This window comes from Ixodes scapularis, unplaced genomic scaffold, assembly GCF_016920785.2.
Source record: "Ixodes scapularis isolate PalLabHiFi unplaced genomic scaffold, ASM1692078v2 PGA_scaffold7__128_contigs__length_106722199, whole genome shotgun sequence".
Taxonomy (NCBI): domain Eukaryota; kingdom Metazoa; phylum Arthropoda; class Arachnida; order Ixodida; family Ixodidae; genus Ixodes; species Ixodes scapularis.
Genome location: NW_024609882.1, coordinates 27,152,494 through 27,440,851, shown reverse-complemented (window position 1 = coordinate 27,440,851; position 288,358 = coordinate 27,152,494). Strand labels below are relative to the sequence as shown.

The window sequence follows — 288,358 nt, the reverse complement described above, 5'->3', positions numbered from 1 at the left end:
GCGAACAAGTTGCCTAATGTTAAGGCACCGTTATTTCTAGCATAAAAATAATTCAAACTAAACGTTTGTTCCCGCCTCTTGTTCACAAGTTCTCTAGTGTAATCAAAAGAAACTGTTTTCGATTTGTTGTAACTACAAAACACCATGCTTTCGGGAAAAACACGTGGCTAATTACGCTGAGTGTTTTTCTTTCCTTCCTTGACACCAATGCGCACTCATATATATAATAGGGATTCCTACTGCAAATGTTCCGCCCTTATTAGTGGCCAAACCTCAGTTCGCATAAGATATTGGTATTTGAACCCTCGAGGCTCTCTTCAAGTCATATATGTATTCAATGTGCGCAAGTGCTAACGCTAATTCTTGTATCCCGCACGCCGACTGTAAAAAAAAATATATATATATATATATATATATATATATATATATATATATTCAAAACGTGTTACAAAATCAACTACAGAAGATACGCGCATAATGATGCAATGGAATTGTATGGTAAATATAAGTATCTGACGACGCTTTACGGAGTAAGGCAAGAGACGCGGCGAAACGCGACGAAAAACACGAATTCAACGCATTCGACAAGGCGCGGACGAGAGAGCGGAGCAACAAGTTGAAGCAACCTAATGGCGGCCGCATCACGTGATTCCAAGATGGCAGCGCCCATGCGGCGGAGGGTGAAAAGGGGCGCTTTGAAAAACGCGCGCAGCGCCGCTAGCGGAGGAGCTGGCGTTCGACCGTGAGGCGCGTTCAGCAGCCTGCGGCGCCTTTTCGCATGCCAAGCTGTGGCGGCGGAAGCGCGCACGGACGAAACTTTTGCTTTTTGAGCCGATACATTGAGGGTGACGTTGCATGAGTGCTGGGGCAGACCTAACAAGGGCATTTAGCTGTTCTCTTCTTCTTATATATTCAGTTTTAGTCGTTATTCGGGGTAATTTCTCTGGTTGCGGCCAAAAAAGGAGTTGGAGCAATTTTCCGAAAAGCAAGACGGCCGCCACCATAATTGCTTTGAGTGGGAAATTTATTTCGCTCATCGCTGTAAACGTAGGACTGCTGGAACGATGATATTGGAGGCGAGTGAGAGGTCCACTAAGTTTCTGCACGAAGTGTGCCAAGTTTCATTAAGACAGCAGGTGTGAAAGTTGTTTCTAACGAATGAAGAAATAAAGCTGTACGGGATATCCAATATTGGACCCAAAATGTTGTGTTATAGCGGGCTGTGCAAAGTGCAGATTTGGGCACACAGGTGCTTGGACTTGACAGTAACATGACACAGCACTTATTATACAAAAATAAAAGGTGGCATAGGAAAACCAGGTGAAAATTTGGTTTGGGCGGCGTAACTCAATGGGAACCGGTTTTGACCATGAAAAGGCTGTCAAGAGAATACAAATGGTCGGGGGAGGTGGAGACTTTAGAGGTAGAAAGGGACTAGTGGACTGTATTTCCAATTGAAACAACTTTACGAAAGGTGGTTCCAAAGCCGAGAAAACGAAGTTGTCGGCCAACACACGGTTTGGCCGCCAAGGGCTTTTGCGGTCAGCTGTTGTGTAATAACCTGTTGTGCGAGGTGCTGATTTTCGGCCCAGAGGTACTTTGACATGACCGTCACTTGGCAGAACACTTATTATAACAAAAATAGTTGGCATAGCGGAACGAGGTGGAAATTTAGTTTGGGCGGCGTAACTAAATGGGAACTGGCTTTGACCGTCAAAGACTGTCAGAAAATACCACTCATCGTGGGAGGTGCACACTTTACAGGTAGGAAGGGGCCAGTGGACGGTACTTCCAGTTCGAACCACTTTGCGATAGGTGGCTCTAAAGCTGAGAAAAACAAATTGTTGCCTACAGAACTCGGGGTGTCAGTGTTTCCACATCCAAAAGGAGGCTGATCAAGAAAGAAAGCACACCACATAAACTTCCATACTCAAACGCCGATTCTCCAGTGATTCCGAGTTTCATGGTTGTTTTCTTTAGATTTATATTTGTCACTCTTTTTACCGTTCAAATCTTTCTTCATGAAGTACAGATTGCGTGCCATATTTGTCCGGAAATATCATCGACACGTACGATGGGGACGAAACTTCTTTGGAGGGTATTCCTCCAACGAAATTGGCACTGCATACACGCGAGTGTGGGATGGCATTTCAGTTCGTCCCATCGGCGCTGACACATGTGAGCGCCGTTACTGGTACGAAAGCAAACGCAGAGCGCAAAGCGGCAGTGTAGAATATGTCAGCCGTGCCGACACAGTGGCAGACATGATCGGGACACCAAATTTCTCGCGTCGTACGGCACGGGTCCATCGTTGTCGCTGTCCCACAAAACATCGGCGAGGTGAAAAACTGTGAAACTTTGTCCCCACGAGATACGACGCATAACTATTGAAGCACTTAATGACGCAGCACAGGCAGCACTTCATGCTGTGAACCCAGCGCAACAGCACCACTCCGACTTCAACGCGTACCAACGTACGCGGAGTGGTTTCGGTTTCGTTTTCTCTGGGGTGCTCACTGCCTACCTTCGGTACCGGCCGCGAGGCGGCGCGCCAGTCGCGTCGCACGGAGTGTATAGAACAAGAGGACAAAAAGGGACTGACAGACACGAAGCACTGAACTCAGCTTGAAGCCTCATGTCAAAATTATAAAGATAATGATAAATCAAATGTCTCCCAACAAAAAGAAAAGGGGCGACATAAATTTCAAGAAGATTGTCGGCCACTTTGGCGTTCCCTCAGAGCATCAGTGAAGCTAACTAGCTTATGCCTCAAAATAAATAAAACAGGAGAGCATGCGCACAAAGAGGCATGCACACAAACATATGGAATGCGCCACATCGGTAGTATAAAATATCAACATGTGGGCGATCGTACGGGTGTAGCATTATAGCCCCAAGTGTAGAATCCGTGTGCACGCTTCAACCAGCATTGTTCCATGTTTTAACCTAATATCTTGAGGGTCTACAAATGACGGCATGATTACGTTGCACACGCTCGTGAGCACACTAACTGTCACTTAATTAAAAGCTGAATGCTCCGCCGTCACGGTGAGGACCAGGCCACATGATCTGAGAATTCGTGTCATGGGCTTTTGATAAAACTAGCCTTTTGAAGGCAGGGCAAAAGGGAAAAGTGCGGGTGTCAGTCGTGGGGCATTTGATATCGGCTGCTTTCGTGCACCACCCGATCGTACATAGGGCATGAACTTTCTGTAAAGCGGCCTCTTTTAGGGAACTTGGCAGTCCACTGTGATGAGTGTTCGTATGATCCTTTGCTGGATAAAACACAAATTCCGGGCAAGCAGGAACAGAAAACAGAGGGGAAAATTTTGGAGGTGTTCAAATTTAGCGTAAAGAAAGATGATAGTTGCACCAGTGCGTCGTCACTCGTTTCATCAAATAAGAAATTCAGATTCATTTGGCTTGAGGTATAATAAAGTGTGTATCAGTGGCGTAGGCAGAACATTTTTTCAGGGTGTGTTTTTTTTTTTTTGTTTTGTTTAAGCTGTTTGAAAGACACACACAAAAAAAAGAGAGGAAACGAAACTGCCCAAACACAATATTGTTTACTATTTTCCTCTTTCTTAGACGACAAAAGTCCAACCTTCTTTTCCACATCTCGTTCGTCCAATATTTAAAACATGGAAATTTAATGTTAAATGACGAAAGAACGCAGTCATTAAATATTATAATTGACTTTGAGTAAAAAAGTCCAGACAGGCTCACAAAAAAATTACGGTGCGTGCACTTCAATGCGGAACACTCGAGTATCCAATGACTGAAAACTGCGGAAAAGTGCCAGAGAATAGCGAAGTTTAGAATACGATTAAACATAAAAACTGCAATGCGCACTGGGGCAATGAGCTAGTGAAGCGTCACGCTCAATGTTCCTGCGCGGATCACATATTTAACAAATTATCGTTTTATAGTCATGTTTTAAATTATTTCTTTTCTTCGTTGTCGTTTTGCGAGAAAGTGGAAGAGAAAAATTCCAGTTTCTATCATTTTGTGGGGTCTAAACATTTAGTGGAAGCCGCCGTCGGTTGATAGAAAGAAGCGAGAGTACCCTTTCGGTTGCTGATTTGCATATTCCGGTTAAGCTCAGACTAGAAGCTCCGCTTTAAGCGCGAGCTTTCTGCCCTTCCAAAAACAAGTGTGATCGCGCAGGCACGCGCAACCACTGCACTGCCGAAGCCAGCGAGCTCGCGTTGAAGGCGAAGCGTCTGGTCTCAGCTTAGAACGGAGTAGCAAGCGCCTCTGGGACGTTGAAGCTCTCAGGTGCTTCAACGTCCCAGTCTTCGGAGTCTCGAAAGCAAATGTTCCGCTTCAGCACTGCTAACGAGCATGGAGGCCAGGATTTGCAGCAGGCGGCTTACATTAGGATACAAGGTCTCTGGGCAAATGCAAGTTGCCTGTACCGCTGAGACGCGCTAAGCGGTGCGGTCCCTCCACATTTGTGTCAAAACCAGTACTTCCCCAGGAAGTTCATCTAACAAAACGAATGCTCCACACGGGCTGGAGATTGGTGACCGGCGTCGTTGGCCACAACATCGCTGTCGCCTAGGGCGGACAATGCTGCCTGACGTGAATCTGCTGGTTCTGTTGGAGACGTTGATGACTCGCTTGAAGTTGTAGGTCAATCATCATTCTTAAAAAAAAAAAGTGAAGAACTGCTTGGCTCTTGAACTCATTTTCGAAAGTCTATATACGTAGAGGAAGTTCCACGACACACGTGCTGAACGCAAGCACGTAAGCATTACCCACTTCAGCGATTAAAGCAGTCAACTAGGTACGCTTTCAAACCAAATGATTATGAGCATTCCAAAGTTGCTTCAACAGTGCATATGCTGCCGCTTTTCTCTCTTGCTTCTTTTATTTTTTACAATGATGGGGATTTTTTCAGTGTGATTTTTGCATTTTTGTTTGTGTATTATTGAAGCTAAATAAGTAGAAACGAGTAAACCCTAAAAAAAAACAAGACAAAAAAAAAAACAAAAAAAAAAACGCTGAGCTGTTAGTTATTTTGTCGTCCGGTTTTCTCCTGATTGTAGTGTTCGTAAAGTCAGAGTATTGCTATTTTGGAGTTTTGTTGCGCTGCCCTGCTTGTTGCGCTGCTCGTCGAGTCCTCGACACTCAAAGGGTAGGGGAACTTCAGTTAAGCCGCCTGCATTCCCCGAGGCGAGGCCAGCGTCCTTCGAGGTCAGGATTTCGCGGCTTTTGTGACGTCGGGAACAAAGCCATTCGCACCTGCGAGCCTGAAGAAAGGCTTTGGTTACTAACATGGCCAAGTTTGGAGAGAGCTGTTCGAAGAGCCGGAGCCGGAGATGTATTTTTCCCACAGTCCACGGACAGCGTCGTCTTCGTTTTGCTTCGGTATGTTGTGGGCACAGCCCCTCGCCGTAGTGGATTGTCGAAACGAAACACACACAAAACAATTATACTGACATTGGAAAGGGGGAAGGGGTAAAGAGGACAACCATGAAATTTCGAGAATTTTCCGACACTTGAACCCGGTCCCCTGGCTACGCCACTGGTATGCAAATATGTTCGCGTTTTCCAAATAAAAATTGAGTTGGCAGTAGCGCTCCTAGTTTGCACTACTACTTCTTTCAGCTCGGTTGTTTGTTTTCCTTGCGCTTCTAAGTATAGGTTTGTTGCAGCTGACTTAACTTCCGGCTAAACTGTAGGTCAAAACCAACACTGTCGTCTACTATCAGTGCCTTGGCGACATGTTGGAGGCAAAAAATGTTCTTCACCTGACATGAAGTGCAGTCCATAAACCCGTAGTTAGTGTACGAAGCTTTTCTGTCAAGATCATAGAGTCAACTATAATCATCTAAAGCGAAAAGTCCCATGGGTTTGGCCGCGACGGGAGGGCGATGCATAGACGCGGACATCGGCGGCCCCATTTGGCCGTTCCTATGAGCTCATATCGCTGGCGACGCATATGCACCAAGGAGCAGCAAAAAATCACCTGTAAATTCTGCACCTTTTTTTTGTTTTTTTGTTTTGAAGAAAAACATTTGAATTGCGCGTTGACAAAATTAAATAAAGGTAGGCTGTACCAACTCACTTATTAAAACATCCTTGCCCATCTTCTCTCCCCCCCCCCCCAAAAAAAAAAAAAGAGAAAAAAAGAAGCGGGTAGAGAAAAAGAAACCTTCCCCGCAAAAAGGAAAAACAAAAAAAGAAATCTGCGCCGAGCAGCGTCGAACATGCGCCGACTAGAGTTCCTGTATAGGCTCCCGTAGGTAGCTATACGGGAATTCTAGCGCCGACTAGGGTAACTGTATATGCTCCGCTTGCGGAGCAGAGTACCGCAATGGTGCCATTCTGGAGCCAAGCAGTGCGGGAAGCCACGGTCGGTTTTTGCAGGGGACGCGAAGGCGCAGACGCGAGGCAGCGTGCTGTGGCGTGCTGCGGCGCGCTGCGTAAGGAAAATAGTGCGGCGTGCGGCGACGAGCCGCGCAGGCGCCGTCATCGTTTTCCCGTCGTTTCCTGTTTCCCTCTCGATTGCCAAAAACGCACCCGCAGATCCTGCGGGTCGCGTGTGAAGTGAAGTCGTCAAGTCATTGCGGTAAACGACGCAGCGGCTGACGAAAACGCCGTCCCCTCGCTTTCGGACGAGAGCTCGCCGACTCGCCAAGAAGGCCGGATGCGCCGGTAGCGTATCGCGTATCCCTCCGCGAGAGCCGCAGACGCCAGCAACGCGATCGTCGTCCGTGTCGTCTGCTTCGCATACCTTGGAAACGGATGTCCTAAAACATCGCTCGCGTTTTAAAGAAACAGGATTGTATTGTACCCAGCTGACGCACATAATGTTCAATGACTTAGGAAGCGTTCGGTTCGTTCGAGTTTATTCTGGGATCTATATTTGGCGAACTCAAAGCGGAAAATATGTTCCTTCGAAACTCGGCGCTCTGGAAGGCCGCTTTCCCGCACGAAGGTCGGATCCAGTTCTGCCCACGTGACCACACATCCGCCAATACGGAGATGGCGGCAAAAGGAAAGGGAACGCGATACTCTGGCTCTGCAAGCAGAGCTTATACAGTTACTCTAGCGCCGACCCCATAGCGGCGCCATCTGTTGACAGCCCGTGATATCGCGAGGAGAAACTAACTCTCGGTACAGTTACTCTCGAGTTCGAGTGAGGGTTACGGGAGAGTATCATCGAAAGAAGCGGTGGCGAAAGAGTAACTTTGATGAAGAGAGAGTTAAAGTAGAGTAACTTAGGGTACTTACTCTCCTTTGACACCTTTTTTTTTTTTTAGAGTGTACCCATTACAAGGCCCGTGTGCTGAATTTCTTACGTCCTCCTTCTCGATCGAATGCGAGGCAACTGTCGAATACACCCGGTGTGTCAATGTTAGCCTGGAGTTTGTATTCAACCGGTGCTTCACTCAGTTGGGTCTCTTCCCCGATACCAGCTAACGTTTTTTTTTTTTGTTGTTGTTGTTTTTTTTTTCGCCTTTTCAGATGAGTTGTGCTACCAGTTGAACGATTCTGACTGCTCGCTGATTTTGACTGATCCTCCGTACGCATCCAAAGTACTGAAAGTAAAAGAGCGGCTGAACCTCAAGGTGAGCATTTCACGATATCTCTAGCTACAGGACGGCTGAATCTCTGTTGTGCAAGTTTGGTACTTGGGAGAAGTGTTAATATATACAGCAAGTCATATTTCATCAGCCTGGTTGTGAGGGTGGAAGATGACTGACCGGGGCGGCGTACGCTCCACGGCGTTTATTGGTGCGGTGACCAATGTTGCCCGCCGAGCCTGGCGGGCACAGGCGGGCGGACTGGAGGGGGAGCTACATACTTGTCACATAACCGAACAATATAGCACAGCCCAAGCAGCAGAAAAAGAGGTCGATGCTGGTTTTTAGAGCTCATAATTTTATGTCCATGTTGATTTTGCGAGAATGTCTCTAGCACCACCTCTGGCCTTGGTTTTGGCGTACTGCTCAAACAAGAATATATGCCACGATCGTCGCGCGCGAATATTCGTGTAAATTTAAAAAAAAAGTAAAAAATGACCTGCCTCGTTGGCCGAGCAACAATGGTATGTTTATCAGTCCTTGTGTTTATTTAAAAATACTGCGACCTCACATATCTTTGCAGGAGCGAAGAAAAAGAAAAGCATTGCGTACAACAGACATAAATGAATGAAACATACCCTGTGGTGAAAATCCAAAATATTGTACTAAATAATTGCACTAACACTACACTCCAAAAAAAAAAAAAAAAAGTTTGTGAGTGCACTTTCTTGCAGGGCACGAAGACAGACGATCACTGCGAAAAATAAAAGGATCTCCGGTGATTAACCAAGCTCAGAATACGATTAGATTCGAAAATGCGACCTGTGCGCAGGGGAGAAAGAGAAAGTGAAACCTCATGCTAGTTCCCTCCACACATCTCGTGTTTAGGGACTAATCGTGTTTCGAGCTCCGCCATTTGCTAGGATGCCTTTATATGTCTCCCTGATTGGCCATCGCTATTCCCTGCAAAAAAAAAAAATAATAAACTCGTTTATTTATTTATTTTGTTAGGGTGTGGAGCGTAGAGCAAGTCGTCTGCTTCTTGCGAAGGAGTTGTGGTGACGTCAGAACGACGCCGAGTTTTGATTGGCTTTGACTGGAAGGATAGTGGGTAGACATCATATGCACTGCTAGATGCCTTGAGGTAGTCCCGCTATTTCTTTTAATCAGCCAATAAGAGCTCGCAACATCGCCAACCTTTGTGTAAAAAGCAGACAAACTTTCGTTCCGCATGGTCGCCGATAGCCCGAGAAACGCCGCGCTAGGCCTATCATGACCAGACTTTTCTATTGGTGATTGGGTCTTTCGCGTCCTTATCAGCTGACGCCGCAACGTGATTGATTACCCCGTGATATTAAAATGCCCGCGGGACTCGCCACGCCCGGAGCCTTTCTTTACCTGTGTGCAAGCAATTCGAAATAAAGCGCCCTTCACACATATGTGACCGAGTAGGACCGAAAGAGACCAGACCAATTTTGAGAGGCCCGTTCAGGCACTTACGACCTCTTAAAGGGGCACTCAAGCGGTTTTTGGAGAAGCTACTTTTTGGTGCGATGGCGTTAAGGAAGTGTCATTGAATGAGTATCTTCGGTTTTAGAAGGCAGAACCGCCTGTTAATCACGCAGGAATAAAATACGTGCGGACTCTTTTCTGTACTTGCGAGGACCAATGAAATTATCGTATGTTTGAAAGTTTTGGCGGTCTTTGTAAAGTTTCGCTAAAGAAACAATTTTCGGTTCATTTAAATATGTTGTGCATGATAATTTCACAAGACGTAATATATTTCTAGTTTAGAATACGCGATACTGCAATTACCGTTTCACAAACAAGGGACTACGTTTTCTCCTTGGCTTCCTCCGCGGGGGGTGAATTTCCTGTTCCCCAGGGATGCGCGGAAGCGCACGTATCTCCGCGCGTTGCAGGCCGGTCGTGCCGGTCGCGGGCCGGCCGGCTCCTTCTATCCGCAAACATGGCGTCGGTGGTGATCCTCGGCGTGGACGGCGTGGTGAAAGCTCATCGTTCCACGTAAAAGCGCTACCCTTGACTGTGAATTTTCGTCGTGTGTCGCTATGATAACCCAGCTCGTACTAGAAGGGAAGATCCACCTACGCGTGCGGCGATGTCGTGGCGGCACTCTCAAGACAGCAGAAACGCCTGTGCCATCGTGTTTGTTTACTTCGACTACAGCGGTGCTTTCTTAGCATTCGTGTCCTCGAACATCGCCCAGATTTCTTATTTGGCGTGCTCAAGTTCGAGGTATTACTGGCGCGTACCGTATAAAGGATGCGAATTTTCACGCGTTTTTATCACCGGAGAAAAGTGATTAGTGTTAGCAATCCTGAACGCTCGCTTGTCTTTTATAATCGTAGAAAAGGCGTGTGGCGATATTTGCACTATTGCAATGTCGTGTATTAGAGTCGTGATTGTCCAAGACGGCGGACAGCATCTTTTTATTTTCTTTTTTTCATCCACTGTACCCTGCAAGCCCATAAAGAAAAATAATAATAAAGCTTTAGGCTATAGAATACTGTCTGTCTATATTCTGTTACTGCATTGAGTAGCAGTGCGTCCCCTTTTTAGAGGGGTCGCTGAAACAGTTGACGGTGGCGTATAGAAGCGGTCGCCGTGCTGACGACCCGCTGCGCTTGTTGTAGTGGTTGCAGGTGTGTGTACGCGCGGCGCAGAGCGGTCGTTCCGGTCGCTCCGGTTGCAACGGACGCAGTCGTAGGTACGCGCTCGCTGCACATGTCTGAACCAGCCTTCCCCACATCCTCCCGAGGCGAAAGTCAACGTGGCGACATCGTTTGACATCACGTACCAGAGGTAACGCTGCGATGTCAAACGTTGGTTTGGTTACGACTTGCCCCACCCGCTAATCGAAGAACGCCCGAAAAGGGCTGCGTTTCGTCGTCCTCGAACCCGAACATGACTCCGAAGCGCTGCTATCGTCCACATCGCACGTCGGAGTGGCGTCATAGGAAATCATCCCCAGGTCGGCTGTCCGTCGAAGAATTTCAACCTCTAACGGCGTCAGGTCCTCGAGCGTAGAGAACTCTGCGACTCCGCCATGATTGAAGCTCGAATGACAAAGAGGTTTGGCCGATGCGGCTACCTCGGGATCACTGCGCGACGGAACGTCGTCCAACGCCATTGGCCCGAGATCCTTTTCATAAACGTACGAGGACCAATGAGAGTGGTTTCGTTTTCGGATGGATCGAGGTTTGGTGGCCTTCAATTATATTTTTATTAAAGAAATAATCACCGCATGACTATACTTTTTGGTTTTTAGGGATACTTAAGGCGTCTAAATTCATCTGTCATCATCAAAACACGAACTCACAAACCACTTGAGTGCCCCTTTAAGCGCCGCAGCAGGTCCTAAGACGTCGCAAGAGGCTAAAAAACCGGTCTGGTCTCTCTCGGTCTTACTCGGTTGCATATCTGTGAACGGCACTTTAGAAATGGCTGCCTTGGAACATCTTAATATCTCTTACAACGAGAGGACACACTGGCGCCATGTATTGGGTACCAGTGAAATCTTGGCGGCCTGGCATATTTCCTATTTTTCTCACTCATTATCCTTTCTTTCTTGACTCGAAAAACTTTTATCAACGTTATAAATGAACCTTTCTCACAGGTATTACGCACGTTTGACCTCAGAAATCCCGCAAAACCTCTGCACTTGTGAAATGCATTTCCAGGGTCACCGCATAGATGGCGCCAGCGTGGCAGTGTGTTCTCTCGTCCCAATAAATTTTAAAAGGTTTCAACAGGCCTTGTCTCTCTCGGTCGTACTCGGTTGCAAGAGTGTGAACGAGCCTGGCCCGTTCACACTCTTGCGACGGAGTAAGACCGAGAGAGACCAGACCGGTTTTTAAGCTTCTTGCGATCTCTTAGAACCAGCTCCGCTGCAGCACTTCCGGTCCTAAGACGTCGCAAGAGGCTTAAAAACCGGTCTGGTCTCTCTCGGTCTTACTCGGTTGCAAATGTGTAAACGGCGCTTAACGTTCTAAAAGAAAAAAAAAGTGTACATCGGAATTTATGGGGCTCGATCATTCACGCTATACGTTCAACCGCAATCCAGGGCATGTACGTGCTGGGAGAAGCGGCTGGCTTGGAGTCCGTGTCCCACTTCCGGAACCTGGACGAAAACGACTTCAGAGAGGTTCCGGTGGCCGACCCCAAGGAGGCACTGATTGCCCTCTTCTACTCTTCCGGAACCACGGGGGTTCCCAAGGGAGTCGAGATCTCTCATCACTGCCTCGTCGCTAATCTGCACATGTCCAAGTAAAGGCGCTAATACCATAATCACGCTGTCTTTCGGCTACCGGCTCGAAAAACGTGACTTGCTCTCTATCTGCCAGAATAGATCGAAAATTACAAACTAACTAGACTTTAACGTCACGAAACGTCACACTGTCGCGTGACGTCACAAAGAGCAACAACGTCCGTTATTTTTAGCAAGGCTCAAATTCGCTAAATTTTTACATGGCAGCGTAACTCTACAGCAGAGTGTGCAGCGTCCCATGGTCATTATTGAAAAGTTAAAAATCAAAAAACCGACAATAGGAATTCCAGCAACCTTTAAAAACCTCTAACTTTAGCGGGAAAACCACTAAGCTGGCAACAATGATCTCGGCTGTCACCGGAGTTCATTTTCAGAAAACTGCAAAAAGCTGCCAATTATTTTCTTTTTTCAGGGTGTCAATTGTGGATGAGAAAACTAAAAAAATAAATAGTCACCAATGCACAGAAGCTCGACTTCTGCGCTGACCGGTACTCTCATTCTCCGCAGGGAAACGCTGTGCTACGAAAAGAACGACGTTCTGTTGGCATGGAGCCCCATCATGTACGCCTCCGGCTTCATGTTCACCATCGTTGCCGCCTGCATGGGATCAACCTGCGTCATGGTCAACTCATCGATTCCCTTTGAGGAATTTGTTCGTTACTCGAACAAATTCCAGGTGACTACGTCGAAAGACACCAGAGAGTTTTTGTAGATCGTTTCCGTCGTTCCGCAATGGTCTCCGCAACCCGCCAGGATACCCGTAGCTCCTCCAGACAACGCTATACTCCATTCAACCCTAAGCTAACAGTGCAGTGAGAGCTACGCGCTCGCTGGACAAATCAACCAAATTCCTTTCATCACCTAACTCCGCTCTATGCGTGAGTATAGTCACACGTATGACCGGTCCAACGAGCACGTAGCATCCAACGCATTCTCGGCTTAGGCGTGAAAGGAGTGCAGTGACACCCGTTTAGAACGAACCCACGTACAGCGAATTATTGTCGATATCGAACTCACGAAAAATTGAGATAAAAATGCATGTAAAAAGTATGTTTTATACTGAACAACATATTGGCTATATCGAACTTTTTCTCCCTGGAAGGCTTCCAAAAACGCGCAAACATTGTCTTCAAGCCCGTTCTTCCTTCCAAAAAACAAGTAGGAAAGAAAGAAAATTCCAAAAGCTCAAGTTGCGAACAAAACTGAGCTAAAAGAAGTGATTCAGAAGGGGAGAAAGGTAAAAAATACTCTCTGCACAGATAAAAATAAAAGAAAGAAAAACCTTCTAGCGCGTTGTTACCAGGCGGAAGTGAAGATATGAGAAAGAAAGAGAAGTTCTCGCCTCACGACGAACTCATCGTGGAAGTTTGTTGTAAATGCTTTTTGCTATATCGAACTATTTGCTATATTGAACTGAGGGTAGCGTTTCCCGCTGTTCGTTATAAACGGGTTTGACTGTAGATCAGCGCGCACGCGGAGTAGGGAAGTCTTTTTTCCTAAAGGAGTAGCGAGGAAAAAAAAAGATAAAAAAGCGCTTTACGCAAACTTTTCTACCTTATCGTTTGGCACAGAAATCGGGGAAGGAGACATCGGGCAAAAGTAGTACAGTCTTCTTTTCTCCGGAGTCACCTCGACAACGACAAAGACGTTACCAGAAAAAAAAAAAAAAAAAAAAAAAAAAACTGCCCGTTCTTTGGGAATATTTTAAAGGCACACACTAAATCCGTATCATTTGTAGATCTTCTGTGTCATCATTATGTCATCTGACGTCACGTGAGACTATGACGTCAGGTGGCTTCATGAGCTGTTGTCGTGACGTCATGACGCCACAGCGTCGCTCCATTGTGTCACCTGAGTCATGACTTCACGTGACGGTACGTCATGTGATCAGGTGACTTGACAAAAGGCACGTGACGTGACACCGTGGCGTAATGGCATCAAGTGACATGAGGTGTCAGGTGACGTGAGGATGTAACATGAACCGGCATGCTGATGACGTCATGTGAACACCGTCACGTTTTCCGCGTGATGTCACCACCGAGACTACACGCCACGAACCCGAGCCGTATATTGAGAAGTTTGGTCATTGATTGGGAAGTATACCAGGCAAATGAGGAGCCGCCATTGGCCGAGAGCGGGCTGGGCGTGTTCCAGGGCGTCTTCACAAATTCGAATGTGGCCAGCCAAAAGCCGCGAATATTGCCCTGGCGGCGGTCGCGAGAAACAATATTAATAGGTGTGTCAGAGTAACAGTCGGTGACTGAAAACATGCTGCACGTGATTTTTTTTTTTTTTTTTAACACGGTCATGCAAAATTAATTTCTATAGGAGAACGGTCGACGTGATCCGTACGCCAGGCGCCGAGGGCCGGGAAAATGCCGTGCGAGCGGTCGGACTCCGACCGAAAAAATTAGAGTTTGAGCGGCGCATTCGATTATTGCGTCTTTTTGTATGATCATGATCGTAACATCACACGTCAGTGTTAGAGAAAATACTCCATAAAAGTATTTAAGTAAAGTTAATAAATAGTAAATACATGCGGCATGAAGTATTTAAAGTACTATTTAATTTAGTTTCACTGCAAAGTACCTTGAGTAGAGGACAAACATTTAGAAATGTAATTCAATTACTTTTAGATACTTCCAATGGCGGATCCAAGGGGGAGGCGACGGGGGCGGCCCCCCCCCCCCCCCCCAAACAAAGTCGACCCCCCCCCCCTCTCCCTTTCTCGGAGGGCAATTTGACATGGGTGAACCCACCCGGTGCACACGAAAGAATGGGAGAATAGCATCCTTACAAATTTTCCGCCCCCCCCCCCCCCCCCCAAAGACGGAGTTTTGTATCCGCCCCTGGATACTGCCGCATTGCGTAATTTGTATCGACGTCAGTGTTAAACACAATTATACAGCTGCGCAAATCTTGTTTATCAGAATGGTCTATGAAAGCGCAACAACACAAAGCCGAAAACAAAACAAAAAAAACAACATCGTAGGGCTATTCTGTGCAGTCCTGCTATAACGAGCAGGATATCACTGATACATGTTACAAAACATTCATATGACAAAAAAAAAAAAAGAAGAGAGAGATGTTTTAGTTATAGCGACATTGCTGAATATCATGTCCTGCGTGCACCTTAGACGCATCAACGCGGCGAACTCACCTACCATGTCAAGTTTACTATAAACGAACTTGGGATACGGAAATGAGTGAACGGATAACAACAAGAGCATACGTAATAGCCACGGCACTGGTTGCATCTTCTTCAAGTAGGTTGCGTTCAGAAAGGCACTCAACGTGGGAGGACGCCTTGTTGGCATTTTGAGAGGTCATCCTGCTCGTAGTTCGTTTCTTGTCCTGTCCTCTGCTTATCAATGTTCGCTTACAGACAGTGTTCGCGAAAGCAAGAAGTGCCGGACTGACGACAAAAAAACCCCGAAGAACATTGACGTTTTGCAGTAGCGCTGTCGAATATACAACAAGCAAAAAAAAAAGTCTTCTTCTTGTGTCTATTTGTCGTCAACTTCTACTTGTTATTTCCTTGACACTGAAGTCTGGATTGTTCTCGTGGGTTGTTTCCCGTTCTGCGCTGCGCCTCGGTGTGGCAATCCTTACTTCAGTAAAACCACCCCTTTTGTTTGAGGATCTTTTGGGGGAAACTCTGGGAAACAAAAGGCGCATTTGGGGAGGCGAGGGGAAAACCTTCATTGTACGAACTTTGGGGTGAAATATGAGTCACAATCGGCCCAAAAGCGATGTTTTGACGAGCTCAATCTAAGTCACCGTAGCTTATCGGAACTTGCAACAGGGTTTGGTTGCTCGAAGGAATGTTCCCGTTTGCGGGTGCCACGCCCACACCACTTCATACCGAAAAACTCGGAAAATGTCGGAATGTAAAAAATTTATTTGAGATAATGAGTACAAGAAACCCAGAAATGTAATTAAAATACAATATAAAATACTCTCGATTAAAAGTTTTTGCAAGATACCAAGATACTTCAAAAAGTATTTGAAATGCAGTATCTTGAGTGGAGTATTAGAGATAAGCACAAGCCTTCACAACGTGCACTATACTTTCAACAATTGAAATGTTATTCCATTTTACTCTTACGCACTTGTTAAAATTGTTTCTCGCAACCACCGCTGGAGTAATATTTTCGGATTCTAGTTGGCCAAGAGCGCACGTTACGCCTTCTATCTGCATCTCGTGCACGCCCTGGCTCTGCCTGCACCTTCCATTGACCAAACTCTCTATATACCGCTTTGCCACGGACATGAAAGCGCTAATGGCCCTGTCACATTGAGGAAACACGGCGGAAGCATCAACAAAACATGTTTCTCTACAGTCGGGAAACATGTCGGCTGTCGGCTCTGTTGCCCGACAACCCTGTCACATTGAGGAAATAGCAACAAAACATGGACGACAGCGACAATGTTGTCTCGGTGTGACAGCTTTTGGCAACGGAAACCTCGGCAACTTGTGTCGGACGACACGTGTTGCCCATTTCGGTGGCTGAGGGAATTTTTTTCCAGCAATACGGCAACATCTATATTTTTCACTAGAGATAGTCGCACGAGAATACTTCAATAATTGACAACTCCCCATTTCTAAGCAGCCCTATCACTATTGCGATTAGCACATCCCTTCTTGCACTGTGTGGTTTGTCGGAGCGGTTGAGTTTATTCGATCAGTTTCAGTGTTTCTCTCGAGATGCCGTCGAACCCTTCAACTGTGCCGTTCACTTCGACTGAGGAGTCGAAAATGATCACGATGGTCGAGGAACGTCGATTTTTGTGTCCCTTTTTTCGATGCGCGATTTCACCCTTGCTAGAAGATCCTCAAAGGAGCCGGTGTCCATCCGAATCCAACGCCGGAAGGCCTCGGAATCTTCCAGAGCCAGCTCCCGCATCAAATTCTCATAGGCACCTTGTTGATGCACTCTTGCGAGCCACTCGCTGGTCCATTTTGAACGCGGCTTCTTGCGCGGCGGCAGCTGATCGTCAGAATCATCTGAATCGATGGCACAAAGAAGCACCAAAGCAGAAGCTGCTGCTGTGGCCGGCGCGTATGCCATCCTGCAAGGGTCTAAACCTGTAGCAGAGCGCAACCGCCAAATCCAGAGAACACGAGATGGTTCGCGCGGCTGATGAATCGACTACGGTAGAGCGACGGCGATGAGACGGCGATCCAAAATGGCAACGATTCAAGGGGCAAGCGGAGCCAGCGGATCTGAGCCTAGCCGCCTATACTTCGTTTCAGTTCGGTCCAGACGCAGCCGATGCTACAAGCGCGAGCATGTGGCCCAGAGTAGTGCTTGCACTGCACGAGCGCGCGTGCTTGGCAGGGATGCTGAAAGCCCGGAGCTCGCGCTTGTAGCTTTGGCTGCGTCTGGACCGAAGCTGAAACGAAGCAGACGAGGGCGAGAGAGAGAGAGAGAGGCAGCGCGCAGGAGAGGAGGCAATTTGTGTTCTTCCGACACGCTTTCCCGGTGTAACAGGATGTTCCCCGAGTGTCAAAGAACAAGTTGGGAAACATGGTTATCGGACGACAGCAACATGTTTCCGGACTGTTGCTGTTTCCGCAATGTGACAGGGTCCCCGAAAACATGCTTTCCTCGTGTTGAAGGACAAAGCTCTCCGACTGTTTCCGCAGTGTGACAAGGCCATAAGCGCTGGTGCCATAAACAATGTGCATTTGAAGGGGGATCGGTGGCCGAGTGGGCAGGCGCACACCTGCTCGGAGCACGTGGAGCAAAAGCTCGCGCTGCAGAACCCAGGGATCCTGGGTAGAATCCAGGGATCCTGGTCTTCAGAACCTAGGGGTCCTGGGTTCAATCCCGACCCCTGCCCATTTTGATTTGGATGAGCATCGTACCGGCGGGCGGTCGTGTATCACTACTGAATGATGCGCGTTAAACACCCCAGGCTACCGGTTGTACTGCACCGGCTAAAGTTCTCATTTGTAACTGGGAGGCAATTCTATCGTTGAGACAGACTAAGCTCTAGGCTGTATAAACATATGGAAACCATTTTTTTCTGTACATTTAAAACGCTTTTTTGCATTGAGTGCCAATTGAACCCACACTTCCCGTTTCCAGGTAACGACACTGGGTAGTTCTCCCGCGGGTCTTCAGTACCTTTTGGGTCAGATGAAACGCACCGGGGTCCGACCCGAGTCCATTTGCAAGATCAACGTCGGCGGCACCTTGGTCACTGAAGCACTGACCAAGAACGTGGTGTCGGTCTTCAAGAACCTGCGCTGCCTGAGGAACATCTACGCTATGTCCGAGTCCTGCGGTGTTGTCTGCGCACCGCCTGCTGATCAGATCAACTTTGGGAACATCGGTTTTCCGGGTCCCATGGTGGAACTCAAGGTGATATGCGCGCAAGCTGGCGCGCATTGTAGTGTAGTTTTATTTAATTATGCGTTTATTTAGTCGCCCCGAGGACCAGAGGCATTACAAAGGGGAGTCAGCTGCACATAGACCTTTTCACCCTCCATTGCATGGGCGCTGCCATCTTAGAATTACGTGACGCGGCCGCCATAAGGTGGCTTCAAATCGTCTCCTGTCTTTCCTCCGAGTGAAGGCGTTGTATTCGTGTTTTTCGTCGCGGTTTACCTCGCTTTTTTGCCTTGCTTTATGAAGTGTCGCCTGATACCTATTTTTACTACCTAACTGCATGCCATCGTCATGTGCACAACTTCTGCACTTGATTTAATGGCACGTTTTGACTATTTGCGACGTCGGCGTCCCGATTACGTGTGAGCAAAGGAATCAAAGCGAGCACTGGCGCACATCGAGTATGTAGACCACTCTAAGACACACGAGGGTTGAGAAGCCAATGATATATGATAGCGCAAGTTTGCTTAAGTAGCCGTCGCGCTCTAAGAAGCGCAAGGTATGTTTGTGATCAAGCATTTAGGATGCTAAATAAGGCAAATATAGTCAACGCCAGGAGTCACTTCATGTTTGTTGAAAGCATCGTGCTCTGCTTTTATAACAAATCCAAAACAGTTGCTTTTGATTATATGGAGGAATCAGTTTCGCGGTATAAACAATCGCTAGATCGGTTTATTTATGAATTTAAAGAAAGTATACACTCTGCTCGGTCTCATATCTCCAGTCATTCAATTTTCTTAAGATATCAAATTCAATTAAATTATTCTGACACTAAGGCTTGGCTCCCCGGGTGACAAATGTGTCAAGGACAGCTTGTGATTGCCTGACAAGAGCGCCCGAGGCACGCATTATGTGACGTCAAAAAGAAGCCGTCTGCATGGAAATCCCTCGAGTGCAGTGTTGTCGATGCCTAATTTCTTGACACCGCTGAAAGTAAAAAAAAAAAAAAAAGAGAGTGTTTAAACAACTAAATATCTGTCTACACAAATTCATGAAGCGGTGCTTGCCATTGGACTTGAGCCAAGCTTGCTGGAGGGTAATTCTCTCGCTCCATTCAGTTTTATTCCGCAATTTATACGAAAGACACTGCAGACGTCAGACTTCGATTGACGGGTTTGTTCCTTATCTCCTATTCTCAATACGTTCTAAGAAAATGTCCGCATAACAAATAGTTTCCTAAAGTCAACATTGTGAAATGCTGCTAATGAATACTTTAGCACGGCTGATAGTTAAAAAAATATCATACTCGTCGTAGGAAGCATTATCGAAACACCTCTCGAGTACTTAATTTAAAGAAACCAATGGAGACAATATCGCTTCCTTTTGCATTCCATGTGTCATTACACGGGCCTTTTTCGGTCGTCAATTTTCGCCAAACGTTGGTGTCCTCAAAAATTTAACAGTGAGCACTAAACTTGCGAGTTCATCTGTTCTGTGCAATTCAGCACACTGGTAGTCAGGCCGTCGGCCTGCTTTTTCACTGCCTCAATGCATTAGCCTCTTCGTTAGTTTATTTTTAGGGAAACTAGTATCAGCTGGTACGTCCAGTACGGCCGTCGACATCGCTAACTCTCCCCCGGCATCATTTGAGTCGTTTCGGTAGCCAAACCTGACCGAACGAGGAGCATGATTAGATGAAGGTTTTCGTTAAAACGTCCACAATTCAGGATCGTAACTGCGTCGTAGTTCTCAGGTTGGCCCATTACCTCTGCATCATTGGTTCTGTGCCATAAGGGATACGTTTATACAACAAAACTGAGTGAAAATGACATAGCACACCAACACAGCCGCGAGCCCGCTGCAACCGAAACCAACTAAGTTGAAGCCACCTCATGCATGTATGTATGTATCTATGTATTTATGCGTCGCTTGCTCTTTGCAACGAGCGTCTGCAAAACAGACACGCCCCCCCCCCCCCCCCCCCCCCAAAGGAAAAAAAAAAAAAGGAAAATGAAATTGGAGTATTGTTGCTGCTGGGTCGCCGCACTGGCGCTCCTCGTAGTTAATGGGCTGAAACAGCTCGTCAGATCTCCCGAGACTCGTGCCGTTGAGAACTTTCTGAAGTCCCTCCAAGCTTGTCTGCCCGTCTTCTTTCCGTTTGGAACTGCCTCTTCAACTCCTTCACCGTAGACAATCCTCTCTTGTCCTGCATCTTGCACTCCTCGGTGTTGTCCTGTGCTCTTTTATGTCCTGCATCTTGCTTGTCCTGCATCTTGCTTCAGCTTCTTTGCTTTCTCCTCGAAATCGCCCTTCTGGTTGCTTGACATCTCCAGATGAATGGCGAGATTCTTTACGGCATCGTCCAGCTGCGACTTGAGCTTGCATGGTGCAGCCGTCCGAACGTTGCCTTGCTTTGCACTGCTCCAGGTCATTTTTGGACGCCTCGATGGCTTTCTGTAGCATGTCCACGCGTTCCTGCGCCTCAGCGTTGAGTTGAAGTACCTCCTCTTTCATAGAGGGCAGCAGACGCTTGTACAGTGTCAGCGCAGCTTCGTTCTCTATTACCTTCGCCGCACGCTCCTGCTCAACAAGAAGTGCTTCGTTCGACAAGTGTAGCTTCTCCTCAAACTCCTGCCACATTTTTTTACGGGGCCTGCCTGTGTTTCTCCTCTTCCGCCGCGTGTGTCAGCGCTTCTGTCCGCCGGTAAGGTAACTACTGAGATAAAAAGGTCTATAGAGTGGCCATAATGCTCCGAGTGAAAAACGGTGCACAATAGGGCTGCGTTCAATTTGCTTACACCTCCTGCACCAGTGCAGAAAAGTGTAGGGCAGTCTACTTTCGGTATATGTATTTAGATACGACCGGAAGCACACCGCCCTACACTTTTTTGCACCGGTGCAGGAGGTGTAAGTAAAGCGCGAAACACATGTACGACTAAACCGTCCGATCCGACGTCCGATCAGGCAATACGACGGTCGGAGGCGAGGGTTTTCAACGCTCGCCGGTGCTACGAAAACCCTCGCCCCCCCCCCCCCCCCCCCCCCTACCCCCCAAAGTCATTTCGGCGGATCGGACGGTTTCGTCGTACATGTGTTTGGCGCTTTAATTGAACGCGGCTATTGAGACTGGGTGGGGGAGCACGCCCCACCCCAGAAAGAGAAAAAAACTATTTTACTCTTCTATTCAGAGCAAAAACAATTTTTTTTTTTTTGAATTCACAACATTAGTATTTTTTTTTCTTCATATTGAAACAACGAGGAAGGAATTTCGCTAACCAGAGCACGCCATATGATGTAACAGAGAAAGAGTCTCATATACACACGTTTATGAAATCGCAATCTATTGGCAGATGCCACCGCAGAGGTACTACGCCAATGCACCTGAAAATTTAATCTCGAGATTATGCTTAATGGGGTGTGGGGTAATTGCGCTAAGACACATTTTCGCTTCGTCATCAATGAGGTATAGTGAAGTCTATGGCTGACATCCATGAGCCACATGATGGAAGTTTACAAGGCACGCACCACAGAGAGTGTCTGGAAAATGACTAGAAGGGTTCTTTTCAACATTAAATTAATTGGCTTTGTCCGACTCAAGTTTCAGAGAATAATTGTCATGAATGGATTATGTCCACCAAAATATAATCACAAATCATCATGACAGAAAAGAACAAGATCTCCATTTTTTTTTATTGGAGTGGCCCTTCAACAGGACAAATTACAACTCAAAGTATAAAATCTGAACTCACGATGTAAGAGACTGACGAAGGTCACGTGAGCCTGAAATCCATTGCGGTTTCATAAATTATAGCCACGCCTGGCAAGTCACATTGTTTAGAAATAAGCAAGAATAATAATTCACATCGTCTGTGTAGTGAATATAGCAACGCAATGACTTCGAAAATTTAGATCTCAGGAAGTAATAAAGTAAATAAGGTCCTTGTGGTACAAGCCATAGCTCGACGATAATCCTGTTCAAGCTGAAGACACACACACACACGCACGCAGGCACATACACACACACACACGCACGCACGCACATGCATACGCGCACGCACATACGCACGCATGCACGCACGCAGGCACAATCACAAATTCTAAACCTGGCATAGGGCACAGTAACTTGTTTTCCTCGTTTTTCTAGTTGCAGGTTTATTACCTTACAGTCACTAAATATGCAAACACTGTTTCTCTATTAAACGTAGTTCATCGACCTCGAGACAGGCGAGAAGCTAGGTCCTAACAAGGAGGGTGAACTCTACTTCCGCATTCCGAGCGTCATGAAAGGCTACCACAACATGCCAGAGAAGACGGCAGAATTTATCGACTCCGATGGTTGGTGCCGTTCAGGTGAGAAGGCACTCTGAAAAAAAAAAAAAAAAAAAGATGGTTGTGAGCTTACAGTGAGCAAGTGAAACGTCATGCCCCATGTCCCTGTGCGCATCGCGTTTTTTTCTTTATTTTAAATCGTATTTTCAGCTTTGTCATTCTGGGATTTTTACACTGTTCGCGGTGATTGGCCATCTCAGAGCTGTGCAGAAGGGTGAAATTAAGTTTAAAGTGTCTGTTCATTTGTAACTGGTTAAAGGTGTTACATTAAATTACAACGTGCGAAATATGACTGTCAAAGGCAGGTGATCAGAATCCCAAAGGTAACTTTCAAAAGTGACGTAAAAAATTGGGGCTCCAATCCACGCTGTGAAGGTGGTTAGCCAGCGAAGCTGTCGTATCGCCTGCAACGATTGCCCAGTGCACTATGCCAAATTATTGACGAAAAAGGAGGAAATGCACTGCACCAAAACTGTTTTATAAAAACCCTTTACATACGTCGACAGGCAGTGCTTCATTTTTTGACCTCCCAGAGAACTTCCGGTTCGTAAAAAGAATGAACAAAGCCCACCTTGACACCGCTGCCTGAAATGTCGATGAAACGTTTCACCACCAATTCTCCACGTGAACCCCAACCGAACGAAGAAGCGGGAGATCTGTTAAAACGTTTAGAATATTTTTAAAACCAAATTGCCTCCTCCAAGACCTTAAGTTGTACAGCCGAATGCCATCGTTAAACCTCCAACTTTGTTTTACGTGTAGCATTTATGCTTTTTCTCCCTGGTGACATAAGCAAGCTCTACGGGCTTGCAAAGACGGGGTGACCGGAAGTCGCTTGGGACGCAAGTGCCAGTTCATGTTTTCAGACAGCAAAAGGGTCTCCATGAAGGACTTTATACGCTGCCGTTGCCGCGGCAGCTTATCCAATCGCAGTCTTTACCGAGAAACGCATGCGGGAAGCGCTACGTGCTTCGCAATGTTAGCGGGGCTTGTGACGTCACTCCCCACTTCGTACTCTGACGTTGCCGCGGCAGTTTACGCAACCGCAATGTTTACCGCGAAACGGATGCGGAGAGCGCTACGTGCTTCGTATTGTTCACGCGCGCCTTATCATCTATCATGTGGTTTTGACACTTGTTTTGTTGTTTTCTTATGAAACAAGTGTCAAACTCCCATGATAGAAGATAAGGCGCGCACAAACGAAGATAAGGCGCGCGCGATGGTTTTCTGTCGACTACTTTTCTGCCGATGGACACACAAAAAAAAAAAAAAACCGACCAACGTGTCATATACAGCTTCGCTTTAAAATTGACGCTACTACCGTGCGGAAAGCGCATCCACCTCAACCTAGGCTGGCTGATCTTTTTGTGGATAAGAAAACTTTATGCTGTTTTTGTAACACAAGCTTCTTTTCGGGAAATGGGCAACAAGCGATCCTATGTACTAAAAAAGAAAAGGACAGCAGTGTAATGTCTTGAACACTAAATGAAGAGTTACTGATGGAATGTTTACCAAATACGGCCCCTTCATCATCATCATCACTTATTTTTCTTGAAGACTCAAAAGGGTATTACTCAAGGGGTGAGTATACCTATACAAAAAAAGAGAAACCAATCAATACAACTTGAAAAAACGTTAGGACACTGAAATCTATATAGGGGGTTAGAGAGAAAGAGGGTAGTGGGAGCTGCAAATTTGTTGAGTTATTTTTGGAAACAATGTGGTCACGTAGTGCGTTCCACTCTTTAATGGCCGATGGTATTGTAGACATTTGATAAGACACTGTGGATGAAGAAATTTCGTGTAATTTGCATGAATGGTGGGAAAATTCGGTGAGCAGGTGATAGCAAAGGTTCTTTAAGATATGCTTTGCTGATGAAGAAGATAGGAGCGGGACACAATCTGGCTGAGGGAAAGTGTGTCCAGGTTAGCTGACCGGCGTAATCTTGATGTGCTAGTATATGGAGAGTAGTCAGAATAAATGCAACGACGTTATCTATTTTGAACGGCTTCTAGGGCGTTACTTAAGTATGATTGCCATGGAAACCATGTTGGAAACGCGTATTCTAGTTTGGATCTTACCAATGTAGTGTAGGCTAGTTGTTTTACTGAGGGCGACGCTAGTCTGACGTTATGGCGTTAAAATGCGAGAGTACGGTTAGCATTAGCAACTACAGAGGTTATGTGGGTATTTTATGTTAGGTCAGAAGTAAAGTGGATTCCCGTGTATTTGTATGATGAATAAGTCATCACTGGGGGGATAGCAAGGTGATGCTAAAATGATGCAACAAGTGAAGGGCGTGAAAGTGAGGGCGATTTACATTTATCGAAATTTCACGCCATTGGCCTTTTGCGCCACCAGTGAGTTCATGAGGTAAAATCGTTTTGTAAAGTTAGTTGATCATTATGTTAATGAATAGGTTTGTAAATTACACAATCATCAGCGAATGAGCGCATTGAAGAAGAGGTGTTATTATGCAGGTCATTAATGTACACTAGAAATAAAAGAGGGTGAAGTACCGTCCCATGAGAGACGCCAGGCGATATCTTACAGGTCGGTAATTCCACGTTGTTAACAGAAGAGTATTGGGTACGACTAATCAGGGATTCAGAGATCCAGTTGATAACAGAGGGGTGAAGATTAAGATTTCTAAGTTTGAGTAAAAGACGTCAACGAGGAACCTTGTCGAATGCCTTAGTACTAAGTCAAGGCAAATAGCGTAGGTTTGAACATTGGAATCGAAGCCTCTTTAAATGAAGTCGAGGAATACTGTTAATTGGGTTTCGCACGAAACTTGCATGCAGCGGCTTGACTTTTTATTCCTTTTTATTGTAACATGATGCCCCGGGCTGACACACTATCATGGGCAAGTGAATAAGTTCCAGTGACGTAATAGAAGGAAACACGTGATCGCCAAATACACTAAAAAATCTTGGGCGTCTACTTTTCTAGAAAGCACTTGGAAGTGTTAATCGTTGCAATCTACAGAAGGAGCTTGGCGAATGGCGTGGCTAAAACTATGCTTAAACTTGGGAAAAGAGCGTACTCTGTAGTAATGATATGGTTAAACGTCATGCTTATTGCCATAGCGCATGTGGCGCCGACAGTTTCTTTTTAGGTCTATACATATGGTTTTTCGCCGAATTCGCTCCTTAGCTTGCAGCGATTGACCCTTCTAAGTTCATCGTGGGAAAGTACACCTCTGTATTTCTTAAAGTGGAGGGCTACGCCATTAAATGCGCATTAATTCTTTCTCCAGTTAACCAGATATCCATTGCAGATACCACGAATGAGCACCATATTGTAATATGAAAAAAGGATATATTCCCCGCTGAAGTGTAAATAACTGCGATGCAGCGGGCTTGCTGACATGATCCTCCCGGAGGGAGTATATTTTACCATTTGTTTCTCCCTGAATACCATATGCGCGAAAAAAATCTGAAAGAAAAATTGCCATTCCTCTCGACAGGAGACATCGCCTGGTACGATGAAGACGGCCGTGTTTACTACGTCGATCGTATCAAGGACATGATCCAGTGTCTAGGCCACCAGGTGTGCCCGTCAGACCTGGAGCGGCTGCTCCAAAGCCACGAGGACGTCGCCGACGCGGCCGTTACCGGTGTCCCCCATGTCCAGTACGGGGACATGCCCGTAGCTTTTGTTGTACTGCGGAACTCGTCTGGCTGCCCAGAGGACGTGGCCGAGAAACTCAAGGACTTCGTTGCGGGTGAGGCAAAGGTCGACCGCCTTAACGTTCCTTCGTGAGGCATAAAGAAGTGAATTTGTATTTAGGCAAACCATTACTAGTGCCTTTTTGACCTTGGAAAGCATCATCGTTGCCAGGATAAAAGTTACAATAACACACTCTAAGACCATGGCTCACAAAAGCACTCCATGACTCACAAAAGCGTCTGTGAGTCATGGAGCTAGCCAATCATGGTGAACTTATACAGGTTTCTAGCGCTTATCACTCAGACGAAAAATGCTGAGTCACTGGGTTATGAACGCATGCTCAGAACGCAATCCACAGCCGAGTAGACGAAAAATGGCAGCGCAGACTAGGTGATCGAAGAAACCCAGAATACGACTGGATCCGAGAAACGCGATTTCCGCACGGTTAAGGAGCAAATGAAACGTCATACATTATCTCTGCGTACATCATTTTTTTTAGGTTTAATTATATAATTTGATTTTTGTGATTCACTAGAAGCCATACGAGCTATCACTGTAAAATGAGATATATAGAAACGCGGACCATTTGGTCCAATGCTTTTTAATATCGAGCATTCTAAGACGTGCGGTTGGCTTCCCATTCATAACTGCTACTTCTCTCGCTGCTGGCAATTCCCTACAAAATGTTTATTTTAGTTTTGTTTTCGTTTTAGAAAGGACGCTGTACTACAAGCACATCTACGGGGGCGTCTTCATCGTGGACAGGCTCCCGAGAAATGTGAACGGAAAAGTTCTGAAGCAGCAGCTGAAACTTCTCTACAATAACAAGACTAATTAACGGCTAGCTGTTTCTCAATGACACGCGCCAGTCTCGGCTTTATTACAGCTGTTCTAAATAATGCTAATAATAAAGTACTTTACGTGTCTGATGTAAACAAAACAAGCTTCATAACTCTTTCGGGTTTCTGTCTGGAACGTGTACCAATGAAACACAACAGGGGATTTAAAATCTACTCGCCAATATGCTCGTTTCTTTTTTTGTGTGTTTTTGTTTTTTGCCGCATTTGACGGTACAGGTACTTTTCCAGCCCTTGGTAGAGCGCTGCTCAGCATAATATTATCCACGGTTTGACGCAGACAGCACGTTTTACGTTTCAAGATTGTTTTGAAAGACCTGTCTCGATAAAAGGAGCAAACGAAGCTGCTTGGTCGGCCCAAAGATTACGTAGATGCCGTGATCCTGTACTCTCTTCCAAGTTAAAGTTTAAACAGATTATTATCATTTTTTTTTTTTTTGCTGAAGAACAATATTAAGGAGCTTCTATTTAGCGCCAACAGCGCTCTGAAGTAGAAGGAACATTTGAGGTTTCCGCTTTCTTGAGATAGAACTCAAGTAGAGAGGGTCTGGAAGTTGGAGCCTCGGGGTTGTTTTTCTCTGAACGTTTCTGGTACAAATATTAAAAGCGTACTATTATTGCTGATATAATTTTTCTAGATCTGGACCTTTCCGGTCTGTAATACTATTAAATGACATCTTTCGCGAAAGGCACACACACAAAAAAGCGCGCATTTTTGTTTTATCTAATTATCATGAGCATTAGACGAGCCAATTGAACGCTAAGAGTTGCCACTTTACTTTCTCTTTTGGACCAACCTAGTGTGCTTCTAATTTCTTACGTAAGAAGATGAAATCCTTGGCGTAACATTACACATACACGCACACACAAACAAACGTGTTTTTCAAGAAAGCTTCACTTACGCTAAAAAAACGTACCTTTGATAAAGATATAAAAAAATATTTCGTAGTCATTGGCTAGTCCAACTAATATAAAACGGGTGAAAAATCTGATGGAAAACATGGACACCGAATACAGGAATCGATAAGCATCTTGGACAAAAGCGTATTTTTAAAGCGCCGCTCTTAAGCGCCCGTTTCCGGCTTTAGCGGCGTCGGCGTCGGCGTAACCGCGCGGTGCATTATGGGACACCGCGCCGAAACGTCACGTGACGAAGCGCGTTTCGCGCGTGAAAGAAGGACGAGGGGAGGAGGAGAAGGTACGGATGAGGAGGAGGGGCATACCCTCCCTTCCTCCTCCTCAAGAGCTGCGCTCTAAATCGGCGTTACAGGAAGTTGAAAACGTCTTTCATTTTTTTTTTCTCGTTCGTATAACCAATCGTGATGACATGTGACCTTTGCGAGTTGTTTACTGTTCGACCCTATTATAATTCCCTCGATAAGCTGTAGTTATTTTGTAAGTAACCAAAATAAGTAAATAAAACATATTTTCGCGACATACATGTTTTACAAAGTCACTTTTTAAAAAACGTTTTTAGAAAGTTCAGTGCTCCTTTAAGGGTTCTTTTCGGTAATGATATTTTTGCGTATGTGAACTCGGAGAGCACTCTAAAAATACTTGACTTTAAAAACCTTTCTTTTAAGAGTGATAGGGGGTGCTAGTGTCCGTCTCCCTCGAAAAGGTAATAAGCAAGGAACTTCCTTCCTTACCCGATTGAGAGTGTAAAAGCTGCTTGTTCCATCCTTTTGGGGACCTTTTTTTTAAGAGTGTAGGTACAAACATTTGCATCATTTGTTTATTCGAAAGAAAAGCACCGGAAACAACAAGCAATCAAAGAGTTTCTCAAGAAAGCTATAAAGGCTCATTGTTAGCGCAGCCGCAGCGATCCAGCGGAACACTGCCATCAGCCATTTCGATGCTGCGGAAGCAGCGCCTTCTTCTGCACTTTCCCCGTCTCGGTCTTGGGGAGCGAGTCGACGAAGTGGACTCCGCCATAGAGATGCTTGTGCACTGCGCAAGAACCTGGCAGAACCGAAGAAAAAAAGACATTTGAACGAACGCATAACAATCAGCGTCGTACCATGCGTGATCTCGTGGGATGGCGAATCCGCGGTACATGTTCTATATATCGAACGCAGCTGTTGGCACAGGGAGGCAAGTCTGGCCTATATATAAATACTAGACCAGATCCCCTTATGGAGTGGGCCGTGTAACGCTTACAACTAAGTGTCCTTTTTCGCGTTTCGATATCTTAATATTTTGGCAGTGAAAGTTGTTCCGTGTACAGCCCCTACATAAGCTGCGCATCAGATAAACGTCACTTCAGCAATCATGGCGTTTAGTATCATCGTTGGCCAGCTGTGGTCTGAAGCTTTATCTGATATCGCAGTAAACGCTTGTCCGTCGTCCAAAAATTTTAAAGCAGTTCGCAGCAGAGCGAAGCAGTAAAGAGTTTTAGGGAACCGTTTTTGCCCATCCGATACGGTATACGATGGGCCCTCCGGTACGAACTGCGCATGCGCCATACCACAGAAGACTCGCACATGCGCAGTTCGTACCGGAGGGCCGGAAGAACGGTCCCCTAAAGCTCTCTGTTATCGGCTGAGGGTCCTGGCACCTTAGCTAAAGCTGAGAACGTCGCATTTTTTTAATCGGAACGATCGCATATAGAGGCCCTTTTTAGAAGTCCGCGCCAACGCCTATTCGTTATTGCTTGATCACATACTCTGAGCTTGCATTGGACACAAGTGTGACATCAGCGTTCGGCGAGGAATGGGGTCCAATCACGCGCTTCGTGTCCAAGCAATGGCGACCGCCAGTGTTGCTTGATAGACTTTCGAAAATAGTCTATTGCGGCCGCTCTGCACCAAGCCCCAAAAATGGCGGCGCCCACGAGAAAACCGGCGAACAGAGTGACGATAATCTAAGCTTGACTTGTCTAGTTTTTTGCTGTGTTTTGTTGGCCTAAATCCCGATGTCCTAAACTGTCCCACAAGAAATAAATCCCACCGATGCCACAAAATCATAGTAGTTATCGATAACTGCGGTGAAATTGCTCTCCTGCAAACACACAAAAAAAAATGGCCTCATTGATGACGTATATAGCGCCGTTCCGCGTCGTTTGCAAGCGTAAACAATAACTTTATTTTTATTCCAAGCTTGCAACTATGCCCCCTAAGTTCCCTAACGTTCTACAGTTACAGTCACAAACAACTTAAGAAACCCAGGGCATGGTATACCATGATACGCTTTTTTCTCCTTTGTTCGTTCTTAGGCATTCTTATCGGCTAATGCTGCAATGGCATTGACTGTTGAGCGATAATAAGATGCTCCTTAAGCTGTCAGTGGCTCTTTCAAGTACACTGCTTACCCGCAACGATGCTCTTGAGTTCCTCTTCGATATCTTTCTTCCGCTCGTTGTGGGAGTTCTTGAGGACCACGAAGGCGGCAGCCGCTTCGCCGTACTCCTGGTGCGGTAGCCCCACGACGGCCACCTCCCGGATGCCGTCGTGGTGCTTCATGAGTAGGTCCTCGATCTCGCCTGGAACAACCTGGTTGTCCATGCATCGGATCATCTCCTTCAAACGTTCCACGAAGTACACCTTCCCCTCTTCGTCGTAGTAGGCCACGTCTCCTGCGAAGTTTAGGGGCAGACAATGATACACGCGTGGAGGAGAGGGACTCTTAAGCCTTTCGGTAAGGTTCCTGTCACGTCGTATGTTGCCACGTCGGAACCACTTTTGATGCATGGGCGATGCTAAACACGCCTGTCGAAAACGCGTTCCATGCACCGTACTTTCGGTCTCAAGGAACTGTAGACGCCAACGCGCTGTCTACAAACAAGCCGTTTGTTTTCCCGCACCTTGTGTGGGTACTGCCTGTGCGCGAGAACTACATTCTCCCGAGGTGGAGCGTTCGCCCATGCGCCATGCATGCAACAGCGCAACCGAAGCAAGGTTACGTCGCAGTCGAGCCTCCACACCTTTTGTTATTCTCGCAAAAGACAGTCACAGGACTCACACACTTTATTAACGGATTTGATCACACAAGAGACAGAGGTGAGCAAGCCATTCCATGCTTAAGCGTTGTCCAAATGAGATAAGGAAAGAAAGTTTACCCGGGGGCGGCGATCCAAAACGCGGTGCAGGATCTCCGGAATTCTTTGGGTAGCGCTTGGTTTGTATGATGCCAGTTTTATTGTTTCAGAACCGATGGTTTAAAATACCCGGTTTAACCCGGCAATTTCGACATTCACGGAAACTGGGGCAGCCCAGCACAATGCTGGGGATATACTAGCCAAAACCACACAACTGATATGTATTAAAAAAAAAAAAAAAAGAAAATTGAGGGCTACCAACCTTATTTCTGTTGGACCTGGCACCGTACGTCAATTAAAACCGTTAAATATGTAAAAGCTCATAGCTAGTGTCCTAAAATACGACCCAGTAAAAAAATATTCCCAATCTATAAGGTTACGTGCCCCATCAGTCACGATCTGTTTTTTCTCGTTCCCTTTATAACTCAGAGAATTGTGACTATCGCAGATAGACGACCGAACTGTCCTGACACTTACCCGAGCGGCACCAGCCGTCGGCGTCCATGAATTGAGCGGTTTCCTCAGGCCTGCCATAGTAGCCTCTCATGCAGCTCGGAATTCTGAAGTAAAGCTCCGCAGGCGTGTGCGGGCCCACCTTCACTCCGGTGTCAATATCTAAAAACTGAAATAATAAGTGGCACGTTTCGCTCAACGGACATACAGGTCAAAGACATATAGAAATGTATCCCCATAAGGGTTATATTGCTTCTAAGTAGGGTTCCACGTTTTCGGTAAACACAGATAAACCGCGAAAATTACCCCCGAGCTGCATTTATCAAGATCTGAAAAAAAAAAAAAAAAAAAAATCAAATTAATGTTGTTTTTGAATGAAAAAAAAAAAAAAAGAAAAGAAATGAAAGATGTTTACGATTCCCTCCAATGCCGAATTAGAGCGCAGCTCTTGAGGAGTAGGAGGGGAGGGTACGGAGAGAAGTTTATGGCCCCTCCTACGTACGCTCTCCTACTCCCTCCTCCCCTTTCATTCTCCTCCCTTCCTCCTTCCCCTCCTCCTCCCCTTCCCTCCCTCCTCTCTCGTGACGTCACTCGTGACCCTCGTGACGTCACACACGACGTCACCTGACGTCATTATGGCAAACATCCCATAATGCAACGCGCAATTACGGCGACGGCGACGACGACGACGCTCAAGCCGGAAACGGGCGCCTAAGAGCTGCTCTCCAAAAAATGAAAGCTTCAGAGAAAGAAAATCGTTGTATACAGTTTTACCTTGCACAGACCTAGAATGCAGCGCCCAATGAACTGTCATTGAGGATTTTTACTTCGGGGCTACACAAGTAGAGCCGTTTCCGACCTTTTTGCCCCGCTCAGTTTTCTTCATTTGACGTCACTTCGGAGTCAACGTCTATGATGGTGCCCGACAAGCTGGGTGCACCAGAGTAAGACCTTTGTTCGGTATTGTTAGGGGAGCCATTTTCAAGTCTTTTATTGTTTCCAGTTGCATTCATAAGAGCTGCTGCTTGATAGAGTATTTCGTCGCCGATGCTCGGTGCGTCCGTCGGGAAAGAGATGTTTGGGCGGTCTGGTCTGTGATGGGTGAGCGTCGCATGGTCTAGGCGGAAGCCGCCAGGGCCAATGCCTCGCTTCCTGTCAAATAAGCGATTGCGCATGTCTAGCTAGTCGAAGAAATTGCGAGTGTGTCGATATAATACTCACACTTTAGGAGCGATAGCACGAAAGAACATCACAGTCCTGTAGGAGTTTACAAAAGAGCGTTTGAAGACGCTAAATCTCACATTTTTACACGTAGTCTTCTAGACATCATTGGTAAATAACCCCGTTAAATTTTGGAATACTGTTAACAAAAAGGACCGTTTTTTTAATTTCTGTTAAAACTTCAAGTGGTGGTAGTGTGCCCAGTGACAAATGTGCTAATGACTTAAATAGTATATTTATTGAATCTTCTTCTAATATTAGCAACATAAGTTACCCTTCGATGAACTGTGTCTGTTATGTACCAATGGATGATATATCTTTGTTGATCGCACTGGTATTGCAAAAATTATAGATAAACTGAAATTATCATCCTCATCAGGAGTGGACGGTATTGATTCCAAGTTTTTGAAAAACACTAGATTATACTCATCTCTTATCCTTTCCAAGTTGTTTGAACAGTCGCTGCAAAATGGTATTTTACCTTGTGATTGGCGAGTGGGGAAGGTGGTTCCAATTCCGAAAGGCGGCGATAAACATTCCCCTAACAACTATCGTCCCATTTCATTGACAAGCATACCATGTAAACTTCTGGAACGTATCTTTTCCCAACTTGTACATTTCCTAGTGTGGAATAATTTCTTCGCTGAAGCACAGCACGGATTTTGTAAATCATTATCTTGCGAAAACCAACTCCTATCCTTCACTTATGACATTCATTCTATTCTTGACCGAGGCTCCCAGGTGGACTGCATTTCCTTAGATTTCGCCAAGGCATTCGATAAGGTGTGTCACGAGCTATTACTGCTGAAACTTGCAAACCTTAACATTGACCCTAACGTTCTCTCGTGGATTCGGTCTTTTCTGAATAAGCATTCACAATTTGTAACAATTAACAACGAAAACTCTCCACCTGTGTCTGTGAATTCTGGAGTTCCTCAAGGGTCTGTTTTACGCCCACTACTATTTTTAATTTATATTAACGATCATCCCATTAATGTGTCTTCATCCGTTTGTCTCTTCGCCGATGACTGTGTAATTTACTTTGAAATCTGTCATGATTCTGACCTGTCTGCACTTCAGTCTGATATTGACTCTGTTTCTCGTTGGTGTGAATTATGGCTAATGAAACTAAACACTAGTAAATGCAAACACATGAGAGTGTCCCGTAAACCTAACAACAGTCCCTCTTACCACCTAGATGGCAACGTGTTGGAGCAAGTGGCAACGTGTTGGAGCAAGTGGCAACGTACACGTACCTTGGTGTTCACTTAACAAATAACCTTTCATGGAAACCCCACATTCAGTATGTTACTACCCGTGCTAACTACATGCTGGGCTAGCTAAAACGGAACTTTTCATTGGCACCTTTTCCACTAAAATTGATCCTCTACAAAACATTAATCAGGCCTAAATTAGAATATGCAGCCTCCATCTGGGTTCCGGTCACGATACTCTAGTCCCTGCATTGGAATCCATTCAGAATAGGTCAGCCCGTTTCATTCTTTCCAACTACCACCATACTGCTAGTGTCACATCGATGAAAAATAGTTTGTTTACCACTTCTCTCCTTGCGACGTAAAGCTTCACGCCTATGTCTATTTCATAAATTGTATTTCCATAATCCTCTCCTACGGAATCAGATGATTACTCCCCCCTTTTACATTTCATCCCGTCTTGACCATCTTCACAAAGTTAGAGTTTCAAGTTCATTTACCACGACATTTCAATCTTCTTTTTTACCCCGCACAGCCAAGTAATGGAACCACCTCCCAGGGTTGATTGCTACTATAACTGATACTAACCTGTTTAGAAATTCCATCCCTATTTCAGCAGTGACCCATGATCTGTTGTTTTTTCCTTTGTTTGTTGTATATTTAATATGTTTGACTTGTTGCTATTTTACTATCTTTGTTTCATGCATGTGCTCTCTCCCCCTGTAATGCCTTCGGGCCCTGGGGGTACTTTCAATAAATAAATTAATTAATAAGAGGCTTCCTTAGCTTCTTCGTCGTCGTCGTCCGAATCCCTTCTATAGATCATCATTTGTATTGTGTACAGTGTTGTAACGCTCGCACGCAGCCATTATTACCAAACATCAAAAACTTCTGGCATTGCAAATGTCAATTAATGAAACTCTTGCTGCAGTCCATCAGTTGCTAATATCAACATAAAATACCTACGTATCCAAGCCACAGTGTTCACAATTTGCCGACGTTCGCTTAAGAACGAACTGCGACCTGCAAATACAAGACTTTTCTGTTCAAAATGTCTTAAACACCGTGCAGAGCCATGGCATAGGTGTTTTGAGTACCAGCTGAAAAGGTACTCCCTCAGTCTTTCTCTGGTTAAAACGAAATGTATAATTTACATAAGATCACCGTCGTAATCTATATAAGTTCACCGACACACACATAAAAAAGTGTTTATCATTTTTAATTATTTTTATTGCCTTTCGCCTGTATGCTCATACTTGTTTGTACCTCTCTGAATAATACGGTACTTTTGTACAGCATGCCTGTTTTTGTTGGGGATCGGAAATCTCAGACAACCATTCGTCCGTTTTTTTTTTCCTCCTTTCTTCATTGGAATAAAACGATAAATCTGGGGTTATAACAATAAAGAAATGTATTTCAGTCACCTTAAAATTATAATTTACAAACAACACAAATGACGAGCCATGTTGCTGCAAACCAGTTATGCTGAAGAAAAAGAGCCGTACTCAGATAGGCAAGTCTAAAAATTACGCTTTCAGTTGTGAAGTGAAACTAAACCTTGTAGCAATTTCAGCCCAAAGTCCTGAAGTAGGAACCTCACTGACAGTTCTTTGGGAGCTTCGTTTTGGGGTCAGCACAAAGTAAAGCTCTAGACAAAGATTTTGTTTCTGTGAAGCTTTGGGTTTTTCCTTATTCAAGGACAGCTCCAATTCGGTGTTTTCGTTTTCTCCCAATTTTGATAAATGCAGCTCGGGGGTTAAATTTTCGGTGTTTATCGCTATTTACTAAAAACGCGGAACACTAAAGGCCGGCCTATAGAATCGTCTGCTGCTGGTCGGAAGACCAGTTCCCAGTTTTCTCCCTCGCACTCTTGTCCCCTCCTTCCATCGAAAGAGCGGCCGGGTCTCTGAACTACGCACCACAGAAAGTATGACTCCGTTTCAGCTTAGCCTCGAGCGTGGCCAAAGCTACGAGTGGACGGGGCCAATCAAACGGCGGCGATAGGACGCCACTGCGCCTACACCTCGTGTATCACTCCGCGCGGAACCTGGGCAGAGGTGCAAAGGAGTCAAAGAGAGTCATTTCGTCTGCAACGGGAGTATCGACGGCATCGTCTGCTACATAAACAAAAAATGTCAATCCGCGTCTTGGAATAAAACTCCGAATCAGCGCGGTGACTGCTGGGCGTCTCGGAAGGCCGTCGCACTGCCGACAGAGGAAGGCCGTAGCTGGAACAAGGAAGTTGGCAACGTCGGGTCCTCTTCTCTGCCGCGGTGCCGTCCGGAGTTCACAGAAAAAGCGGGTTGAACGAGCTCTCTAGATAGAGTGCCGCCCTGTCTCTGATTTCGAACAAAGCAGAACGCTCTCTCCGCAAACGCATGGCAGCAACAAAAGCATACCGCCTCACTCCGGTCGCACTGGAGTACGCATCTTCCCGGCGCTCCACCGACACACCGCATGGCTTTGCCTCTGACCGCCGCCTCGACACCCGATTTTGACCCGTTTTTCATAAAGAGGGTTTTCCGCCGTCGGCAGATCACCTTTTCGTCGATTTCCCAACGTTTGTTCGCTCTTCGCGGTATACAACGCGGTTTGGGACTCCTGATGATAAAGTGTGCACATTCATCACGTTTTCGCGCCTGAAGACCGAACGTGTCTTTCTTCTTACCATGCGCTGTCGGTGGAAATCAGGAAAACAGAAAACCAAGGGATGCCCAGCAACTTGGCAAGGAAAGCGTAGAACTTGAAGCACACGATTCGGCCGTTGAGAAACCGGAAAAAAGTGTAGTAGTCGCATCAGCGTTGCCAGCAGGTAGGTGTTTTTTGTCGAAGCATACTCATGAACATATTATGAACAACGTGTAACGTAATATATTTTATTTATTTTTGATAATTAGTACTTAGCAGGACACAACTGAAGAATTGCCCAATATTTGCACCCGAACAAAGTATTTCTAAAATTTTACATTTGCGAAATACTTCGTGATGTATACGAACGCTATTTTCCAAGTGGTGAACCGTCCCACAGCCTTTTGCTGCGCTCGGAGTTAAGCTGAAACGAAGTATAGAATGAAAATCAGGAATTGAGGGAGAGTTTCCTCCTTTCTGGTTATCGTCGGCATTTAAACAAAATAACCCATGTTTGACATAACCTGGGAACCTAAGAAAGGATTGAAAAGAAGGACACGTAAAAACAAGAACACACATCGTCTTCGACGTGTTATTCCTCTTTTCGCGCTTCATCTTTTTCCTTCCCCGTCTCAGGTTCATGCAGTCATGTCAAGTATTCACAAGCTCTCACTCGCGCTAGCTCTTCTCCGAGCCAAGTTCACCGAGTTCACCTTGAGTTCCACCATGGGAGCGGGGTAGCCGAGGTGTCCGACGTTGATCTCGTTCGGCGCCGGGGAACATACGATCCCGCAGGACTCGGACATGGCGTACAGGTTCCGCAGACAGCGCAGGTTCCCGAAGACGGAGCGGATCCCACTGGCCAGTGCCTCGCTCACCACGCTGCCGCCGACGTTGATCTTGCGGATAGAGTCAAGTCGAACTCCGCTGCGCTTCATCTCGTTTACGACATACTGGAGTCGGCCAGGAAAGCTGGCTATCGTCGTCACCTGCGGGATCGAGAAGGGATATCTATGCTGCAATGGCGACGTTCGTGACGCTCAATCCTCTGCGCCGAGGAGACCTTATGGCAAAACTTTTGTGCTGATTTTAACTGGGCAGCTATGTTCGACAAATGTTTCGTTTCTCTTAAAAAGAAACGGATATGACGGAACTGACGATATCGCGTCTGATTGGCTAGAGGTTCAAATGACGAAAGAGGGAACTTTCGTCATTTGAGCCTCTAGCCAATCAGACGCGATATCGCCAGTTCCGTCACATCCGTTTCTTTTTAGGAGAAACGAAATATTTGACGAACATAGCCCCCCTGGTCTGTATGCGGAGCGCGATGCGTCATGAGATATCTGGCGAAAAACAAAACAAACAAAAAATTCCCCTCAATTGTAACGTAGCAAGGCATGAGCTTCGCCGTCGGTGGCGTTGTCATCGTTGCGGTGGCGTCAATAGCGTCAACGCGTTACAGCAGAGCCGTTCGAAGTACCCGTGAGGCGGACGAGCGTTTCACGTGTGAGATCAGTCGTACGCGTCGTGTTGCGTGGCGCGTCAGGACGATTTCCCTGGGAACATAAACTTGAACGACACAAGTGAGGATGACGACACCGACACCGCCCTCTTTGTATTCATCTCGGAAAGCGAGCAGCAGGCGTCGGAACCCACGTCGGAAACGACGGACGTGCGAGCCGGATCCACAGGGCACGAAGTTTCTCGTCGCCCGGAAACTTGTTGATCGGAATATCGCTGTTGAGCAAGTCGTTGCCACAGTTCTCAGCCACGCGGAAGCGCGGCGGCATCTCGACGTTAAAAAGCGCAGAACGGCTTTGAACTCTACAACAAGGTCACAGGAACAACTCGGCGACATTCCTCAACGAGTCCTTTATGGCATTTTGTTAGCTTCCTTCACAAAGGGGCAAATGGGAACAAAGCGCACGGACAAAGGCTTCGTAATCGCGTTGAGGCGGAGGTAACTTCCAACAGCTCAACGCACTTCCCAATGGCGGCGCTGCTTCGATGTTTAGTGCGGCAACGTAACGCTTCCTGCTACGTCACGAGAACGTAGCGAAATTCCCAATGTTGCTAGATTACCACCCAACTCAGCTTCACGGGCATCCACCAGGAACTTATTGAAAGATCGTTTAATTAGGTTTTCTCGTGCCTTTCAACGAAAGACTGGTGTTTTTGAGATTATGATTCAACACGCAACAGATTTAAGCTAGAAAATTAGCGCTGGAATTTCGTTTCCGTACCCTTTTAAAGGCATGACTGAAGCTGTTTTGTATTTGAGGAAAAACACCTAAGGTGTCTTCACCTGGACTTCAGTATCACAAAAAATCGATTTTTAAAAAAAAATTAGTGCACGGAGGCTGCAGAAATTAATTTTTAAAGTGCCGCTAAAGCCCCTCCTTCTCTGGGCGTCGTGACATCAGATTAGGGGTTTTCGGAATCTCCACTCTCGCGCATTTTAACCGAACTGTTAGAGTTATGCACGCGCAATCTCGCTATTTCTTTCTTTTTTTTTTAAGAAGAAAAAAAAGGTAAAAGAAAGACGTTACTCGTGTGCGGAAGAATATACCTGGCAAGCTTGCAATTGCTCACGCTGCCCACACGAGCGACACGCGCTTGGCTGCCCAAAGATCCTAGTATGACGTCATGACTGGCTTGATGTTTCTCGTGTTTTCTCTCGTTTAGTGACATCTTCGGGGAAAACGAACGAGATATTCAGATTCACGGGATATAAATACGCCAAAATTCATCTCGAACTAGTATTTTTTTTTTCAAGAAGTGTTTCTTTTTTTTTTTTTTAAGGCGGTGTATTGGCCACCATATACAGGTGGCCAATTGCGAGGGATTGGTATATGGTAGCCATTAAAATAACGTTTATGAAAACTAACAATGAAAACTTACGAAGATACAAGCCATGTTTTATGTGGTGTGATTTGTTTTGCGTAGCCGGAGCATTATGCGTGATCGGTTTAGCCGGTACGTTGGCCACCGTAAAAGTAGCTGACAATATTCTAAAATAAATAGAATAAGAAACTAAATAAATTAAAACAAACAAAGTTTGCGCGCGTTTTTTTTTTTTTTTTTTGGTTCATACACACTATAGTGTTGCAGATGTTTTCAAAGGCACTTCAAAGAAAAAGAAAACTTGATGCAAGTTTACTACATTAAAACTGCGACTGGTACGACACAGATAAAAAAAAAAAAAGCTTGGAAACTTTTTTTTTGTCCCGACTGGATAGGGTTATTTTGAGAGCTCTTGCAGAAGAACGAGACTTGTGATTTCTTGTAGAATGGCGTGGGTTTGTATTCTATCGTCGAGACACGTTTCGTGGAAACACGTTTCATACCCAGCAGCTTTCTATGACCACACAGTTCATGGATACGGTATCGTCGGCACTGTGACGTTTCCTGGAAATTTGTTTTGTGAACCTCATCTTTTTTGACGTTTCATCGAAAAAATGTTTTTTTGCTATGGTGGTTGGATTGAATTATTGCCCTCATTTCGTTCATGCTTCCGGGCCAGCCAGCTCCGATAAAACAAATAACAAAATAAATAAATAAACAGCGAAAATGTCAAATAAATAAATAAAAAATAAAGCTTAGGGGACGCTAAAGCTTCGCCTTTAAAGGAGCACTGAAGACATATTTTTAAAAAGTTCGTTTTTGATCTTATATCGCTTAAAATGTTTTAGATACCACATATACCAAGTCCTATATATTACTAAGCTGCCTATTCTTCTCAGGGCAATGGAAAAACATCTGCACTCTTTCTTCTCGCGGACTACATTGTGTGGTTAAAAACTAAAACAGCGCAAGGACACGGACAAGAACAAGAAGGTAGACAAACAGTGCCTTGTTCGTCTACCTTCTTGTTCTTGTCCGTGTCCTTGCGCTGTTTTAATTTTTAATCATGAAATACCAACTAGCCCAAACTTCTATGTTAGTCAATTACATTGTGTGGACCAATGAAAGCCCTACAATACGCGCAGATTCTGGATGATTTTACCATAACTTCTTTCGAAGAGAGTTTGATAGGTACACATTCGGATAAGACTCCTCTTTTTTTCCGCGGGCGAAGCCATCGCTTGCAACTCGCCGACAAGCGCCCTTCGTCGACCACTTCACTCGGAAGAAAATTTTTCCCAAAAAAGGCGTGTCGCGATTTTTGAACACGCTTTTAACGAGGAAATGGGCTACGCACGATTGTGATTTCGGATTTGGTAGGATGTTTAGAGCGTCTAGACTGAGTTATCAACACAAAAAGACGATTGCAAAATCAACTTCAGTGCCCATTCAAAAAAAAAAAAACTTAAAATATTTTTTTTTCTTTTTTTTTTTTTTGCAGTCTGGATGGTACATGATTATAATACAAAGCGTTCGATCGCGTTGCATTCAAGCTTTCTTTTTTTCGAAACGGGTCCATTCAAACACGCGTTTCGAAAAATAAATTTTACACGAAAAAAAAAAAATTTAGAGCAATATTGACGGCGAGAGATTTATTTGAAATTTTGTGCGCAGTCCATGACGTCACGGGTCATTCCGGAATGACCATCTTGGTCGTTCCACCTCTCCTCTACGCGCCCGAAATGCTGAGAGAGAAAAAAAGAGGAAAGGAGGTGACTACCGACTAAATCACGTTTTGCGTCGTCAATATTGCTCTAAATATTTTGTTTCGCTTGTAATTTTTTTTTTTTTTTTGACACGCGTGTCCCAATTAGGCTTAAAGAGAAAACTTTTTTTTTCTTTTTAGGCTTTTAAGAGTGGAACGCGATAGCGCAGTCGTGAGCAGTTCGCAAAGCCTTTTCATATAAACCCGCACTCGTTCGCAAGGCGCGTCAGCGTGTGTGCGTGGTCTAGTCGGTAGCGTCACGTGTCACGTGACGTCACCCGTGTGACGTCAGCCGTGACGGCGTACGTGGGTGTAACATCGTGACCCTATCGACCCTCTAAATTTAGAGAAAAATGTTCCCGCCAAATTTACCGAAAATTTTCTGTCAAATCTAGCGCAAAAATTTAACCCTCGTGACGCCACACGTGACGTCACGTGTGAAATAACCAGGTGCATGCCAGAATTTTTCCGTCCCGCCGACGCCGAAGTTTCTGCGACACGAGCTCCTAAACGCTATCGCGTTAATAAATTAATAAATAAATTAAGAAACAGTAAAAACAAATAAATTAGTTAAAAAAAATCAAAGCCGTTTACAACTCCCTGTAATGCCGGATTAGAGCGTAGCTCTTCAGGAGGAGGAGGGGAAGGGTTCTGAGGGTCAGGTATATCCTTCCTTCCTCCTCCTCCTCCTCATCACGTGACCTCACGAGGGTCACGTGACCTCACGGGGGTCACGTGACCCCTATGAGGTCACGTGACGATGACGTCATCAGTGACGTCTCTGATGACGTCCTCAAGGACGATGACGATGACGTCATCAGTGACGATGACGTCATCAGTGACGATGACGTCACGGGTGACATCATCAGTGACGTCACGCGTCTCATAATGCACCGCGCGGTTACGCCGACGGCAACGCTGACGCCGCTCAAGCCGGAAACGGGCGCCTAAGAGCTGCGCTCTAAAAGTATTGTTAAAACAATTCGGGAGCTTCAATCTTAGGCTTTCGAAGGGACTGCGCTATGCGCGGTCACTCCTCGCTTTGTGCCGCTCCAAAATGAATATTGTTCCTGCGTGACCCTGTCATTAAGTTGCCCATCTAGTTTCAAGAAAAACATAGGACGAGGTGGCCGAGTGGTTAAGGCGATGGACTGCTAATCCATTGGGCTCTGCCCGCGTGGGTTCGAATCCCATCCTCGTCGTTAACTTTTTTTTTTATGTACAACATTCAGTGGTATCTCGCTAATTTGAACCCCCCGCCCCAGGTCTTCCATAATAACAAGACAAAAATGCATTTATCTTCTCTTTTTTTTTTCTTCTTCTTAGTCTGTTTTTTAAAGTGGTGTCCATATAGCTGGGTATCAATATTAACGGGGTCTATATTACCTTGACCAGTGGTTCTCAACCATCGACGTTTCGCGAACCCCTTGTGGATCGGTGGATATGATGGAAGACCCCGTTCGGGGTGAGGGGACAGAAAAGGTGCAGGTTAAATATATAGGGTGTTCAAGTCACCAGGCTCGATCTAAAATGGAGCGTAAAAATCGACGCCTGCACGTAACAATCTAAACTTCTCGTCAAAGGTGGAATTCACAGGTCGGTTTTTTCTTGTAAAATTACAAAGCGTAGCCCTCTGTCTGTAAAAAATAAGGCCCAGAAACTTGCCAGGGTCAACGGCGGGCTGCAACGTAGACGACAGGGGTCCAGTAGCCGGGTGTGTTTGGCGTTTGTATTGATAGATGGCGCTACCTCCTTATCGCGACGGCTCGCGACCACCGTGGTTTATTAAAATAAATATAATCTTTTTGAAAGGTACCTTCGGTTACAAAAATAAATGCGAGCAATAAAAAAAAAACTTAAAGTAGAAAAAAAAAAAACGGGTCTGCATAACGGCGGCGTTTTTGCTGCCAACGGATTTCGTCTGCGCGTCGTCTGCTATCTTTTGCTAGTCGGCTGAACCTTCAGACGCTGGTCCCAACGCCATCTATCGATACGAACGCCAAACACACCCGGCTACTGGACTCCCGTCGTCTGGGTCACCGCCCGCCGTAGACCCTGGCAAGTTTCTTGGCCCTATCTTTTTACTAAGAGAGATCTACGCTTTGTAATTTTACAAAAAAAAAAAAAAAACCGACCAGTGAAATACGCCTTTGAGGAAAAGTTTAGATGGCTACGTGCAGGCATCGATTTTTACGGTCAATTTTAGATCAAGCCTGGTGACTTGAACCACCCTATAACAATGGTATAAAAATCAATATAACGAAGGTCTAGCGTAAACTAGACTTCTCTTATTGACATACAAAAAAAAAAAAAAAAAAACTCGCTCAAAAGTTGAAAATGTTTTCTCGATCTGAAAAAAAGACGACTTTTATTGGCGGGTTTGACTGATAAGGCAGGGCTTCCCGGACCCCTGGAATGCCTTCGCGGACCCCAAAGGCTCCGCGGACCCCCATTTGAGAACCACTGACCTAGCCATTTGGTACTGCTACGTGAATTTGGGGGGAAAATGCTCCAAAATCCGTTGCTGCACCCTAATCATTGCGTATGAAACCAAAAACCCTGGAAAAATAACCCGTCGAATTCATGAAGATCCATTTAGAGAAAGTCTCCTGTGTCCTTTCAGAAAGGCATTCAATCGATCATTCCTCCCTCAGGCCATCAGCGACTGGAACAACCTCCCATCGTCCATTGTAACCATTGTGGATCCGATTAATTTTCTATCGTGTATTAAACTTCATTTATCGTCCTACTAGTGCTATGAGTTGTGTAACTTTGAGCAGACCTGAGTGTGTTGAGTGTGTTAAGTGTGTTTTAGTTTCCTTTTCTGTTTTTTCTTGTACTTGCGTTTCTCTGTTGTATAAAACTTGAATACCCCCCCCCCCTTTATGTAATGCCCTTCACGGGCCCTTAAGGTGTAAATAAATGAATGAATGAAATGAATGAAAGGGTTCATTGACTCTATTCCAACGGTCCCCGCTGCGAAGAGAAAAAAAAATCGTGTAGAAAATTTGTGGGCGATTGTGTAACACGTGGAACGTTCCGGTGTCGCTCCCGAACCTTACCGAGTCCGGCGCCTACGCTCACGTCGCTCTTCATCAGATAACACGTGGCATAGAAACTTGATAGCAGTTTCTGGAAGGAAAACACTGGCGCTAGTCGTGTTTTAAGGAAATACTTCAACGAAATTTGAGATATACCCGTTGTGTTCAAAAATAGATTGAATATGATCCACAATATCCGTAAATGACAACCGCACGCTTGCATTTTGAGCCTGATGGCTGTATTTTTTGTTATAAACGGCCAATTAAGCAAGCGCTCGGAGAACAGCCTGCAGAGACCACGTGACATCCAACGCAATCGTGACGTAGTTCGTCTCGGGACGAGCAAAGCTACGGCGAGTCTGACGTCGAGAGGATGCCCTAGTCGTTCCAGCCACCGAAGCGGCTGCTTTTCTAAAGTTGACGCTTGGGTGAGTTGGTACGACATATTTAAACGGTTAAAACAGCGCAAAAAACGACGGACTGGATGAAGGAGGACACAGACAGCGCTCTGCATGTGTCCTCCTTCATTTAGTCCGTCGTTTTTTTTTTTTTTCGCTGTTTTAACCTTTTAAGAACGGCTACTTTTGTACGAATTTCGGTTAATCTTCTATAATCTTAGCGGGACAATAGCGACTTCTGGGTCACGCAAAAGATATTCTCGGGAAGAGGAGAGTTCCTCCTTCCACTCTTCTCTCGTCGTGGCCGGAGGCGAGACAGTTACCGTCACTACCTCTCAAGGTTCCTAGACTGGTATTGCAAACGAGACGTTAGCGACATCCACCAGCTGCTCTTTGCTAATCGTCTAATTCGTTTTAAAATTCCTTTTCGTGACTTTTTTTAACAAGATATTGGTGTGTTCGGTGTAATACTGTTAATTTGAATACATATAGACCAAAACTAAGCGCCGAAATTTTGTTGTAGTATCCCTTTAAAGCCTGCTCGGTTTTTGAATGGACCCACCAATCAGCGGCCAATCAGCGTTGATCACATAACCTTTCCAACAATCAACCAGCGCCGAGCTTCGCAGTCGATTTTTTTAAGGTTCACTAAACCCTGCGACCCCCTCCCCCTCCCTATGACGAGCCAAAGAACGTTCCACATTGAAAGGCGTGCTCTCACGTTGTGCTCGTTGACCAGATCGACGAATTTTTCGAAGGACAAGGCGGGACTGGTAACCACGCAGGTGGATCCCGTGCAGGCTGCCATCATGGTGAAGAGAAAACCCGACGCGTGAGTGATGGGGTTCCAGGCCAGGAGGACGTCTGTGTCTTCGCTGCTCAGGCAGTTCCTGGATCGAGAGTTTCTGGTCGGTGGGGAATGCTCTCACCGACTCACTAAGGGATGTTTAACACATTTAAGTGTGAGTGTGATCGACTGCCGAACATCTTATCACTCTTCAAACAATAAGATTGCTTCATTAGCCAAGAAAGCACATTCGAACTGATCACGAAGCTTAACGGCGTCTCAGAAGCTCTCAGCGACTGCAGTGACTCGGAACGCGCCGCTCTATCATTGGTCTAGTCCTCGGCCAATATGAGAGCGCCTGTCCACTAGACGTCTGAACATGCTGATAGATGACCTGTCAACAGGGACACTTACTTGGACGTGTGCAGATGGGCGACGAAGCCGTAATGCGAGACCTCGACGCCCTTGGGGAGCCCCGTAGTGCCGGATGTGTAGCTGAGGACTACGATGGTGTTCTTCGGATCAGGTACCTCCACTTCTTCGTAGCTGTTCTCGTCCAGCCCGGAGAAACCGTGCACGGACTCGAATTCGGGTGCTTCGCCCATCAGGAACATTCGCTGCGCTTGCAGAGACGGCGTACATTTCAGTGATCACGTCAGATATCGGTTACAGCATAAGTTGGCGCACTGGGTTCCTTGAACTCGGAAGGTTTCTCGCATTATTCTCATGGGTCCTCCGAGTTCCCAAATTTACTCCACAGTCCCTGCCAATAAGTAAATTGTTCTTCGATTTTTTTTTTATTTACAGACATACCTGCTGCGCCGTTAGACATTATCCGCCATTATGAATTACGCAAACACGTATTCCAAGAACTCTTCAAAAGTGCAAGCAACAATCGATAAGTACTACTTTTTCACTCTATAATACTTTTCTGCAGTCCATCGCAAAAAACAACAACATCATTAACAATAACAGAAATCAGTTTCTCCGGAAATTCATTCGAAATAAGCGCTATTCGAATTGATCTGAGCCACTCGGTAATACCCCCCCCCCCCCCCCCCAATCACGAATCCAATCACTCCCTAGTAGGCACATTATTGTTTAACCCAGTTCCGCCGAAGGTTTCCTCTTTCAGCGACTTCATAACAATTATACCATTCCACCAGTACGGCTTGTTCATCTGCACATTTTCGATTTTTATTCCTTTAGAGACCACGTAAAATATTGAGATATCGCCCGTGATATTGCTTACAAGCAGGGATGGGCAAAATACATGCAAATATGTATCGAAATACAAATACAAAATACTTCGTCGAAAATGTATTTAATTACAAATCTAATTACATTTCCAAAAAAGCATTTAAGTACAAGATACAAATACAACCAAATGTATTTGGTCTCCTCCAAATATTTTTCCAAATACATTCCTCGAAATTTGCGTCAGCGACTTCAGGGTACCCGCAACGGGTTTCTGGGTATCTCATTTTAATTTTGCATCGCACACTCGGGAGTTAGTGTGCAAGGCTCTAGTAACGTAATAGAAATATAATTAAAAAAATGTAATCAGCTTGGACGTGAATAGGCGAAAAAAGTACAGAGCTTGAAGCAGCTTTTTTTGTCGATTACATTTTGGTATAGACCAACAAAGAACCGAGACGACCAAGACACACAGCACTAGCTAGAGAATTTTTTATTGCTGGAACTCGCACCAGTTACCCAAATCTGGACGACCCGCGCATTTAGAATGTTCCAGGCAAAAATATGGATGGAAATCAGGCTAGAAAGCATCACAAGTTGTCACAGTCACTTGTTTAGCCAGTCTGCCCGTGAACGTCGATTTCGTCACTAGCACCTTAATCACAAAGTCACTAAACGCTTGTGCTTGATTGAGAGACACTGCATTCTGTGCAGAACGTAGTTTTCTTCCTGCTCTGGACAATGCCTTTAAAATAAAGCCGGAGAAGAAAAAGAAAAAAGCCCTATGGCCGAATAAAGGATGGAGACTATATCTTACAACCACATGCATAAAAACAAGATGTATTTTCGCCCAGAAAATTGTATTTAATTACAATTTTATTTGAAATACCCACGTTTTAGTGTTTAAATACACACGTCAAATACATTAGCCAATTTGTAATTAAATACAAATGCAAAATACACAAAGTATTTGAAATACTGCCCACCCCTGCTTACAAGGTTTGCAGACTTCTTCACCGTTTTATTGCATCAATGCCAAGACTAGAAAGGGTTCTTCGGGTCCCATGCAAGGAATATATAGATTACTAGAGATCCAAAAGTTTGATAAACTCTGAGTCATACATGAAACTGGCATACCGCACCTTGGCAGACATTTAATAATTTTTGTTACGCTATAAGTGCTATCTAAAGAACGTATATAAAGAACGCGCGTAGGTTTTCTTTTCGATTGAGATCGGTGGGTTACTCAGCATTTAGGACGGGAGCTCGCGAGGTAGAATGTTTTAGCCCCCCCATATCGGGTTTGCACTCCGATAACGTTACCGGTTACTGCAGAAGAATCATTAGAGAGTTTTAGTAGATCGTGTTTTCAGGCCACGCTAATCGTAGCGGGAGCTCGGGCTGCCACTTCGATGCATGCTCTGAAGCGCGCGCAGGTAGCGGTAGCGGGCCTTTGAAAACGATCTACTAAAACTCCCTATTCTTGCAGCGAGCCACTGTTCACACGTATATCGGACCCACCTGAATTCCGTAAACGCACTACTAAAACTTGAACGAGGTCAGACAAACGTCGAAAAATAAAGTCTGCGATGTGACACTCTGCATATCATGTTACATGCTAATGAACTCTCGGTGTCACCACGCAGATCCCTAGTAAAAAAGGCCATATGTATGAGAAATGTATTGTGTCCAACAAACACATGAATCATACAAGATATATAAGAACATATAAGGACCATACAACAAGCTTATTAGAAACTTCTTGCGAGTTTCTTATATGTTCTTATATACCTTGCATGATTATATGTGCTAATTAGACACAGAAATTTCTCAGACAAATCAGATTTTTCAATAGGGATTTCACTTTTAGATTTAAAAAAAGTTACTTCTGTTTGGCCTCTATATGCGCCCACCTACATACGCAGATATTAGTCATTGGTTTTCCATAAGCAAATCACTGTCACATATGGGGTGGAGCTTAGCGGATGAAAACGTTTTCATACACAAAAAAAAGTCTGCAAGCTGACACGTCGCATGGCGTTTTAGATATCCAAGTCAGTGCTCAACATTACAGCTTTGACTTAAATTCTAGTTGAAAATGTTTCTTCTTTATGGCTGCTCATGCACCGACTGAGTTCACTCCTAAAATTGTATTGATTGGTTCTGCGAGTGCTCCGCGGGCAAATAGACACATTTGCACGCTTGAGAGTGTACGAACTACTGAACATTTTAACAAGAAAAACTGCTAAGCTCGAGGCTAACTTACCTTTAGTTTCAAGGTTGAGGGAAGTTTAAGAGCTTTTGGAGCATTTTGAGGGTCAGTAAGTATGTGAGATGCGTCACTGTCGTTCATTTGATAGTAAAGCTCCCCTGAAATAAAGCAGAAACAAAAATAAAACAAATCATTAGTCCTTTATTTTAGTTTGTCTATCAACGACTCAACAGGTCACTGTGTTGGTTAAACTGTCAACGACACAACTGAACGTTTCAGTTAAACTAGACGCCCACTTTATTATAAATGGAAAATAAAAAAAAAGAAAGAATGAGCTTAATACTTTCACTGTTTGGGCAGTTCATACCAAATATCTGTCGCTTATTTGTCACCTTTTTCGTCACAAAAAAAAACAAAGAAACAAAAAAACTTTACCATTGAGAGCAAGGCTCTCAATGGTAAAACTTCTTTTTTTTTTTTTTCACGATAAATATAATTGGGAGTCAGAACTCGGGTAAACGTGTTATGATTGTGGCAGTTCAGTTTGGTTGAACGCGTTAACAAAAATTTTGCAGCGAAAACCATGTCTTTCATTCTCAACTTTAAGTTCACGAATGAGTATGTTAAGAACCGTAGTGGGGAAGCCGTTTGAAAAGAAAAAAAGTACTCATATATCTATATATATATATATATATATATATATATATATATATATATATATATATATATATATATATATATATATATATATATAGCTGGCATCGGGTCTCTGTCATTACCGTCCGCATCTATAACGGTTTTGCACGGTGATGTTTATCCCTTTGGCCAAACTCCTTGAGCATTCCTGCTCAAGACACCATACAGACGTACCATTTGGATTTTGTTTGCTAGAAACTAGGCCATCCCCCAGTGATATCCTTTATGTCAGAATCTAAAATTGTTGCCAAAAATGCACGTCAAATTTTCTCAATGAACTTTAGCCCAAAAGTTCTAAACATTGTAATCACTCTCGAAACGTTATTGAGTCTACGTTCTTTTTTGAGATATAGTTGCTTAGTACGTTTTAATATGGAGGGATGAATTTCCTACGAAAAGATGAAGGTAAATGAGTGAACAAAGGACACTACAGCGGTGTCTTTGTCTACATTACTTTTATGTCTGGTAAAATTCCTTTGTCCAGATTAACAACGTTATTCAGGCCCAAGCTGTATTAAACAGTTTTCGTAGCAAACTTCGTGCGGCCATCTAGTTTTAGACGGCTTGACATCCAAATGTAGTCCAGCACGCGAAGATGTTCGCCAACCACGCCACGTCATGGCCGCTTTATGCATTCGGATATTTATCGAACGCAATGAAATTTGTCTAAATTTATTCGTCGCTGGGCGAAGTTTGATGGGGACAATCGCCTAATGTCTTTCGAACGACTCTCCGGGATGTCGCACAAGTGCATTACGCGCAAAATGACAGTGATAAATAAATACGACCTGAGCGGCCTACATGCAAAAGCAAGCTATGTACGCACACTCCTATCTTAGTTTCGCCGAGATGTGCTCTGCGACGTCCGATTGCTTTGCATGTTACTATGCGGAGCGCCAGTTCGTCTGCTTGTTTTGTAAGGGTTGTAGGGACGTCAGAAAGACGCCGAGCTCTTATTGGTTCTAATGTAAGGACAGTAGGTAGACGTCAAATTAAGCGGCCTTGAGGTCTATCCACCATCCTTCCAATCAAAGCCAATCATAGCTCGGCCTTTTGACGTCACCACGACCCTTGCAAACGAAGCAGACGAACTTGCGCTCCGCAGACATCGACAGGATGAAAACGTCAGGGCGTTTCTTTTCAATGCCCGGCCTCCAGTACGCGCTCGATGCTCTCCGTCGTGCTTTGGCGGTCACGTGATTTGAAGTCGAATATACATGCCGCCTGTGTTTATCGTTGACGCACCTTGGGGTTGACAAAGCACAGGGAAAAGACACTGACGTCTCCACATTGTTAAGGTTTGGCTTTTTCCGCCACCGCAGCGATTGGCTTGGACACGAACCACGACCCGAATGCATGTCGAGGCAAGATGATTGTCACGAGCCCAAATGGAATGCACACTAAGTGCTTTCCTTCAGTGTGTTGAGTCGCATTTAAATATCGTTACCGTGTGGATGGCAATTCTTGATATCGAAATCTTGGAGGATCGCATTGTTGACAACATGAACAATCCGATCCCCACAACGTCGTCATCAAGCTTTACGAGAAAAGAACTGAAAGAAAACGTCCGCTTTTATACGTGAAATTACGGGGCGACAAAGAAGAGTCTTGGTCAGTATAGCGTTGCGTGCGAGTATAACTATGTAGCACTAGAGTCAGTAAGCTTGTGTAAAGTGAAAAACATTCCAACCCAAAATCGATGGACGTCGCCTTTATTAACCTTGAGTGCAAGTATTTGCGACACGCACAAACCGATGGCTTTCCGAAAGCCTCTCTTCATGTAAGGGACTCTAAACATGTATTTCTATTGTTTCTACGGATTTTGGCATCGCTTTGGAAACCACAATGTCAACCCTCCTCTTGGACTTCCAGGTGATGCTGACAGCTGCATACGCCACAATGTCCCCCGGTCATCTTCATGGAGGTCACCTGGACTGCGACGGCCTTTGGATCGTCACGCCAAGGGACTCGACTACTTTCCCGGTGGTACCAACGACCGAGCCACCAAACTTGGACGACAACGGGTATGATGTCTGGCGACCGGGGACGTCGACAAACGGCTGTACGAACGCATGGCTACTTAAGCTCGCCAGTCAGCGGGGCCAGTCTGGGCACGGCATCGGATTAGAAATAACGATGTCAACCCTTCTCTTCGTAGTTCAGGTTTCTTACGTTCCCAAATCTCACTGCTACCAGAATAGTGACATCTGTTTGATCGCAATTTCGCGCCCCTACAACGTTCTCGAGTGTCGCCGCCATCTATTTGTGTTCTTGGCGCAGAGTGCTCATGCTGTTTACCTAGCGTTACTAACTCTGAAAATGTCTGAGTACATTGAAACCAAGCCCGGTATAGAGACAGTGAGGAATCTCAGCTGGCCGACATTCTGACCATCGTAACTAGAATTGAGAGGGGCCAAAGTCGCATGCTTGCCTAAATTAAGAAGCTTCAGGACGCCCAATCAACAATGGTTGTGACAATAAAGAGCCTTAGAAAAAGAGTAGCGGCAATATGAGCCGACCTGAACTTTATGAGGATGTCTTCAGAAAGGAGGGCAAGCAACTCGGATGTTTCCAACAAAGTTGCACCGGACATATATCGAAAGTTAACGCGAGGTGCGATGACGCCGAAAACATTCCGAAGATCGCACTTGTCGTTCTTCAGTGTTACTGTCGAGCAAACTGAGACTTGAGGCCCCAAACTCCTCAAACATAAAGTTGGAGCCTAAAGTGTGCGCAGCGCGCCAATTGGACGCTGGCGACAAAAGCGCGAAGTCATCGTCGTGATAGTGCAATCGGCGCTCTCCGTGAACTTCGGCCCAACTTTGTGCTTGACGAGTTTAGAGCCCTTGGAGTCGATCGGAGGTAAGCATTTCGAGTTTTTGTGAACGACAGCTGGAAATTAAGGTTGACCCGAACGACGTCGTGCGGTCAGATAGGATAAAATCGACCTATCATTTTCAAATTCCTGTACTACAAAAATCGACCAAACATCCTGTCTTCGTGCTCTAAACTAAAGGATTCTGAGTATGCCGTAAGGGAAGACTTATCAAAGTCTGTCCGCTTCGCTCAAAATAAACTGTTTTTGTTCGTTGGATCGCAGGATGGAACGTTCAAAATCCGCTCTAATGAGCTGAACATCAATAATAAGTGCTATAAATGACATTTCTTCCGATTCTTTTATTGAAGTCTCGATAGCGGAAAATTCCTACGTCCCTCCCCATCGCCCAGCCGTGCACGCTAAGTAGTTAAAATGGTCGAACTACATTGTTACATTTACTAATATACGCAGCGTCATGCCTAAGCGGGATGTACTAAGTGAATTCATGTGTGATAACTCTAGATTGTCATTCTAACGAAATCCTGGCTGAAACCCAAAATGAACGACAGCGAAATTTTTCCTCGTGAATTGCAGTCGGACGTTAATCGATGTGATGGGCCTCAGCAACGAGGAGGGGGAGTGCTTATTGCGATAAAAAAATGTGTCTACTATTTTGTGTTCGAGCCTCCCTTGAGCTAGAGGCTGTGTTCGCTTGCGTTACGTCGGTATATAGGCAAACGATAATCGGCGCATCTTATCGGGCGCCAAATCGGGGTTCTGATCATTGTGGAAATCCGTACTCTGTTCTGCTCTAAATCCAGGGCCTTTACCCGAAAGCGCATTTTGTGATGTTTGGTTACTTTAATTTTTCGAACATTGACTAGGTTAATTGTATCACAAGTGGTTCGGATGACGTTAAATAATTTGTCGATGACTGCTTGAACTTTAACCTCAGTCACGTAGTTGATAGGCCCACTCGTGGTGTTAATATTCTTGATCTTGTCCTCATTAGCTCTCCAGAAGTTATAGCAAATGTTAACTGTGTTGCTGGTTTAAGTGACCGCAATACCCTGCTTACTGGGTCATCTGTTCCTGCCCTCACGCGGATCCCCACATTCAAAACAATCCGCGATTACAGCAAAGCTGATTACGTGGCAATACATCAGCACTTATCTGTGTCTTACCAAACCTATAGCTAAAAACTTCATGTTAAGGGCGGTAAAAGAAAACTGGCTACTTTTTTAAAAACAAATTAAACAGTCATACTGAGCAGTTTGTATCTGCTCCCGTTATACGGAGCGACGAAAATAACCCCTGGTACAGTAAAACCTTGCGTTTATGGAATAACAAAAGGAAGCGAATATATAAAAGAGCAAAACGGTTAAACGTTAATTCAGTTCGGAATAAATAGTTTGTGTGCCTCAAAACTTATACGAAAAGTATCAGATTGTCAAAGCAAAAACTCTTCTCTTTGGACCTACCAAGACTTCTACGTATTAATCCCGATAAGCTCTGAATAATATTTTCGCCAAGAGATATCACTCATTCGATACGACTTCAGGATAAAAATTGAATCGCTGTTTCTGAACTTCATAGCGCTTCCGCATTAGATAATTATTTTTATTCTGTGTTTGCCAGGGAATATATCCATGAAGTGTAATATTTGCCCTTGTCTTATTTCGTACATATGGCTCCCATTGACATTTCTGCCGATGGAATACTTCACTTCATTGAAGGATTAAAACTTGCGTCATTCTCTGGTCCTGATAATATTAACCCGAAATTTCTTGGAAACACAAAAGTTAAACCTAGTGAGCGTCTTAAGTTGATTTCTCCTCAGTCATTGCAGCAAGTTTGTTTACCATTGGATTGCAACCTGGGCAAGGTCGGTCCAGGCTTTAGAAATGGCGATCGGAAGCTATCCTTGAATTACCGTACCATGTCATTAACTTGCATTGCACCCAAACGTCTTAAGCACGTCATATTTTTCAAGTTATTTCACACTTGCAGAAACACTACCGTATTTTCCGGATTATAGTCCGCGGACTATACATGTTTAAAAGTTGAAATTTCTGGCTGTGCAGACTATCTACGCGTGCGGACTCTACGGGAATTTTGTTTCTCAAGATCGTTCATTGTGACGAGACGTGACCGAATTTGTGAATAAAAGGGTATGTTAATGATGATTTATGTATAATACAAGCTTGTTTGTGAGCTAAGAGAGCAGACATTTGTCAAGGTGGGCCGTGTATGAGAAGATTTCCTCGTCGACTAAGCACCAGGTGCGGACTATGCACGGCATGCGGGCTTTGCACCGGGTGCAGACCATCTAAGCAAACACTTTTCTTTTCGGCCTAAATTTGCCCCTGCATGCGGACTATACACCGGGTGCGGACTATAGCCCGGAAAATACGGTACTTTCTACAGTCACCAGCAGGGTTTTTGAATAGGATTTCCATGCGAAATGCAACTTTTAGAGTTTACTCGTGAACTTTTCACTAACGTATAGACTCACTAAGCCAGACCGATGCTTCGTTCCTTGATTCCTCGAAGTCTTTTGACAGGGTTCCTCATCACCACCTAACCAATAAACTTTCTTGTCTTGGCCCCTCTTGTTGTCTCCGGGATACGCGACTTTCTTTTTTCTCGTACGCAGTTCACTGTGGCTAACAGCCACAAATCAAACTGTAATGGCGTAACTTCCGGGGTTCCACAGGGATCCGTGCTTGGGCCATTGACTAACTCAATTGTTCCTAGCATCCGTCTCTTCGCGGATGACTGTGTTCTATATCGCAATATTAATTCTCGTAATGACCATCTTCAGCTCCAAAGTGATTTAAATATGATATACGCCTGGTGCTCCAAGTGGCTCATGTTGTTAAATATGTCAAAATACAAAATGATTCGTCTCCCCCGTGAAAAGATGAGTAGCTTTTCGTATTTTATTGCCTCTGAGCCAGTTGACTGTGCCCTTCTTATAAATATCTCGGCGCAGAACTACCAAGTGATCTAACCTGGAATGACCCCATTGTAACTAGTACGGCAGAAGCTTCTCGCACTCTTTGGTACATCAAACAAAACCTAAAAGCAGCACCCTCTCACCTAAGAAAACTGGCATACGAAGCATATGTTCCACCGAAATTGGAATATGCATCAGCCATTTGGAGCCCACATCCATTTCATCTCATCAGTCATCTTGAGTCCATTCAGAATCATGCTGTAAGATTTATCCTCAATGACTACTACCCAACAGCTAGTGATTCCTCTCTTGAACCAGCTGGATATTCAAACTCTCAAAGGTCGTCGTAAAATAACACGTTTAAATTTATTTAATACGGTTTACCATTCTCATCCAATACTCCATTCTTCACTACTTCTTGCTCCTAGCAGATCATCGTCACGTCTAAACCACTCATGCCATGTGTCGCGGATCACCGCGGTCGAACTAATTATGCTTTAACCGATTTTCTTTTTTTCCGCAGAAAATCATAGACTGGAACGACCTGCCATCTGATATAAATCAATTGATGACCTCACCTTGTTTCATAAGGCTATAATATCCCATCTTTGCTAATAGCTAAAATATTTGTATTTAATCCTTTCATATTCTTTCGCAATTGTTTATTGTTTAATGCAGCACTGTTAGCTGCAGCACCTAATGTTATTACGTTTCATTATTTTTTTAGTTTATCTCCCTGCCCGTTTATGTAATGCCCTTGAGAAGGGGCCCTTAAGGGTACAATATATGAATGAATGAATGTTGCAAAAGCCTGCGAAGTCATGACTCACGACTCACGACTCACGAGCAATCACCAGTGTGAGGACTCACTCTCAGTGAGCGACGGTTTGGCCAGGACGAGCGTTGCCCCCGCGAACACCAGGCCGAACATGGCGACCAGGTTTTCCACGCTGTTGCTCAGGTGCACGCAGACTCGATCTCCAAGTTTGACGCCACGGGCTTGGAATCCCGCCGCGTAGCGTTTCATCATCACGAAGAACTCGGCTCGAGTCAGACTCCTGCAGCTGTCGATCTGTTGTTGGAGAAAAATGTAGCGCAAATTTCAAACCTGGACTAGATTAGATTGTTACATATTAGCAATTCCCTTTGTACACTCTAAAAAAAGCCCGTGCGTCTACTTTGCCGCGCAACACTCGGAGAGCCAATCATCGCAACTTACGAAGACAGCTCAGCGAATGACGACGCCGAATCATATGTCTAGACCAAAAAACGCAGTTTGAGTTGTGACATTAAGCAATGCAAGCGTGACGTTTTGCATTGCTTAATGTCACAACTCAGACTGCGTTTTTTCTTTTTTTTGGTCTAAACACATTTTTCCGCATCGTCATTCGCTGAGCTGCCTCCGAAGTTGCGGTGATTGGCTCTCCGAGTGTTGTGCGGGAAAGTAGACGCACGGGCTTTTTTTAGAGTGTATCGGGAGAACAGTGTTATACGCTCTGCTCCGCCAAAAGTACCTATTCGCGGCGAAATGTTTGGGTACCGCTACCTGGTGGAATTTTTTCGCAACCCAGAGTGAGGATACTTCAACTTGCTCTGCTTGTGCCAGCACGTAAAATGTCAAACATCTATGCCCTATAAATATTAAAACACAACCGTGTGGTTTGCACGTGCACTACCGATAGTGAGAAAAGCAGGAGCGCCCCTAGCAAGCTCCTCACCGTGAAAACATTAGCACAATGTTTACAATCAAGCCCGCATTTGCCCACACCAGATTCGCGAGAGATCACCGCAGTGGCGTGACGCCACCCTTACAAAAATTAATCAACGAGTTTCAATTGAGTTTCTAACGTATTCTTAAAGAATACATTAGAACTGGATAACTGTTCAGAATAACAGCAGATCTTTAGAGTAACTGTTTATAGTACACTGTCTATGCTGCACAAGCGGAGCATATAATCAGTTACGCTATTCCTATTGTCCGAAGAAGCATTCTCGGGGTGCCACTGCTGCTGATTGTAGGGAGGGGGGGCGAGGACTCGTCAAGCTGCATTTATGCAGCTTTTTTCCTCGGTCTCTTTCCATCATGAATGTGATGGAGAAATAAACATTTATTTATTATTTATTTATTAAATCGGCAACACTGAGCAGAGAACTTGCTAAATCCGCCCATGACGACAGGCATTGACACTAACGAGGAATACAGTGCGATATGATCGAAGCACTCCTCACGAGGTTTTAACAAAGAGCGGCGTATATTTTCTTGAACGGTGTTTAGATACAATTATCAATAACGCTTGACAAAAAAAAAAAAGAAAAGATGCCGGCAGGATCAGATGTATGTACGCTGCTGCTGTTTCGACACATCGCGTTTTCGGCACAATTAAGTTCGCCAAATAAATCTCTATTTTCAGTTTACGTTTGTCGAAACTTTTCTATCCGCGACATTTCTGGTGGAGGTGCGGGATAAAGGGGAAAGCGTTCCTTCCCAGTCATAAGCGCGGCAATATATATATATTATATGTATATGGTTACGGACAGTTGGTTTACCACTGAAATGTGCGTTGAAGAACTGTCCTGTCAGAAACCCTTGAAGCGTGTGCAGGCCTGCACTTTGACCTTGATGCTCTTCACGTCGCCGTCGTACGTGATTCGACTTTACAGTGTTTTCACCCTCTAAGTTTAAAATATTGCGAAAGCGAGCTCCACGGGAAGGCGTTCGCGCGCTCGCGCACTTCGAGCGTCGATGAAAGCTGTGTACGGGCACTCTTCGCTTCCGAAATCCCACAGAAAGTAGACCCCGAGAATAGAAGTTTTGTCGATCGTCACGAACTTCATTCAACTCCTTCGGAAAGAACCACTGAACCCGCGAAGCTATCGTGTCGTCTGCTAGCAAGGCAAACAGGTTGCGAAACTTTATTATGGGCTTTTGTCATCGGTGTATGGTACCGAGACGATAGAAAAAGTACTCCTGATTAGATATTCAGAAAACACAAAAAAGCTTACAAAAATATTTACTTTTTTTATCAGACAATTTCTGACCTTACGTCGAGCCCCAATACATTTGTTTATAACAATGGCCCTAGCAACGGTTTGTCTAGAACGGAACGCCATGTTATGACGTCATCACTTACGGATTTAATCGTAACTTCGCGAAATAAATTTAATTGGGGCTAATATTGGGCTATTTCAGCGATGTGGCTTTTTGTTTACGAAATTTTTCAGACAAACGGGGAACATGAAGAAAACACCGGAGTACCCCTATAGACGTTTGCAAGTACGGCCACTGGGCACCGCCATCTTGTTTCTGGTGTGGGTAGATCGTCTGATAGTCAAGCACTGCAGAGGCATACCCACGGCCTCAGCAATGCTTGACTATCAGTCGATCTACGAACACCAGTATCAAGATGGCGGCGCCCAGAGGACAGTTGGGTCTCTTGGTGTCACGTGGTCGGCACGTGGATGGCAGTGACCGGCACGCTGATCGAGAGACGTACGTGGCGTACGTCGCTCGATCAGCTTGGAAAGAGGGGGGAAGGATGTCCACAGAACGAGCTCCGTCGTTTCCCGTCTCGTCAGTCCGAACGGTTTTTCGTCGCAGTTTTCCTCGTTTGATGCGGGGCTGCGGGATCCGCTTTGGATTCGCGGTGCTGCAGCACTGCGCCTAATCCGCTCTGAAGTCACAAGTCAGGGGAACCCGATAAAGAAATGTCGAAGTGCTTCTGTTTAGTTGGCTGCATTCATTCTCTGCGGTTTTAGAAAGTGGTTTTAGTTTGAGCGCGTTCTCAAGCTTGTGGAGCGCGCGCCATGCTGTATTCCTTATGGTATCGTGCCTGCTGATTGTGTTATGTAGCACAAATACGTAAGATTCGATCGGATGTGGTTACCCCACGAAAGCGAGCGAAACGCCAATTCTACAGGGTGTCACAAAAGAAAATTTACACGGTCTTTTTTACCGCAAAAATAAACTAGGCATCGCCGAACGCTCATTCTCCGCCCAAATGTAGCGCTAGAGGTCACAACCAGATGCCAAAGTTTCAGCTCGATCCGATAACTTAATCAAAAGTTATAAGTGATTTTCTGAAAATTTCAATGGAAAAATGGCGGCCGACGGAGTTCTCAAACACATGGGGCTCTATATCACCAGAAACCGAAAACGAGCAAAATTGGGCTCCATTTTCCCATTGAAATTTTCAGAAAATCACTTATAACTTTTGATTAAGTTATCGGATCGGGCTGAAACTTTGGCATCTGGTTGTGACCTCTAGCTCTACCTTTGGGCGGAGAATGAGCGTTCGGCGATGCCTAGTTTATTTTTGCGGTAGAAAAGACCGTGTAAATTTTCTTTTGTGACACCCTGTACTAATGTTTTTCTTTTTTTGTGTGTGTGTGTTGGTGTTGCAGATCCTGGCAGGGGCCGCTTGATAATAATATAGACTTTTATTCGACCGTACACTAGACTTACGCGTTGCTAGCGGGAGCTCGTATCGTAAATTGGAAGCACAGATCGAACACGTGCCCTCTGGGTCCGTAATCCGCAGCATACGATCTACTAAAACTTTCTAGTGTTGCGCTGGTCCGCTACGAATAGATCGCTTATTTTATGTGAACCGTTTCAGCCACAAAACGCAGCCTAGTTGTTATTTTATTATGAGCGGTGTTACGTTTCATTCGTCTGTCCAGCGATTCGGTATTTCACACTGCCAGTGTTACTAATAATTCAAATCTCTCGGAAACAGGCAGAAAGCTCTCTGTGCCCCAGTACACGGTACAATTGGGCCACGACCAGTGTACCTTCGGAATTCGGTATTAGCGTGAATTCTGTCGCTTAGAAAATTCTACTTCGGTCATCCTTGAATGTGATGCGTATCTACGACGCAATAAAGCTACGTTTGACTTGAACTGCAGCATTTTGTTTCAGAGATTGCAGTACACTTGGCAACCATGCAGTAGACGACGCGAGGCTGGTTTCTCCAGTTGTGCCCAATTTGTGGGCTAGAACTTTAAGTCGAAGAGGACTAACAGGAAGGGTTCAAAATTGAGTGTCTCGGGACCAAATCTAGAAGATTAGCCTTTAGTCCCAAAGATCCAAATAGAAAGGATTAACTCTTAGTCCCAGGGGTCTAAATGCAAGGGACCAACATTTACTCCCAGGGCCGGGTCTTAATGTAAGGGCGCAAAGGTTAGCCTTGTGGGTCCAACTTTGAGGGACTACCGGGAAGGGAGCAAAAGTTGCTCTCGTCCCCGTTAGTCCCACAGGGGACTAATTCTATTAGCAGAGCATTTGGTCCCAGGAGGAACTACATACCGCTCTCCTTTTTCTTAGAATGTGTGACAAAGCATCGTAGGAGTGGCATTAATTGTAAATAAAACGCATGAAGTTCTCTCAAAGTCGCGACCGGTGCCGCCAAATCCTTACGACCAAATGTTCCAAAAATTAAAAAGTAAATAAAAACGAAACAAAAGACGGTTTAACATTTCGACAAAAACCCCGAGACTGGGACAAAAAGGGACGGACAAACACAAAGTCTCAAACACAGCTGAATTTTATTTAAAATTTAAAATAAAATTCAGCGGTGTTTGAGACTTTGTGTTTGTCCGTCCCTTTTTGTCCCAGTCTCGGGGTTTTTGTCGAAATGTTTATCCACCACCAGCTCGTTTGCGCCCTTACCTTTTGTTCACTAAGACGGTTTAAGCTTTTACAAAATTGCTTAAAGCCATTAATATATATATTATTTTAATTTATACGCGCCGAAAAACTGAGGGAGAGGAGGTGACGAGAGCGCACAGGGGCGACAGAACGCCGAGCTCTGGTTGGAACGATTAGTGGCCTAAACCTATACACCAACTCAACTCTCATACGTCACGCCGCGGTGGTGGCGCGCCGGACGCACTTCCTGTCTGGGGCGGTGGGCAGAAGTCGCCGTGCGAGACATGCATTCCTGTGTTCCTTTGGAAGAAACGAGACAAAAAACCTGCCTTCTCGTCAAAATGCTGCGATGGGGGCTTTACCAAGAGAATCTGGAAAGGTTTGAAGATCAGTTTTCATGTGTTTCTGCCCCCTCCGTTCGTCCGAGAACGTGGATAGCAGCCGTGAAAAGGGCAAACCAGACGCTGTCGAACTACGATTGCGAGTGCGGGCCACAATTTGTGGTCACCATATGTATTTGCTTTGTTCCAACATGAACGAGAGAAAACCCCCAAGTTGTCCGGACCACCCACGGATTCAGTGCGTCTTCAAATTCACACGGCCGCCTGATCGTTCGAACTTTCGTCTGCTCTTTCAAAGTTGTCTGCTTTTTGTCGTCTACTCGTTCAAACAAAAGCGGCCCGTAGACCAAACTTTGACCCGGTGATTGCAATAAGAAGTAATAGCGGGCCTCAAAAGACTTAAGTAGGCTCGGTGTAAACAGTAGATACAAGATGTTAATTATTGGTACCGGTGGCCATCACCTACTTGTTACGCTTGGTCTGTTCCCGCTTCCGATTTTCAGTATCGACGTCGATCATCGCCGCTACCTTTTTGCACTTTTGCAGCACGAGCGACGTCGCGACCGAAAATAGCTACAAGAATCTCATCATGGTTTTGGCGTCCATTCTGCAGCGTTCATGCGAATGAATCGCCGCACGTCAAATTATTTACGGAAAGTTTAGTGGCGTAACGAGCCTTTATAATTTCGCTCGGGCGATTGAAGTGGGAAGACATTGCGATGAGGACGTAGAATCGACGACTCCAACGCGAAAAAGAGTATGCAGACTCACACAGACGCCGACAACGTGACACTCGAATCGTTTGTTTACACGGGACGCGGTGCTTCTTGCCCGTACTCCATTGCGCGTGCGTTCGAACTGTCGTCTGCTCTTTCAAATTTGGCTGCTTTTTGTCGTCAGTTCGTTCAAACGACAGCGGCCCGTAAACCAAACGTTAACCCGGTAATTGCGATAAGAACTAAGTGCAGGCCTCAAAGCACTTTTGAAGGTTGGTTGGGGTAAGTCGGCTAAGTGTAAACAGATACAATGAGTTGTTGATCATTGTTACCAGTGGCCATCACCGACTTGTAATTCCCGATTCTACTTGCGGTTTTTTTAGTATCGATGACCACCATCTCAGCTACGGTCCACGCTTTTGCAGTCCGAGCGACGTCGCGACTGTAAATATCGAGCAGAATCTCATCGTGGGAGTCAGGCTTTAGCGCCCATTCTGCGGCGTCCACGTGAAATGAATCGCCGCACGTCACATTATTCACGCAAAGTTTTGCCTCGTTAGTTTTGCTGAAGCCGCTCAAGTAGTCGGACATTGTTAGGAGGACGTAGAATCAACAATTCCAACGCGAAAAAGAGCACGGGGACTCCCACCGACGCCGACAACAACGCAATTCAATGGTTTGTTTATGGGCGACGGCGGGCTTCTTGCCCACCATCCACCGCGCATGCGCGGCGCCGGTGGCGTCCGCTAGGGGCGCTCCGGTTTGTTTGTAAACATGAGTTACGAAGAGCGAGTTGGGGCGGGTCAATATTAAAGGCCGCTGTACAAACGGGACGTTCTGCAGGGAAGAACCTTCTCTCCCGAAGCTGGAGACGGGGGGGGGGGGGGGGGGGGGGGAAGGGCCAGCGTTGGGTGGAAAGGGCGTCTAGAGAATGGGATTAGCCTCGGGGCGAGCCATCCTCTCGAGAGGGAGTGGTGACGGAATAAAGGTGCCGTGGGAATTCCGGCTACCAGGTGGAAGATAAGCTTGTCAAACGGCGACCTCGGATGCGAGGACGGGCACGTCAGAGAATTTGAAAATAGCTGCTTGATTAGCCGGAGGACCCAGTGCGGTCTACTGGCTCTAGAAGGTGACTCGGATGAAGAAAAGCCGTTTTTTCTCCAAAACTCTAAAAGCATTCTGGAACGTGAACTCTTGCCACAAATAAAAATAACACATACATGAAAAACTACGAAGGCATCTAAGCTTTCTCCTATGATGTGAGAATGCGTGAGCATTACAGGCAGAGTTATGTTGGCGAAACTTGCAATAAAGAAAGAAAAAAAAGTTATGTTGGCGCGACTAGGCGCAACGAATAGCGCGCTAGTTTCGCGATCAAGAGGGCCTAGCTTTGAAACCGGGCAGGGGATGGTTTTTTTCTCGTGTTCTTTTTTTATTTCGTTTATTTTTTTTTGTTCGGTCACGTGACAATAAAATTCTCATGAACATTATTTTTTTTGGCCACGTCACCAGAGATTTTTTTTTCTTATTTCTCCTTTTCTTCTGTCTTTTTTTTTTTTTCCTTTTTTTTTCGGTTTACGCTTTCTTTAGCAAAACTCTTTGCACCTATTTCGCGTTACTTTGGCGTTAGCCAAATCATTTTATTTATGGCAGGGAATTCTGCCGTGCGTATCTTATGTTACTATTACCAATCCTGGCTTGCAATACGCATAGAGAATTTCATCCGGCAACCAGTTTGGGAATGACGAGGCCAAATTTGTGTTACAATTTTTTTTAGGTACAAGCATAATTTCGGCCTCGTTATCCGTCGGTCTCTATGATCTCTTGGGAAGGCAGACGACTGGCGTTTTTAGAGTGCACGTGAGTCGACCAGAGTGAACATTGCTGAAGCGCCTCCAGTGTGATTTTGGCCGTAAATAACTGGAGGCCCCGGGCAAACCCACCCAATGTAGAAAAGTATCTACCTTTCTGGTTTCATAGAGAGCTATGAAAGGGACGAATCCCAGCCGAGTCAAACTACCGGCTTGCAAACGTAATCGTGTTGACAATAGCTCCAAGGAGTTTGTATGACTCTCTCTAACGGTGTGCAGAGGGTAAAGGCACGGAGGTAATACATGATTTCGCCTAGTCACCTCGCAAGCGGTTGGGTATTGGCTGCAGAGATCCATTTTGCTTTTGTTTTATCACAGGGATTATAGCTTGATTTCTGTGTTCCTAATTTCACAGACAGAACGAAATCGCTTTTCTCGTGTGGCGTCACGGCGGTGAGACAGAAATCAATCAGTGTACTGGAATTCGACGCTTGTGCTCGTTCTATAGCGCTTCTAAAAACCGTGCGATCACGGCTGTGCAACGTCAACAATGCATAAACTGCAGTTACTTGTACTCGTATTGCATCGTGAGGGAACGACTATGACTGGGTAAACAGGAATAGGGAGAATGGGTGCGTGTGATTTGTTGAAGTTCGAATCAACAAATCAAGCTTCAACGAATGTGATAGTATTGCATTCACTCAACCAGCTATATGAGTTTTCAGATGGTATATACCTTCCAAGTATGCGATTCGTGTTCTGCCAGTGGTACCTCAGCTAAATTAAAAAGCAAAATCCACGTTGAAAAAAAAAAAAAAAGTTTACGCTGATTCGAGCCGCGCCGAATCATGTTTCACGTAAGCGTAATCTTGGGGTCGATGCACGACGAGAGGTCTTCAATCATAAAAATAGTTTGATTACGATTATTGGCAACGCTAAAAATTTGAAAGCCAAGCAGTGAAGACAACGGTGTTCTTATAAATATTATATACATTTTATTTTACACTGTTTGAATACGCTGCCGTCGTTATGTTCTTCAGTTATTGGCTAGCTTGTGGCGGACAGGGAAGTCTTGCAGGACCATATAATAGGACCTACACTAAACCTGCCGCGCTTCGAAAAATGTTAGTCCAATGCATACAAGCCGTTCAAGGCGGACGGAGCGTTGCGCATCCGGCAAAGCGCATTCAACCCCTGCCCGCGGCGTTTTTTTTTTTCGAGCAGCGAAAAAATTTTTAGTCAAGCAGCAGGGCCCCTCTTCGGCGGGTTAGGCCGCATTAACGGAGGCGTCTCCTAATCCATTCTCCGTGTTGTCCCCTCGGGGGAGGGCGGTAAACAGGTGGGAGAGGGCGGTGAAGGAAGGAAAGGAGGGCAGGAGAGGAGGAAACGCAGAAAAAGTGGAAAGCGCGAACTGTACGGCGGCCTTTAAATAAAAAAAAAACAACATATAAGCTTTGAAAGACGTGGTTGTGCTGTCTCTGTCTTACATGTTTATTCTTTCTTTGATCTTGACCTAAACCTATAGCTGCTTTTGACTCCTCTGCACTCGTCGAACGCATTAGAACTCGAAACGCCGGCGTCCGACGTTTGGCTATCGCCTTCGAATTTGTTCGACGATAACGGTGGAGATAGAGGCAGTATTTGCTTCCATTGCACTCGTCGAAGACGTTAGAATGCGCGACACCGGCGTCAGGCGTTTGACTCTCGCAATCGAACGCGTCCGACAAGTGCATGCACTGGAGACAAAGACGGATGGAAAGTCGTCTGCTTCCTGCGCAAGAGTTGCGGTGACGTCAGAACGACGATTGGCTTTGATTGGAAGGATATATGGGTAGACCTCCATTGAGGTCTACCCACTATCCTTCCAGTCCAGGTCTACAGACTATCAAATAGTGTGTAGACCTGGAGGTATGCCTCCAGGTCTACACACTATTTTTTTTTTTCCAATCAGCCAATGCGAGTTTGGCGTTCTGACATCATCGCAACACCTGTGCAAGAAGCAGACGAACTTGCGCTTTAATAGCTTTAGGACTTCTCAATAATCATTCCAACCAGAGTTCGGCGTTCTGGTGTCTCCCGTATTCTCCACTCTCTCAGTTTCTCGGCGCATTTGAAGAGACATTTACCCGTTCTGCACGTCTGCTAACCACGGCAGGTTGAGTTGGGGTTCGACAACCAGTAAAACAATAAGGTTCCATCCCCTACGCGCTGTTTTCATTCAGAAAATTTCTGTCCGCGAGCCATGATCACAAGCAGTTCCACCATGCCTGCTGAGCAGAAGAATTGAGGGACACTCGCTAGAGCAGTTCCCGAATCCTCCGCGAGAGGAAGAGCAACGAGCTGAAGGCGCGACATGCACCGATTGAGGGACAATACTTACCAAGGCGATTTTATCCGGAGATTCCTGAAGGCACTCTTTGACAGCCGTGTAAACGGAGCAGTAGGGAATGTCGCATTTCGGGTAAGGCGAATACAGGATTCCGTTTTCGATCAGGGCCTTCATTCTGGTTTCTTCCAAGTTGAAGCAAGACGGCGAGTTTCTGTACCGTATGCCGGTCTCTCGTAACCGGACAAATGTCTGTCTTTAGCATTCCGTATCTGTCGGCATACCGCGACAGACCTGTTATCGGTGCGACGCTTCCTGGAAAAACCTCCAGGTCTTTGATCTCGATAAGCTCGGACCATCGATGCGAAAAACTTAGTGCTCAGGTCAGCTAACGATAGCCAAGAAACTGCTGCAGCTATCGTCACCAAAGAAAGACGCGATTTACTATAAGCTGCTTCACGGTCGACACAAGAAGTGGTGCTTCGTCCAGTGGCGTACCTATAGGGACGATGGCGCCCATGGCAAGCAGCGCGCCCCTGATGGTGATAAAGATGATTTTTTGTAAAATCAGGCGTGTTTATGAAAGTGGACTGTGTGTGTCTCAGTACATCCATTCATTTGTACTGAAGCCAGCTGGAAAGATACAGAACAAAATAAGCTTCTGTTTAACCAACTCCGAATCTTCGCCTGGCAACCATAATTTGTGGCAATGAAAAAAAAAAACTATGTAAAAAGTGCATTGCTACTAGACAACTTTAAACCACACAGAAAGTGAAAATAAAGTGGGCATGTTAACAGTTTGATAAATCGCGAAACCCTTGAGCTGTAGTTATTGACGCAATGTCAGCAGAAAAGTGCTGTTTATAGTTCCGTCAGTTGGTTTATTACAGTTTACTAATCATAAAATAAATATAAAACGTAAATTAATACATCATGGCACTGCATGAAAACCACAATATAACTTTTCTTGCTCTCGCTGGAGCGATTGGCTTAGAATGTCATCAAAGTCAATTTGCTTAGTTTCTTCCCTTTCTACGCTCAACCGACCGAGATCACAGTCTGCACTTGGCTCCTGGCCCATGGAAGCTTGCTGGAGTTTTCGGCACGGAAAGAGCGCTCTGCATTAGCAGCTCGGGCACAAAGCTAGAACTGCCCAAGTAACTGATTGTTTTTAGAGACACTTTGAGCTTGGTTAATCTCCGAGTAAATTGGGCAAGGGGAACGACAGTGTACTTGCTCTTTTTTGTTAAATTAAAAATGCGACCAGGTTGGCGGCGTGGTGTCATTTTAATTATTGTTATCACATCAGGTCAGGGCCCAAAGTAGTCATATGAACAAATCAACTCTAAAAGTATCACTGGCAAAACTGATTTTACAAAAAGCGTAGAGCACGAGGTCTCTCACTTTGAAATCGTTTGACCTCCTCCTCCTCCTCCTCCCCCCCCCCCCGTCAGTCTAAAGTTCGCCCTGGGCCTTCCCAGTGTGGGCTATCTGGCCCTCACGCTCAACTGAGTTTGAGACCACTGCCCTAAAGGGTTAACTCCCAAGCCCTCCTATCTTGAGTCCTACTCAAGTGAAGAGAATCCTCTAGGGTCCCCTCCACTTGAGAGAGCTGTCCCGCTAAATTGGGGCACATTTGCCTTTTTCTTCCAGCACAAAAATAAAAATAAAAACATATCTGTCCAAAATCGAGTTTTGAAGAGGCTAGCGGGACATCACATCCGCGCAGCGTATTCTATGGGCTAACCAAGCAGTTTTGTTTTCACTTTTTATCGTAATTGAAAACGAAACTGAAATCTAAAACGTGCTGTATACATCGAAATATGTGGATAACAGTATGCTGAACTGCGCTTTACCAAGGGTCACAAAAACGCTTGTTCCGACGAACGCGGATAAAAAGTAAATCGAGCGCCAACAACGAGACGACTTCAATCCCAGTGTTTTGATTTTATTACAACACTCCAGACAGAAACCTCCAAAGAGTCATAAAACATGCTTCTTGACATTAGACAAGCAAGGTGTTTTACCATTATTATTTGTCAAAAAGGTCCAAACCGGCACGTCCCGTCAGGATCCAGCTAGCCGCTTGTCATGTTCTTGTAGACAAGTTTCAGCTGCTGCTTCAGAACTTTCCCGTTTACATTTCTCGGGAGCCTGTCGACGATGAAGACCCTCCTAGATACGCTAGTAGTACGGTGTCTTTCCTAAAAAAAAAATTAAGAGAAACGTTTTAATATGGAGAGAAGATCGAGGAATCGCGCTTTCTAGCGGCCACCTCAGGAACTAACGCTGTGTGGCAAACAAACCCTCCAACCGCAGTCATTAGTGCATTCGCTGCCATGGAAGACTACGACGCAAGGCTCGTGAAACATATGTGACACTATTCTTCTCTTCTGCACACATCTATCTAGAAGTAATCTAGTCCTCTCCTGCGATTAATGTCATCGAAGTCCTTTTGGAAGGCAAAAAGAGCACGTGTGGCCACGCGCGGACGTGCCAGGCCAGCCGCATCGTGTCGGCCACTCGCGCTGAATTGTGCTAGGTCGGCCCGGCATTCGTGTTTTTCTGAATGATTCACAAAACACGTACTTCACTTTTCAGTTACCCTGTCTCTTGAGACAATCATGGATGACATCGGCGAAAGCTAGAGGTGTCTCGTAGAAGGAGAGGTGGTGCTCAACCGCGACCATGTAATCGAGTGAAGCGTTGCACCAGAGCCGACGGCGGAGTCGGACAGCGTCCGCATCGTGGCCCACGTGCTGCAGTCCTCCGCGCTGCATATACCCGCTCCAAAAGCATGCTTCGAGGCTCCAGCATTGCGACACACAGTAAGTGGGCACCATATCGCTACAAACACATATACAGCAAGCGCGGAAACGATGCGGCGTACGCTAGGCCAGTGCTGGCGTCGGAGTTGTTTTCCACACAGTGATTTTTGTGGTAATGATGATGATAATGTAACTGCGCCCCTTTAGTTCAATATTCTCGCCAGAGCTTAAAAGTACACTGAACCCAGGGGATTTTTGTTTTACCTAGTTACAACAGGCATATCGAAAATCAATGTTCGTCGAAAAAATTGTTTTGCCCAATATTTATGCTGCAATACGAATTTTTTCGATTTGCGGGCGAAACCAAAATTGTACCCCTGGGGGATGATGATGATAACGTTTGTACCCAACTTGCGTGCGCTCTGGGGTCCTGCGAACTCAGAGCGCACACAAGTTGGGAAGTTGGTTCATACTTACATAAGTGCAAACCGCGCGCAAAAAACAGGGGCAAAGCAGAAGTGCACGCATGACAAGCGCTAACTTTCAACTGAATTTTAATAAAAAAAAAAAAAATCAGTCAGCAACACCGAACACATCGCGGAGTGGTTAATCAACACGTGTCTAAAAGTGCAATATTTTTGCTGTGTAAATTCAGCGACGTCTGGCTGACGTTTCGCACCTTCTAGTTTAATCATGTAGGCTTCTCAAATGTCCCTGGTCATTCGGGCTCTGCCTTTGCCAATAATCTCTGCCTTCTTGAAGATGGATCGACACCTACAGCTAGCATAATGAATGGGTAAGTGCACGCCCACCACTCCCACTTCCAACTGTGACGACAGTTGACCAATATAGGCTTTTTACACGAAACGTGTAATCACGTGCATCTTATTTGCACGTGTAACGTGTATCTCGCCCAATCTGTGGGCAAGACAACTCAACAGTCGAGAACAGCGCGCTACGAGTTTAATGTTGTCAGACTGGTTCCTGGAAATCCTATAGGAGTCAGTGAGCAAAATAAACAGCTAGGTACACGACTATGCCGGCCGGCGAACAGAACTCGTGTCCAGTACACAGTCCAGGAACAAGTTTGTTACAAAATGGATATTTTCAAAAACCTGCATTAGGAATATTTTGGTACAGCAAAAGCACCATTCTCGTCACAAGTAGTGCATCCCTGCGTCCGTGCAACAGTTACTGAAATCGTAGCAACTAAAACAGCAAGGATATATTTTTTTACAAAGAAACCTGCATCGCCGTCTGGCATTATTGCCAGACGGAGTCTTTAAAAAAAAGTAACCACGCGTAGCTAAAACATAGCAACACTACTATCTATAAAAACAACTAGTATAAAAAGGTGTTACCACTAAAACAGCAGGAATACAGCGGCTACAACAACTATGAACAATAGGGCCCAGGCTGAACACACTGCATTTTTCGGCCCTTGCAGGCCTGGATCTTCTCAAGATATATGATGATAAAGTATATTATTATCATTATTATTACAAAACTTTTTTTTTTATCAAGCTCGCATGGAGGATTAAAACGACTATTCTTGAAAACATGTAAAAAAATTGTATCGAACACCATTTTTTTTTTTAATTCATCAAGAATACATACTTTGGCAACCCATTTCACTGTGTAATAGTTCTCGGGAAAGCAATGCAAAAATATAAGTGTAGAATGGGCGGGGTCAGAATTTGTTCCGATGCTTTCCAATCTAAAAAAAAGCAACAATATTCTGCCCCCCCCCCCCCCCCAAAAAAAAAAGCTTTTTTTTTTTTTTTATATAGTAATAGTAATATTTATTCACAGGAAATATATACAAAAACAGTGATCTGGCCCACAAAAGCAGGGGTGTGCTTGTGTGTGGGGCCAGGCAAACGACGGAACGCATCGACATGAGGAAATCGGAATCAAATTGCACAACAGAAAAAAGGCACTTAGAAGTTATGCAGTTAGACATATTACAATTAATTCATTAAAGAATGACACCAGGTTTTAAGTTTGAATTTTATTTTTTTTAACGATGTCATAGCTATTAAAAATTGAGGAAGTCTATTAAATAATGTTGGAATATAATGATTTCTTGTTCTTTTTCCGTAGTGGGTGTATACTTTCGGGACAACATATCTTTCTGTATGTCTTAAGACTCTGGTTTTGGCCACTTTATTCTTAAAAGTCTTATTAAAAAAGTTTTGCGTGATTGTAGCAAAGATATGAAATTTTTCAAAAAATAAAATACCCAGCTTTGCCACCTTTTCCTCCATTTCTAATGTTTCGTACCCAGTTCCATAGGTGATATGGTTCACAATCTGTTTTAATACCCGATCTATCGCAGTCATTTTAGAACGAGAACAATGACCATATACAGTGATACCGTAACGCAACGTCGATTCTACTAGTGATCTGAAAACTAACAATCTTATTCTTAAAGAGCTGACAAATTTTAATTTATACATGTTGGCAGATATTACACGCAAACGTTTTATTATGTAATCTATTTGTTCATTCCACAACATGTGCTCGTCGAAATAGATGCCTAGGTATGTCACTCTATATATATAGAGTGACATAAATGCTCAGAGTAGAAAATAGGACATTTCCGGGAGGGGGCAACAAAAGGGTAATTTTGTTAGTAGTCAGCTGAACGTACAAACGCACATTTTCCTAAAGTAACTCCTTTAACCAGACACGTGCCTTTGCCATTTTCAAGCAACGTCACCAGTTTATACTAAAATCAGTAATGCAGAAACTTTCTCCCCACACATGACTGTAATTTTCTTTCTGCCCTTCCTGCCTGCACCGTTAATTTGGCCAGCAGTATGCAAAAACAAAAACACTGTAAAACGAGATCGTCTTGACCTAAAGAGGACGCCTGGTCGCCCTCCTCATAAAGCAAAGTTAAACCTGTCATACCTTAACCTCACCTGTGACAAAGTCCTTGAGTTTCTCGGTCACGTCCTCTGGGCAGCCGGAAGAGTTCCGCAGCACAAGAAATGCCACAGGCATGCTTGACAAAAGGCGTCTGCTAGAAACGAACCCTGTTTTGCTGTGAGGGCGCATCTTCTGTGTCACCCATAGTGTGAAGAGATTGGACAACAGGCTCGTAATTTTTCTTCACTCATCTCCTTTACAGCGTCCTCTTCGCTAAATTGAAAAATTGAAGGGCTTTGTGGAAGGAGCTGATTTTATTCTTGCCCGTAACCTTTTTTAAACCATTTTTTTTTAATGTCGGTGACAGATGAATTATGTTACCAGGGCGGGTTTATATTATAAATTACGAAGCAGCTTGCACCAAACAAATGTTTTTTTTTTTATCTTTTAAATGTATCTTAAACAGGACAGCAAATATAATGAGATAACCAAGTCTCGCAAAGTATCGCGATGCAGCGATACATCTTAAATGCATTTCACTACTGAGATACAATTTCCTCTTTCAAATGTATCTCGATACAGGGATACAGATACTCGGGTGTATCTCTAAAATACTATCGCGATACATTTGAATCGCGATACTGTTTAGCCCTGTTGCTAAACTTCATTACTGACCTACTACTCAGCGTGTATGTTGAGGTCGTTTTACGTGGGGTGGAATATTTTTCGCCGAGTTTTGAATTTGGGGGCGAATTCGAAACACAGTGTAGTATCTGTTATAGAATTCGGTGTCTGTAGAAGTTTCAATCTGGCTATGTATCCCGAATACCTGTCCAACAGGATTTTCTACGAAAATGTGCATAGTTTTTGTTTTCCAATTCATACACTGGAATTGCCCAAGTTTTTATGCACTCGACATTTTATTGTTCTATCAAATGGTAATATTTCCAGTAGGCACACGAGGAAAGTGAGGCATGCTCAATTTGGTATGCACTGCAATACTCCGCACCATAGGGGATTTATGAAATGACTCCGAACGAAATGAGGTTCCCGGAGCGACCTCCCGTGGGTTCCACGAGGGGGGCGCATGTGGGCTGTTCACCTAGGCGCCCTGTGGGCCCCAGACGAGGGCCTTCGTGGGCTGCCTAAGTATGCCTCTTGTGGGTCCCTCAAGGCAGCCCAGGGTGGCCCGACTTGCAAAGCTGACGTTGGACACACGTGGGCTGCCCAAGTGGGATCCACGTCGGCCCACCTTTAGGAGCCCACTTTGTGCTACCTAAGAATGACGCCAGGACTCTTTTGGCAATGGGGTACTGCGTATGAGATCAGAAGGTCAATCAGTTGGAAATTCGACAAAGGAGCGTAGGCAGGTTAGCACTGGGAGCGTACGAGAACACAGTTGGAGGGAGTGCAGGGGGACATGGGCTGGTCGTCCTTTGAGAGCGGAAAGGCAATCGGTAAATTGAAATTTGAAGGAAGGTTAGCTGAAATGGATGATGCCCGGTGGGCGCGGAGAGTATGCAAGTATACATGAAAACTTTAAACACAGAATGGACAAACCGAACCCGAAAACTGACATTCAAATATACCTGCATACTATAGTGATGGGGCTGATGAGACCAGTTCAGTGAAAAAGGGGGTGAAAGAGGCAAAAAGGGAAATCTGGGAGAGAAGAATGCAAGAAAAATCAGCTTTAACGATGTACAGGTCACAAAAACAGGGCATAAAAAAGGAAAAGCTGTTTGATAACTCGTGTGGAAGTTTTTTGCTGTTCGAGGCGAGATTGGGAGTGTTACAAAGACGTATAGGGCTGAATTTTAACAAATATACATATTTTGTGCCGTATGCCATAGTGAGGGTGAGACGCTAGAACTTTTGGTGTTGAAGTGCACTGGGCTTTGCCCCGCCCTCCCTAAAGGGGTAAAGGATCTGGCGGGGGCGCTGCGTTTTGCTGGTAGAGATGGAAGAAAGAAGGAGGAAAGAATTGCAGTCATAAAAAGGAGGTTAGAAGATTGTACATTATCCAGGGAAATTTTAATGAAATAAAACTACTGCTGGGGAACAGGCGGGACAGAAAAAGTGGGATTTCCTCCCGCGTGGATCTGGTCCAAAGTCTCAACCCTGTCTCCCGGGTGGCCCGGTGTTGGGGTGATGCCGACTAGGTTTGACCAGAGGAAAATTGGCGACTCCCCGGCAAGGAGTGTTGCCAATTTGTTGTTTTTAATTTTTTTTACCCGATCCCCTCCGAGCTCATTCTGGCGATGTCCCACACTGCCTGGTAGTAAAAAAAAAAAAAAAAAAAAAAAAAACAGAGGGTGAGCAAATTGGCTTAGAAGGGCAACGGGATGAATCATAGTTTTGGATACAGCCATACCTATCCATCCATCCATCCATCCATCCATCCATTCAGCCATCCATCCATCCACGCTTACACATGATTTAAACCGAAGACGAAAGGACAACAAGAAAGGGAAAAACATACATGCTTCAACTGCTTGCCTGTAAGCACTGGATCGGGCTCTGCGCATCGAAACGCACATTTCGCACAAGCCGATACGACGGAGAAGCCAGGTGCGTACAACATATTTTGTGTTAAAAAACATAAAAGATGCACGCAACAGGTCCGAATGTCGCAGCCAGTCATAAACTAATAAGAGTTATATTTTGCGAATTTTACTGCAAAGTAGATGTGAAATCTGCATTCACAAAGTACTATATATGCCGTATATATATATATTATGCTTGATACGTTGTTGTGCACTATCCCGCCATGGAGGAGTGTTTTACTCCTTAACACAAGACTGCGCAGCGGCAAAGCGACATACTACACAAAATCGCAATGGCTATTCCGCGGGTGTAGCTCCTCCGCAGTGCACCAGCCCGTAATGAGAAGCGCACTCAACAGAGCTAATAGACCGATCTCCCTAAGCGTTCGGCGCATGCGTGACGCCGCCATAACTTTAGTTCTCAGGAGGCATACGGCCGTGCACGCGAGGGCTCGTGCCCTCTCGTGCTTTACACGCGCAGTGCTCCAGCGAGGTTGTCGCGCGTGCAGAAAGACTAAACTTCCCTCGATGCATTGCGGCAGCGGTGGCGTAGTCAAACTGGCTGGTGAGAACGGTCTATTAAACCGCCCAGACAGGGAACGAAGACAAATATCGCGGATCTTACAAGTAGGTACTCGTCTTCGATACCAACATTAAATCAAATCATACGCAATTCTGTGCGATAACTTAAAGTATTGGAAATTCGCGCAAGGTTACCATAACAATTCGGCAGTGCAGCAACACCTAAACTATAATTTCCCATGTTAATAAAAATAAAAAAATAAAAAAAAAACTTGGCACAACGGAGGCGCATATTCCTCATATTTTGGTGAGATGCAACATGATGTAGGAGGGCAACCTCTTTGTGGCAGTCTGGCGCAACAATCTATGTCAAGATCCACCTGTTAGCCTGTCTAATTGAAATACGATGCCTACTTTCCTACTTCTGTCCAGCCTTTTGTTAGCATAAATTGTTTGGCAGGTTTGATTCCCTCAAATACAGGACTAGCCGTTTAGTAGCGCTTAGGAGCACAGGACAGAGAACCAACATTACGATTGGTGAAGGACATCATGTCAATGGTTTTAGGTGAGAAATAAGTGGTAAACCAAATAGTATGTCACACATAAACATTGTTAGAATAGAATAATTTCAAATACCTGAATTGATGTTTCGTTCAAGTTCTAAAAGTTTCAAGCTTTTGTTGCTTGAATATGAACATCAATGACATTCTACATATAGAACTGTATAACAAAAATCAACACGTGGACGATCAATATGCCTTCTTAAAAACAAAACCGCCAAACATTAAGGCTATTCCTATGCTTCCAACCACTGCTCAGGCTAATATCGGTCTTACTCTATGCACTGCCATCGAACAGATGGATATAAAACTGCTAACTAAACAAGAGCTAACATTAAAAAAAAAGAATCCATAGTCGTCTTTACAAATCTTCTAGCAATACCCAAGCGTCCATAGTAAATCTCGAATTTGAAAATATATGATCAGAATAGTGCAGTCTGTCATATGTACTGGCGGAGGTTTTTAATCGGAAATCGTGCGTAAGGTTCCGCTCTGAAGGAGTGCTTTCCTCTTAGCGTCCGGATGTGCTGCGGCGGAGCAAGATAAGCAAAATCGCGATACCTGCCGCTTCACTGCAGTACACGAGTACGCCATAAGAAGCGAACTCAACAAAGCTAACAAACCCGCAAGAACAGACCACGAACATGAGAAATATCGCGAAACCTCCGAGATACTATCAGTGCACAATGCCAAGATTCAACCAAATGGGCCTTTTTGAGGCGATATATATATAATCTAAAGTTTAGAAAATTCACAGGTGCCTGTCGTAAAGATCTGGTCGTATAGCGGGGCCCCAGCTACTGTCAAGATCGGTTATAACGAAATAGTAGCTACAGCGAAGCAAGCACAATTTTCCATTCCCTTTTGCACTTCGTAAACCGAAGTCGGTTATAACGAAATAGCGGATATAGGGAAGTGATTTCTGATTCCCGTTGGCTTCGTTATAACCGGTCTCAACAGAAGTTACACTAAAAGTACCAATGAAGCCGCCCTCACTGTCCCCATCGCACCCTCTTCGCACTTTAACCATCATTGTTACATGTCTTAACCCTATCGATTGAGGGTCTACAAAGGCTCTTTTAAGTGAAAACAACAAAATTCATAGCTTGCCCGTGACATCATTCGCGGCCATGGCAGTATTTTATGCGCCGCGTGCGTTCGGTTCGAGGTATTTAGTTGCACACCGCAGGAGTTGAAGTTCGAAGGAACCAGTACGTAGAACCGTCCGTACCAAATAATGGAGACACTTGGAAGCTATGTACAAGGTTAACTTGAACCGCCGAAAAACTTAGAATGACGTACAAGTGACCAATTGCATAAATCTGCATCACCAGCAATGCACTCTGCTGTCATGGAGGGAGCTCACATGCAGATTTAGACTTTATAAGTATCTTTTTTTTTTTTTTTTTAACGACATAAGAATGGAATTGGTGTTTGGTGCTGTGATAAACTTGGAGCCACAAGCTGCAGCTTAGCAGTTATGATAGAACCCACTTTCTCGATCTGCGAGTCCACACCTGCTTCAGAATCGACGAAAGCTTTGCTTCAATGCTTATTGATAAAAGTCGCCACTTCAAATGTTTTGCCATGCGACTGATATTTTCTATTCGTTTTCACTTTTAGTGTTGCAAGACGTGAATGTGTTTAGTGCAGGCATAAAAAACGGAGTTTTATCCAGTTGTTCCCGATTCGAGTCCCGGGCACGTCACGCGATTACATTATGCAAGGTAACGTGCACACTTACCGTCTCTTAGTTAAAATCGAAATGCTCCGCCGTCAGATTGAGGACCCGGCCACCTGGCATGGTGGATTCGCGTCATGGGCTTCTGAAACAAAATCTTTAAAAAGCGCGGCAGAGAGGACGGGGCATTTGACACAAGGTCTTCGACATCGGGTGCTTTCGCGCATCACCCCTGCGCAGGATAGCCACATAAAGCCATTGCTCTAAAACAGGCAAAACTTTTATTCCAGCTCGCCTTCAAGCTTGACACAACACTTCACTTGTATGCGTTCCCACCTCACAAAGTTTTCACACTTCCGACACGGATGATGCGACATGCATAATGAAGTCGAAGTCAACGGTTCCGGAAACTTTCCCTTCCTTCGTCTACATCCAAGCTTAGCTCGCGTCACGATGCTCCAACCTTAGCTCGGAGAGAGCGGCTTCAAGCCGTTCCACCTTGCCGGAGGATTCTTCGAGCAGTTGTGTCGTCTCCGAATGAACGGCCTTTAATCGACGGTACTTCCGGTAAACATTGCGAAGCGACGTGCGGAGCTCCTCTACCGGCAACGTGTCAATGTTCATCATCGTCGCCTCCTCGTCGTCGCTGTCGGATTCCGGGCTGCTGTAATCGAGGTCATTGCCTTCGGAAGCGTGCGATTCGACGCCGTCACTTTGGAGATGAGAGTCGTCAGGGCAAGCATCCTCCTCTGAAGGATCTGACAGTCTATTGTCAGGTGATTGTTCTACAAAAAGAAAGCGAGAGAGAGAGAGAGAGAGAGAGCAAAAAGGGAACACAGATAAGAACTTCTTATACCGCACACTCCATTTCAATGTCACTTGGCAAGAGAAAAATGCTGATAGCCCTGGAGAGCCAATGAGAGCATTAGAGTGCATCCACTTCATTAATTTATTAATTAATAGCACCTTCAAGGCCTCAGCCTTGCGCATTACACGAGGGATGGGCTGCTGAAAATTGTATACAGGTAAGTAACAGATACACTCAAGAATGACGGAAGTCATACACTCAAGAACAATATAGTTACTATATGTAGATAGAATCAAAAGTTATATACAGAAAATTAAATAAACGAGAAGCACATTGTCATCTCGGAAACATTAGCACCGCACGTCATCCAAATATTCGCTTAGTAATGCTCTAAACTTATCAATATTGTTAGCAGTGGATGGTTGGGGGAAAGCGTTAGTTTGCACTAGCAGTGGCGGAGAGATGTGTGTAGTGTTATAACATGCCTCCCTCACACACTCTCAGTGGCATACTTCGGGCCAGTAGCCTTTGTCGAGTTGGATGTTTCCAAAGTTTTGTAAAGTGCACTTTTTGAAGCATTGCCGCGCATGTAAAGAGTGACTCTAAAGCGTCCTACGCTTCTAGGAACTACAGTGCAGTGATGCAAGGGAAAGGCAGGGCTGATCAAGCAGGGCAGTCAGTTGGACTGCATCTCACTGGTTATTTGTTTGCAAGTTCTTTGTACACACAATTTTGACCGATTAAGCTTTCGTTTTTCCCAATTTTCTCTTCGACTTCGTCGTCATTAGTGTCGTAGGCGGAAAGTTCTCAATTTCAGAATTAGGACGTCTCTTGAAAGAGACATCCCAAACGTGTGTAATCTCCTCGATAACATAGGATAAGCATGCTGGCGGCACGATACCTAAACAAATGTCTGCTCTTGTGACCCTACAATTAAGCGGTCGTTGCAGTTGTGATCAGTGAATTCCGTGGTTCAAGCGCACTGACCGTAATGGATTGTTTCAACGTTAGGGAAAACAATATGGGGCTTACAAAACATACTATGTCGTCTATTTCCGTAGGCTGCAGGTCCGCGAGAGGTGTCACTGTCATCATTTGCAACTACATCCAATGGCTTTTGAAGGAATTTCCAGCACTAGCCTTTATCGTATTTGCTAATACTACATCTGCTGTCTAGCAAATTATTATTTTGAAATTCCCCTACTTTTCCAGGTTTTCCCTGACAATTTCAGGTGAAATTCCTTGACTACTGTAGAGGCAATTAAATATATAAGACCATTACAACACAAGGCATTGAGCACTGAGCACTGTGAAGATCATTTTGCACGGGCTTAATCCAACTTGCATATTCCAAATTATTCAGGTTTATCCAGTCCGGATTAAACAAGCGCTTTCTTGTCGCTGACATCGTCAGTGAAGAGGCCACTTCCGGAAACACAATGAAAACACGACGCTCAAACACACACGTCAATAACCGCATGGCAGCATGGCTGCCAGATGCACACTTTCGGTTTAAGGCTTGGATTGAATTGGGGTCTGCGACTTTCACATTTGTTGCTAAATTTAACAGCTCTAAATGGACCTAGCCTAGTGTCGCGCCCTCAATCCAATCCAATCGAAGGCTTGGGCTGGATTTGTCGGCCTTTCCCTTTGCATCGGGTAGCCAACTCTACATCGGATGAGCAGAGCCTGCAATCCGCTCTAAGCAGAATTTCTCCCCTATTTTTCTGCACCCAAGTCATAAAATCTTTCCTCAGGACACTCTATGGCGCTTCCGACCCATTTCCCCTGACTGGGCTCGCTTTCTGACAATATCACTGACAATTCCCCGAGTTTTCCTGGTAATAAAAATTTCCCTGACGATTCCCGGCTGCTAAACACCCTGTACATGGGGTCTTCGAACAGGAATGCATGAATAGTGAGGAAAATTTATTGACTCACAAACTCTGGTCACTTAGTGACCAGAGCTGGCGAGTGAATAAATTTTTTTTATCCACTGGGCGCCACCTATCGAAATGTGCGGATACCAGGGCACGCAGATAATTTTTGTTTATCCACTGGGCACCAGCTATCGATATGTATGGCCACTAGGGCGCACAGTATGTATGGGCACCAGGGCGCACAATAAGGTGCACCCAGAGGTTCCAGAGGCAATGGTACTTGCTTTTCCGAAGAGCTCGGGAGAGAGGGGGGAAGGGGGGGGGGGGAGGGAGAGCCCGGCATCGCCAAAGGGAACCATGCCCCAATCCCTTCCCCTCCCCCCCCCCCCTTTTCCCTCCCCAAGAAATTTTTGGGAGTGCCTATGATTCGTGTCACCCTGTCACGGAAACAGAACTCCGGGATCGGGAGCAAAGTGACTTGTGGATTTGTTAAATAAATTACTAGCTGGACCAACTTATGATAGTTTTAGATTTCACAAAAAAACAAAGTTGAAGGAGCGGTGCAACAATATTCAATTGGAATGTTTTTCACTTTTAGTGTGACTCAAGGAGAGTCGCACGCAACGCCACTGGCCAAGAAGCCCCTTTGTTGCGGTGTAATTTTAAGGACAAAAGCGATCATTTTCATTTAATCTCTCCTTTGCAAAATTTGATGACGTAACGTGGGGATCGCAGTACACCCCAATGACGATGTTTAGATGCGGTTCATAGATTGGACCCGAGCATCGCGTGAGCACTCGATTTGGGCTCGTGATAATTACTAGCTCGAGAAGCATTCGGGCAGTGGCCCGTGTCCCATCGCTGCAACGACGACAATAGCCGAGCCATAACAATGTCGGGAACTCAGCGTGTGTCCTGTTCTTTGCCAACCCCAGCGCGTGGCTATGATGAACATTGGTGGCATATGATCGGCTCCGATCACGTGGCCGCTTGTTCTAGCTGCGAGTTGAGGGAATGAACGCTGCTCGTTTTTCTTTAATTTTTTTTCTGGGACTTCTATTGCGTGGGGTGAAAAACGAACGCGTGTTTCATAGGTCATTAACGTCAGGGATCCGTTCTAAGCGGTATTTGCGCAAAGTACAAAAATTGTTGCATCGCCCCTTTAATGAAAAATGTGAGTATAACAGAGTACTAGTATGTTTCACAGCAAATAGGGAAGCAAGGCTGTGTGTGTGCAAGCTTCACATCTTCAGGGGTGGAACTCATGAAATGTACTTGGGAGCAGCCACGGGAGCAGCTGAAACAGCTGTTTTGGAGCAGGTTGGGAGCAGCTAAAACTACAATCTGGAGCAGGCTATAGGAGCAGCTCAGATCAGTTTTCATTGCACTTCAGTTTGTGTCTTAGACAAGCACGGGAGCAATTTCGATTGTGCTTAGCAGCATAGATGAACATGACTGGGTGGGACCTAGGTAGGTGGGATAACAGTGTAATAGATGCGAAAACTTGAAACTTTGTAAGTCATAATCAGAATAAAAAAGCAAGTACCATATGTTTCTGAAGATAGTGCTCTTGATATTTTCTGAGTGGCTTTCAACTGCTCAATATAGAAACTAGCACTGCTTATCGCACAATCCAAATGTGCTCGACATAGTAATTATATGTGCGAACCACGTGACGTGCCTAAGCAACGGACGTGCAGTTGCACGGAGGAATAGGGCAACAAACTTCAAGTTTATCCTGTTCTGCAACAACTCAATATCGAAGCAGCAGACTACGATTAACGGAGTTTTTGTACTGGAAGCGATAAGCAGAGGTTAACAAACGCCGAGCAGATCTACCGCTCGCGTGAAAGCTGTTGGCCGGCAAGGTTTCGGATCGGACAAAGGAGTTTATTGGCTTTACTTCCATACAGGCCCTGGGGCAGCCAAAAGGCCCGCGCATCCAAGTGCTGTCTGCCTCCTCAGCTGTATGTTAACAACTAGAGAATACATGTGAATGAAACTTATATGTACAGGTTTATTACACGTTTCAGTTCTATCAAATCACAATTTATCTTGCGAGAACGCGGTTCCAACTTCTAACGATGAAGTACTAAAAGGAATCTTTTGCTTATTTGTTTTCAACTGGCTGACGTCCGGATCCTGGGCCCCATCCTCAGGCAATCTGACGCCTAACGCCTCGACCTCACCTCGGCCGACTTGCTTAACCGCTTATGGTTGAAGAATAACAATCCAGTCGCAGGTTGTGTAGCGCTTGGAAACCAACCCCAGAGTTTTTTCGCGCGTTTCCAACTCAGGATACACAAAAAGCATAAACAGAACAAAAGATTGCAAGGCCGACAAAGCTAAACGCGCTCATTGTTGCCAATCGGGTCGATAAAAACCGAACCCAAGACAAAATATTGGCACAAATGGCGCAGCCGTTCCACCCCTGCATCTTGGAAAAAAATTAGCTACTACATACACATATCATATGATTGGGATTAAGTCATTGAGCCACCATGTTACCAGTTCCAGACTGTGTAGCCAGAGACTGCTTCTTGAGGCACACTTGAGAATAGCAATGCGGAGTTTCTGTTGGTCCGCTTCTAGCGCGCGCTCCCTACCTTTGACGGCACTTCGGCGCATTGTGATAACGAATAAGTATAAACTGTCTGCTTACCCTAACCACCGCTCGAAGACTGGTTCTAACCAGATGAAATAGGACAGAATAGCAGAAACAAAAACTCGAGGGAAACAAAAATTCGATACACCAATTTCCCGTGTTTACGTGCTGCTCTGATCCCATGGCCACGACTCTACAATGTACAATATAGAACAATACGAAAAATGCGCTCAAACCACATGCCAATTAAGACTTAAGTGTCTTTCACACTGATAGAAACGCTCGATCATTTCTCTTTCATCGGGAAACAAAAAGCCAAGGTGGATACGGTATGAAAAACGCAATAGGCCAATTGTTTTGGAAGAAAATGGTTCTGGTGCTCTTTGAAGAAACACGGGCTCTTACCGTATTCGAAAGCTGGTGATGCTGGAGGACTTGCCAAACATGCATCAATACTTTTGTCCGCGTCTATGCCCGTTATTACTTCGACCGAATCGATGTCTACTTCCTTGGCACAGTCAGTAGTCGGTGGTTCAGGTGGCAATGACTGTGTTGCTAGAAAGAAAAAAAAAATGCTCAAAGTAATAAATTGATGCCCTGGAAACTTAGCAGGGGTTGCAAGCACCGAAACGTCTTGGAAGTCACAAACACACAGCTGCTGAAGTCGTTGAAAGTCTTGAATTTGTTGGAGCTGCAGGGACACCGTGAAACTCGGCTTTAAACTTCACATCAATTTAGGCCTCGTCATTTCTACTTCTTTTTTTTATGTAGTAGGTGTTTCTGCAGACTTTCGGACGTCCCTAAAAATAGGGCGTTTGAGAAAAAAAAAAATGAACTCCTCACAAGAAGAAACTGACGACAACAAACGTCGGGGATTGCAAAAAAAAAAAAAAAAAAAAATAATTTGCAAGATTTTTACCTACGATTCACTAATCAACTTTTTAATTAGTGAAAATAAACCTAGGGTTCCTACTAGAACTTTGTTGAGCGTCGCTGAAAACTTCTAGATCGGTCAGTTCTAGGGCTTGATGCACGTGGAAAGTGCAGGGGTGCGCTTAAGTTACCACACATGCAGCAGGCGCAAGGTCGAAGAGGCGAAAACGCGAATGATAAGAATATCATCCGCATGTTCGCATTACCGGCCTTGCACTTGCTGCACGAGTGGCCTAAACAAAAAGAGAGTGCAAGAAAATTATAATAAATTTGGCTAACTTTATATATTCTCGTCATTTTGCCAGCATTAACACTAAATAGCCAACCATGTGATTTGATGGTTCTATAGGAACTCTTTTTCCTCAGGTGAGCAAATCCCTCCATAATTTTACTGCAGTGCAATCCACTAATGACAATAATGAGAAAACCCTAAAATGCAATCATTATAACCGATTATTGTTGTATCTGGACTAGAAACTGAATATTTCTAGTCTAGAAACTCTAGAAACTGATTGTTAAAAGCGGTACGTCGTTACAAGTGGATTGCACTGTAGAAGAATTCACCAACTGAATACACTTTTGTGCTAAATTACATAGCGGTCTGTTAAGAAACCAGTTCATGCAGTGCCTTCAAAAAGACAATGTTTTATTGGGTCCACCTTTTATACTCTGAATGAATTCATCACCACCGAGCCAAATGGTCACTCAGAGTCACGTTTTCCAAATTTGGCTCCAGGAAGAATGAGGTACCCAGGAAGTTCCTGAGAAAAGAGAACCACGTTTTTTCAACCCGGGTAAATAAACTATGCATCGCACAAAGCTCAAACTCCGCGAGAATGTGACAATAGCGGTTGGGAGAGAACACCAAAATTTGAAAACATGACATTGCCTAGATCAAAATATAATTGAGAAAAAACTAGACTTCTCTACGAGGCAACGTCCAACTAAGCCTAAAGCCCAGTTCAGACACTTGCATTTGAGTGCGTTTGACTGCGTTGCGTCAAGAACCGAAAGCGAGTCACCGGCACATCTGCGCTTCGTATGAGGCGTGGAATCCAATTCAAGGAATCATCTTGGCACGCGATATAAGTAACAGGAAAATCCTGGTTTCTCGCAGCCGGAAAGCAGTCAAACGCAACTGTCTGAACCAGGCTTTACATCGTCAAAACAAATAATAATACTGTGAAAGTTTGTGGGATTTATATCAGTGAAAAACCCTTGGCAGCAAGAAAGAGAATGTTGTTTTCTTTCCTGCTGACAAGTTCCTTTCACTGCAACAGACGTTACATGGTACCCAAATGTTGTTCCTTGTTTGGATGACATTAGGCCTAGGTGGATGTTGGCTCATTGTGGAATTTCCTTTTTATCAAGTATCTTTTGATGCAGGTAACGTCACATTCTCAAACTTTCGCATTCTATCCCAGCAGCTAGCCTCACATTCTCAAAAAGCTCAAGCTTTCTGCGATGCACAGCTTATTTACCCAAGCCAAAAAACATGGTTCTCTTTTCTCGGGAACTTTTTGTACATTGCAGGCAGCAAACTTTACAGAACTGAAAGGCGGGCAACGGCGATGCCCCTGTTGGGCTCTAATTGGCAAGGTGAAATCTTTTCAGGATCGGTTATTTGTGCATGCTTGGTCCTCACAAAAATTAGAGGTCATTAACAACATTAAGTTTTAGAATTGAGGGCCACAACACTTTGGGCCAATCAAGCAGCTTAAGGCATCACACTCCGCATGTGCACAAGTCCTGTGCAAGCTTCGTGTTATGCTCCAGCTAGCTGCCCGGGGAACCCAAAGTGTTGGGGCCCCCTTTCCTAAAACTCTCTACTAACAATTGTATATTTTTATCACCACTAAATTCCTCTCCATTCGTTCCAACAATTGAAACTACAGAGGGAACCGAAGTGGCAAGGATTTCTTAAAAGTGAATGACCCCAATTTACAGACATTCCACAAAATTAAAAAGAAACATTACTATACTTACATTCTCCCAGAGTACTTGAGGTGGGAGCGGGCACTGGTAAAAGGATGAGATTATGTTAAGCCAGTAAGAAGATAAATGTTACCGCCAAACTAAAGAGTAAAGCACCTCAAACTTTTTTTTATATTCATGAAATACTTTCAGACTGTTCAAGATCTCTGCCAGGCTCATCATTATAAACATGAGGCATATATAAAATTAAAATAAAAAATCACAGCACTGAGGCATTACCCAAGCTGAGCTGAAACACTGGATTACAAACACAAATTACACAGCACAACAATGAAAATGCAGCTGAGCATTCACGATAGGTATAGTACCAGAATAAAAGGAAAGACTCTGACCAAGCCCCGACACTGAAAAGTCCTACTAAATGTTTCAAGCCCAACTTGGTCTCTTCTTCAGGGGTGATGTAACTCCATGAGGAGCACTAGTCTGTCTTTCTCTTTTATGGTCATAGTCTGCTTCTCTTCTTGGTAATAGACACAGCCATTGATGTAGACAGATGGTGAAGTGCCAATAGACTGACTGATGTTTCCTATGCTCGGCGTCAACTATTTGATGCTACACGTAGCTGTTGCAGCACTCCAACTCCTGTAAAAGTCTGCAATTCATGCGAATGAGACGCAACATGAAGCCACGTGCTCAGCAGTGCGGGGCTGCAACACTGTGGAGGCTATGCTACACCTTGACAGTGTAGCATCACATAGTTGACGCCAAATAGAGTGCTGCCCGAATGTGCCATGATTCTATGAACAGCCTCTTCCAGGGGATAGTCTCAGTTTTAGGGCTTGGTTTCAAGTCCTTCTTTAATTCTAGCTTCATCCAACGAGACACACTTGTGTTGAATGTTTACATTCAGCTATGTGATATTGTGACGGACGAAACGAAATGGATTGTAAAGGTTGTACAAACCTGTTGACGAGTCTTGGCCATCGTCAAAGAACTCTGCAAATAACCAAACATATGAAGCAATATGATTTGCTTGATACTCAAACCCACACTGGAGCGTGCACAGCTAACATGAGTACCGTATTTACTCGAGTAATAGCCGCACTATTTACGAACAAGGCCCTTGCGTCTACTTTACCGCAGAACACATATACAGCCGATCATTGCGCTGCGCATAAACAACATAGCGAATAACCAAATAGAGAACACGATTCTCCATACAAATGCAATCTTCACAGATGGTATCTTCCAGGGATGGGCAAAATACATGCAAATATGTATCGAAATACAAATACAAAATACTTCGTCAAAAAGTATTTAATTACAAATCTAATTACATTTCCAAAAAAAGTATTTAAATACAAGATACAAATACAACCAAATGTATTTGATCTCCTCCAAATACTTTTCCAAATACATTCCTCAAAATCTGCGTGAGCGACTTCAGGGCACCTGCAACGGGTTTCTGGGTATCTCATTATAATTTTGCATTGCACACTCGGGAGTTAGTGTGCGAGGCTCTAGTAACATAATAGAAATATAATCACAAAAAAAATGTAATCAGCTTGGACGTAATAGGTGAAAAAAGTACAGAGCTTCAAGCAGCTTTTTTTGTCGATTACATTTTGGTATAGACCAACAAAGAACCGAGACAACCAAGACGCGCAGCACTAGCTAGAGAATTTTTTATTGTTGCAACTCGCACCAGTTACAAAAATTTGGACGACCCGCGCATTTAGAATGTTCCAGGCAAATCAGGCTGGAAAGCTCACAAGCTGTCACAGGCACTTATTTAGCCAGTCTGCCTGTGAACATCGATTCCGTCACTATTCTTGCCCTGGACTAGCACCGTAATCGCAAAGTCACCAAACGCTTGTGCTTGATTGAGAGACACTGCATTCGGTGCAGGACATGGTTTTCTTCTTGCTCTGGACAGTGACAATAAATTTGAGGGATGTATTTTCGCCCACAAAATTGTATTTAATTACAATTGTATTTGAAATACCCACGTTTTAGTATTTAAATACACACGTCAAATACATTACCCAATTTGTAATTAAATACAAATGGAAAATACACAAAGTATTTGAAATACATATTTCAAATACTTGTATTTGAAATACTGCCCATCCCTGGTGTCTTCGCACATAGACATTATCTCTGTCCTGTAAGCCGCTGGAATCGTGCTGCCAGTCGTGGTGATTGGCAAACTGCGTGCTCCGCGGAAAAGCGAACCCTCAGGTTTCCTTCATAAACAGAGCGGCTATTACTCGAGTAAAAACGGTATGTTCTGGCAGGAACACTTTGATGAAGGATCATCAGGAAACAGTTTCCTGAAGCTTCCTCATCAGGAACTGCCAGACAAGTAAGCACCTTCATGCCCAGTGATGCAGGGTTTTACGTTTTGTCTCCCCTTAAGACTTCTCCCCGCCAACAGGTCTTAGTATTTGTGAGCGCTGCAACCTAATCTCAACAGGCAGCAACTCTGGCGTCGGGAAGAGACGGGGGTGGAATCAACAGTGTCTCGGCCAATGTGTTGTCCACGTCAGAAACGTAAGAAACCAAACACTTTAATGCAACAGAAGCAAGGCATCAGCTGAACTAAAACACAATGACCTCTTCCAGTCGGTAGCTACCCTGCAGGTGTGATCTGTGCCACGCTCCAAAGACTGGCTTCAGAACTGCAGGCAGCGTCAGGCAAACAATAGCCAACAGGGCAGTTTCCGGCCTCCCAATTTGGCAGAAAGGCCATCTTCACAGGAAGTCATGCTACTAAGCTTTCCCACAAGATGATGTGCTATGGGAGAATGCATATCACTCCACCAAGATACAATGACCTCGACGTGGACAGGGACTGAACAGTATGAAAGGCTGGACACACCACAGTCTGCGAGGATTTCCCCTCTTAATAGGGTGATGCCTGGCGCCATCTATAAGCCACGAGTGCTCAACTGCTCGATATTCTCCCTTCAAATAACTCTGCACAAAACCAAACATATGAGGCAAGATAACCAGATACCCTCCCGTAGGATGCTGTGCTTAGAGCACTGCACGGGCCCGGGCCAGCCCGAAAACCCGAGCCCAGCCCGGCCCGCGGGCCGGGCTCGGGCCGGGTAGCACACATTTTCTCGGGCCCGGGCCGGGCTCGGGCTTGAACAAAATATTTTCCGGGCCGTGGCTGGGCAGTCGTGTGCCACAAATTTTACATTGTTGATAACAACAAAGCTGCTCATTGATCTTCTCGGTTCAATAAAAACAAACAAGTGAAATGCAAAATTACTAAGCTGCTGTTAAAAAAAAAAAAAAAGAAAGACGTCTTGCACTTGGAAAGCTTTCACGTGGATAAAAGGAAACGTATGGATTCCTCCACCATAGTGGGAAAGTACGGTCAAGAAACCGAGGGCACTCCAGTCGCAGGGTACAACATGAGTGTATTTTTCCTCTGCGTTTCAAACTGAACACAAGAAAAACAACGTGAGCTTGATTTTGCTCTTTTGCAGGGAGCCCTACTATGCCGCCAAAAATAAGCTAAATAGATATTTTTATGCTTATACAGCTTTTTGAATATGCACTAGCGTGATTCGGATTATTTCTTTACAAAAACATGTAGAGAGAAAAGTTCTCTGAAACGAATCGAACAACGAAAAGCCCGATATCTTTTCAAGAAATCCATAAATAAAGAATATGGCACTTTTTTTTTCTTTAAATCACTTATACGCTGCATATTTATATTCTCCAATATTCTCAAAAATACACCAAGTCGGGATATTTATTGTGTCAAAAAATCTCGATCCAAGTCCAAAAGAAATTTAAATCAAATACGCTCGCTTTTTCACAGTATTTAGGTTAAAGCCTGCAAACTTTTTTGGGCTCATGAATATAAACTGTCGGGCTCGGGCCGGACTCAAGGTTATATTTATAACATTTTTGTCAAGCTCGGGCCGGGCTCGAACTTCTGTCTAATAATTCTGCCGGGCCCGGGCCGGGCTATGTCTCTTCCGGGCCGGGTCGGGCCGGGCCTAGAAATTAAATATTCTGTCGGGCTCGGGCCGGGCCCGGGCCGTGCCTCTGCCGGGCCGGGTCGGGCCGGGCCTAGAAAATCCGGCCCGTGCAGGGCTCTAGCTGTGCTATGGGAGAATGTTCACTTTTAACGGGCTACAGAGCATGTGCGGGACACTGTACGTGTGCAGAATTTTCCAGTAAACATTTAGTTGTTCATCAGTGCCTGTCCTGTATGCTCCTAGTTTTGTCCCATCCTTTCTGCACCTTTTTTAATCATGTCATTCTCTGTGGGATGTGGTAAAAGTGGCACAAACATTTACTAGATTGCTGCATCACAGCTTGTTTCTCGAGTAAAAAACTGTGCAAAATGGCGCATTGGTAAGTCTAAACAAAGTACAAAGTTTGTAGAAACTGGTAGAGATAATTCATAAAGGATTCAGTTTTTCCTAAGACACTTAGATTCTTCAGGGCTGAAAAAGATAAGCCTTTTAGTGGAATGCTGGCTGCCAGTCTGAGGTTTGTTTGTTACTTACTTGGTAATTCAGCTATAAAAACACAATTGAACTGCCAATTAATTTTGGAGTTCGGTTGCACTCACTTTAAATGGGCCACGAAGTAAATAGCATGCATTAAGCCTCTCTTTCCAGTTAGCCACTTCGTAACTTCAACAAGTGAATCCACACTTCACAAATGTTATTTGAAAAACTTAAAATTTTATTGTGCATTTGTGACATTCTTCACAGAGCTACTTGCAGTTAAAATACATTATAGGTGTCGAGACGTGAATGAGTCCAGAGAAAAGGAAAGTGTCCAGTCAATAATAAGAGGATAAAACATGCACAAAGGATTAAATTAACCAAGTGATCTGACTGACGTGAGCTAATAATTTTTTACAACCCTCTATCTCTCATAAACACACAAAATAAATCTCACTTTCAAAACAGGCCGAGTTGCCAGGATGCTTGCATTCCTGCCCGCATTGCCACACAGTTCGGGGGCCAAGGTTTCTTGATGGGGCAGTGTCTCTCTTTAGCCTGATAAAAACAAGGTTGGTAGTACCATATTTTCCGACATACAAGTCATATTCTTTAGACCAAATTGTATGCCTTTGCTATAATGACGAAATTTTGCAAGTATCAACTGCACAAAATGTAGGCTGCATTGGCATTTATGACAAAGAAGGAAAAGCAGAACACTCGCCAATGCCAGCAGTCCGAAGAAGGCCTACATCTGTCAGATGTAGCCTTTGTGTACCGCGGATCGATTTCTCCTCATAATCTGCGCCCGGCAGTATGGCACCTTCCTGTAGAAGTGACGACCGGCACAATGAAATGAATTTGCCATGAGGGCTATATTTCTTGTTAGATTTGCTGACAAGAATATTGAAGCCGGTTCCTGCTTGCACGTAAGTACATCAATATCAGAATAGTTGCAGGCTTACTGATGCAGTTCTGTTACGCCGACCGTACAAGAAGCGTCTTATATACTAACTTTTTTGTGCAGAGGAACGTTTATAAGGAGGTGCAACTATATATAAATAAAATTCCGAGTTTTTGTCTTTTTGGAAAGGTGGGTGGGGGGGGGGGGGGGGGGTTTCCAAAGATTAGGTTTTTTTTTTTTTGTTTAACTTAATCATGCAATTAATCTTTTGCAGAGATATCGGTTTGAAGAAGCCACATTTATTGTACTTGCTTTTTTTTGCAGTCATCGAGAAGAGAGGGAAAGAGGCTCTTTCGTATTAACTTGAGGGTGTACGAAAATCTACAAGGACAGAGTTGACCCTCGAGTTAGCTCAATCTATGGTTGGCTACAGGTTAAGAACGCGAAGATGCATACCCCTAAAACGGATGGATATCACTCACTCCTTTGCTTAATCACTGCCACTTGTTTTAAAGGATAGCCTGTGCCGAGCTGCTTTTCGGCCCACAACTTTATGAATCTGTTTTAATATTTGCTCCAGTGTTTGATATCTACGAAGCAAAACAGTAAAATAGCCGTAGCATTTTATCCGACTGATCGGAACTACTCTAGCCACTAGGCCAGTAGTGTGTTTGGCGGTACCGTGGTATGGATTTTGTGTCACACGATAGCCATGCAACTGATCACAGGGGTTGCCATCATGCTCAAGCCGGTAGTTTGTTTCGCTATAGACCCCCAAACCAAAAATTCGAAATAAAATACTATCTACAAAACTACACAAGGCATCGAAAGGAAATGACACCTCGTAAATCAGGGACAGATTTTTCACTAAAGAGCCGCAACCCTAAAATTGAGAAAATGCACCGGAGTTACCCTTTAAGAACAAACTCCTTTCAGCATGGCAGCTTGCACGCAGCAACACCATTATTTTCAAAGCCAACTTCAGTTGCTTGCTAGTGGTACTGTGTTCTAGAGGGTTGAAGTGGCAAAAGCGGCAACCGCACACATGGGCGTGTGTGAAGACGGTCGATGTAGACAGTTGCAAGGGGAGAATATGGCACTGCAGTTCCGACCTCTAGGAGATTCGGTGGCACATGTGCTCTGAGCGAGGAAGGCGGCGAGGCAGTATGCAGAATGTCTTGAATGTAGTAATTCTCTTTGTAGTGCCCCAAGAATGCTTCATTCCACGCGAGTCTTCACCATGCCTTTGCCACCTCGGTCATGAATAGAAGGAAGACAGAGACACACTGCTAGTGCCAGGATGTCAGTCAGGCTACCCGAACAGCAAGGGCAATAACCTAGGCAATGCAAAGCGTGCTCTAGAGCTTTTGGAACCTGCAACCACAGACCACACGCCCTACACATCTGCAAGGAGGGATATCAGGTTAATTTACTACATCGCCGGCTATGTGGGTCGGAAGTCAGTGCTCAGGACAGCTTGTGATGACCGTAAGCACACGCTGCAAATGTTCCCACTGCAGCATTCACTAAACTGCGAGACAATGGGTGGCTGCTCTACCATCTGGCTACCGCTTCTGGTTTGTGGAGAACCTCGACAATCTCATCACCAGCTTTTTCAGCTCCAGAAAACTCCACGGAGAGCATCACTGACGTTCCAGCTTTCATGAGGTCAAGGCCATAGCACTCTGTTGGCTGCCCGATTCATAGTGGAAGGTTGACCGCAGAAATCATTGCATTTTGCCTAACTAAACTTCTGCATTTCTTTGTGAAATTGGTAAACAAAGATTGTGCTGCCAATTGCGAGGCAGCTAAGTGTGTTAAGCTTAGCCGACGCACGTGACTGCGCTTTCCTTATACTGTCGAGACCAAGTATAACAAAGTCGGTTACAACGAAATAGCGGCTACAGCAAAGCGATCACTATTTCCCATTCCCTTTTGCACTTCGTTATAACCGAAGTCGGATATAACAAAATAGCGGATATAGCGAAGCGATTTCCGATTCTTGTTGACTTCGTTATAGCCGGTCTCGACAGTAGACCATTGTTATGCAGTTTGCAAGGCCTTCAGCACATAGTAACAATTTTGCTTACAGTGCTGTAATATACTTGGAGTCTTTTGTAGTTGTTTGCTTAGTATGTTGCTAAGCGTTTGTCATGTGCTTGCTGTGTATTTCAATAAAGTGTCTTACCAATTTTGAAATGTCATATAGACCAGTATTTAAAATAAACTTATTTTTGCAGATTAAGGGATGTGTTCACATAAGACTGAATACGCAAGTCCGGTTCACATTTTTTTTTTCCATATTTTTATATGTTATTCCCCAATACGTGAAGAAAACAAAAGCACAAATGTTTTCTCAAAAAAGCATGTACCTCTAAAGAAAAAAAAATTATTGCCCCAAGATGGCAATGCCCCTTTCATGCTTTGTTGGTTCTGACAGGTTTGACTGCATGTAATACGCAAACTAAAAATACCAAAAAACTGAATGTTTTCAAGAAGCAGTCAATTATAGTTACGAAATTCTTGAATGTTTACAGAATTCTAAAATTATATATCACGCGTAAAAAATTCATAAATGTGGCCGCTTTAACATTTTGACCCCATTTTTGTGATTCGTTAGATCATTATGTGTTAAAGATATCAAACCGAAACTTATTTTGTATGTCCTCTATAAATATGTCACTTTTCAAAAAACAAATTGCTGCTCTAGTTTATAATTCAAATTATTTATAATACTTCAAACATATCCGAAATTGAAAAGTTTTGCAACTTCAACATGCAACCAAAAAAAAAAAAAACCATCTTCAGTCTTTCTAAAATTTGGGGGAATCACCCTCCTTTACGCCCTCGTAAAATTCCATTAGAATATGTTGCATCATTTTGTCTCCGTCAAAAGTACAGCGCTTCGAAATGTACTTCCCCACATGGAGATGTTTGCCCAAAACCACAACCACAGTGGCCACCTTCAAATTTTGTTTGTTTAGAACTTCTCACAATGCCGTTTTTTACTTGTGCACAAGTTCTAATTCTACATTTGGGCGGCTTTAAGTATATTTATAAAGTGCATGTAGCTCAGGACAGCACTTTGAAGCATCGAAGATGCAAACTAAAATGAGCCCGCCACCGCACGGTCGTGCAAACTTAAAATACAAATCCCCAACATGAAACGATATACAACACCTCGGTTTGAGCAATAAACGAAAGAACTGAACATAACACCTTGGTGGGATTGAGGATGAGCACTTTTACTTTCTTTTTAGGCAACTGTTTTAATAAATCGCTGACACCTTGACTTGTCCGCTCGTCTCGGCTGTCTCTTGGTGCCTCAGTTGTCATTGTTGTAAAAAAAAAATTAAAATACACAGGAACTCAACATGTTCAAGCAGCGGTTATGAAACAATGGTCATCATTTTGCTTTCCGCGGCCCGAAAAACAGCCAGTTCCAAGTTCTGCCCCGTCGTGCGACTTCGCCAAACATGCCACTTTTGAAATCCAGGGACGGCTTGCACGTTGCTCCACTCTTTCTTCCGGTTTCGGGACTCCACAAGTTCAGTTTCATCCAAGTAGAACAGCTTGACCGCTTTGAGATGTTGAAACAGTATTTTTAACATGTCATGTCCATTTTGTATTGCCATGCTTGCCGGTTATCGCAGGCTGTGTAGAGTAGCCTGATGCTTCACAAGCCTTCCAACACCACCGCATGCATTTTTGCCGTGCCCAGCGGCAGAAAATAGCCATTTGGCTGCAGGACACTCTAATTTTTTTAACTTGTGCAGTTGACACTTGTTCTTGAAGTGGCTCGCTGCTCCATCACTGACAAAAGTCACTTGCAAGTGCACAGGACCATTGTCATCAAGCCAGTCTTATTTCTCCGACGTGGGCGGAGTCGTGACACACATCGTCGCTGATGACACTGAAGCTGCGTGTGGATTTTGTTATTGTAGGAACGGATGTGAAAACTGAAACTTACTTATTGTGCCAGTGGTAAGCTTGCACTTCATCAGGAAGAGCAACGGTCCAATTTTTTGCAAAATCGAAATGCAGCACGAGGCTTCCCTTTTCTTCGCACCGCTTTTCTGTGTATACGGCCTTTCCGTGAATTGACCTGATCCGATTATGAGGAATCCACCTTCCCACCAAAGTCTGAAGTTTGTTCAGGAATGTCATTCAATCTAAAGTTGTTTTTTATCAGACTGCCGCATTCCCACGCTGCTACAAAAACCCCTGCTTTTTCTGGGACTCCAAGCCACTCAAATGTAAAATGGCCGTCCTAGGGGCATCGTGCACTATCACCAAGTTGGCATTCATTGGTCAGCAAGGAGCAAATGTAAATTTTAAGTTCAAGACGTCGAGGTCACTACCACTCATGCTTTCAAGAGCCCGATGCAAACTTTAAAATTTGTGCAATATATACACAAACTTCTCTCTGGGGTGCACACTTGACCCACCAGGGTCGCAAGGAATGAAACTTTGCAAGGCCAATCTTGGTTTCGGGTGTGTGCATTTTTAAACAAACAATATGACTCGCGGATTGACCTCGTCATGAAGCACCTTAGACATGTACTGTTTTTTTGTCATTTAGCAAGACACAAATGACGTCGCTCTGGTTTGGGCTTTGTCCTGAGCAGCCCAGTTCTTTCTTAGTAAAGTACACAAGCGCAGTGACAATTCCTCTTCGCTCACCTTGCATCTCAAGTAGGAATTCGGTATCGACCACACACCGAGGTCCTCTCCAAGTTCGCGAGATTGGTTCATGATGTACCTCGTTGCCTCCGGCACGGCACTTTCAATCTCTTTCCTCGTCAGGGATGGGGGAAGGAGCGTCAGTAGATGGCAGCGTTCCTGATGGGAAGCACATGCAGTGTATGCCACGCGAAAGCTGATCATCCACTCGCTGCACGTATTGCACTTATCTTGCAATGGTCCTGAAACGTTGGACGTCCTGTAGGCCGTCTGAATTCTTGTACGAACATCGGAAACCACGGCCTCTTCACAGGACTCTCTGCAACGGCTTGCTCCTTGACTTGGTGGCTTGAGTGGTGACACTTTTGTGGGCAGTACGTTTCGATTCAGCTTCTCGATGGCCTCACTTTCTGAGATAAATGCGCCTCCCCACCACCGTCGGCGCTCTCTGGTGCACTTTGTATTTCAGCTTTGAAATACTGGAAACTATGGTGGCACAGGTAATCTGTTTCCTTCACTTCTCCAGATGTCCCCTGGGGCAAAATCTTCTTCAGGGAGTGGACACCAATATCTCGCACACTGCGAAAATTTCGCTCCTTTGTAGCTTTCTTTTTGTGTTTGCTGAGATAGTCAGCACAAAAGACTCTGCTGACGCTGTAAGTCCCTGCCATAGCTGAAGAATCCGTTCTGACACGACACGTATTAGCAAAGCATATGCTAATAAGCGTATGCTGGCTTTAATCGGACTGCGCACGCAGCTACTGGACTCACCCTGTTGTGCCCGACGCCGAAACAGAGAGAGACAGAGAGAGAGAGAAAATGCTTCTCACTTTATTGGTTTTAAAGTCACAAGGTATGAAATGAGTGCGTACGTGCGCAGTCCGACCAATACACGCAAGCGTAAACGCGTGCAGTTTAGAGCGGCTCACATTTACTTTGACTTGCTATTTGATGCCGCATGATAGAGTTCGTTTTTGGCGGCCACCCGCTGGCTCTAAAAGCGGCCCATGAAAGACTTGCCGTGGTGGAGTCTAATCTGAACGCAGAGATGGGGAGATGGCGGCTGCGATACCAAACTGAAGGCGCAGCTTGCTACACTGTAACTAAATGAGCGTATTTGGAATGGATGCAGATTTCAGGAAGGGATAACATAAATGACGGAAGGGAACCACCGATGACTCTGAGATCAGTCAACACCCGATCGCTAAACATAAGCCAGATTGCAGTTCTTGCTCGGTTGACTTTTCGTCCACCACGAGAATCCAGATACCGCCGAGAGATTATGGAGGCGTTCGCCATGCATCATTCCAAGGACAACTTCGGTGTGCCCTTGATAAGCCTGCCTAGGAAAGATATTAACTTTCTGTCGCAGTAGCTTCTCTCCAATTCCCCAAATTGCAACATTGTTTAAGAGGTGACGCTCGCTCTTTGCCGTGGGGTGAAATATTTCCCGGTTCTGGTTTTTCCTACTTTCACCCTTTCCCCCTCCCTTTCTTTAATTTCACACATATACAAACTCACGAAGCAATAAATGTTGTTGCTAGTTGTAAGTTTCGTCTGCCCATTCTTTATGTTATCCCTTCCTCAAATGTTGCTACACTCAGGGTGCGCAAACCTATACCTCCCCTTTTCCCCTAATCCTCCTTGTCTTGTCAACTCCGCCGCATTCATAATCTATGTTACTGATTTTGGTGGCGATTATCGTCAACTTATGTTACCAAGTCCCTTTGTGGACTCGTGTGGGTCCGGTAGTTTGTTGGTCAGGGCAGTTTCCCTTCAGCGTAAAGCACTAATATTTATTTATGTAAAAATAAATAAAAACCCTACTAGCCTGGCTCTTCCAGCATTGTCTATCTAAAAACAATTTTTTTTTTTTTTCATTTTTGTGTGTTTGGGGTTGGGAGCTTCTTGGCTATGTGATAGACGTATTTAGAGTGGTCCAGATGTATAATTCGGACATGCGCACCAGTAGAAAACAGGACATTGTAAAAAGTTCTAAACAAAAAATATTGGAAGGCGGCCACTGCGGCCGTGGCCTTGGGCAAAAATGTCAACGTGGGGAGGTACACTTCAAAGCGCTGTACTTCTGATGGAGACGAAATGATGCAACATGTTTTTAATGGAACTTCACGAGGGTGTAAAGGAGTGATTTCCTCCAAAGTTTAAGGATGTAAGTTTCTGTTTTTTTTAATTGCACTTTAAAGTTGCGAAACTTTCCAATTTGGAATATGTTTGAAGCACTGTAAATAATTTGAATTATAAACTAGGACAACAATTTATTTTTCGATAGGAGTCATATGAAGGACGTATGAAAAAAGTTTGTTTAATATCCTTAAAACACAATGATATAACAGGTCACAGAAATGGGGTCAAAATGTTAAAGCAGCCACATCTGTGAAACTTGTACGCACAATATATAATATTTAGAACTCTGTAAACATTCAAGAATGTAGTAACTATTTTTAGTTGGTGTATTACATGCAGTCAAACTTGACAGAACAGAAAAAGCCTGAAAACGGCGTTGCTGTCTTGTGCGTGGCAGTCATGTTATTTTTTTCTTTAGCGACTTTTTTTTTTTTTTTCTTAGAAAACATTTGTGATTTTGTTTCCTCCACATATTAGGGAATAACAAAAAAAAATATGAAAAACAAAAATGCGAACCGGACCTACATGTTTGATCTTATCTGAACGGACTCGACGGGGCTGTCAAATTTTGTGTTCATATTATATTTTAATGCGTCAGGTACTCCCAATCAAGATGCCTTCTTTCTTCGAAAAATGGCTTCCACAGGAGACATAATCTGCTATATGGTTATCTGTTCGCGAGTTGCATTGGGAAATACCTTCTTGGATATTTCCAAACGTGCTCGGCCTTGAGCCTTCTACAACACTGGTCCACACATCAGCCACATAATTTATTTGTATATACTGTAAACGAGTTAAATTTCGCAAGGACCTCATTTTTGCGAATCGCCTACAATCCGCAAAAAATAGGTCCCGCGAACAATTTTGGTAAAATGTATAAACACATTGGAATCTATATTGGAATCCCACTGCGTCGCAAAAAATAGAACTTGCAAATTATTCCAAAACCTTAACTCAGACCTAAATCACGAAATACTGAGCTTGCGAAAAATAAGTCGTAACAGTATATATCGATACTGTTACGTGATCGATTGAAATGTAAGCCAGGTATAGGCGTCGTGTTCTGTTGCCACCCACCTCTCGAGTTAAAAAATCGCCCTATCAGCCATCACCTTCATTGTCTAGGGTTCTGTATAAAGCCGATGTTGCAGAGCAGACGACATACTGTTTTCTCGAGAATGGAGAGATACTTGTGGGGGAAAAGTGGTGCAAATTGCTTGTCGGCGAAGCTTCTATTGCATACTTAACCGGTCACCAACACACGCATGAATGTAATGTTTGGTTTTTTATGATGCTTAGAGCTCACAGACTAAAGTTATGACCATAAATAGACTATAGCAGAAAGTGGTCTAGTGCCCCATTAAGTCATCGGTAATATTTTGCATGAGCTTACCCCTGGCTCTTCAAATTTCGGTTCCTGTAGTCACGCTCTTGAAAGTGCTCAGAGCACACACGATAACTTAGGTTCAAGGGTCCCGATCCATGTTGTTGAAAAAGGGTGTCTAGATCTGCACGTCTGCAGAGGGCTATCCATTCACGGCACCTGGAACGACAAATGCCGAATGTCTATTCGAATGGCGAAGAGTCAGCTCTACACAAAAGAAGAACATGCAAGTTGTTTACTTACAAGTGTGGATCCCGTGGGAAACGAAAGAAGGACAGCTGTTTTCCGTGCATAGAGCGATTGTTGCAGGAGCGAACGGCACACATAACGCCCCACCCCATTGTTCTCACGCCCTGTGGCGCCGTGCCGCGCCCTGGCGCTGCAAACACGAAAACGGACACCGAGTACTCCGCACCGCTAGGGGAGGATTTAGCGCGGCAGTCGCGCCGTCGTGTGGCCCAATGCAAATGAGCTGTTAAAATGTAGACCCTGTAGACCCGTCAGACACTGTTCGTATCATCACCTGGTGGGACGAGCTTCTTCAGCCTTGGGTTGGTCACTTTGACAGTCGGACATGCGATTATCCTCAGCCGATTTCGTGTCAGCCGGTTGGTGAAAGCGCTCACTCCGAAATGATCCGCGCACAGGCGCCTCCCACGTATCGTCACCATCGAGTCTTCACGGAAACGTGGCCTATTCGAGTAGTGTATCCACTTCTCGAGCCTGGAGAAGTAGGGACGAGTGATATAATACATTTTCAGGGCACCGAGGAATAAAAGAAAACAAAAAGACACTTACCTAGCATCCGTAGGGAAACTAAAGAAGGACACATCAGAATTGAGGCTAGTGTTCGCGCACCACAGAGCTGCGCAGTATCTACCATAACGATAACGAGTGTTCCTACAGTTACCGTCTGTCGTCTGCTCCTGATCCTCGTTGTAAATAAACCTTATAAACTGGTACCCATCGGTCATATCTCTGGAACTGTACGGAACTGACGGAACGAGCTACTACACGAAACGCACGCGCCGCAGTCTTCCGCTTGTACTCTCTCTCTCTCTCTCTCTCCTAGTGGGTTTTGTAAAGCACGAACTAAGTTCAGCACGAAAATGCAGCCTATCTGGCAACGTAGATACCATAGTAATATAACTATCCAATTCTATCCAATCCAATCCGCTCTCAAAAAAATAATTTTTTTAATGTGTGTTGAATTCTGTGTTTTTTGTACAAAATGACCTCGCTACTCATTCTGCCGGCAATTCTCGCTGTTCTGTCCAGATCAATTCATGCGGTAATCCTAATTCTCTTACAGACTCTTAGAATCAGTAGCCTCTAGCTCACTTCAGGCTGTTTACAGGCGTTTAAAGGTCGAGATGTATCGGATGGCGTTCTCGCTGTTTGGAGAATTGCTTTGTCACGCGGCTTCCTGCTTTGAGTTAAAACGTGCTGACTCGCGTCATTTTTATGCGGCTGTGGGGATCTAAATATCTCCTGTAGCTGAATTCAGTTACTTATAGACTTCGGTTTGCTTCCGATACTTTACAGAACGATTTGGAAGACAAGCAACTGACGTTCAGCATACACCATTCACTTGATGATGGTGAGTAACGTTTTGCGTTAGAATACTTCACTGTTGGTCGTAACAAAACCTTCAATGACGTAGGTATACACATTGCAGGGGCCTAAAGAGTCTTTCTGAATGGATATCGCAGTCATAACAAATGGTGTTGCTTTTTTTTTTTATGTATTATTTAGGAATACTTCTATTTCATATCTGGAATTTCGGTAGAATGGTCACAGGACTGTATATTTAAGAAGGCATACAGTTTACGGTGCAAGTGAGCGGATGCAAGTTATTTAGCTTAACAGATGAATGTGTACAGCAAAAGTAGCTGGACAAATACTGATATACATATGTGAAGATGCTCAGATGAAGCATAATAAATAGCAGTGCATAGGTAAATAAAGTATACAATGACCAACGTACTGACAAGAGTTAAAAGAGTATGGCAGTACATATGTATGTAAAAAAAAAATAGAATGAATTTATTATATGATCTGATTGCCTAAAGCAGCTGCGAAGGGCTCTACGGATCCGGTGTGAATGATACTATCAATCGCGAACTTTGGCTGGGCCATTTTTTTCCACGTCGAGTTTTGTAATGCACTGACCAATACGAGCCAGAGCTATTCCTTACGAGCCCCACACCCACATTCCTTTCCAATTAAACACCCGCTAGAGTTACTCGCAGTTTAAAGAAGCGGTGCAACAATTTTATTGTTGAAAAAAATTGCAGTGTGTATTTTTTATATTGTTTATCTAAGAGCAAGTGAGAAAAAATGCGCCACCTTCTCCAGAAAAAAAGTGATGTACCCCCGCATAATCGCAAAGCAAAATATGAATTATTTGCCCATCTGCAGCCGCGTTTGGCAATTACGGGAACTACGATGGCACGTCGCAGGGGGACGCACGGAAGTCAATAAAACCTGTCTCCCTCCGCCGCCACATTCGCCGGCAGACCCCGTGGTGAACCGACTTTTGCGTTGATCGTTCGCCGAGACCTCTGGCAATGCTAATCCTCGAAAAATCAACAGTCGCGGAGGAAGCGGTTGGGTGCTCCGAAGACAGAATCCAAAGGAAACCGGGTGGTCCCCCAGAGATGTCATGCGAAAGACGGCGTGAGAGTCGAGGGGGCCGTCTGACATTCAATTCATTTTATATTTTAAAATAAAAATCTTGCATGCGCAGGAAGAGATGGTTTTCTGTTCTTCGCTTCACGGGTAACGCAGGTTAATTCTTTCAGTTAATCAGCCAAAGTCCGAAAATCGTTGCGATGTCCCTTTAAATGTTTTTTGGGGGCGGGGGGCGGGGGCGGGGCGGCGGCCCACCTTGAGCCTCTTATTATCTTTCTGCAGACAATGAGATTGCGGCATTTGTCGACAAGAACACCGAAGAACGAATCGCAAAGCAGGAAGCGTGTATAAACAAATCATGCCCTGCGTTTCTTAAGCTGTTGGAAACTATAAGTATTTGCTGGTTTGAAAATCTCACGCTGCCGGGCACCAAGACAGCTTGTTTTGTGTACGAACCAGCAACATTCCGTTACCCTTTGGAAACCCGGTTATTTCCATTTATTTTGCTTCGAAGGTCCAGACCCTGTGTACCTGCCTCGGGGCACCGTGACGATTCCCTTGGCACGGACGGAAGACAGCGTCCTGCATCAAGTGCCTCTTTCGACGGCCGACGTGGCGAAGCTGAGGGTTTGTAAACTTTGCGTGTTAGCCACTTGAGATGAAAGAATTCCAGATAAATGGCCATGGCACAGAACCCTCGCTAGACGCACCTTAAAACATTGAGGGCGCACCCAGGTCACAATAAGCCCTCGTTCGCTACTTTCGGAATATATTTGAAAACTAAGCGAAGTGCATGTCGTGAAACTTCCGAGCCTTCTTAGCTAACCGAGCTGCACTTCCTCGTCGACCACTTTTACAAGCTCTTCAGTGCAAAGCGGTGAAGCCCACCCTCTCTGTGCCCCTTTTGCATTTTTGTTTTCAAAACACCAATGTGCCTGCAATCGGATAAAGGCCTTCACATGTATAGTGTGTCGTAGACGCTGACACCACTTGCAATGTTTAGTCATTTTTGGTACTTAGTGCTTCCCTTGTATGCAATAGAAGCTCCATACGAGCTAAGCTTCAGAGTAAAGACACATCAGCAATGAATGGATAGATGGATGCTGACAGCTGTACCCTTTATGACGGACGGTAGCTTGCGCCAGCTAGCCTAGAAACGGAAAGTATGATCTTTCCCACCCGCATCCCCCGATTTCTTTCCCCTCTCTCTTTTTGTAAGTTTTAACCACCAATCTTGGTGCTTAAAATCATTGTAGCCAGTTATCCAAATCTTTATCTGAAATTCCGGAAGACTCTTTTCCATTTCCTAGAAATCTTAGCCTTTTGGAATCATGTGAGTTTTCCACTTGTATTCCCCTCTAGTCAGGATTAATTTAAGCAAAAAAATATCAAATCAATAAGTGACTTCAGATACACCTCTTTAATATACTACAATCAATATGCTCTGTTTGAAATAACTCTGAATGGTCCTGAATGTTTTCTTTTGAATTATTTACTAGCGGTAGTTGCGCAGCGTACAATACTTTTCAAAGCAAATGGGGTGCAAGCCGGAGTGTCGAGTGCAGGTTTTACAGTAGAAAACAGTTTCACGTCTTTGCCCTTGACTTTCCTCTCACTGCAGACTCCGCAGTTCCTAAAACGCAGACGGAGTAAAAACTTGCCACGTTAAACCCCCACAAGCACACGCGAAACTTCCGCCCGCACATCTAGCAAAAAAAAAAAATGTGTCGTGTCTCTTACGGCATTTCTTGGAGGGACAAAAAATTATGTACCATAAGTATGCATAGTTTACGTACCCGATAAGAGATGGCACAAGTTTAAATTGTCAGAAGCGCCGACGCTTGGCCGCAAAGGAGAAATGGGCCTGTTGGGGGAGCCTCGACACTTGTCCAGAACGGGAATATTTATTTGCGGGAGATACCCGACAGATGACCCCCAAAGGGTCAGAATGATCCAGGACAGAACAAGGCTTTTCAACAGGTACCTAGAGCTCGGGATGTTGCATATTCAAAGGGTAATTGTCACCGACTGCTCCCGCTCTTCACCAAGACAATTGGGGAATGAAGTGCCGATGCTCTAAGCAAAGCTTATATAGCGGCAACGAGCGTACACCGTCGCCTCGGGGACATTCCGGAAGCGCAGTAGCTCGAATTCTGAAACTTTGTATACTCTAGCTAGCACTACTACAGGACCTGATACCACTATGTGATTGCAATGTCCATCTGCCTTTGTTCTGTAGAGACTGGCAGAGAACAACGGACTGTACAGAATCCAGGTGGTTGACCATCAGTCTGAGGACCCTCGAGCGACTGTGTCATCATTCATGAAAGCCGTAAGTCCGCTTTCTTGTACTCTTTTTCTTATTCGTTTTATTTTAGGATCTTTTCCGGTGCTCAAGAAGCATGTGTCAAATTATTGTGTTGTTTGTTTGTTGCTGCGTTCAGCCAATCGGTAATGGGGCCGAGCGCGCAGAGGAAAAGCTCGCGCTGCAGGACCCGGGGATCCTAGGTTCGATCCCCGCCCCTGCTTGGTTCGACCTGGTCGAGCGTCGTACCGGCGTGCGGTCATGTATTAATACTGCATGATGCGTAGGCTGGCAGTTGCGCTTCACTGGCAAACTATATCATCAACAGCTGAGACACCAAACAGCCATCGGGGTGACTACCGACCATCTCGGGGGTGTTTGCAGACACCCTTGGAGCAGTCCCACTGGAAAGCAGTCTCATCCAAAGCTGACGGAGTGCATATGCAATAACACTAAAGCCGCATCTAGCACCTCTATTTCTGCATGCTGTTGGTGCAGTGAACTATGCCTGTGTCTAAGTGATGCCGAATCACAGGAATCTGTTGCATTAAGAAAAGAATTCGACGATACGGGACCTGTTTTGTTCTGATAAACACCCATTTTGAGCGCCCTGCACGCTCGCGCGATCTCGAGAATGCGAGAGTTAGGTGAGAGCCAGTGCTAACATGCTACTATAACAACCGCAAAACGGAGGCCAAGGTGGCCTCTTCATGTTGGGACGCCGGTTGGTGGTGCCGCCCAGCGGCGCTGATCGGTGCCGGCGTTGCCGCTAATGTGGTCAGGCCTGAACCCACCGCGCTTATGCAAGCAGAACTGTCCTGACAGTCTGGTTTCACTATTCGTGCTTCTTTTTTATTTTACTGGAAGGGAAGGGGGGGGGGGTTAAATTCGAGATTAAGGTAAGAATATTTGCATATAGCAAGCAGATTTATGAATTCCCTCCATTAGGATAGCTAAGCATCTCTTTAGGTTTAATTTTATGTCAAATCTGTCATTCATATGCTACCCCAATGTAGACAGTGGACTTTCCGAGGCCACAATTCATAGACATACTGCAATTCCTCGTTATAACGAAACCACTTTTGTCAAATTATCGCTTTTATTGGAAGTTTAACGTGGTCCCGACCGAAATGCATGCATTTTAAACCGAATCATTCGAAGTGCGTCGGCGGCCGACCACGCCTATTACTAAAGCCACGGTGCTGAAAGCACTCAAGCCTACACAGAGGTGCACGGAAACCTTTGCGCTCCCTCCCCGTTCTCCACCGAGGCAAACGGCAAACAAGAAAACGGAGCAGACAGGTGATGGAGAGGGCCGCTACTATGCTGATGTGCCGATGCGGGCAGGGCAGCGGGAACAGCATCCACGTTCCGACGCTACTCACGGCGCCTGCGACCGACACTGCCCAGCTCCTATCGGAATCGGGTCAAGAGAGCGATGGAGCCGATGGAGCTTGGAGGAGGTCATTCCTCCGAAAGCCCCTAACGCGCGCGCCTGCGCGGGCGTGCTTGCGGCATACATACACGCACACATCCGTCGTATGGGAGTGTGAGGATGTTTACCAAAAGTTAGATCTGTGAGGTTGAGACATGTGGTCAGTTCAAGTCCAAAATCGCCAAAGAATTTAACATTTTTTATTTATTTTTATTGGCTGTTCGACACTGTCCACCGTTTTGCAGAACAAGCGTGGATCGGTTCGAGAAGTTCCTCATGCAAGAGAAAGCGAGCCCACGACCCGAAGATGCAAGATCGCCAACTGCTTTGCGCACGTCGAATTTTCTCTCGCGAGCTTGCTTGCTGAGTCGGCGCACGTTTCCCAGAGCTGCAAGGATCTCTACAGGAGTATGTGAAACCATGTTGGCGAAGCCACCAAGGATAGCTTTGATTCTTCGCGCTTGTCGATGTGGATGTTCCCGTTATCGCTCCTGCCACGGATGCTGCGATCGTACATCTTGCGTGCTGCCAGGGTAGACACGAAGCGACTTCGGAGAGGCACCTCAGGAAACGCTGACGACTGCGGAGACGCGAAACATCCTACGGCTGCTTTGAGACAAAGTGGAGTGCAGCAGCGATGACAGTGTTCTTGCGATGCCTGGAGCAGTTTGAGGAGATTATTTTCTACTCGGTAAAGCTGCCGCTTGTTTTCCATAACCAAGGTTTGAGTGGTCCGCAGTGTTCAATCCACCTTCAAGGCTGCTGGCGCTGTTTATTTGGCTCTCTCGCTTTTGCTGAAAATCCCACTTACACCGAATTTTCTGCCGTCCCATTGACTTCGTTATAACGAGGGATTACTGTAGTTATATTAAAACTAACTGAGCTCAGAAGTGGACGAGTGGAAGGCTGGGAACAACCTTCATGAGTTCAGCTGAATTTTCATTCAAGCACGGTACAATGGCAGTAGAAGGCTTTGAGAAACTATTCACTATTTGATTAAAAATTTATTTTGATGAATTTCTGATAATTCAAACATCTGATATTTCAAACAAAAGTCTGTGGTTCCGGAAAACGCAAGTTAACCCCCCTCCCTGCATTTAAACAAGGCGTTTTCGCCATCACAACGGACGGCAGAATTGATAGCGAGGCCCAGCTGTATTTCGCTGGCATGAGCAGTGCAACACAAATGTAGTGAAAATCTTCAGGATTTGGTTTCTTCCACATTGGCAAGTATGCATTTCTGTTGTGCGTTTGTTTAGACAAGGGGGTTATTCAGCCCCATTGAGCGTCTGGTGTCTCTGCTGTAAATAAAAAATTTAGCCAATACAAGTACCACTGCTCCCGCGGGTTTTTTGACATGCATCATCCGGCGGCGACACGTGACGCCACTCCGGTACGACGCTCATTGGGATCGAAACGGGCAAGGGTAGAGAACGAACTCAAGATCCCTGGATTCTAAAGCAGCTTCTGCTTCATGTGCGCTCGGCTGCCGATCCCTCTTCCCCCGCTCGAGTTGTAAATTTTGCAGCCGTCTGAAGCGCTCGTACGTCTCTTGGATCGCAGTGTTCGGTGTACGAATCTGGGCTCACGGACTCGCTGACCCTCACGCTGGACCGCAACGGAGCTCTGCTAGGCACCACGGTTTTCAGCGGCCAGCAGTGCGAGGGCTCCCATGTGCCGGACTACAGGCTGGCCTCCTTTAACACGACCCTCACAGTGTCCCTGGTCAACCTCGCCCCTGCGTGAGTGACACCCCCACGTCTCTCGAACTTTGAAAGAGTCCATCTATGTCTCGGATCCAAGCAAACTGAGGCTCGAGGGTTGCGTGCAACTTTCACTTGCGGGCTGCTCGCTTTCGGGTTGCAAGCAATCCGGCAGCCCGTGAATATGTCAAGATTTGTTGACGACGTCCAACTGGGGTCTTTCTCGGTGCCATCTTTTGCCAACTTCGACGGTGCACTTTCGCGATTCCACTTTGAGATCGCTAAATTATGACAAACTGGAATGGAAAACTGGTTTCTTCCCGCATGCATTTACATGGGGTGTTTCCGAGCGCTATTCGGGTGTGAAAAATTCAGAGGTGTCTTTAGGTGGTGCATATTTATCGTATCCAAATTTTATCAGTGTAAGTTTCAGGAGAAAAAGATAAGCCTAAGGAAACCTGTTTTTTTTTTCCTGTGCAGAGATGAAAATCCCAAAAATAGTCTGGTTGACTCTGCTTTCGGGTGTTCATCTTGAAGATGCTCTCATGTTTTTTACTTTATGTTGCGCCATCTGTGACTGGCAGAGTCAACGAGAAGGTTTTTGCTGTTTCCTTCTTCACATAAAAGAAAAACAGGTTTTTTTAGGCTAAAATTTTTTCGCATACTTACACTGAGTATGGTCAACGCACCACCTAATCACACCTTTGTGAAAAGTTCCAGCGAACTCCGCTCATTGGCTTATTTATAAAAAAACAATTTTCACGCCCGAATAGCGCTCTAGAACACCCCGTAGTTTTAGCGGTTGTTGTGGGGCGGCACGTTTCTGCACCCTCTAAACTATGCACGCAAGCAGCGGTGACATATTTTGGTACTCGAGCAGTTCTGAAGGCAGGGTTCGGTGGATAACCTTGAAGGTTGTCTGGTGAGTTACACAGAGCCAGTCATATCCCATTAATGTAAGAACTGTCGGAGTTTTAAGTGACGCTATAATTTCGTGGGTTTTGTGTGCTGCCCCTTTTCAGACCGGACACACAGACATACATTAGACGGCTGGAACAAGAGAAGGCAGACAAGGCAAGGGGGGACAGTGGAGACAACCGATCCTTCTTCGCCAAATACGTAAGTCCCCTCCTAGAAGGTGTTGTGCGACATCTCAAATTGGGAGGGGGGGGGGGGGGGGAGGGGAGGGGGTTCTCATTCTTAGGGAGAAACTAGAGAGATGTCTGACTTTGCCTTTTTATGGCTGCAACTTGATGTATGCAGGGTGAAGAAAAAAATCAAAATAGTTTAAATCGGGATTTAAATCGGACCAGTTTTGCTATGGAGATTTAAATTGAACCTTTCCCACAAAAATAACCATAAACATTGTTTAGTTTTTATTTATTGTTTGTCTATCGTTTGATTCTTTCAATGTGCATTTTGTTTTGTTCTGAGATCGAAGAATTATCGAGCCAGAAAGATTTATATCAGGCTGAGCACAAGGAAAAAGCGGTGCTCTCCTGAGCAAATTGGAGCACTGAGTTTTCTTTCTACCTTCACTTTGTTTGTCAGTTACGTAATGTCATATTTCAAGCAAGTTGGAACATGAAAGGAAGGGACAAAAACTAGAAAATTGCAAACAAATCAGAATGTGAAAGTAAAAGAAAAAAGCTTTATATCTGACCAAGAAAATCGAGCTGTTTTTGTTCTAGTCCAAGAAAATCGAGCTGTTTTTGTTCTAGTCCAAGAAAATCGAGCTGTTTTTGTTCTAGTTCAGGGGTCCCCAAACCCAGGCCCGCGGGTCAGCGATGCTCTTCCTGCTGCCCGCTTCCAGCAAGCCTGCTGCTATTGGCGCAAAAATAAGCTTCTGTAGACAAAACGGCACTGCAACGCACACCAAACGCGCATGAAGATAGCAGAAATGACAGGAACTCTTTATTTAATTTTTTATACTTTCAATTTACATATTTATATTCTGGCCCCCACGACTGCTACCGGCCCCCGATCTGGCCCCTTAGCCGAAAGTTTGGAGACCCCCTTTGTAGTTGGTGGGGGTCACATCAATAAAAAGTTGTTAATTGGAGTGTACTTTAAATTTACGGTGATTCTTTCTTCCATATTGTCATCAGTGATCGGACGGGTTGAGTAATCAATTTACCGTGTATAAAAATACATGCAGTGATAAAGAGTAACTATTTCCTAGTGACAGTGATTTAAATCAAATTGGTCCCATTAAATCATATAAATCTGATTTAATTTATTTACATACAAAATAATCATGATTTTGTTTCCACTCTGAATGTATGACATTCATACTAGACAAATTCTGAAGTCACCGAGTACGAGGGACAAGGACACAATTGGCGTTAGAGCTGATACAAGCCTTTCCTTCCCACCCGATTGGCTCTAGGTGTAAGCCCATCACAAATAACAACTCTCCGGTTACGAGGGGAAGGCTACTTGACCACCGTATAATTACGGCGTCATGGTAGCATTTTTCTGCTCTGGAGAGGGTAAATACTATAGACCAACATGTGGCTTTGACCTCACGCCTCTGCGGTGGCGCTGTTGTCGCCACGGCGCATGCGCAGAAGCTTCACCTCACGTGAATCTGGTTTCTGCACTCGTGCAGTGCCCACACCTGGTGTGGGCACACACTGGCTTGTTTGTAAACAGTGTGTCGGTCTATAGTCACCGAGAGGGTGAAAACGGCAAGGAGGAGCTTCAGTCGTTCTGCCTCCATCACGACCTCACAATCTTGGACAACGCTGCAATGTCTTTTAGGGGCAAAGCTCCTTAGGGTCTAGCCTTGTCCGTCCGGCGTTCGTGCTGGCATCGATCTTGCTGGTGCTCGTGCTCGTGATCGTGAGCTCATGTGCTCGTGTAGGGAAAAAAAAAATGATGAAAAAAAATGTTTGCACAGTCGACAGGATTCGAACCTGTGCGGTGAGACCCCAATGGATTTCTAGTTCGTCGCCTTAACCACTCGGCCACGACTGCAGGACGAGTAGGGGGCTCTGAGATGTGGTAGTAACTCAAGAGCTGGGGATGTCATGGATGAAACGTTGCATGTAGCCACTCAACGTCTATACAGGAGAGGGCGCTGCGGTCAAATGCGTATATAATCGCGTTCCATACCACACATTCTCTTTCTGACATGGATGAAAACAAACGAAAGGCTCGGCATGCTGCGGCTCAGCGTCTACGCAGACAAGCACCACCAGAGCTTCGCCCCAATCAACATCATTCACCACGTGGAGATGCGGCCAGTTTTTAGACTTAGGCGATGTGGCGCAAGCTACTGCCCGTTACAAAGAGATTAACATCCATCCATGCATCCGTCCGTCTCATGCACATTGAGCGCGCGCACACAGTCAAAGCATGGTGGATGGCACGAAGTCAAAGCATAATGGTAAGTGCCTGCTGGAGGCAGGGCTTTCTAAAGACATGCGATGCCGTTCCCGCTCTGTCGATGACTATAGCAAATGACGTCTCGAAAGTTTTGCAGCCTCAAATACATGACACGCGATGTTCTTGTCTCGAACCGCGTAAGAAGCTAGCAGCGCCTCTCGGTTCACTTGGCCATTGCTTGCAGAATGCTTGCGCCAAGGGCCGTCTCAGGAGGTTGATTGGGCACTCCTACATGACTGAAGGCAGAGCGTGTGGGTGCAACAGAAGTCCCTTTTCGATAGATGTGTAAGAATATTAGTGATTGCAAAGAACGAGTACAACTGGACTGCAAACACAACTGACGTGACTTGGAGCATCTTCTACTGTCCTATTTGCTCGAGCTTAAAGCTTTTTGTCAACATTGTTGACGCCTCGGTGGCTCCGAGGCAAAGCCACGAATCCCCAGGTAGCGGGTTCAAGTCCCGGCTGAGGCGCCCGCAATCAGACGGAGGCCTATTGCGGAGAAACCAGGATTTCGGTCACGCGTCTAAAGATCCTCAGGTGGTTGAAATTTAGTCCCGTCTTCTGCCAAGGCGTGCCAGACGCCCTTCGTCGGTTTGGCACATAGAGCACTCCAATTTGATCTCACTTTGCTGACATGTTTAACTAAATACATTTTACAGCAATGGTGGGGTTCAGAGTGACAAAACTGTTACATGTCTGTGTTGTCCCACGCTTGTGATTGCAGTGGATGTACATCATGCCGCTGCTCATCTTTCTGCTGATCTCCGGCGTCTCGAATCCGGAGGGCCAGGGCAGCGGAGGTTCCGGACGATGAAGCGACTTGCGGCTGCGCAGCTCCATCTTGTAACATATGCACATAGAGAGCTTTCTATTTGGACCTTGAAGAAGGTTTCCGGAGCAGATGAACCGCTGGACGTGTGGTGTTGTGAGTGTCACGGTAGAGAACAATAAAGACCTATAAGAAAGAGGGTGTCACTAGTCTGCTACAAGGTTGTCTCACAAGCTCCCCTTTTCGTTTTTGTAAAGTCGCCTGCAAGCGTGCTGGTGAACATATTTAGCCTTTCTTTTTTTTTAATTTTTACTGGTTTGCATTAAAACAATTATTAGCTTTTTTTTTTTTGTTCTAGTGAGAAGTCTGGCGATTACCACTCAGCAGAACCAAGTTATGGGGACAGGCCAATTAGCAGGGAAACAACCCTCGTGGCAGTGTGCTTTGTGAGTAACTGATGGCCCATGAATGTCCTCACACTGCACAAACTACCGCTCATGATCCATGACTCACAAAAGGCACCGATCAGTGCTTTTGGTAAAGACGCATGGCCCGTGAGTGTCCTCACAGTGCGTACACTGCCATTCATAATCCACGACTCACAAAAGGGGCGAAGGCTGCTAGCTTTGCATCTTATATGTTGCCCACTAATCATTTCACCGAGAGCTTGGCGCTCTGGCATCCCTGCACGCTGCCATCTCCTCTCTGTTTCTACCTGTGTACACACTCCACAAATGTTGTTTCCTTGCTGTTGTTACCCTTGGACTGCAGAGAGGCGATCTATTGATTGAGGTGCAGATAATATTCTGACATTACAAAGGCTTTCTCCTTTTCTGTGCAGAGAAGGCACCTGAAAGATTTTAAATGTGAGTGTGGGAAATCTAGAACATTCTCTCACGTCAGTGAATATTTGCAGTTGACACCTGTGAAGAGTATTAGATTGTTTTATGGCAAAAAAGGTAGCAGCCTGACACCGTAGCGTCATGGTGAAACACCCTACAGGTGGGTAGCATCATTGGTGTAATAGAACCTACTGTGTATCTACAGTTGACTACAGTAGAGGTTTTCCTTTTTTGCCCATTTAAATCACCTTTAGGATGAGCCGGAGTGAAAACGCAGGATTGATTTTAATTAACCCCTATGATGTCCAAGGCTGAACAATGCCAGGCATATGGTCAGTATGGTGTCGGGCATTCTTGGTTCTACTCAATGGTTCTATTCAACGAGGTCCACACCACGATGTGACCGCACACGCCTTCTAGCGACCCCGCACGACACAGGTGCACAGCATTCACATGTTCCGTTCGTCGCACACATTCGGTCCTCAGTTGCTCTCCAGTTCTTTGAGTAGTTCCTGTTTCCTTTTTGCCTTCACCGTTTCCATGTAGGCCTTGATCTCACGATCAGTCTCCATGTCCTGCGGAGGGTAGCACTCGCGCTTGGTTTTCACGACCCACTCCTCGAAGAACTGGGGCTGGTTGAACACGTAGAACAGTCCCACCGGGAAAGAGATGTACATGGCCATCTTGAACACTTCCAACTGCCAATTTCCCATCTTGGGTCCTGTACTAAAGCGCTTATTTCAAACAAAAAAATGACGAGCACGCTGGCTTACCGCACTAACAAACTTTTTTTGTTTATCGTTGAGCCAGTTGAGCCTGGCTGGAGCCGGCTGAGCCAGCTGGCGCAAGATAGCGCTCGTGTCGATGTAAAAATGATGATGATGATGATGATAAATGACGGTGCGCTCTGCTCTCGGTTGCAGACATATCAGTGGTTGCATCCACTGGTTGCTGCTGGTTGCATCGGTTGCCGCGCTTTTATTCTGTTGTATTTGCGTCCGTAGTTCCAGGAGATATTACCGATATGTGCACGTTTAAAAAATTAGTTAAAAAAAACAAGAATCGCAAGGTACAAGGCCAACGAGGCACGGTTGGCACGGTAACCACGGTAACCGCGAACGCCTCACCTAACCATTAAACCTCCCTACGGATGCGTCTGTGCGTGTTCTCTGAATGCATGATGTCATTCGTATCTCCTCCTGCTGGTCTGACAAGTAGACACACCAGACACACTACTCGAATCGGCCACGCTTCCACGGTACGTGAGAAGCGCTTGTGCGCGGAGCATTTAGAAGTGAGCTCTTCACGAACAGGTTGACACGAAATCCGATTGTAAAAGTGACCAATCGAAGGTTGAATAAGCTCGTCTCGAGAGGTGGTGATACGAACAGTGTGATCGACGAGTCGACCTTGTAATACCGTCATTTGCATCAGACCACACGACGATAAAGGGCCTCTACGCTGCAACGGCTGCTATGCCAAATCCTCCCCTAGCAGTGCAGAGTACTCGGTGTTCGTTTTCGTGCCCGCAGTGCTCGCAGCGCCAGGGCGCGACAAGGTGCAAGTGCGTGTGAACATAATGGGTTCTGTATGTGCCGTTCGCTCCTGCAAGAACCGCTCTATGCACAGAAAAACGCTTTCCTTCTTTCGTTTCCCTCGGGACCCAGACTTGTAAGTAGACAACTTGCATGATCTTCTTTTGCATAGTGCCGACTTGTTCCCATCCAAATAAATTTGTGGTGTTTGTCATTCCAGATGCCTGAAATGGATAACTCTGTGCAAACGTGCAGATCTATGCGTCACTTTTAAAGAACATGGATCGGAACCCTTTTACCGAAAGTATCGTGTGTGCTCCGATCACTTCCAAGAGAGTGACTTCAAGGACCAAAAGCTGAAGAGTACGGGGTAAGTACGAACAACAGTATTTCCCAAACCGTAGGTCGTGGCCCCAAGTGGGGCCCCAACAGGTTCTGTGGGGGGTCGCAAGGTGGCTCGTGAACATGAAATAAAGTGAAATTTGCTTCTCTGCGGTGGTATTTATGAAAACAATGCACAGATTTCAGTTTTGCATTAATCTGTAACTGAGAGTTGCGGTGACCAAACTTCGCTCTCCTCGAGAAAAATATACCTTTTTCCAGAGCCGTATATAGGGAGAGTGTGGCCAGTCTATGATCTCGCCGCCACAACGCCCTGATCCCGAGTGAACCAATCAGTCCACGGTGCGGAGCGAGAGGCGTGAACTCCCAGCTGAGCGGGGAAGGTCGCCATTTTCATTCATTTGCCCGGTGGAATGCATGGGATCGGCATCTAAATTTCGGTTCTTTTGTTTTATATCGGAGGCTGTGGTAAGAAAATGATAAATTGTTATTCCTCTGTGGGTTAACAAGCTATTGAATGAAGTTTTATCGACGTCTAACCGCAAACTTTTATTCGGGCGGAAAAAAAGTTGACTCGTAGCAGACGACGCATAACTTCAACAGTGGTCTGTACAGAAAGCGTGTTGCGTCAAAATGGCAGTCGTCTCCTCTTTGCTCTCTCCTTCCTCTCTCGCTCCTTTGGTGCTCTCCTCCCTTTCCTCCACTTTTCTCCTCTCCAGCGCCTTGGTCGCCATACCCCCTGGCCAGACCCTCCCAATATACGGCTCTGCCTTTTTCGAGTAAGAAGCGCCGTGTGGGCAGTTGTTTGCGAACTACAATAGAAGAGCAGCCCAGCATGCTTTTGCCCGTCAAAACACATTGACATTGTGCTGTTGTATCGGTTTTCAGTGCTTTTTATACTCCATACTGCCGGTACTAAATAACAAAGCGTCAAAATAGATTAAATATGCGCAAAGATAGATGTTGACAATGTTGCTGTCGCCATTTTCGCAGGGCACTGCGTCCTGGTGTCTCGCAAAAATGGCGACAGCGGGAGTGTATGCATGTGCAGAAGCTTACTGGAAAAACGTCCATTGTGCTCTTAAAACCTCAGCGTTACGAACTGTCATTTCTCCTGGCAAGCGTCTTTTACTTCTTGCGATGGTTTCTAGCCTACCCAATTCACCCTGACTATCTTACTTGTCAAATAAAATGACAGTGTCAATTTTGTGTTTTACTGCTCATGCGAATTAAAAAGATTGTGGAATTGCGAAAAGCTGGAAGGGGGTTCGTGAGGTGAAATTTCATATTTTTGATGGGTTGCAGGGAACCAGAGTTCGGTAAGCACTGACATGCAAGATATTATCAATAACCTAAAGCCAGGGTCATGCTGCTCATATATCATACAAAAGACAGCTGGCAAACATGAGTCGCCGCAATATCCGTGGTTTGAATGCTGCGTTCCAAGATTGTCCTTTAACTCATTGCCATGCAACATTCGAAGCACGGAACTCGCGATGACTTGTGTTAGAATCTGTATGCATACTACCTTTGTGTCACATATAAGCAGTGTGACCTGGGCTGAAGGGTTAGTTGTTGTTTGAGAGTGCATAACTAGAACATGTGCTCAGTCTGGCCTCAAAAAAGTCATACACATTGTGTTAGCTCCACTTAGCCATAGTGGTCGGTGACAGCTTAGGTATGCGGTAGAAGCTTTGCCCATGAGTGTCATGCACCCACTTCAGGTCCCTCCGCTCTCAGAAAAATACTATGAAGTGGTATCAAAACGTTTCCAAACTCGCTCTATCTCCCTCTAATCAGGTCCGTTTGGAGGTAACACAATGGGTCCCGGCGTGTCTGTTGGAATGCCCTCTGGAAGTGCTTGTGGATAGAACTAGCCGAGCACATATTCACCGTTTTTTTTGTTTGGCCACAAACTCAGTGGCGCCATCTGTTGAGTAGCCCTGGCACACTTCCGGCCCGCATATATTTTCTAATTTTGTGCGCATCATTCTTGCACCAAAAGAATGAATTACGTCCGAGAGTGCTATAAACGACCAATTACCAAAGGTAGTGCATAGATTTAATCATGCAAATATTGCACAATCACTGTCTGGTTTGTTTGGGTTACCAGTGCTTGCTTTTGAGGCCATAACCGTAGCTATGACCTCGACACCAAACAGCGATAACGTAAGTTTCTCCAGTGACGTGTTTCAAGAAATCACAGTCAGCAGTCAGTGTTCACACATGCAAAGGAAAAAAACTTTTTTTAACAGCATGTCATAAAACGATTTTACAATGAAGAAAAAAAATCTTTTAGAGCTATATTTACGGCACGAGATGATTTTTTGTCAAGCGAGGTGTAACGCTCCTCCTTTCCACTTTTCGCTCTCTCGCCTGTGCGCTCCGCGGGGAGGAGCGGGAGAGGTAAGCCGCTTGGATTGGATTGGCTGCTCGGCTAAAAAACGTATGCAAGCCTCGTGCAACTTCCGCTCAACTTCGGCGCGCGCCGCGGGCGCTGTGTTGTTTGGTGTGTGTGCTGGTGGTGGAAGCGGTGGTAGTCTCCTCCGCGTCTTTTTCGATGAATCCTGAGTTGAAGCGCAGACTTCTCGACCGGACCAGGCAGTTAGGGCTTCACCCCTTCGAGGACACGCCTCGCAGACCAGCGAACCCCCCTCCGGAAAGCTCCGAGGCCAGCGATGTGCCTGCGGACAGTGTTACCGGCGGGTCGCAGCTCCCACCGGTACCATACGAGTACTGAAATCGGCCCTATGTTGCACGTTTTGGACTCCGACGGTGACTAGGGAGAAGGAAGTGACGTCGAAGATTGGATGTTGACAGAAGAAAAGAAGATCAAACATGGATGTTGACAGAAGAAAACAAAATCAACATCCAGTCTGCGTTTGTTGCGTTGTTGACGTCACTTCCTTCTCCATAGTCGCCGTGGGAGTCCAAAACGTGCAACATAGGGCCCCCGGTCACGATCACGAGAACTGCAGCCTTTCGTTGAGCAGCGGCGGCGCTTTGGTTGAACCGACATGTCGAAAACAACACCGTGCTCCGTGCCTCTTCGCAGAGAAAATGGCGGAGTCTGTTTGTTTTCGTATGCGTCAAAACGGAAGTGACGATTTTCTTATACCTGATGTTTCTGAAAAGACAAAATATTTTGTTAAAAAATAAGTGCAACAAAAAAATAAAGAAAATAAGTAACTTTTAAAGACCATAGAAAGCTTTCGAAAGAGCGCAAACACCTCGTAATAAATAAAGACCAGTCACGTGATAAATAAGGGCCACTTTTCCACGGCACCCGCGGGTGCAACCTACCAATTTGTATAGCGCCGTGAATATAGCTCTAAATTTTTTTTCTTCGTTGTAAAATTGTTTTATGACATCCTTTTTCCATCTAAACTGTTTAAAAAAATGTTTTTTTTTTTTTTTTTTCTTTGCGTGTGTCCTTTAAGTCTTAGAACATCTGTTCTCTTCGTTTTACGTGCATCAGGATGCGTGGCATAAATTTGGTGGCAAGTCGTTAATGTGCCAGCTGCTGCTTCTACAGGAAGCTGCCATATTGCCAGGCTTAAATTATGAGGGAACTTCGATCCACGGTATCTGAAAAATCGGTCTGACAGATCTGTCATTCTATCCTTGTCGTAATTGTAAATTAATACTTACAAAAACTCATTAAAAAATGCATATAAGTCGTGCCTTTGTATAAGACACACCTGGGAAAGCTTTGGGGAAAACAATGTGACTTATGCACCGGAGGAAATGGAACTACCAACTTTTTTCACACAGGCTAAAGAAAAATACTGTGCCAGCAAGAAACCTTGGCTCCAGAACTGCAAGGCAGAGAAGGAAAGAATGCAAGAACTCTGGGAACTCGGCATGTTCTGAAAGAAGTGAGTTTTGTTTCGTGTTGTATGAGCATGAGAGTGTCATCAAAAATGATTAGCTCACGTCAAATAGATTGCCCAGTTTATTTATTCCTTTGTGTGTGTTTGATCCTCTCTTATTAACTGGTCACATTCCTTTTCTCAGGACACATACTTATATTGTATCTCAACTAAAAGTTTCTTCATGAATCCTGTCACCAATGCTCTGCAAATTTAAGTTTTTCAAAAATATTATTTGTGAAGTGCAGATTCACTCATGGAAGTTACCTACAGCTTGGGTAACGGGAATGAGGGAGTATGCATACTATCTGCTCTATAGCTCATTTAACGGTAAACTGAAGCGGTTCTGTATTTGAGGAAAAACAACTACATTGTCTTCATTTTTCCTGGTCACGAACATCGAGATTATTTTTCAATTTGCTGCAAGGAGGCTGCAGAGATTAATTTTCAAAGTACCGCTGAAGCCCCTCCTTCCCGAGGTGTGACGCCATATTAGGAGTTTTCGGAATCTCCGCTCGCGCGCATATTCAGCGCCTGTCAAAGCTATGCCCGTGCACTCTTGCTATTTTCAAAAAAGGTGAGAAAGATACGTCACAAGTGGTGTCAGTGCGGGGGAATATATCTGGGCAAGCTTGCAATTGCATGCGCTGCCCACACGAGCGACACGCCCTTGTGGCCCAAAGATTCTAGTACGATGTCGTGACTGGTTGGAGGTTTTTCGTGTTCTCGCGTTTAGTTACCATAAAATGCCGAGCAAGCGCCCACTCAAAATATGAAGATAATCGCGAAAATTGGGCAATGGGTGTTTGTTAGGTTATCAGTTTTACCCATTGTAAAATATTCAGCAAGCACCCACTAAATATTTGAAGATAATCGCGAAAAAAAATAGGGGATGAGTGCATGCAAGGTCATGAATTTTACATATATATGTACTGTGCATATTTTTTCAGATGTTGCAAAATTTGGGGGTAAGCACTTAGTATGGAATGGGTGGATGCCCTGTTTTTTACGGTACATTTTCGGGGAAAACAAACGTGATATTCAGATTCACGGGATAAAAATACATCAGAATTCACCTCTAACTTGTTTCTTTTCAAGAAGTATTTCAGCTTCCCTTTAAAGTGAGTGCAACCAAACTTGGAGATGAATTGGCAGTTCAGTTGCATTTCTCTTTAACTGAATTATCCTGCAGTTCTAGCCAACCAACGACTGTGCTTCAGCTTTCCAAAATGTGTCAGTACTTGCCAGCTCTGCTAACTTTACAGGGTGTCAATTAACTCTTTTGATTCTTTTTGTATCTTTGTTGACTCGCCGGCTTTTCCTAGCAACACAGTCATTGGCACCTGAACCTCGTACTGCCGACTCTCCTGTGGAACTGGAAATCATTTCATTCAAAGTAACAACGGGCATAGACGTGGATAAAAATGCGGGTGCACATTCAGCGAGTCCTCCAGCATCACCGGCTTTCGAATACGGTAAGAACCGGCATTTCTTCGGCAAGCAGCTGAAGTGTTTCCTCCTAAAACAATTAGCTATGTTGCTTTTTTTTTTTTTATTATTGCTTTTTTTTGTTGTTGTTTTATATTTCCGGATGGAAATTACCACGCAGCTTCATCCTCTGCATGTGCAGCAATATCTAAGTGTGCTGTACAAAACGTTAAGAAATATACAGCTCTGCTAAAGCTCTTGGCCCAATGCGCTGAGGGACGCAACAAGTTAGAGCGGAGGTTTTCATAATTTTTAATCTGGAGGAAGCCCTAGCGCTTTTCATTGACACAGTAAGAATGCCTCCAAGCCTTGGCATTGATGCAATATAGCAGTACAGAAGCCTACGGACCTTGTAAACGGTGACGCATGAACTAAGCAGCATATAGTGCTCAAACCGGAAGAATGTTTTTACTTAGGGGAAGGGATGGTTGAGGAAATTCGAAGCCCGGGGAACCCATAAGGGTATAGGGGAACTTCTAGGTTCCTAGGAACTCGGTTTGACAACGCCTGCTTTAGAGAAGTGTATGCACCCCGATGCCCCTACTGGCTTTCCACGGTCATAGGTCTTTATTTTTCCAAGCAACGTCAAAATGAAGTGCAGTAAAACAAGTTCTTTTCTGCGTTTCTTTCTGGCCCCGCCCCCCTCTTTCTCTTTTTGTAGAAAAATCGCCGGACAGTATGCACCTAGATGCTTCAAAGAAGGATGCAGAAATACCAGCTTGTCCAGACGACTTCCTACTCCGGCGCGATGGCAGCAAGTCACGTGCCTCCGAAGGCAGTGGCCTCGACCACAGCAACTCGGAATCTGACAGTGATGACGAGGTCGCGACAATGATGAACATTGACACGTTGCCATTAGAGGGGCTCCGCACATCGCTCCGCGACCTTTACCGTAAGTACCGACGGCTAAAAGCCGTTTATTTGGAGACGGTTCGTCTGCTCGAAGAGTCTTCTGGTAAGGTGTCGGAGACTGCACAACTGCTCGAAGAATCCGCTGGCAAGGTCAAACGTCTCGAGGCCACCCTTGACGAGCTAAGGGCACGACATTGTGATGCGAGCTGAAGGGTGGATGTCCAAGGAGAAAGCGAAAGTTTGTGGACCCTTCGACGTCGACTTTCTTGTGCATATCGCCCCGTCCACTTCGGAAGTGTGAAGACTTTTGTGGAGTGGGACTGCAAGCGAGTTTGACGTGCAGGCGAATGTGTGGCAGGTCAAGTTTTGAAGGCTGTCTGCAGTAAAGGTTTCTTCGTCTGTTTTTGTCTTCTATGGATATCTAGAGGGGCCCTACAATCAGTTTTGCTATTTTATTGTCTGCGGGGATATATACGAGTCTCTTACAGTAGACGGGGGCTCAAGAACCAAAGTGCGAGCCCCAAAGACAGGTGTAAGCCCTTTCCACACTCCAAACACCGTTTGGAGACGTGCTTTAGGCACCATGGTGCAACTGCTGTAGGAGCAGAAGCCCCTAATATAGATGTGCCATGTTCAAGAAGAAAACAAAACTAAAAGAAGAGGCATGATGGAATGGCGCTCCTGAAGTCTGCATCCCTCCATCATCGCTCTCCCTCGATTCGGACAGTTTAGCGTTTCCCTTTGTTTGGGAATAATCTGATAAGAGTCAGTTTGAAAGGCCTGCTGCATTGCCAGCCAGCCTCTTTACTTCCCTCAATGGCCACTGGAATGTTCACCAACAGCATTATTAACTGCTTTTAACTAAAATCCTTACAGCCACCTTTGAAAAATCCTGCATGTCCCTACGTCAGCCACGAAATTCTTAATATGTGTGCCTACACATATAAAAAAAAAAATAAGTGCCTGGATTATAAGTTGCTAATTTGTTGAAGACGACCTAAAAGAAAAAATAGACATACGAGAACATTTATTGGAAACCAGATTTTATTTATAATAGTACTATATATATACATATATATTACTTTTTTTTGGTTGTCAACAATGTTTTTGGTTTCAAAATGCAGGTTCATTATTACTCGATAAAATGCTCACTATAGAGAAACAGCTTAATTCCTGTGACGTTAAGGACTAGGAGATAATAACGCTACCTTGTTGGGTCAGTGGATTAAAATCCAGTTGCTTGGTTGGTTATATGCCAAGAGTATTGGGCAGTGCAGAAGCAGTGACATGCTTTGACCTGGAAGAATGGGGAAAGAATGAACAATTAAAAATCAATGATGGGATCGGGCGGCGGGAAGAAGCTCACCGTAAATCCGGCAGATGCGCAGAAAAGCTCACTGGCCCTTGAACGGATGCAGAGAAAAGCTCACCGAATTTTTTTTCATTTGTTCTTAGCTTAGCGGATTGTGTATCACACGTGGGAAATTAGCACAATTATAATTCGTCACTTCATTAAAAATAATTGTCCTCTTTTTTGTAATACCCTTGAAGTTTATTGGGCATATTTACTAATTCCTCGGAAATTAGTAATCACCCATTCTGCACATTCATGATGCCACAAATATAAGTTCAGAACATGGGACACCAGTGAAAAAGAACAATTTATTGACAGCTTGACGGTGCGTCGTCGGTAGCTTTGTCAGATAAAAAGGTTTGTTTTTTGCGAGCTAATATGAACAGAGGTCTGTGAACTGTTTTGGCTCCGAAGATTGTGCGATGCCTGAGAGATAAGTAGGTGTTAGTTGATCTAATCAGTATCAACTACGCTGTCTTATTTTTCTTTTTTAACTGATAACTCCTTAGGTGCGAGACCAGCTTCGTCCTGTCGTGTTTGTTGTCTTCACTCCACTTTCGTCACATGAGCGGTTTTCATGTGTGACGTTTACCAACTCACCTCATTCAATACCTTACTATAGGTCACGAGTAATGACGGTAACAGTGTGCATCTCTGAAGCTCATGGGTGCTTTGCCATAGAAGGTCACTACCTCACAAAGGCGACGTCTGGAAAAATAAACATGAATGTCTAGAAAAAGAGCATGTTTGCGGAAGTAAGAAACCTCGATATCCTACTGATTGTTCTATCCAGTTTTCAAAGGTTAAAAAAAGCTTCAAAGAAAATTTCAGGCACTCTGTTGTTGCGCATGTACTTCAGAATTTTCGGCATTTAGAGTTTTGCTTTTCAGGTTTTTGGCGGACATTATGAAGCTTTCAAACTTTTTTCCTGTTTTCAGAGTTCATAAAGTTTTCAGTTAGGCTTTCGTTGCCTAGAGAAGTAAACCACAAAAAACACTCGCCTGCAATTATTAATTTGTGAGCAATATACCTAATAAGCTTACAAATATTACAAAAAGGGACATTTTATGTTTTACAAAACTGACGAACTTCAATGACAATAAATTGTTGTATGTTACACAGGATCCAAAAACCTTTATATGAAAAGAAGAAAAAACGGTGAGCGCTTTTCTCTGCATACGCTCCATGGTTGGTGAGCTTTTCTCCACATCTGCCGGTTTTGCGGTGAGCTTTTCTCCGGGATTCGATGGGATGCGCTCTGTTGTAGCAGTACCTGTACATCCACCAGCAGTATCTAGCCATTCCTGTGGTTAGCACTGTGCCAAACAAAATTATTTATTCTGGTGTAATTGGAACGGTTTACCTAACGGTCACTGTGAAATTATGCCAAACAATGTGTCGTTTTGTTTGATTAACCCCTTAAAGGGGCCCTGCAATCATATTTAAGCGTCTACCTTTTTTTGCGGTTTCCACATCTCTTGGGGTTCGGGCAAGCCAGCAGGCACGGAGAGAGTAACTAAATGTCAGTGCGTCATATATTTTAACCGGACGACGCGGAAACCTCCTCCACCGACGAGGGCGACCCGCGGCACCGAAAGCGCGCAAGATGTGACGTCTCTGGTCCTGGGCTTACTACAGGTCAGAGCCGCTAAAAGCTTCTTTTTAGTCGAAATGCAAAATATAAGTGGCGCGAACTGTTTCAATTATTTATAAAAGAAGTTTTTGTTCAGTATCTTAGATCAGAAAAGAAACGAATGCAGTTTTTAAAGTACGGAAACAAGAAATGACTCGTCGAGATACCCACCACCAAGCGGTGGAAAAGGCGGCGCATACTAGAAAGGAGTAGTGGGATCAGGCATCGACAGGGAAAGGTCCTCGATGTACGCGGCGGCGCTGCGGTCGTATGGACCGGAGGATCCGACCGGCTCCGACCGTTCCGAAGGCCTTCAACGAGAAGTTTTGTCTAGCGGTTTGGCCGTTTTGCGGTATGGCAGCGCAAAGTGGCTCCCATTCTGAACTGATCTTTATCCCGTGTTTGCTGTCGTTTGTGGCCAATGAAGTGTCATGCCGAATCAGTGTTTAATCGCGCAGCAAATGCAGTGAGAGCCGCTCTAGCCGCCCGCTGCATACAGCCTATCCAGAACATGCTTTAGTGGCGTCCGCCCTCTCGTGCCGTCGACACGGAGTGCGGCAGCCGTGGGCGCTCGATAAGCTCACTACCCCTCCTCTAGTTCATGGCCACTCAAGCAACCAAGGACGTCATGAGGACGGTTATTTTTTGCTTGTTTTAGTAATTTTTATTTCTCTATAACTTTTAAAATAAAGTGAATATCGAAAAAAGAAAAGTTTTACTAAGTTACTACGTTCAGTGCGCTCAGGTTTGGTGCAAATTAAAAACCAGTAAAAAAAGTCCTTGCAGGGCCCCTTTAAGTGCCACCTTTTTTTTTTTTTTTTTAAAGCAGCCTAAAAATGCCATATATTTTTATTAAGGAGTTTTAGTCCTCTAGTATAACAGATAAAATTTCAAAAGTTTATTATGCAAAAATCAGCGGCGGCAAAAAAAAAAAAAAGACTGCAATTAAAACGAGTGTGCTACCGTCTATGATCAGCACCGCAAAATACTCGGACGAGGTTAGCTCGTCCGTGGTATTGAGGGCTGCCGGAAAAACCACTGGACGAGCTGAGCTTGTCCATGGCATTTTTAGCCAGAAAGCAGCCGAAAAGTTCAGCTTGTCCAAGGCACTTAAAGGGTTAATGAGGTTTCTAGTGTTTCTAGTTTTTAGCCTGCACTTAGCCCTTCTGCCCCCAGTTTCCTCCACCAGCTTAATGAAATACCTCACGACACTGTAGATCATTGAATAAATAAATAACAAATATTTCTTCTAAATTGTTAGGCTACTAGAAACAGTATCCAAAGTCATCAAATATATCTTTGGGAGCATTTAGTTGTAAAAATGGATTAGCATGGGCCCACTAAAAGGTATCTGAAAGAGACTTAACACGACAGGCATCAGAAGACTGCTATGGCTGCACTCACTGTCTATGCTTGATGAAATTTTGATCCAGTCTTGAAGCCATGCTATCAAGTCCTTTTTGCTCAAGCCCATTGGATTCAGACCACGTAGAAAGCAAGCCTGAAAAAGTGGGAGGGCAGAAAAAGTGATGTGACATCCAGAACACAGCATGCAGCTAACGCTCCACATTGCAGAAGTCAACACTGTTGATTATTTTCCTTCTGGAGGGAGCTTCATTATGACTAGAATTTGCTATTATATGCACAATATACAATCTCCAGTAGTTTTTCTTATCTGTCGAATACGATGATAACGGCACGCTAATATGTGCGTACCAACTTAGTTGATTAAGTCGAGCACTGGCACCTGGATGATCGATATAGAACAGCTGTACGAAGCAAGATCTGTGCAAGCGTCTTTGTGGCAAAGGCAATCATCCACAAACAAGGGGGCACAACTGCTACACTGCCGTACCATCATCGCTGAAACTTGGCAATAAATCTCGGCGTTCAACATCACCAGCACAAACATAAAAAAAAACAAAAAAAAACGCTAATGTTGTGTTTGAGCTAAGTGCATCACATTCGGTAGAACAAATAAAACTATTAAAAGACAGGTTTCTTCATCCCAGCTTAATCCACGCCAGCATAAAAACAAGAGGCGATTCCCCTGACACATTGCCTTATTGGTCCCGCACTTCTCGTCTCAATGTGGTGTGAAAATATTTGGTACATTACTCATGCACTCCACAAAAGCACACCTCCCAGTGGAAGGTTACACAGGTTTCTGATTTGTCGGCCCTGTCTGCGGCTACTCTCGATTTTGGCCCGATAGTGCTGAGACAAGCTGAACCACACTTGGTCATCCTGCCGTAGACGAGACTGAGACTGACAGATGCACTCACCCATCGCAACTCCGCGACGTCCATCTGGTCGATGCCTTCACGTGCCATGGCTAGATCCATCTCGTGGACAAAGCCCCCGTGCCTCCAAAGCCTCGACCGGCGACCCAGAAAGAAGGTGCTCTTCCCGTGAATCCGGCACAAGCTGGACTGCGCTTCCAAGGAGACATTCCAGAACCCAGTGAGCTCGCTTTCCCCTACGACTGCCTGACATAGTTATCATTGTGTCACGGTTCAAAAACTGCAGTGATGGTGCCAATCCATTACTGAAGGCTGGCCCTTATTAGGCTGCAGCTAGAAGCAGTGAACATTGTGTACAACACTTTGCTTCAGGAAAGGCCACAAAAGGATACATTGAGAATTGGAGGTTCCCTGTGCTCATGTACCCACTTCTGCAAGCCGCTGCTTTGCTTGAACAGAAGATATTCAGGTAGCAGGCATAATATTTGCCTTCAAAAATTCAGTACTAAAATATATCTTGTAGAAAGTAGAAACGAATATTCTCTCATAATTTTTTTATAGTCTTCCGATTGTTCACTGCAAACACCGATCTTCTACAAGAATGCCTAACATATTTGCTCGTTACTGCTCAAGAGTTTTAGAAAAAAATGCTTCAGCTAGTTTCACAGAGGCCAAATTTTCTAATTTGGCAAAATATGGCCTTACCCTATGAACGCATAAGGGGAATGAGCTGAGCTAGTTGGTTAGTCATTTCGGGTGGAACACCTTAAAAATATTTGAGGATCTTAAAGGGATTATAAACTCATTATTATATACTTCAGTAGACTATTGCTCATAATACAACTGCGATCTGCAGTGAATGCTTTATGCACATACATCAGGTGTTTGCTTTATGCCCTACTTTTTCTGAGAGATATTTAAAACAAAAAGTGTGACATGTTTCTTCTTAACTCAGTTTGAGATAGGTCTATGCAACAAAACTAGAGTTAATATCGCCCGAGACAAACTTTAGAAAACACCACTCGGCACTATTGAAATAAGTACAAACAGACACAAAGACACTTGAAGTTTTGAAGGGATTAGAATTATTGAAGTGTTTCTCATAGTATTTACTGGTCATGTATAGTGATAATATTCTGCAGAAGGGTTAGTTGATGTAACCGGACATCAGAAGGAATGTTTTTTTTTTTTCAAAAACAATTTAGTTTACATTTTTTTGCCACTTTAAGACCCAAGTCTCCCATTAGTACTTCCCGATAATAATATCAACAATAAAATCTTAATACTGCCGAACATACAGACTGAATCTCCAAACAGTTGGAGATTCAGTCTGTATGTTCACTCTTATCTGCAGTTCCAACAATGAAGGCCACACATTTTCCGCAAAAAAGTCTGAGGACACCTAAGCACTTCTTACGAATGCGAAAGCATGAATGTCGTTCTTCCACTTCCTTCGTTTGTTTTGCGGCGTAGTGGCGTAGATGGCCACATTTTGCCGGCGGACGGCTGAGCGCGCGCTTCCGTGAAATGGCCGCACCGAGCTCAACTGTGCGACCACTCTGGAGTCTGCCCAGACAGGCTCTGGCTCTGCTGCCACAGCTCCCTCTTGTACTGGCGGCTGCGCCACTGTTTGTGCTCCGCCATCATGGAGGGGGCTTCTCTGGTGGCTTTTTTTGGAATTATGCCACATAAGAGCCAATGGGGGCCTCGTTCCTTGATGACGCGCGCCAGCCAATGGGAGCATAATCCATCAGAAATCGGCTTCACTTGAGAAAGGGGATTTTAGGCGCCGTTTGGTCAACGTTTGGCGTGGTTTCAAAGCTGATGACGTCGATTCGCGCCAAGGGACAGTTAAAGCTTTTGCATTAGAAGTCAATTTTCCGTTATTTGTGGAGGAGACTTACGAGATGCTTCCTGCTCAATTTGGACAAAGCCAGCGGCTTGGCAATGAAGTACTGCTTCGCATCGAGGATGTCTTCCACAGTGGGATGAGTTCCACTTCCAAGCTGCAAAAGTGTGGTTCAATGTGTCAGCCAGCAAAAATGCATTTGCAGAACTTCTGCTACTGAATGTGGAATGCTGAAGGGACCCTACATTCATTCAAACTTAACATTAATAATGCAATTGTGCCTGAACCTGACGCGTGAGAGTTAAATGCCTCAGATATCAATCTGGATATCGAGAACTGAACAGTGCGATATGGGTATTATTTATTAGGAATAAGTACATACCAAGCAACAATGCAACATTTATATTATGGTAGTAACTACAGTTTATCTACATATAAACAGATGTATGCAAGTACGTAGTGCAAAGGGAACGTCTAAGAAACTCCAGAAACCAAAGAACTGATGCTATGCAGTAACTTAAGTTTTCCCCAAGGTTTGTAAACAGAAAAAAAAAAATATTGCAACATACAGACCAGACAAACAAATCAACCCACATCCCAGAATTCCATTTCGACGAGACATTCTAAAATAAAGCACAAAGATATCTCGTCTAAAGCAATAAAGACCTCATTTAAAAAGCACCCCAGAAAGAAGGCATGTAGAAGGCAGAATAATGCATTTAGATTGACAGTTACATAGGAACTGAACATACCATATACAGTTCAGAATACACAGTGCACATTATTACCTTGTGAAATATCCTGAGCAGCTTCTGGCCTTCCTCACCCTTGGGTACATTCGCTTGCATGTACCGAAGCACGGGCAAATAGTTAGACACCTGTGTCAAATATACCGAAGTTCAGACCAGATCATAATAGGTAAGCAGCCGAAAAAACAAACAAAAAGAGAACACTTTTCTATGTGAGTTTCACAAATCCAACATTCTCGCCACATATGCCTGCATGTGCACCACCCCACGATGCACTCACAACGATGCTTGATAGAGGTTGAGTGGAACACACTCCAATGGTCATTCTGTCTCAGTGGCAAGAGGAATGGACATTCTTTGCCATTTTGTGGAACAATCAAAATCTTACTTGGAAATGATGTTGTAACATATCCCAGTTTCATATGGCGTACAAGTTTGTCTGCTCCTTGCGCACCTTGTAGATTTGTTTCCCCCCCAACCTCGACCAATGACAGCGCACGCTTGGCTGCCTTGTCACCCCGCATTTTTTATGTGTTCCTTCGATTGGCGTGCTCCTCCTTGCATTCTGATGTGCCAAAGACGCATTTTGGAACACTTGCTCGCTGGATGGGTTTAGGCCTCCTCGACAGAAATTACGACTTGCCCCACTTGCAGCATTAAAGGGGAATGAGATGTCGGTGATAGCTTAACAGCAGTCATAAATTTGTAACATATAAAAACAGAAAACTAGAAATGCTAGATAATGTGCGAGCAAGGAAGAAACAACCTTCTCTTTATGCGCCGCTGCGCTGCAGAAAAGCGTCACTTGTGCCAGCGCCATCATCAAAGGCGCCATACCGGTGCACCCATGCCAGAAAATAATTTTAAACTGTAATTTAAAGTTTGTGTTAGAAAGTATTTAAGGTTATCCAGACTTTCATAATATTTATAATATAATAAAGCATTGATTCGAGTCAGTATTTAGAACTGTTAAATATCTGCGTGTCGATAGGAAGGAATGCAAAAGCTATTCTGCACTGTTGAAATCTGGTTTCACAGCCACATCAATTATATACTGTGAATCCCCCCAAAACCTATGATCCTGGTACTAGTCAAACCCGTTTATATCCAACTCGCAAAAACCGTCTACCAGTTTGATATAGCGGTTAATTCGATATAAATGTTTGAATGAATGTGACAACAAACAAGCACACCACATTTAGCAAAGTCGACGCGGCTGCCCGGAAGAAAAAAAAGGCAGCTTGCTCTGCGAGCTGGCTTTCCCCGAACGTGGACGGCCGAGTTGGGGGACACCCTACTTGCAGAGCAAAACGGTGCTCTTGGCAGTTCGGGCAGGCCGGTCGACGCGGCCGCCCGGAAGGAAAAACATAGTGTCTAGAGTACCGTCCGCCGGTACTCTTGCAGAGCGTTGAAGTGCCGTCCGACGGTAGTCCACTCGGGCGTTCAAGTGCCGTCCAAAAGTCTCGCATAAAGTGAGTTCTCGAAATGAGTTTTTTGAAGCTGTAGTGTAGCTTAATGGTAAGATGTCTGTCTCAGAAGCAAGCGATCCTGGGTTCGATCCCCAGTGCAAGCTCTTTCTTTTCTTTTTCTCGAACATTTTGTTTTATTGACGCATTTGGCGATATTTACATTTCTTTTTTACGATTAACACTGGAAAAAACAAATGTTGTCGCCAAAACTTCGCCGAATAAAATGGTATGGGACTTCGTTTCCGGAGGCGCATGGGGGACAGCGGGGCTTGGCTTGCCGACACGGCCAAATGGGTCAATAATTTTGTAATTAGCGGCCGCATACTGTCGCCGCGAAGTAGCGTGAACGCAGGCGGGGGGCTGGCTTAACGAGCTCCCCAGTGATACACGCACCGTCTGACTCTTTCGGACGGCACTTCTAGGCGCATGTGAAGTGCCGTCGGACGACACAAGACACAGCCAAGAAAAAAAGCAGCTTCCTCTGCAAGCTGACTTTCCCCCAATGCCTACGCCTATGCCAATGCCTACGTTGGGGCAAAGCCAACTTCTGGGGGCAATTTTGTGCCGCTTGAAGTTTGATATATCGGTAGCGGCTGTTGTTTTTGGTCGATGTAACCATAGTTTTAAGAGTGGAGCTCTTAGGCGCCCGTTTCCAGCTTAAGCTGTGTCGGCGTCATCGTAACTGTGAGGTCACGTGACCCCCATGAGGTCACATAACCCGGTGACGTCACGTGACTCCTGTGAGGTCAAGTGACCCCGGTGACGTAACGTGACCCCCGTGAGGTCACTTGACCCCGGTGAGGTCACGAGGCTTCATGGTTACACGGACGGCGATGGCGACGCTGCTCGGAGGGAAGAGTAGCAGGCAGGATGAGGAGGTGAGGAGGAGGGATGAGTGGCATACCCTCCTCTCAGTATTTTTCCCTCCCCCTCCTCAAGAGCTGCACTCTAATTCGGTGTAACAGGGAGTTGTAAACGGCCTTCATTTTTGGCTATATATTATCACTGTAATGTTACTGTGCACAAAAATTGTTCGATATAAGGGTAGACTAGGGTGACCACCTTCCTGCTAGCGAAATGTGGGACACGCTGACCAAGGGAGGGGAGGGGGGGGGGGATTGTAAGAGAAGAACGGTATTATGTTTCGACTGCGGCAACTGCAAAAAACAACTTGATGCGCAGTCGAGCTGATGGAAGTTTACTATGATGCTTTTTAACCCGAGACGAGCAGAAGGAGGAAACATTTTTTTCCCCTCCTGCCCTAGTCTCAAATTAAAAAACATCATGGAAAAAATAACTACTTGAGGAAATTCATCAACACAAGCCACGAAATGCGGCTCTGCTAACACATTTAAAGTCCTGTCTTGTCCGAAGATACTAAACAGCTACAAATTGTATTGCGGCAATTAAGCTCAAATAACTTTCACTTTTGGCGATATATTTTAAGTTTTAATGCCGGATATGTTTATAAATGTGTAAGTTGAAAACATAAAATTGACTGCAGCAGAACTCGATGCATCAAAAGGATAGAAGAAGCAGTAAACCTGTTACGGCTTCTTGTTTACTGTCAATTCCTGTTTTTACCAACATGCTTCTACACAATTTTTAGCGTCGTGAGTTGCAGTCTTTTTGTCTTGTGTAATCTTCACTAAAGAGGAGAAAAACAATTTCCACAGGAACTTTCTTGCTGTGGAATTGTGCTGTATGCACAGCACGATTTGAAAATAATAACTAACTTATTTTTCAACTTTTGGCGAGCAATTTTTTATTGCAATATTTTGCCACCAAGAGAAGAGAGGCACAACGGTGCATGCGCGTCAGTTCTGCAAGAACGATGTTCGCTTCCCGCAATGCTGGGATAGAAAATGGTGTACTATCGCGCTTCCCCAGGCCCAGTTTTACGGCAGCGCCATAAGTTGCATAGTAAATTTTACGCCGTTGTGAAATGCGGGACATTTTGATATTTCTGCCGGGACGCGGGACATGAGCCTTCAATGTGGGACAGTTCCGCGAGTCGCGGGACGGGTGGTCACCCTAGGGTGGACACAGCCAAGAAAAAAAGCCAGCTTGCTCTGCAAGTTGACTTTCCCCCAATGCAGCAGCCTACGTTAGGGTAAAGCCAACTTCTGGGGGCAATTTTGCACTGCTTGAAGTTTGATATATCGGTAGCGGCTGCTATTTTTGTTCGATGTAACCATAGTTTTTGGTAAATATTATCACTGTAAGGTTACTGTGCACAAAAAATGTTCGATATAAGGGATAACTCAATATAAACGGGTTCGATATAGTCGTATTTGACTGTAGCATGCATGATGAGCCGGAGAGCTAAAATCTCCTAAACAATCTAACCAGCAGCTGATTTCGTTCCTAATTACAATTTAAACTATACTTTGTTGCTTCCACATATTGAAGAGCCAACAATGCATTATGTGTCAATGAAAAAATAATCCTGCATCCATTGTATTCTTGTACCTAATGCAGCCATAAAAAGATGACGGAAAGTTTCTGTCATAAGGGAATATCCTTCATGGTCATCAGACTTGGAGATGTTTAGATGACACCGCTTCTACGCTGTGTTTTTAAAACATCAAACTAATTTCAGACAAATATTTTTTTTTTCTTGACAAGGCTTTACAATAATTTTGGAGTTTTTTTCCTAGGTGTAATGTATGGGTCGTCCTAGTTCTTGAAATGAAAAAAGTGCTTGCTTTTTTCCGTTGCGTCGCAACCGAGAAGTCGACCCTCTGTTCCAAGCTCCAGAAGTGCCAGGTAAGGAGTTGCTTGGGAAAAAGATAGCTGCACAAAATATACGAAGAGTGTCCATGCTCAAAGCGAAAAAGAATTGGTTGCTGCTGCCAGAAACATTTTAATTCAGATAATAATTTCAGACCGCCATGGCATAACAAAACAGCCACTATACATTCAAGGTGAGATATACAGGGTGTTTCTTTTAATGCGAAAGCATTAACTGTTCCATGAAGCAAGCCGACGTCATCAGTTTGAAGCGCACCAAACGGCACCTTAAATCCTTTCTCCAAGTGAAGCCAGCTCCCAGTTATGAACCCAAGCAAAAAGCCTAGACAAGGGTCCTTAGTTTCCCCGATCCCAAAGGAGCGGAGTAAAGCTGATGGATTTCGCTTCAATCCTATCGGCTGGCGCGCGTTGACCAGGCTCCCAATGGCCGCTGCGAGCGTCAGTTTCAACGACTGCCGCCCCATGGCGCTGCGTGTCTGCGCTGTGAGCGTGCCTATAACACAAAGTGTTCAAGGTCAGAGCTGCGAAAAGAGCTGAAGAGCGCGCGCTCGGCCGACGCAAATACACTGCAAACAAAACACGGGAGCGGAAGAATGGCACGCATACTTTTGCACTCACAACTCGTAAGAAATGCTTAGGTGTACCTTGAGCCTTTCTTTTAAAGCTTAACAGATTTGTTTAAAAAAAAAATGTTGTGAAAGCTAAACTAACGCGGTTCGTACAGGTGAGTCATACGGCCAGGGGTACATAGTAAAGGGGGTTAATTGTAACGATCGGTTGGCTAATTAACTAAGATATGCTAATGAACTATTTAATTATTGAAAATAAACATAGGGTTCTAATTAGAAACTTGCTGAATGTCATCAAAAACCACTAAACCAGTCAATATTAGAAATATTTAGATCACAGTGGAGCGCTAAAGTTACCACTCGCATAGATGAAGCAAAGTTACGGGTGCGATAACGTGCCCGTGCGTTTTTTTTTCATCTTTTATCATTGCACCAGCATTGTGCTAGTTATACGAGCGCTAGCTTTAGCGCACTGCTGCGCTTCCCACACTTGCAAATTCTTGTTAAAAATGATGCATTTAGTGGTTTTTGAAAATGCTCAGCAAGTTTCTAATTGAAACTATATGTCCACTAATTAAAAAGTTAATTAACAAGTTTTTTTTAATTATCTAACTTACTGTGACGATTAGCCTTCTAATTAGTCCCCCTTGACCGTATAAATATCCTAAACAAACCGCATTAGCGTAGCTTTCACAGCTATAAAAAAAAAGTCAGATTTAAAAAGAAACACCCAGTAGAAAATGTACTATTTGAAGGGAAAATCAGGTCAATATTTTTTAATTTGGGATTACGACTGTTCTCAGTTAAAGTATTGAACCATGGTTGAAAGCGTTAAAAAGACATACACAAGATAGAAGACAATCACCGGCGCCTACCAACTAGCCCAACAACAAGTTCTTACTCAGTTAAAGCAGTGTCTCTTAATTGCAAGGTATGATCTTTTTTTTTTAATATTGTGTGTAGTTTTAAAAAATCACGGCTCAAAGTTTGATTTCGGGTGTCTAAGGCAAAACCGAAACTATCTGCTAGAGGGATGGCAACACAAATCATCCCCTGCTAGCCGCGACGTGACATCACAAGGGTGCTGCAGTATGCGGTACAACCAATCAACCGCAGCTCCACCGCGACGTGACGCCACAAGGGTGCTGCGCCAGTGTTCCTTGACTAAAAACTAACCCGCTTACCGCCTGCTAAAGAGGAGCGGGTCGCATCTTTTAAATTGGTTTTACTGGAGTACACGGCTTCACCTTGACGTAATATTTCGGCTGTGATCATATTTCGTGCCACTTAAGAAATATCAGTCATTTATATTGGTTTTGTCTTCTGCCGGAGTTGCCAAGAATTTTAAAAAATCCTGATCATAGCTGTATAGAACACAATGTAACCGATAAGAATGCATAAAGTTGTGCAATTATTTTTATTACAAAAACTATCATAAATTAAAGCTGCTTTTATTTCATAGAAGATTTTTCTCTAAACTGCTATTTCTCACTCATAAAATATTGATTGTAGCAGAGTGATTAAAAAGATTGAGGTACAGCTAAGCACTTCTTACGAGTTGTGAATGCGAAAGCATTTAGATCATTCTTGCTATACACGTGTTGGCGTGCTGACTTGCGCTGACGGACACGGAGCGCCATGAGGCGGCTGGTCATCGAAACTGACGCGCAGCGTCAATTTCAACGACACCCCTGGTCGACGCGCGCTAGCCAATGGGATCGAAGCGGTGTAAAAGGTGCTGTGGCTAACCAGCAAATGGGAGCTGGCTTGACTTAGAGAAGGATTTAAGAACCGTTTGGCATGGTTTCAAAGCTGATGATGTGAGCTCTCTCCATGATACAGTTAATGCTTTCGCACTGAAAGGTCACCATACATTTTTAAGAAACCCCAATGAAGTGCACGCAATGGTAGTGCTTCTTTAGAAATTATAGATTCTTAGAATGACATGATTAAATCTAGCAGCAGATTTGTCTTTATTGTGGTGAAGATTATTTTCAAGTCTTGTAAATTTAGTGTGAGAGTAGAAACTAAATCTTAACTGTTACTGGAAATTCTCCCCACACACCACTTTTTTGCAAAGAATTAGCACCGAGCAACAAATTTTCAGGTGGTGTTACCAAAATGCTATCTGTGCTTGCTAGCCTGTCTCAAAAAATATTTGTACAGCTAGTGGGCACACTCATTAACATGCCAAGCACACTCACATCAGTGGAAACATGAAGAAATTTGTGGCAGGCAAAGCTATCACAAACAGGACCGGTGCCACTTTTATAATATCTCGGGGTATCTGAAAAGCACAGAGGTGAAACGCCAAAGTTTAAAAAGGATTTTTTGCAGTGGGAATGAGCAGGCATTGAAGAGGACTTTACTAACCTGAAAATAAAGCTCCAACTCCTTCCTAGAAAGCTCGCGAACCGACTTTCCATACCGCAGTTCCTGCGATATTCGCATGTACTCTCGAATGTCTTGATAAAGGTCCCGTGTGCCTGTTGATAACGATAGCCCATGATATGGTGCGGGTGCATGAGCATTCAGGTTTGCACTCACAAAGACAATACAGCTAGCCTATAAGGAAAGTGGCTGTAGAGACTACTGTAATACACCAACCAATTCACCACAGCGCAGTCGATACCACGGAGTTGGAGCACCCAATATTCAGCCACTACGTCAGAGTCATGTCTACGTCATTCTCACGTTATGTTTGCTTTTATTTTTCAGGGCGAAATTGAACAATGACGTCATGAGTTTCTCCTCTCGCTGTTGGCTCAACGGTGCCCACGTGATCACTCTAACACGGATGCGTTAGTTAGCACTGCCCTGTGCGCCTCTTGGAGCCGAGAGCTGCTGAGCAGTCTGTTTCGTCTCGCCGCTGTTGTAGATTAAGAATGTTTTGTTTACGATACGAGCGCGGGCAGCATCTCCGATGACTAACTGCGATGCCTGGCAAAAGATCCATAGGCTCACAACGTTCTTTTGCTGCCAGCTCGAGCTACCAGTTGACCAGCCCGGAAGTTGTCTTTCACAGGTTCCCACACGACAGTGCACATCTGAATGTGTGGACGGACATCCCGTGCCGGTGGAACTCCGGGAAGCCGTTGTCGCCAAATCGCAAAACAATAATCTATTCCGACTGCTTGTGCTAACCACACTACCGTATTTACTCAAGTAATAGCCCCACTGTTTATGAAGAAAACCTGAGGGTTCGCTTTTCCGCGGAGCACGCGGATTGCCAATCACCGTGATCGACAGCATGATTCCAGCTGTTTACAGGACTGAGATAACGTCTTCGCGCAAAGGTACCATCTGTGAAGGTTGCATTTGTATGGAGACCCGTGTTCTTGATCTAGTTATTCCCTATGTGTGCAACGCGATGATTGGCTGTACATGTGCTTAGCAGGAAAGTAGACACAAGGGCCTTGTTCATAAATATTGCGGCTATTACTCGAGTAAATACAATAAGTAATTTGCTGCTACCAGCTAAATAGAGAAACGTGCCTGAAAATATCAGTTGTGCTGTGAAACCAAAGAATTAATAATAATAATAAGAATAATTTTATTTGCACATACTGGAATGGGCACATGTGGTGATGTGCAGGGCTGGAGCATACTTTTGACTGCATTCATAATTTTTGCTGAATATTTTGCTATTGACAACAAACATGTAGACTGCCATACAGCTTCATAAACATACACAATTTAGGCTACTAAAGCAGGAGACACAGGCATGGTCAAACGACCACCGCATCGGTCGCACCATGCGCCGGGCGTTTCCCAGTGTACGAGCATATATGTCTCGCGCCTGTAGAAACCAGGTGCGAAGACTCAGCTATTTTCAGTAAAATAAACTTGGAGCTTTATGTGCCAGACCTATGAAGGGTACCTGGCACGCCCAAGCGCAGGTCTGATGATTAATTTGGGCCACGTGTGGATCTTGCGTGTAACTGAGATCTCAGTTACACGGCGCCTTCGTGACAATAAGCCCGCGTCCAATTGTGGGCATCGTCGAGATTCCAACCCGAAGCGCAAGCTGGGGTTGCAGTGGTGCAGACGTTGTCGTATGTTGTAGCAAACTACATTGGCGAAAATAACGGAGCAGACGAAACTTGCGCTTTGCTCTACGTTCACCTGCCGTCGCATAGAGGATCACGTGACCTTCCGGACCACATGGTTCAGCGTGACGTAGACATAACTCTGACAACACGAGATCAATGTTGCCTGTCGCAACCAAATTTTCGGTTTCGGTATCTACTGATGTTTAAACTAAGATTACAGAAAAAATATACCACATTTCGCGAATCTGAAGACATAGGGCTGTTTAGTAGTGCTTTGGGAAATGGATCGCATGTAAGCGTAAAATTTTTGGAATTCAGTGGAGTTGCCCTTTAAAGCAACTGCGCTGCTCTCTTCAAGCCCGCTTTACGCCGCCACTCTCACATCAAGCTTCCCTAGGTGGGTAGAGGCTCAAATGACAAAAATTCCCCTTTTCGTCGTTTGAGCCTCTAGCCAATCAGACGTAATATTGTCGCTTCCGTCTCTATTTAGGAAAAACGAAACATTTGTCGAACATAATCCCCCTATCCGGTGTGGGCTGCTGGCGCTACATACGTTTAGACGAAGAGTGAGCGCTAAGCAATGCATAATTTACTTTTGCAGTGAAAAATACATTGTAATGTTTTTTAGACATGCTGCACATACAGATTAAAAGTGCATGGTCATGCACATTCCCTGCACTTGATTAAATTGACTATGAATGCTATGATGCAGCATTTTCGGTGCTCTCAATTTCCCAATTGACTCGTGGTGACTGCTGCGCTCGGACTATGGTGAAACAGAAACGTGCCCCCAAATCCCAGTGAAACCTTTAAAGGGATACTTCAACGAAATTTGAAATATTCCCGCCGTGTTCAAAAATAGGTTGAATATGATTCACAATATCCGTAAATGACAATCGCACGTTTGTATTTTGAGCCTGGTGGCTGTATTTTTCGTTATAAACGGCCCACTCTGGCAAGTGCTCGGAGAAGGCCCAGCGGAGACCACGTGACATCCAACGTAATCGTGACGTAGGTCGTCTCAAGACGAGCAAAGCTACGGCGAGGCTGACGTCGAGAGGATGGCCTAGTCGTTCCAGCCACCGAAGCGGCTGCTTTTGTACGAATTTTGAGTGACGGGTTAATCTTCTATAATCTTGTAGGGGGACAATAGCGACTTCTGCGACACACAAAAGGCATTCTCGGGAAGAGGGGAGTTCCTCCTGCCCCTCTTCTCTCGTCGTGGCCGGAGACGAGACAACCTCCGTCACTAGCTGTCAAGGTTCCTAGACGGGCATTACAAGCGAGGCGTTAGCGACATCCACCAGGGGCTCTTTGAGAATTGTTTAATTCGTTTTAAAATTCCTTTTCGTGACTTTTTTAACAAGATATTGGTATGTTCGATTTGATGCGGCTTTTTTGAACACATATAGACCAAAAAATGAGCGCCGAAATTTCGTTGTAGTATCCCTTTAAAGTGACCACAGAAATCGGCTTGGTAACGCATCGTGCCACGATTTACCAAATAAGTGGCTGAAGCTGGTGAAGACATTGCATCAAAATTTTAAAGAAGAAGCTGTGCTGAGTAAAAATAAGAAAAAAACAATAACATGTTTTTTTTTTTTAATTTATGGCATCCGTCTGCTAACTGCACACCCTCTGACTGGTGCAATAACTTACAGGTGGCGGCAACGCGGCTCCGGTGGCTTATGGCAGACCAACAGCCACTCGGTCGTGGCAAAGGCAGACAACCTTTTCAAATCAAAACTGCAGTGCATGATTTCTTTTTCATTCCCAATAAGACAATCAATGGTCAAAACAAATAAAACTGTAATGGTTCGTCAAGTAATTTCAGGTATATGTTGTCGAAGAGGAGGTCACCTCCTCTCCAGTGTTTGCTACAGTGGAAAGAGAAGGGAGGAGCTTCCACTTTACTTTAAAAGGGGCACTAAAGAGGATTCTGCGATAGTCTGTTTTTGGTCATAAATGATTTTACAGGCCCTAAGCATCCTAAAATAAAAATAATAACAATCAGGCCATGCCGATTTCCCTATTAAAACGTGATGAGGTTGGGACACACCCCTTTCAGATCAAATATATCCGCTCAGAAAGGGGTTGTCCCAACCTTTCATCACATTTTTAATAAAAAAAAATTTGGCATCATTTAATCATAATTTTTTTTTTATTTTTAGGATGTTTAGGGTCCGTACATTCTGTTATGACCAAGAACAGATGATCGCAGAGCCCTCTTTGTGCCCCTATAATCTGCCATAGACTATAGAGGAAACCTGCTATCGTTTTTCTACATTTTACTCAGGCAAGTTCATTCTTTGCAAATTTTGATGCAATGCTTCCACCACCACGCACCTCTGTGGTACATGGTAGCACGATATCTTAGGCCGATTTACGTGGACACTTTAAAGGCTTCACCCGGGTTCGAGGGCACACGGTAGTCATCAAATGCTCGATGGAAGATTTCAAACGCATCATAAGACCAGGGCCGTACCCAGAAAAAAATTTCGGGGGGGGGGGGGGGGGGGGGGGGTTTTGGGGACAACGGCGGCCATTTTGTCTTATTTTCGCCTATGAATCATGTGCAACGGTGGCATATAATGGAGAGTTATAGCAAACCGAAAAACCGGTCCCGGTTTGGTATCCGGTAGCCGACTGGTGCCACTGCGCGTGCGCAGAGGTGGAGATTAAAATTGGCTGGCTGCAAGTACACCGACCAGGGCCGTACCCAGAAAAAAATTTCGGGGGGGGGGGGGTCGGAACCCCCTAACCCCCCCTCCTGGTTACGGCCCTGCATAAGACAGCACCAAAATCAGCTTAACCTTGGCGATTAGGAGCATACCTTGGCAAACCTCACTGATGATGGCCCTCACTCACCCTCATCTTCATGGGTGAGGTGAAGATGAGTAAGTTTCAGAACCAGGAAAATTCGTGAGTGTGAGGGTGAATGAGGATAGTGAGGTCGTGAGGGGTGCGAGGACCGTGAGTGTGTGAGGGGCATGAGTGCATGAGGGGTCTGAGGCTAGTGAGTGTGTCAAGGGCATGAGTGCATGAGGACCATGACGGCAGTGAGCGCGAGCAGAGTTACGAGTGTGTGAGGGGTGTAAAGGCCGTGAGGGCAGTAAGGGGCATTAGTTCTTAAGGGATCTGAGCTCAGATGAGGTGCTTGCGTTTGCGCCTGGGGTTTGTGTGAGACGATGAATTCTCTGTGAGGCCTGATTTTACTTGTAGGCATAGAGAATTTGTGAGAGGTGGTGCGGGTATTGTGACCTCTCGCGACATCTCCCAGTACATGGGGTTGACGCTCGCCTCGCAACAATTTCGACGCGCGGATGCTTGGTGCAGTTTGATTATTGGGTAATGGGCATAACCTCACTCACTCTCATCTTCACAGGTGAGGTTTCGGGTGAGTGAGTTTCTGAACCCGAGAATTCATGAGGGTGAGTGAGGACCAGGAGGGTCATAGGTTGCGAGTGCCATGAAGGCGCGCAGTGAGGCCCGTGAGGGGTATGAGTGTGTGACGGCTGTGAGATTCAGTAAGGGTGAGTGAAGGGCTGAAGGTAAGTGTGACTGTGAGGCTGAGTGAAGGGCAGAAGGTGAGTGTAGCTGTGAGGATGACTGGCTGAGGTGAGTGTAGCTGTGAGGGCGACCTAAAATGCCTACCTCTGATTAGTGGTGAGTGTCTACTGAACAAAAAAAAAAATCTATACAGTTCTACAGCCGTGCTTCGTGTGCACAGCTGTCAGGGTTCTGATTGGCTGCTGCATGGCATCCGGACGATCTAATTGGCTGCAGCATGGCTAGAAGGCAATCTGACTGGCTAAGACCGTAGCCACGCGAGCACCTCATTGGTTACGGATTGGGCGCCAGACATGGTTCGCCACGAAGCGGCAGCCTGACGACACAAGTTGCTTACCTATTAGGAACACCTGGTGAAGTCTGTAGGCCACAGGAAACTTTTTCAGTATCATATCGTAACCTTCGAGGAGAAACTTGAGCTTGGAGACGACGTAATGCCCAGTCTTCGCGATCGGTTTGACGATACTGCTCGGGTTGTCCTTCGAGGGAACGCTCTTCTGTCTCGTCGAGATCACTGTCGTCCTGCACAATCGGGGCTAAAATCAATCATAAAGCCAACACGCTTACAAGGGAGTTATTCATGTTTTTGCGCTAAAATTAATATCACTGTCAATATAGTCGCAACCCTTCTTCGATCGAATTCCATGCCTCATTGAGTCATTCGGCGATCCGGACCGCGGTAAGTTGCGGAATTACGCACTCTTTAAGCTACAAAATTATTTTACAGGAGCACGCGCATAACCGGTTAGATGTGCTGAGAGTTCTGGAGCTATTCCAGTTCATACCTGCATCGTGGACAAGCAGAGTTGACGAGAGAAATCCAACGCTTCCGATTCCGAAACATGAACTGAAATGCCGCCATGCCCCATTGGGTTCAGTCACAAGGTGAAACAAGAAGCAAAACCGGGTGCAGAAACTAAAATTGTTAAAACTCCTCATTGATTCAAACTACTGCAACTTAAATTAGTTTATTATGAAATAAAATAAATATTTTGGTGTTTTATTTTGTGAAGTTGCACGCTATTCATTTAAATTCATTAAAATAATTTCATGCTTCGTATCTCACCACCTTTTGTTTTGAGTCGTGACCCCTCCTCCCGTCTTCGGCTCGATTGGCCAAGGTGGATCTGCAAGGTGTGATTTATATTTTTTTAATTTCGATTGCATTTCATATATGGCAGAGCGCTGAACTCAAAATATGTTCGCCATTCAGCACCAGGGCGTTTCCTTGCTACGTGTGTTCCTTGAATACGTTTGCAAGGCCAATTGGAACCCGTCATTGGAGGGCACGTTTCCTCTTTACCGCAATATATCGGCTCTTTTTCTTTTTTTTTTATGTGACGTGATGTAATGACAAAATTTTGTGACGTAGCCTACGCTTGCCGTACGGCGTGGGGACAGAGGTGTTTTTATGTCTTCCTTTGGGGTCTTTTAATTTGTGTAGTGATCTTTATGGGCGATTTGGCCGATGCCGTGCGTTTACAACCCCTGGATTCATTGGGCATACAGTCTTGCGAAAACTCCAGCGTTCCATGCTCTTTTTACACAAATCTGAGGGGGAAAAAAAATAAAGGAAAGGAAAAACGATGACTGTGAAGTTATAAACTTGAGAGAGGCCTGAAAAGTACCACGAACAGATATCTAAAAAAAAAAGTGAGTTGACTGACAGATTGTGTGTACTGGTTGTTTGAGCGTGTTGCAAGGAAACTCCGAACTGGAAAGAATTGGATAGAGTGGACGGTCAAGAAAGTATTTTGTCCCTTCAATCATTGCGTTTCCTTCACTTTTAGCAATGCCGAAGCATCCCTTTACTGCTTAGTGAAAAACCTTTCTATACTCTGTTTTGCATTACCATTAACCGCAGTGGGTGCTACGAGCCATCCGAGCCAGCCCAGTGCTGTAAATGTATTACATGACTACACACCGCTGGACCTTTTCGAAAGGCCGCATGACACTCGTGTCTGCTGGGGCCCATCGTAGGGTGAAATGGGGTATAGAACATACCTATATTCAACGAAAGAAATGCCCGACTGTGTAATCAAACTTCATGCAACTGCAGGAAAGTAACGCCTGGAGTCGCAATGAAGCACTGGCATGTTTTGTGCTACCCTGATCGAAAAGGATCAGCCATGCCGTGCAGCCATGACGTGGCAAGTCTACCCCCTTTTTCGAGCAGGCCTCTGGCAGCGCAGCGTGAGCCGGGACCATGTCGAGGCGTATCTTCCGGGCCGTGATCATGGGTCCTCCCGGATCGGGCAAAGGGACCATCTCCGACTGGATCGTGAGGGACTTTGCGCTCCAGTACCTCTCGTGCGGGGACATGATGCGGCAGAATGTGAGGAACAAGACCCCCGTGGGCCTCGAAATGGAGAAGTTCATTGAAAGGGGTGGGTGCCACGACCTGTACCTCGTCTTCGGTCGTAGTATCGCTTTCAGCCGTAGTTTCATCTTTAGCCATAGTCTCATGTTCCACAATATTTTTCTCTTCAGCAGCAGTTTTGCCTTTTGCAATTGTTTTGCCCTCAGCCATAGACATCTTCAGCTGTAGCTTTACCTACAGCTGTGGTCTCACAGTCAGCCATAGTGTAGTCTAGCCATAGTTCAGTCGTACGCGATTAAGTTTGACTGCGAGTGTCGAAGCAGGTCCTGGGGCTTGTCTGAGCAGAAGGACTTTGCTACCACTGGGGAAGACCTGAGAATCCGAGAATGCCCAGGGAATTTCGCTGATTTACCTTTAAAGGGACACATAAGGGATTTGGAATATTGGCCTTTATGGTTCTATGACGGGCGTGACTTGCACCAGTGTCACATCAGCTGTCATTGTTGTGGTCTTACTGCTGAACCTTTGGCAGCGTACACTTCACACAATGTAATTCATTGTGCTTGGTAAGATAAGTAGGAAAAACCTTTGGCATGGTGCAGCGATGTCACGTGCAAGTTATGCATAACCGTGGTGCTCCAAGATATTCTGGCCAAATTTGAATTAAAAAAGAATAATTGGTTGCACTAGAAATTTTAAAAAATATTACTTTTAGTTAAATCTTGGAATTGGCTTCAGCACCAGTGTAATGTGAAGTGGAGCGTTTCTTGTCGGCTTTGGGTCGATGTTACGCCGCTGACCAACATTGCTTCTCCGTATGATCGTGTGTAGGGCAACTCGTGCCGGATGAGCTCGTCACCAAGTTGATGCTCCATGAGATCCGGGAGACCTTCCGGAACGATCCGTGGCTGTTGGACGGATTCCCTCGCACAGTGCCTCAAGCGGAAGTGCTCCTTCAGGTATGCATTCTCCCTCTCTCTCTCTCTCTCTACGGCAGTCAGAACTTCAACATGGGATATGCAAATCAGTGGCATAGCTAAGAATATTTTTTTTAGTGTGGTGTTGGCGGTGGGGCTGGATTGTTGTGGGCAGTGTGATTTTGAGATTGTTAACAATTGGGCCCCCTGGCTAATGTGGTTTCTGCTCCTATTGTAGATATTTTATGTGAATATTGAGTCTTTGTTCATGAATATTGAGTCTTTGTTTAGGTTTGTAAATATTGAGAATGAATCTTTTAGTCGTATTCAATTCAATATTCAACTTTTTGGCTAATATTCGGCACTATTTGATTTGATGTTGATTTGAGTTGAAATTTTACTATTCGTGCGTGTGCAAAGGCGCCGGCGGAGTATTGGGTACTGTTATCGGAGATATTGGAATAATATGCTAAAACTTTATAATCAGCTCTATCTTGAGTAGTTATCAAAGGGAAAAAAAGTGTTTTATGCATCCATCAAGGATCACAACTTTTTTAGATGGTAAGGAGGTGAGTTAAAGAGAAGCTGAAGCGGTCTTGTATTTGAGTCAAACACTTAAATCGTCTTTATTTGGCCTCTAGGATCGCGAAAACCGAGATTATTTTTCAATTTGGCGCATGGAGGCTACAGAAAATCAATTTCAAAGTACCGCTGAGGCCCCTTCTTCCCTGAGCGTTGCGTCGTATCCAGAGTTGGAATCTCCACTCGCGCATCTTCGGTGCCTGTCAGGGCTATGGACGCGCACTCTTGCTATTTTCAAAAATGTCCGAAAGAGACTTTACAGCTGGTGTCACTGCAGGGGCATATACCTGGCGTGATTGCGATTGCATGCTCTGCCCACATGAGCGACAGACGAAAGATTTGTGTATGACATAACGACTGGTCGGAGGTTTTTCGTGTTTTCTCGCGTTTAGTTAGATCTTTGGGCAAAACCATTGTGATATTCAGAATCACGGGATAAAAATACTCTAGAATTCACCTCTAACTCGTTTTTTTCAGGAACCTCTTCAGCTTCCCTTTAGAGAAGCACTGAAGTCATTTTTTTATAAGGTTGTTCTTGATTTTATATTGCTTAAAAGGTGTTAGTTCCCACATATACCAAGTCCTCTCTTACAAAACCGCCCATTCATCTCGAGGCAAGAGAAAAATATGTGAACTCTTTTTTCTCGCGGACTACATTGTGTGGACCAATGAAAGCCCTACAATATGTGCAGATTCCGAATGATTTTATTATAACTCGTTTCAAAGAGAGTCTCATAGGTACACATTCGGATAAGACTCCTATTTTTCTTAACGTGCGAAGCCATCGCTTGTGACTCGCCAACAAGCACCCTTCGTCAACCACTTCACTCGGAAGAAAATGCTTCCCAAAAAGGGCATGTCGCGATTTTGGACACGTTTTCAACGAGGAAATAAGCTACGCACGATTGTGATTTCGAGTTTGTTCAGATGCTTAGAGCGTCTAGATTGAGTTGTCGCCACAAAAGGACGATCTTAAGATCGACTTCAGTGCCCCTTTAAGTAAAATAATGCAGCTGCAAACCCGCTCGCACGCGTTTCCTTCCCGCGGCAACAGACGACACCACTCAGCTGCGTGCTGAACCTGGCCGTGCCCGAAGACGAGATCACACGGCGGATAGCCGGACGTTGGATCCACGCGGCCAGCGGGCGCACGTACCACGTCGACTTCAACCCGCCCAAGGTCCCCTTCAAGGACGACGAGACGGGGGAGCCGCTCGAACAGCGTGCGGACGACAAGCCCGAGACGGTGAAAGCGCGTCTAGAGGCCTACCGCACCCTGACGGAGCCCGTGCTCGCGTTCTACGACAAGAAGGGTCTGTTGCACGAGTTTCACGGCACAAAGTCAAAGGAGATCTGGCCCCACGTGTACAAGTTTCTCAGCACGCTCAAGAAACCCGACCGCTCGCTCAGCATAGATTGACTCCGAGGCACTTAGTGCGAAACCGAAAATGGACTATGGGGAGTGGGGAATTCTGAGAGGGCGCTGGAGGTAGTGCGATCTGGGGATTGTTTTGTCCTAGACGAGAAAAATGTCTAGACTGTTTTGGGAAATTGCAGTTTTTGTTTGAAGGAAACTCTGCAGGGACGTTGAGATAGTTTAGGGACTGTGGACGTACGAGGCGAGAGAGTATGGTATATGCTCTTCGTGGAGTCTAGCAGAATATTCGTTGGTTGCTCTGTTATCTGGAGAAGTCTGCCGGGGTTGAGGGGAACTCGGGGTTGTGTAACCGACCGGATTTTTACAATATTTGTGAACATTAGCAGGAGCGGGGTTTGTGTATGAAGAGTTTGCAGATGTGGCCCTCGAATATCGAGGCCATCTTCACTGGCAATGATTTTCTCCAAACTGGATGTATTCTGGAGCCTGTTGGACATCATCTTTCATAGGGAGTGTTCGGGGTTTTACGAAAGAACGGGTCACTTCTCAGATAAATACTGCTTAACCGGATGTTTCTTTTAGAGCGCAGCTCTTAGGTGCCTGTCGGCGTAACCGCGCGTTGCATTATGGGACTTTCCCATAATGATGTCACGTGTGACGTCACGAGGGTGAAATTTTCCCGCTAGATTTGGCGGTAAAATTTTTCCGCTAAATTTGGCATTAAATTTTTCTGCTAAATTTAGCGGGAACATTTTTTCGCTAAATTTAGCGGGGAAATATTCCTGCTGAATTTAGCTGAAAGATTTACCGCCAAATTTAACAAAAAAAGTTTCCCCACTAAATTTTTTTTTTTTTTTTTTTTTCGAGATTTGGTTGTTTGAGAAAGCAACAATCTTTTCTGCATTTGAAACCTAGTATATATGTTTCGATAAAATAAGAAATATCTAAACTTAAATGCGTATAGAAATATTTGTATTAGCCACATAAAGGGGCGGCATTAGTAATGCTTTGGAAGGAGTTGGACATCTTTTTACTACGGCTCTCGAGGTTAAAAGAAGTAAAGAGTGATACTTCTGTCTTTCAAACGTATGCACTTGCGATGCCTTGCAAGGTGCTTTAAGCTCAAACTATGTTGAGCTCCTTTGTGTTTTTAAAGTTGCTTTAGTGGGCACTTGTCAGGTGCTTGGCAGTCACCTACAGGCACCCATGTTCTCAGCATTGAAAGTTTGAGAATTTTCCGAGCCTATTTCGATAGCCAGGCAAGCCGGATCTCGACAATTCGTCGCTCAGTTTTTCAAAGCTTGGGCTTGTGTCGGCCAATCATTAGGCGAATCGGTAGCCAGAGCTTGTTTGGTGGATTGGCTCGTCATGGTATTAGGTTCATTGTTTGGCTCGACGACACGCTTATAATTTCTTTGGGGTGCGATGTACACTCTATACTGTAGTCACACTCTCGAATTGCATGGTGCATCGTGATCCGAGCAGCTTCTGATGAAGAAAAGAAATGGTTGCCGAGCTAGTTTTCACCTAGTAAAAAACGTGTGACTTCGGCGCCAGTTCCAGCATCCAAGCATCGAACGGAAATGCCGCGGGTGGTTCTACTCCCTTTAACTGTTTCTTATGCACCTGCTCTGAGTTACCCAGGTGCACGCTGAAGCAATTTTAAAAACAAAAAGAGGGCGTATCATATGGTCTGGATTTTCCTGAACTTATAATAGCTGACGCACCTGTATTAGGTGAGGAAGTGCCATTTGTATTTTGGTTGTTTATTTTGCAGTGTCAGGTCTCTATTGTTTTTTGTAAGCTCCACATAACTAAAACTTTGTAATTTGCACTTGTTGGTACCAAGGAGGTCCAATGGTCAAGGAGCCAGCATCCCATGAGGGAAATTATGGTGCAATCTCCAGGGCATCCATCTTAGAGTGGCGAACCACGGGCGAGATCAGTCATCTGATCTTGCCCACACTCTAATATTGCACCCGTCGGAATCTTATGTCTGCGACATGTGGAAGTAGTTTTAGTGCGACATATTTTTGCCAGGCATTTTGTCATTTATGAGGTATGTACAATCCAGTTCTATTCATCTAACCTTCTTGGTTAGCAATCTAAGCATTACTGTGATGCGCTGTTACAGAGCTGAAGAGGCCATAGCTCTGTTCATAACCGAAGGGATGTTGTCCACATTGAAGTAAGCGTGCATACAAACATTGGTGGGGGCCTTTGTTGCAATTTAAATATGTCGTGCGGTTTTCAGTTTCGGTTTGATAACTTTGGATGAGACACAAAGTTATTATGATGTCGTTGTGTCAGATGTAGCCTTGTTCCACAGTCTTTCCATACCTTGTAGTATATTAAAAAGACTCTGGTAAAGATATTTGAGGTACAGTTCAAGGAAACAGCCTCATTGAAAGATGGCATGGCAGCACAATGGCTGCTACTTCAAAACATTTCAAAATACGGCTTTCAAGCACGGCTCATACTACAGTCCTAATGACTTTGTACCCATGTCCAGTAATGGATGGATAAATAGAAGCACCAAAGAGCAGGGACAAAGTCAAGGTGGTAACGACAACAGGGAGCACTCCGTGTTGTTGTTACTTCATTTTGTCCCTGTCCTTCGACGCTTCTATCCAGTCATGAACGTACTAGCCCAACTGAACATTTTGTTCCAGTAGTCGATGCATACATAACAGCCCTACTAAACCAGGATGCAGCGGCAGTATGCTCTGAATCCTTACCCAACTTACCTCGAATGTTGTACTCCAGCACTGTCAAGAGAGGTTAAGCGAAGAAAGTTACGCGTCTTCCGTATGTTCATAGGTTGTGGAATAGGTTTGAGGTCTGACTACGGCTAAAGCTTGGCAACTACCGTTTTACAGTTACCGCCTCCAGTCACATACCGCCGCGCAGTTGTCCAAGTCTCCACTGCTCGCTGTTTTCAGCATCGTTTGGTGCCCCTGTTACCGACTGTTGCTCAGTGATCTGTGCTTGGTTGTGTACCAGAGCAGCACAGATAAACTCATCTAAGAGGGTTGTTATTTCCATGCCTCTAAGTCTGCATTGTTCCTAAGATTGATTTACTTGTTGTTTACAATGTTTGTTATCTTGTCAACTATATGGTCTGTTGAATACTGGTTCCGGTGCTCGGAACACTCGGAGCTTCGCCTGTGGGTGCTGTGGAAAGTTGCCATTTCTTTTTGCAACACTACCACATTGAACATATTTCCCTGTAGATATACGTACCATGCTACTGTACATTAGTGCCTTTATTAAACCCTAGTGCACTTTTTGGTAAACTTCTGTGCTTAAAAGGATTTAATTTCTTGAGGCTCTTGGCGTGACACTTTTATTTGGCCGTCTTGTTGATGGCGATTAACCCTAGTAAATTAAAGTCTGATGCACACATTTTCTTCGGCAAGGCGGAAAATAATTTTCCATTTCTTTTCTCAGTTTATCCTTTCACTCCTCTCCTGAATTGGGAACCCTGGGTGATCTTGATTGATTCCTGCGGCCCCTATCGAACTGTAAGGGAATCCCATAGTTATATTTTATGGGGATTACTGTAGAATTTGATCGGCACTTGGCAAAAAGTTGGAAAGGAAGGAGGGGAGAAAAATGTATATTGGTCTTCTCTGGTTTTACTCTGGTTTTTAAGATGTGTCATACCTTATATTTCTCATTTATACCTGCAGTGCTGACTGAAAAATAAGTTACACTTTCCTGGCACTTTTGGAGGCAAGAGGTGTCGGTGATTGACTCGTACCAGTGCATATCATCTGACCGTTAGGTTCGTCCATGCCATGTTTAGAGGTCCAGTTTCTCTGTCGTGTGAAGCTTTATTTTTAACCCCTTAACCATATTTAGTTTATGGGAATTTCTGACCCTTAGCCGCTTAATTGTTGTCGTTAAAATTACATTTGGTGCCTTCAAAATCAAATTTCTAGCCACAAACAAAATGGGAAAAAAAGTTTTTATTTTTTATTTTTTTTAATTTCAGTGTTGCCATCTTTTGGCGCAGTTGCAGACTAAGCCATGAGTGAGCCTGGTTCATCCAAAATGGTTGAGTGTGTGAACCGGGGAAAGAAAAACCATTTGGGGGCGGCTTTGGGAAAAGCAAACAAACCTTGCTCTTTATACGGTTAAGGGATTAATATACATACGGGTAGATTTTCTTCGATTTACGATCTGTGGTCATACTGACTACAGCTTGGCTATCAGTTTTTAACGTGTTCGTAAAAAAACTGTCTAACTGTACTTCATACTTCAGGTGTTACAGTTAGGCTAGTCATGCTTTTCAAGGTTTAGATATGGAGGTGTTGTGTTTAGAGGTGCATAATTCTAGATCAGTAGCTTTCTGTGCATGTTATACTGCCAAGACATTTTGTTATAGTTGAGGTAATATTCAAAATGAAGCCTCCTGAAGTAATTCAGAATGTTAGCCATCATTCTTTTTACTGCAGTTATGAGGCTCTCCTAGAGGCTTCTTTTCCGAGTTTCCTCAAGTGTCTTCTGCTATCTTTGTGTTTGTGTTTTGAGACAGTATTACAGTTTCCCCTAAAGTTGCATGCATCTCAATAAAACTGTATTTTGATGTGTCATATATACAGAACTATAGAATAGATGTTTCTAATAAAGGTTTTCTATAGCTTGCAGACTGTAGGCCTGTGCAATTTATAGAATTCGGAGGAATGGCAAATGGATGTTCACTGTCTGCTCACATTGTCGTCAACTCATCTGTATGGAAATATGTATCCGAAGGATTGTTTTGAATGTGTTTATACATGTTATGAAGTTTTTATACTTCGAATTAAATGTTGAAAAAGAGCAGTCTGCAGTGTGTTGCGGGTAATTTTATCTGTCGTCTTGACTGCACTTCAAAACAAGGAATGCGTAACAACATTTTATTTATAATATGACATCAACAACACTTCTGTGTCAAGTTCCAAGCAAGGACTTGGGGCTGCTTGCATTATATTACAAAATCCAGAGCACAGATGATACCTGCTTTTTGCATCACGTGATTCATGCAAGTACTACTGTTGCACGAAGTACAGACAGAGTATCCAACAGAAAATTGTGAATAGCTCTACGTCATTGCTAGTAAATGCAGTTTTGAGGATAGTAATCTCTCTTGCATTTACTCCAGGAAATAGAAACAACTTTGTCTAGCTTTCACCATTCCTCTCATCTGTGCTCTCTTAAACCCTTGAAGCTGTAACTTGGTGTAATCAATGGTTAAAAAGGCTTTACATCCGCAATTGCAGTACTCCAAGTGCAAAGATGTTGCAGAAATTTAGACTGCAACACATTGGCATCCCTATGTTGAAATGCTACTAGCGACTGCATCATCATGGAAAGTGTTTAGATGTCTGGGTGGGCAATTCTTTAACGTGAACAATAGGTTGTCTATCAAAGTAGTTCAAGGCAAGGCAGCAAGTATGATAGAAGTGGCCATCTGCCACTTTTCAGGGAAGGCCACTTTCCATGACTACCGATCGGGTTGGTTGGTCTTGTCTCGTGATCACATACCACTGTCGAGGATCAGCACGTCTGGCTCTGACAGTAATAACATTTTGAGGTATACACACTATTTGTAGAAGGAAAAGAACAGGAAAAAACCTAAGGACCATCAGGAGGAGGCACCACTAATCGCATCATGAAACCTCCCCCACTGCGCAACTTTTGCTGGAGCCCTCTTCTGACCGGCACGTCAAGCACAGTGCCAGATATCTAAAGACCCAAATCCCCCAGGTCTGCAGCCTATTCACCATATCCACTGGCAGTTGACTACACACAGTTCTCTGCCACCATCACATTCTCTTTCAAAGCAGTTGCTCCCTCTGTGCTGCTTTTAGCCCATCCAAGGTCTTAAATAGATCAAGCAATCAAGAACATCATCCAGAGTTTGTTTCTTTCGATGGCGCTTCTTCTATACCTTGCACGTAGAAGCTCACTGGGTCACATTCTGTTTAAGCTGGGTCGGCTGTACACCCGTGCTGTTTCTGGACGAGCTTGTTCCATTGGTCGTCGAGTTGTCCGGAATGTCAACATAGTCGTAGTAGTACACGTAGTCGATGTACTCGACGTCATTGTTTTGCGACGGCGCATTTGGTGACTTGGTAGTCCCGTTGACAGTCTTCTGGGTCCTCTCAGTTTTGAGGTTCGAGCCCGTGGCGGCGGACTGCTTGGCTTGCTGCGTTGTCAGCTTCACTGTCGAGGGAGCCGGTGTCGTCGTGGATGTCGTGACACCAACAGTCGTTGCTTCTGGTGTGGTTAGCAGCGGTGTGACCGTTGCATTTCGTCGGTCAGCTATGAGGGATTCACTTGAAAGTGGGGGAGCAGTCTTGGTTATGAGCACATCTCCGGTGGACGGTGCATTGGTTGGTGCAGATGTCGTTGGGGTTCCAGATGATGTGGGTGCGTTTGTCTGTGTACTTTGAACCTCGGTTATGGTAGCATCTGTTTCGGCACGATGGCTGGTTGGTTTTGGCGTTGTAGGCGCGGAAGTAGCCGGCGAAGTGGTGGTTGTGGGAGGAACTGTCGTTGATGACGGGGTCTGAGTTGTGACAGCTGTTTGAGTTGTTCGGGGTGCATTCGTGGTGACGACTTCAAAGGGGACGGTTCTAATTGCTAGCGTGGTTGCTGGTCTGGTTGTAGGGGCCACCGTTGTCGTCGTTGATGCCCGTGGGGTTGCGGGGGGCTCCGTTGCTTCTGGTGTTGTGGGCGTTGCCGTGGTTGCTTCCTGCGTTGTAGATGCTGGCGTCTGTGGAGCTTGGGTTGTTGTAGTTATAGTGGTTGGGGCTTGTGTGGTTATGGAGCTTGCTGTTGTAGCTCCAGTCGTGGAGCTTTGCTCCGGCTCTGGAGCCGCCAGGTTTTCAATCAACAGGTTTATGCCCCTCCTGGGTTGTTCGGCACCTGCGCTTTTGACGAGATTGATTGAAGCCTCCGTCGTTTGTTCAGTCCTTACCTGCTGCTCGGTAGCTGTGGTTGAAACGGGCCTTTCAGAAGCCTTGGTAGTCTCGGTTGTGATAGGTACAGCCTTCGTGGTTGTCGCTTGTGTCACCGCGGTGGTCGCCGTAGTCGCTGGTGCCCTAGTGCTGTCTTCCTGCGAGCCCAGCTTTGGCACGCGATGAAGGTCAACTTCCACCTTGGTTACAAGCTCCTTCTGGAGTTCCTGGTCATCGGGGTCTGCGGTAGTAGTCTCTGGCTCCTCACTGGATGGCTGGTCCCCCTGCGGAAGCTCCTCGTTGCCGTCGGTTGCAACGGTCTCATTCCTGGTTGTCTGCTTGGTGAGCTGCTCCTTCACTAGCTCCATCATGGACTCGGGAATCTTCCTTCGTTCCACGGCACCTGCTTCCTTCTCTTGTGTAGATGATGCGTTTCTCTTCTGACCTGGGACGTAGTAGTCGATGTAGTCGTAGTAGTCGAAGACATTGTCCACCAGAGACCTCAGGATAGTGGGCAAGTTCGAGTCCTTCTTTCCACCAGGAGTGGACTTCGTCTTGAGCTCGTCTTGCACGGGGGCAGCGGTGGTGGTTGTAGGTGGCTCTGTGGAAGGCAGGATCGTCGTGTGGAATATCGACTCTGGCACCGTGAGGGCGACGGTCCTGGTTGTGTCGTGCACTTCTGTGGTTGTAGTATGTTCAGTTGGACTCGCTGGGACAGATTCCGTAACTTCTGTCGTGACCTTGATAGCAGATGTCACCGGAACAACGTCGGGCCTGGTTGTGGCCGTCTCTGATGTTGTTTTCTCAACGGTAGTGGTCTTTGCAGTTTCCGGCTGACTCGGTGGTGTGGTGTCGTCGGCCGGAACCAGCGGGGCATCGTTGAGGAAGGACAGTTCATCGTCGTCTATGGATACATTCTGGCGTGGCTGGAACTCCAGGGACTCGCTTTGGAATCCGCTTCCGTTGAGGATTACGACCGGGGCCTCTGTAGTGGTGGTCGTTACCTGCACAGTTTGGGCTGTGGTCGACGGTGTCGGCGATGGAGTCGTGACAGTGTCTTCTGTTGTGGCGAAAGGCGTGGTGTCCTGTGTCGTGGTTCCTGGTCCTTCCGTTGTGAGGGCAGCCTCTGAGAAGCCATCGACGTCAGAAGAGCCATTGAAGGACATGTTGAATGTTTGTCCCATGTAAACGACGCTGGCATTCGCGGCTGCCTCTAATGCTTTGATCCGGTTCAGGATGATGGCGTCGAGCAGGGTTGTGTTTTGAACTTCAAGGAACCTAGAAACGAGAAAAAATTAAATGCAATATTTCGCCTTGTGTATCTGCACTTTTCTTGCACGAAACACTATGAGCATAAAGGCTTGTTCACATTCTTGCGACCGAGTAAGACAGAGAGACCAGACCGGTTTTTAAGCCTCTTGCGATGTCTTAGGACCAGCTCCGCTGCAGCGCATCCGGTCCTAAGACGTCGAAGAGGCTTAAAAACCTGTCTGGTCTCTCGGTCGCATATATGTGAACAGCGCTTAATAGTATTGGACATTAGAAACCATTAAACCAACATGCTGTTTACAACAAGTCGGCGTATTCCCAACGGCCAGATTCGCGTGATGGCAGCGCCACCGCAGCAGCATGACGTCGAAGTCCCGCGTTGGTGTATGACTTTTTTTTTTTTTTTTCGTTTCTCATAAAATGTGATCTGGGCTGTATTTGAGTCTAAGCCTCTTTCGTTTTAGATGTTAATTTTCACAGAATATTGAACCCTCTGTCAGAGATACACCTTGCTCAGCATATGCACTTAGTTTTGATTATTAGGTGCTAGCGGCGAGAGCCACGATCCCAGCGAACCAGACCGTCCGAGCATGGCACGTGGCAACAGGCCATCGGAGGGCACCCTCCTGTGCTTAGCTGTTCTGTGCTACGCACCGTTACAGATTAGTCCTCGAAAGCATAGCGTTCGCCCTTTGCCAAGTTATGGGCACGTGTTTTACGCGCCGTTTACACATATGCAACCGAAATAAAGTCCCGTTCACACTCTTGCGACCCAGTAAGACCGAGAGCGACCAGACCGGTTTTTAAGCCTTTTGCGACTTCTTAGGACCGGATGCGCTACAGCGGAGCTGGTCCTAAGAGATCGCAAGAGGCTTAAAAACCGGTCTGGTCTCTCTCTGTCGTACTCGGTTGCAAGAGTGTGAACGAGCCTTGGGAGTATCACCTAACTCTTTATTAGGAGAGTGTGTGTTACTCGTGAGAGCCGAATGCCATTAGGAAGAGGATTCGACGAACACTAGAATCGATAAAAAAACATGGCTCTAACTTTAGCCCCGGGGCTAAGTTGGGGGTCATGGGGGCCTCTAAAAACGAGGCACAATTAGATAATTAACTAGCTTCTGTAAAAAAAAAAAAAAAAGAACTCAAACGTTTAACGTTTTTATTTTGGGGCATAATGTAGTTGGAGAATTGAGGCTGGAATCCATTATGGGTGTAGCCGTGATGCGAAATTTCGATTAAATATGCATAGTGGTGCGCTACGGTGCGAGGAGTAGAGAGCACCCATGACGTCGATCCTTTCGCTCTAGCTGCGGCACGGACACGGAAGTTGTGGAGCCGACGCAGGGAGGGGTGAACATTCGTCACTCTGCAAAATCAGCTGGTGACGGAAGTTGACTACTCTTAATTCCAACTAGAGCTTCCTCTACAGAAAATATAAAAGAAGTAATAGAAGACAATTTACGACTTCACAGCTGGGGTCATCAGCCTAATTTTGAGTGATCTCCCCTTTCTATAAAGCAACTACTCGCCTCTTGAGCACGAAGGGTATCTTCCTGAGCTCCTTGTCGACAGTGGCGTGCGGCGTGAAGGGCTTGAGCTTGGTTTGCGTCGGGGGAGGCTGCTTCTTGTGCCTCTGGCAGATCATGCGGGGACAGCAGGCCGGGAAAGGGAGCCTCTTGTCCTCGATGATATCGCACATGAGTGTCGGCCGGTTCTGCAGCCGTGGACACCTGCAAACGCGCACGCGTGGACAAACACATCGTGAGCTCACGACTATAGTCAGTGACGGGATTAGAATGGAAGGGAGGTCCTTCAGTTTTCCGCCTCTAGCGCGAGCTTCCTGCTTTTGATGGTGCTTCGGCGTCTCGTGAGCCTAAAGCGTGCACGCGCAGCCAAAGCACGAAGGACGGCCACGGGTGCGTCCCGGAGGCTGGGCATTTGGAAGAGAAGCCCTGTCGGTCTCGCCCTCATTCCTGTCGTCGACTATAGTCACAGAGAAGGAAAAAAAGGCAGAGGCTGACATTTCTGGCGAAAACACAAACAAATATATTGAACAATCGCGCCTTGGTGGCCTCAAGAACTACTGCAATGGGCAGGGAAACTTCTTGACCAGTGTCACTCGCACTGAATCGCCGTGATAGAAAGAAAAGGGCTCGTGATCGTGACCAAAAAAAAAAAATGTCTTCGAAATTTCTGACAGAAATGAGGTGGCCCAAGAGGGTTCGCAGCAATTGTGAAAAGAAACTAGTACCGTAGGTAGTTAGGCCCCCAGTGGGATTGGGATTTAGACCGGCGGGTGGTGCAAACCTCTCCATAGAAAGTTTGTATTACTCTTATAGTTAATTTGTAGAGAATCACAAGAATAACAGTTTGATTAGACGTTTCTTCTCCCAAACAGGAGACATCACAGTGATGCCAAGGTGACAAAAACAAGCCACAACCATCTTTTTTTTTTTTTTTTTTTTTTTTTTGATTTACGGTAATTGAAGGAAGCGGCTCTGAGGTTCGAGCACGCGACCCATTGTCGTGTTCTCTAATAGGAACGTGACTGCAGAGCCACGACCCTTCCGGTGAAGAGAGGTATAGTACTACTTCGCTTGGTTAATGAACTGTTACGTAGATAGAATCGGAAAGATCCGTCATCGAGCTGTCTCTTTTTAAGAATATCGTTCTAACGCACATGTCGTGAAACCTGACCAGAAGAGCAGATTAGAGAATTGAGTGTACAAAACTATAAAAAGGTCGCCTGATAGTCATTCTGTCAAATGCAACAAAAGCTCGATAGTACCTGATGGGGGTACCGCGCCTGATGCGCATTATTCGTGCGCCGCGCGAAGTAGTTTATACAAGGTTTTGTTTTCTTATTTTTATTTAAAGCGATGTTTTTGGCTCTTGAAACGTGTACGCCCTAATAAAATAACAGCTAACCGAAGATGCACGTGCATATATCTTAACGCATAAAGGGGGGCATTAGCGTTCCGTAAAAAGCCGAACTTTTTTTCTATTTTTTTCTATGGTTTTTGAGGCGTATGCGAGTATAGATTTTGCTACTAGTAATACGCAGTTCCTACCCTTCTGCGCAGCCCCATTCCCACTCAATAGAGGGGAGGGGGAGAAAGAGAGGGAAGCGTTAGCGCGCCAATAGGGAGTTTCCGTAGGTCGTTTTTGCCGTCCCGCAGCGGCTCTCCGCAACCCGCAACGATGCCCGGAACTGTACAGCCAAGGCTATCGGCGCGCAGGGGCAGTAGCGGCTTCTTCGTTGCGGAGGGCTTAGCGGAGGAGGAAACGCGGTCTAGGAAAACTCCCTAATTACTCCCCCTTCTCCCCAAATACTCACGCACACCCTGCCCGGCACAACGCCATTGGTCGCGCTCTCTATGACGTTACTCCAACAGCTGCGCTCTGTCGGTGGCACTCTCTTCCTTGACTCTCCCATGACCTTGCTACAGCGCGACCAACACTAACACGACCAAGCACCCCCCTTGCTGGATTCCCATATAAAGCTATCTTTTGAAAGTACTGTAACGTACAAAGAGTTCAGTAGTTAGGGGCTTTTGGAAAACCGTTACCATGTTTCGGGTACCGCACTACTGGAGCCTCTAAAGCATGCTTTTAAGCGCGCGCCCCTCTGTTTAGTGCAGTACGCGGAACGCGGTAACGGTTTGCTAAAAGTCGCTAACAAAATGAAGTGGTTCGCGCTTTGAGAGTAGTCGTGCGCAACGTTCCGTTTGTAGTCCCATATCCGCTCCACCCACTGAAAGCTACATACGAGAAGATATTGTCACGAATGACAAATGATGAGGCGTCGATGTCGGTGAAACAACAGGATCGAGCGCTGGGGCGAGACTGACTCCGGTTCGCCACGCGGAGCTCCCTATGTGCTTACACGCGCGGGCTTCTGAAACAACCGGCACAGAAGGTTCGGCGCGTATAGGACATTCGGAGCTTGCATAAGCAAGAGAATTCTCGAATATACACCAGAACGCAACATTTACAGAAATAACGAAAAGGTGCGTCCGCTCCCAGGCATCGAACCTCGGCCCTTTGCGTGGGAGCCAGGCACGATAACTATTATTTTAAAACACCCGAGAGTGGATGTGGAGAAAAAAACAACATTGAAACAACCAAAAGTAGATGAGACAGGAAAAAAAGTTAGACGACGTCTCAGTTCAACGTTTCAAGATTCTTTCACACCCAGCCTCAGGTGTTTAAGCATAACGGTAAACTTACACCAGCTCACCTGCTCCCTCACTGTGCTTACGATAACCATTCGGCCACGGGCGCGCTGCCTTCTCGGCTAGCTGCGCGCGCGGCAATATGGGGCGTTTAACCGATGTACCGTGCTGGACAGCCAGCAGCTTTCCAGTACTGTGGTTAAAGACAATACAGCAGGTTTACCGCCGTCGCAATAGCGATAGACATTTGAGGCCGTCGTGACCGTTATACAAGTTCTCCCAAGCATCAGACGACAAATACAAGTCTTTGCAGCAAGCGGTCATTTTCGCAATGGGCCCTGCACCGTCGTGATCCTGTGTGCGTTTGGGAAGCGTCTGGAACAGCGCTTCGGACGACGCCATAACCGTTACTCGCAGCTGGGACCGCCGACTTCCTCTTTCCGGTATTCGAGAGAAGAGGAAAAAGAAGCAGCGCTTACGTTGGCTTTGGTCAACGTTGGGCTTTGGTCGTCTTGCCGAGATGGTGTGCGGAATTCAGGATAAACGATTACGCCTTGATTTTGAGCAGCCCAAGTCATACGTTACGTAATTATTTAAATTACTTTTGGACCAGTAAGCTTGGTGAGGATAGAACGTTCGCAGTAAAGCGAGCCCGCGAAAGTTGCGCATACCTCGAAGGACAGTCGAGCTGGCAGTAAAGCACAAAGATAAGGACAGCTCAGACAGTTTAGTGTTGATACATTTGGTGGAAAGTGCGAAAACGCAGGGGAGCCGGTGTGCGAGATCCAAATTTTATCCGAGACTGTTACAAACACGTTTAGGTGCGCCGAGCCATTTGCGTGTCAGCTTAATTTGTTGAAAAAGGAAAACCAGCGGAGCTGTACAATGGACAGTAATCAAGTCGGCAAGCCAGAGTGGAAAGGCTGCCGCCATCTATGAGCGACGGCGGCTACCAGATACGTGGCTTGCCGCCGTCGCTCATAGAGGGTGGCAGGTGTCCAGGGTTGGGTGTCTTCGCTTCTTTGCGAAGGACACGATCCTGGGGAAACTAGCCCTTAACAGCTCCGCTGTAAAAAAAACAAAACAAAACAAAAGAACACCTAATTGCTAGAATTAGCGGGCGCCCACGTACACAGCCGTTTTACAGAGCGAGCGCTATGCGTGAGAACTTTACAATAATTCGCACATGATGTCTGCCACCTGTCCTTCCATCGCTTGCCCGAAGGTAAAACATCTGGAAGCTCGCTTACGCCAGCTCATCGCCGTATAGGTTTGAAACGTAGCGAATAAAAATCGGGGCAAACCATTTGAGTCCGATGCTTGCCTGCTGAAACCCGAGCGTTGTGCGTTGAACTGGCACATGGCACGGCACGACCTGCCCAAGAGCGCCACATTGGCCCGATAGTGAATAGCAACGTTACTGGAGCAAGCTCAGTTTAGCGATGTGCGCGGCCAAAAGCGTCGCTGTGATCAGCTTTCCACGATTGGCCAAACCATGGGCATATGAACACTGTCAGATTGTCAACTTTGACGGTGTTAGTTTCGGATCGCGATGGCTCCTAGCTTCTACCGTGCTTTTTAAACACACCATCGAACTTGTCGTCGCAGCCGATAGTAAGTAGCCAAAATAACAACAGGTGACGTCACGGCGAGGCAAATCCCAGTCGTGACGTCACGGAGAGAAATCATAAGAGGGCGCCACCGAAACATCTCAGCCTGCGGAGGCAAGCGGCCCTGGTGGCGGTCACGAGAACTAGCGGCGCTGCAGTCGATTCTTACTTCCCTGTCTCGTGCGTCGTCTGCAACCACCGCGTTAAGAGCTTCCTTTTCATTTTTATTCTTTTTTTTTTTTTACGTTTATGTGTATAATAGCGAAAAAAAAAAAAGATGATGAAGATGAAGTGTAATACACGGCGGAGTTGAGAGTCAGCACTGTGTGAGAGTTTTTTCTTTGAGTGTTTGAAATTTATTTTTGTGTGCGTCTGTTTCCTTGCGCTGTGAAGTGTTAGTTTGAATCACCAACTCGCCCAAGCTCAGCTACTGCTATTCAAATTTGGCGGGCTAGACAATCCGGAAGTAAGACTCGACTGCAGCGCTGCTAGTTACCGTGACCGCCACTGAGCCCACGTCGCAGGCGGAGCTGCGAAACTGAGCTTGCTCCAATAACGTTGATAAGTAGGGTGCTTTAACATGACGTCAATCCGCCATTTTGTTGTTGGAGTGAGTGAGAAAACGTTTTAATTATCAGAAGAAAAAAAAAAAGGGATACGTAATAAAGCAAGTTTATGTCCACTACCGATTTGAGAGTGTCGTGTGAATATTCGGAATACTGGCATTCAGCACGCACCAGACAGATCATGACAACAAAACGGTAAACAAAATTACGCTAGGGAAAACTAATGCCCGTGCCGCACGGGCAACTCGAATGCCATTTACAACGAATGACATTTGAACGATCGGCCAGTCAGCCCGCCACACTCCGAGCGTGGTGCGTTCCACGCGCGACACATCGCGAGCCGATTCGTTGATCACACGAATGTCATTCGTCGTAAATGGCATTCGAGTTGCCCGTGTGGCACGGGCATAAGAGTCCCCTTCATTCCGCTTGCACCCTTCATGAAGCATTTCACCCCGTTTACCCTGTTGCTGAGCAATGGGCGTTTCGAACCATGCGAGTATCAGGACCCCAATCGAGAGCTTCGGGTCTTATGTAGTCGCCAGGTGAACGCTTGTTTCTTTCGGTTGTTTTGTAACATTAAAGATATTTCAAACCATGTGTTATTCCCCCCCCCCCCCCCCCCCCGCGAAACCACACCGCCATTATCATTATCATCATCTCTTCTTCTCAACGTCAATGATGATGATGCCATTGCGGTTTCGCTCAATCTGTTTTGCTAGAAATCGCACTACCTTACGCTGCCTCCACCTTAATTCACATGATATGATTTTACTTAATTCGCACGTTGCGAGTTTGACTAAGATTTTGCAGTTGCGACGTTAAACACCACAGCCTCCACCACGTTTTCTTTTTGCTGCACAAGCGACGTCTTAAATGCGAAATCGCACGCAATATCGCACCCTATGGAGCAAGCTTCAGGCTTTTCACTGTTTATCATACGCGTGATTTTTTTTTCAAGAGTTCTTTTTTGTTATTTTTACGATATGAGCTTTGTTTAGTTGCCCGCCTCTCGCGTGATTCTCCGCCACGCGTCGCCCTCCGCCAAGACCAGGCGTGCTAAATAACCGAAGGTCTGAAGCTCTCCCCTCCCGGAAAGACAACATCTCGCACCAAACTACCAGTTCCGGTTCCAGCGCGCGCGCGTCTCGCGTCCTGAACGGAAAATCTCGTCCGGCGACTCGCGAAGGGACAGTCGACAATGCGGCCCCACTAATTACGAAAAAGAAAGCGGCACAGAAACGGCGACCAAGAGGCAGCTGAGACCCGACAACACACTGCCGCCACCGTTAAGTCTACGAAAAAATGCTAAGACCAAAAAAGAAAAAGGAAAGACACCACCACCTTCTTTTGTTTTACCGGCGTGGACGGTAGCGCGACGCTGCGTGCACTTCCTACGCTGATTGCCGCCTCGGCGTTGGATGAACTCTTCTGAGCTTCCTGGCGCCGCTGTGGTGTTCGTATACCCCCTGGTGTCGTCCTGTCTTTTTTGTTTGTTTTTGTTTTCCTTTCCTCTAATGGTTGCGTGAACTCCCACGAGGGGTCCACTGCACAGTGTGCGTCGCGTATTACTGCTCTTATAGGGTCGCTTGTTGCTCGCGCGTGTGTTTTACAGACACCGGTGAATCCCCACGGCCATGTCTCTCGCCAACGAATACCCACTTCCGCGCCTCTATAGGGCTCAAAATATATCCTGTCAATAAAGTCGGTGACTGAGAACTATCTTAAAATGCTAAACTGGTACGAGAGTGTTTCTGATTGTCACTAAATAGCGTGGTTTGCCGGCATATTCGTTGAAGTGTTGAGTAAAGTATGCACGGTGTTTCAGGAACGACTAAAATTAATTAAAAAAAACAACAACAAAAAAACAACATAAGTACTTTTGAACAAACGAAATGATTCCTTCGGGATAGCATTGCATGTCCATCGCGACGGGCGTCAAATTGCGAGTGTAAAGTAATAATTAAAGTGACGTGAGACTACTGCGCCGCTTGCGCCAAACTGTTTCTGTGCTTATCCTTCCACATCTTGGTGACCTTTACTGCGGTGTCAGTTATTGGCGACAACATTGCGCTAACAGTTCACTTCACTATCTCAAAACTAAAACGAATAGCACGGGCCTGATACGCTGTCGGATCTTTACGGTGGTAGGCTTCCGTGAATTTTTGCAAATTTTCGAATACCGTTTCGAATGACATACTATTCAATTTGGTTTTCGGTATCGAAAACTGACAGCACTGGTGAGTTCCGTAATATTTCAAATAGCTTCCGATTTGTTCTGGCGGGCTGGATAGCTCCGTTGAGTGCGCTTCTCACTGCGATTCTCTGCACTGCGGAGAAGCGACATCTGCGGAGCAGACATTTCGATCTCTTGGTTCGCCGCACAACCCACGTTCTGGATGCTTAAAAAAAAAAACAAAAAAAAAACTTACATTCGATAATTTGTTTTAATGAGCTTATTTGAAGATTTCATGAATCTTAAAGCGTGCTTTGGAAGGTGAGCTAACGCTTTGGTTCCAACGCTCAATAAAATGTTTGTAACTTTTTTTTTTTTTTTTTTTCTGAACAAATTCCTCGAATTAAAGTTGACCTTTGAGCCAGCATTATAAAAAGCGACGGCGCCGGTCGCCAACGTCTTCCTTTGATTATATGGTCGCCGGGGAAGTAATTGGGAAGTCCGTGCTTCCATTAGTCAATTACACGCCGAGACGAGAAGGAACGACTGCAGTCTTGACGCTGTTCTGTGCGCGAGTTTCCACCATCAATAAACTTAATAGAGGCTTAATTAAAAGAGTGCCTGGCGCACACATTTCTGACGCGCGTAGTGATTTAGTGATCCGGAAGCCTAATGAATCTTAGGAAGGTTCCCTCTGCAGTTTGAACGCGGCGTGCCTTTGGAAAAGCCCATCGCATGAAAGCTGTCAGGGTGTCGATCTCTGCGCAAGGTTGGTGGGGTGACTGTTCAGAGATAGGTCGACATTTATACATGGGTTGCACGTGATTTCATCGCAGCATGAATGCTGGTGGTCATTTCTATGTGTTCGTGCCGGGAAATACGATTTTGGTGATAGGAAATGTAGGCTCCAGAAGGTACGCGTTCAGCAGCAAGACAGCCCCAATGGCCGCCCACGTGACGTCAATGAAAGCCATGTATATGATGGGAGCCCGCCTTGTGAAGTGTTCCAATGGATGAGTGTGTGTGAATGTAGATGAGAGATATAGGCACATTAGTTTAACTTCTGTGATAACCCTAAGCTTGTTCTTGTTTCCCTGGTGCTTTTATCGATAACGTTTGTAACTTACTGGTGTTTTAGACATTGCACCGAATGCATGTTTAAGCTCGTTTATGTGCGCGCGCGGAACCTCCTCACAAGCTCGTCTTTCCGTATGGAGGGTCATCGCTGTCGGATTCATTTATTATGCCCTTAAAGGCCCCAATCAGATGAATTACATAAAAAAAAAAGAGGGGTGTGTGTGAATTTTGAAGTTATATAGGTTATGAACAACAAAAACAACAGGTAGTTGACAGCTAACAGTGCTGGAGAGCAAAGTACAAACAATTAAAAAGAAACAAGAATGCGAACACAACACTGTTACATGATATATTAACATAAATGGCGCCGTCTCAGCAATCGAACTTGAGTCCGATGCTTTTAACTAAAGTGGAAATAACGGTTTATGCTGATGACGTGGCGGTCTTGTCCGTTGGCCCACCCGGAATATCCAAGACCGTCGGAAAGACGCTCCAATGGACTTCTAACAACGTACTCTCATCGCTATTTTGAGCGATATTTGATTGCATTCCTACTCGTGCTCTTGAAATGAGCGTCCTCGTAGTACACTATGACTCGGAAAATCTGTTGATTGCGTTCCACACTAAGTGTGATCTGGCTATCGATCATGGCATTCAAATATATAATGACAGTTATATGCGTGAATGAATCGTACGGCCGGAAGGTCCGTTATTTTTACGGAAATCGGTGTGGCATAACTGTCAGGCACAATGACGCAAACTGAGTTATTTCGGCTCCACACCTACTCGCTATACTGTGTCACCCTTATTCCTCAGTGACGATTCCTCAATCCTCGCTGCCGGTAATAGCGGTAACATTATCGATAGCAGGGCTTAAGTGGTTCCCCGTCCCCAGCCTTGCCTTTATATTATTATAGAGCCGCGAACAATAGATAAGCATAAAAAAAAAAGCTTCGTCGCCTACCACGCGGCGCTCGGTCAGATTTTGATCGGCAATCTTCGACGGCACCCGCGCGATTGTCGGAAGGACGTTGCTTCTCTCGCACCGCCAGATCAGGAAGCCGCCGAACGCGGGCGCCACCATGCACAGTTGACGTGTGGGCAGGCCTCGCTCGCAGCTTCCTGATTTAGGCGCTTCATCGTGGTTTTGTTGTCTCTCCCTCTCTCCCTCTTTCTTTGTACTGATGCCGTTTTTGAAATCGGCGAGTTTGATGCGTCGCTCGCGCAGATTGGGTCCATACGTAAGATGGGTTTTCGGAAGGGTGGCGGCACTGCAACAGCAGCGCCCCCTCACGCACGTTTGCATGTCACAAGTACCTCTCGAGTCAGATGCAAATTTCTTTCCTCGTCGCCTTTTTTTTTTCTTTTTCATCTCTCTTTCGCATATTTCTTGTTGCGGACGTCGTCTGGGGCTGAGGAATTGATCGAATAAAGGATATCAGATGCTCCTCCGGCTCTATTGTTCCCTTTTGACGTATGGGGGCGCGATCGTCAACAAGGTCGGCTGTAGCGCTGTACTCCAGTTCACCCCTTTAGCTAATAAATGATGGAAGCCACGCGTTCGTTGGACCAATCATACGTCCTTCTTTTGTCACGTGATCACGCTCTCGCCGATACCCACGCAAAGACAGAGAGAAAGGGCGGGGTCGGGTGGTGAAAGGGAAGTGGTTGATTGGTCCGGGGTGCACGTAGCTTCCACCGCACTGTCAGCTTTAGGGTGGGAGAGGAGGAGGGGGGTGAGACGGAGATTGTAGAAACTCGCGCCTCTACGATTTTCTAATAGGTATTTTCGAAACTGGAACGGTTCGTAAACGTTCGTAAATAGCGTATGTGTCACAATGATGCACGTTTCTTTTTTTCATCTTTTTGACGCCCTTAAGGAAGTGGTCCGTCGAGCATAAAGGGTATCTGTGGAGGCCATTGTGTGGTCTGTTCGTAAGAGCTAGGGCGTTTAAACTGCGAAGTAAAATCTGCGTAAAATTGATTTTTTAAATTTTCTTCTGTTGTTTTCTTCGTCAAAATAGACTACGCGTCCCTGGGATACCGATATTGTAGCCGAATGCATTGTTATCGGTGACAAGCGTAACGGCCAGTCAAGTGCGTTAACACACGTGGAGCGTAAGCCCGCGGGGCAGCATTCAGCGATATCCTGGGTTAAATCCTCGTCCCCTGCCCGCTTGGACCTGGATGAGCGTTCCGTAGCGGCGTGTGGTCGGGTATCCCTACTGCGTGGTGCACGTTAAAGACTCCCAAGCTAGAATGTGTACTGCACTGGCCCATTATCTCGTCTAACAGCAGAGACATCGGACACCCGTTGGGAGTAACTAACTTCCTGCTGTCTAAACGTACGCGTGGCACCGTTACTTTGATTGGAAAGTTTGAGGTGGTGACGTCATCCAACCGAAACCACAGCCACAACTGCAGGCAAAACTGGAGTTACGGGACGGTAGCAGGAGGGTGCACAGACTGTTGAAAACGATTACAAAGGCTAAAGATAAAAAAAAGGCCATTTTTTTTTTTGCTTTCACACCATGTTAGCCGAACACCGGAATGCAAAACGTGTACTGCATGCGATTACGTTTTGCGTCGCGGTTGGATTTTGAATAATTCGAGACATTGTTTGATCATTTAAAGATACGTCCGAGTTGAACGAGCCTTCGTGTGTAGAAGAATTCTAAAATAATGAGCTAATATTTGCTTATTATTCCAAATGTTGACAAAATAATAAAACTAAGACCTTTTGTCTCCAACCTTCGAAGAACATTAAAAACTTTGAATTATAAAGTGGTTTTGTCCGCTTGCTTTGAGACCCATAATGTATTGATGCATTCTTGACACAAATCCAATATTCGTATGAATATACTCAGATGGAAGTTTTCCGAATACCGATATATGGCAATTTAGGAATATAATCAGTATGTCGACAAAGCTCGCTTGCTCTTGAAAACCTCCTTCGCGGAGGATGTGACTTAAAAAGCTGAACGTATGGATGCAGGGAGATGGTAATGGCTGTACACCTAATGCATGGATGGATGAATGGTAATGGTTGTACACCTTGCATAATCGAAGCGATTCTAGCGGCATAGTACCGCGCAAAGCATCTTGGGATTCCATTGGCAATAGTTTCAGTTTCTCTTTTACAATCTCACTTCACGACAACCCGCGGCGACCAAGTAGAGTGCTTGCATATTAAAATATGTGACTTTCCTTAAATTTATATTAGAGTTGATGTTGCCTACCAATACAAATTTAGAATGCTAAGGTACGTTTTTCCTTTCTTTATTGGGGGTGGGGGATGGGGGCTCGTCTGTTGACGTGCCAGAGTTTGCACTCAAGTAAACACGGAACTACGATAGCAGATGGAAGAAGAGCTAGTATACTGGAGCGATCACCCTGTTTCATGTCTCCTCAATGTCCTAAGCTTCTTAAATCATCCGTGAGCCGGGAGGGTCATGCAGCACCCTGCAGTGGTTAGCCGGGACGCCAGAAGGGCATGGGACGCGACAGGGCGTACTCGTACTCCTGGCTGCAGGTCCTTACAGCTGCCGGAGCTCCATGCTTCAAGGGGGATCTCATCGAAGGTGAATGGGTGCAATGCAAGCGAGCGCTGACTTTATGTTCATGCAGTGCTGAGATGCACTACTTCGTCAATCGAAATCGAAACCGACACTCCTCGCCATGCCAAAGAGGTCCCAGAATTCAACGCCCGCAGTGTTGCATACAGCAATTTTTGGAAGCAGTCTATTGGGCGGTAGCGTAAGTCACCCTGTCTAGAAACGTTTGTACTCCTACACTTTAAATTTTGCCATTAAATTTACCGGAAAGAAAAAAAGCTGCTAAACTAGGCGGTAGGAGGAAGGAAAGGACCGAGAGTAGAAATGAAAAACAAACAAAAAAAAACTTTAAGATAAAGGCACTAAAATTGTCGAAATCCGTAGCCCAGTTATGCATTCTAATCTCATCCGTTCGGCCACAACAATACGGAGTTCCAGGAAGCCATCAGGGGAGAGAAAACTCGTCTGCTCCACACGTGGTGCATACAGTCGAGACCTGTTTTTTGTGTCTTTTATTCCCTAGTCCCAAAGGCTAAACTGATCGGCAGACTCGTCGGCGCGTGTCACTCTAAGCGAATGTGACAATAGCCGGCCTGACTCCGAGCGGAGTGCGCCTCTTCTGTAGCTGACCGCCCGAAAGTGGACCGGCTCCATTGTCCACTGAGCTTGTTTGCAGTTCGATTGAAGAGCAAAATGTGTTCTACATTTTTTCTTTCTTTCTTCCTTTTTCATTTTTAAAACTTTCGCCGCCGTCTTTTATTTTGCCACCTGCTGTTCTCTAGTAAAACGCCCCCCCCCCCCCCCCCCCCGACACACACACACAGACACCCACAAAGGTAGCTATCTGAGTTTCGTGTCCTTTTATGCAGTTCACGCTTATACAAGCTTTCGAGCGTGTGTTTGCGTTTGTAGCTCTCTGGAGGTGTGCGTACGTGACACGCAGTCACGGAAATGATGTTGCAAATCACAATCTGTCCTTGTTTTCTTTTTTTTTTTACTATTTACGGTGTCAAATAATCATTGAATGTTCACGTTGTTTTCTCCGCGCATAAACTGCTAGGTTGAATACCTGATTTGCTCTTTTGCCATTCAGATAGCGAGCAGCGTAACTCTTTGGCAGTCAGGTTTAATTCAGCTGTTCATTTTTGATACCCGACAGAAAGATGCAAGAGAAAAATAAATGAGAATCTTTAGCACTAAATAAAAACTACGCGATGAGGATATCGGCTCTTTTGCGCGAAATGAGCACTTCCCACCAGACAAGTAATTTTAGAGATGCGATGCAACGACTTTTTTGTACTTTTCGCAAATACCGCTTTGAACGAATCCCTGACGTTAATGACACATGAAACACAGGTTTGTTTTTCACCACACGCTATAGAAGTCGCAGAAAAAAAAAAAAAAATCGAAGAAAAACGAGCAGCGTTCATCCCCTTAACTCACAGCCAGGAAAAGCTGCCACGTGATCTGGAGCCGCTTAAATGCCGCCAATGTTGATCATAGCCACGCGCTGGGGTTGGCAAAACACATGACGCGCGCTGATTTCTAGATATTGTTATGGTTCGGCTATTGACGCCATTGCATCCATTGGACACGGGCCACTACCCGAATGCTTGTCGAACTATTGATTATGACGAGCCCAAATCGAGTGCTCACGCAATTGCTGGGGTCCGATCTATGAGCCACATTCAAATATCAAATATAGTCACTGGGGGTATTGCGAACCCCCAACTACGTCATGAAGTTTTGCGAAGTAGAGATCGAATGAAAACGCTCGTTTTTGTCCTTGAAATCACACCGCAACAAAGGAGTAAGCTCGTGTAAAGTGAAAAACATTCCAAGCGAATATCGTTGCACGGCCGCTTTAATAGTAGCCCTTTGACTCTCAATAGAGGAATTAACTATTCGCGGCGAGAAGTTTGGGTATCGCCACCTGGTGGAATTTTTTCACAACACCCAGAGTGAGGATACTTTAACTTCCTCTGCTGGCGTAAGCACGTGCTATGCTTAGACATGCGCTGTGAAAATTAAAACATAACTGCGTGGGTGGCACGTGCACTCTACCCATAGTGAGGAAAACAGAAGCGTCGCTGGCGAGCTTCTCACCGTGAATAGCTTTTTACTTTGTGTGCGAGCGAAACCGATGCCACAATCACGGGCATGTTGCTCTGAACGATACTTGCATTGCACGAGCGCACGTACCTGGCAAACAATGGCTACGTTTACATGAATGCGATCGTAGCGCAGCGAATCGAGCGGGGACCAATGACACGCAGCCTGTCTTCTTACTTCTTCCTCTTCTACCCAACTGCTACCAATCAAAATCGTGAAATCTCGACCCGATGCGCTACTGCCGCATCCATGTAAATGCAGCCACTGAAAGCCCAGAGCTCGCGCTTGTACCTTCTGTTACGTTCGCATTTATAGTGGAGCGAACGCTCGCGCTGCAGAACCCAGGGGTGCTTATTTTTCCAATAATTACCCCTGCCCATTTCGATCTGAATAAGAATTTACCGACTTGCGTTCGTGTATGACTATTGCGTGATGCACGTAAAAAAAAACCACGTTAGCAGAGACACTGCATTGACTAAATTACTCATCTGCAGCAGAGGACCCTTTGGGCAAAATAACTTCTCGCTGTTCAAACTAAGGTAGTATAGACGTCGTGGGACTAAATACGCAACGCCGAAGCCTGTGTGTTTTTGTGTCTTTTTTTTTTGTCTCTGGTATACAGATCTTTGTTTTTGCCCCGTTATCTTTGATGAATGGCTCCATGCGGGATGTCTGGTCATTGCAGTCATCCGGGTCTTGAATGACGTCCAGATGGTTTGTTAGACGCCGCCGTGCAGTACCGATTAACCTCGTTCGAATCTGGCTCGCCAGGGAGGACCTTGTAGCTACCGCGCACATCTCTTGATCAGTGCCAAGCACTAGATGCCTTTTCACCGAGCTCTATATCGCTCGTTGTATCATATGGTCAAGCACTGCGGGAACTCGTGCTGCGCTAGGTGCTTTTTCATGAAATCAGCGCTCAAGGCTGCGGAATATCACTTTTTGCTTGCCAGTCTCCGAATGTGTCGCCGTTTAGCTCTGCTAATATCGAACCTTTGTGATATTCGGAGCCTCTGGGTTTGTTGGATCAAAACAAAAAGGGATACTCAAAGATTCAAAAGCTATTTCTGTGAGCAATAGGGGAATATGCGCGTCTTGAATTTCTTCGGATATCAATACTGTTCCTCGGTTAAGGGTTATTGTAGCTTGGTGCAGAGTAAAAGCTTTAACAGTGTGGCATGCACAATTCTAGAAGTAAATAAAATATAAATAGAGGCGTAGTAAGGAAGCTTTCATAGCATATAAGTGAGATGCTGAATTCGAATGGCTCTATAGGAACAAAAATACAGCGAAAAACACGAAAATAAAATCCCGTTATACATGTGCTTAACCGGAACCTAGAAACGGTCGATGGGGAGGACAGAACAGCGTGTTTAAACAACCATGTCATTTCACTCTTCAATTAAAGTTGGGAACAAGAAAATATTATCCGTTATATTGCCACGGGGGATTTTGCAATGATTAGCTTGAGTTGGTCCTTTCTCTAACTGTGGAATGACCGAAGGTAAGTCTTCGTGCATGTAAAAAAAACTCTACCTGACCCATTAGATTACGTGTTTTGTTCTCCTTCTCGTATATGTGATGTCATGTCAAATGCAAACTTTGAGGTGTAGAGGGGCTATTTAGCCGTGCCGTACGACTAATGCAAGCCGATACACCGTCCGTTCTTAGTGAAACTGGCAGGACGTGCAATTGAGCTCATGATGTTTGAGAAAACAGCGAACTGAGAGGGAGCTCCCGCTTCTTATTCTACCTAAGATGTAAGGCAATAAAAGATTCGGCTATATGCAGCCCCCCCACCCCTTTCTTCCCTACACATACATACATCTCGTTCCGTCTTCCCTTTACCGATGTTAGTACCTACCATACAATTTGCACAAAGAAATTACTAAAACACACACACAAAAAGAAAACTATAAGCATTTTGAGATACCAACGTTCATTATCGTTACACAGTCAAGATATATGAAGATTTCATGTTCTCACGAAATGATTTCTATATCCATACTCGAAACGGTGACTGAATCGAAACATTAACTACGATGGTTCCTGCTTGCTTCAGGCTAACGTGTGGTGCTGTAGTTTTTCATCCGCCTTAATTGGGAATAAAACAACAAATGCTAATCGCAGCAAGTTTTTTTTTTTTTTTTTTTATCTTTCTGGATTTAAACAAAGCGTCCACATCTACGCGAGAGCTCCTCCGTCACGCTTTTGTTTTGCAAAGACTCCGCCTCACCGCAGTATCTGCAAACAATGTTCCTTCAGTATAAATAGGCGGTGGATTGTTTTTGCGTGCCACCCTATGTGTACGATACCAATCTCCGATGACAGGGAGGCCTACCTATAGGTTCCGATACGGTCACGATATGTTTGAACAGCGCTGACGTTGACTTCTCTTTGGGCAGAATGATCGCCCGGAAAGATATCGTTGTGGGCGTTTTATGGCAACCTAAATAATTGGCCGGGGTACCCACTCCCTCACGCTGCACGCAGCGTCTATACTCCGTTCCATCCTGATGATGTGCCGCGGTCGAGGCTACACACCCTCTGAGACAATCTGCAGAGCTCTGAGCGTATCCACGTGAAGCACCCCACGCGTTGCTGCGCCTTTTCCGAAGATCACGTGAGAGTAACGCGGCATTGGATTGGCTTCGATGGCTCGTAGAGTCACCTGCGCTCCATCGTAAGGCCACACGGTGTATATGGTAGCGAGCCACACCGTTCAGAAGCTTACTCGATCGTGTCGTGAGTTCATAGAACCGGTTCGGCAAACATAGAAGCCGATCTTTTATGTCTTGGAGTTATATATACTGTATATATATATATATACACACAGTTATGGATTTATTGTTCTGCGTTATAGGCGTCTCTTTGAGAATGGGCATGCAAAGATGTAATTTCAAACCTTTGATAAAACTACGTGTTATGACAGTGAGAAACGGTCTAATCTCAATATTAATTATTAGTGCTACGTAGCTATTAGTAATCTTGATTCTCATGTCTCAAGGGTACCAAAATCACTGGGGCATACTAGAGCAAGTGAGCAGGCTTGTTGAGCATATTTTACAGTTGTTTCCGCCGCAGACACTTACGGTTAAATAAATATGTAACTCGGTGCAATTCCTCCTCACCTGACGTATCATGTAACTAAATATGTGCTTCGTTACCTCGATATCGTGTTGCAATTCATTATGACGTTACGCAGATAACAATTGGCCCTACGATGTCGTGTGTCCTCTATGCATTTTGATATACTCCAAAATTAAACTGCACGGGCGTAGCAACATAGGTTTTATAATGCGCCCATTTTAGTGCGGTCTTCCCGTCTCTTCTTTTTGTGTGTGTGTGTTGTTCACCGATTGTGCATGCCCTGGTTTTGGTTCCAGTGTTGCATTTAGACTTTTTTCGTGCCCCTTATGAAAAGAATGAGATGACGTTGAGAATGCAGCGTCCGCGCTGCATTCTCAGAAACCTCGACATATATAAATGCCCCTTTCACCGCAAAAAAAAAAAAAAATAAATAAAGTAAAAAGTTTTACGCGTGGTAGTTTAACATTATTTTACCTCAGAGGAAAAAAAAAAAAAACAAACAAACAAAACACACACACACACAAAAACGATGTTTTTACAGCGGACTAGTTTCCTCATGATCGTGCCCCCGCAAAGAAATGAAGACACCGAACTCTGGACACCTACCGCCATCTACGAGCGACGGCGGCAAGCCACGTATCTGGTTGCCGCCGTCGCTCACAGATGGCGGCAGACTTCCCACTCTGGCTTGCCGACTTGCGCCAGGCCATTACTTTCCATTGTACAGCTCCGCTGGTCTTCCTTCTTCACCAAAGTGAAAAGGCTGAAAGTTTTTTCTGTTTGCTTTTGGAACCGTGTACGTTTTGATAAAATAACAAATGCTCGATCTTAAATGCATTTAGGAATACATGACCTAACCACATAAAGGGGCTTTAAAGATACGCAAAGGATTGCACCTCCTGGGCTACAGCTGCTGTCACACTTCTCATAAATCATACAAGAGAGGCACGGAGTTTCTCCGCGGACATTATGACAGAGTTATCTGCGGAAACTCCTCGGGCATCTTGGAAGCATGTCTCCTCGTGCTTGGAACATGTCTTGGTGCAGACAGTTTTCGTACGGCCAAGGTGACAGGACCGCCACACAAGCGAGGATGAAGCAGGCCGCAGACACCGTCTTCATACTGTCCTTTGTATGACGTGTTAGATATTAGCAGTGGGAAAGGAACGCGGCTTCGAAGATGCGCAAAGAATCGCACCTCGGATAGCTCCTCCGAGGGTTCGGAATCAACACGACAGTGTGGGAACAGTACTTAGAACGAGCTAGCAACAAGCACGGCGGGAGAAGAATTATCACACTTTGCCCTATCTCGCACCCTCGCACCCTTGCAGCCTACATCGCTACACTTGTTTCGATTTACGAATAGGCTTTGGCTAGGATTCGCAGTCGACACACGTTTGCAAAGGAGTCGCCGAACAACCCTCGATAACCTACATTTTTTTTTCCCGCCGCGAAGAAACCCATGCAGAACAAATAATAACGATATTTTGTCGCTCGTACGACTTCGTTCAGTCGCTTTCTTGGTGTCGTATATCGACATAAGTTTTGGGTAGTAATACAGCATTTTAAGTATACCGTTCGAAACACATCGCACTAATTATTTCCAATTCGGCGAATTCGAGTAACTTGTTTTTTGTGGTTTTTTTTTTGGGGGGGGGGGGGGGGGGCGGAAGGGGGGGGGGGGTTGAGGGTAGATATATGTATACGATAGCTTTTGTTTTAGGTTTAAGCCACTCTCGGGAACGGTGGAGTACGCACTTGGTTCATGTTACACGGTTTGCTTCTTTATGCACAGGCGATTTTGCTGCCGGGATAGTCCTCCTTGTACGACGGTCGTCCCGTCACGGACCGATGGATGTTAATGGTTATAACCTTTGTAACGGGCGGTAACTTGCGCCACCTAGCCTTGGTCATACAAAAGCTGTCTGCAGAGTGCTTTCGAAGCGTGCGTATGTAGGAAGCGAACTCGATCCTAACGTCCTTCTCGACTCCGATATAGCGAGCGTGAGGCCCGCTCGGTATACGTTTCGACAATACCGGAATATCTCTCGAGTGGGAGCAAAACACTTTCTGGTCGTCGGCATTCACGCGGCCCTCTTTCGCAACCCTGCGCTACTTTTTTTTTTCGAACGCTATTTGGCGGATGGCTAAACTGCCAGGCCAGGCCCCTGGCATTCCGAGCACCTTGTCAGGAGCCGTCGCCGTCGTTTTCTCCAAGGTCGACCAGGTGTCAAAAGTTTCGACGATGCCCACTTCCTTGTTAGACACCGCGCGGGCCGTGAAATCGCAGCTGTCTGCCTCCTCGAAGACCGGAGCACGGAGATCGTCGATGACAGTCACCTTGGTTCGTGTGGCGATCTCACACGCACTAACGTGACAACGACAACAAAAGTAAACAAACAAACAGCAACGTGATAAATAGTCTCGGCAGTCGATGTGTATAGTACAAGGGCTAGAACCCCAAAATAAGCTGCGCGAGCGTTTTTCCACCAGGGTGGTGAATATAAATGGAAATGATATAAATCGTGATTGGAATCACGTCGGTTTTACTATGATGATATCAATTAAACCTTTCCCGCAGAAGTACTCCCCAAATACTTTCTATTTACTTTTTGTCTATCATTTGACGGCTTGTATGTGCATTTGTTTTGTATTTAAATCAAAGAATCATTAGACAAAAGTATGTATATCAGGTTAGATACTAACAATTCTTCTGGGCAAATCATTAGTGCTGAGATTTGTCTGTGCTCCACGTTGCCGGTTACGTAATGTCCTACAGCAAGCAAATCAGAACACACAAAAAAAGAGAAGCAAATACAGCTTTTTCACGAACTAAAAATAAGCTGTTTTTGTTCTAGTATGGCGAGTTTACATCGACAAGAGGTTGTTAATTGAACTGTACTTTTAAAAAGAGTTTAAATGTACAGTAGTCGAGCGTATGTATCAATCAGTCTTTCATGTTTAAAAATACAAATAGTAGTGATAGAGAATAACTTTATCTAGCTATAGTGATTTAAATCAAATTAATCCCACTTAAGTAAAAAAGATTCAATTTACTTAATTAAAAAAAAAAATCCCGATATTTTTCTTACCCTGATTGCCACTGCATCCCCTGATGTTCTCGAGGGCGCCGCATTTTAGTGTTTGGTGCAGAGCGAGCGCAATAGACCGCTTTCAAAAGTATCAGCCATCTCGCACCAGCTGTTTCAGTCATCCGTGTCTGCCATTCTTTGGGCGCGTGTACTGCATTGTATTAGACACGAGGACTGCGTCAGAGTTCGACGAGAACTCGGGTCCAATAACAAGCTCTGTGCCCAATGGATGAATGAATGGATGGATGGATGGATGGATGGATGCTGATGGTATACACCCTTTGTAACGGGCGGTAACCTGCGCCACCTAGCCTTGGCGGCCGCCAATGTTGCCCGACGAAGTTTTGAAAAGGGGTCTTTCGGTGATCGTTATACGACCAAATCTTGGCGCATAAATAATGCGCTAAACGTCATTTCGTTTTTTCTTTACGTGACAATGAGTATAGTTCGGCGCAAGACGAGACGTGAGCCAAATCAGTGTCAACGCAATATCATTCACGGAACGGGATAGGACATTCACTTCTCCTTTCTACTTTGGCACTCTTTCAGCACCCTAACAAGGCCGTAGAAGCTGGATTTTCTACGTCATCCATCGGAAAGCCAGCATGGGTCACAGACCGGACACGAGTGCCGCGTCAGCGTTCGGCTGGGTCTCGTGTTCTCACTGATTGGGCGCGAGCCCTAGCCGAACGGTGACGTCGCACTCGCGTCTAATCAGCCAGTGCTTGACTCGGGCAAGTGACGTCGAAAATCGAGCACCATGGCCTTGATGTCTATACTCGTCACATAAATATGTTTTCCCTTTTTTTGCGCATTATTAACGCGTTGCGCGCAGGACTTCTTACAAAATTTGGTTGTCGAAGAAAAGAATTATGATTTTAGCGTTTCAGTCGTGTACGTCTTGATAAAATAAAATTAAGCTAATCAAAGTTGCACCCACATATATCTTAACACATGGCGGGGGAATTAATAACGTCCCGCGAGAGACCGGACCCTTTTTTTGTAGCTTTTTAGGTGAATTTAAGTGAATAAAATATTTCTCTGTTTTTATCTTTCACTCTCTCCCGCGACACTCAAATAACAAAGAGTACGGGAAGCTCTGATGTTTTTATTTTTTGTTTTTTAACAGCTATTTAAGCAAGTAGCGCACGGCTGCCTTTCAAGGGAGCGGCGAAAGCGTTAACCCAGATAGACTCCGAAGAAGAAAGTGGTCCGGGCACTGCATGTCGACCTAGGAATATCTGGCTGAGAAAGCGTTCGCCTTCAAACAACAAGATCAACGTTGTTTGTCCACCGCGCGCTCGCTTTTAATAGCGCAAGATCGGAGAGACAGGACAGGTTTGTTGGGTCGGGGTTGCTAAAGTGGGAGGCAGAGCTTTTGACAGGTGGATTCTACCAAATACAAAAGGAAATCATAAAAGGGGCGATATACATTCCTGATATTGTCCCCTATACGGGGAGGGGAGCAAGTGTTAACGACCTTCTCTCTACTGTTGCACTTCAATCGGTACTCTCGAATTTTTTGTTCAACGAAGAGCTTACACAGACTCCCCCTTCTTTAGTCTAGCCCACGAGACGTATCTCGAGGATCAGGATCCGTATCCGGGCCGGATCTGAAGGGATCCGGTTCTATCTGACCAACCAGATGCGGCCGATAAACCAGATCCGGCCAATGGTCCAGGTATGGCCAGCAAGCCAAATCTAATCGCGCATTCGAAAAAAAAAAAGAAAAGAAAAACAACTTGTGGATTAAGTTTAAAAGCCCGATTCCGGTCAGTGGGCCAGATTCGACCAACTGGACAAATCCAGAGTGCTGTTGGTTGCTGAATCCGGCTGTGAGTGGGCCCCTTCTCCACCAGTGAGGCTGCCCTGTACGTACGTGTAATGGACTTCGAGGAGTATGCCCGATTCGTCCACTTCGCAGGCTGCTCTGCTGCAGGACCCGATTGCCCAGCTCTCGTTGACCGCCCTCGCCGAGCAGCTGCTCACATCGTAGCACATGCCCGGAAAGTCTGCGTTCAGCACCGGAAAGAAGAAGAAACAAAAAGAATCGGGTTAACGTCTTTGCGCCAAACTGTACGACATTACTGTTCAAGATCAACCCAAGAAATGGCGATTCCTCGCAGGCATGACTTTTGCAGAGGATTTCATCTACATATTTCCCACCTAAGAAATTGTGCGTAATAGTATCGGAGACAAAAGACGCCAGGAATGCACTCTGCGAGACTATAGAATGCCTTCGTGCCCCCCCCCCCCCCCCCCCCCCCCCCCCCACCTCCCCTCTACTTTCTCCCTCGCATAAAACTCTTGTGGCGAATTCCACAGGGCGTTTTAAAGCGCTCCGGGATCAACTTTTCTGGAGCGTGCCTATTTTACAGGGCGATTGGAATCGAGACGGACGTGTTCCACTCGTCGTGTTTAGTCAGCTCTCACTCCAGATCTCGATCCAGTTCCGAGAAAAGTCGCTCCGTCGTTTTCGGGCGGATTCGACCCGAAGCCAGTTTGTCCATCCCTCGGCACGCACACATGACTTGCTTTCTCGCCGAGCAACTCGCCTCGGAAGAATTCGTGATAGCCGCTCGCAAAGTGTCGCCCGCTTTACTGCTGCTGCTGCTTGATGACAGTTCGTCGTCAAGTCGCTCGAGCGGCAGCAACAGCTCGAGTAGCAGCGACGACGAGGATTGCTTGTATGTCCCGCATGTATCGGACCGCCTTTTCGGACCTCCGCAAAAGAGGCCGAAAATTGAGACGTACTTGGACACCATTCACGAGTATTCCGATGAAGAGGCAAGTGGGCTATGCTAATGCACATTGCTTACCGACACGCATATTTTACATCATGTTTAACTTCAGTCGTGCGTCGAACACATGTTGTTAGCGCCGCGATTGCGAAAACATGTGCTTCGAGATCCGGGACCGCGGGAAAGTGAATGACGGGAAGGCATCCGCCGGTCCCGGAGGAGTGGTCATGTTCCATTGGGGACCCGGAGCCGGAACGACTCCGTTCGGACCGCGCGCATGTTGCCTGGAGGTTGACGGGTCCCATGTCCGTGTCCTATTTTCTTCAACAGGGTCACCGACGAACACCCAATTTTTGTCCGACACCGAATTTGTGGGGAAAAAACAACCCCGAAAAAACACTCCTCGCGTCTTCACCCGGCAAAACCTCTGTCATCAAGTGTCGGTTATGTTTAAACAACTAGATTTGTTCAACCCAGTATATTTTTTACGGGGGCCTTTTCCTCTGGCGTTTCAGGAAGACGGGTGAGTGTGTGTGTGTGTGTGTGTAGGGAGGGGAGGGGGGGGGGTAGAAAACTTGTTCACGCTCATCTGTGTGAGGTGAAGACTGATTTATTGAATTTTGTGATCACGTGGCAAGAGCACTGGCAAGATATGACGAGCTAAACGAACACGGCATCGAAATCCTAGACAAGGCAACGAGCAGAAACTGAGTCGCGATGTAGTGAGTGCCTGCTGTTACAGCAAGTAAACGGCAATAACTCACACTCCTTTAAATGCCGAATTCTACTGGTCATTTTGGAGCCCGCCAGGATCAATAGACCAGATCCGATATGGAGCACGCGTACTTGAGTATTTAGAAAACAACCTGATAACCGATAAGAAAAGGAAACAAAAAAAAAAGGGTGTGGTTTCGAACAGAGCCTCGCGGACAGTTGGTTAGAGGCTGTGTTTCAGGTCAGCATCAAAAAAAAAAAAAAAAACTGCAGATGCAATTTTTTCTTGTAAAGTTGTTTTCTTCATGTTCAAGACAGCTGAATTGTTTCTTTCAGTTTTTTTATTTTGATAAAATTGGCTTGGGGGTTAATTTTAGGCGGTTATCAGTATTTATCCCAAACACGGAACCCGACTTATAAGGCTTCTTCCCCCATCCCCTTCCACCACCGCCCTCTCCCCCCAAAAAAAAAAAGTTTCTATTTTGGCTACGTTTTTGTCTGATGTCTATTTGATTTATTGACTATAAGCTTTATTCAATATATTCGGCTGTTCTAGATAGAACGATGAAGCTTGCTTTGTGTATCTTATACATGATTCAATACAGTCCACGTTACCTTCGTGGAGCATCTTATAAGATCTGCGGGCGGTGACGAGACGAGCAGTATTCTTAGCTGTGTTTTAGCAAAAAAAAAAAAAAAAAAGAAACCTATTACATCTCCTTAATGGAAAATCTGGTCTTGGTTCTGCCGAAAGCGAGACAGACTATTAAAATTGTATATTTCAATTAAGAGAAGAACGACAATCTTAGGCTGCCAAGGACGCAAACAAGGATGCCCAAGCCAGCCTCGGCATAATGCTTTGAATGATATACGCGACAGAAACGTTCATGGTATGCAAGATCCTCATCAAAGCATTTTTTAAGTCTTCTCAGAAAACGGACGTGGGATATTGTTTTGCGGGAGCACTCAATTTTTCAGAGTATACGTTGGTCGAAATTAAGACAGACGGTGTTAGTATTTACCGATTTAGACTGGAAAACCAGTTACATATCCGACGAATCGTGCCTACAATTTAAAGTGCTGCGGATTTTAAGTGCAGTTTACTTTGCGCGAGGACGAACGATGAAAGATGACCTCACCATAAGCCCTAAAACGGCACAAAGACACAAAAAAAAAAAAATCAAGCGCGTGCTTTGCACAAAAGATGCTGGCGCGGATTTTGCTGCGGCCAGCGGAATACCAATTTAGCCAAACAACCTTGGGCGACAGCATTGGCTACACAACGACCAGAGACTCTTCGAGACAATATTTTGTTTTTACTTTTTCGCACTAGCTCGCACGATCGTAGAGTGGTTGCAATTAATAAAGTAACATTAAATCAATGAGTTTCAGTGTGCAGTAGATCGTGTATGTTACTGCGCTCCTCACGTACTCTCTTACAGCTTGAGCATTTGCCGAGTATTACTTTCATTTCACCTGTCGAGCACGCCGAGCTGCAAAGACTGCGGGGTGCTCGAGGACACCTTTCACATCCTATGGGCATGCCCCACATCTTCCACAGAGAGCATGACTTCTTACCACTTTCGTGGCTCGCCGAGGCCGTACTTTTGGCTTGAAGATGTTTACTAATCTTCATCAACACCCTGGTTCAGTAAGAACTAGCCTGCCCTACCTGCTGACCTACATTCACGAGACCAAGCGCCTGTCATGCTTATGACGAGTGAACCACTTGTGCATTCGCTTTTCCACCTTTATTCGTTAGGGCCTCCACTTCCGCCTCCTCTTAATTCCTCTTTGTTTGTCCTTATCCCCAACCGCGAGGAGCTGCGCCCCGATGTGCGGATACATGCATTTCGTTCCGGTTTATTCTTAGCTTAGGAAATTTTTTTCAATCACTTCTAACTTCCCTTCCACTTTTTTGTTCTCGGTTGTTCTTGTTTTCTTGTGAGCCTATTTATATTCGTGATTCCAGGGAAGAAACCGACAAGAAGCTTCCAAGATACGAAATTGTGTGGGGAATGTTTACCTCAACTCACACTTTTGCATTGAAAGTTTAGACGCGCCTCTTCTTCACTGCAAAAAAAAAAAAAAAAGAAAAAAAAGAAAAGATGTTGCGGAGCAATGAAGGAGTTAGCGGTGCAAATAACGAAAGTCTATGCCTATTACTTACAGCATATACTGCCTCAAATGCTGATGTAGTATATTTTGTCACCAACAATGGAAACAATCAATCTGTCAAGAAATAACTGTAGTGCAATGAAGCTAATTTTTAGAGACAATAATTTAGCGGCAGATTTGAATCAGTAACCAGTCGAAGGGGCTGCAGCACCTTGAGAGTCCTTCATTTTATAGCGTTCGATTATTTCGCAATCCAGGACATAGCTCTGAGAAACAAAAATCGGGAACTTCGTTGTTCCGACAGCGCTGTATACCTACACGCGACGTCATGAACATTCGGCTGGTGTACGAGGGCTGCCAAAGAGAACCGGTGTCTCCCGAGCAGAGGTCAGGGCTGGGTGGCACGTTTCGCAGATGTGTGTTGCGGAGATGGCTTGCGTAAATCGGTCGCCGACGAGCGCGAAGCCTGCAAGCACCGAAGCCCCATCGACATCTCGCTTTCGAGTCGTTGGCGTCGGTTATCGTGGACGAGAAAGACCTATGTGACGCTCGGCGGGTGGCGGCGCGACATCCATTGCGTCCGGACTATACTCCGTTCCACCTTAAACTCAACTGCAGCCGACGCTACGAGGAACGCCAAGCGACCCAAACGTGAAATGAATCAGGGGTTTAGGTCACAAACCACCGAAGGGCACCTGGGACGTAGCACTGAACGACGGAGGATTAATGGTCTGGAGCTTTTCAACGTTCAAATGTATTGTCAATCACACGACGCCTGCACAGCCGTGAGCCACACAAGGCTACCGGGTTCGAATACCGTAATGTTAAAAATGCTGCCACAAAGACAATCGCATGTAACATGCAAGCAGACACGCACACTTTTGCAGCGTTTGTCAACCAGGCGAAACATGCAGAGTCGCTGGGATATATGGATGCACACACGACGTCTAGTATTCCGCAGGAGAAACCTACTGCGCATGCTCAGAACGCGTTCCACAACCCAGTGAATAAAGATGGCAGCGCGCAAGGGGGCGATGATGGGACTGATCTATGCGAAACGTTTTCTGCTGCTTAGAGTTTTCTATGGAGGTAGGAAGCTTCTGAAGGCGACGTCACGCAACCAGAGGTGAAACTTGGGGAGACTTCCGGTTTGGAGGGTGACCAAAAGCGGTGACCAAAAGCGAACGAAACCAAGGGACGCTATTGGACGGACCTGGGCACCCTTGGGGGCGTTCGTCACCGACCGCGGACTCTACTTCCGGCTTCACTTGGGATTGTCTCGTTTGGCTAACTTGAGCCGGTATGTCGCCTTCTATTCTTCCTACCACCATGGTGTTTTCGCTTGATATCGCGCCATTTTTCAAGTGTTGCTGACTGGCAGAATAGACCTGCTTTACGCGCTCTTGCTTCATACTTATTGCTCCCAACGATTGCCAACGAATGAATTGCGAAAATTGTTTACTTCTGTGATTACGTTGATTATGCCAAAACCCAGTGGAACACCGCGCCCGACCACTTAATGTTTAAAAATAAATTTACCGGGCAAAATGTAAAAAAAAAAGTTGCTATACATACGACTTAAAATTTTCATACGATTTATCAGACATTTATTACATACGACAAAAAAACCGCTCGGGCCGAACTATTGAAATTCTACAGACTAAAGCAAGAATGAGCACATCCCCGAATGGGAAAGCATTACTTGACATTACCACATTATTTCAATGTCTTCATGCCACACGTTGTTTGCATGACGCCTTCTTCATTAATCTAATTATTGCTGGATCCTAAGTGTCGCTTAAAAACTGCGAAATCACAGCACTCTAGATTCCTAATGACTCGCAATTTCATTATGAATGCCCGTCTTCAGGTGGTTAACCGTCATCACAGGAACGCCTCGGACATTAAGATCATCAGTCGCACACCAGCGGCTCAACGCGGTGTCTTCAAAAAACAAGCACAAACGACTTAAGGCGGGCGCTGTGCGCTACCATTGTCCTCAAGCTCCGCGGTATACTCTGCTCACGGCGTCACCGGTCCAGCGGTACACAGTCGGTCGGGATACCCTGCTGGACCATTGCATCACAGGTTGCTCAAAAGTCAGTCACATGACTGGACAGTTATGACGGAGGGCCGCCCCACACAACCGATTCATTCCAGAGATCGGAGGTCAAATCTCACCGCGCTTTCAACATTTCGAAACCCCGAACTTTAGAGTTTGACTAAAAAGAACGTAATCTGGAGTGACTGATGGGTCCCTAGTGGACTTTTCTCTATGTTGCTCAATGTCCCGGACGTATCAGGTCTTCGCGTAACGGTTCTTTGAACAAGTTATCATCAGCGGGAGTCCTGCATTCGCCAGACAAGCGAGCGAGGCAGATGGCTACTTCCGGGATGCTGTGTTTGGTTTCTTCTTTTTGTGAGCCACGAATTCGTTTGGATCCAGCGCCACCGTTCGCTCATTCCGTGGTGCTCGCTGAATCTGTGAGCGTCTAGTCCATTAGCAGACGTCGTAAATGACAAGCACCCACTGTCTTCCTGTAGGTGGTCTCCACTCCACACTAACAGGTGGAGTGCCTTTACATCCGACGTCATTAATTTAATTGGGCATTTGGGAGTCTGATGCTGCGAATCAAACGAATCTCGAAGAGTTCAACACTGCTCTTTCCTCTCTGCTTAGGTCAAAGCGATTTTTTTACCACTACTTTATATAGAAGACAATGGCATTGATCCGCAGGGACTTCATGCCTAGTACGATCAGGTTCGTCAAACTGTTAGCTCGCTAATGGTATTGACCCTGACTTGTGAATTTTGATTTTCATTATAGGGTAGGACGTGTCTTTAACTTCATCGCCTCCGCGTGTACAAAGGGGTTCCTCCTTAAGCGAATTAATTTAGCATGTCATTAAAGCCGTTTTGCAGAGGTCTTCAGCTTGACGCGGACAATCCTGGGATCTAGAGGTTAAGTTTCGTCCATACGTGCCTCACGTTCACTCCGATGCCAGCCCCGATTTGCATTGCATTTAACACGTGACCCATATTCTTTTTGACCCAAAAAGAAAAAGCGTCGAATCTTCGTCTATTGTGTCTGGGTACCGAGGGTTGCATGAATAATGCTTTTCAGTTTTCTTGCATGGGCTGGTCATAAGGAGCTCTTTTTTGTTTGAGATTGGCTGTTTGTCTAGGATTAGAGATGGGTAATATCAACTTCAGAAGTTTGTACTTTTGTTAAACGCTATACACTGCATTGGTGAGTTAGATGAACGCTATTTACTGGCTTAATATGAAAGTACGCCTTGACGAAAACTGGAAATATACGAATTGGAAATACCGGTTCTACGCGCAGCAATACTGATGAAGAACGACGAAACTTCTGATTAGAGTTTCTGCTCTCCACTCTTGAAAGGATAATTTCTCGTGTCAGTTCGTTTGCTTTGGAAAGCAAAGGTTTCAAAAGTGCTCAATACTGGAAGGACAGACATTTAAATATATGCTATAAATACACAACAGGGAGCTCCACGTGCAAGTTCTCGGACACTCCATCCCTGACTGAAGCGCCTCGCCTTGGACTGCGCTCCGGCTTAATGTATGACCGCAGCGTAGTGAAGGTGGTACTTCTAAGATGACCTGTCATTTCAAAGGTGACGTTATTACATATTTTTAAACACTGAAACGGGGAAGATAAAAACAAATAAGCAGAAAAAGAAACCGGATAAAATTACATTTTTCACACTATTATATTTCGTTCTATCTAGTATGTCTTGCCATAAATGGAGATGCAATGTCCCGTCGTCACTACGCCCACCTGGTTACGACAAACTGGGCTTGCAGACATTGCGAAAGAAAAAAAAAAAGAGAAGTTAGTTTTCGCGTCATGTTACCATGGTAAAAGAAGAGAAGGAGCGCAAGACGGACTGTGAATTGAGAATAGGAACAAGAATACAAGAAATGGACATTCGCGGCCTCTCTGCAGTGATCTAAGCGAGATTTCGTCTTTGTTACCGAAGGTCTCGAAGACCCTGAAGCCCTGCATGCGAGGCAAGACGAACACGGCGCAAAGAACAAAGAATCCTTCTCTTGTCCACCGCGCTAAATCAACCGACGCCAACCGGCATAGACAAGCGATATCGATCGGGTCTTCAAGGGACAAGAGAGACGGGACCGTGTTACCTTGATGCCTTGAAGGAAGGTAAACCCCACGGTGCTCACACGGAGTTCGTAGCCAGTAATACTCCGTTTCACCGTATACCATGGAACGCAATGGAAGCTACAGGCAATCGGAGCCAATCCAACGCTGCATGCCTGACTGTAAAGTGACCTTCGGGAACCGAGCAGCAACGCGCGTCGGGCGTACTCACGTTCACTGTGCTGGATTGGCTGGAATAGTTCGTAGCTATTTCCCTGGTTCATCGTTGGATGGAACAGAGTGTAGGAGGGCGCGCGATGGATCATGCCATGACGGACAAGACGAGAGCCAATTAAGTGCAATCTTGTTGTTGGAGCGTGCTTGCCGGCGTCGACGGAGGTGCTTGCTTGCGCAGCAGGATTCATGCCGCTGCCGATGAGCGTGTCGGACGCAGTGGCCGGCGCGTTTCTCAAGCAAGCACTTCCCGATGGGGCTAATTGTTCTTCCTCGATGTGCGTGAACTGATGTCCGTATACCGTATGTTACGCGTTCGCGGATTTGGTAGTTAGTACGCCGTGAAATCAACCCAACGCTTAAATGTGCGGGGTGTGGCACTACGAGCTGGTTCAGCGGCGTTCAGGTGAGGACGAAACAAAAGCCGTGCGGGGAACCCCGAGTACGTTAAGTTGTTAGAAAGAGGTTCGGGATTGAAGGGCTACGTTTCCTATTGTTGAAATCTGGCAATCGGTGTGATAGCTTAGCATACCGGAGGCACCCCAATGCGGCATGTTAGCGTTTTTGACTAGCACCAGTCTGGGCCAGCTCATATTGCCTCTGATTACAATTTCGTGGGCATCTCGAAGCTACCATAATAGGGTACTACAACATAACCTAGCACAATAAATATATCAAGACGCTGTAATGAAGCTTCGCTGCCCATATTAAGAGCTCTGTGCATGCATCACATCTTCAACACTGCTGTTCGTGCGATAAATGGAATTTCATTAAAACGCGTTGCTTTTCTTGTTAAGCTAAGTCGTAGCGGCAGTATTCTGGTACGGTGCTTGGTGCGTGTTTGTTCCCTTGTACGAACCACATAACAATCGTATCGCTTCCATAAATAGCGTATTGAAAACTGCGTGTCTGTCCACGTGCCGCCGAATGAAGTAAAGTTCACGGTACTGAATCATTTCTCTCCTTTTTTTCTGCTTAAATAAAATGTCAACTAAGTTTTTTTTTGTGTTTAGCAAGATACTATTGGCTGGAAGCTGTATCATACAATCTGGTAAAATAAGTGCCAACGCGTATCTGAGTCGCATCCACCGGTAAAAAATGCACACTGATCTAGTTAAATCCAGTCGACTGTGTCATTTGAAGGTTTGTAAGATCGGCAAGCTGCCCGTGACTCACTATCTGAAACGCGGCACTTCTACAAGGCCACATATAAATAGATGTCTGTAATCTCCGAGATACACGCATTTCGTGCGCGATGAATACGTAAAACAGTGACAAGTCTCAATAACCTTCGTCTTCGTGGTGCTTTTTATTTTCTTTTTAACGCAACTGAAATGAGGAGGTCATGCTCTCAAATTTTCCGGCTCACGAAAGCGAGAAGGACATATTCATGGCGTTCCGCCCTCAGCACACACGGAGCTCAATAGACAACTTGGATAGACAGGATGTCATTGATTTAGCGGAAGATGATTCTGTTAAGACAAGCTTTTTAAAGAGCCGTGCTTCAGCACATCCTCAGCACTAAGCTATCACAAGGTTGCTACATCCGCCGTGCCAGCGAACAATCGGATGGATCCTACGGCCCTGGACTACTGAAAGATTATTGTAGAAGGTCGCTGCAGTCTTAGTTTAACAGGGGACAGTGATAAATCACTTGATTCTACACGGGTCAGCGTCGTTATTGCCACTTGCTTTGTCCAGCGTCGCGCCGTGGTGCACGGCAGCCATTATTTCCTCTCGGGTGATCCTAATGGCATGGTCCGGCGTCTAACTCGATCTTCGACTAAGTCTTCGGCTCCATGCGTGTCATCGGATTTGTTCCCGCGTCTCGAACAGGAGTAAGTTCAAGGTTGTCGCCTTGTGACCTCAACGGCCCTGTTGTTAAGATGACATATAATTCCCAGACTGGCAATGTGTGCCAGCGTTCGAAGATGTTTTGTCTGCATTATGCCGAAGTAGGAGTGGAAGTCACGATTGAATTCAAGGATTTGTGTCCGATTTTTTGACTACGGAAGGAGGCGGTGGAAAACAAAAAGTAGTATATTTTTAAAAAGGCTGATTATTCTAACGTTGAAGGATTAAGCTTTCAAGTGAACTCCGACATAGCATTCGTAGCATCAAGTGGAGTCAGGTCCTTGGTCCTGGATTACAAGGGTCGGTAACAACGAAGTATTTGTTTACTTGGCACAAACCAGCGTGATTTCGGGATTATAAAGTGCACGATTTTTATGCTCCAGGGGATAATATACTAGAAATTTGGAGAATTATGGAGGCAGTTTCGTCGCACGTTGGTCACGCGGACCGGCAGGAAGTGATTTGTTTAGTCCTGATGAGGACATCATTCCGCTCGTTGCGAGGTCGTGTGTCTAATCGGTCATTGGAGCTACCGACCCACATTCGAGCGAGTGGAGGCAGCGCTTTTTTTGGTTGGTTTTTCGTTTTTCACATCTATAATTAGGTATAGACGTAAAGCATATTAAGGTTTCCTCTTCTGAGAATCGGAGACTGGAATTTGTGCCAGAGGCATTCGAGGGTTGGAGACTTCGAATGCGCAGGGCCTATGCTCGCGGGTCGTACTAATGTAAGGTTTATCGCTTTTTGTTGCGATACTCTTCTTGTTAAGATTCGTGTATTGGGCTTTAGCAAAGTTGAACGTTCGTGTTGTCAAGAGTGACAATACCTAAACTCTTAGAAAAAGAGAGAGAAATAAAAAAGGAATGCGGAGCGCAGGTTTGTCTGGTTCTTGCACAGTGGCTGCGATACAACAAAATAGTGGGTAGACCTTAAGGCATCTAGCATTGGACCAGTCAGAGCTCAGCGTCGTTCTGGCGTCACCGCAACCCCTGCGCAAAAAGCAGACGACTTGCTCTCCGTATGCATTACTCCCCTTGTCCGATTTGCTACACCTCAACACTTAAATTCGAGGTACAGCGCACTGACATGGAACCGACGGTATACCAACGTTCGAGAGTAGCGTGATAGCCGAGTGGTATATAACTTAGTAAAATTGGTAGTCTACGTGTTAATGACTACAAAAAAAAAGAAGAGAATATTCGGGGTTTCTTTGGTCTTACTGTAAAACCTGAGTTTTTTTTCTTCTCAATTTTCGGAAACGTACTTTAGCTCCTTAATAATATATATCGTACCGTTCTCAAGCCCCTCGTAACAGTTGGTGCCGTCAGTTCGGCATCAGTGCGCTGTACGTGGAAGTGAAGTTTTGGGGTGCATTATATGGGACAAAAGGGTGCAAGAGTACACCCTTTTTTAATCTTCTGAGAGTGTACCTTAACTCAGTGTCAAGCTAGTTGAAGTTGCAAGCTAACATTCTCCTGAGCTCGCTACCTATTTTATTGTTTACAAATGTTTGCGATTCATTTCTTTGATATGTTGAACATTGATTCTGCTCGAATCACTTTTGGTTTGGCTTGCCGAGTTGATAAAATGGTTGAGGTGTTATGCAATCAGAAATGGCTTTTACCACCATCGCAAAAAGCGGAAGTATGTGGGTGAGCAGGTTAGGAAACATAATATAACCCCTAAGATACCAAACAAATAAAGCAACGTCTTGTTCGTTATTTGTTTGGGGTGTTTGTCAGGTTTAAATTATGATGCCTTTACCATGATCGATTTCATTCAAACCTTTGGGGGGTGCGGGAATTTTAACAGATTATTTATAGAGTTGTCTATCCATGTAAAAATATACTAAATAAGATGGCTTAGAATTCGTATACAATGAGCATGAGGTGAGATGTTCAATGAGGCAAATTAAACATCTACGCAATATTTGTTGTTCTCAACTGTAAACCTGCCTTTTAATCAAGATAGATGTCGGTAACGCATTTTTTTTTGTCGCAGAGGTGGTGACTAGGTCTCCCTCTTTATGTATGCCAAATTACTCACTTAAAAAAAAAAAAAAATTGAGTGGTGCATTTTGTTGACAGCAACGAATTCCTCGCCACGGAACCTCCTTCTCGCCTCTCACTCCCTACCCCCCCCCCCCCCTTTAAAAAAAAATCTTGTTGCATTTTTTGGAACATAGTTCGCGGACTGTACAATCCGTGTTAAAGACCCCAGGATAGCGGTTGTACTGCACCGGCTAAATTTCTCTGCTACAGCTGAGATACCGGACGACCTCTGAGGCTCACTAACTTTCGGCTGTATGAACATACACGCAACATTATTATTATTATTTCGCTTCTCTTCCATTTCTTATTTTTCTTTAACCTTACCGTATTGCTCGGACTATACAGGTATGTGCTAACGTGGAAATTTAACGCGGTGAGGATTATGCAGGGTCCTGTTCCTTTAGATCGTTCACTATAACAGAACGTGATGAATTTTGTGAATGGAAAGGTATATGTTAATGATGATTTCTGTACGATGAAAACAGTTTTTTTTATGCGACAATAAAGCAGACAATTTTCGAAGGCGTGCAGCGTGTCATATTGTTTTACGTGTGGTATATGCACTAGGTCCGTACCACGCATAGTGCACAAATTATCGAAGGAGCAACCAGTTTTTTCTTCAACGGGAAATTTTTTTTCTGTTATCGATCCATCAACACGGTGTTTACAAAACAGGCCCCTGTCTGCCCACAACAGGTGTGAACACTGCACGTGTGCAAAAACTAGATTCGAGTGAGAAGAAGCGTCTACTGTGCATGCGCAGTACGGACAGTAGCGCGGAAATATACGGTACTTTTATTCCCCATCTTTTACTCTTCATTCCTCTCTTTCTCGCTCTCTATTTTTTTTCTTCTTAAAACTGAATTTTCCCGTTGTTTCAGCAGACTCGATCGCCACGCTTCTTTAAACCGGTTCTTTTTTCTTTTCTTTTTTTGCATGAGAACATAATCGAACGTTGGGTGGATCCCGGAAAGCAAAAGAAGTCATCTGACCATCTCCGGCGCCATCCACGCTAAAAAAAAAAAAAGAAGTTAACATAAAACCAAACACACAAAAGTTTAAACAAAAGAAAAAGGAGCACAAGCGATGCGCAGTGAACCGAGCAGACGATTACCATTACTTTCGTTTGTTTGCATATTACTCCTCAGAGAGGCGCATATCGGGGTTGGAGGACGTCATCAGAGTGGCGGACGCAGGCATCGGAGGCGCATGCATCGGAAGTTCTCCCGGCGCAGACTTTATCCGCCCCGAGCGTCCGCCTGCACGACATTGAAGGGAAAAGTGGAGCTGCTCTCGGAAGAGAGAACCCAGTCGTAGAACGTCTTGCTGCAGTCTGAATCGTGTTCGATGAATGTAACAGCCGTTACGCGAGTGAACGTGCCTCCCCTTGTATCGTGCTTCGATGTTGTTGTTTTTGGAGGTTCGGACGCAACGCTTCCGGGTGTTCTTTGGACGGTCACTTTCCGCGGGAGTGGCTCTGGTGTCGGTTCCCCCGGCCAAGGAATCAGCGGAGCTGAAAAATTTGGTGTCGCGTTTGGTCCCCGAAGACAAGCGGTTTTGTGCAGTTGGGCGGGCGACCCAAATATAAGGCGAACGAGGCTTTTTCTTACACGGTCTGAAATAATATTGCTACCCTCTGTGTTGCCTCAGAAGGCTCTTAAACACACAAAATGTCCCCCCCTTCCCTCGAACAAAAAATATGTATATATATTTTTACGTTTTTTTTTTATTATTACACAATAAATTTTGCGCATCGCCGAATTCTCATTCTCTGCCCAAATATAGCGCTAGTGGTTCGAATCAGATGCGAAAGATTCAGCACTAACCTGTATTTTATTCAAAAGTTACGAATGATTTTCTGAAATTTTTAATGAGAAAATGGCCGCCGACAGAGCTCGCAAATACATGCAGCCAGTTACCGAAAACGGGCGAGAAGGAGCCCAAATTCCCGTTGAAATTTTCAGAAAATCACACATATTTTTTATTAAGATGACGGTTAGTGCTGAGACATTGGTGTCTGGTTCAGACCACTAGCGTTACCTTTGGGCGGAGAAGGAGCGGTAGCTGATGCGTAGTATTTTTGTTTGCGCGAAAGAAAAACACAATGTTTGTTTGTTTGTTTTTGACACGCTATATAGATAAGATCTCTTACGTGATACTCGGGGTGTTGGCTGCAACCAAAGTTACAAAAAACTTCTTTTTTCGATTTAGGTTTTGTTTTGTTCAAACGAACCAGATCCTAAATCGAAATTTCGTACTCGACGTAAAACGTAAGTACAGAAGCTGCATCCAGTGGCTAAAAAGAACACTGTAGGTAGGTTTTGTGCTCAATTATCTGATGCAGACTAAAAGCAAACTATTGATAACTCACTGGTTTACCGCGTATTAACTAAGCCAGACACACCTAACTTATGTCCACCACCAAATGTAACGAACTTAGTTTTTCGCCAAAACAAACAAACAAACAAAACACTTCGGCGGAAAGAGGCGAGTCTACGGAGCAACAGCGCGAGCGACGTTCGTGGATATAGGGCGACTCGACACTTGGGGGCCCGGTTTCGCACAAACAACATGGCCGCCCATTCTTCCCGCGGGTGCAGCCGACGCGTGGGACGCCCTATTCTCGCGTAAGGAACGCCAGACATCTCGGCTGACAGTCTAGCTCCGTGCACAAAGTCAATAAAGCAATCTATCAAAACACGTCGATAAAGGGCACCCTCCAAGGGACGAGAGGACGGGACAGTATTGGCGGGGAGTGGCCTCGAGCACGTCTAGACATCATTTAAACCATTAATTCTAAGCCTAAGAATTAATTTTTTTTTTTGCCCTTTCGTTAAGCATCAATAATTTTTCTTTTTTTTTTGGGGGGGGGGGGGGGGGGGCTTTACGGGACGCCCGTGATGTTTAGGAAACACACGCTGCTATCGTTGGCGAAAACTGCAGCTCGATTCAAGTTGGAGGGCCGTATAGTTCTTTTGCGAGACTTGGAAGAATATTCTTGAGTGATTCATGCTGGCGATTGTTGAGCGTTTGTATCGATATTTTTTCGCAAGTATATAGGTTGGTATGTAGCTTCATTTACCCGATATTTGTGACTTTCGTGCCATAAAAATTGGTGCTATTTGGCCGCGTTGTATGAAAACCCCGAGATATCCGAACCGCTTGTTCGGAACTTAGAAGCATTCTTGCAGTGCCCGTTGGTGATGGCGAATTACGAGACAGATAAATAGCAAGGTGTACCATCCCGGACAGTATAGGAACTGGAACCGTCCGTCATCATATGTTGGCGCACCTGCCAATCTCTATAAAATAAAAAAAAAACAGTTTTGGTTTAGACTATGCTGAGAGCAAATGGTCTGCTTCTTGCACAGGAGTTACGGTGACGTCAAACTGACCGCGAGGTCTGATTGGCTTTGATTGAAAGAATAGAGGGTAGACTTCAATGCTGGATGCCTCGAGGTCTACCCACTATTTTTGTCAATCAGCCAATCAGAGCTCTTCGTTCTGACATCATCGCAACCCATGTGCAAGAAGCAGAAGAACTTGCGGTCCGCATAGTGGTGAAAAGCAAAGTTTAAGTCCCATTTTATGAAAACTTCATGGCAGATCGAGGGACAGTGGAGCTTGTGGGGAGGCCATGTGCTGCACGACGCATCACAGGGCCTCCCCAAGCCGAAGTCAATGTTGCTTGATAGGGTTTTGAAAACGGACTATTCCGGAAAAAACTGAAACTCGATGGTATATGACACTGCTGTGTTGGGAACAGACCAGTGAGCAGTCACAGGTCAAAAACGCAGCACAAGGAAGAGAACACGCTGAACGAGTGTCGGCAAGGGTAGGGCCTCCGAACAAAGCACCGTGCGGCTAAAAATTAATTTTTTTTATGACGTAGAAACTGCGGTCGTGCGAACCTCGTGTTTCACCTCTAGAACTGCACGCGGAAAGAGCGGTAAATTACAAAGGAAGAAGACTACACACTCTTCGCACGGCAGTTACTTTCATTTTTCCGTGTTCAGATAGTGTTGGGCAACACAGTGGTCATTGTTTCTCCGACGAGGTATAAGATAGAGATATCTGCACTGCGAGTGAACGGTGTTCGTTGTGTCTTGAGTCGCTCGCGCAACTATACGGCGGGCTTTCAAAACAAGACCCTGCGATTACTACCACTTAGGAAAACCCCACAAACGTGCCTTCCTAGTTTTACCGGTGATATTGCGGATGCATTGCGCCACCACTCAATCGTTTTGTGTCGACCGGAAAGAGATTATTTGTGGTCCCCGTTTATTGGGATCCGCAGGTTATTGGGGTCACAAACATTAAACAGGCGACTTAATTTGCGAACGCTAAATTTACAACTAGAAAAGCTAAAAAGGAGGTTTGGAGGATTGTTTCGATACCTCGGATTACGGTATCTGATCGGAGCCATAGGAACAGTGCCCGATCGTTTGAATGCCCCCGACAACAGTTCGGCAGGGTATCGGGTATGTTATCGGAGTTATCGCAACGATCTACTTGAACTCTCTGTTGAGTTGTAATAGTGAATTTATCGATTATTTTACCCTGCTTTTAGGTGTATTGCCGCAAGTCGTGATGTTTCAATTGGTCATAAATTTATCGAGAACATGCTGCACTCTCAAAACGTCAGATAGCAACTTTTATGTTACTTCTGAAGGGGAAAAAACAACAATAACAACACAACCCCCTCCTCGTGCTATATGGAAGTAAGTTATTAAGAGGGATTCTAGAATTAAGCTATAAGTGGATAAGTAAAATGTGCGGATTATGGGTAAATTCGATAACATATATGTGGTCATCGCCCTGCTGAAAAAAAAAAGAATCTATATAAGAACTGATATGAAATATCTAAAAACTGATATGCGACATATGAAACTGATATAAAATATCCAAAAACTGATATGCGATATATGAAAGTGATATGAAATACCCAAAAACTGATATGCGACATTTAAGAACTGATATACAACATATGCCAACTGATTTGAATGTGTCCAATAAACATATCAGAAATAAATTCATATAATTTTTTTTCTTCAGTATACGACGTGCCGCACGGGTAAACAAACACGTGGCTTGGAACCGCAGTGGAGCGGCTTGATTTATTGGTTTTCAAATAACTACGGCATGAGCGTTTACTTTTTATTAAGAGATTCATCCCATGAGCCGTTCAAAATACTCTCAGAGGTATGACATTACTGAAAAAAAAAAAAAAAATCCATCATGCTGGGAATATTAATTATTGCTTAGGTGGTCACCCAAAAAACTCCGTACTTACAAAACAACCTGTATAAAAGGCGGAAACGCAGAGGTCAGAAGTAGTTATTGGGTGTGCTGTTGTATTCATGTTTGTTGTGCCGTGTATGTGTATGCGCTCAATGTATATGTTCAGCTGATGCTAGTGGTATGCGGAATGCATCTACATGGTGGCGTGAGTAAATAAAATCATTTTTGTAGCACATGGAATTGGACGGGACCTGGCGCCACCTAGCCTAGTGTAACTGATACGCGGCATATGAAACTGATATGAAATATTAAGTTCCGATATGAAAAAAGGTGTCCAATAAAACATATCAGGAATAAATTCATATAATTTTTTTTTTCAGCAGGGCGTAGACGTTAGCATACGTGCAACGTCTAAAGAGGACACTGGTTTAATTAAAATCATAAACCAGTTACTTCAAAATCAAAAGGTAAAATAAATTAAAAAAAAAAGTCAGAAGTATTTTACCAGCTAGCAATTTCATTGTTACCCGTAATGGCTATCGTACAAGTCGGCGTACGCATCGCGCCTAAGAGCCGCGACGCCGTTTGGACGAGGGAGTGAACCCCGATTGTTCTCCGAGGCTGCTCACGATCGAAAGACCTTGCAAGGACGACGGCGGACGGCCGAGGGGGCCCTCGGCGGCGGCAGTCTGCCCATCGGAGCGGTTAACCCACTTTATCGTCCTCTCCGATCCACGGCGAGGAGGGCGAGCCCAAGAGGAGGGAGAGCGCGGCGGAAGATGCTTGGCCAGGTCGGGGCGAAGAGCACTTCCGACGCTGGTGTGGGTGACTTGGTGGGACCACTTTCCCAGCCACCTTGCTGTCTCTCCATACGACGAGCAGTAAGGTTAATTAAGGTGGATCGATGGCGCAGCTCGGGGCACGTGGAATTGGAGCTTGTTTTGTTGCAGAACCCAGGAGCCTTTGATTTAATTCTCACCCTTGCCCGTTTTAATCTGGATGAACAACGTACCGCGGCGTGCGGTTGTGTAATCACTAGTGAGTGATGCACGTTAAAGACCCCTGGTTTGCGGTGGTACTGCAATGGCTTAATTTCTTAGCCACAGTGGAGACACCAGGTGAGCATCGGGGCTGTCAAACTTTCCGCTGTCTAAACAAACACAGAACAGAATTACTTTGCAGTAAGGGTAAGGTACGCCGGTTTTTGTGGTGGTTAGCAGGTGGGTCGGACAAAACGAAACGGATGGACACTGAGTGGTTGATGCGAAACGCTGCCCAGCTGGACGTGGACCCCACTTTGCGCGCCAAATTTTGTTCATTCACGACACAATTGTTTTATTCATATTTTCGAGTTTTATTTAGTTGTTTAGAGGAGTGTCTTCTGGAATTGTATTTTTAACTATGCCTTTCTCAACAAACTAACTGATATAAAATACCATGAATTTTGGAAACTTTACTGACGAGGTAAGTTTGTATTTAGAAACTATAAATATGTCCAAATGTCATTAGTAGGACTTTCGACCAACTTTCGTGAACAGTTCTTGAGAATATTTTCTCCAGCTTCAGTTAAGTGCTCAATTGTTTTGAACCTTATTAAAAAAATTAATATTATCAAACATTTATTATTACAGCGGCAGAAGGTGAAAGGTAACCTGGAGAGTAGTTCAGTGAATTTGTAAGAGTACACAAGGAGGAAATAACAATAGTTCCGAGGCACCTGTGGCGGACTAAACTGGTCTCAAATACACCAAGAAACGGGGTATCAGATTTCCTCCCTCTTCTCACAAAACTCAAAAGCGCATTTCCCAGATGCCGCTTGATGGTTATCAGCAACACCATGAGCCAAGCAAAATATAACAAAAACGCTTTGCTTACTTACTTTCCCCATGATACACTGGAAAAGCCTTTAGTTCACCAGAAAAACAAACAAACAAAACACAGTAACATCATTATTTGTAAAGAGTTACGTATACTATATTTGTCACTCAGCAAGTTAGCCTCTTGGGGGTTCTAAGGTTTTTTCAGGCATCCTTCAACAACAAAATTCTGAGCTCCGCGCGAGATATAGTACGTCTAAAAGAAAGCTTTATTGAATGGCTCCTTCCTTTTTCCCCGTCTTTCACCACCTGCAGATGCCTCGCGGCGAACCCTTCAGTTAATTTTTCTTGCGGAGGGTAGCGTTTTGAAACTTATCGACATGTGCGAAGAAAGACAGCCTTCGTCGATGTGTTGTTTATGATATATACGAACCGGCTCTTCCGATATTTCCTCTCGCTTACTGCCCGGGTTCCGAACCGGTTCGGCGCCTGGACGAGCTGCGCAGTGTTGTTTCGTGGTGACCTTGTCTCTGAAGACGCTCCCAGGCTGAATCCGCCGAGTTTTCGAGGCACTGTTCTTCTCTTTCTCGTATTTGTTATTTTTTATTCCCGCGTGCATTTGCGTTCCATTAATCGCCGAGCGAGGACTCTCTCTATCGCGATATACTCGATCGGCAGACTGAGGCATCGCAACAAAACGGGTTCTAATGCGAAACCTTTTGTTTTTGCAAGACGGCAATTAAGCCGAAAAATCGCGGGATTTTTTTTTCTTTCGAGGACGAGGAATTGTTACCGGCTTTGAGCTGATCATGATCGGGTAAGAACGGCCTCTTGTAAAAACCCGGTTTTCAGTATGCGTCGAACGTTTCTTCATCTGTATCCTTCGGCCAGATCGAAGCTCCTAAATCGGCATTGTTTTTGGTCCGGTTCGACGAAATGTTGAACAACCGGCGTGATTGAGCTACGTAACAGATATGCTCATTAAGATGCAGAACAAACTATATGAAGTAGTCGTTTTAATGAAAACCATAGAGAGGAACAATATGCTGGCAGATATATGGTGTCAGCTGATTGTGAATGGTTTGTTAGATTGCTCAATAAATTTTGGAGATCCTTTTGTAGCTGTTGCTGCGTGCTGACGATCTAGCTGTTCGTGATTTTGATGTTCTGTATGCTTCGTTTTTGAATATTATAATATGTCTGTAAACCCCCCCCCCCCCCAACTATAATGCTTCGGCGCCTGTAGTGTATATATATATATATATATATATATATATATATTTTTTTTTTTATATACATAATAAAACGTTGATCTAACTTGCAGTCTTATTTAGGTAGTTATGCTTGCGGTTCGCATTCTACGATTGGTTTTTCCACGTTGTTAATTTTACACCGTAAATGTGGTATCTAGGAGCAAGTGGGCGACGCCATTTTGGTGATTTGCGCAAAACAGACGCACAATTGGGATCGTCTTAATTCCACAATAAGTTTCTCAGAGCCTTGGATGCGCTGTCAGGAAGCTCAGACGATGTCGTTTTGCTCTGCCGCGGGGTGCTCTTTAGATTTTTGAAGGACGGAAAAGCGTTTCCTGCGATTTCGGGCGAATCTTCAGGTAACTGGCAACCCTAGTTTCAAGCACGAAGGCTAGGTGGCACAAGCTACTGCCCGTTATGAAGGGTACAGCCGTTACTATCCATCCATCTGATCGCTGGAGCGTTGTCACTCCGAAGCGTGTAATTAGTGTCTCCAGCTAGAGCTACTAACTACTATGCTATAACATTTAGAAGAGTTAATTACCTTTGAGAGAGGCCATTAAGTATTTGGCAATCATGGTACCAAGGCTTGGAATCGACTTCACTGTTTCCGGTCTTGTACACGTTACTCGATAAAAAGTAATCGATTCAAATCACAATTACACTCGGTTAAATAGTGTTCAATTAGATTACTCGATTACTGACGGAGAAAAGTAATTGACCGTTACTTGAAAAAATAACTATTACTTTTCCAATGGCTTTGAATTTCCACAATGGCAAACACTACTGCCTATTTGAAAACGGGGTCTTCGTACTTCCAGTGTCGAATTAGAATCACCGAATTATACGCTACTTATCTTTTTAATCCATTAATATTGCTAAAGCATCCTCCTGCCGGAGACTCGGTTAAAGAATTTTCAGGTAAAAAATACTTTCAAGGTATGAAATGTACAAACAAAAGTTCCCATTACAAGAGGGAGGGAGAAAGAGTAAGAGATACAAGTAATTGTAGTACTTCCAAAAGTAATCAGATAACGTTTGGGACGACTTTCTAATGAGTATATTCCTATATTTACAAAATTACTCTCAAAATAATTGGATACAAGTAATATGATTACCTGCAATCAGTACCATACAATCTGAAGCTTCCCAGCGATTATTAGGGAGTTTTAGGGAATTGTTTCTGCACATCCGAAACGGTATACAATGGGCCCTCCGGTACGAACTGCGCATGCGCTACTACAGAAGACTTGTACATGCGCAGTTCGTACCTGAGGGCCATTGTATACCATATTGGATGTGCAAAAAACGGTTCCCTAAAACTCTCTATTCTTTGGTTGAATTCCCATTTTCGAACCGGTTTCATATTCATGAGACTCCACATGGTCAAGCTATCACTATACTGCGTGATGTAGAATAAATGCTCCGAGCTAGCAATCGTACCGCACTGGTCAAATCGTCCATATCTACAGCGCAGAAACACCAGACGCCATTTTGAGGAAAACCTACCCCGCCGTCTCGTAACCGAACAAAGTTTGCTTTTGAAGTTGTGTTTTGTAGATTTAGTCCTGATTGAGCTTTTCGTTCCGTTCGTAGTTGATTTTGAAGAAAAATTAAACGAATACGAATGGCCGCCAACCATCCTCCGACCCACCGAACCGGAAAAAAGCCGGTCGTAGAATTAATTAACGAGCAAGAAGCATGTAACACATGCAACTTTGTTTTTTTTTTTTTTTGTAACGAAGTATTGCGTTACGAAGATTGATAATCAAGTAGGAAGAATTTGATTAACTATATAAGCGACACCACGAGCCGCGAAACCGCTATATTTAAAGTAGGTCAGACAGTCTTAAAACAGATCTAAGTCCACATGGACCGACGTCCCCTCAGAGAGTCATTACAGATTTACAAAACGACCCCCTATTCATTTGAGACGTTCAAGTTTCCTTGGAGGGGAGGAAACAAACAAACAGACAAGCATACAAATAGATGAACGTCTTGGCGGCGTGCGTTCGTGTTACACATTGGATCACGACCTTGCGCATTTTCCATTAGTCGGCGGTACACACGACGCGGGGACTTTACGGCGGAGAGATCTTTTTTCGGTCACCGCCGCCGCGCCGCTTCTGTGCCTTCGAGAATCGGGTTTGAGACATCTTCCTCCTTCGAAAAACGGCGGGGATCAACTTTCGCGTTCTCTGTTCCCTCGCGTTGCTGGCTCTCGCTTTTGTTTTTAGTTATTTTATCCCCCGTATTTCCCCACCCCGTTGTTCAGTATAAATTATTTTCCGCATACGCGCGCGACTTGCAATGCTTAATTTATGGTCACTGATAAGTTAAGAAACACGTGGTGTAGCTTATTATGTTCACTCTTCTTCGTGATTGGTTGTTCTGCGTTCTCATCGGATAATGCCGCAATCGTATTGGCTGCGGCGCCACAATGAGACGTTCGAGACTCGCCACACCGAGCTTCTTAAACTGGCACTTTAGACGGCTTGCAGAAATCAGTTTCTCAGCGTATCGCGTTGCAATTTACTAAAACTGCAATATAACACTGCAAAGTAAAAAAAAAAATAACTTTTTATATACACAATTATGAAACACGATAAGCAGGTGTGGCGCCCTCTAGCGGCCAGCTCGGGAATAACGCTGTGTGGCAAACAAACTCTTCGACCGCAGTCATTAGTGCATATTCGCTGCCATGGAAGACGACGACGTATGCTCGTGAAAAATATGTAACACTATCTTTTTTTTCTCCTAAACGGATCTAAATAGGAGTAATATAGTCCCCTGTTGCTTTCAATGCCATCAAACTCCTCTTGGAAACAAAACAAGCGCATGTGTGGTCACGCGCGGGCGTTCCGGGCCAGCCGCGTCGTGTCGGCCGCGCGAGCTGGAGCGTGCCTGGCCGGCACGGCGTCCATGTTTTTCTGAATGATTCACAAAACACGCACTTCACTTTACAGTTACCCTGTCTCTTCAATCATGGACGACAACGGCGAAAGCAAGCTGTGTCTCGTTGAAGGAGAGGACGTGCTCAACTGCGATCATCTAATTGAGTGCAGCTTTGCACCACAGCCGACGGCGGACAGTGTTCGCATCGTTGTGTACGTGCAGCAGTCATCCGCGCTGCATATACTCGGTTCAAAAGCATGCTTCGAGCACTGCGGTATACGCAGCAAGCGCGCACCATTTCGTTACAAACAAGTATGCAGCGAGCGTCAGCAACTGTTATGAGCGGGGGAATGATGCGGCGTACGCTAGGTGAGTGGTGGCGTCTAAGTTGTTTGCCACACAGCGATTGTTTGTGGTGATGATGATGATGATAACGAAACTGCGCCCCCTATAGTTTGATCTCCTCGCCAATTTGGAGGCAGAACGCCAACAGTCGCCGCTCGTTCTACACTTGCATTAAACAGCAACCGTTCCATTCGGGAAAGTGCGCGCTCGGAGTCGCTTCTTTCAGACACGCACCACTGAGATTAAATACGTGAAACATTTCCCTCTTACTGGTTCGATGTGCCAATATACTTTAGTCTTGCCAGAAAAGAATAAAAGAAAAGTGAGGTAATTAGCCGAGTAAGACTTTCAATTCCGCGAGGAATTTCTTCTGCGCGTTAGAAGATACAACTTTCAGTATTTGTTTTCTTTTTTTTTTTTTATTCGCAGCTGAATTTTTTTTATCAAGCTTGTTTCAGTGGATATGGCACGAGTCGGATTATGCAATCTTATTCAGGGCCCCATTAAAGTAAAAAGTGGCGAGGGCAGAGAGGGGAAGGAGGGGGGGGGGGGGAGCGAAATTAGTATCTGAGAGATTCCACACCTGGCGTGTGGTAATGTTCCTCAAAAAGGTTATCGACGTCGATATCTAATTAGAGGATCAGTATCTCTCTCAACTAAAACCTAAACTGAATTGCACTTCCAAGCAACGAATCCTAGAATTTAAAAAAAAAGTTAAAAAAAATATCAATATGTAATAGGTTTTCCGACGAGAGCTCTCTCACCAGACGCACTACATAATACAAGAAACATAAATAGGCGGCTCACTTCCTTTTGCCATACTACACATTCCTATCAATCCAATTAAAAGCATTAGTTAATTAAAAACCTTTATGTGTAATTCCCTATAATGTATGCAAGGGAGCACTTAAGGAGCGATCGTTTAAATTTTGTTTTAAGACAATTAGCAGTCGTTTTGGAAAGGGGAAACGAACTTACTGCTTATAAATTTCCCCGCTAAATCCAGACGAAAAACCGACGTTACGCGACTGATATCCTAAGTCAGTTTGCTGTCTAAATTTAAGAGGAAAACAGTATTGGTATTTTGGTAACGCGATGTCAATGTTCCCGCCAAATCTCACGGGGAAACTGAATTAGTGTAAGGTCACGTGGCGTCAGGTCACATGACCTCAATTTTCCCGTCAAAGTTAGCGGGGAAATGCAAAAACCAGGAATCCAAACTTTGGACTTGGGGCCCAGTTCTGATAAAAGGCGTTTCATGCTTTGAATACTGTTAGTGCTTTATTTTTGCGCATTAAAACAGCGGGAAACACATGTATGACCAAACATCCGACGGTCCTTACGGCGCGTTGTGTGTTTCGCCGTGTACGTGCCTTCTGCCTAGGTGTTTCTAGTTGGCTCGACACAGAAAAGGGGAAAACTACATGCTGCTTAGAGATCCGCCAAATCATGGCCATTTATGTAATTAGGAGGCGAGATGCGACATCTACGGAATTACCGGCAGATCTCGACGCCCGTAATGGAAGAAGAACAACGAGATAGGACCGCTAAGTACGTCGGCTCTAATTAGCCTTCCAGCGTAATTCGTCTTCTTAGAATCCTTGCTTTCCCAGAGTGCGCGTTTGGGAGTCTTGTAGGGAGTTCTATAGGAATAAGTAAGTATACCGTCAACGGCGGCTTTGTTTTACATGGTCGCTCATCACATGTATGTGCCGAAGACTAACGCATCTTTGATACCTTCTTTGTGAACTATGTCAGGAAATGTTGTTTTGCGTCAACAACTGTTATGAGAGCAGGCGGACGTCAGAGAGACTGTATCATTATGTATGACTCAACATTTACTTACACTGGCAATTCGAAAGATGCTTTTAAGACTTTATGATAACTTTTGTCGGAGATGGTTAGTGTACATATTGGAATCTTAGAAAAAAGTATTTATGCCAATGAATCGATTGCATGACATCCAGGGTAGTTTACAATAAAGCTATAACCCATCGGCCATGCTACTACTATCGCAAAAGTGACATCTTGACCAGAAACGATGACGGGAGTTCTAAAGAAATCGCCTAACCTATATTTTGCCACAAAACATACGAATAACCAATCGCCTCAGACAGTCCAGCAAACGACCATGTATAGAGAAGTGTTCTGCCAAGAAAGCTATGGACTTGCACATTTTCGGAGATCGCACTTAAAATCACAATGTTTTGACTTCGTCATTCACCATTCTTCAGATCCACATTGTTTCTGGGCGAAGTTAGATGTATAGCATGTTTCCAATATCTGTGGGCAGACCTTAGGGAACATCCTTCTACCAAGCGCATTTCGCCAAGTTTACGGCCAATTACTCGTACAACAGAGTAATCTTTCTCAGCAAATAGTTTCTGTTCAAGAATCGCAATTGGATCAATGTTTCTTATTAACTGACCAACCGTGAGTTATAGCTTTGGTTACCCGAACTCATCGACTCTACACCATTGTCCTGCCAATCAACATTGACAAAGATCCAAGGATTTAAAGATGTTCCATCCACAAGGCTCAGATGAAGTACCGTGCGTGTCCCGAGAGGTACTTAAGAGAAAAGAGATCTTACGTCAGTGTCTCCATCGCGTTCTCGTTCTAATGGCGCCCGCATCCCTGCTAGCTACTCGACCACGTCCGGTTGGGAGACCCGTTAATTGCAAAATTAGCTCCCAGGATCGACGCCTTCGTAGCGGCGCGCAGAGTGCAGCGCCTGACAACAAGAAGAAGAGTAACAAGAGCATCCACTTTAGCAAGCACAGCTGTTGGGAACAATGGCGCCAGATGGTCACTCGGGGTTGGCCGTCTCACGAAGTCGCTCGCGTCGTGACGTTTCGGCGCCTGCTCTGCTCTCACGGAAAAAGGCACTGTGAATGAAGTGGCCGTTGGGTGCCTGTCATGGAGGAACGTCTTTGGGTCGAGAAGGACGTTTTGTACACGACCGTGATTCTATTTAAGACACGGATGGAATGGCTAAGTGCGCAGACGAAAACGGGAGAGGGTGCTGATGACCTTATAATGAACTTTTCGGGCGTTTATTTCGGAGTCACATTTAGTACGGCTGAAAGCAACCTTTTCAGGATAAACCGGGTTAGAGGGAAAAAACAAACAAACAAACAGCGCACGAAGTAGAGGACTGGACACGTGAAATAAACTAGAGCGCCAGAGTGCCCTGCTTGCTTCTTTTTTTTACCTGGAGAATTGTAGTTTCGTGTGCACCTAAAAATTCCTCAAATATACAATTTTACAAATAATCAGGGTTTTCGCCTTGTTGCGGTTCAACTACCGAGGTAACATCGAATTTTAACAATATCTTGACAAAATTTACGTTGGTATTCATTTCATCCATCAAGACGTCTGTTACCGAAAGGCAGCAAGGCCTCTTAACACCAAACCGTTCCGTAGTTTCAAATGGCAGGCTCCAAAATTGTTATTTACAGTGTATTCCTGTCTGTTAGTTCTCAGCCTTTTTCAACCTCCTAGCTTGCCGCCGACAGGTGCTCCGACAATCACCACAGACAACTTTAGTAGAAAAATCGCTTTGCTGGCGTTAGATTATTCTGTGCTATACGTTGCCAAGGCTAGCTTAGTTTACACTGTGCAGCAGCCCCACACTGCCTTCTGCGTGAGAACGTGGCTTTGTTATTGCGCCTTATTCGTGTGCGCTCGGGCAAGACGCTTTGACAGCGCTTCGGTTTTTCTACTTTCTTCTTTACAGCCACCGAGACATCGGTACGGCGATCTTCTCGGGCTGCTGTTGTCCAAGGCAAAAAGTTGGTCCGCGTTATATACGTTTTTTTTTTCTTCCTTTCTTGCATAGCGATGTTCGAAGAGACAGTACCACGGCTATGAGAACAGAAAAAGACGCAAATAAAAATATGAAGACAATAAATAAAAGAAGCAAGAAAAGCGAAACTTCTAGGAATTTTTCCCTTTCGTTTAATCTCTACGATTGAAAAGGTCGAGAAGAATTCCGCTCCACGTAGTTTGGTCTCTGGAGATACAAAGCGAAGAAGTGATACACGAAGAAAAGGAGGCACAAGTTAACTCCGCTCACGCACTGAGAAAAAAAATTCCTTCGCTTTCTTTCCTCATAGAGAAGGCGTCGGTCGGGCTCCTGCTGAAGGGTGACGCGTTTTTATTTTCTCGGATTTTTATCTCGGAACACTCGTCGCTGCCCGAAGAGTGGGCCTGGTGGACCGTCTTACGCTACGCTCTTCGCGTAGTCACAACAGTCCTGTGGGTGACGCGTTTGTTTTTAGATCGCTGCGCGTTCGCGGTCTTCCCACAGGATGGGTGGTTCAGGCCCAGCGCATTTTTGCCCTCTGTACGCGCAACTCCAGGAAGTCGCTACACCGAAGGTGGGGGATGCCAGACCCCCACACACACACACACATACACACACGTATATCTCTGACGTCATGTCGAGGCGGTGCAACATCACCTAAAATAATCGAGGTCTGCGAACATCCTGTACCCTTCCCCCATGGAACGTCATCACAGTCGGATGGCCCCAAAATCAGCAGTTGGACCCGAGCCCGATGCCCAGCGTCGTTCAACGCGTTTATTGGACACGAGGTCCAGCCGAATGCTGACGTGGCACTCGCGTCCAATCAGCGTCTTCGCTCGATCTCACTGCGGTGACGTCACAATTCTGGTGCACAGGTTTTGATTGTTCTACAGGTGGAGTTGGGCGGTGGCGCTGGGGTTGGGACTTTTTTTTCTGCGCGCACACGCGATGCTCTCAATTCGTCTGGGCAAGTGTGTTTGTTTATGAAGAACGCTTGTGTTCACAAAATTCACCGAATAGTGTGAATTTTATACAAAAAAACAAAAAACACACACACCTTCTTTTGTTGTAAGTGTAGGCACATAATATCACAAGGTCAAGAAATAAGCCAGTGGTGTATAGCCGAATCGAGAGGAACGCGCAATTTGGGACCAGAGTGAGTGACACAGGTGGCGTCTCTGCGCGACCAGTTTGGGGTCGGACCAAACTGGGATCAAGAGACGTCTGAATGCGCCACTTATCTCTTCCCACAGGGATGACCTACGAGACTCGTAGGAGGAGAGATTATGCCGTGTAAGAGCTACTAATTCATGCTCCTTCCAACCTGACAAAGTGGCCCGACGTCCTTGGACAGAATCTCTGGGAACGAAGACGCTTGACGATTCACTGATGACGGTGGAAGTTCAGGGACGCGCTTCGCACCGTCCTGAGACATTTCTCCTTAAACACACGTTTTGCCGCAAAGTGTTTTTGTATTCACAAACTCTTGTTTCTGTACAAACTACTACAAGACTATGAAAATTGATTAAAATGGGCTGATCGAAGTTCGGAATATCAAGCTGGCGATGAGAGTGCTGTGTTTATGACTGAAAGAGCTTTCATAATACCTAATTTTTATTATTATTTGGATGCAAGAACATGTTTTCAAAGATAGAATACTCTCAATGAGGGACAGGAAAGACAACAAACTCACAACGTCATGCATTAATCGATTGGTGGTCACCTCCAATGCAGTTTATTGTTCTATAGTCTTTCTCAGTTGAAAGAACCTGGTTAAAGTTCACAGTGAACTCTTGCACTCTCCATGTGCGCCTAAGTACATGAGTCCTACGCTGTTTCTGGCCCGTTGAAGACGACCGTCAGTCCGTTTGCAGACCCAGAATATAACCATCGCCTCTTGGCTGGTCACAGTCAAGTTTTACACTGCCACCTCATGTTCGCTGCAGTGTGGAATGCTATAAGCACCGTACACAAATCAAAATGCTCTTCTTCATGATGATTGTTTCTAAGATATCACATATACTTTATGAGCAGTTGCAGATAAATACGTTAATTCATGCAGCCTGGCTAATGATTACCAGAGGCGTTAGCAATGACTGCTTCGATTACTCTTTGTAACGCTTATATTCTTTAAAAAAATGCGTCACAGTCTCGGCACGTCAACAGCTATCTGGACATTTCGGTTCTTGAGATTTTTCTTTTCGCATTCGCTATCAGATGATTACTTATATCTGTGATATTCGCACCATGCTCGGATACCAGTTAAGAACGCGCCAAATAAATACAGTAACGTATCAACCATGCCATCGAATTTCTTCGCAAAGCAACCAGGAAGGGCAATGCGGAGTGCAAGTTCGTCTGCTTTTTGCACAGGAGTTGCGATGATGTCTAAACCACAAGCTCTTATTGGCTCTAACATTGAGGTCTACACACTATCTTTTTAATCAAAGTCAATAAGAGCTCAGCGTCGTTGTGACGTAACTGACACTCCTGTGCAAGTAGCAGAAGACTCTCCGCATAGCTATGGAAACATACGGGGCATCAGCGTGACGTGCGGACTGTCTGGGCATCGCGGAGGAACAGTACCTTGCGGTAATGAGGTTGTGGATGGGGTTTCTGGCGCATTTTTCAACTTGCATCTGACTTTGACTGAGTCTGAAAAAAAGGATCGCTACGTGTTTTATCGCTTTTAGTAGTATAAACCTCGCTGCCTAACTTCGAGTAGCGAGCGCTACGCCGACGAACAGTCCACACAAGCAGAATCTATTTATGACCCCCTACCTTCCAGAAAGTCACCGCGTGCTTCGCATACACCGCCTCCGGTTACATCACAGCGTTCCGCTTCGAAGACCTCAGTGTCAACCTAGAGCTACACCGTAAGAAGAACCCGATCGCCCATCGCGATCAAGACCACGACCGCTTCCGTTTCGGTCGCCATAGACACGTCATCACTTGACCACCTTCCTCATGGAACCATATACCTCCACGCTTGAGCCTCCTATACCCCAACAGTCATCCGGCCACTACCCTTCCTCTAATACACATTCCCTCGTTTTATTTTACGTACCAGGACTAGATTCATCCTCTAGAACAATGGTGTCCGGTGCCTGTCCACACGTGCTAGCAGGGGGAAAGGGCGGACGTTCTATACTCCGGTCATCCCTAAGCTGGCAGTGCGGTGGGAAGCATGCGCTCGACGAAGCAATCAGCGGCTTCCCTTCCACCACGTGACCGCGCTCTCTGCGCTTGGATGTGGGCGGAAGGAGCGTGATCACGTGGCGAAAGACTGGCGTACGTCTGGCACACCGAGCACGTAGCTTCCAGAGCGCTATGAGCTTAGGGGTGAGCGGAGCACAGCCCTGCCCGGGCTTGCTCCTCTCCTCCCTTGTAATTCAATTTCGGCTACCGGAAGAAAGATCCCAGTGTTTTGTGATCACCGATAAGACTCGGCGGCGGTCGTCCTGTCCCGCTGTCCGTCGTTGTGGTACCCTTGCTGCTTCGACGGGCAGCAGCGGGTCTTCAGAGGAGGGGGTGGTGGCGAGAGGGATGGCTGGATCCGGTCGGTCCGGAAATACGTCCGGCGCAACCGGAAGCCTGTCCCTGTCGCCCCGCTTGTCATTGTAGGCGACACGCGAGAAGGTCCTCCAGCAGCAAGAGGGGTACAGGTTAATTCACGACGGCGCCCTTTCATTAGTCGCCCAACCGTGGGAAGACTTCTGTCTCTGGTCTTGGTTTGTTTGTTTGTTGTTTTGTTTCGGGGCTAGCGGGCCGAGAGGTCGACGTCGTGCGTACGGGGGACGTGTCCTCGTATGTCGGATGTCTCATTGTTGTTGTTGTTCTCGTTTTCAGCGGAGTCCTGTCGATGACGTGCTGTGGAAGGGGGTGTGGGTACACCTTGTTTGAGTAGTTGGAGAGGGCGTGCGTAAATTTGTGTTTTTGGTATTTTGTTTTTTTCGATGCGAGGATGGGTTCATGGGCGTACCAACCGGGGGGGCAAGGGGGGCACTTGCCCCCCCAGTTCTCAGAGTGGGGGGGCAAGGCATGCGTTTTGCCCCCCCTGAAACGGCCGCCACTGGGCAGAGCGGACACAGGCCGGCGGCGCCCAAGGAATACCCAGGGCACTGCCCCCCGACCCGAGCGAGCATATTTTTAACGCGCAGGCGATACAAACCCTAGCAACGGTGCTCACGCACGCCGGATTGGCTGGTTCGTAAAGCCTTGCTCCACGAACAAGGCTACACGGTAACCTTACGGAATCCATCCGCGAGACATGGGCCGGACGGGCCGTCCAGACCAGGACGTAGGCCCTTACACAAAATAAAGTTTTGCTTGCTTGCTTGGAGATAGGCGCTGCCGCCGTCAACATAGGCAGCGGATGCAATGCGAGTTTCCGAAGAGGTAGCGTAACTTAGTGGTGAGATGTCTGCCTCATACGTGTCAGACCCGGGTTCTATTTATGGTGTGGGCCGGCTTACTTCTTTTTATTTTTTTTTCTCGAACATTTTGTTTTGTCGAGGCATTTGGCGATATTTACATTTCTTTTTTACCATTAACACTAAAAAAACAAATGTTGTTGACGAAACATCGCTAAACTAAATCGTATCGACTTTATTTACGGAAGTGCATGGGGGGCAGCGGGGCTTGGGTTGCCGACCGGACGCCGCAAAGCGGCGTGTACGGGGGTGGGGGGGTTAGGTGGGTTAATAGATTTGTAATTAGCAGCCGCACACCGTCACCGCGAAGCGGCGTGAACGCAGGCGCGGGGGTGGGTTAACGCGCTTCGAGTGATACACGAGCAGCCCATCCGGCGTGAGCGTCGTTGTTAGGGGTTCTATCGCCTGCACCGTAAAAGAAGCAGTGTGTGCACCTCCTGTAGTGGGCAAGAATTCCTACATTGGAGAGAAGCGGGGACAAGCCCTTTCTTCAAATGCGTCAAGTTTCCTTGAGCTTCGGAATACAAAGAAACGCCACTATTCGGAGCTAATCCCACAGTTACTCGACCTCTCTTGCGTCGTGTCTGTTCGCTCCCCGCGCCTCGTAGCAGTGTTGTTGCAGTGGGGGGGCTCGTTAAAATTTTGGGGTTTTTTAGACTATCTAAATCACTTTCTTCCTTCCCATCCCCCCCTTTTCTACTCCGCATGCTTCCCCCTCTGCAAATATCAGCTGACCTTCCGACCTCTGGTCTCTGTTGATAGGCAAAACAACCACTAAAGTTAGAAAGTAATTTGTAATTTGAGTGGAAGTCACTCGGAAAAGTAGTTAAAGTAAACTACTGATTACTAGAATAGAAATGTAATTAAAAGTTACTAAACTACCCAGAAAAGTAGTTAAACTACAGTAACTTGAGTAAAGTAGTTGAACTACGTACAAGTCTGGCCTGGCAAGCGCTCTGCGTAAGTGTTTTCACTGATCTGCCTAGCCCCGCACACCATCACATGGGCCAAGAAAGGTGTAGTTTTACTGCAGAGGAGAAATCAGCAGGGTCCAAGATGGTGACAATGGAGGATGGGGGACTGTTCCAGTGGCTGATGGCTTGAGAAAGGAATGACCAATTGAAAGCGTTCGTAGAGCCAGAAGTGTGTTTGATGGTGCAGACGTTGTTGAGGCGAGAAGATGTTCGGTCGAGGGGTAATAACAAAGTGGTTTTGAGGTCGGGAATGTGGTAGTAGATTTTGTGAATAAGGCACAGCTGAGAGACTTTCCTGCGAAGCTGCAAAGAGGACATGGTTAGTTTAGTTTTTAGCGCCGAGACACTGAAAGAAAAGTCATAAGTGGATGAAATGAAGCGAGCAGCTCTGTTCTGAACTGCCTCTACAGCGTATTGATGAGGTACAGTCGATGGGTATTCCAGATGGTTGAAGCAGATTCTATTTTTGGTCTGACGTACGTGTTAAAGGTTAGCTTAGGGACACAGGGTGGAGCGATTTTTTAAGTTACGTCTGCTTAGTCCAAGAGTTCCAGATGAATCGGCGGTAATGACTTCAATGTGGTTATTCCAGGGAAGGTCAGATGTTAGTCTTACACCAAGGTATTTATACACAGTAGCGGTCTCAATCAGATCGGAGTCCAAGAAGTAATTAAATGACAGAGTGGTTTTTTTCTTGGTGAAGTGGATTAGTTTGCGTTTATACTTGTTTGGTGACATAATCCACTCTTTGCACCAATTGTTAATTTTATCTAGATCTTCCTGAAGCTGGTTATTATTTTGCACACAAGTTACGTTGTTATGGATGACGCAGTCGTCGGCGAAAAAGCGTTTTTTTGAAGAAATCCCAATGGGAATGTCATTAATAAATATTCAAAAGAGTAAGGGCCCAAGTACGAACCCCAGGGGAACACCAGGAGATACATTTATTAAGGAAGATTCATGATCATCATGGACGTGACCTGTACACGGGAAAAAAGAAAGTCACGAATCCATGCAAACGGTTATTGGTCGAGGCAAAAAGATGATAGCTTAGAAAGAAGGCGTTGATGGAGGACACGCCGAACGCTTTGGAAAAAAAAAAAAAAAAAAAAAAACTGCGTCAGTTTGGACGTGACATTCAAGGTTAGTGTGCAAGTCATGGATGAAGTCGCAGAGTTGCGTTTCGCAGGAAAGTACCTTTTGAAAACCGTGCTGCAGTTTAAAGAAAAGAAATGGGATGATAGGTGCCTCATGATATTGGAGTAGAGGATATGCTCAAGTAGTTTGCAAGAAATTGAAGTCAATGAATTAGGGCGATAATTAGATGCGGAAGAGCGGCTGCCCTGTTTAAAGACTGGGAATTACCCTTCCCACCTTTTGGTCAGATGGAAGGCAGCTTTGAGATGAGGACTGAATGAAGATGAGTTTCAAATACTCACTAGAAATAACACGGGTGTTTCTTCTAAATTTTAGGGTTGATGTTATCGGTTCCAGCGGACGAAGTAAGTTTTAGTTTATCAATCAATGTTTTAATACCAGCGGAGTTAACGTTAATAGGATGCATGCGCTCGTAAAGCTCTTCAGGGAGAGTGGGGACGAAGTCCAAGCACTCGTTAGTAAACACTGATGAAAAGTATTCGTTAAACACAGAACTATCATGCTCGACGTTGCACATCCGACATTCCTAACTCTCCCCATCTTCCTAAACGTCCGTGTGTGTCCTAACACCAGAAACCGGAATTTTCAAGGTTAAAAACGGCACGTTGCGAATATGGAACGCGCACTTTCATGCAAAGCTGACGTCAAGTGACTCAGATCGAAAAACATGCATATTTACAGTATTGTTATCTCTTCTGGTGAAGGCTAAACAACCGTTGCATCCGTTTTCGCGCACGAAACGGTGACTCCCAGAGAAAGTAAAAACGCAGTGATTGTCTTTATTTTAACAATGTAAACACACTTGCAGGCGTGCGCTGATGAAGCCTCAAAATCAAAACTCTCGTAGTGTGATTCGTGACTGCTCCGGCTACTACCCAACCTCGTTGTCACGCCACTTTCTGCAAGCAAACACTAAAATTGCCAGTAAACACACAAAAGCGACATCGATACAATTATCTTGTAGAATATCACCTTATTTAATCATAACTGTTTCAATAGGCACTACAAGTTGTATTTATTTTAAGAAGAAGCAAAAATTTTTTCGTGAAAAAAAACAAAATATCAATGTTAAGTCTGGTAACGTTGTAATTTTGCCGAATCATTGCCACATCTTTAGAAAACTTCGACAAAAGTTGCGCCGAATTTTCGATTAAGGGGGGGGGGGGGAGGAAGAAGAGGGTCGGGTTTGCCCCCCCACTCAAAAACAAGTTGGTACGCCACTGGATGGGTTACGTCAGTGGAGCTCAGGATAAAGGCACAGTTTTTGATAGAGGGTTTAGCATACACTACACTACGTAGACAATGCGAAGGAATTTTTCACACAAAAAAAGGAAAGGTCTGAATGATGTGTCTGTCAAACAATGCAAATCATTACCCGAGAAGCAAGAGATATTTGCGCAGTGATAGCAACACGCTTGGTAGAAAAGCGTGTTGGTTTAAGTCATGGATGAAGAAAGAATAAAACAATTAAAACAGGGACAACACAACCACATCTTTCAAAGATGTGGTTGTGTTGTCCCTGTTTTAATTGTTTTATTCTTTCATCATCCATGATAGCAACACTAAGTCATTTGAAATTACTAAAATGTAATGCAAAATATATTATAATTGATATATTCACGAATTTATCTTGCAGCTTCTTTGGCGAATAATTATTTACGCACATTACTGGATATAGAAATCTACGTCATCCTCGTGAAAGCGTTGAACTGTTAGAACATTATTATTTACCCGCTTGATCGTTTGACATGTACCCTTGCCAAAAACTCGGCGGAGTAAAGGGTTACTAAATATACGTCCTTATTTTCTCAGGTTGGTAAGTGTTTTTCCCAACGTGCTCGTCAGCTGCTTTCGTTCACTCTCGTCTGGTATGACACATTCAGCAGAATAATTTATTCAGACGCATCTGCGCCTTCTAACACCACGTCCCTGATGATCCCCACGGCAAGGTCACACTCAAGCCTGGCGGTCATCGCCCAACACGAAGCATCGCCAAGAGGAAGAAGTTTCATAACGGGACTCGTAGCGGCAGCCTTCGCCTTCACCTTCGCAAGACGCACGCCAAAAGCCGTAACGACTTCGTTCACGCTTCTGATCTCCTCCTAATGTTATCGTCGTTTCGAATCTCACCCCTTCCTTGTAACGGAGCGCGGAGTGCACGGTCTGTCGCGTCACATCTATTTTAGACTCTGGTCGTTGTTGCTTTGAAGTGTCGCTGACACTGTGTCCGTTGATTACCACGAGATGAGAATTCGCGCACTTCTTTTTCGAACCTCAAGGTTTCGACTGGTCTGACGAACCTTGAAATTTTTATTCAAAATTAAACGAAGTTCGACTTATGGAGAGGGTTGCCTGACTTATACGCAACGAATTCTCGAATTTAGGGAAACAGATAATTTATGAAGTAGCTTACGACTTAATTTATATTTATTAAAATGATTGCCGAAGTTTACAAATTACAAAAGGAAAACATATGCTCTTTTAGTTCGTTAACTTGTTCATTAACGAAAAGCATTGACAGTGTTTCCCGTATTCTATACAAAAATTTGGAATTCTAGAAAGGAAACAAATAATTTCGAGTAGTTTATTTTAAATATTACAAACTGATTATCAGCGTTTACAGAATATAAAATAAAGTCATACATACTTGGACTGTTTTAATTAGCCTGTTAATAAAAAACAGAACAATGTTTCTCGTTTTCTACACAAACATTTCGAATTTTAGAAAAAAAAAATTTAAAATATATTATAATAAATATTCACGAATTTATTTTGCAGCTTCTTTGGCGAATAACTATTTACCCACATTACTGGGTACTGGATAATTGGCTCTTATGTTCTATGAAATGATTACCAGTATCTACCAATATATAAAAAAAAGAAAACAGACATCCGTACTTTTCACTTTTTAGTTAGTTTATTTGGTAGAAACAATGAAACGATACAGCTAATAAAATGTCGCACTTTTCCTCCGCCAAGTGGCGTCAGCTCGTTTTAAAAGGTTTCGCGCACGAAAGTCGAACCTTAGAAGCAATGAAACGATACACCTAATAAAATGTCACACTTTTCCTCCGCCAAGTGGCGTCATCTCGTTTTAAAAGGTTTCGCGCACGAAAGTCGAACCTTAGAAACAATGAAACGATACACCTAATAAAATGTCGCACTTTTCCTCCGCCAAGTGGTGTCAACTCGTTTTAAAAGGTTTCGCGCACGAAAGTCGAACCTGAGTCGAACTTTAGTCGCACCTCGCGTTAAAAGTTCGAACCTGGGCAGGTTCGCCACATCCCCGATTACGAGCGACAGGTGCCACTTGGCTCTCCTTCCTCCCCGCCGCGTTGAACGGATCAACGGCTACTCCTCGACCAAGGTCAAGAGCCAGCAAAACCAAGCGTGACGCCTTGATTAATGGCTAATTTTTTTCCTGCTAGAATACCATCCTCGCGCACAGATTTAATGACGTTTATATATTCGTGCCATCAAGGAACAGACCCAAAGCTATTTGAGGCGATGCAACGAACACTATTTATATATAATATGACAGTATAACTGCTAAACGTCTTTCTATGCACCGAGACAGAAATAGGGCTTGAGTACTCTGCTAAAACGTAGCATTAAATCACGCTTAATTGTAAGTAAAGGTTGCGGCTATATTCGTTGCGATCATTTATATTTTGTACGAGTTCTTTTTATTGGCTCGCGCTTAAATAAAGGTACTGCGAACACTCTTTCAAATCGAATAGCCCAATGTAATATTCATAGTTTCAACAGTGTAAAGAAAGCAGACATGTTTTTGGTTACATCTTTACCATTGTGGAGGCATCGCGGAGCTCAAGTTTGTCTGCTTTTTTGAACAGGGGTCGCGATGATGTTTGAACGCCGAGCGCTAATCGGCAGATTGAAAAGAAATAGTGGGTAAACCTCAAAGCATCTTGCATTGAGCCAATCAGAGCTCGGCTTCAATCTGATGTCAGCGCAACCCACTTTGAAAGAAGCAGACGACTTGCTCGCCGTACAGTCCCTGACGGCTGGAGAAACGCAGGCCGCGGCGCGTCCCGAGCGGGCATCTAATTATCGCCGCCCCGCAGCCGTGAAGATTGTGGTGTTAATCGTGTTATCCAATAAGAACGCCGCAGATTGAATCACAAAGCTAGAAAGAGAGAGATATTAAGTCGTGGTCCCTGGGTTTGTTAAGTTGTCTGTGACTGTAGTCGAAGCAGCATAATAAGTTCTCTTTGGATACGCGAGCAACCGTCAGCGGTATACTCGTCGGCTGGTCTGACTCAAGCGTATAGAATAGTTATGGCAAATATTTGCAGATTGTTTCTTTTTGTTCGCTTATAGCAAACCCAGGCACTTAATTTTTTGTTCACGTGCAGGTCGAGAGGCCGATGGAAAAGTTGTGAAACGCTTAATGGTTGTCAACGATACAAAACACAAAGAAAAAAACGAAGAAAACAGTCGTAAATGTGCCGAAAAATAATTTATTTACGTTTCCACATTATTTTAAATTTTGTGATGGATTCGTATCGAGCTTTAGGCTATGGATACAGATAATAAATATGCCTGTATGATTTTTTTTTTAAATAAACAATTAAGTCTTGGTGATTTGCCACTATACTTAGATGATAATCCCGCATGCTGAGTATCCGAATGAGGCCCGAATTATTAAATCTTATCATGCGACAGTTTTTAATTAATTGTTTTTTTTTCGTTTCTTAGCTTTTAATTGTCGTTAATATACACAATCGAATTCGTTACACTGTATCAAGCGCCAGACGGCCTGCTGTTTCGCTAGAAGATACCAAAGGCTTGGCAGCTGGAATCCTTTTATATTCTAGCCGCCAAGTAGTTTCCCCTATCTCCTCAGATGCCATAATCGCGGGAGATTGCTCGTAAACACGGCACATAACCGACGCCTGACCCTGGTGGAGCGATTGACTCATTTCCCCCTGGAGGCTATACGGCAGAGTTCCGTTAGATAAATGAGAGGAATCTAACGCGCGTGGATTGATTACGCGGCAAGCTCTTGTCGTCCTTGGAAGAAAACCTGACCCTTCCTTCCATATCGGGGGAAGAAGAAGTGCAGGTAATCGCTCTCTGCTGCTTTTGCATAATGTGTGTCCGAGTGTCGGAAACGTTTGTCTGGATTGAATCCGGTATGATTCATGAAGATGGCACTCTGGGACGTCTGAGGGGATTTTTCACCTTTAAAGGGGCACTCAAGTGGATTTTGAGATCGTCTATTTATGGTGATAACTCAATCTATGTGCTCTAAGCATCACAAAAAAAAAGAAAAAAAGACGAGATTGCATTCATGGGCGGCCGATTTTTCTATTAAAAATCTAATCAAAGATCGTGACACGCCCCTCTTTCTGCGCCTTGGAGAAGACACCAAGGTGTGCCATTATTATTATCACGTCTCCTACACCAAAACATTTGACATTTTTGTCAAAATCGAACGCACAACGCGCCTAAAAAGAGTAGTATTCGGAATCTCCACGAAATTCACTATTTTCATTGGTCAAGTGAAATAATTATAATGCTCGTGTATTTCTATCGCTGTGAGTTCACTAGAACGTTTTGCAATCTAGAACTGGTCATTTTTATTGACTAAAGATCAATAAGCAATATGCCATCGAAATCAATCTTCTACAAGAGGCGCTTGAGTGTCCCTTCGAAGCAAGCGTTCAAAAGACCAGGAAACTTTTTTATTTTATTATTATTGTGTGTCTCTGCTAAATGTTTTGTGTAAAAACAAATATATAAAATATGTGTCTTTTATATAAACATAACTTCATATAACACCTCATATCCGCCTTATACAAAAAAAAAATTCATGATCAATGTTTTTATTTTTAATAAGGATAGGCTTAAAAAGATACTTCTATTATAGGTATCCAATTCTGCTTCAATGCGCAGTTCTTGTATATAACCTTCATGCGAATAAAAAAATCTTTTCGCTTCTCTCTTTTCGTTTCTTTTTCTTTTTTCTTTCTCGTTGGTGAACGGATGGTCACCGGGGCGTCGAATATCAAGCGTACTTTTTAGAATCCTCACAATTAAAATTATATTTTTTTGGAAATGTTGAAATGTACATTTAAGCTCATTGGAAAGGAAGCCGGAGATGTAATGTATGTACGTGGTAAAAAAATAAATTAACTTGCTACTATTAACAATTTACGTCACTGGTCACGTCACTGGAACATGACAGTGACGTTGTAGTGACGTTTTAATATGACGAAGAGATGGAATACCTTGTCCTTTTGCGCCATCAGCTCTCCTTTCATGTTTTTTTTTTTGTGCTTGCTTTTTGCATTCAAATTGTTTCGTTCGGTGGCGTGTCCGGCACATATCTTTGTAACCGAATGAATAAAACAAAACAGAATGCGGCTTACCTAATTGTTCGAAGATAAAGCAATTATTATTTTTTTTTCTATTTTCATTTATGACATTGCTGCTATATATGTCGTTCAGGAATTATAAGACTGCAAAATTATCAATTTGACGTCGAACGGAAGCTACCTTCTAAATTCTAGCGGCAGTTTTCGGTTTGAGAGAACCGATCGTTTATATTATTAGGTGACTCATAATAGCATTTTTTTTCTACGTATAACGTTGAATACATAGAAAATTAAATAGCGTTATGATTGTCAAAACGTAAAAATTAACCTGCTATTGTTCATTAACGTTGACGACAGCGAGACCACACACTTCTCCTCTGCGCATTGAACTTGGAATTCAGTCATTTTAAGTAAAATCTTCACTAAGAAGTCTTTAATAATCTTAAGTAACAACTTAGATAACAACTTTTTACTTACCTAAAGTAAAATTATAAGTAAAAACTATTCACCCATTTTAGGAACGTCTTAGGTAACAACTCTATAGTTCCCTTAAATAACGTATTAAGTAACAAATCTTCACTCATTTTATGCGAGATGTCTTTAGTCATCTTAAGTAACAACTTTTTACTCATTCCAAGTAACGACTCTTTAGTTACCTTAAGTAACGTAAATCAAAACAAATATGCCTTAGTTTTTTTTCACGTATGATTTTTGTCATCGAAGCATCAAAATAATTGATTTCAGGGTCTACGACAGAAGCGAGCCAATAAACACCATACACACACACACTCAACACACGACTCCTGGAACTACCTCTCAATCGAGCGCAAAAACCAATAAAAAAAAAAGAGCTAGCGTTGATTAATTAGCTCCAATCGTAGGCGTCGTTCTCCGTTTCCTCACTAATCCAGTCTCCGGCGCGTCGCATTTTTCCCAATGCAGGTTATTTGCGTGCCTCTAAGTGCACCCCCGTATTGGCCGGAAGGCGGTCTTAAGGAAAGTTGAGCTCGCATACCTTAACCCGTACACAGAACTGGCCGAGGAAGTCATGGCGAGGAAAGGAAAGGCCGGTCAAGTATTTTCAAAGATCTATCGGGACCAAACCGGCTCCCGATCCGAAGCCAATTCATTACTCGCAAAACCTTCGGGGTTTGAAATAGAACTCTCTGCAAGCCTCGGAGTGGGAGCAAACGATTCGTTAAAAGATTTAAACCACAGTATCTTAGATAGATGTCGGTTGCTTCACTCAGGTTTTTCAAGTTCTTCCTACCAATTTCTACTACATTCGTTATTTTGTTTACTATTTCCAAGGCTGTGCAAAGATTAAAAAAAAAAGCATATTCCGGTAGAAAATACTAGATACGTGTACTTTAAGGCCGAAATACATATACTGAGATAAATTTGTCTTTGATATAAGAGGATGTCCCTGACATACTTATGGAAAAGAAAAACCTTGAAATAGAGATACATCCAGAAATAATTTTTTTTCCCGAACCGGGAGCAGTTCATGGTGAATGCAAATGGTAGTGCTTGTGTTTTGCTGCTTTCGTTTTAGGTTTCCCCCCTTGTAGAGGGGTCAAGTGTAAAGTGACGGAGTCGTATCATAAAGTATAGTAATACTCGCTCCAAAAACTTGTTATTTTGTTTATCGCAAAAAACAAAACAAAACACGAGAGTTAATTTTTGCACAATACAACGAGATACCTAAACCTGGCAGCGTATCGCGACACGCTACCGACATACAAATAGATTTTTCCAATCTATCTGGATATAGAAATACAGATACCCGAAAGTGTCTATAAAATGCTGTCGCGATCCATTTGTATCGCAGTGCTGCCCAGCCCGTACTATTTCGAGGTGAACGATTCGTACGGAGTGACCGCATAATCGATTCAGCGTCCATTATTTGACGCGGGTTTAGAAAAGCAGGACAAGCCCTACCCACAAAGCGCCATACGGTTGCCATGATTGTTTTGTTGCCTCCTCTTCACTCGCCTCCTCTCCAACATTCGACCTGCTAAAATGGAAAGAGTAGAGTGCGTAGTGGGAGGAGCTCCTCCTGCTATTCACCAGAGGGCGCTAGTCAACATACACTTATTGACTCTGCATCGTTATCTTCAGTCGATTCGTAATTGGTCTTGGTGTTAGTCGTCAGAAAGCGGGACGGTTCCGAAATCCTAGGTGCTTGAAAGGAGGGAGAAATTTTTTTTCTCGCTTAGCTTTGAAGGTAGGCAGATCTTTCTGCTTTTGACTGGTCATGGTTACTATGGCCACTGACATCTTATTAAACGCAGAGTTCCAAACATCTTATCGTCTCTCCGCAGCCAATGAGGTTAAGTCATTAGCTTATAGCAACGACGAAAAACAAATCTCCAAGCAAGAACCGTGAACACTGCGTTTTTTTTAAAGATATCGTTGACAATACGGCCGATGGGAGATGACACGAATGAAGGCGTTCGCTGCTCTCTGCTATGGCACACTGGACAGCTATAAACATATCAGCCCCACCACAACGCAAATATGTATTCCGGCCATTGGAGCCAAAAAAAAAAAAGTTTTCGTCTTGCGAAGTTTAAAAAATAATTGTTGAATTTCCGCCTGAAATTCGATACACCTATGTAAGGTATTCAGGCACTTTGGCAAGTGACAAAGTTTCTAGTTTCGAGATATTCTAAATAGCTGCGCTGATAAGTACAAACTCATTAGTGTCCTTGGACGAAGCTGCCCGCGGCTGCGTCTGCAGTCGACATAATCTGGCGCCAGTTCAAGATTAGCCGTGCAGCTGCGAAAGCTGCCAGGTGGAATGCCGAGTTGAGAGGAACCGTGCAAGTATTCGGTTTACCGCCCATCCGTTAATGACCCTTAGTAGCACCCATCTTCGCAACGAGTAGAAATGAAATGAAAAAAATTGGCTCTCAGCTTGGGTATGCCTCAGGGAATACAGATATTGCTCTGACGTTTCGTCAAAAGCATTTGATGCCACATTTGTTTTTACAGTTAAATTAATAAAGCGGTTAAGAGGTTTTTAGTATGCTTTAATGAGTATGATCATTAGATTCGGTGAAAATGCCTCCATACACTATAATTTGCAAATACCGTGTTTAGGGAAATAACGCCTTTTAAGTCATGTTCGCAGAACATTGACGGGTACGCTACTCTAATTTTTGATATGACCACTATTTGTTGAAGACAAAGAATGCTGAACAAGCAATTGATTCCACAAGTCGTGTGCATATTAAAGGTACATTCGAAAGTCGAGTGCTCAGCAACGCGTCTCTCACAGCACTGCGCATAACTAGGAGTCCGACGTGCCTAAATATCGGACCCCTAGGTTACGCGTTGAAATCTGACTAAAATCTAATATTCTAAATAATATAAGATTATCGACGTCTCTTTATCTCTCCTCCCTTTCCTTGAAAGCACTATCATCAATTGTTATGCGAGACGCAATACATACAATGCAAAATAGAAGCATGCCAAAGATTCTTGAGCAATCCGCACTTTAAAACAGCTTCAAGAACCTCGAGCCTTCTTTATGTGCTTGATGTTTTTTGTCCTCTCAGTGAAAATAAGCTCGGCCCCTCATGTGCTGCGTGCTTGCTTTCAAATTTTAGAAACAGCTGAAGTGTCCTCGCCTGTGGGTTTCCGCAAATATAATTCAGACGGGGACACGGAAGCTTCTGGACTTTATTCCAACGCTTACTCATGTGCACCTTCAAGAATGTGTTCTCGGGTCCTTAGACGCTGTCTTTTGCAGCCAACTGACCCGGTCAAAGAACTTGATGTACAATGAAAAATTAGGAAGAAAAAAAAAAAAACAAAAAAAAAAAACAGTGGCTTAGCGTTGTGGATCGAGGCTTAATGCCGCATATACTTGGCCGGAGAGGTGGGGTATGAACCTTAGAGTTCTTGCGCATAATAATAAAAAAAAGAAACGAGCAAATGAATACTAGAAATGTAAGGGAAGATATTCATCCCCGTTGGAAGTATGCATAATGCCTCCGCAGTATAGATGATAAATTTATTAAGTGTACTATCACTGCTAGTTTGGTGTATTTAACGTGCATCACTCGGTAGCTTCACATGACCACACACCGTATACGATGCTCGCCCAGATTTAAAGGGACACTGACAGGGTATTTATGCTCGCCGTGGTTTTTAGTTGTACGTGTCATATGAGAGCTCAACTACCCAGAACAGAATTTGCGGCTCGAAATTCGGTTTCTTTCCGCCCGAAAACCGCCGATCAAGAACTGGCCGGTTCGAGTCTCGCTCACTCTCTTTTCCGCGGTCACGGGCCGTTTTCTAAGGTATCGATGCGACCCCCAAATTTAATCAAAGTCGTGGGTCGCTGAAGGCACACACTCGATATTAAAAACAGAAAAAAATATGAAACCCATTTTTTGTGGCTTCTAAAAAGCTGCAAATACGTTGATTGAAAAAAAAGTTCCACAGACAACCGGAAGCAATCTGTGCGTGCGTCGTTTCGCGTATCGTGGGACTCGCAGGGACGGCGACGGCAGCGGACGACGGGCGTGGGACCTCTATTTCAGAACTGTCGTTCGCGGTACCGGCGAGTTTTGTCTGCCTTTAAAAGAGAAATTTGGGACTGATCAAAAGAACTGGTATTCATCCCGTACGACACGCCCGATCACCAAGCCGATTTGCACGAAGACGTCGCCGAGCCGTCGCTCCCTTCTCGTGGCTGAAGACATCGCTCGCGCAAACGTCAAGCACGACGTGTCTACTTCGAGTTGAGTATGCACGCGTACGATTTCTTTACTACGTGAGAATGTCGCCAATGCGCGGTGCATCCCGACTTCGACCCGGGAGCGCTTTTGCTAAAGGAAAATCGGCAGCAAACTTTCCAACTTACAGTTTATCGGCTGAATTATTACTAAGGAAAGAGATTCCCCTGTTTCGGTATGCCCCAGTAGCTCACGGGGAAAGACGTCCGCTTCACACGCGGTAGGACCGGGTGCAATCCCCCGTGGAACATTTTTTTTTTTTTCAAATATATTTTGATGTCTACATTTCTTTTTCTTTTTAAACAATTATCACTGAATAAACAAAAAATAACAAACAAATGTTGTGGGCGACACGTCGCTGAGTTAAATGGTACGGGATTTCCTTTTTGACACCTGCGAACTCAATGTAATCACTTTCCACAAAATGCAAGGGGCATATAAATCAGGTAGCGTCCGCTTTCCGAGGTGCCCGTAAATGGTCTACAGGAATTGCAGCATTGGTCCCGATCCCTTTGATCTTTCGGAAACTCTGTCGCACAATGCCACTTCTGTTTCGGACGCAGGGCATGTGAGCCAGCTCTTCACGCAACATCTTGGGTGTATTCTTTTCGGAGCCGATGAAAATTCACCACGGGCACTCACTATTCATCTCCAACTCCTCAATGTACAAAACAACTCATCTTGGAGTACAGAACAACGAGCGGAACAGACATAACTGCAAAAGAATCGCTCGGTGAACAGTTCCGGTAAGCCGCATGTCGTCTGCTACGGGAAGGAGAAAAAAAAAACAAAAAAAACACACGGTTGCGTGTAGCCACGTGACTTCCGCCACTCCACTCTCTTCTCTCCACTTCTCCGACCTCCGTCGGGTTTCGGTTTTGGTTTCGAGCAGTTGCGTCTTTTGGCTTTATTAAAAAAATACGCTACTCTGTTGCAAAATATTAATTGGGTAGTCCTCCGACACCATAATGAAGCGCCTGGCAAAAAATTGAAAAAATTTTTTGGGGGGTGTCAGTGTCCCTTTAAAGGGGAGAATGGGAATAAACTCCGAATCCCCGAGTTCTGCGGCACGAACTTTCGCTCCACGTGCTCCGAGCTACTGCGCCTCACTGCCACTCGTCCACCGAATCCCATAAACCAGAAATGGCATTCCACTATTTTGTTACGTCTATTTGCCGGATAGCACCGTACTGACCTCTTCTTCAATTGCGAGTATGCTGCGTTCCAGCTTAAATCCAAACGCAACCAAAACTAAAAAAAAAAAAAAAAAAAAATTTAAGCGTGCAAACACGCTTGATTTTTTTTTTTTTTTTTTTTCTCTCAGGTTGCGTAGTTCTCAAGTTACCCCGCTGGTCGCCGTGCCTTCGTTATGTCTTCGGAAGGAGACGCAGGTGGGCGAGCGGAAAGAGGAAACTCGCCGACGTGTTCCCAAGGCGTCCTGCGTGTAAGTCCAACCCGTTCGGAGACGCCGAAGCTCGGCCGCGACACCGGGCAACGGCATAATCGCGCGCCGGCGTCCGGCAATCCGGTATCTCGGCTTTATTCCGACGTTGGGCCCCTGCTATGTTTAGTCATACCGAGAGGAGCAGGAATGAGGAAAATCGAGGACGGCGAGACCGTTTTCCCCTTCGCCCGCGTCCTTTGGTTCCGCCGGAGCAGACGACATTCTAGCCGCTCACCGGACCGTATATACGTGTATGATGGGATGTACTGTCTTTAACCGGCAATTTACGTGCTAAGACACCACTCGAAAATTAGCCGTCGCGCGACGAAAAAAAAAATTTTTTTTTTCGAAATTTTATTTTGCAACATTGGCGGGCGGCCATTCGTTGGATGCAAGGGTGTGGTTGGTTCCGAGTCTTTCCCGAACACTGACGCAGCACTCGTTCTCGACACGAGCGGAACCGAGTGCACGCCGAGCGCCAACGACAGCCCTCGTGTCCAGCGCAGAGCACGTGATCAAACAGTGGCGAACTCAGATAATTGGCGCACCAGCGACTGTCGACCAACACACGGTTTAGAAACAAACGCGCTTTGCCCCCACACCACGGGGGCACTGCGCAAGCGCAGAAACCAGTTTTGCCTGACGCATCTGCGCATGCTGGATGGATGGATGGATGGATGAATACGGCTGAGCCCTTTGGATCGGGCGGTACCTTACGCCACCTAGCCATTTTGTTTTATCATTTAAGATTAGAAAATTTAAATGTGAAATCTATATTCGCTCCACAGTGCGAAGAAAGTGAGGCTATGAAACCCCCATGCCATCAGTGAATAAGAAAATACCTAGTTTTCTCTCAATTTCTGCCACCATTCACTTAATCTTTGCTTGGTAATCTCTACAGTCTTGAAATCCACTCTCCCTTCGCTGTCTCTAAAACCCAATGACTTTATTAAATCTATGTTGTCTTCGGTAGGCATATGGTGAAGCCCTTTACAGTAGAGTATCAAGTTCTCAGCCGTCTCGTCCTCCTCTCCACAAGCAGTGCACACTGTATCCATTTCCTGGTACTTCACTCTGTATGTTCTGGTTCGCAGAACACCTGTCCTCGCCTCAATGCTCAGTAACGACAGCAGCGCCACCGCACGGGCGTGACGTCAGTGAGTTGAGTTGGTCTATGCTCTGTTTCAGCTCAGTCCGGACGTAGTAGACGCTACGAGCAAAACAAAACATGACGAGCACGACGTTCGCCATGTCTTTGTCTGCAGGACCAATCATGTACGAAAGAGGCCTAGTGACTCGCGCTTTTAAAGCTGTTTGATTGGTCCCACTAGCTCGTACACCGTCGGCTCCGTCCTTAAGCTGAAACGAAGTGTACAGATAACGCGCCCTTTTAAAACGGACCTATCGCTTTTTTTTTTTTTTTTTTTTTGAAGTGGAGGGTCAAGTTACCACGTTTCGCTGTATACAAAATTTATAAAGTATACGTTATCGGATCAAGATTAATAATGCACCAGCTGGAATCGGGTTAATGTGTGCTTTATTTGTTTAGTAAGGAAGGGGAAGGGGGGACCTGCTTTGAAAACCCTCTCACTCTCATATGACTAAAGGACGTTGATAGTTTTATTGCTTCTTAAATTAGGCGCATAACTACAGGCCAATTCCGTAAAATCTACAGTTGACTATCAAACTTGTTTCTCTTACAGTATATCGATATAAAACGTACCTTCGAACGAAGCATTGTGGTGCCTCCTGAGGTGTATAGGCGGAGCGGTGTCAGGTCTGTATTACTTTGCGCATATGTGCGACACCTGTGGAAATATGTGTGTTTCTTTTCGTGCATATGTACTATACATACCTCTAAAAAAGTACAGTATAGTTTAATTTATATTATCATAGTGTGTGTTGCATAGTTGTAGTAAAGTGGCCAGCACTACAAGTTCCACTTCTCCATATAATAATAGTTGATAAAACTACACGAGTACCCGAATCAATACTGGAAGTAGCGACCCGAAAGACACTTTCATAAAGTCATTTTAGTGAGAAAAAAAAAAGTGTTCAGTAACCATATAAAACCTAAAAAGATCATATAAGATATACGCCTGATATAATTTGTATACGTTCTAATATGTTTATCTAAAAACTAACTAAGCAAGATGTTTTATTTTTAATAGGGCTACTAAGTGTTCAACTTTTAGTAGCTTCGCATGATTGGATAGTCCATTAGAAAAAGCGTCTACACTACTGTGAATAAAGCTATAGTCGTAGAACTACCCAAAACTGTGGTAACGACAAAAAAAACAAAAACAAAAAAAAACGACAGGAAGAAGGAAAGAAGTCTCAAACACAGCTGCAATTTTACTGCCACAGAATCCATTTATACATATGACCCGAACAAGAAAGGGGGAAAAGGAAAACCTGCCGACACTGCCGACACAGTACCGTTGCCAAACACCACCTTGACCGTGCTTGCAATCTGGGCTTTGACCAGTTTCCCAGAACGGGCTCACACTGAATAGTCGATAGCGCGCTGCCCTTTGGTACGGGAACGATTGAGGACAGGTCGCTTCCTCTCCCCAGCGGGGTAGGGCCCTCAAAACACTCTTCAGGTTGAGATGATTACGCAGCACGCAATTCAGATTGAAGCGACTTAAACACCACTTTAGAAGCACGTGTTTATCCGAACGGTGCGCGTTTCTACATTTGTCATTACGACTGCCACGAGCGTAGTAGAGCGGGTAACGTTCGAAAAAGGCTGCTATTAAAGGACCATTACAGCGTCGATCATTTTTGCCTTGAACGGTTGACTTCCGCCAATAACTGCAGCGGACCTTTTTTTTTTTTTTTTTTTTTTCCTGTCAGGTCACGACGAGCCAAGGCAAGCCGACTCAATCCGGCCAGGATATTGAAAGCAATGAAGCGTCTATAAAACGCCAGACACATGGACGACGACAAAAACAATCAAACCGACGTCTAAAACGTGTCGGAACAAAATTATGGGAGGAATAGAACAGGATCACGACCTCTGAGTATCTCGGTGCGCAATTTGCGCAGCAACCGACAATTCAAGGACTCCCGATACGTCGTATACTGGGGCGCTGGACTCGACGAACACAAAAGTTGGGTCTGAAAAACAGTCTAGTACGTGTTACTCGAAAAAAAAAAAAAAGTAATCGATTACAATTCCTTTTCTTTAAAAAAAAAGTATTCAATTAGATTCTCGATTACGCGAGACAAAACGTTAATTGGCTATTACTTGAAAAATCAACCCTTACTTCGCCGATTACTTCAGATTTTTTGATAGGACCGAGTCGTCTGCCGGTTTGAAACGGGCAGACGAACCGTTTATGCACATCGGATACGGTACGGTGGGCCCTCCGGTACGAACTGCGCATGCGCTATCGCAGAAGACTCGCACATGTGCAGCTCGCACCGGAAGGCCTATCGTATACCGTATCGGGCGTGCAAATACAGTCTTTGAAACACTTTATTGTTGGATTTGGACCACCAATTTTAAACTATTATAAATCACTTATCTTCTTAATCCAACGATTTCGGTGAAAGCATCCATTCTCCGGTCGGAAATGTGTTTTGAGGATTTCTTGGTAGTAAACTTGTGCGAACAACAGGCGCCATTTGAAACGTGAGGGGGAAAAGCAAAAGTTACGCTTACAAGTATGCTTAGTAGTTCCAAAATTAATCAGATTGCTCTCGCGATTGTTCCTAATAAGTGCGAAGAAATAATAAAAAAAAATGTCCTGAAAAATAATGAACCTTTTTCGAGAAGCGTTCTGTGCACGCGCGAGCGCCGATTCCAAGCGGCGGACTTCGGCACGAAAAATCGAGGAAATTCGGAAGGAGGCTGTGGATCAGCGAGTAGAACGCGTAATTGCAGCATATATATAATTGGGTTACACAAAAAAAAATAAAGAAAGTGGACGGAAAAAAAAGCACGACGTTTGGGTGGACCGCGGATGCCCCTCTTTAAAGCTGCGTTGGGCACGCACAGCAGCTCAGAGAACGAAGAAACTGGTAGCGTAGCTCCCATTATCGATTGGCAGCACAGGTAGGTCACATCTCGATTTTTAGTTCGTGCAGCCACCGCCTGGTGCCGTCGGTATGTGGAAAAGGTTCATTGATTACGAGGAATTTGATTGCTCAATGGATACCGTACAATTCTGGTCTCAAGTTTACGAAGCGTACTGTACAATTCAACTCTCGCGACGACGACGCGGCACTTTTGTTTGCAGTGTCCGGCGTTCCGCGGCTTTCGGCTCCTACTTGGTAGCCACCCAAGCAGCACCAAAAATGCTTCGCCACGGTATACTCGTTGTCTTTGCGCGTTTTCCTACCACCGACTGAGCCAATCGCAAACAGAAAAGAAAAGTGCAGGATCACGGAGCAGTTACCGTGAGTGATTGGCTTAGCCGCGGTGATAGCAAATGAACGAAGATGGCGAGCGCCTCCATGACGAGGCACTTTTGGTGCTGCTTGATTGCCTCCATCCGATAGTATGATGTCGGCTGCGCTGTAGTGTGAAACAGAGTAGTGTCGAGGCAAAGTTCGTAGAGCCCGTTTCGTGCCAGTGTATACTTCGTTTTTCCATCTCTCCTGGGAGTCGTGACGACACGTAGAGGTTCTTCCGCCTCGTTTTTTGTTATGTCCACAAAACAATGACCTTTTTTTTCGGCTGATGACCGCCGTTCTCGCATCATCCTTCACCATCGCTCTTTGTCTTGGAAACTATCTTCTCTATATAGTTTTTTTTCGTAGTCTTGTACGACGTGATTGATCGTAGGCTTTGTTTTTTTTAGTTTTGGTGTACTATTCTACTAACCCGTGCAGCGGGTGTAACCCGCTGCCCGCTGCACGGGTTAGTAGGTAGGCTCTGCCACTATGCCGGTATCTCAACCACCGAGGGCTTATTCCATTTGTTTGAATGCTCGTATTTCCAGGCAACAAAATTACGGAGTGTGATTCATCGAGGTAGGCCCGAAGAGCGTTGTGGTCGCTTCTATTTGATCTAAGTCGGTTAACCGCTCAAAGGCCGTAAAAAACAAAGAAAAAGAAAAGAAAGAAAAAAGCTTTGACTGCATTTAGCTTTTGTTAGTCAGGGACTTATAATAAACAGAAAAGCCATTTATCTTCATTCTACGATCACATTATATTAAAAACACGAGGTGTCTAGGGGAACCCAAGTCCAAAACAAACCAAACAAAATTGACGTTCCTGTTTAGGCGAGTAAGGTCGGTCTGCCTTTGACATGTATGGGAACACCGGTTTACGCAGTACATAAGAAATTTTGCCAGTGTAGTACGACTGCTAACCTGGGGTCTTTATATGAGCATCACACATTAATAATCCCCGACAGCACGCCCGTACGATGCTCATCCAGATCGAAATGGGCAGTGGTGGGGATTGAGCCCAGGATCCCCATGCGTTTTTAAGGGGCAAGCTTTCGCTCCACGTGCTCCATGTACGACATGAACACACTCGGCCGCCATTACACCCCTCCCGAGAACATGAATGAGGTGATGAGATGCTCACACATGAGCGACACCGGTTTTGCACTAAACCATGGCAATCGCTATTACCGTTTTTTTAATTTTCCTCGCCCATAACTGTGTTGACGGCCCTTCTGACGAACGCTTTCATTCTACCGCTTCGCTCGGTGCCCTGAACAATCACTCTCTGATGAGATTGCTACGCTCGCCCGTAACTGCGCTTGAGCGCGCATCCGGAAGCAATCTTCCCAGGTCATTGGTTTTGCGTGTTTGCTCTTGAGCCCACTGCGCTTCGTTTCAGTCACAGCCAATCATCCGCGTAAACACCACGTGACGTAGCGTTCGCGCATATTATTACTCTTGGTGGAAAAAGTCACGTGACACAATCGCGGTCTACGGTTGGTCCGAGCGTTTGAAACGTCTTTGGTGGTCCACGCTAAGCTGTTGGGAGAGTTCCCGTGGCTAACAATGTCCAGACAGTGGTCTTTGAGGATGCCGGCGAAGGGAATTGTGCTACTTTGTTGCTAGCTTTCTTTGTTGTGGCTAACTGGGCGCTGATCGACTTTGCTAAGACGCGGCATGACGGTAGGAGTTGGCACTAAGATTGTCTGGGTAAACCAGGAATCGCGTTGTTTTACTTCTTAATTGTTGAAGGTTCGAGCTGTCCTTAGAACTGGTGTGGAGTTGTAAATATCTGGAGATATGGCGACTTCTGTACCTCGTTAGTTTTGGGATCCTCTTTGTTATACGAGACGCAACTTAAAAATGCAAAAAAAAAGGGGGGGGGGCATTATTGCAGAAAAAATCCCAAGTCTCATCGGCTTTGCTTCTTTCTTTTTAGGAAATGGTTGCGAAAGGATAAATACAGATGAGAATATTGTAATAAAAAAAAAATAGCCGGAGTGCAAGCAAGCCGGTGTAAGTTGGTAAACCCGAGACTGGGGTAGGAAAGCAGAAAACGCGAATGAAGACGGAAAAAGAACACGTAACGTTTGTGTCTGATGTTTTAATAGTTTTACTTACTACACGAGGTATAAAGTCTAGGGCCAGTGCGAATTGCGAGTCAAGAACTTGACGAAGCGTAAAATGTTGATCACATACGTTTTGTGTTCTCTTTTGTTTTGTTCATTGGTGCAATGAGAGATGCCTTGGCTAAGAATACTTTTATTTTGCCCGCTTCATCAAGACATTTTGTTTAATCTCCAGTAACCATTACAATGCTCAGCAGTAGAGCTGAGTACTTTTTAATGTTGCGCGAATGTAACGGAGTGATAGCAAATATGGTAAGTAATGTGAAAGTTCTTCGAAGCGTAGTTTTCTTGTACTGTCTGCTCAACAACCTGCATCGTACCCGATGATAACACCGCATAGCTCCGCGTTTGTATGCCATTGCACAAACTCGGTGATCATGTAACAGAACGAAGCATAAACATTAGCGTTAAAAGGAAGGTCACATGTACCGATCGTACAATGATAAGACGGACATTGCTTTCAAGCCTCGTCGATGATTACCTATAGAGTAGGAAATTGAAGTTGGTATTCCTAATGTTAGATAAAGGGAAGAATTCTTTTCTAAATTTATGATGGAGTGAACATAAAGTTCGGTCTTTATATATAGGTTCAACGGTTTGACGAGATAGGTTCAAAATGTACTTTCAGAAATTTCTTTATGTATGGGCATTTTTCGTTTAGTCTTATCCTCAGCCGCGTAGAGGTCCAAAATCCTATATGGTAACGAAAAAAAATTACAACTTGTAAGAAGCAACAACAACAAAAAAGGTGAATAGCCAGAACAGGAATGAGCGATATCTGCAATTTAAACGTGTACACCTAGCGGCTTGGCAAGGGGAAAACAATGTTTTCCCTATACCGGAAGTTTCGTTATTCAAGATGGCGACGCCCACGTCCAGGAGGTCTTTTGCACAAACCAGCAATCATCGAGGTTTGTTTAATGAGGGTGCCAGTGATATCGTGCTCAAACTGTCATCCAGCCATAGCGGGGAAAGTGATGTCCTTTTTTTCTTTCTTTCTTCGCCACTTCGACTAGATGACCAATACTGCTCACTCCCCTCCCGTGCTTTGTTGGTTCAAGAAGGTCCTTTTTGATCAGACTTTCGACTCTCTCACGGGCGGACAAACATGCAGACATTTCTCAAAGTCCAGCGTCGTGGGTGGCATCCAACGCCCGACTGGTTTCGTCCGCCAAAGACTGCAGTTTCGTGGCGGATTTGGGGGCAGCCGATGGCTACCCTATTGGCTTTGCGTAGCGCAAGCAACACACACGGATTCGTGCTGCAGCTTCCCCTGCAGAAAACAAAGCGCCCACTTGTTATCGCCGCCTCACTCTCACTTCGTCCTTCGTGATCGACCTATTCCTGCCACCTTCGCCTACGCGGGATCGCCCTGCCTTTAAATCCGTCGCTCCGCGAGTACATGTCTGCGTGTAGGGAAGTCACGCTTCTCGATGACTTAAAGAGCACGCTCGAGTGCGTTCGATTTGCGCGAACGAGTTTAAACAAGCGTCGTGCTAGTTCGGGTTGTTAGGAGGTGGCGCTGCATCGGCTCCGAAACGGCGGATGACGGAAACGGAGATGCATCGATGGGAACGGTTCGTAGGTCAGTCGGTCGTCGAAGTCGGGACGAGATATCGTCTGCTCTAGTTTGCTTAAACAGACGACAACAGAAGTAAATAAAGAAATATATGGGAAGCTTGAGCTATGGGAGAAGGCTTTAGGCGTACATGGCGCTCGACGGCGTGAAAAGCCCGATTTCAGACATCTCGCTTTCAACACAAACTGTGTTATATGGCTGGAACCTAACCATTTCCGATCGCCACTCGGAGACGGAAGTCGATAAGCCGACAGCCAGCCTAATGCTGACGCAGCGCTTGTCTCTTCACTGATTGGACACCGATGCCAGCCGAACGGATTCCTCGACTGCGTCCGTGTTACTTCCGGCGGGGTCAAAACTTCACGTGTTCAGACATACAGCAGTGCTCTACTCCATGAAGCGAGCGCGTTCCGGGCTTTCCCAGGAAAAGAACGCATGAGAGAGAGAGAGAGAGAGCCCGGTAGAAAAAGAAAAGATGCAGACGCTGCTCGGCGCTGCCGTGTTTCAATTGCTCTGTTTTATAACTGTTCTTTATGATGGGACGAAGTGTCGCCACAAACACATTGTGGTCACAAACACCAAAACATTGCATTCCTAAACAGCGCTGTGAATATGGTGTAGGGCTGCCAAAGACTCATGGGTTGCGTTAGTTAATTATTCTGAGCTTTGAATGGCATTTCTAGCTGAGGCTAAAACGAAACATAACAAAGTCGGCTCACGTTGTAAAGGTGGGACATTCGGCGAGGCTTACGACGACTTTACATCCATTAAAGGGGTTACGACGTAATATTTCCATAAACCCCAATGACTGCGCGCCAATCGGATTAAAACGTTCGAGGAAGTCAAAATATATTTATTATCTGCGAACCGTCTTTGTCGGTTCACAGCGCCTGCGCGTTAAAATTGTTAATCTTTCACTTTGAGGTCGCATTTATACAATCGGCTCACTTGTTTCTGCTATACGCAAGTTAAGCGATTTGACTTTGAGGTGAGGCATATTACAGTAGCCGCTCAGAGAATGGACAATGGGATGCAAGTGGATATGTTAAATACACCGTTGTAAAATGAAGCATTTCCTCTTTTGTGGCCTGTCAGAATAAACACCCATCAAGATATGTACGCGCGATAACAAGAGCGTTGCTGTGCAGCGTCATCTCCTTTTTAATCGAGATGGTACTTGGTAGTGCAGCGATTATTGGATCGTCGATTCAACATACATATTTATACAGTATGTCCTTTTAAGATGGGCGTATTGCTAAAACCTTTATCTTTTATCGGTTTGTGCATTACGTTTTCTGTCTGTGAGGAATAATCTGCTTCTCTTAGATTCCTACAAGATAGCTTTTTTTTTTTTCTTTCTTACTCGTAATTTACATAGTGCTGCTAGGAACTTCTTAGATGGAACAGGACGTTACTCCAGAAATCAAAATTAAAGTAGAAGCATAAAACAGCGGTTAAGTTTAGGCCTCTAATAATTGCGTCATCTCTCGAGTGGTATCTCCCGACAAGACCTCGTGGGGTAAGAGCCCACCGGACATGAACTTGCCTAATAAAAACTCAGAAATGTAACTGATCTTCTCAGAGATACAGACAAAAATTCACCCACCGAGTGGTTGGCTTCTACCAACCGAAACATACGTTCAAATTCCTTCAGTATGTGGGCATGCACGAAAGCGCGGGGTGTCCTGGGACATTGATGATCTTACATAGCAGGGTCACCTTCACACGTTTGTCATATTTAAATAACTAAAAACAAAACAAAGCTTTTTTTTTTGTTTTGTTTGAAGTTTTGTGGAGGCAACGCGGACAACTCGCGGTGGCAGTGGCCACATGAGGTGACGACAGCTTTGTCTTTGTTGTGCTTCTTTCCGCTCTCCGTCTATTCACGGGGAAAGAAAACGAACATAGAGTGTCTTATATTTCACAATGATAAACTTGCTATAAAATATAACCTTTTTTTTTTTTTTAAAGTTAGTGCCATATAGCGGCTGAGATATATATCAGTCTAACATTTCCCTTTGCAATGGCGGTAAAAATATAGTATTTCCTCGGACAACGAAGCTCACGTACTGTATGTCAGCGACAGATTGAAATATCTTCTTCGCCTTAGTGCTCTTGCGCCATTTGTTTCCGTGTCTATGGGGACAAGAATACTACGGTAAGTTTTGCTTAAAATTGTGGCGCTAGCCTGAATCTCACGATACGATTTTTCTTATACTTTTTCTAAACCCTCGTGTTCTCATAACGCGGAGGGCCACGTCAAATCACCGCGTCTGGAAGCAAGCAACTGCGATGACACAACCCAATGACCGGCGCGTTCATCGGTTCCCATTCACCTAACCTAATCCCACCGCATTTCACCACGGGCTTTTGTTCGTTAGCCTAGGTTAGACGGAAGAAAGCCTTACGACACACCACCATGGCGTCGTTTGAAGGGTATCATCGCATCGCAATTATGGCAACGCGGGGACTTCTTCGGAGGTCGCGCCTTTTAGCGGAGCCCTTTTGTGACTCCCAGAGGGTGTCATGGGTCACTGTTCACGTGCGGGGAATCGCATTGTCGAGGCTCGACTCTACTGCGCCGCGCATGCTTCGGTGGCCGTAAGACACCCAGCAAGCGCGCGGTGTCCTTTGTTCCTAACCAGGACAAAGCGTTCCAGAAGACTTTGTCTTTGGGCATCGGATGGCGGCTCGTCGATGACTCTTGACTACTAAGGTCAAATGTTTCTTTTTGCGTGTGTTTGTGTGTGCGTGTGTGTGCGTGCGTTCGTGCGTGCGTTCGTGCGCGCGCGCGTGTGTGTGTGTGTGTGTCAGAGAAAACGAGAGCGTTGTCTGCTCCTCGCGCAGTGTATCGCGTTCGAACGCCGGACGTTGAAAGACAGCTAACATTTGCGTCTATACTGTGGGGACCCGTTATAACGAAGTCGGTTATAACGAAATAGCGGCTACAGCGAAGCGATCACGATTCCCCATTCTCTTTTGCACTTCGTTATAACCTAGGTCGGTTATAACGAAATAGCGGATATAGCGAAGTGATTTCCGATTCCCGTTGACTTCGTTATAACTTAAAACCGCGGTCTCGACAGTACTCACTACCCTTCCAAAAAAACGTCCTTGCGGGCTCTCACCTCCTCCTGTCCCTCATTTTCTCCCCGTATAGTATGCTGCAGGTTAAAAAAAGCGAGAAAGCCTGTAATTATAATGCAATTAAAAATGCAAAGGTGCAAGCGAGCCTCTTCCCCCCACAAAGCTCTCTGCTCGCCATGATTGGTGGTTTCTTTTTCTCCGTTTGTCTCTTCTCCAGCGTTCGCTCTGTCAAAGTGGAAAGAGTGCAGGGCATTGTGGAAAATAGCTTGTTCTGCTTTTTTTTTTTTTTTTTTTTTTTTTAAACCTGCAGCAGACTATACAAAAGTAAGACACGGAAACACCGCGGGCCTCTTGTACACATGCTAAGGTTGCCGATGTGAGGACTATATAGAGAAGATAGCCTTTCAGTTTGTCCCCAGCTTCAGCTCTGTGGTGCGTCAGCAGACTGCTGATGTTTCTTGGTGCGATTGGTGCGGCCTACTTTGACGGCCAAGTAGGCCCTCAAAGTAGCTTCCGCCTATAATCTGGACTTTGTGTTCAAGCCAGCTACCAGCTTTCGGTGGTTTTGGCAAATGAAGGAGTAAGTCAGTTTGATTGAGGGCCGACGACCGGATTTCTAAATATTTATTTTTGTACTAATTTGCGTCTCAGAAATGAAAGCATGCAGAATCCGCAGTCACATATCAGAAAGCAGCAACCTGCATCACTTTGACTCGTGGTACATTTTTGACGTAATATTTGGGAAATTAAAGAAAAAAGAAGAGAAGTTACTGGCCGATTTTTTAGTGTTTCTGTAACCGATCAAGATCAGAAGGGCAATCATTGGCTCAAGAAATACTTAGAACTAAAAACCCGCTTTTTCAAGATCCAAGAGGTCGATACATTGACATCAAGGATTTGTTTTTGTAACGTTATACTCAAACAGTAAACCAATGACACCCGCGAGACACTGATGTTTTTTCCTGAATAACACTGCCCTTAAAACAAGGTTAATTGGCTCGTTAATTAGACTTTTTCACATTATTTCCACGCCCCTCTCGCGTGTCTTGATATTTGATACGGACGCTTCATTGTAGCAAGACAAATTTACATATTTTTTGCAAGCATTAAAAAAAGTCACTGTCACTGTCACATAAAAAAACAACAACTGTACAATGCATCAATTTTGATCGTAAAGTAAATAAAACAGCCGGCGGGTGGACAACGCAATCTGATCCACGCGTATTTAAATTCCAGCTCGAAGGTCGATCTCCAACACCAAAATTGCATCAACTGCAGAAGAAATTAAAAAAAAAAAAGACAACAGCACGTGTCAACCGTTAAACCGGCTACCGGTAAAACAAACCCACAGAATTCCGGTGCTTCCTTTCGCACTTCTTTTTTTTTGTTTTTGTTAAACGAAACAAAGCTCGTGTTAAATCGGCTGTCGAGCAACGTGTCGACATCTCGCAGGTGTCGAAATTCGAGGTGTCGATTCGTTGACGCCGCCGTCGATTGGTCCGCGTTGCTACGTGGACAGGTCGACCTTGTCCGGAGCTGCTTCATTGTAATCCGACCACCGAGTTTATTTATTTATTTTATTTATTTTCTGGGCACGTCGCGAGTGTTCGGGCTGGCGCTGACGTCCCTGTGGCACTCTCCTATCAGGCGTGACGAACGACCTCTGCTGAGTTTTGTATGGGCGATAAAAAGAAGGACCAGAGTCTGAATTAAAGTCTCCGATTGGGTCAATGAAAAGCGTGGCGTGGACCACGCCTTAAATACTTCGTCAGGGTCAATTAACCCCCTTTTATTCTTTCGATTCTTGAAGATTTTTGCGGTTTATTTTAGCGACCATCTTGAAAGAAAAGAATGGTCTTTTTACAGTCACTGACGGAACGCGTGATGTGACAAGTTTCGAGCATCTTCTTTTCGCCCCGAGAGCTAGTCTGGCCACCGTGGATTGAAAACGCTTTGTTTGGGCGTTAGTCTGGAAACCGTGGGAGCGCCTCAGGAATGCTTGACTATCAGACGATCTACCCACACCAGAAGCAAGATGGCGGCGCCCAGGGGCCGTACTTGCAAACGTCTATATTAAGAACACAAAGAAAACGAATGGCGAAGAAAAAGGTCTGAACATAATTCGTCACGGCCCGCTCTTCGATTACGATTGACATTGAAAAAGAGGTGTTTGAGACCACGTGCGTCATTAATCGCCTGCTATTTAAGGGCGAAATACTAGGACCTCTATGTAGCAGGCAACCTTTCTAAGCTCAAAGTTGAGTCGTCTGACTCTATGGTGGAATTCAAAGAGAAACAATGTGCGTTGGCCCACATGGTGACGTTTAAAAGGCTTGTCCGCTGTAGCTGATATGATATTTATATCTTACCGTAGATTTGAGGCGATCATGCTTGATGGTTTGAATTAGAAATACGACTTTCATTCAAGAGATGCACGCATACGTGTACACAAGAAAATTTGAGTGCAGAATATAACCAGAAATTACTGACCTCAAGCGTGCTCAAATATCAGTAGTATACTAATCTTAAAATTCATTGAAAAACCCTTAAAGTAAACACTTATTTTTTGTTCGAAAGGGTGCGCCCAAAACAATTATTTAGTACCATACCGGTAAGAGATAGATGCGTGGAGGAAAAAATAAGCACAAGAGAGCACGAAAACCATATTGTTGTCAATATGCTCGCCTTTCAAGGTCTTTAGCGGGCAACAAAGAAAGTGAATTGGTCGTTTAAGGACACAGCACCGGTCTACTTGTTTCTGGCCTACGCACTAATACTAAGTAGACTTAATTACGCACTAAAACTACTGTCCGTTATGACTAATACAAAAAATTAAAAATCCAAATTAAAAAATTCGGTAGGTCAGGTTTATTATATTCAGATACGAATAATTTGATTTAAATCATTGCAGCTAGCAAATATGAAATTTTCATCACTAGATGGATTTTTTAACATGACAGGTTGATTGATGAATCCATCCGATCACTGAAAACAATGAGGATGAAAAGGTTACTGTAACCTTAAGTGCTGTAGAATTAGCAACTTTTTTCTATTCTTGTTGACCCAGCCATGCTAAAATAAAAACAGCTTGATTTTTTAGCTGGTTAAAAAGCTATATTTGCTTTTTATTTCGGGTTCTGATTTTCTCGCGATAGGATGTTACGGAACTGACGAGCGAAGTGTGGCGTAGAAGGAGAGCTCAGTGCTCCTATTTGCTCAGAAGAGCAATTGCTTCTTGCTTGCGTTTAGCCGGATAGAGATCTCCCATGCTCGATGATTTTTTTTTTATTTACGTGCAAAACAAATGAACGCAGAAAGTATCAAATGATAAACAACTTGGAAATAAAAAATATTTCGGTATTATTTTTGTGGAAAAAGTTTGATTGAAATTGTTACGGTGAAACTGGTCTGATATAAACCCCGATTTAAATTATATTGATTTTTTTGTCCACATTGATAATATTATTGCCTGCTTACGCCTTAATATTCTCATGTCTAAACATGGGGGTTTATACCAGCACACAAAAACGTCTATGACAGCTCGGGCAGGGAACTTTGGACGATTGCCCACTGACGCCATAAGCAAAAACTTCATGAAGCTTGCTTACTAGTTGGCAAGAACAGCGTTGCTGGTTGCGTGAAGGTGGCTTTAGTCTCTCATCGTGTTTCCAAGCGATTGAACAACACCGCTATTAAAATTTTGAGCACTGATCTTGTCACAACAGTCAAAGTCCGGAGGCGCGCTTTTTTGGAGCAGTGAGTAATCTGAACTCGGGGTTTGAATTAAACCGTAAAACAAAACAACAAATATACGTTTAACTAGAATCGACAAAATAGATGAGATATGACAACCGATTATTTGTTCCTTTCCCAAGGTGCACACGTTTCTAAAGCTCAAGCAGTCCTAGCAAACAAAGAAATACAAATCACGATTTCAGCAAGAAAATCCGAGCATTGGAGAGAGACAGGTGGAAGGATGACCGTCGGAGTGAATTTCTTTTGTGAAAAGCTGTTACATGCTTTGCTTTGTCGCTCTGGTTGGCTGAAGAGAGTTAAAATTAAGTATAGCCTTTTTCTTTCTTCAACTGCCTATGTTGTTTTTCTGTTTTTTTTTTAACGGTATAAAAATACTTAATATTCGAGTTAAAAAAAAAAAAAGACGTTTTATTTGTTGTAAAAACCACTCTCCCAGAACCGTAATTGTTCGAGCGGTTTGCAGGAACAAGGTAACCTTTCTGTCAGCTAATCCTTTCCCTTCAGATTTACGTGTCTTGTGTGTGTGTGTGTGCGTATGCTTGTAAATAAGAAGAAAAAGCTCAAACTCAGTATCTAAATGCGACTCTAAATCCTTCGCTCGTGCACAATCCCCACGCGAGCCTTGTATGAACGGACTTCGGACGGAAGTGCAGTTTAAGTTCCGTATGTCGCCACCTTCCTTGCCATGGCAAGCACAACTGCGGTTTGTTTCCTTCTCGAAAAAAAAAAAGTGTTTAGCAGGGACAATGCTTTCTTAATTTCTACTTCGTGGCACCATATAAAATAGCAAAATACGAGGAAAAACGACCATGCACGGTCTTCCCACTATAGACGTTTGCAAGTACGTCCTCTTTCCTTCGCCACCTTGCTGCTGGTGTGTAGATCCAAGATCGTCTGATAGTTAAGCCTTGCTAAGGCGTGCCCATAGTTTTCACACTGGCGGACAAAAGCCCTAACAAAGCATCTCTCATTCACGGTGGTCAGACCGTGCTTGGCTGTTTGCGAACGTCTATAAAATCTAAAAACCTAAAGTTCACAAAAGAAAAAAAAAAAAAAAACACTTGGTCACATTGCAATAGTTGCGTACACAATACGAAATTTTACTACAGCCTTAAGTGTGTAAAAACGCCGTTTCAAAGACTTACACTCATGGCTACACCCTCACGGTACCCTTAATTCAACCTGATGCACTTTCTTTAATCGTCCATCATTTTTCAAATGTATAAAAATTGTGTGAAAAGAGGTGTGCTATAGCGAAGTGTGGCGAACCCCCTTTATGAAGGGTGTTCTTCGCACTAACATTAGATTTATTCAAGGTTCTTTTAGCGACGATCTCGAATGATTATTATTTGCCTGAACGAATGCTTTTTACTCGGAGAAACGATTCTTGAATTGAGGTGTGTTCTGTTCTATGCAACATATAAGCGAGAACAAAGCAACATAAGTGTAACCTTCGCAATCGTGGAGGCGGTCAGCTGCGAATGAGTATCTTTGAATTGGCAAGCTTATAATGCTGTGGAGCAGTCACTATAGGTCATGATTCTTCCCTCGTGCGTCACCCATTACGTGTCTATTTACTGTTGCTGTACATGTTAAAAGTGCATGTGGTGCTTATTGCTCGCATCTCTAGGATGCTGCTAAGATCACCAAAATGTTATTTTTCGGCTGCTCACCAGAATCCTAAGGGTATGGTTTTAACTCCCTCAGGGTGTGAGCCCTGGGACAAGCTGATTGCATTCTTAAGGGTGCATGCGTTTTCAGTGCTCGTTGCTTCAGCTCGCCGGCTGTTCCTCACTTGCCTCTCTGCATCAAACACGCATTCGGGAAACGGTAAGTTCTCAGGCTCCGATTTTTACTTCGGCTATGAATTAAGCAGCCACTCCCCTCGTTCTTTGGTGCCGAATTGCTTCCATCATTTTACAGGCACGCCTCACAGCTTCTGTACAACATCACTCTACGACCCATTTCATCAGCTCCCCGATTCTTAACACGATCAAGCGCCTGAAAATTGTCCAGCTATCGCGAAGAAAACCGGGGCGATGCTTTCCCCTCGAAACATCGCACATCGTTTCGTTCACGTTTCGACGTTTAATGTCGATCCCTTCGCGCAGATTTGCTACTGTTCCGTGTCTAATGCTTTAGACGTGCAGAAAATGTGTCGAGTAAGAAAAGAAAATGTAAGACACAAAATAAATTGACGTTGTTGTTATTGCGATTGTGTAAGCGATATTAAGTTGCCGCCCAGGTTGTGAGGCATTGAATCGGGTTTCCTGGTCTATTGAGTACTTCCCCGGGAGTGTTGTCGTGATCGATTACAAAAGAATGGGTGTTGGTTATCAAACCGCCGTGTGGTCTGTGGGAGTTGCGGTTCCCTATGTTGACAAGGAATGATCGATGATCGAATATCAATAGCGTCCACTGAGAGGCGTAATGAATGAGTGGGGAAAATTGTGTTATCTTGGAGAAGTTACTATGCATCTGGACTACGCAAGCAAGATCTTGAATGCTATTAGGTTTGCAGCAGTGCACGGGTTTTCTTCTTGATGCCTCGTGCCCTATATATAGTTGGCTGAGCTGCTTATAAAAAAAGGCTCATTGGGCGTAAAGTAGGCCACGCGAAATTCAATTTAAGAGCCGAATTTATTATATTTAGTAAAATATGTCACAAGATTAGTATGAAGAGTACAGACCCATTCACGTGCTTGCGCTTCAGTGTAAAAACAAACAAACAAAAAGAACGAAGGTTCTAAGCATTTGACCTAGACGTTTTATTTGTATTTAATCAGTCAGTCTTGTTGGGGCAAATCAGGTGTTGTAATTATATTTGGGCTAAGAGAAGGTTTTGTGTTTGTAAAGGGTCGTTTAAAACCCGTGAGTTTCTTCTTACTAACTCTAGAAACATAACCGCGCTTAAAAATCACCCAATTTATAGAGCACCCAATTGGCATCATAAGATTGGGATTAATTGAAATGATTGAATCTAATTGGCATTATAATTGGAATTAATTAAGTTCAATTGTTACAGAACGCAAGAATGAAAGTGTCGACTATTTTGGAGGATGTTAATGTCATGAAGTGGGCTCACCTGCTTAGCTTCTCATTTTGAAATTCCCTTAAGTCACTGACGGACTAAAAAAAGAAAACAGAGAATAGAATATTGCGTTCACTCTTTCTGCTTCGTCATTCTTTCCCCAGCGTTCTTGTCGACTATTGCCGCCATCTTAGTGATTGCAGAGCAAGAATGAGATGCCCGACACACTGATTGTAGACCAACACGCTGTCTGCAAACAATGCCGCGTCTGCCCACACCAGGTGTGGGCACTGCGCGTGCGCACAAACCATATTCGCGTGAAAGGAAGCTTCTGCGCATGCGCAGTACTGACAGCAGCGCTACCGCAGCAGCGCGAGGTCGGAGACTGAAGTTGGTGTATGGTTTCTGAACCCGCCTCACAAACCCCCCAGACGAGTAGAAACATATGACGTCTCTAAGCGCCTCAACCAGATCATGACGTCACTGCTTTTACTTTCGCAAGGTAAGTGGAGCACCCTACCCTTGTTGTTTTTTTATTTATTCTTTCCCCCTCCGTGTACTCTTATCGTCCACATACCGACTCGAATTGAAAATCTTCGCAACGCATCTGCTCTATCCAAGGAACTGACATTCCGCTCGGCATATCTCGAAAAGTTTTTTTTTTTTTGTATTTTGCTACAGGCTTTTGATTTTATATCACATGCAGGAGCAGACGCGCGGTTCTTCGAAAACGCGACCCATTTTCTAACAGTCATCACGTTTTCATTTTTGCTGGTTTGGAGTCCCGACCTGTTCTCTCAACTGAACTGTAATATGTTTGACAGAATACTTCTTTTTTTCATATTGCATCAAGTGTAACGTAGATCTCAATTAAGTGAGCGGTACAGGAATTTTTTTCTCCGGGCGATCTCTTTCGTTCATTTACGTTAACTAACACGCTCATCTTCCTGAGTATAGTAAGATAGAACTTAACAAACGCAGGGCGGTTTTTTTATGCCAAATCTTGCATATCACGAGTAAATATTGGGCCATCTCACACTGCCTCTTAGTGTACCATCGAAGAGCCGGTGCATCGGTGTCATCCGCCGATAAATTTGCCGTTCGGCTTACAAGCGGAGATGGGGCTCCTACGCCATTTAGCCACGATGGACGTGCCTTGCTGGCAGCAATGACCTTGAACTCAACTTTGTTCTCTTTTTAGAACCGCCCTGTCGCTGACCCAACTCGCCCGGCCGGCTCTGCGGTCGGAAATAACTGGTACCGCGCGAATGAGTGGCTTTATAGACGCTTTCAGGCAGCTGTGCATGGGCGCCGCCATAACCGACCTTCAGTTTTTGTTTCCTCTTATTCCGTTCGATTCACTTCATTATTACCACAGCAGGACAGGTAATTGCCATTTCAGGTTCTTCCGTGTCCTTCTCCCCAGCATAGGCCCTTGTGGAGACTCGTCAACGCCCGCTTCAGTCGCTCGACATCTCGGTAAGACAAGAGAAGGTCGGCTATGGCGGCTCAATTTGGCGCGCGCTGAAAGCGTCTATAGCATAGCCCCAAGTGTACTCGTAACGTTCACGTCTTCTCGCAGGACGTTGTTTATATGCAGACGTAAAGTTTCTAAGCGCCAGCTAACACGTGCGTTCTGCTCGTGTGTTGTCTAATGCCAGTAGAGTTGGACATCGACTTTTTGATGAAGACAACACTATAGGTAGCGATCGTACAAACAGGGCGATGAAGGATTCTTTCCCATGTCCCGTTAATTTCTCATTCAGAAATATACCGTTAAAAGGCTTAACCTAACTGATTGTGTTTAACGGGGGTTAATAGAAGTATTAGTAAGATACGTTTGTTACGCCAGAAAAACAGGATAAAAAAAGGGGAACACATCAATGGCTATGAGGCACATGCAACTCACAGGCTAATTAATTGTTGAATTTAAAAACTTTTACTATGTGGCGTAAGCCGCCGCCCGAATAAGAGGGTTCAGCCGTATTCATTCATTCATCCATCCATTTATAATCTATTATTGGCCAGGCACGAGCTCACTTTGGAACTGCCCGATTCAAAGGGAAGAGTCAGTATCATCATCATCATGATATTTGTTCAATAAGGCTCTAAGGCTTCTTGCCGAAAGGAAGGTAGGGAAGCGCCGCCTAGTGTATACGTATATAAACTCTGCGATGATAGCTTCCTTTTATTGTAAGCGGCAAGCTCAAGCCGTCCGCGGAAAAGAGGGGGGGGGGGGGGGGGGGGAGGAAAGCATCTGCTCACGGTACATATTAAATATCAGTACGTGAATAGAAGACGCGGTATCCAAAGGAAAAATTGTTTGAGTGCCTCGCTTAACGTTTTTACCGAATATACACCGCCATGTGAGTTGGGGATGTCTTCGTGGCACATTCTTGAATTTCTCCTGAAATTTTTTTTCAACGAGTGCGACATGGGGCTTATCAAGTAGGTGTTGTTACGTTTGAAAATATTTCTTGCGAAATAAGAGCTTACGCTGTGACTGTAATTTAGGGAGAAATCTCGGGGAATGTCGGAGCACTGAAAACATTTTCATCAAAATTTATCCCGTGATGTGACGCACCATGAGTAACTCGAAGATGTTTTCTTTTTTCATTAACACTTTTGAACCTGTCTACGCTTTTCTGTGCGTTTTTAATGATATTTTTAGTATAATGTACGTTCATGCTGTTTTTCTGCTGCTGTAGAAGTAGCAGATGTTTGTGAAGCAATTCCCGAATTGCCTTTTTCTCCTCTTTTTCTCCACGAGAAAAAATATAAGAAATTTGAAATTTACATTTGACATGAGCTGGTAAAACACTATTCTCAGTCACATTATAAATCTAATTTATTGCTGAAAAGTTTTTTTTCTCTCTCTCTCTCTCTCGTAATGTTGTTCACAAATATACTCTTAAAATGCTACTAAAAAAACTATGGCGGAAATGTTTTAGGTTATGGCAATACCCTCGTAAATTTCTTTCAGGAATGTTGAATTCAATCTTATCAGCATAATTAAGCGAGTTGCAAAGTAACGTGGGAAGGGATAGGTCGGAGGCGACGCTGGAATTCAGATATTGTGTCAGAATGCACTGTCGAGGAGAATATTTTATTTTTCTCGCTACCTTCGTCCAGGTAGATTGAGTCATGGTAAGGTACTTCGCAACGTTCAATGGTATGTTCCGAACAACGCCGTTTACCCTAAATGCTATCCTACCCTTTTTCGCTGTGACAGGCGAAGAACCATGCAATTACTTACGAAACCAAAACGACGGGTCAACGTCTGGAAAGCGAAGAGAGTTCAACGCCTGACGCTCTGACTTGACGTACCTTACACCCCGCAGCGACGTACTGTCCACGGCAATTATCTTCCTACATGAAGTTTGCATAAAGACAAAGTCCATAGATAAAACTAAAACCGGCTCTGTTAACTATGCATTGTAACCCGTGTTCCTATAAGCCTTTGAGCGAAAATACTTCACAGTTTGCGACAAACTTCGCTCACACGGCGACCGGCCACAATTTTGTACCTCCCATGCAGAGCACTAGCCACTGTCACATCGGTTAATGTGGAAATCCGATTATTGTCGTCATTATCTGAGTTGACGCGGCCCAGCGGTTTTCGAAGGGTGTCAACCACGGAATCGGTGGCGCGCTCGTTAAAATTTTGGAGTCTGTCAGGCGGGTTGAGAGGTGCGCATTAAGCGAGATAATTGCGTTACACCTATGTAGACCTTTTTTTGTTTCCGTGCGTAAAGTGTATGTGGCAAATCGGATTTGTAACGCTCGTTATTTGGCTCGGGTGTCGTCGTAGGCGGTGGTTCTCGCAAAGCAACTTGTCAAAAGTAAATGTTATCAACAGGTCAGTATTTATATCTCGAAGCACAAAATTATTTTTAGCTGGACCTTCCAATCCCAAACATTTTGTCCGCCTGTCTGTCTGTCTGTTTGTTTTTCCGTGCATTTTTCGCTAAATTTAGCGGGGAAGATTACCTCACGTGACATATACACCAATTTAGTTTCCCCGCTAAATTTGGCGGGGAAATTAATGTCCCCTGACTTGACATCATGTGACCTATTGCGCCAATTTATTTTCCCTCTAAATTCAGCCGGGAAATTGAAGTAACGTGACCTTTGTATCGAGTCAGTTACCCTGTTCAATACAGCAGAGAAATAATAATAAGAAAAAGGTTCTCTACTTCCCGGAACGGCTTTTCAATAACCTCTGAACAAATTTAAACGATCACGCCTCAAATTTGGCTTTTCGTGCATTATAGCGTTTTGTATATAAAGGTCGTTGTCAATTCACTCCTATGATGTTGTATGAACCTTCGAAAAGAAATCTGCGGAAAACCTTAAAATGGCAGCCGACGTTTTACTAAAGCTTACATGCCGCCAATATTTATAAGGGTAAGTGAAGAAGAAAGATGACATGAACAGTGTTCAAATTTGTTTGTGAAATTCATTCAAATAACGCAATGACGATGGTAATTGCGTTCTGCGAAATTATTGTTTATATTGAAAAAGAAACACAATAACATGTATGATAAAGAGGCCTAAATTCCTTACTAACAAAAATCAAAATAAATGGACATGCAAAGTAGATAAACAGGCACACCATGTATTTTTGTTATCTAAAAACCTCTAAACTTTCAAAAACTGACCTTACAGTGAATGCTAATCTTTCAACTTAATTTGTTTCCTTTGAATTTGAATACTTTCACTAACCATAGTTATGCACTGAATTTTGGAGAGTCGCAAAACATGGTGCACCAAGAGTGTTTCCTTCTCCCTTGTATATTACATTTGACACTGTTATTATTCTATGTCACAAGGTGGTGGGCGCAAATTAGAATCATGTAAAACTATAAGCTCTTACACATGCTGGAACGCTTCATGGGTGTTCTTTTAAAAATTAAAATGGCTCCTGTCTGCGTTGTTTCATTAAAGAAATATGGGTAGCATTTGTGTTGTCTGTAAAAATGTTGATATCGGAAATACGTTGATATTTCGAGATACTGTTTTTGTCCCCTATTTATTTTTAAAATTTAAGCTAAATGCATGGCCACGAATGACGTCCTAGATATAACCCGTGCACAAAACAGTCTTGCCTAGTCGGAGCATATTGTTTCATACGATAATCCAAGCGAATATTGCGTGATCGGTGAGTTCAACGGGCCTCGTAATTTCCTTAGTCACCGGCAATCTAGGAAACAGAGGGCGTAACACAAAATATTATGTTGACACTTTTTGCTTCGTGCTTTGGCGTTCTTGCAAACTCATGCCACACCAAAGAACAAAACAAATACCCTGTTCTTGAAAGATTTTTTGAGTCCCCAATAACTTTTTTCAGCTCGTGAAGAACGCTTTCGCCTCGAGCACTATCGCCCCCTGGCACACTGGAAAGCGGCAACTGGGTGATAAAAAACTCTTTCGCATAAAAAAAAAAAGCTTAAAAAAAAACCAAAAAAAAAACCTCGTAAGTGTTTCACGAAGAACACTTTTAGGAGGTGCTTAAAGGGAAGCTTTTTACGGTGCAAAGTATGGACAAGCCGAGGCACTCCTAAGAGTTCTTTTACGACCCTACTTTTTTAGAGTGCGGACACTTACTGGCTGCGGTTTCGATAAAGAATTCTCCACTCCCTACGTTTATTGAGCTGTCAGTGCAATATGTTGCCGTTGGCCGTTAAAAAAAAAAATTGGTACCGACCTTTATTTTCAAAGTACTGTAATGCATGAAAGGTGGTATTTAAGGGGCGCTCGATATAATTTTTTTATAGGGCAATATACAGTCTAGTTAGTGTAGGTCACGTGTCACCAAAATATATATAAAAGTATGCCACGTGACGCCAGCTCAATTGACGTCAATTTTCCCGCTATATTTAACGGGGAAACTGATTTGGTGTACAGGTCACGTGGTGTCAGGTCACGGGACACCACGTGACATCAGTTTCCCTTCCAAATTTAGCGGGGAAACTGAATCGCTGTATAGGTCACGTGATGTCAATTGATGTCACGTGACCTGACGTCGCGTGGAGTATACACCAATTCAGTTTCCCTGCAAAATTTAGCAGAAAATGCACGGAACGCCATACGGATGGACAGACGAACACAATTTGAAAATGGGGGAGGAGTGTTAAAAGGCGTTTCATGCTTTGAAATGAGAGCCTGCTCATTGCTTTGCGATTGGTTCTAAATTGCTCTTGTCCGGTGATACCGCGGGGGGGATTGGCTGACCTAAAAAAAAAATTACGTAACCGGTACTGGTTACGCCCAACCGTTATTATACTGTTATTTTTTAAGTTTTGTTTTTGAAAACACGGATATCGAAAGCCATTTTACAACATATCGGAGTGTTCTCGAATGGTGAAAATTGAAAAGTTTGTTGAAAATAAGGAAAAATATAATCTTTGTACGACGTTGACGAAACAAGAAATGAAAAGCTGCAACGCCGACTCGTCGATTAAGAAAATGAGTGCACCGATCGCGAATTACGTAAACCAGAATGCGCGTCAAGGGGAAGTTTGGCGTCCTCCGTTGCGTCAGGGTACTGGCCCATTTTTCTCTCGTTTGGAATTTCAAGCGTTAGAACCCGCGATGACAATGTGTTCTTTTTTTATATGGATTGGGATTAAGTCTTTATGAGCTTGACGCAACAATAAAATAAAGGTGGCTGTGGAATTAGTGTCGGCTTCTAATGCAATTTGGATTGTCCACTCATTACTCCGGGATAAACAAGGTACCCCGTAACAACAATCATACATTTTTCTGGTTCGATCATGATGTCAATGTTTAGAATTGTTTTCGCCAGGTGTGTGTTGACGTGGTCAGTTTGTTTAAACGTTAATCGTTGGGAACTTTTTTTAAAAACTTTATGACGGGTGATTGTTGAGATATTTGTGTTTCTATGCAACGCATAATGAAGCTGGTCAAGATATAGATGCTGAGCAGATATTATCTGGAACGACTATGTTTCATAGCTTTTCTTTTTCTTTTGCAAACTATGTGGACAAAACTTATTTTGATAGGATACGCCATTTATTTACCATATTAATTAAGGGGTCCGAGAAATGTGTACATGTTCCTTAAACTCATTAAAAAACTGACTGATGATGATTTAGAAAAAATTGAAAGGACGCAAATTCCATTAAAACAGTAATCAATATTAAGATGAGAATATGTCGCGGGAAGTTTAATAAATATTTCTAAACGAATGCATGGAATTGTAATATTGTGAACGTAAAAACATGTTTCCTTATCTTGAAATCGTCTTTGTCAGAGATGCATCAATCTTACTTAAAGTCCAATCACATGAAGATGACGTACGAACATGTTCCCTAATAAAGTGTCTACCTTAAATTGTAGAAATACATGCCATAAAGAATGCCCCCCAACAGCATTAGTTTCATGAAGGAATCAGACAACTTACTTATAAATTAATCGACTTAAACTTTATAGAGTTTGCCCGTCTCGTCTCGTATATCTAAGATTGCTTTTATAATGTAATATATAATATAATCTTTATTTTGGGGTGCCCAAGAACAACCACATTGGTCTTCTTCTTTTTTTTTTTAATAAAACGAAATGTGTCGCCACGAAAATTGGGGTACAGCTGTGGTAATCATGCAGTTTGTTTAAATGGTAACTTTTTTCGTCTCAAAAGTTGATAAAAAAATTGTTTTTCGAGTTATGTGGGTCATAACGTTCTAACCAATAACTTAAACAATCAAATAAAACATAAAAAACGCATACGCAAGAGCCACTATTTCTATACGTGAAAAGCTATGACAATGAGCAAGACCTTACTTCCTGAAACCGAGATATCGTTTCCTGCCCCACACGTCATCAAACCAACTATTATCTCGAATATAGTACGACCTCGGAGACTTTTGATGTTGCTTACGTTACGTTACCGTCGCCCAACTGAATTCTCGAGATGCCCGACCTAGAATTAAACTTTTCGTCCGCGTATAATTACAGCCAAAACGACGATCCCCCAACACCGCAGGAGCAATTCCTCGACGTCCGTCCGAGGCATCAACTTCAAGACAAACCATTCCACTCGGTACCCGGGGAGTTATAATCATCGAATTGGGTTCAGACTCCTTAACCCAGTTCCACGGTTGACCTGAGGCAAGAGATCTCTTAAACCAACGTTTGATTTGGAAAACGTTTCATCAAGGAGTCACCGGTCGGATTTGATGATTTCAGGAAATATACACAGGTTGGTCTTTGTTTTTCGCAGGGGAAGTCCACGATGTGAATTACAGGAGTTCGATTCGGTCGTTAGGCTCCTTATTTTTAATGGCATTTTGATATGTTTCTGATGAACGCGTGGGCTGAACTTAACCGCCGGCTTTGGAAAATTGTTAGTAAAATTAAGGGGTCATCGAAACGCGGGAAATGCGACCCAAAGTATAACAAATGGAAGCTTTTTTTTTTTTTGCGGTACTTAAATTTACGAAATAGACCGAAATTTTAATTTTAGTTTAACAACTATTCCTCCTGCAGTTTTTTTTTTATTGTGGACGATATATAATGACCTGGCTATACAATAAAAAGCGTCCATAGCGCAACAAAGATTGTGAATATTACATCGTATGTTACCATATCCAATGAGGCAGATAATTATAAACCAATAACACGGATTGGAGCATATTTCAATGCAACATTTGATAAGCTGGTTTCAAGGGCCTTTGGAGTAATTTCAAAACGGGTAACCTAACAACACAGACATCATCTGCAGAAATAGCTCATAGCGACAACCTCCCCCCCTTTCCTGGGTCTCCCTTCAAGACACTCACGGCCGTTGCCATTTACGTTCAAATATCAAGGTTATTGGTCAATGCTTGGTGCAATAATACACTTCACGTTCTTTACATGATCATAATAGACAGGTGCAATTTAGAAATTGGCCTTGTGCTTCTTTTCTTGTGTACAACCTCACGCCATGTTAAATATTGGGGCCTACAGAAGAAGTTTAGAGTGTGATGGGACTTTTTTTTTAATTCTAATGACGTCACATGAGTGGACTTCCCCGCAAATGATGTCGTTTGTCACTTCAAATACGTTGCCCCAAAACCCAACCAGCATGAAGTTTACGTATCCAAAACTACCTAATGATCACTATTGAAACATCGTTTATTTTCCATCATGGGCGATGGGGAGTACCGAGAAAAGAAAGTGCTTTTTATGCAGCTTGACAAGCCCTCGGTACCCCTAAAAGGCAAACAACGACAACACGACACTAAAATCAGATAAAATTAATAATAGTAAAAACAACACAATAACGCAGACGATGTAAGCTTTCATATAACGTTAAATATGGCGGTTTTGTTTATTCAGGTAAAATTGGTTTCTAGAAATGCAAGATTATTCAGTAGTTCAAGCGGTGAATGAACTCTTTGACGTTCAAAGGTAGTGCGTGTGTGAGGAATATGTCATGGATGTGTCTGACGATTCCGATATACTAAATTGTGCAAACGAAGGTCAGTGAGGTGCAGAAACGTAGGTTTGGTTTAGCATATGTGAAACCTTATTCATATAATAAGCGGCTAGGTACGTTCTACAAAAACTCTTTATCACTGACGCTTCCGTCTTCGACAGGTACGAGCGAGTTAGATAAAAAAAAAAGATCGTGAACAAGAAAAGTTCCACACCGTCCGCTGGTGTGGAAATACACTGGGCAGCCGACTCCTTGCCGAGGCCCGCGGTGGTGCCTTACGCACCCGCATCTACAGGCATCGGTACGATGTGAACGTGACCGAAACCGTGTGCAGTGCATGTGGTGAGGTAGAAGAAACTATCCAACATTTGCTCCTTGAGTGTCCGGCAATCGTACCTGCGACAGACGTCGGCACCCGCATTGAGCAGGCCCTCGGTTTTACGGAAGAGAACAAACATGTGATGTGCTCAAAGAGAAGGCTCGAGGCATGGTGGAAAGTCCACTCGTGATACTTCAGAGTGCCTACGAACCATTTCTCAGACTTTTCTAGTTCCTTTTCATTATCTTTCTCTTTATCTTCTTTTCTTTAATGGCATGTCTATTTTATAGACGCTCGTTAAAAAGGGCAATTGCCGCCAGAAATACATACATACATACATACAAGAAAAGTACATAAAAAAAAGACATGCATATAAAAAGGAGTGACGCTATAGTCGTAATGCAATGGATCAGATATTTCGTAGTAACTAAAGATCGCGAAAAATGATAACCTTCATAACGTGATAACGTGGTGGCCTTGTTAACCACTTGTTTTTCGTGAGTGCTATAAGAGCGGCAGGACTATTTAGACACGTGATCATGGCAGCCATCTTCACGTCAGTTAACGGCCAGCTCAATTGACATCAAACCTTTTGTCAAGTGCTTTCATTGGCCGCAGGAACGCTTATTGAGGAAGTGAGCTCGCGTTGGATAATTGCGGATTCCACTAAGGAAGGCTAGCGTCTGAAGCTTTCACTTAACTTGTTCCAATGGTCTGGCTTGTGGATTAGAAAGAATCATTTTAGTGGCGCGTGCCAGAAAATGTACGAAACATTCTCCGTTTCTTCTTTTTTTTTTGCGGCAGCGGATGTCACCGAGGATTTGGTTTCAAGGAAGCGAGGCCACCAGCGGAAGGTGTGCGGCACACTTCGGTGCTAGCCTACGGTGGAACAGGGCGGAAGTATTGCGTGACACGACCATTTTAGGGATTACTCTGAAAGCCGATGTCCGTTATTTCAATAAAATTCTCTCTAAAAAAGAAAAAAAAAAGAAAAAAAACGTTTAGGTTTGTTGTGTGGATGACTTGAAATCGGGAAGCTAGCCTTCTTAAAATGGTGTCAAGTGTGTCTGCTGTAGCTGGGCACTTTGTCCAGTGCAGGACGCCGGCTATCGTGGGATCTTTTAACTTGGATCACGTGAACACGAGACCACAGACGACATTTTTTTTTTTTTATGCCAGATCACATGGCAGGAGAGGAAAACTTGATTCTTGTGTCCCAGAGCACTGCAGCGCGAGCCTTGCTTCACGCGCTCCATGATGCGGAGGGCTACCGCCCTCAGCCACTGATTCAATTCCAAAAATTTTCGCACTCCCATTCCTTGCATAAAAGAAGAAGCGTTATATATATCTATTACAGGTGCTCGAATAGGCTGAGCAATTCGAATCGGCCTAAAACAAACTCCTGATATCTTTAGTCTATTCAAAAGACACGACTAACAACGATTCATTCTTTCCGTATTTTTTTTGGCGATTTAGCCATATTTTTTTTTTATTTCTCGGAGAAAACGTTATATCGAGAATTACGATGAGTCGCTGTAGACATTGTGTGAACCTTTACTCAGTGCTAAATTTATATTCGACCACAGCAGTACTTTCTAATGAATATCACTGTGAGTGCAACCCTGAGTGCCTCGGCGTACTTTAGCTTTCTTAAATATACTTTCAATGAGAAAGCGACGTCATTTCAATAGTTATCTGCTGCTATGCTGATACCTTAATCGTCGTGAAAGTTTCTGAGCCATCATGCTTTTCTGGACGTAATTTTTTTTGTAATTTCCAAGCAAAAAACACGTTTGATCAGATTGCCAAACTTTTCATCTAAAATTCGTTGAATAGTTTCTACACTCTAAGAAATGCCTGCGTGTCTACTTACCCGCAAAACACTCAAAAGGCCAATCACTGCGATCTACGAAATCAGCTCAGCAAACGATCAGGCGGAACATCTGTTTAGACTTCAAATTGAAGACTGCAGTGCTCTGTGGCATTCCGCAATGCAAGCATGACGCTTTGCATTGCGTAGTGCCACAGCACAGACTTCATTTTTAGGTCTAAACAGACGTTCCGGCTCACCATTGCTGAGCTGATTTCGTAGATCGCAGAGATTGGCCCTTTGAGTGTTTTGCGGGGAAGTAGACGCGCAGGAATTTCTTAGAGTGTAGAAAAAAGCTGATATTTTAGATAAAGTCAAAACTGACAAAAATATGATTCCTACGGTTAGGGCGCAAATATTACTTTTACACTGGAACATGAAGTAATTCCCGTCCTATCCTAGGATTTCTTATGACTGTACGCATGCGACTCTTTAATTAATCTTATAAGTGCTGTTATTATAACTCAAACATGGGATTATCGACAACATAAATTCGTCCCCGTAGAACTATTTGCTCGTCAATATGGCTCCAACCGAGAATGAAAACACCGCAAGGTCAATTCCACGCGACTCAAAGGTGTTACCGTGTTGAAGAGGAAAGCGAGCAATCCTTAGGTTTCTCCAAAAGGAAAGAACACTAAAAGATTCCGAAGCACCCACGAGTGTACAGAGATAAGCGACAGACGACGTGACATGCGTGACATTTTTTTTATAGAAACCTTATTGTTTCTAAAATAAAAAAAGAAACTTTTTAGAAAAAAAAGGTGTCTTTCGTGGTTTCTCTTTCTCTCAACGTGCATATTTCACGAGTTTCAATCTTTTTTTTGATACAGGCACGTATTCTTAGGAGCAGTCATCATAATCCGCGACGAATTCCAGTCGTGCGAAAATTCTGCCTTCTATTCCACGCAGCACGCGTGAGAGGAGAAGCTTCAGGAGAGTCGGCCGCGAACATCGGCCTTTACAAGGCTTCCCATCTCTTCGTATCTTTTTTTTTTTTTGTCTCTCTCTTTTGTTTCTTCAAGTTCATTTTAGTCTCGCACTGGTCGTGAACCCTTGGGAAGCACGGCTGTAGCCGCCGACTTCCTCTTGCAGTAAGGAGCCGTTCTTCCTCCCGATTATATTTCTTCAGAGAAGAAGTTCACAAAGCGACGAAAGAGTTCCTCGCTTTAAACTACCCTGGTCTCTAGTGTTATCAACAACTCAGAGACAATGATGCGCACGTCTGGGTCGGGGCCCCGATCTCGAAATGGAAAGCGAACAGACTAGTTCTTTTGCTCGACCGCACGCTTGTCTTCACGCGAACGCGTGACTTCGAACGTGTATACAGAGAGGCATCATTCAACTACAGTCGGAGCGCGCCAAGATGCAGAAATGGCAGAGCGGAGCACGAGCACGAGCGCGTTTGAGGCATTGAAACATCCCGTCATGAGGTTGTGACGAATCGTCGGGGCGAGAACACGACGATTGTTTTCAGGCCGAAGGTAATGATGGGATAGAGTGGGGATGCCGTGAGTTGTTAATCGTTGTAGATATGACGGACAGTGATAATGATTGACTGATTACGATGCCAGGTTCCGTGAAGCCATGGAGAATCATTGTTTTGACGAAATTTTTCGAAGTCAGCTAGCAATCGTGACGCATGTTTAGAGCGTTTGTCTTCAAGATGTGTCAACACTCCTAAACGTGTGTATCCGATTTCACTGAAGTACGATTGGGCTCGGGTTGTGTAAAGGTGTGAGGCACATAACATTTGCAATAGCTCCGTTGCAATTGATTCTTATCGTGTCTAAAAGTAAGGTACCTTTTTATAAAGTATTAACTGTTGAAGCTTCATATCGAATAAAATAAATAAAATAGGAGCGTCATAAATCATGCTATAATTAAGACAGCCTTGATTGAATGTTGCAGGTTACAAACGGAATCGGGTGATGGCTGACGGGCGAACACGTGAACTTTAAAAATTTATATTCCCTTGCTGGTATGATTTTTTTTTTCAACCGTTATATCTGGACAGGAGATGAGCAAGAACGGCGTAAAAGACAGCTCGTGTTTGAGGTATTTTTGTCACGTACTCTTTTGCCCGATGTTTATATAAAGCAAATTTAGGTACTAATTTTCTAAAATAAACTTACTCGAATATTTGCGAAATTCAAAGTAACGTAATATCAGAGCGCTAGAAAAGCACTATGAAAACTGTAGAGTTACGGTGAAAATTTACTAGATATTAGACTGAAAATAGAAACAAAAAACAAATCATAACTCGGGTATTATTCATGGAACGATAGAATGTGAGATTACATAATCAAAGTTTATAATAACTATTAAAGAGTGGTCTATTTTTTATTTTTTCTTATCATATAGGTGAACTGAATCAATGCACTACCTTTATTGTTTGTATAATTAATATCGTAATTGTTCATAATGAATTTGGCAACTTTCTCTATCAAATCTCGTTTACTAGTTGCCCCTTTATCTAATGCACTTCATTATATATGCCCTTGAGGGCTAATAAATCCAACTGAACTCAACCGAAAGGATTATGTATCACAACAAAAAGCAGCAGTGAGAGAGCAACAACAACAATCACAAAACAACACCAACACGATAACGTAGAGTAACCGCACAGAACCAATAAAATGAACCGTCGCTTCCGGGCCATGCCCGGTTTTCGCTACCGTCGGTAAACCTCATCGTCTTCAATTCAAGGTCTTTTGAACCGTGAGCGCTCCCCTGTAACCAATCTGTGCCAGAGGACTTCTTGGCACGATAAATATCTTCGTCCCCCCCCCCCCCCCCCCTCCCTTCCCCAGTGATCAGATGCCCTCGATGCGACATGAGGAGCGTTCGCGGCCGCTATCGACGATTCGATTATTAGGCAATACAGTCGACTTCACAAATCCCCGCCCCTCCCTCTTTTTCTTTCTTGTGCGTGCGAAGCTATGGTAGGTAGATATTACGGCGCTAAGAAAATATTGGCACTAACGGAATACATTTCAGGAAGCTCTGTTCGACCCGCACCTAGTCATTACCACCTTAAGAAACATAGGGCGTGGTTTAATATGTTCACGCTTCTTGCTTCGTGATTGGTCCTTTGGCTTTCTTATGGGCTAATCCTGCAATATGATTGGCTGCAGAACAATACTAAGATGCTCGGAATTCAACACTCCTTGCGTTTTTTTTTTAAGTTATTAGCGACTATTAAGTGCTAACCGCACGTGACGGAAGTTTATCGGCCATATTGTTCGCATTAACACTGAAAAAAAAAAAGCGAGAAGTTATATCTTCCTTATTCGGCTATCAATTGAATCTAAGCCAGGCTGGGTAAATTCAGAAATTTGACTCGTGATGTGCCCTCGCGGTCAATGTAAGCTGAAACTCCCTGTCGGTCCTTTTTCTACCTTTGTGGTCCCATCATATTCTAATATCTCTCAAATAAAAAAAAAATCAGAAGTTTTGGATTTTGATTTGGCATTCCACGGTTAAATCAGACAAAAGAAAAAAGACTGGCACGTGCGCAGAAGAAGCGTGGATGTCTGTTTTAACTCATATTACCCCGCGATGGTGCGACCACCAGTTTTGGATGTTTATGGTGCGTTACGCAGCGGTGATTACAAGCTGGCATACGGATTTAACACCCGTTTTTATAGAAAAATGTCTCGGGTACTGGAACGGAACTTGCCGTATAAAAGCGCACACCGAAACCTTCTGCATCCTAATTTTTCGGCAATCTGGCGTTTCCTATCTACCACAGAGCGAAAACTCCCGACCACCCTGCTCGAAGGTATACATACACACACACACACACAATATGGGAACCGTACATGCTCGGTCACACTCCAGTTCGTTATCTTTCGAACGATCGCGGCTAAGCTGGGTTTCCTTCTCCATCGAATTCGGTTAAGAATACCGCTACGTCACACCTGGTGGGTTTCTCCCTTCCTTCGTTTTTTCCCCTTCGTTTACTGAGTATCAGGTTTCGGTCATTTGTGAATTAAAAATAGCCGCACGCAAAGAAGAGCCGCGATAAGATTCGGCTGCACTTTGTCTCGGGCATTACCAAAGAAAAGACTATAGCTCGTTCTCGCTTGCAACCGACGTTCCGTCGTCTCAGAGGCCGAATCCAACTAATGTTCTCGCTACGGTAAAAGGAGTAACTCGCGAAAGCCATATGCCGTTACTAGAGACGATTGTCAGCATAATGGCATGGGAAGCACGAGCTGCACTTGTGTTGAGTAGACATCTAAGTACCCTTCTCTTGTTTTCACTGACGCCTTGAGAAACACGGGGCGTAGCGAGTCTCCGAACATCGTATTACTTCTTCAGCAAATCAGAATGCGCCGTTAGCCGACAAAAACGCCGCCGACGAACGAATCACAAAGCCAAACACGTGGGCGTAATTCGTTTCCCTGCGTTTCTCAAGCTGTCGGTGGACCACCTTCAAGCCCTCACTAGAATCACAAACATCCCAAAGAAGCAAGAAAAAAAAAAAAAAAAAAAAAACGTGCGCATATCTGATTGTGCGTCCCGAGATACAGGCGTATCCACAAAGAGTCTAAAAATCACTGAAGATGTCACTGTCCGAGTTGAAAGGCTACGCAACAATAAATAAATAAATAAAAATATGTTATACCGGGGAAATCTTTGAAGGCTCCCAAAGGGAACCGCATGTCTCCTCAGGGAGTCCTAAGCACACGACATGCGACAGCCAGTGGCACGTCGGTGAGAGGCTACTACACGGAATCCACGGTGTGCAGGGTGAGCCTACCTCTGACGATATCCGCCTTCATGACGACGCGGTAGCCCTTGACCACGGCCCACTGTCCGGCGCAGCCGCCGGCGAGCAGGGAGATGAGGACGAGTACTAGCCGTTCGCACCACATGGTCACTCCTGTCGGTGTCTGCTTCAGCGACTGAGTGGCCCACAGAGCCATCCGCTCCGTTTAACCGGCCTGGCGCTTTCCCTTTCGTCCCCGATGGCGAGAGCGAAATGAAAAACCGCTGCTGCCTGTTCTAGTTCCTGAGGCTTCCTCGGGCTTCCTCGCCCTCTCCGACTCTCGCTCTTGGCGCGGCTGCAGGAAGACGGCATCTACCTTGGCGAGAGTCTCCCTGCAAGAGTGCATCGCCGTGGCGCGGCCTCCAGGGGAGGGGGATGCTCTTCGGGTAACGGGGCGCTCTTCCTTTCTTGCCGCTGCGGATGGCGTCGCTGGGGAAAGAAGCCCTCGCTTGACTTTGACACGGAACGGCGACGGGGAGTGTGGGCTGGTTGTGGCACGATGTGCCATGGCTGCAGGCTGGCGCCGCCGAGCCCGGTTGGTGTGTGTGTGTGTGTGTTTTTCGCTCCCGTCGGATAGTGAAATAACCAGGGATCCCGATGACTAGATATGCACATTTGCGAAGTCTCTCCGTTAGAAATTCGGGACACTGGCAGACTCTAGTGGTAGCTAACTCTAGGAGTACTACATATTACGTTTCATTGCCGTACCTTTAAAGCTGCTTGCTAAACGGCGTCGGCATCTAAAGTCAGAACGTGAAATCTGAAGGTACTGAAGGGGTTAGTTGTTGCACATGGCTTTTGTCAGTATGTTGTTATATTCCACCAATATATTATTAAACTAAGCTTAAAATAATTTTTTATTGCGAAAGCTATAATTGGCCCCATAGAGCGAACCGACGTCACCAGCTGTGAAGCCGCGCCCAATGGCACCTTCCCCTGTCCCAACGGAGCGAAGCCTGTCGTCTCTAGCAGAAATCTGATACAGAGGCTCCCATCGACTGGCTCGCGTCATCAAGGAACGAGGCTCCCATTGGCTCTCGCGCGGCGTAGTTCCAAGGGACGCCACCAGAGAAACCCTCTCGATAGCGGCGCAGCGCACGCAGCGGCCCGGCCGCCGGTAAGAAGTGCGGCGGTGCGGGCCTGGCTGCACAGCCAACACCACCTAGACAAACAGAAGACCTCCGCATTGTCTCCTCTTCCTCTATAAAACGTCATCAGAGTCGGGTCGTGCTAACTCGGCTATTGGGCCCGAGCCCTACCTTCGACGCGTTGATCGGACACGAGCCCCAGTCTAACAGTGACACAGCACTCGCGCCCAGTTCTCACGCCTCGATCGATCTGACTGTGATGACGCGTGCGGAGGCCTTCTGTTTAGGTCGTGTTGGCACAGCCCGCTCGGGCAAACTCCGGAGAGTCTGCGCGGCCGAGCTCAGCGCGGCGCGGCCACTTCACGAGAGCGCGCGCTCGGCCGTCGGTCGCTTCCTCGGCGGTTCTGAAACGTGGCCGTCCACGCCACTAGGCCGTAGACGAACTAAGGGAGCGGAAGAACGACATTCATGCTTTCACATTCACAACTCATAAGAAAAGCTTAGGTGTCCTCGATTTTTTTTTTATTCATGCGGAAAGGCAATTTTGTTGACGCCATGGCCACGACATATGATGCATGACAACTAGCACTTTCTTGCACGGATATTCGCAGAAGGCCAAGACCTATAGCCGACATCACTTAGATACTGATATAGTGGTATATGGCGTTCACACCACTGTACCTAACTTTTGAGATGAAATGTCACTGTAAAGAGGCCCGTGAACGGCTCAAGAATAATTGTGTTGCAAGGGTGATTAGACAGTAAAACGCTGATCAGTCCTGAGGGGCGACTGGTGTCGCCACTGTAGATGAGAAACTTAGACAGTGCAATATGACTGCTATACATCGCGTGCACCTCGCATCGGGTACGATACTCATCCAAATTGAATAGTGACACGGTCGGGGATCGAACGCAGAACCTCTGCATTCTGCAGCGTGAGCTTTCGCTCCAGCGGGCCCCGAGCGGCGCGTGAACACCCTCGGCCACCGAGCCACCCCGTGGACTCGACTCCACCAATTACGCCGATTGTTTTCAGGTGAATTGATCAGGTGAATTGAATGGCACAGTCAGCACTGTGCCATTCATTATTGATGCAGTGGGTGCGTCCAATTGATGCGTTTAACTGAGAATCATGTCCCTGTCTCCGCTGTTTGTTTTCGAGACAATTTTTTACTATCTTTACAAGGTGGTTCAGTCAAAAAGTCAATTAGTTGATTTACTATTTGACGTCACACTTCTTGGGCCTAAATTTCCGGTCGTTAGAGTTTTTTTTTATCTTCGTCTTTATTTCGCAGGTCATCTTGTCATGATTCGCATTTTTATACCCGATGAAGGTATTTCAGCCAAAAAGTCATAAAGATGAGCTGAATGCAGAACGTCATATTGCAGGGAATTTCATATTTTTACACCGTTATTGGATTACACCAGTAAATTTTTTTTAATAATAGCTAAAGCCCTTGTTTGGTAAAAAAAAAAGATTATAGATTTAAAAAAAAAATATTACACATTTCTTAACGTTTTGTTGCAACAGTCAAGGTTGTATCTTTGGAACGTTATCGCTACTAATGAGGACGCAAAAAAAAATGTTAAGAATTGGGGTCGTCCTGATGTCGTGTAAACCCTGTGGTGGTGCTGCTAGTTTTGCATGAAAACTTTTTTTTCATAAACATTGCTTCGCGTTTCTTTCATGTTCCCGATCTGACCACCCTAGCCGACGCTCAAACTGTGCTTCCCTTTTTTTTTTTGCAGACCTTGTATTTCTGTTTAAATTTGAAGCTCGAACTGCGGCGAATAAGGAAAACACACACACACATCCGCTTGCGCAAACACACTTACACACACAAACCCACACGCACAATCACACGCACGAGAAAACTACGAAGGTCTTTTTGACATGACGCTTCGAGGTGGTAGTGGCCGATGCTTCAACGATCGCGAACGTGATCATGACGCGGCCACACGAGCAGCCCCATCTGGACATCTGGCCACACACTGCAACCGCTGCCATTGCTCCCCGTCATTTAAAGACGTAACATTTCTGGTCAGATGCCCAGATAAGATATCCAGGGAGCTCCACGAGGCTTTTGAAATCAAAGCAAAGGGCAACATGTACACAAGTGACACGTCAATAACCTTATCGGCAAACAAAAAGGAAGATGCAAACAACACTGTGTGAAACCGGTCTTTGCTATTCACTCCCAGCTTGAGACCGGACTCCCACCATACTTCGTTTCACCTTACGATGGGCAACAGGGGCCCTACAAGCCACTCCAGCCAACCAAATGCTGTGAAGCTATCACGTGACTTCTCGCCCCGTGTTTATCCGCTCACCTCCCGAAAATCACGGAACGCTCTCACGCCATTGGATTGGTTTCAATGACTCGTAGCCTCCCTCCTCCACCGTCCGTAGTAATTAGTTGAAACGGAGTACAGCTTCCTCCCTTCTCGTTCCATATTTCCCCCCTCCCCCATAGCACACAAACGGACAGCCATGGTTGACTTCTCATTGCCCAGATATGATTTTGAACACTCCGTAAAAAGAATTCAGAAAGAGACTGACGGTGGTAGACTTCCGCGTAAAGTATTTGTGCGTACCATAGCGTCAGGAATTCTATATGTTTTCTTGAAGCGAGGCCAAACTTCGTGGAGCAAGAAAAACTGAAAATGTTGACTCCAGAAAACTCCAGTCACATATGAGCAGCAAAACACGTGTTTTGTACCTTGTACTTTAGTGCAGCATGCGCGCAGGAAGGTGTAATAATAAGGTGGTAAATTCCCAACACACGAATGCCCCATGCTATTTTTTTTTTAATAAAAAGTCTGAAACGAACAGTGTCTCTTTATCCTCACACACGTGCCTGGGAGCAGTACTCTAATTCTACCCCGCAGTGCAATAACAACACCGGTATCCATTATTCTTATTTTTAGAGCGCAGCTCTTAGGCGCTCGTTGCCGCGGTTTACCTATACACTAATCCGCTTCCCCCCTAAATTCGACGAAGAAACTGAATTGACGTGTAGGTTTATAACGTCCCATAATGCAACACTGCGCATTCAGTTTCCCCGCTAAATTTAGCGGGAAATACATTTGGTGTTGAGGTCACGGGATGTCAATTTTCCCGCTAAATCTAACGGAGAAACTGAATCCGTTCATAGGGGACGTGACACGAAGTCATGTGACGTCATTTCCCCGCTAAATTTAGCGGGGAAACTGAATTGGTGTTGAGGTAACTTAGTTTTCCAGCTAAATTTAGCGGGGAAACTGTGGGAGGAGAGGAGGTTATGGAGGAGATGAGGGGGAGGGGAGGGTCCTCCGTATTTTCCGCTCCTCCTCCTGCGCACCCTCTCGTCATGGTATATCGCAAAATCAAAATACCTCAAAAGCTGCGCTCAAATTTCGCATTGTAAAGATTTGTAAACGTCTTTCAAGATTTTTTTTTTTCCAATCAACGTTGTACACGCTGAGGACAGTGATGTGTGATAACAGGCGCCAATAATTACGCGATTATATTCGTAAAAAAAAAGGATAGATATTTTCGTTTTGTTTACTGAGATTGCAGGATTACTTTAAGATCGCTGTGACACTGCTAACACATCGCTCAAAAGGAGAGTCTGCACAAACAGTTTCTCAGGCGTGTTTCTTCCTCGTACATGACGTGCACATCGCGACACTGAAAGCGCGAAGACGACATCGGCGCATTTTCGCATTTTTCTTCTAGTTTTAGTGAGCACAAAATATTTTCGCTTACATTATAGAACGAAACGAGCTCTTTCTGTAGCAATAAAGACTTGGATGACATCACTTTGGTTTAAAAGAGAAAAACTGGACAAACCGGCAATCACTTGTTCGCACTAACAGTGTCGCCTCTGTACATACACACACTGTTTGCACACATGTTCGAAGCGAACGTATACAGTGGTATCTCGTTAATTTGAACCCGAGGGAACCAAAACTTTGTTTGAACGATGCAAAGTTTGAATTGCCGGGAGTTTCCCCCTTTCTAGAAACACATAGGACGCGATCTGCATGTTAGTTCGAATTATCCGGAAGTTTGAATTAAGAGAGTTTGAATTAACAAGATTCCACTGTATGCATAAAACAGCAAACATGCTTCCAACATTTGCGCGAGGCGTGTCCGCAGTCAAGTCTGTCGTGATGTCTACAGACAACACCGTGTCATCTTTTGTACAAGGCGTGAAGGGTGTGAACGCAGCTTGATTAATAAATAATGTAGCTTCCCTCTAGCAATGATTGTTGTTCAAATATATGTTTGGAAACATTGTCATGAAAGGGACCGCGCACAACAATAATGGTTTAATTATTTTTTTCTTACTTTACACAATTTTATTTAGACTATATAGTGCGACTTACTAAACATACTGCACGCAACGCCACCAACCTGAACAAGAAAAAGAAATCTAATTTGTCGTGGTGTTAATTTAAAAAAGTAAAACCTGACTCTTTTTATTTTCGTCTTTTTTTTAAATTTTGATGACCTATAATTACGGGGACCCAGTGTTGATGTGGTTACGGGAGTTAACTAACCCTACGGTGACGATAGTCAAACACGTCGCATACATATTGGACACGAACGTCGCGTGGCCACTCGGTTTGTGTTCGTGACAATCAATGCCTCGGCGGGCGTTCGGCTAGGGGGCTAGCTTGAGCTTAATTACCGCAATGACTGAACTAACCCAATCATAACAATTTCTGAAACACAGTATAGGTGCAGTGTGCTTTGTCAATCTCGGTTAGTAGCTATGCTAAATGCTGGAGGTGTTTAATTCGCATCAGATCACCTGGAAGCTTGTACTGGTTGCGAGTTGTAAAACCTAACGCTGCTCGTTTTGTTTTTTTTAATTATTTTTAGCGATTGACATTGCGTGAGAAATATAACTAACAGATGTTTCGTTGGTTCTGAATATCAAGGATTAACTGTAATCATCAGTTAGTGAAAAAAACCTAGGTTATGAATGCTTAAAATTAACAGTAAGCACCAGTGAGTGCAAAAACTAAATCGTTGCACCGCCCTTTAAATCATTAATTTCTCTAAAAACAATCAAACAAACAAAACAGCACATCACAACACAAAGCAACACAACAAAAAATACTAATGTTTTCAAATGTAGATAAATTTTGCCAAGACAGGAGGGAGTACTTTCTTTAATTGAAGAGCTATGCACTCGGAAATTGAAAGAAACCACTTAGCTGACACTTATCTTCTTGATGGATATCAAACTACTTCTAAGCCAAAATATTATACTACCGGTTTATGCAGATCTTAAACGCTCAGAAAAAAAAAATGAAACAAACAAAGAACCGACGCCCCTCAAGGGAGGACAGCGGTCGCCTACAGGAAATCATTTTGGCAAACCAGGATTAATAGATGGTTCACGTCGGCTGGAACGACCCCTCAAAGCCAGCACTCTGGTCTGGCCTTTTCCACCTCTGTCAGTGAAGATAGTTCGTTTTTGGAGTACCGGTTTTATTAAAGTATATAATAGAGGTTTTACAGGTTTTCATCAACGTCCATTTCCTGAGTTCTCAAAGTGATTCTTGATAGATTTTCTGGAGATGCCTGATTCATCGTGCGAACTGCGTTTTTCTTTTTGCATAACATATTGCAAAAATAAAGAAATAAAAAAATTTAAACGTTACTGGCCGAGTCGTTTCTATTTGACAGGAGAGTTCGTGTTGAAATCTTTTAATGGATGAAAACACTATTTTGCGTTCCGTTGTGCGACATAAAAATCTTTTGCATAGCTGTAAACCAATGTCGGATAAGCATTTATATTGATTCCTGTCATAAAGGTATTATAAGTCATTTGAAACGTTAAAAAGTGCGAACTGAAACAAGGACGATGTAAGAAACACGTAGGACGAGGACAGGCAAGGACGAGCGCCTGTCCTTGTCGTACGTGCTTCATATTTCGTCCGTGTTTGAGTGATATGAGCCAACGAGACCCAGTCAAAGTTTTATTGCATGATGTCAACCTTGTTAGGAAGGATTCGTGTTGATATGAATCTATATATTTGTACTATTAGGTTATTTATTTATGTACAAGTTTTGTCTTTATAGCTGAGTTGTACATAAGGACACACACAAAAAAAAATCTGTTTGCATTTATTGTTGAACGCTTCACTGTAAGCACATTACATTAGAGCTAAAGGAACATAGCTTGCACTGTCGAAGACAAAAATAGCAACTTTTAACAAGGAAGAGGCGAGCACAACTTGATAGTATTTATTTATCGGGAAATTTGGTAGTGTGTACAAACACCACACGTATATTTACTAGCACGGCGCAATCAATCAATCAATCGATCCATAAATAAATCGATCAATCAATTAGAGCTTTATTGTGTCCGAACCAGCTTCAGGGCCTAATGAGGGTTACACTGGCACGAAATGAGACATCACTAGAATATAAATACTGCACAGAAATCCTTAGTACTATAGTGTTTTGAACTTTTCAAAAGAAGCGAAAAAGTCCACGTCAGGGTTAAAACACTTGTCGTACATGAGCATCATCCGTGTCAACGGAGGACTAGGTTCGAAGTAAGAAAGGTAAAAGAAAGCCGTAGATCTATTTTGTCGCTGTAGGACATAAATTGAGATTCTACTCAATAACATCTGGGAATCAATGGCAGCATTCAACAACTCATATAAAAACGCCATGTCGCAATCTAGTTGTCTGTCCGAAAGAGGCGATAGACCAAGAGTGTCCTAAGGTGCTCATAATCATAAAAAAAAAAAAAACTCATCCAAAGTGGCGATCGGAGACAATTCTCACAAGTCGTCTCAGTACACATTCCAACCTGAGTGCCTGACACCCAAAGAATTCCATACTGTAGAACAAGAATCCAACCGTGATAGAACCAAAAGCGGAAAGAGGTTCAGTATGCAGGTGTAATTCCGGGAGTCACGAGTAATGCATGGCATTAGGCCCAGGATGTGTAAGGAATCAATGATAACCTTTGAAACATAATAGTTAAAGTTCAGGCGGGAGTTGATCGAAATGCCAAGGTCGCGTACAACGGAAGATCTAGAAATTCCACAGTCGTCTAACGTGTAAGGATGAACAGCATTTGCCTTACGAGAAAAAGAGACAACTTTAGTCCTGATGGTGCTTAAAATCAGCGAGTTCCCACAGCACCACAGATGTGGTGCTGTGCATCAACTTTTTTTTGTAACAATTCCCAATCCACAGGCGTGTGGCTACTACGAAAAATTTTCACGTCATGAGCAAACTGAAGCATCACTGGGTCACTCATACTATACTTACAGGATCAGTTATAAAACTATTAAAACCCCAATGTCCAAGGTTAGACTCTTGTGGTAACCCTGAGTTCAACAGATAAGGGAATGATTTGCATCCTAAGTAGGAATTCATGTTAGAGCGTTCACTAAGATAACTAGCAAACCAGTCGCAGAAACCCAAAGAAAGACCAATGAATAAACAAAACAAAGTAGTCTAGAATAAACACACACAAAAATAAGAAAGCAAAAAAAAATCAGCGTGAACACTGCAATAAGTACGCCATATATGAAAGCAAATAATTCCTAAACCATTATTTTATGCAAAAGAAAAGAGAAAAGACTGGAGTTAAAATTTACAGAATTATAATACTCGTACAGCGTTCACATGTAAGTACCCTGAACGTTCAGATGTATAGTAATTATCAACGAATGCATTAGTATGCCATAATAGAAAGAATATATTTTACGGAATCTCTATTTAATGCAAACGATATCTATATTCAATGAGTTTACACCGCGAGAGACTTGAACTTTAGGTGTACCAGAAAACACGTGTTCACCTGAGATTGACACAGATAAATACCAGGCACAAAAAACATGATCAGTCGATGTTAATGATATAAAGTCAAATAATTCGTGCATATATTTGTACAAACGAAAGAAACAGATCGCGCACTACGCGATTTGTTTACTTAATTGAAGTAATATCATATTGTGACTGCAAAAAAAAAAAAATATATATATATATATATATATATATATATATATATATATATATATCGCAGCTCAAGGCAGCGGCCAGAAGATATACGAACGAAACGTCTCTGCACATCTTTAATTCACAATTCAGACAATTCTGAGCAATATATCAAAACATCCCATGTCGTCTCCAGTATAAAAAAAGTGGTAAACATGGCGCAAGGGCGCGTGCCTTTTCAAAAATACCTCGTAATTTTTGGCTATTGAACACCAAGACACGACACCATACATGATAAACGGACGACCCATTTCACGTATACATACGAGCCATCACCAACAGTGATGATCTTCAAGAATTAACCGACCGCTTTTCGCATGGCACATATGCAAAAGCGACGAAACATCGACGGCGTGCCAAAACCGAAGACTCGCATTTTTGCTCGATTTCAAGCCATCTCTCCGTAAAACGTGGTCGAGACTCCAAAGAACCCTTGCGACTCCGCTCGAACCGGACAACAAACGCCGTAGCAAAAACTTGGAAAGAAGCCCCCAGCGAAACATCGCGTGGTACAAGGAGGCCACCTGGCGGATGGCCGAGCGCTCGGGGCGACTGACTCGAGAGCTGTGTGTCCGTCCGATGATGACCTTTCACCAGCAACTAGTTCCCGGAGGGACAGGTCAAAAGAAGGGAAAAGTGGACGCCGAGCGACCGGGGCGCTGCCCCAACGCTCTCGTAATTTGGTGTTTTCAAAACTATCCGCTCGAGAGGGCTTTTTGACAGCGGCGGCCGCACGGCGTTTATTCAAAAAGCACCCCCCGGAGGAAGGGAAGGGGGGTCGCCTTTCAAAGGAAGTTGTACTTTGGATGTTCTCCTCGTGTGACCTGACAGATTTGCCGGGCGTCCAGGGGGCGCTGCACGCGCGGCGTTTTGAACTGGGACAGAGATCAGACGGCCGATGCGAAAATTTGTTTGTTTCCGAACGTTCCGACCCAATGGTGACTTGCGGAGTAGCGGATAAACAGTGAGGTTCTGGAGTTTTACGCTTGCAGCCCATCTCTCCGCGAAAAGAAAAGAAAACAACACCGATGGGAACAAAAAAATCGACGAAAGAATGGAGAGGAAGAACGAATGCTGGGAGTGACGGAAGATTGGTTGGTTGGCTCGACTGTGGGGAAGGGCTTGACGGAGTGAAATTTCTTATCAGTGACACCAGCAAACGGCATGATTGGCGCACTTTGGTCGGAACTCGGGGCTGGGTCCCTAATGTGTGGGCTCTGCGTATCCTTACATCTCGGGGAACCGCGCGTTGGAGGATAGGGACCTATAGATGAAGATCGCGGCGTGGAAGTCGGTCGGCGTCAGCCACGACTGAACAATGTTTCGTGTGGTGTAGCGGGTACCGAGGCAACGCCTCCCATGTTCACTGACGCCTTAAGGAATTCCGAGAGCGTGGCCTATGGTGGTCACGCTCCTTGCTTCGTAAATTTCTTTTTCGGCATGATTAGCGTCTACTACCTCGGTCTCATTGTCCGCGGAGCGACAGTGAAAATTCTCGGGACTCGCCACGTCGAGCCTTTCTCGAGATTTCGGTGACTGTATAGAGGAGGAGGTAGCACTTCTGGATTTTTTACGTGCCACTGGCAGGAATGCCTGCGAGGGACACGGGTTAGACGCGAGTGCTGCACGAGCGTTGGGCGCTAATTCGCGTTCGGTCAGTGAGGGCACGAGTTGCAGCGTTAGTGCAGCACTCGTGCACACGGTGCCTGGCACGTGTCACCGACTGAGCGGCCTATTCCGCCCACCCAGCGAAAGAGGTACCAAGGTGGCAAAGAATTACGTCACGAAAGCCGGAGTGTCACGCTGGCGGATGTCGCGATCCTGGTGGTTGGTCGTACAAGTTACGGCAAAAAAGAAAAGTCGTGAACAAACGCGAGTGTCGCTGTCGTCGCGGCGTCCCAACTTTTGGGTTGCGAAGTTTCCGTGGGCTGTCAAGCTGGAGAGCGACCTGCAACAGAACAGGCGTCTGCCACATCCACCACCGCCTGTGTAACACCGCCAGGATCGCTGTTGGTGGCAGCGTGATCTATAACGTCATCAAACAAAAATCAAGGGACTGATTTTTTCTTTCTTTTTTTTTTCTGACGCGGTTAAGACATTAGTTGGAGACGCGTTCCATGGCACCATAGCACTCGTGTCTAATCTGCGTCTTGCGCTGGCTTCGGGTAGGTAACGTAGAAAACCTAGCAGTAAAGTTCTTGTATCTATCAAATGTAGAATACGGTCTCTGAAGAAAGCTAGCTTCGTACTTAAGAATACTTTTTTTTGCCACTATGGAAAGGTTATAAACAGTGAAAACATAAGTATTTACGTTCCAAAAAAAAAAAAAAAATTGGGCAAGGTGCTGTTCGAGACACCGATGAATATTTTACACCACTTTGGTATCTTCTTTAAACGTAAAACCGAAATTTCAGCTCTCCCACGAGTCCACAGAAATACGCACCGGTCAGACGGCGTGCATTTTGAACAGGATCCGAATACGTTACTTTAGAATGTCGTCGTGGGCTAATGCTTTGCCGTAACCCCCCCCCCCCCCCCCCCCCCCTTAAACCACCCCCACCCTCCCCCTTTCCAGGGGGACTGCTAACAAATCAGTTGCGATAATAAAAGACGCCACAGCTGTTGCCATAATAAGTTTAAATAACTAGAAGTTTCCCGCCTTACATCTCGGAATAATACTTCTCGCCGCACTTTTGTTTCATGACGAGCTTTGGCTGGCGAAAGGCATGATTTGATCACAATGTTTTTGCAGAGTGGCCTGCCATTCTTTGAAATCAATCTGGTTAGACAAATGGCTAGCCAAGGTGTAACTCTGTAATTAATAATTGTTGCCGTAAAAAGAAGCAAAAAAAAACAAAAACAAAAAACAGCAACTGTTTGTGGAAGCAGATATTTATAGCCCCTTCCCTTGACAAATGCCGAGCGCTCCGCGCTAGCGGTCATAGAGCAGTCGGCCTCCATGAGCGATCGATCACGTGATCCATCCCATTGGCACGCGCTGCGGAGCAAATCCAGCGTAACGCTCCCAGCGCCACCGCTTCCAGAGCGTCTGCTCTCGCTTTTGAACAGTTTTCGGATCCCATTGCTATCTTGCTGAAAGCATGAAGTTCTGATTGGAACTTTACGCTTTGAGAAAAAATTGATTGTTTACTACTTGATCAACGGTGACCCCGACGTTAAGACACAATTTATTTTTCCTAACAATTATATAAGCCCGATGAAGACAACTAGAAGTACTTGTACGAGCCGTAGGATGCTATTAAGCAGTACCAAACACGTATGCCTTAAAGCAATCGTCATCTCCGAAGGCGACTTCCATCTGCGAAGTATTTAGCGTGTTGTTTTCTAATTATTTCAATTACTTTACAGAGACCACAAAACAAACAAAGCTAGCTCCTAGCTCTTCATCCGAATAGGCGCGCACAACGCCTTCGGCGTATTGAGGTATCTTGGTCCTCTTCGCTGGCCAACCAAACGATTCGGCAAACACTTCGCCGAGAACGGCTGCCTCGTCGTCACTCGAGCTGGAGCTAAGCTGGTATCTTCGTCGCTGTCACTGCGTTTTATTAGACCTCCTGAAATTAACTGTAACGATGTCATCGCCGCAGTTTGCTCGGGCGAGTCGGTCATGACGAGGGGAACGAAAACAAGCACACCAAGAGAGCCCTCCCAGCAATCGAAACAAAAAAGCCGCGAAACTCCTTCACTCCCCCGCGGGAATGTCGATAACGAAACTGAAACGCTCCAAGAGACGACTATAGACCTTTTCCGCTTACTCTCGCCCCCGACCGCCAAGTAGGCATATCCGGTATGGGCGACGAAAAAATATGAAAACGTTTCAACGTGTAACCAGTAAAAAAATATAGGGGAGTCAAAACGAAAATGTGTGACGGTTACGTTTATGCCCTAAATGCCTTCTACTGGCGTGGCGACAGCAAAACAATGTTTTCGCCCATACTGGAAGTGACGACAATTCAAGATGGCGGCGCCCTTGCAAAAAAGGTCTATAGATCGTACTCCTCCGAAAAAGGCTGCGCGGAGAACTACTCCGGACTGCTCGACGCGCTCCGCCACTTCTCCACGGAGCGGTTGGAGTCGCTCGGCGAGCGCCCCGCTGGCTCCAGATCTACAAGCGGCACACGGAACGATCGCTCTCACCTCGCGAGGGAAACAAGAATCCGCTCGGCGAGCAGGCGCCGAGCGCTCGCTATTTGCCAGAGGAAGGGGATATTAGACATGTTAGAGAATGTATCCCGAGCTCTATCGAAGGAGTATTGTACGAGTCAGGCACGTAGCCAGGATTTTTTTTTGTGTGTGTGTGTGTGTGGGGGGGGGGGGGGGGGGGCGTTTCTGACAAAATGTTGTATGAGGCGAAAAGGGAGGGGAGGCCTCAGCATAATAAAAGATGTCGCGGGGGGGGGGGGGGGGGGGGGGGGGGCCGGGCACCATGACCATCCCCCCCCCCGGTATACGTGCCTGGTAGGAGTTGTATATAGTACTGTGGAAAATGCCCGTGAGGCTATTTTCCCGCAAAGTACTTAAAGAAGCAGCGACACTCCAAAGGTAGTATTTTTTTGTTGTTGTTGTCTAAAACGATGCAAGTTGTAACCATACACACGTAAATAAAAACCGTAACGCAAAAAAAAAAAATTCCTTACGTTCGCGCGTGTCTTTTTATTTTTGGCGTTTTTCTCTCCCGCTCCTAACCTCCTCGCTTCTTTTGATTTGCGACGACTAATATCATAAAATTTAGAAGCTTTGTAAGTTACATTATTATAACATTGAATAACGGCACTCGTAATTTTTTTTTTTAAATTTTCTTAACGCGATTGCGAACGCACAACGGCCCTTCTTTTTGGAATACCGAAATTCGGAGTCCTGCGTGATGTCGCCTCCTGGCTTCTTATCCTCTCTCGGAAAACATGCCGGCGCTCGACGCATGAAGCACAGGACGATCGGTGAGTTGGAGCATCGGACGAAGTGGTCTTTCCTAGGTGCCCGACGGCCTCTCAGACTTCAAAAAGGAATCGTCAAACGGCCAAAACATCTGGGTTTGGTGTCTGGATCGCAGTTTCGGTTGTGACTCCACCGGAATAGCCTTTCGCGGAGAACCGGCGCGACGTGGCCCCTCGCGTCGCTCACAAAAGTCCACTGCGCGTTTTCTTCGACCTCACACTGTTTCAAAGAATTTGAGATCGCTGAAGGGGCCCTGAAAGAACTTGAAACTCGAAAGTCAGGCGTCGTCTGCTCGCTGCCCGTTGTTCGAGGGACGCCGGCGAACACGACACTTCGGAGGCGTCCGAGAAACTCGACTCGCAGGACGGTTCAATATTTGACGTCACTGCACGGGTACGGATCCCTCGAAAACTTCAAACTCGAAATTTGGAATTTTTTTTTTTTTTTTAACTTCACAAGTACTGATTTTCTAAGTTTCGAATTTTGAGGGTAATGTCCAGGCATTGTTTTCAATCGCTTCGGATAAAAAAAAAAGTTTTTTGACGTGGCAGTGTTCCTTTAAAGGACCATTCACTGCAATTTACTCAAGGTGTCCGGCGATTGAAGATGCTGAAAAACAACAACAACAAAGTAGCAGTTTCATATAAAAATAAAGTTAGGGGTGTGATACTGAACAAGCTTTCAGCACTTGCACTGTCAAGGCGTAACGTTTATTATTTGTTGTCTTTCGACATCATCAACTGTCGAGATTTTTTCTACATCGCAGTGATTGCCTCTCCAGGCGAAATTGAAATTATTTACGGGATAAAAAAGGTGTGGACTTTTTTTGATATATATACTACACGATCATGGGGTAAAATTTGTCCGCAATTTTCAAATCCAAACTCCATTTCATCACCTTTCGCACCGAACAGTTATCGGTCTAATTTCCTCGATATATACGTAGACTAAAACATGACAAATGATCAAGCCACAAAACAAGAAAAGAAAAACTGTCTGCCGTGAAGTTTACAAAGACATTTCACGTGCTCATATCAAGCTAGTAAGCCAATCGTGGCGATTGGCTTACCTTTGATAAGCGTATTTAGAGTCAAACGCATTCGCTAGAATAAAGAAGCGGTTTGGGATCCGTTCACTAAATGATAAAATTCTTATGTTCCACACGTGCTCTCGTAGAAAAAAAATTGTCCTAGTTTTCTAGGACCTTCCTGGTTATACATGATAAGCAATGACATCACATCAGCTGCGGTTATGGTTGTCTTAAAATTGGGAGAGTGCGCTATCTGCAGCATACATTTGGAATCACCATAATTGGTTTCCCGGGAGAAAATAAAGGAATGACCACCAGCATGGTGTAATGACGTCATGTGCAAGCCATGTTTTCATGTTGCAAACATGACAATCCGGAATTCAGTAACAACTATAGTTAGATTAAGGCTTACATAAAAAAAACAACTATAGCAGTGGCCCTCAGTCGACTGCCACAAATGTAAATGTATTTAATGTTTGCCATATATAACGTTACGTACAAACAAAACACCAAGGGGAGCGTAGCTGGCAGAAGAACGCGAAGAAGGAGCTTCTGCTAAACCTCAGAACGGCGTGGCGACGTTTCACTAGGAGACCTAGCTTCATCAGGGTGTCCTGAAGATGAAGAAGATAGGTCTCTTAGTGAAACGTCAGTACGCCATCCTGAGCTTTAACCAGAAACTCTCTCTCCACGTATACAAGGTTAGTCTAAGCAATGAAGCCTTCAAAAATGGAAGAAGCGAGTGAGATCGTTAGGGTGTACCAAGTGCGACTGCGGTTTTTAACTTCTGTGGGTTCTCACGGTTCCGAATAAAATATTTCGAAACGTATTGTCTACCATTTGACGCGCAATTGACAAATATTTATGTACATATATATGGGGAGAAAAGCTGTAAAATAAATACATATTAGATCAATCAATCGACAAATAGTCATCAAATTCATGAATCGATCAAACGTCACCTTGGACGTGTACACTCAGTTTGTGAGCCCTGAAAATTCGCCGCGTGTTTTTAAAATACTAAGTTTTATAATGCCATTTGTTAGAAAGACAACCGACTATAAAGTCGTTTACTATAAAACATCCAAATTTAAAACGAAAGAGAGTAAGGCACATTGTTTTATAGGGAAATTCGATCCGTTCCCCTACACCGACAATACGGTAATCGTGGAGTCGGAGAATCGTCAAGAATGTGAGCTGCTGAAAGCTGAAACTTGAGAGACGAGAAAGCACCGGGAACCACCATCAAACCATTCAGATCTTAATTGCGCGGCATACAGTCTCATCTAAAAAAATTAAACCAAAAACGAGAAAAAGAGAAAAAGAAAACGAGACAACTAGAGCGCTTTGTGTGTTCGCAGAAAGTCAGCGTTTAGGACGCCGGCGACGGCCGATTACACGTGATGGGAGCCTCGGTCTTGACAACCGGGGAACGTCCTTCCAAACCGCCCGGACGACCTCAAAAGTCAACAAACTTCTCGGCAAACCACAACAGAACACCAACAAAATGAATAACAATGGTTCTCGAGAAACGATAGAGCCGCAACTCGCTTCACACAGTCGGCCAGCCACACGCGCGCGCGCTCGCAGACTTACACGGACGGGCGGTCTTGAATTGCGCAAGATTCGGAATCCGTTGGCCTTTGACCCGCTCCGCGTCGCGCCGTTTTATTAAAGTAAAATACAAGTAATAAAAAAATGAATAAATAAAGGGACATGATTTCCTAGAGCCGAATTGTATGCAGGCCGAATTGCCTCCGGGGAAAGGGAACTGAGACCTGAGTGTTTGTCCTCTGACCCCTTTTTCGTCCTTCGTTTACGGTTAGGATCATATCTAAGTCAGATGATCTGGCTTGTAAGAAAAAAAAAAAAAGCGTGTAGGACATGAGACACTCGGGGAAAAACAAACAGAGCATGCAAAAACAGAATTGGTTATGGGATTTCCACTTCTGGATTGTGTTCTTTTCGCACTCTTGTTGTTAAAATTGCTTGTGTTGTGTGTCAACATGTTCATTTCGTGATGGATCACTTGATTCGGTTATGCGGATTGACAACACTTTCGATATAATTATTTAGGGCATTCGCAAAGGTAAAGAAGATTTGCGAAAAAATAAATTCACTTCAACATTAAAAAAAAAAAAAAATCTTTGCGTGATTTTGTTTTGATTTTACTTTGAGAGTAATAAAGCTGTCATGAGTTGGGGTGGAGATGGTGATGTATCGCGAAACCGCTTCCAGCTTAGTGGGGGCGTATTCTGTCATAGTCGGTGTGCCTCAATTTTAAGCTGAATTTATTTAAAAGTCTATTTTACAAGAAAAACAGGAAATTTTAATCTAAGAGAAGTATTGTTATGAGCGCCGCAGTCATGTTGACTTCAGAAATTACTTACATTCTCTGTTAAAACGACAAACTGAATATTTTTGAATATTGAAAATGTGTAAAGTGAGAAGGAGTCCTTTGGTGTTACGAGGCCTTCAAATAGGGTAATCCTGCTCTAGAATTGCTACAACGCAAAAACTAATATTCGCGTCTAATGGGTATCCTAAATGTTATTCAAACAAATTATATTTCAAAAACTAACTAATACCATCCCGCATTTCAATTCTTGTTAATTTCATCAACCCAAGCGACAAAATGTTACTCAGCTAAATAACGTACTTTAACCTCGCGGTACAAAGGTCGTTCAATAGCATTCTGAGAGAATAGTCCTCAGTTCTACGATGTCCGCATCGCCAGATTACTGAGCTTTGCTCAATCGGTGTTTAACAAGTCACACAAGTACTAGCAGTTGTGACAAAGTTACAAGTTTAGTTTAGTAAAGTATTAAAGGCAACCTGTTACTTGCCATCGTGTTAGCTTGTCCCGCGGCGAGCAACGAGATGTTCCACAATTGCCCGTATTCTTATGCCAGCTAAGAGTATCAACATATTCGTTGTATCTGTATTTGGGGAGCTAACGTTCCCATATCACAAAATAGGTTTAAAAAAGTAAAAGATTCCCGATAATTTTGGATAGCAATGCAGACAATTGGAGCTGAGAAACATGCTGCAGTCATCGTGTACGGTTGACCAGATCAAATACATCGGAGATGTCTCCGCCATCCCCCAAACTACGGATCACATTAGGGAGTTTCAGTAGATCGGTTTTGAGTTCCGACAACGATGCCTGATAATGATACGATGCGCATGCGCAAAGGCGCCAACGAAGTATCGATTAGAGTTATCGGAGGCACGGGAACGATCCAGTAGAACTCCCTACTTTTTGCTACCGTGTAATCTTTGCAGTCGAGAGTATACTTAGTTAAAGTGGGGCAATAAAGGAGTCATTGAGAGTCTAATAAATGCCGGGCGTGGCCTATTATGATAATACTCGCTCCGTGATTTGTTCTTAAGCGTTTTATTGGCTAATACCACAATCTCATTAGCTGCGGAACTATAATAAGACGGTCGGAGCTTGCCACGCACTGCTTTTCTTAATTGCCATGACTGATTCTACATAAGACGCCGTTTTTTTTTTTATTTAGAAGATGTTCGGCAAATGTGTGGAGGTGCGCTGGCAATTCAGTCGGTACCAAGAGCACATAATATTTGTTGAATGCAACTTGGTAATGTCGACCCTATATGTGGCGTGCAATTCATGAACATCTTTGGGACAGCATCTTCTCGCTTCCTTCTTTTCACACTCGTATATTCATAAAACGTCTGAGATATATATATATATACTTTTCGCGGTTATAGTATCCGGTCGTGTCAAGGTAACTTGTTTATTAGTCAGTAAGGTGTCAATCCCTAATGAAAAAACCGACGTCTCCAAATTATTCCTTGACCTCGGTGATCCCGGGTTCAGAAGGGTCAAGACGGAAGAGGAGGCGTGGCCACCAGAACTTCGAAAACTGAACCGTCTTCCGCTTTGATGTGCGTGTCACCCCTACTTAAATCATGAATAGAAGCGAGACAACCAAAGGGCAGTGGCGCCTCTTCAAGAAACGCGTATTATCGCTCAAAGTCAGAAGGGTCATGGTGCTGAGGAAGCGCCGCCATGACATCAGGGACTTCGATACCTTTCGAGACAAAGTTCGCTGCCTGCGCCTTTGTATTCCCCAGGGGCCTTAACTCTCTGACTACTTACATGTCTTTGGAAAGTCGATATTTGACAGGGTATTCGGGATTTGTTTATCACTTTTGCAAGCACGACTCAAAAGGGCGCGAATGCGTCCTTGGAGAGTGTTTACACCGTATATCTGTTAATGTGGGCCTGTGCCAAAAGCTGACACCTGTCATTGACCCGGATCAGTTGCCATTAGTGCTGGGCTTTGCGGCGAAGGCAAAAGCAGCGTGAGCGGCGTTATTCACTAAGCTTGTATTAGGAAATGTTTTGAAGATATCTTCCTACATTTAAGGCGTCACTAACAAGACGTAGGCGAAATTCGTAATGTGCTTAGTGTCATTGAGGCGTCATCATTCAGAGATCCAATTTGACAGGTCGCAAAGAAGCGGCTTTATGGAAAGCCACCAACCAGCCGATCATTGGGCCGAATACAAAGTGCTTTCTTAGTAAAGGTGTGCGTCATGTGTATTTCTTGGCGGTAAGAAAAAAATAGTTAGGTAGAGTGGTTTATAAGAATGTCTTTTCTAATAATCTTTAAATGGAAAAAATAAAAAAATAAAACACGCATTTAATTGAAGACGAGAAGCGCGTCTCTATCAAGCAATGAGCCGTTGTGCTAACGTATTTTCTGAGATTTTTGTGATAACGCGATCAATAAAAAAATGAAACAAATTGAGATGCAGAGATCTCGTCCGACGTATTTTAATAATATCATCAAAACCACAAGACGCTGTTACGACTTATTGACGAACACTCTTACATTGTAGGCGAGCGTGAAAGAGCTGTATTGCATTTTTTATTTGGCTAGAAAAATAAGAACCCATGCAACCAGAATTATAATTAATTCTGACTGCATTCATCGGCTTTTGTGGATCCATGCAGCCATAAAAAAGTAATTAACGTAGATAAAACATTAATTGTTTTCAAAGCAATTTAACGTGCACCAATGAAGCGACACAGAAAAAAAAAAAAAAAATTGGCCAACTGGAAAGGCGAAGACAAAACAGAAGCTTCTCCTCCTTGTCGATTTTGAAGGGATGAGGAGGAACATGATGAAAGGTAGGAAAAGATTTATGAAAAAAGCATCCGTTGGCTTAAAAAAAGAACACGGGCAAGTACAAACGAATCGGTTTGACGTACAGCCAGCTGTCCATTCCCGTGGAGCGTCAAAACGACAACAAGATACAAGAACCCCCTTCATGTCGTTTCGAGTTCCTACAAGCGTTGACCCAGGACGAATGACTAGGCGACATTTCTGGCACCTTTCGAGGAAGTGTGGCCCCTAAACGTGTCCCTTTTGTCCGCGAGAGTTTGTCGGGTCGGCCTCCAAGCGGCGCGCTTCCGCTTTCCACCGCCGCGCTTCGCAAACCCGAGTTCTTCCCACTTTCAGCTCGGCGGATTCGCCACCCGTGCACTCGGAGACACCCGGGAAAGACGACGCAACCTTGCGGCAGGGTTGAACTCGAAGAAGGCGCTCGAGGCGTTGAGAATTCGGGCGTTTCACGCCGTTCGCGGCTTGTTAGAGGCCTGTGAAGAACGGGAAGGCCGTTTTGTCTGAATCTTTATTCGTTCTCGCTCGTAGACGTTGTACGCGAGTTCAGAAGAGTATTTCGGTGAGCGGACGCGGACGATGAAAGGCATTTACGAAGGCGAATGAAGTTCTTCTTTTACGTGTTATAGTTTGCATTCTTGGTTGACGTTTCGCTCTTCATTCGACGGGCCATGGCAACACCATCTAGACGAGCGCAAACTCGTCTGCTTCTTTTGCTGGGGATTGTGGCGACGTCAGAGAGACGCCGCGATCTGATTGGCTCCGACTGACTGATAGTGAGTAGGCCTCAAAGCAAGCTGCCTTGAAGTCTACCCACTATCCTTTAGTCAGGCCCAATCAGAGCTCGGCGTGCTTCTGACGTCACCTGCAAGAAAAGCAGACGAACGTGCGCTCCGTACAGTCACTGGCAGCATGAGAAAGGCAGGGAGTGGCACATGATGCTCACCCTTCTTCCTTCGCGATTTGTTCTTCGGTGTTCTTAGAGGGTAATGCGGCAATCTCATTGGCTGCGGAGCGGAGATGAAATGCTCGGGGTTCGCCACGCTCTGCGTGTCTTGAGCTGTCGGTGGGCTCTAATGGACAAACTCTTCTACATCCACGTAACATCGTCACATTAGGGTGGCGCTAACTCGGCAATCGGGCGCGAGCCCGATGCCGAACGTCGTTCGGCGCTTGTGATTGGACACGAAGCCCAGCCGAACGCCGACGCAGAACTCGAGTGCAGTCTGTGTCTGCGCTTGATCTCACTTTTAATGGCGTAGAAATGATATTTGATATTTGGCTTTGATCGTTCTAGTTGGTGTTGGCCACACACGCCGGACAAGCGTGCCTTGTGTGGCCTAATCAGATAGCGTGTCTGGCTTGGCACCGAAGGGTCGTGGGTTCGAAACCCGCCAAAATTCTTCATATTGTTGTTTAAGGCAAATTGATTACTTTATAAAGTGAAATGAAATGTGGCGAACTTTACTTCGCATTACATGCCATGTTTTTAATCACTTTCATTTCATGCGTGACGTCACGTTTCACGTGCGTTTTGGGTTGTGAATTCCCGCGCGAGATCATGTGCTGTGCACCCTATCGGCCAATCAAGATTTACCCGTCCTACCGACGCCGACGCTTGCTTTTCTGCGACATGAGCTCCTTAACGCCCTCGCGTTAATATTAGTATAGGAGGCATTAGTTCCCACCATATTTAAGTCCAGACGCACCCTGCGCTACGAGGCAATGGGACCAATCAAGCAGCTTCAAAACCTTAAGTAACTAGGCTTTTCTGTTTATGATTGTTCCCTCGATGATAGAACACGTATAGAAACAGGATACACTATGATGGTGCGATTTTGACCGCCGTCTGATTGGTCCCACCAGCTCGTAACTTTGGCTGCGTGGTCTGACGCGCATCCAATAAACTGTGTTTGGAATTACGAATTTTAAAGCTGTGTAAACAGAGAGAGAAACCCATTGCCGTAAATCAGACCTTAGGCAGAAATGTTGGTTCCTTAACTTCATTTTTCAGACCAACAATACGCGTAGCCACCAACTAAAACAAACGATAATGCAAACTTAAGCATCTTACGATGTGCAGGCTCTACACTCGAAGAAATGTCTGCGTGCCCACTTATTCGCAAAACACTCGAGGAGCCAGTCTCTGCGATCTAGAAAATCGACTCAGCGAATGATGAGGCAGCACATCTGTTTAGACCTCAAAATGAAGTCTGCGCTGTGGCATTACGCTATGCCAGCATGAAGCTTTGCATTGTGTAATGCCACAGCGCAGACTTAATTTTTAGGTCTAAACGAATGTTCCGTCTCATCATTAGCTGAACTTTTTTCGTATATCGCAGTGATTGGCTCTTTGAGTGCTTTGCGGGTAAGGAGACCCACAGGCATTTTTTTGAGTGTAGACTCATGGCCAATTACAAGGTGCAGCTTATTTCAAGTTTCCTCCTGAAACCGTTAAGTTTACACACAGCGTTTTAGCAATGGCTCCTGGGACGATGCCATTATCGACGTTCGTGCTTTTGGAGCTTGTTTTGATCGGTTTCCAAATGGACGAACTTGCGCATGCTAGGCTGTGCATTTTCAAAAACTAGAATGCCGTACAGCGTATTTGGCCAGTCGAGTTAAACTATTGGCCACGTTTCCATCGGCAAAGGGAAATTCGCTTTGTTGGCGATCCGCGTTATGTGCAGTAGTGTATACAGCTCGATGAAAAAAAGAATATTCTTTCAGGGTTAGTTGGCGACGCTCGAGCGTCAACAAGCGTCGGCATGTCAACGAGAACGGCTTGTTATTCGTCACTCCAGTGGGGCGATGTACCTAAAGCCGTTTGAATCATCAAACATCACCCGACTTTGTCGGTCATCATTGGACTCTGTTGGACATCATCGAAACCAGCGTTGTACACGTTCCTCAAAAAGAGGAACGGACGCTCGTTCCTCGTTCCTCTTGATTGTTGGAACGCGTTCCCTTTACAAGTTCCATCTGCGAGAAAGGAACTCGTTCCCGTTACAGTTAAAAAAATGTAACGTGTCGTTACATATACGTTACATTTGTATTTTTATAATTAAAATATTTAGTTAGATGAAATCAACATTTTTTTTTTATCTATCCCATTAAATAGCAACATACGAATTTGAATTCCGTGATGGAAGAACGCTAGGAGAAGAAAACAAGCGGAAGCAAGGTTTCATTTGTTGATATATTCACTTTTAAAAAATCTCAGCGTTTTGCCATAGTCACGTTTGTGGTGGACTATTCAGACGAGCCAAATCTACCCCCATTGCACGAGCGTTTTACAACAATTTCGCACGTTTCAATCTAACAAAGTCCTGTGTTCGAACTTAAAGACAGTTTCTTCTCGATGTTGCTGTCAGCAAGACGAGCAAATGGAGAAGAAGGTAGGGATTTTTGTAGGTCAGTCTTGAAAACTACCAGTCCCTCTTCGTGAAGGTTGGACTCGTTTTTCAGTTTGAAGGTGGGTGAAGAGGACAGAGAAGGTAGGTTAATTTCTGTGCATCTGGCCAATGTTTGGGATACAAGGGTGCGTATGATGTATAGTAACCTGTTCTTTTAATGTAACTGGTTTCTTTGTAAAAGCTCAGTGATGGCTGCAGTCGGCCTTAGATTTCTGGGTGTATGAGGATTCGTGGAAGCAAAGAAAGTAGCTGAGTTCAAGACGTCCCTTTTTCTGTCTTTTCTTCGACCAAATGTTCTGATTTCTGTGCCACAGTCTCGGGCACTGAAAAAATAATCAATGGTCACTAGCCCTCCTGCACCCTACTGTTACCAAGCGAGGACCCCACAAAATAAACCCTAAGTAACAAAATAACTGAACGAGATCCTCCTGTAAGGCCAGAACGAGCGGGTTGGTAGGGATAATTAAACTTGAGGAAGAAAATGAATAGGGACGGACAAACACAAACTTCCAGTTAGAAGTTTCTGTTTGTTCGTCCCTTCTCTTTTTCTTCTTCAAGTTTAGAGATCCTCCTCTTCGTAAATATAGTGTTTTATACTTTTTTTTTCTAAAAATTTTCCTCTTACAAATAAAATAAAAATGACCCCACCGGACGAAGAAAAAGGAACGCCGTTCCTTCTTCCGTTCCTGTAAAAATGTAACGAGTTCTCGTTCAAGTTCCATGTATTCAAGATGGAACGGCGGCGTTCCTTCGTTCCTCCTAAAAGGAACGCGTTCCAGGGACGCCGTTTCGTACAAGACTGATCGAAACCCATCGGGCACCATCCATATATGAGCTGGTGAAGTGGCAGTATTAGCCGATACAGTCAAGATGCCATGCAGAGATCCCGGGTGCGTTAAGCTGTTAAAATGTAAGGTTGAAATAAACTGCCAAGCTCTCTATCGTCTCCAAGAATGGTAGCAGGTTTCATGGCTTAGCATTCCAGAAGCCCACCATGCGGCATTTTACCCTCCTTGGTTAACACTCGACTGTCCCATAGCTTACGTTGCCGTCGACTGTGCGTCTATCAATGTGCTTGACTTTGGGGGTGGTATAGATGGCGACGTACCGCTGCCCTTACTGTGTGGCTGGGTGTCGGAAGGGCGGTTTCAAGAACGACCGGAAATGAGGGCATTCAACGCAAATAACGGTAGTCGCCTTTGCGTGTAAAGTATGACAACAAAGGAAACAAGTCGCCTCAGTGTTTTTCTCCTCTTTTTTTTTTTGTATTCAGAATGTGGGTGAAGGTCTCCGAAAGACGAAAAAGCCATCTCTTGTCCGATTGCGCGTTATCTGGGAGGAATCGACGGCGACCTCCGGCCTTCGTGCGAATCTTCCGTCTCTGCTGAGAAACAGACTTTTCGATTCTAATCGATGGCATAGAACAAAGAGAGCGGCGGGAATGGGAAGTCAATGAGTTCGCCTCGTTTAAAGAATTCGCGTATTCGGGTCTCGGCTGCAACGGGAGAATTTTGCTTCGCATGAGCCTCCGACCAACTTCCAATAATAATTTGGACTACATAAGTGGCATTTTTTAGAATACTCTAACCTTGAATTCGAAATTATGGTGACATATTAGATTTGAAAACGTCTAGTTAGAACTGCATAAGAAACGTGATTTTTTTTTTTTTCTCTTGTAGATAAAGGCAATATAAGAATGAATGTTTCGATGTGGTGGGCTTCGTATGTCTGGTTTGTTGCCTGTTTGCCCTTCGTGTGTTTCCTACCTGCCCTTATGCGTGCATACATGTTTGGAGAGGGGAAGACTGGCCGACCCTTCCTAAGTCACTATACTTCAGGGGGAAATACAAAGCGAAACAGCGCAAAAAGCACAGGGATAAGTTGAAGGACACGGACACCAGCGCTATCCTTCTTCCACTTGCCCCTGTGCCTTGTGCGTTGTTTCGCTGTGCATTTGACTATGTACAGACTCGCACAAATGCAAAGGTTACGTCAGGGGAATTTACTTAACAGTACCAGCAAGGTAGAGTTACGAGAGTTAAAAAAACGACGCTTAAGGCCACGGTCCCACTGAATGTGGCAGTTTCGGTACTTTTTGGCAGGTCATTACTCATCTTCTTTTGAATACTGTTTTGTGGAATTGATGTCGTTCGAAAGGCAAAGTAATCTTCTTTCATTTGATATTATGTATGTATTGGTTTATACTGCTCATGCGCATTTGTAGCGTTGCGAATATGACGGCGCGGACCCTCACTTGCTCCGCTAGTTCATGTTTCATGAAGAATCTATTAAAGATAACAAGGTTCCAATAGAGCAGTTATGTTAAGATGATGTCGGAGCAGATTGTAACGATATACTTTTTTGGTATTTGCACTACTTTGTTTTGTTCATCTCTCCAAATATTGCCCTAAAATGGTAATTTTTCGGCACAAATATGTTTTTAATGACAAGCGCTAGGGCAATGAAATTAGCTTCATACGTAGTGCTGATCATTGGTAATATGCGAAAAAAATATTTAATGTTGTGTAAATTTTTTTTTGTTGTTTAGATATTCTATATCAAACGTAGCACTCTTTTGTGCTTCGAGTCACGGTGCTTCAGATGCCGCTGAGGAAATATTAAACTACGATAAAATCTTTTATAACATTTAGAACTACAATGGTTGCCCAAAAGGTGGACGATGGCTTTTTTCATTTTCAAACTTATAACGCTCCAGTAGCCCTTCAAGCTTACCTGTTTTTGACGCATATCTTTTATGGACATCAAACAGATTTATTGACATCTAATAACATTTATTGCATGGAATAGATATGCATTGCGATGTATTCGATTTTCACAATGATCTTGCTTTGGTTTCTTGATAGGTGTAGAGCTTAGTTAATATTAAAAAAAAATTAAGAACTGTTTGGGTTTTTTGTTGCGCTACCTGCCGGATGGCAGGCAAAACTGGTGAAATCTAATGTTCAAGAAATTTTCGGGAGCGGCGTTGGCATCTGTATCATCATCAATGTCCGTGCCCTTTTACCTTCACATTTAGAAAACATGTTGGAAGACTTACTATCGACAAATGAATGGTTGAAGTACTGGGTCAGGTTAATAAATCTAAGATAAATAATTACACAAGTGTAGTGTGATATAATGTGTTCATTATTCGATATAATTGAAATCGATAAACAATAAAGACGAAAAGGAGAAGAATACACACGAGTTCACTTCGTGCCTAGAGCCACTAAATGAGCTGCGCGTAGAGTATCAGCACTCCGTTCCCCAACATTGCTGTGGGCGCCGCCATTTCGGGTCTTGTGCAGAGCAAACGCAACTACCGATCGTCATGATTCATAAGTGCGGCTTCCTCAGCATTAGATCTGGTGTCAGGTAGCTGATGCACTATTACTTTGCTCTGTCGCGGACTGTTTAAACATTTGTGGAGGACGGTAAAGCGTTTCCTGTGATTTTAGATAAAGCTTCAGATAACTGACAACCATGATTTTAAGCCAAATTAGTGTCGTTACTCTGAAGCGTAGCTTTTTTAATGACACTATTCATGCCCTTGTTCAAGGAGCTTGTAATACCTGAAGGGGCCATGACGCAAGCCCCGTGGGTTCCACAAGCCACTAACTTTTGACGCCTGCCTTTTCCTTATTCTTCCCGCTAGTGCCACTAAATTAGCTACGCTTCAGAGTAGCAACGCTTGACCATACTGTGGCTTAAAATCATGATTGCGAGTAATCTGAAGCTTTATCTGAAATTACGGGAAACCCTTTTTCGTCCTCCACAAATGTTTAAACAGTTCTCGACCAAGCAAAGCAACATTACATGAACCTCCTAACACCGAACCTCCTAACACCGCACTTTTGAATCATGACGATCGGCAGTTGCGTCTGCTCTGCACAAGCACCAAAATGGCGGCGCCCACAACAATGTAGGGGAACGGAGTGCCGATACTCTAAGCGCAGCTCATTTAGTAGCTCTAGTTCCCGCCAACCTCCTTTTCCTTGACTGAAACGGAAACTAAATATGAATAATACACCATTATTATAGCTTATTTAGTTATAACCAAATACACATAATGAGCGGAGGAAGCGGCCGGATAGGAGAAACGCGGGTTTTATGAGTGACCGTTCTAACCGTCTCAGAGTAGAGAACGCCAGCTTGCGCTAGTTTCAAAAATATCGAAAGAAAAGAGGCGGCACGCTCTGTTCTTCGTGATTGTGCGTCTAATTTATATACAGGTATATTTGAAGATCGACGATGGACGTCGATTGTCTCGAGGTAATGTGACGTAATAACATTATATAAATAATAAACATAACGAGGGACTGAACGATCCAGTTTTTTCATTCATGGATTGTAATATGACGGTAGCCTATTGTACTTACTGTTGATGAAGAGCAATTTGAGGTGACGAGGTAATGATTAAATGATGAGGCTCTATAAGGACGACGATATTAGTGGTGAACCACAACGTACAGTGCCAGACTTGTTTCAAGTATCGTGTACCCAAAGACTTTTCTTCACCTGCAACAGATTATGGTAGAATCATTGAGGATGCTGCTTTACAACTGTACGTGGAACATGAAAACTGCACTGTGCGAAAGCGCGGCTTATTCATTAATATGAAGGACAGATTTCTAGCAGCATTCCCTGATGGACTGCTTGGAACAAATGGCCTCGTTGAGGTAATGTGTCCCCGTTCCAAAAGATTCTTATAGCATACCGAAACCGCAAAATAGTATAAGGTGAAAAAAAAAGAAAGAAAGAAAGGAGCCTGGTGTGGAAGGTCCAAATCACCACGATAGCTTCTGCTACCAAATACAGGGGCAGTTACATAACACACAAAGAGAGTTTTGTGATTTCGCTATGTTTACACTCAATGGCATTGATATCCAACGTATTCACAGGGACGACACCTTCTGGTCAAACAACATAGAGTCTTTTCTACTGAAGTTTTACATGAAAGGCCGGACTTTTGCTGAAATTCCTCACGTAGACGAGTTGTCCGATCGAATACACTGCCAATACTCCCGATCTGGGAATCTCTCGATCTTCGATCGTAAGCCATAGTGTCATGAGATCGAGGGGCGTGGCTCTTCGTCCGCCGAACAATGCTTCGGCGCGTGTTTTTCTCGTGGAAGATGAGACCGTCGCGTGCTGCCGGAACAAGAACGCAACGATTCTTCACTGAACTGCTTCTTTCGTAAGCTTCAAGAGGGCTTTCTTCGTTCCACACACCACCTGTTCTGCTTGCCCGCTAGTTGCAGGATGGTATGGGGCACTAATCTGGTACCTGATGCCATTTTTATTTTTCTCTGAAAACTTGTATATTTAGTTGAAAGAAGATTCGGCGCGTTATCAGAGAAAAGTATTTTCGGTAAGCCAAAAGTAGCGAAAAGAGAGCGTAGAACGCCAATGACGCGTTTGAATGTCGTGGCATGCATCGTGTTAACTTCCAATCACTTACAGCTCGCATCGACCATGACTCCGCAGATGCGGATACGTTTCGCCACCCACCGACTGAATAGTGGATCGTTTTCAGTTACTGTTCATGATGGTGCTGGACTCGAGGAAGACTTCGAGTCTTTCCGCAAAGTTAGCCCAGGTGCCAACTCTTTTGTCGAAAGCGGTAAGTGCTCGATACGTCGACAACGACGGTAGCGACGTGCTGTGCTTGATTCTGGACGCTTACCATTCGCTAAGAAGAAACTTACTTGTTCGTCTACCACGAATCGTCCGATATCAGGTCATCACCGCAACTCCATCTCCCGACAAAACACGTCTTCATTGTTCGCATGTCCATAGTTAGCAATCATATGAAATTATAAATTCCCGAACGCTCATCACTTGCCGTCGCTAAACGCCGCTCATTCATAGCATCTTCATTGCAAATAAACGTCTTCCTATTTATACTGATGCTTTTCATCATATTCCTCATAAGCTGTACTTACAACATAATGAGTGTCGGTACTTCTGAAAATATTGCAACGGCCGTTTGTTTTTGGGGAACATAATGTAACAACCTTTACAACATCTTCCGGATCCCGCGAAACACAATATTTCGGGACGTCACTTTTCAGTCGTCATTATAATGGCGAGGTAAATACCGTAAATCGCGAAGCAGTTTACAAGACGTCCGCTCCCACTGGTGTCTTGGATGATTGAGTCTACTGAGCGTGCATTCCTGCAGAAGAATTTTTCACTGACAGAATAATGACACGTCAATCAACAATTGATTCCTTTTTGGCAAGATTTATTGCGAAAGCCCGTGGCAACCACCGAACCGCATCTCCCTATATCAGCCTGACATTCTCGCATACATGAGTTTGCTGGGCCACGCTATTGAGCCAGCTGAGCACAGCTGGCAGCGGCACGAGCAAGGCCACGATTGGAACGTGATGCATGGTGCTTCAGCCATCCCACCGTGAAGCAAAATGGGGGGGGGGGGGGGGGGGGGGGGGGAAGGGGGGTGGTTGTGGGGATATTTATACAGCGTGTAGTTGGTCAGCCATTTAAAGTTGCGACGAGTCACACGCTGTAGATGAGGAATTTAGCCAGTGCAGTACAACCGTTAGCCTGGGGTCTTTAACGTGCACCACGCAGTAGTGATACACGACCGCACGCCGGTACGATGCTCATCCAGATCGAAACGGGCAGGGGTGGGGCTCGAACCCAGGATCCCTGGGTTCTGCAGCGCGAGCTTTCGATCCACGCGCGTCGAGCTGGGTGTACGCTTTAGCCCACTCGGCCACTCGGCCACCGATCCCCCCCGCCATCTATTGGTTGAACTAACGCCTTGTTCAAGATGGCTGCCGTGGGACCGCAGCCTTAAATGTCGGCGGTGATTTCGCGCATGCATTGTTACTTTAAGCTAATTTAATTTAAAATATTTTT

General features: G+C 44.8%; 9 protein-coding genes and 1 non-coding gene across 11 annotated transcripts in view; 5 read left to right on the top strand and 5 right to left on the bottom strand.

The window, feature by feature from the left end:
* The window catches only part of LOC8035232 (probable 4-coumarate--CoA ligase 2), a 57,620-nt gene extending 30,522 nt beyond the window's left edge, over positions 1 to 27,098 (top strand). Inside the window, exons 6-12 of the mRNA XM_040210530.1 lie at positions 7,477 to 7,580; positions 11,620 to 11,822; positions 12,331 to 12,499; positions 17,919 to 18,194; positions 22,367 to 22,511; positions 25,961 to 26,218; positions 26,877 to 27,098. Of these exons, the coding sequence (XP_040066464.1) occupies positions 7,477 to 7,580; positions 11,620 to 11,822; positions 12,331 to 12,499; positions 17,919 to 18,194; positions 22,367 to 22,511; positions 25,961 to 26,218; positions 26,877 to 27,001 (1,280 nt within the window). The 3' untranslated portion in view covers positions 27,002 to 27,098. The remainder of the gene's footprint in view (positions 1 to 7,476; positions 7,581 to 11,619; positions 11,823 to 12,330; positions 12,500 to 17,918; positions 18,195 to 22,366; positions 22,512 to 25,960; positions 26,219 to 26,876) is intronic.
* A 1,643-nt stretch (positions 27,099 to 28,741) lies between these two features.
* On the bottom strand, positions 28,742 to 66,455 carry LOC8041808 (4-coumarate--CoA ligase 1). Its single transcript, XM_029973657.3, has 9 exons — positions 66,185 to 66,455; positions 56,160 to 56,361; positions 48,871 to 48,974; positions 45,822 to 46,024; positions 45,342 to 45,510; positions 37,286 to 37,561; positions 31,534 to 31,678; positions 30,331 to 30,594; positions 28,742 to 28,982 (listed from the first exon to the last, which is right to left on the bottom strand). The coding sequence occupies exons 1-9, from the start codon at positions 66,305 to 66,307 to the stop codon at positions 28,864 to 28,866; spliced, it is 1,605 nt and encodes a 534-aa protein (XP_029829517.2). The 5' UTR covers positions 66,308 to 66,455; the 3' UTR covers positions 28,742 to 28,863.
* On the top strand, positions 42,302 to 42,383 carry Trnas-gcu. Its single transcript has one exon. It is a non-coding gene; the product is annotated as a tRNA-Ser (tRNA).
* A 10,890-nt stretch (positions 66,456 to 77,345) lies between the features above and the next one.
* LOC8035235 lies at positions 77,346 to 99,893 on the bottom strand. 2 transcript variants are annotated; one of them, XM_040210529.3, is made up of 6 exons: positions 99,635 to 99,893; positions 99,360 to 99,559; positions 86,206 to 86,238; positions 85,294 to 85,326; positions 82,780 to 82,929; positions 77,346 to 77,866 (listed from the first exon to the last, which is right to left on the bottom strand). In XM_040210529.3, the coding sequence occupies exons 1-6, from the start codon at positions 99,808 to 99,810 to the stop codon at positions 77,520 to 77,522; spliced, it is 939 nt and encodes a 312-aa protein (XP_040066463.1). In that variant the 5' UTR covers positions 99,811 to 99,893; the 3' UTR covers positions 77,346 to 77,519. The 2 variants fall into 2 exon arrangements, with proteins under 2 accessions (XP_040066463.1, XP_042142493.1); XM_042286559.1 differs by lacking the exons at positions 85,294 to 85,326; positions 86,206 to 86,238.
* A 105-nt stretch (positions 99,894 to 99,998) lies between these two features.
* Positions 99,999 to 111,271, top strand: LOC8035236 (ER membrane protein complex subunit 10). Its single transcript, XM_002411149.5, is given in 8 exon segments — positions 99,999 to 100,127; positions 100,382 to 100,436; positions 101,985 to 102,097; positions 103,710 to 103,802; positions 106,774 to 106,952; positions 107,936 to 108,032; positions 111,031 to 111,105; positions 111,107 to 111,271. Coding segments are annotated over 8 exon segments (732 nt in total). The 5' UTR covers positions 99,999 to 100,067; the 3' UTR covers positions 111,167 to 111,271.
* Positions 111,272 to 112,183: 912 nt separating this feature from the next.
* Positions 112,184 to 112,630, bottom strand: LOC8035243 (protein PET100 homolog, mitochondrial). The gene has a single exon (XM_002411150.5). It carries the CDS (start codon positions 112,628 to 112,630, stop codon positions 112,400 to 112,402), a length of 231 nt encoding a protein of 76 aa, XP_002411195.1. The 3' UTR covers positions 112,184 to 112,399.
* Positions 112,631 to 112,777: 147 nt separating this feature from the next.
* LOC8035238 lies at positions 112,778 to 120,409 on the top strand. The gene is made up of 5 exons (XM_029973659.4): positions 112,778 to 113,588; positions 113,673 to 113,822; positions 117,569 to 117,672; positions 118,992 to 119,141; positions 119,816 to 120,409. Exons 1-5 carry the CDS (start codon positions 113,497 to 113,499, stop codon positions 120,214 to 120,216), a joined length of 897 nt encoding a protein of 298 aa, XP_029829519.2. The 5' UTR covers positions 112,778 to 113,496; the 3' UTR covers positions 120,217 to 120,409.
* A 623-nt stretch (positions 120,410 to 121,032) lies between these two features.
* LOC8035239 (LETM1 domain-containing protein 1) lies at positions 121,033 to 141,119 on the bottom strand. The gene is made up of 10 exons (XM_002411152.3): positions 141,034 to 141,119; positions 140,586 to 140,770; positions 135,000 to 135,112; positions 134,831 to 134,913; positions 132,012 to 132,099; positions 127,874 to 127,963; positions 127,141 to 127,242; positions 125,279 to 125,425; positions 124,398 to 124,494; positions 121,033 to 121,303 (listed from the first exon to the last, which is right to left on the bottom strand). The coding sequence occupies exons 1-10, from the start codon at positions 141,108 to 141,110 to the stop codon at positions 121,224 to 121,226; spliced, it is 1,062 nt and encodes a 353-aa protein (XP_002411197.2). The 5' UTR covers positions 141,111 to 141,119; the 3' UTR covers positions 121,033 to 121,223.
* Positions 141,120 to 141,332: 213 nt separating this feature from the next.
* LOC8035240 (GTP:AMP phosphotransferase AK3, mitochondrial) lies at positions 141,333 to 150,274 on the top strand. Its single transcript, XM_029973660.4, has 4 exons — positions 141,333 to 141,382; positions 142,425 to 142,635; positions 143,400 to 143,527; positions 145,122 to 150,274. Exons 2-4 carry the CDS (start codon positions 142,455 to 142,457, stop codon positions 145,485 to 145,487), a joined length of 675 nt encoding a protein of 224 aa, XP_029829520.1. The 5' UTR covers positions 141,333 to 141,382; positions 142,425 to 142,454; the 3' UTR covers positions 145,488 to 150,274.
* Positions 150,275 to 151,347: 1,073 nt separating this feature from the next.
* LOC115314436 (mucin-2) lies at positions 151,348 to 257,961 on the bottom strand. Its single transcript, XM_029973506.4, has 4 exons — positions 257,796 to 257,961; positions 176,993 to 177,125; positions 155,191 to 155,391; positions 151,348 to 153,670 (listed from the first exon to the last, which is right to left on the bottom strand). Exons 1-4 carry the CDS (start codon positions 257,959 to 257,961, stop codon positions 151,396 to 151,398), a joined length of 2,775 nt encoding a protein of 924 aa, XP_029829366.3. The 3' UTR covers positions 151,348 to 151,395.
* Positions 257,962 to 288,358: the final 30,397 nt, after the last annotated feature.

Excerpts from the sequence above, each read along its gene's own strand:
- LOC8035235 (XM_040210529.3), bottom strand. The coding sequence starts at position 99,810 with ATGACCGATGGGTACCAGTTTATAAGGTTTATTTACAACGAGGATCAG. Across the intron at positions 99,560-99,634 it reads AGTTTCCCTACGGATGCTAG|GCTCGAGAAGTGGATACACT; the intron begins GTAAGTGTCTTT and ends CTACTTCTCCAG. Across the intron at positions 82,930-85,293 it reads CTCAAGTACTCTGGGAGAAT|CAACACAGTCATTGCCACCT; the intron begins GTAAGTATAGTA and ends TTTTCTTTCTAG.
- LOC8035239 (XM_002411152.3), bottom strand. The coding sequence starts at position 141,110 with ATGGCGGCATTTCAGTTCATGTTTCGGAATCGGAAGCGTTGGATTTCT. Across the intron at positions 135,113-140,585 it reads TCACCAGGTGTTCCTAATAG|GCACACGGGACCTTTATCAA; the intron begins GTAAGCAACTTG and ends CGTTATCAACAG. Across the intron at positions 124,495-125,278 it reads ACGTCGCGGAGTTGCGATGG|GCTTGCTTTCTACGTGGTCT; the intron begins GTGAGTGCATCT and ends CCACTTTTTCAG.
- LOC115314436 (XM_029973506.4), bottom strand. The coding sequence starts at position 257,961 with ATGGCTCTGTGGGCCACTCAGTCGCTGAAGCAGACACCGACAGGAGTG. Across the intron at positions 155,392-176,992 it reads CTCCTCGAAGTCCATTACAC|GTGTCCACGGCTGCAGAACC; the intron begins GTACGTACAGGG and ends GCGCGTTTGCAG. Across the intron at positions 153,671-155,190 it reads ATACCCTTCGTGCTCAAGAG|GTTCCTTGAAGTTCAAAACA; the intron begins GCGAGTAGTTGC and ends TCTCGTTTCTAG.
- LOC8041808 (XM_029973657.3), bottom strand. The coding sequence starts at position 66,307 with ATGAAGGCCCTGATCGAAAACGGAATCCTGTATTCGCCTTACCCGAAA. Across the intron at positions 31,679-37,285 it reads CTCCCATGGTGGAACTCAAG|TTTTTAGATATTGACACCGG; the intron begins GTGAACTCGGTG and ends TTATTATTTCAG. Across the intron at positions 30,595-31,533 it reads CGACGGCTGGTGCCGCTCGG|GAGACGTGGCCTACTACGAC; the intron begins GTAAGTGTCAGG and ends TAAACTTCGCAG.
- LOC8035238 (XM_029973659.4), top strand. The coding sequence starts at position 113,497 with ATGGGTTCTGTATGTGCCGTTCGCTCCTGCAAGAACCGCTCTATGCAC. Across the intron at positions 113,589-113,672 it reads TTCCCTCGGGACCCAGACTT|ATGCCTGAAATGGATAACTC; the intron begins GTAAGTAGACAA and ends TTGTCATTCCAG. Across the intron at positions 113,823-117,568 it reads CAAAAGCTGAAGAGTACGGG|GCTAAAGAAAAATACTGTGC; the intron begins GTAAGTACGAAC and ends TTTTTCACACAG.
- LOC8035243 (XM_002411150.5), bottom strand. The coding sequence starts at position 112,630 with ATGGGAAATTGGCAGTTGGAAGTGTTCAAGATGGCCATGTACATCTCT.
- LOC8035240 (XM_029973660.4), top strand. The coding sequence starts at position 142,455 with ATGTCGAGGCGTATCTTCCGGGCCGTGATCATGGGTCCTCCCGGATCG. Across the intron at positions 142,636-143,399 it reads GGAGAAGTTCATTGAAAGGG|GGCAACTCGTGCCGGATGAG; the intron begins GTGGGTGCCACG and ends GATCGTGTGTAG. Across the intron at positions 143,528-145,121 it reads AAGCGGAAGTGCTCCTTCAG|ACGACACCACTCAGCTGCGT; the intron begins GTATGCATTCTC and ends CCGCGGCAACAG.